At 40.0% G+C, this 288,358-nt stretch overlaps 3 protein-coding genes across 25 annotated transcripts; 2 read left to right on the top strand and 1 right to left on the bottom strand.

The window, feature by feature from the left end:
* Positions 1-52,161: 52,161 nt before the first annotated feature.
* On the top strand, positions 52,162-176,082 carry AFDN (afadin, adherens junction formation factor). 22 transcript variants are annotated; one of them, XR_003534772.1, is made up of 35 exons: positions 52,162-52,657; positions 88,051-88,246; positions 89,921-90,036; positions 91,541-91,704; positions 92,160-92,320; positions 93,324-93,481; positions 99,141-99,252; positions 99,630-99,797; positions 101,337-101,381; positions 106,647-106,741; positions 107,523-107,785; positions 109,410-109,479; positions 111,568-111,683; positions 116,545-116,606; positions 117,486-117,691; positions 121,326-121,346; positions 122,080-122,225; positions 124,525-124,619; positions 127,135-127,400; positions 127,913-128,056; positions 129,177-129,375; positions 131,049-131,152; positions 132,630-132,716; positions 153,033-153,098; positions 153,255-153,328; positions 153,808-153,926; positions 154,961-155,155; positions 155,414-155,505; positions 155,907-156,095; positions 158,768-159,790; positions 161,634-161,669; positions 166,245-166,379; positions 168,524-168,620; positions 168,731-168,815; positions 173,092-173,170. XR_003534772.1 is itself a non-coding variant. In XM_027686307.1 (35 exons), the coding sequence occupies exons 1-35, from the start codon at positions 52,544-52,546 to the stop codon at positions 174,049-174,051; spliced, it is 5,757 nt and encodes a 1,918-aa protein (XP_027542108.1). In that variant the 5' UTR covers positions 52,162-52,543; the 3' UTR covers positions 174,052-176,082. The 22 variants fall into 22 exon arrangements, 21 of the variants coding, with proteins under 21 accessions (XP_027542108.1, XP_027542092.1, XP_027542076.1 ...); XM_027686307.1 differs by adding an exon at positions 173,907-176,082 and having other exon boundaries at positions 154,982-155,155; positions 168,524-169,040; XM_027686291.1 differs by adding an exon at positions 173,907-176,082 and having other exon boundaries at positions 166,251-166,379; positions 168,524-169,040.
* A 4,512-nt stretch (positions 176,083-180,594) lies between these two features.
* On the top strand, positions 180,595-222,259 carry KIF25 (kinesin family member 25). The gene is made up of 15 exons (XM_027686466.1): positions 180,595-180,842; positions 181,564-181,629; positions 185,349-185,465; positions 187,346-187,484; positions 191,886-191,989; positions 193,202-193,290; positions 194,794-194,836; positions 200,451-200,518; positions 204,828-204,902; positions 209,190-209,339; positions 210,397-210,573; positions 215,639-215,790; positions 218,212-218,409; positions 220,705-220,860; positions 222,064-222,259. Exons 1-15 carry the CDS (start codon positions 180,768-180,770, stop codon positions 222,219-222,221), a joined length of 1,767 nt encoding a protein of 588 aa, XP_027542267.1. The 5' UTR covers positions 180,595-180,767; the 3' UTR covers positions 222,222-222,259.
* Positions 222,260-237,168: 14,909 nt separating this feature from the next.
* On the bottom strand, positions 237,169-277,521 carry FRMD1 (FERM domain containing 1). 2 transcript variants are annotated; one of them, XM_027686253.1, is made up of 14 exons: positions 277,475-277,521; positions 267,189-267,353; positions 261,767-261,857; positions 252,518-252,597; positions 250,373-250,449; positions 248,539-248,725; positions 246,154-246,309; positions 244,699-244,764; positions 244,424-244,492; positions 244,060-244,234; positions 241,987-242,322; positions 241,718-241,846; positions 240,922-241,001; positions 237,169-238,890 (listed from the first exon to the last, which is right to left on the bottom strand). In XM_027686253.1, the coding sequence occupies exons 2-14, from the start codon at positions 267,282-267,284 to the stop codon at positions 238,603-238,605; spliced, it is 1,830 nt and encodes a 609-aa protein (XP_027542054.1). In that variant the 5' UTR covers positions 267,285-267,353; positions 277,475-277,521; the 3' UTR covers positions 237,169-238,602. The 2 variants fall into 2 exon arrangements, with proteins under 2 accessions (XP_027542054.1, XP_027542065.1); XM_027686264.1 differs by having other exon boundaries at positions 267,189-267,443; positions 277,475-277,502.
* Positions 277,522-288,358: the final 10,837 nt, after the last annotated feature.

The raw sequence follows: 288,358 nt of genomic DNA, 5'->3' as shown, positions 1-288,358 counted from the left end.
AGTCTTCTTTAAGCTGACTTCCAGCCCAAAGAGCTCAGCGGCTTCTGCAAAGCAGGATGTTAGACACTGCAGGGCTGCTTCTGTATGTGCAACGAGGGCAGCGTCATCAGCATAGAGCAGCTCCCAGACAAGATGGTTTAAGGTCTTGGTGTGGGCCTTCAGTCGCCTTAGGTTGAATAGGCTTCCATCAGTACGATATCGTATGTAGATACCGTCCTGATCATCGAGGTCTGCCGTGGCCCTTTGGAGCATCATGCTGAAAAAGACTGTGAATAGGGTAGGAGCGAGAACGCAGCCTTGTTTCACACCATTCTTTATTAGAAAGGGTTCAGAAAGTGTGTTGCCATATCTGACTTGGCCGTGCTGATCCTTATGAAGTAAGATGATCATTTTAAGGAACTTGGGGGGACAACCTAAACGTTCCAAAATCTGCCAAAGACCTTTTCTGCTCACAGTATCAAAAGCCTTGGTGAGGTCAACAAAGGTTACATAGAGACCTTTGTTCTGTTCCCTACACTTCTCTTGCAGTTGTCTGAGAACAAATATCATGTCTGTGGTGCTCCTGTTGGCTCTGAAACCACACTGACTTTCAGGTAGAATTCCTTCTGCTATAGCGGGTATTAGTCTGTTCAAGAGTATTTTTGCCAGGATTTTGCCAGCAATGGAGAGCAGAGTAATACCACGGTAATTTGAGCAGTCTGATTTAGTACCTTTCTTCTTATATAAGGTGATGATGACTGCATCACGAAGGTCTGACGGTAGTTCGCCTAGTTCCCAACAGCGCACCACAAACTCATGGAATTTAGCATGGAGTGCAAGGCCCCCATGTTTCCAGACTTCGGGTGGAATTCCATCAACCCCGGCTGCCTTGCCGATTTTCACCTGCTGTATGGCCTTGAGGGTTTCTCCTAAAGTGGGGGCAGTATCCAATTCGTATTTCACCGGTTGTTGTGTGATGGACTGAATTGCTGAGTCTTGGACTACGTGGTTGGTACTGAAAAGAGTCTGAAAGTGTTCAGACCATCGATTCAGAATGGAGGTTTTATCTGTTAGAAGTGTTTGACCATCTGCACTGAGAAGTGGGCTTTGGACTTGGTATGTAGGCCTGTATGCTGTTTTCAGGGCCTCATAGAATACTTTGTGATCCCCTGTATCTGCACATAGTTGAGTTTCCATGGGGTAGGGATGGGCAAAAAGATTCGTTAGTTAGGTTTAATAATCATTAATGAAAACCTGGGCTTGTTAATGAGCTGAAAAGAGAGTTTTCTTACATTTTTAGCAAGAAATAAAAGTCAGCAAGACATTTCAATACACGTTGTAAAGAGATCAGGACAAGCCTGTTGTGGGTTTCTTGGTATCCAGCCTTTGTAAACACTACTGGCAGTGCATCATCTGATTTACGAAGAAAGCCAAGATCAGATGGTTTTTGGCATTCTGAATGCTATCTAGACTTTTCTGGCTTTCATGCGTGAGAAATTGAAGGTTTGGATTGCAACTTCAAGAGATTGGCAAAAAGCCATTAACCTACACACACCAGTAGATAGGAATGAAGTCATAACTTGTAATGATGCTGAGTACTGCAAGAGCCTTCAATCAACAGTCAAAAGAGCATGCTGGAAGAAAGAGATGGTACAGGAATGAATCCTGAGATGGTAACATAAAAAGAAAATCTGATTTCTAGGAGCATAAAAATGTTTGTCTGCTGAGGACTCAGTCCTGACTGACTTTTCTTGTTTGCTTTTTCATTACTTTATTGCTTTTATGGAGCAGATTTCAGCGAAGTCTGACACTGCTTCATTGGGAAAGCAGGAAGATTTATGCTGAGTTTATTGCAGGCAGCAGTTATGATTTCATTATAGAATACTAAGACTCTAATTTCATGTGCTTACACAGAATGTTTAATGCACACATTAAGCTAGATGCATTTTATTTCAGTTTGTATAGCAGCCTAAATGGCAAAACAGTATGATACGCTTGTTTATTTGGCATTAAAACTCGGATTCAGTGGTTAAGCATCTTGCCGAACTAGGGGACCAAGCTGTGATTTAATGGTTCAAATAAGAGTCTTGTTAGTGATCAAAACTCGGGGATCTGTAAACTCAGAAGATTTTCAGACTGGTGGGAAATAACACTGTACCAGCATGTTAACCTTGCTGACCATTCCAAACCAAAAGAAGATAATTTTAATGAGGCCTGTAGAAACTATCATAGTTTTCATGTGTTTTGTCAATGTACAGACTGATAATGTGAAGGTTATAGGGTGAATTTTACAATTTTTAGGATGCAATTTACTGCCACAAACATAAAATGCTTCAGAAAACTTAGATTTTTCCTACTTCATGAACAACTTTTATTTACCCTCATATTATTTAAAATTGATTCCTCCCCATTTAAAATTGACTTGCTGCAAAAAGTAGATATTGAAACTGGGTTATTTAGTTCCAAAGCTTACTAGGATATCTGAGCTGATGGGGGTTTGGAAATAGTAGGACTGTATTGCTCTAGTTACTAATAACACAGCCAATATTTGGGCTCAGGAAATAGAGTTGTTGAAAAACACAGAAAAATTCAGCTTTTGATAGCTTATATTTTCATAACTCAGTGTAAGATGAGAGGTGGTGTATTTCATAATGTTGAGTTTGAATCGAAACTAGATCCTTGTATTACAAAGAAAACAAATTAATTTAGTATTATGGGGAAAAGCATATAACAGGCAAAGGAGATTCTTGCTGTGTACTGGCTGTGTGTTCAAACACCAAGGTTACTGCAATCCCCCAGCTGAAGGCTCAGCTCTCTTCCCTTCCCCCTAGCTATGCAGTGGCAAAGGACAGTACTGACTGCAATAAATTAAAATTAAAAAGGCTGGACAAGGGATCCTCTACCCTTTCTCCTTCAGACTGGCTGCCCTACAAGATCAGTAGAAAATTCAGCATCTGAGGACTACATAAATTTAACTATTTAATGGAAAGAACTATTTCAATTTGATGACCCCAGCATGATCAGAATTATTTAGCAGGAAATAAAAATATTAATTTTAGCAATAGCCAAGGTTTCTTTTTCCCCTCTGTCAGTTCTATTACAAACAATTGTGGACAGCTGGTTCTCCCTGGACTGCTTTTGCTCAGGACTCAGTGGTGGTGCCTTTTTTGAGGCCCTCAGTTTAGCTAAGACTCAACTGTTCTTTCAGCGGCTTCAGAAAGGTGTGTTTCCTTATTTAAATAACAATGTTGCTGTTATTTAAATATCTTACCAGTGTATTTTTCCCTTCGTTAACTTTAGGCTGATTTCGCCATCGCAGAAAATCTTGCTGTGACTACTGCTCAAGGGCCACCTGCAAGATGCAGTTACCCACTTACCTGGGATTTTGCAGTTTGATTTAGAAGATAGGCAGGAGTTAGTTAGGCTGTGAGACACTTCCAGACGTCTAAAACTTTGCCCAGTAGCTCTCTGTAGACTACTCACTGTTCTTGTCCAGCCTATGCTCATCTCACAGGACATCTTTGTGTCTGCAAAGGGCTCTTGACAGCACAGTCACTCCCACCTTGGTGTGAGCTATGAGAGCCCCATCCACAACTATTTTTTCGGTGACCTGAAACTTGAAGGAACAATTGTGTATCACCCTCAACAGCAGCAAGGGTGCTGGGAAAATATTCAGGAACCCTAAAGCATTCTTCCCTACTGAACCCTGTAGTGCATGGGAAGGAAGGAGAGGTGCAACCCGTTCTGCAGGACGTTCCTACTCTGCTGTCAGGTGCTGCCTGCCAGCTTTTCCCCTCTGGACAAGATCAGGATAGAATGATTTGGATTACATTACTGATTTGATAATGAGTTTTCTTACTTCCCTGACACCCCCTTTTCCCTTTTGTGTGAAGACTTGTCTTCAGCCCCACAGATACTACCTAGCAGTCTATTTCCAGGGCAAATACTTTGCATGCGGGCTTGTCGCCTTAAAGTACAGGCTGGTTATAACACAAAGGACTTCCAGCCTACCTGTCACCACTGCTTCACCTGCCCCTGGCCCCTCAGTTGGGCAGCTCAGGAAATGCAGGCTGCGCATACAAAGATGGTAGACGGTACCTAAGGGCATGCATGTAATTCAATTTAAGGAGGATGTCAGGATGTCATCTGCACCCACAGCTCAGCTTCCCAGGCTGCTCCTGAGCCTGGACCATTGTGGCTATATGGGGTTTCTCCTGTGATTCCAGCTATGACTTACGGCCTCTCGTTGATTTCAGCTCCCTAAGCTCCTATTACATTATGCAGCATATACAGCTCTTAATGTAATGAAGTTACCGTGTAACTATTTATTTTTGTGATTAGCTTTTACACCTGCTCACAAGCTTTTAATTACTGAATTCCCCATATAGTTCTTTAATTCAATTTGTTTTGACCTTTCAGTTAGTGGAGCAATAAAAGAAAGGTGAAATCTATGTTATGCTACTGTATTCTGGCATTTAAAGGTGAGGAAGAGGCCTTGGCAGCAGCGAGCTAGGGCACACAGTCTGAGCTGGGAGAAGGTTGCAGGACAAGAGCATTGGTTTCCATAAAGAAGATGGAGTAAGACTAGAAGGTTTTGACACTCCTGCTGCCCAGCCAGTGGTATATAACTCTTAGCCCCAGATACCTTTTGTTTGTATTTTTCCCCCAGAAAGTAGAGGATTGACGCTGAAGTTTTTGCCATCCTTGCCACCACAGGCAGCTCTAGCTGTGCTCCAACTATGAACACATGAGCACAGCCCTGTGCAAACCTGCCATACCAGTCAGAGTAGTGGGGAAAGGGACCACAGAAAAAATAAGCCCCTGAGATTCGGAGAACAGGGAGAGGTTGCTGATGTTATACAATAACCATTCCCAGCTGTTTGGGGAGCTAATAGTTGGTTTCCTCTTGAGGACAGCAGATGTACTGGGTCCAGCGATGTCTGTGCCAGCAGATGTTTGGGATTCCATAAGGAATATTTGATCCAAGTCCAGCTATATGTCTGCTTGGAGTATTTGCACTGAAAGGTGCCAGATTAATGATTAGAGAGATTAACATCTACAGGTGCAACCTGCATTGAGCTAGTGAAATCCCCACCTGGCTCTGCCAGTGGACCTGAACATGAGCCTGAAGGGACATATCTACGGGTGAAGGAAATTCAGAGGGCCATGTTTAAGGGTCTAGCTGCTGGCTGCCATGTAGGTTGTTCAGCACTTGGTTTTTCTGCTGAGAATACCAACAAGATAACACTCAGTGTAGGCTGGGTGACTGACCTTGGGATCTGTCCTAAACCTGACTGGTTATGCCAATTTAGCTTTCATAGACTCTTGGTGCAGGGGACCAGAAGAGGTCATCTTCAGGGGAGGACATCTACAGCAACACAAGGAGAGTTTGGATTTTTGTGAAGGTTTTTCATGTGAAAACAAACCCATCCCAACAGCCTAATTTATCTTGATTTTTTTACATTAAAATTTTCTAAGCTGTAGCAAAGGAGAGAATTACCCCCTAAGGGTAAGCTGGAAGACTTGTCTTGACCATTGTCACAACCTTGGGTGACAATGGGGTGGGAAACTGGATATATACTCAGTCAGACTACTCAGAGAGGAGAGGATCCTTTGCTGGCTTGTTCTGCTGGGATCTTCTTTGCTTTGCACTGGTGATTCACCAGAAAGCAATTGCCATAAGTCTGATAATAAGGCCAACAGGGGCTGATAGAAGCAGGGGAGCTATTAACATGATTCCTAAGGAGATTTTCTGAAATCAGTCGTTTAAACAGGCATGGGCAGCATTCATGTGGGTATATTTCATATGACATCAATAGAGACTGAGACGAATTCCTTCTTTGTTATACAAGGACCCCCTATTATTAACAGGCTTTTGTATGTGATTTCTGTCCCAAGGAATTCAAACCCAGTAAGTTGCTTTAGATGGTTTTTGGTCTGGTTATGTCAGATCCATTTTAACTAAATAGATCTTTATGGTCTAGACCATAAAGTTCCAGTAAAAATCTGATTTTAAACCGGAATCTTGTTTTCCAGTTGTACTATCAAGGTCTAAACTCATTTCAGTTTTTTCTTAGTATGCTTATGAATTCTGAACATCTGAAATCGTTTCAATACATAAAATAACAATTCTTTTTTATACAGGCATGCGAAGTATGAATAATGAATTGAAAGAATTGGGAAAAAAGAGTCTTAAAATTACTAGTAACTCTGTTTTTTCAAATATTGTCCTAAGTCCTCCCCTAAGGAACAGAGAAAATATTCCAACTCCACATGATGGAAAAGCTTTAGTGCAGAGAACTCTCCACAGGATTGTTTTCATTTTGTAGTATATTTTAAACATATGGACAAGGCAGACTGTTAATTATTTCTTTTCCTTTTGGCTCAGTTCCATGTACAACTCAGCAAAAGCAGAGTTTACAGACTATTCAGTGGACAATCAATGGCTTTGCATTTGCTGAGTGCTGAACAGAATTGATGAAAGGGTGTTGTGATTAGCTCTTGAGGCACTTGTTGGCCCATAGAAAAAACCATCCTTGCCCTTTTTGTCCCCAGCTGCTGCATCCTGCTCCTTCCATGTTAGTTCAGATGGGAAACACTTTGAGAGGAGACAGTTTGGTAATCCTACACGATATCAGAAAAGCTTATTCAATGGGGTGAGGGGAAAGACTGCAACAAATGGGTTCCATGTCCTTAAATGTTGCTGAATACAACTTGAGTGCAACATGACATGACCAGAGGGCATTCACGACTTGTGAGTGACACACGTAGGAAGATCTAATTGCAGGAGCTTGAGACGCTGCAGCCCACAACTGTGTGCAGGGCTCTTTGCTGTTGATGCTCAAGCAGCGGCATCAGGAAAGGACCTGTGCCGCTGTCTCTTCTGCCTCTGGTTGCTCCTCTCAGTGGTGTGAACCCAGAGAGGGCAGAAGCAGCTCATATACCCATCTGCTGTCTCAGTTAGGCTACTCTGCAGCATGTCTGCAGTCATTGGGTGATAATACCAAAAACAATATCAACAATAATAATAGTACTACTACTATTGCTACTATTAATAATAATAATAGCATCATCTTAAGTAGAGAGAGTGGTAATATCAAGAAACACCAAAGGTGAACCCTGGCATAGTCCTGGGGATGCCTTTCTTCATGGGATCAGTTGCCTCCCACAAAGGGGCAGTCTGTGCTGGTCTTTCCCAGTTTGTCCTCCCTATGGCATCTCTCTGGCAATCACTTCAACACCCTCTGTGTCTTATCTCCCATCAGGGCATGGTGTGTGCTGCAGCAGACTGCTGCTTATCTTTGTGTCTGGGGACCAACTAATGCATCTACTCTTACCACTGGGACATAAAACTCAATGAATATGTAATTACTACAGTGTTTGTTCTGTTAGCAATACTTTTATTCTGTTGTAAACATTTTTCACATATAATGGGGTTAAGGTGTCTGCCTGATATGGTTTGTAGTCTGAACACGTAGGTCTAATTTGGAGAAAAAGAATGAGCAGAAACAAACTGTTAGGGTGGTTTTAAGATGACATAAAGGAATGCTCGAGGGTTCCTGTGCTTTGTGGCTAGGATGAGAACACATCAAGAAAGAAGGGAGAGCCACAGATTATGGAGCTATTACTGATTATTAATTATATATTTTGCACTGTTACAACTACCCTGAGATCTGAGTGTACCTTGCAATCAGTAACAAATTAAGCTGCACACTGACCCTTTGATAGTAACCATGGAAGACCGAGGATTATGTACCCCTGGCCAGGATAGACTTTGGTTTGCCTTCAAAGAACTGTGGGGAAGGTTAATACCAAGTTTAACTTAATTGTCCAAATTAGATACATTAGTGGGATGGTGATAAGCATGAGTCACAGTGCTTAGATCTGCCTTGCGGATACCACCCCTTCTCTCTCCTGCATTTCAAGACAGAAAAAAGTGGTAGCCATGTCAGATTCAAATCTTTCAGGGTAACAGGGGCTCTGAAAAATATTCTCTGTGGCTTTCTTTTCCAAGAAACTGAATGCAACTTTAAATAAAGCAGATGGAGGCCCTTTTCCCTGTCCTCCTTTCAGCTGCTCTAGTAATTTTTTTCTAGACTGAGCCCTTATTGGTGTGTCTGTACTCGTTGCTGCTGCCTGACAGGCACCCTGTAATGATAACAGTGGGTTTCCAAGGAACTCCTCATTCCCAGGGAAGCAGAACCACATTCAACAGCCATGGACACCCCAAGACCCTCCTACCACCTCCCTAGACGGCATTGGCCATGGCAAGCTGGCACCATGACCCACTGGGACTAAAGGGCCAAGCGCCAAGGTGAACCCAAACCTACAGAGAAGGACAAAGCAACTTCTCTGGAGCAGTGCCAGTCCCAGCCCTGTGGCCTTCTCTTGCTGAGACTTACTGGCTGATGACAAAATGGCATGAGAAAGACACTAAAAAATTATTTGAAGTGCAAAGGCCCCAGACCTGCAGCTGCACGAAGGAGTCCCCTGCACCCTGTCTCGGCAGCAGCCTGCTCACCTCAGTGGGACAATGGACACGTGTCATGCATACCTGAAAATGCCCAGTATTTCCATGCCTAACTAACTGGAAAGCTTCTACAAAGGAAGCTGTGAGAAAGGTTCACATGTTTATTTTGCTTGGCCTTTGAGTCAGATGCAACTCCTGAATGCACAAGAGGGTGAATCCTATTCAGGGATGTGCTCCAGCACCAATTAGAAAGAGCAGGCTAGCTTCAGCTGCACTGTATCACCTACTTTCCCCTTAGAAAAAAAGTGTCTCATTTTGTCCAGGGATCTTGGAGAGCACACAAGCTATTTCCCACTGGGACTGCAGAGATGCTAATGGCATTTACTGAACATGTTAATCTTGCCTCCCATTCCTTGTCCCGCAGGATTTCAGTGTGAAGCAGCAAATAAACAACGTTTAGGACTGGGTTCCCCTTCCCCTCCCTGGCAGGGCTGGCTACAAGGCAGGCTGTGGCTTCTTTGTGCTGGGTAGGTCGTGGCATGGCAGGGCACAGCACAGCTGGGGTGCCTGCCAGAGGGGGATGCAGATGGGGAAGCATTTCCAACATCATACCCTCACATCATTACAGCCAGACAGGCTGGTGATTTGCAGTCCTGTTCTTCACTGTGCTTTAGCATCTCACCCCTCAAGAGATTTCAAGAGAAAATAAAAATCCAAAGCCTGAGTGCTGGCAGGCGAAGCTAGCAGTGCTGAGCAGCTGCCCGGCAGTCTGCAGCGCCGTCCCTTCCCCCAGCCGCCACGAGCTGATGTGCCAGTCTCATTTTGATGCTGCCTGCATTCAGATTTCACCTTGTTTCCCCCCCAGTTTTTTACCCTGAGGCAAAATTTAGCTCTCGCATTTGCATGATGCCGTGCTCTCCCACTCCCAGCACCTGGAGCTCTCACTGACAGGGTACAGCCATCAGCCCCAGGACGACTGTCACCACCCCTGCCAAGGGACGATGAGCAAAGTAGCTTCCAAATATGCAGAGCAAGAGTTTTGGATCAGAAACAAAAATGTATAAATGCAAGATTGAATGCATATTAGTTTGGAACACTGATGAGATCCAGAAATAAAGGGATAGATTAGCCAAACGTTTTGGGGAGCCAGCATTTTGTTTCATTTATTATTCCTTAGCTAGCTTAAGTTGGAATAGGAACTGACCGAATACTTGAGTATCACATTGTTGCATACTGGTCTTGTTTGTGTTAGAGGTTTTGGCTTAGGATCTACAAACAATTTGTCAAGTAACCCAGCTAGCTAAATATGACATTTTTCTGAAGAAGGTGGCCCGGGAGTATCACTAAGGGGATCACAGCATGTGTGAGGAAAGCTGTTCCTGTTTCTCTACAATGCTTCAGCTGCATGGTCCTGACTGGCTGTTGGCCCCAGGCTGTGCAAAACCATCAGTAAAAAAGAAGGATTGAGAGATCTCTATGAGAGACTTCCATAAGTTTAAAATGGGAAGACTCAAACAGGAGATTCTAGTCCAGTGAAGGGAATAGCCAGGTAAAGGAGACCCCACAAACTCATGGGGAGGGAGGAGTCACTGAAGAGGTGTCATGCCTGATGCAGATGGGGAAGTAAGGGCTCCAGTGTAAGAGAGAGAGGTGTGAAATTCAGGGGAGCAGTAACAGCATATGCACAAAACTACCCAGAGCCAACTTCAAGGAAAGACCTGCCTCCCTGTAGAATTCTGAACTCAAAACACTCATCTGCCTACATAACATTGCGTTGGGAAAAGAAGTCTATGGAGAAGTTCTCTACAGAATGATTTCTCTGCTAGAGAAATGTAGATGTAAAGGCAATGCTCAAAAAGGTCTGGTCCTGATTAAAGATTGCTGCATGGCTGAGCTCTCCCCTGGCTTTGCCTGTCACCTCCCTCCTCACACAGCTCCCTGCACTCAATTACTTGCTGACTGAATCTTTCTGTGGATTATCTATTATCCGCCTCTCCACCAGCTCCTGCAGAGCCCAGCCAGAGCAAGGCTTCCACATCAGTTATTACTATCACCAACTGGAAACAAAGGGTGCAGGGGACTTTCCTATTTATATCCAGAGTCTCTCACTCTGAAAACATCTTTCTCACCTCTCCTAAAAGTGTCACTGGATAAACACCAGTACTGCTGTGACAATGGGCCATCTCAGCCTGCAAGTCCTAAACTATTAGGACAACCTGGAGACAAAAAAGGGTGAGTTTTGCCTAGTGTGTCGTCCTATGGTGTAAGTCACTGGAGGCAAAACTACTCTTGGTTTCATTTTTAATTTCTTTTTTCTAAAAAAGGAAAGGTGTTGTTGAAGAGCAAGAGCAAACTGTTCACAGACTTCCTCCATTGAAAAGGAAAACAAATGCTTCTTGTGGCATGCCTGATGAATACTGGGCTTAGCAGAAAAGGCAGAGTACCATGGAAAAGATTCTAGCATTGTTATCTACCTAAAGACTTTCAGCAGTACATGAAAGTTGTTCAACTAGTCTTAAAGTTATGCCAACGTAGTCCCAATATTTATCATCACAGTTGATTTATTCCATTCCGTGTAGAATATTTGCTTCTGAGAGTACACATTAGTTGAAAGGGTGTAAAATCAATCTTAAAAAAGAGATTTTTATCAGCCTATTCTTAAGGATCCAGAATACACTTAATAATAAACTTAAAGACTGGGTGTTTAAAGCATCATGTGCAGGCATCTTGCATTACAAAACTCTGGCAAAGAGATTGATATACCTTCTTTAGATCCTTTTGCCAGGCAGCTGGACTGGCCTAGAACAGGACTTTTAAACTCTGCAGTCATATCTATATCTATCTACATCTTTCACTCCTACAGAAGCCTGTCAGATTAAGGGATGTGATATAGACTCTTCTGTCATAATATAAAAGGGCTTATATGGGTTTTGCAATAAAGATATGATAAAGCTTTAAGAGGGTTGTACAATTGTATGCTAATCCTTGGCAAACAGATCAATATCAAGGCAAAAGGCATAATGTTTTTGCAAAAGGAGGGATCAGCATGGATGTACTCAGATGAGAGGCAAGGCTACAAACAAGTTGCCAAGTGATGCTTGGAGTACAAAATCAAATAAGGAATGATTTCTTTTTTCAGGCATGATAAGATTGTTTCTGTTCTTCAGGAACCATAAATGTCAAAGCTGGAACAGTCACATTTGATCATTTGACCTATCTGAACTGTTTAGCACATCAGGTTTCTGAATAGCTTATTGTTCAGTGTTGCTGCATGGAAATTCATATTCCCTGGAGAACGCTCATATACACTTATGGACATCATTAAAAAATTAAATAACATTTAATCATGTATGTCATGCAGAATTCATCAGTGATAGTGGATATTTCACTAAGTGGGTTTTCCTCTGCTGTAAATCACTACACAGCAGTAGAATAAGATATAATAAGATAAGAATGATTATCTAGTGTGGAAGGAGCATAGCAATCAAAAAATGATTGTTTCTTGACTAAAAACAATTGGATTTTGCAAACATGCCCTGAATCTGCTATATACTTTTGTCCTTGAAAAATATATTGATGAGATTAGTCACTAGTAGCAGCTCACAAATGAAGAATATTTCTGATCTGTTCCATGGGGAAAAGGAAGGAGCAGGAAGAGGGCCTACAGGAAGGACCCGGTATGGATGAAGCACTTCATGAGTTGTGTGATTGCGTAGTGTAGCTTGATGAACACAGTGATGAGAAGAGCAGGGGCATAGTTTAATACTGGCCTTGGCACAACAGAATAATTTTGTAGGCACACTGGATTATCTTTCTGTAGCCTTGGGCTACTCTCTCCCTTGCTCCAGGAAGCCCTGCCTGGGCTGCCTGCGGCCACCAACCTGCATGAGAGAAATTGCCAAGAGAAACATAGGTAGCAGAGGGCACTGAGGAGCCAGTCAGGCTGGGAGGAGGAGGAGAAGTAGTAGGAGGAGAGGGGTGAGCAGGTGGGCTGGGTGTGGGAAGGGAGCAGTAGGATTTGGGAGCTAGGCCTTTGGCAGGAGAGAAAGGCAGGTGTGGCCACCTCTGCCCCTGGGATACAGCAGGGCTGGTGCTCACCCTCTGCTCTGCATTCCCACATCAACCCTGCTCACTTGATAGGTCAAAAGTCACCTCTTAAAATTTCCCCAAAGTGTCACAGCCCTGCAAACCCTGCAAGGTTGCTGAATGTGAAGCAGGTAATGCAGCTATCTCCGTGGCTGTCAGGGCCTTCTCAAGTTCTCCCTGCAGAGCCATGTCAGCCAAGGGGGAGGGGTTGGGTGCTGCTCCTTTTGTTCTTGAGCAAACACTTCCAAGATCCTGTCAGACACACATCTGCAAACACAATTACACGTCCATCACCAGCAACTTAATTTGAACAGAGCAGTACAGGTGTGTGAGAGGCACCTGTAGCCTGCACAGTATTGTTTTACCAGCTTCAGCAAATACAATTCTTCTTTTTGCATGGGAGCAGCTGAGCCAAATACTAAAATGTCTTCCCACCCATACAAGCAGGAGAGTTAAATGCTTTGAATTTAGGGTCCAATAAGTCTGAGTTTATGTGAGCTTGCCCTCTTTTTCAGCATACAAGTTTTGTCCAAATGAGGAAACTAAAAAGGAATTTGGACTTTTTCCAGCTTCTGCAGATGTCAAATAAATTTTGTCTCATCAGACAACTTCACACTGACTCCAAAGTCATTGTATACACACACACACAAACACACACACACACACTCACACACGTACATACACACACACTCTTTCACCAACTGTGTACAAGGGAGACCATCTGTGTCCCTGTTGCCCAAGTCACATCCACTTCCTCAGCAAGTCCCAGCAAGTGGTAGACACCTCTGATTTATTGCGATTAGCTGTACAGCACACATGATGTAGGCTCAGTTTGTTCCAGACTCTTTAGATATATTATATATTTGTGTGGGATAAATGCTAGAAGTCTGAGATACCCAACAGGCTCCGTCTTTTGCGTACACATTTCCACATGATTCCCTGACTGGAGAAATAGGGGATATTGGTGAATAGATTGTCTAAATTACAAGCACAACTGACACACTACATATCCAGTTCACTACATACAGCCCACACCATGTGCAGGGCAGCACAGCGGATTCCGGGCAAAGACACGGCTTGTGTTGTCAGTTATCACTAAGCACCCTAATTTCCTGAGATCTGTGAGCTGGAAAAGGTGACTGCTAATGAGCAAAGTGCTCATTTAGTTTCCTCCACCCTTTTAGTTAAAAAGCAAGGGAAAAGCAGAACAAGCAGTGCTAGGTGTATGATGATGGGGTTAGCTAATTGAGCTCTTTGGCAATTTCAGAGGTACGCAACCGTGCAGCCTTGGTGGTGGCATGCAATCACATATTTGCACAATGGTGTGAGGCAGCAGAAAGCCGCCTAGATCAGAATTTAGTTACGGGTCTGTCAGTAAGAAACTCCTTTGGTAATTCCTCATAACCTCAGGATTTTAAATAATGTTTTCCAAACTCATTCTTCTTTCCAGGGTGGCCTTTCTGACACCACCTGTATGCTTTACAGGGAGGCTTTGTCCCCATAAGTCCTTGTATAGTTGTATTCACTAACAAAAAAAACTGGAATGCACTGTGCCTGCTACTCAGTAATGACTGGCCCTGAGTAAATTGGGCCCTGGGTTGGTAACTGCCCCAGTAGAGCTGGACCCCCAAGACTCTGTAAGAACCACACATTGCTTCTTTCCCCACAGAATCATTGTCATGAATGGGGCCTCCAAATCTCACAATTTACCAACTAACCTTACAAGAAAATCCAAATCCCCTGATAAAAGAAAAATATGGTCTACATGTTCTTTGTTCTAGCAACTCAGAAAGCAGCTGAATGAAGTTCTTGTAAAGTTATACCCCAGACCTGCCCTTCCAGCTGCAAATTTCAATGCTCAGCTTTTAGGTGGAGGACACATTTTACTCCAGAGAGTAATGGGTGAGCAAAACCAAGATGCTTATGAGGAAGTGCATGTTGCCATTCTAAATAAAAGCACCAATGTGGGGAAAACTGACAATTAGATTTACACTAGAAACAAAGTTTGTACATGTAGATGCCAAATTCCAGTACTTGACAACAGAAACTTCTTATTCCAGGGGAAAACAGCATACCCCCTGGTGAAGCTCTGTTCAAAATCTGAGCCATCCCTTGATCTCATCTTTGAAGGTAACCACTATTTGCATCATTGGCTGAAGAATTTGAATCTCAATGACATTGAACACTAGAAAGTCCAACATCAGAGTCAAGATCAAGATGCCTGCTAGTCTGAACTCTTTTCATGTGTTACTATTCTCAAGCTCCTTGAGCAGCCTGAGGACTGCCATGGCCTTGTTGATCTTTTGCTAGTGACTGTTTTGGGTAAACAACAGTAATTGGGTTTCAGAACCACTTTTCCCCTAAGCATTCAATCTGCCTTTGCCTTTCAAACAGGGTGGACGGGGCACATATTGTTTTATTATTGTTATTTCCAAACTAGCTCTTCTGGGTGTGTCTCCTGCCTTGTGTAAATGGGAGTGTTATGTCATAGAAATGAGCAGCTATCTAGACTTCAGAATTTTCTTCTAGTTGCTCATGCCTGTGGCACCTCAGCCTAAGCATGAGGCTCAGCCAGAGAGAATAAACTTATCTTTGTTCATTCTTCCCACAATACCTCCCATGGGTCTGAAGATAGTGAGAAAATTGTAAATACAGGTTGAATATGTGGGGAATGGATAAAACTGGAACTGAGAAGCAGAAGATAAAAGATAACACACTCAGAAAAGGTCATGCTCACTTCTGAGTCTGTGAGGGACTGGGTTTTTTAGTTTGTTTCCCAGCCTCTGAATTTAAACGGTTTCTCATCAGTGTAGGCAGGATCCCCCATGAGGAAAGCCCACCTTTGGCTGCCCTCTGGGGATGTTGCTGCTCTCCTGGCGGGGACAGGACAGACAACATCCCAGCACGGCTTGTAGCTCTCAGCCTGTTGCCACCCATATGGGTGCTGAGAGACTTGCTCAGCGAGTTTGGCAGCTCATACAGCTTCCCATAAGATACTAGATAATTGCTGCTGGATTGTTGTGTGATGAGTAGGTAAGATAACAGGACCATCAAGCACTATTTCATCACCACCCCCAAACTAGTATACCAGATACTTCCTCTAAAAATACTGTTTCATCCCAAATCTAATAAATGTATCTATCTAAACTCCATCTGCTGTTACAATGTTTAATTAATGGGGAAAATGGCCAGTGTTAGATTTGACAACTCAGGTGTTAATTATCATGTAGTAGGATCTGTTAATTACCTGGAAAAAAGAGGTAAACACTTAGTTTGTATTTCCTGTCTGGGCAGATACAGTAATGACTTTTTCAAGCCTTCAAGCCAATTTCCTTAAAGTTTTCCCCATAATGCATTAAGACTCCCATTCAGCAAGAACCATAAACACATGTATAATCCCAATGTTACAATGGGTAGCTGCTTATATTGACTGTAAGATTAAGACCTTCCTGAAAAAGGGCCTGAGAGACATAGGAGCATCAAAGCTCAGTACAGTCATCTTGGCAAGGGGAGGCAGTGGCTGGTCCCTCCTCACAATTGCTTCAGACTGCAGGTGAAATCCCACCTGCCAAGAGCTGTGGGCAGCTTTAGGGTATGTTGTGTGGTCTGGAGGGTCTGCTACTCCTCTGCACCTCCAGTTTGTCCCTGTCATCATCCCCATAGTGCTGAGGATAACAGAAGCTGGAAATCACCATTTCAAAGCTGGTTTTCAACTACAACCCCCAGCACCCTTCTGTGGCTGTTGGAAGGTCAAATCATATCCTGCTTCAGAGGAAACAAGAGGGATACGCAGTGAGGTCACGTCAGCAGCAGCTAAGGGATCAGCGCTGGCTTCTCCCAGCCGCTCACCCTGGCCCTGGGCCAGCTGCTCAGGGCCAGCAGCTCTACGGTTTCCCTTGCTCTGCCACTGTGCAGCACCCAGGGCAGAACTTAACAGAAGTGATCCTGAGGGTGCAGTCCTCCTTGTGCCACAAGTAGGTCTTGTACAACATGGTGGTTGTGCTAGGCAATGCCAAAAAGGCTGTGCTGCTGCCTGGTACCCACCTTGCCACAGTGATTGCACCTGTGTGCAATATCTGGGCACAAAGCATTTTGCAGGAGACTCTGTCACTATCTGTTGTCTCCTAAACTGCTGGGAAGGTAATAAAGGGATTATTATGGCTTTACATACAATACATTTGATTAGACCATACACCCTGCCAAAACTCAAAACCACGGAATATTCTGAGTTGGAAGAGATCCATAAGGATCGTTGAGTTCATCTCTTAAGTGAATAGCCCATACCAGGATTGAACCCACAACCGTGGCATTCTTAGCACCATGGTCTAACCTACTACCTACTGAGCTAAACTCATAGCACAACTACTAAAAGACTAGAAAGCCATAGTTTCACTTGTGGAAAACCTTCAGAAACTTATGGGACCTGGTCCATCTTTGAGTTTTACCAGTAGTGTGGAAAGTCTGTAGAGCAAACTGCTGCAGCTCTATTAGAGGATGCCCTGTGGCGCTTTGCTAGTGGGAAAGTGCTTTTGTTGTTACAGTTTGTTTCATTTTAGGACTTGCAAGAGAGCTTTTTACTGTGTGTCCCTAAGTTAGACTGTGCAAAAATGCCAGTATCTACCTTTCAAGGACAAAAACGATTCTGTGAGACATTTTAATGTCAGTGTAGGTCTGCTGGATTATTATCACTTATAATTAATTCTCTACATACTGTGACATTCCCTGCTGGCAGCCTCTTTTTCATTTGTAAAAATACTGAAGAGTTGTAGGAAGCAGGAGGGCTTGCCAAGACATCTATATCAAGGTTTTTAGTGTAGACAAGGAATATGTGTGCCACACGGGAGGTTTGCTGTGTTTAAAACAGACCCATTCTATCCACACTATAACCTCTCCAGCTATGGCAGTAGTATGATATTCTGTTTTCAACACAAGCTTTAACTCTTTATTTTTTGTATAATAATACATATTTTGAACCCTCATGCATTTTTCACTGTGAGTTAGTGAAAAAATCAACTACCAGAGAAAAAGTGCTGTGAATTTGATCCTTGCATTTTCAGTGGTTTGCCCTGCTTCTCTTTATACACATCTAAACACCCCCTAAGTCTGGATCAGCTTGTTGCTTCCCGTGTCCTAACACCAAGCACATCAGTTATACTGAGCATTTTGTACCAACTGAGCTTAACAGCAAGCAGCTGAATTCAAAAGTCATGATAAACAAGCTGCCACAGGAATGACACCGCTTGCCAAATACCCCACTAGACTGAGTGCTGGGTGCAGAATCTGAGAGCTGTTTAAATTCCTGCACCATTCTTCACTCCCACACTTAACTTACATCACACACTTGACCGATAGGACATCCTGAGAAGAACCACACTCTTTACTTTAGCAGTGGTCCTGGTGGTAGTAAGGCCAGTTGCTTCCCCAGAGGCACAGAAGCAGCCAGGCCCTTGTGCTAACTTGCTGATATGCACAAGCACGTAATGGCGTCACTGATATGGCTTTGCAAGAGAAAACAGATTTGCAGAATTTAGGGGTGAGCTCTGATTTTTATTATCTGGCAAAGAGGAGTGCACATTTTAAGAAATCTTGAAGGTGGAGGAGGACCTTGTCCTTCAGTATTTCTTCCCATCCTTTCACCAGTTTGAATGAGCCAAGTATGGCCTGTCTCACACTTAGTTGCCATGAACTATTTGTTCGGTTGTCTAAGACAGAAATTAAACTAAACTAACATTAGCTATCTTTTTCCGTTGATTTAAATAGCAGCTCATCTCCTTATAATGCAGTTCCTCTGTGCTGCTCCCCAAAGGCAGCGGTCACTGTCTACCTACACACTGGTTCCACTGCTACCAGGATCAGCCTGGACCTGCTGAGATATCCTCACACATTTCTAATAGCATTTGCATGAAACTTGCCCTCCTTTAATCAGACTTATGCAGAAAAACACACTTTACAATGGCAGAATGAATTCTCCAATGCATTTAATGTGAAGGCAGGTCAGTCAGACTAATATTAGCTCTAATTGCCACTCTCACTGTTCTTATATTCCTTACCTGCATCCCCTTTCTTGCCTGACACAGTATAAATAATAAAAATATTTTCTATCTCATCACATTGGTTCATTGACTAGCATAAGCAGCAGTAATTTGTGGGCTTGGAGTGGGCTTGACCCAGGTATCACTCACTGAGTCTGTGATTCAATATTCATTAATACCAGCTCTGTATCAACCAGATCATCTGGTAGTACAAGTCTAATCCAGATCAGAAACAAGCCCTCAGCTGCATTTCTACCAGGTTAGTAATTGTGTGCTTTAGGGAGTCTGTGCCAGCTTGCGCCACAGTCATGACCTGGAAGCCCTGGTGTTGTTTTCACCCTCTTTCTTCAGTTGCCTTTGCATGACTGAAGAGTGTTGTCCCAGTTGCATTGAGGGGACAACTTGGTGGTGCTTGCTTGGTTATGGTACCTCAAGGGACCAGCCTTCCAGCTTCAAGGACAGGTCACATGTATTTCCAATGTAGTCCTGCAAAAGATGTTCAGAGGAAGCTCAGGACTGTTGTCGGCAAAATATTCCCAAATCTCATTAAGTAGCTGGATTAATCCACACCTAATTGCATCCTTACACTTGGCAGAGCTGATTCACTTAGACCCTGTTGTTTAAGCTAAATTTCCTGATCCCTTGCCTGTTGGTGAATACAGCCTAAGTATCAAGGAAAGAGTTATCCACCACACATTGCCACACATTTCTGCTTTGGTGCAGAAATTGGACTACCAGTAAAATAACTTTGGAGCTGATAGATGCTGCCCAGAAGAGTCTCTGTTCACACTGTTTGCAGGGGATGAGTACAGATGGACAGTGTGCCTGGGCTTGCTTACATGGGTGTCTCCGGGTTTGGGACCCTTTGGAAGAGGCTGATGCCTACCCTGTGCCTCTCTCTGTCCTTCTCTGTTCTGTATCAGGACCTTGTGAATCGCCTTAGATGACAATTGCAGGTTTGGTCTGCTGGCCTGGCAAGCTGCACACCACCTTGGTTTCCATAACTCTTGCCTGGCTAAAGCATGCAAGACCAGCACGTGTGCTTCTGTTAAGGAGAGCAGTGAGGTAAATGGAGTCAGTGTACTGTTGGTTGTCTTTCATGCTCTTACCTCCCTTTCCTTTTCAAAAGAGATCAACTGCCTCTAAACAAACAGGGTAAGAGATGCTACCACAAAGCATCATTATCATATTCAAGCACTGTGTTTACGTCCCAGCTTGTAATGCAGTCCAACTCCTTTGCCCCAAGAGGAGCAAAATAGTACCACAAGCTGTTGGCTTTTCATAGTGCCGTGTGAATGAGTTAGTCCAAAAGGGCTTATACAAGGCGCTGAAACAATTTTGAGGGATGGTATGACGGACTGTGCTATTCCACAGGTTTCAAGAGACAGTCAATTGCATGGACTGGTGTCCTGATACGCCCATGCCAGTACCTGTGCTTGGGTCCAGCTAGGATCCAGTTTGGATGTGTAAAAGTTGAATTCTGCCTCTGCAGGTGTAGATGGAGCAATGGAGACACACTGAGTGAGTCCAGACACTAACGTGTCTGGGAACTAAGGCATGTTAGTAGCAGGCAAGGAGAAGTATGATCATGGTTCATGCCTGATGAGTGTGCAAATAGAAGAGAAAGTCTCTGTGTCCAAAGCTGCAGCGCAGCAATAGCTGGAGACCATGACCTTGGTGTGTAGATGGCAAGAAAAGACTATGAGCGGTCCAGTCAAAGACCTACAGACAAAAAGCCCTGCAGATCTGCTGAGAATAAGTTATCAAACATGAACATGAACACTTCTGAATCAGTACAGTCTCTTTAGGCTGATAAATGGATTAATGTCCTGTGACTGTTATGTTTTTGACACAGTGCCAGGCACCCAAAATTTCATTTCTGGACTCATGGAAGCATGACCCAAAGCAACTGATTTGGAGCAATCCAAACTAACTAATTTGGACCAAATTGTCATTGGACCGAAGTCAACTTCTGCTTTAGAAGAAGAGATCAGATGCTTCACACCTCCAAAAGTCCAAACCATAAGCAAAATGCAGTAATATAAATGTTAAATAAATTTATACATAAATTATGTATTAATACATCATTAATCTAAATGCTAAGAGTAGGGAATTTAGTATTAATGTAGAAACTTAGAAAAGGCTAGGAGTTAAAAAGTTGCTACAGCTGATTAGTAGGAAGAACCAAGTGTCTTCTCACCAGTCTTTTTATTTTTCAGCAATAACTCATCAGATCACATATTTAAATGTCAGAAGAAGGCTTCACATCACTCCTCCCACCTCTTAAAAGGAAGAAAATGGACAAGTAAGGGAGGTGCTGGTAGGATGTGCAAGTTCGTCCCTGAGCTGCCACAGTACAGTTTCACCATTGTGTTGCTACTGAAGGCTGAATCACTGGTAAGTGAATGGCCCTTGCCAAGAACTCCAGATGTTCCAGCCACTGTGTGAACAAAAGTATGCAACAAGCTCATGTACAACTCTTTAGATAAAGGCATACCTTGACTGAGGGAAAGGGGACTTAAGAGGTGGTTTTTCTTCCATGGACTTTCCACTGAGGACTCTTAAATACAAATGCACCTTCTCTTTCTTATGGAAGCCCAGACACAGAAATCACTGGAAATTGGAAAATTATTTTTAAAAAAATCACTATATGCAAGCCCCTAGACACCTGCCACTGACTCCTGTCCAAAGCAATGCAACAGGCTGTGGTGATCCCTGGTCTGATTCAGTGTTGCTGCTCTTCTCTTCCTGAAGCAAGGACATCTAATTAATTTCGAATCATTTTTCATTACCTTTATTCTATTAGGGAGTTTAGTCTCATTTGTTGTCTCTGAAACATTCTTCAGCCTTGCATGTAACCCAAAGCCTGGCAGAAATCAGGAACATTTGGGCTACCCAGGAAGATGTGGAGTTTTCCAACTTAGTCCAGAATAAATCAGTCTTTGCTGGATTTCACAATGACATTCACACATACATATCTGGGTATTCTTTGCTGGTTTGTTTATCCTGAGAAATTTAGGTTATTTTTACTTTGCTATGAACCTTCCATTGATCATAGCCCTTCCATTTGACTGCACTCATTGCATACTTACACAAAAGATGGAGTCAGGCTGCTGCTGTGAGGTTGGTTTCCCAGCTACAGAAAGGTTTAGAAGCAGAAAATCAACCAGCAGACCTGGCATGGATTTATCAGGAACTTCTGCTCATTAACTAATATGGATGGACTAGAAGCATGGCCTTAGAAGACTCCTAAAAAAACACCCCAACTAACTGCAAACCCCCAAACCACTAAGCAAACTCTGCAGTCTGGTATTGAATAACAAAACCAAGCCACCCTCCAGAAAACTAAGTGTTCAGAAATCCATGTGATTATTCCATTCAGGGAATGTGGACATTAAATTGACAAAACCAGAACAAAAGGAAGAATAGGGACAACTTGTCAGCACCCAGTTAGGCATGCCTGTCTAACCAGTTTTCTTAAAAAAAAAATCAGCAGAGATTTACATGTAAAAGTCTGGTATTTGCCATTTTGCGAGATGGGAGTTGGCAGCCTTAGTCTACATACCTCAAATGGGCTTTTGCTGGATATATATGTGCTTCTCCTCAGAGCTTTCTCCAAGGTAGCTCATCTCCAGCTACCTTGTACCTTCACTATCAAAGATCAGCCATTAGATAATCCTTATTCTGCCTACCTTAGTAAATTTAAGATACACAGATGTTAACACACCAGGTCTTAATAATCTCCGTTTTTTCTCTCAATTGTAAAACACATATCTCAGCTAAGTCAATGAAAAATGGCATTCCATAGAACAAACCACGCTCAAGAAATAACATGCCAAGAACCTTGGGGTTTAAAATCTCTAAAAGGGACATGTTAAATAAAATGCCATAGGTGGATTGTTGCCTGGTGTCTTTCAAGATCACTCCTTGGGATGGGGTGTGCCAAATGGGATTTTTACCGGGAAAAGTTTTTAGGTTTTTGAGAAGTTTTAGGTAGAAAATTGGCCTAAAACCTATTTTTAACTATAGAGTGGCTCCTGCTACTCAATAACGGTTAGGCTATTTATCTTGGAGCAAGCAATAAAGAGGTTGCTGGAAGCAAACAGCAGAGCAGATCAATAAAACAAGTTACTTTCTTTTGCAAATATTTCCTTCTCTTTTCTTTCATATCCTTCTGTCCAAGAATTAATTCTGAATTTCCTGGAATTTTTTTAGAAAAGATTCCCCACAACTACTTAAGAAATACTTATTTCAGAAGACTGTCTTAGTAGCCAGCTCAACTGCATTATGACATCCCCTAGAATATCTATCATGTTTCCATGCGAAGCTTGGTTTTGAAGTCACTTTTATTTGTGTAAATAAATAAATAAAATATTATTTACATATTATGTGTGTTCCTATATATAGGCATATATTCTTTAAAAGTTTGTATTTTACCATCCTTTTTTCTGCCTACAAAATGTCATGAATCACAAATTTTGCAGCATGGCTCTGCAAAACTTGTGTCTGTTCAGAGAGGAGAGGAGCTGAGAGAATTAAAAAATGCAGAATGTCCTCAGGGGCTCATTCCTGGTCATAATTCATGCAGTTTGCTGCAAGTAGAGATGTGAGTAACATCTCCCATCTTGGCTCCACCCCAAAGAGTAATGACTTTCAGTTTTCATTCTGTCCTGACCTAGGTTTCACACATTGGGAAAACTGAGAGGAAGGGTTAATTTAACTAGTTCCCGGTTCATGTAAGGATTTTGGAAAATAGTCTCATCACCAAAAACAAGTTTGGGGGATTTTTTCCCTACGCTGAGTAGCCCAAACTTCAGTACAACACTGAGTTACTTTGCATCCTTTCTTACAGCATGTATCTTTTGTCTTCATTTAACAACTTAAAAAGTTAATAAATATTCTGAGGTAGAGTAGATCACACTGACACTGTCCTGTGCCTTTAATCTTGCATATAAATACACATGCACATATCTGTACACTATGTATATATATACATGCACAAAAAATGATAAGTAGTAAGTATGGCAGTATACAAGAGAGTACCTAAAGCCTTAGCTATTACAGTAGAAATGCAAAATACAACAAAGCCAAGTTTGCATAGTAATATATCTCAAACAGTCTCATTAAAATTTGCATTTGCTTCCTATCTTTTAAAAGACTTTGTTAGTAAAGAGGATTAAAAATAGTATTTCACTCCCCACACATGAACTTTTCTGTATTTGTTAGCCATAAGGCAATATTGGCAAAACAAAACAAGAGGCATTTCTTCTGAAGAAGACTCAAAGGTGAACACAATTCTGCAGTCAAGCAAAATTGCCAGCACATGCTTTCTCTGTTGTTCCCAAAATAAGTGAGTTGTCAGTAAAATTCCAGTTCACACAAGGTCATAATGAATTCTCCCTCCACAAATTCCACCATGATTTTAAAAGAGGGAAAAGAATCCATGCCCTCTTCTTGACTGTGCCTGCAATACTAAGAGGGTCCACAGGTGATGTTCCCCCAGAACACAGACCATCACAGGCAGTTAGAGCAGGTTTTCCCTGATTCATTTGAACATCTGGAGTTTATACCACAGAAAGTCAAACTGAGGATTACGGGAAGACCTAAGGAAAATAACCAGCTAGCCTGTCTAAAATTGATCCTACAGCCTGGATAATTGTAGTCATATAATAAATAGGTTGCTTTGTTTTCTCATCCAGACTTTGTGTCCACTGAAAGCTTTGTTGAGCTTTCCATTATTACAAGCTCACAAGATTTTCTACCCCACTGGCCCCCATTTGCTTTCTTCCTTTATATGCAGAAAACTGCCAGTAAAGTATTAATATGCTATCTGTAAAATATGCACAAAATCCAAATAGGTGCAGGTGAGAGCACCTTGATAACCGCTTATTATAGCAAAGATCCAGTATAATTTCATTTAATGTGATAAGCACATAAGTCCCAATTTTCTTGACAATTGCTTATCTTATGTTTCAATTTTAATTTTCTTCTTTTAATATTCTTTTACGTTAAAAAGTTATTTTTGTCAGATCCACAATGGGTGGATAAGATCAATAAAATATACATAACATTCACAAAAGTGTCAGGCTTTAATTTTATTGAAAAACATAGTAGCGATGTGTAATGAAAAGCATTCTCCCTTTGTGGAGGTGGAGAACAGCTAGTAACATTCCATAAGGCCTCGTTTTTCTGAACTCCCCCTGCATTTTAAGAAGACATTGCATCCATTCTCACTTGCTTTTCAGTTTTGAATGAAGCCAAGAGACACAGGCAAGAAATTAAACCTCCATAAATCTGACTCTGCATTTCAAGATTTGTGTATGTCCCTGGTTTCTCACTAAGGTTTGGGAGCTGTCCCTGAATACTAAGTTGGTCTCTGTAGTAGTGACTGTCAATATAGCTGTTTTGCACATATTAATTATGTTTTATTTATTGGATCCTCTTTATTGTGACTGCTTGTGGGGTTATTTTAATGCTATAAAATATGTTAGGCATATAGTATTGTCACATCAACATTCCCAAAATTATCTTGCCTTCTGGAAGATTCCAGTTCTGCAGTCTTGGCTCCATTATGTCAGCACTTTTTCACCAACCTTTTCCATTTTAACTAAACCGTCAGTGGCAGGTCCTGAAACCAGCCTCTCTCCACACCAGGCAGCACAGAGAGGCACAGGTTTCCATACCAAATAACCTGAAGCTAAATATGAATCTCCTTCATGTGCTAGTGAGGACTTTTCCCTGTCAACCCCTGTGGCACAGGACTGTGTCAGGGTGATGCCATAGTGTTTGATTTCCAGTGCATCCCATACAGCTATATGCAGGTAGCACTGACGGACATCAGAGTCCCTCTTCCCGCACCCCAAGGGGATCTCTGCAACGATTCCTGACCAAATATCTCTTCCTTGGCAGACTTTTTACAGGCACATTCAGACGACATTAATTTTAAACCAAAAAACACTGATGAAACAAGGAAATTAGGGAGAGAAGGGCATAAAATCAACGGCCTGTACAACCACACTTGGCCCCTGCCCTTTTCCAACTCCAGTGCAGGCAAGCCTGCTCATTTTATTTGCATAGACAGTCAGGGGTCAGCACAAAGCCTATAGAACATTTAAGACCTTGGGCTGGCCTTCTGGGCAGGGCTAAATTTTACTCAGCCAATATCTTTATTATCTTGAAGGAATCTCCATTCTCTTGGGTTCTGTCACATGGAAAAATACCTCTACTGGGAGAAGAAACCCTCCCTGATTATTTGAAACATCTAGGCTTGGTGGAATTATCTCTTTCCCTAAAATTATCCACATGATATACGTTGCATTGTAATTTTGGTCTATATCTGTTAAAATTATACTTCTGCTCCCAACAGACTCTGTGGCTAACGCTTCCTTGATTGTAGGAAAAGCAAGCCCTCAGTCTGGAGTGATTTAGACCTCCCTGGAAAGAAAAGCAATTATAAGAAAATTCTAACTTATATCTATGGTATCTATGGTAATGAAAAGGAACAGGTCAGATAAAATGAATTAGAGGAATATGAAAGCCTCAGGTCTGTAGGCAGTTTACAGAGACTATTGTGTCTTTAATGCTCTCCCTCTTAAATGATAGACTAGGAAATAAAGTTTGATCCAAAAGTAAATCAGATGGTTAGCACAAAAATCTGATGCATGTAAAATCTGGCTTCATAAAAATATCATTCATTGGTGCAGTATAGAAAGACTATCTGGTCTGACAAACACCTTCAAGTAGGTCATCTTTTAGAGATTAGTCTAAGTTGCTATCTGTTGACATTTCACATGTGACATCATAAGCTTCTTAAAATGAATGAAATTCTGTTTCTTTTCCTTTTTTTTATTTCTTTTTAGGCAAATGATGGCTGAAATCTTACAAGGCAGAAAGATTTGCAAAACAGGTTAGTGGTTTTGGCTGCCTCACATTTGAAGTATCCACTTCAAGAGCATCTAAACAGTCTGCTTATCAGGAAGTGAGTTTATTTTTTTCTGAAAATTGGACCTTCTGTCTCAAACTGGAACTCAAACCGGAGCTCAAACCATGAAACAATATAGTAATGAAGAGTGTACTCTGAAAATCCCTAGCCATCATCTTCCAATTAATGATGTATTGCTCTATTGCCAGGAAAAGATAGTTAGGAAGATGGATGCTAGTTTGGTGCTCTAACTTTCAGTATCAGTTCTGCTACCAATTTCTTATTTGCCCTTGAGCAAGTCACCTGTGTTAGGCTCTTGAGAGGTGCTCACTGCTGGTCTTGTCCCTTGGGCAGTCCAGTCCACTTTGAAATGATCTGTGAATCTCCTGTGCCTCCAGGTTACTGCCTTTACAGCCGAGGTTTCTATTGCAGAGGACTTCTGTGAGTAAGGCACCATCCACATGTAAAATACGTCAGTGAAACCTACACAGGTCTACAGGGCATTATAACACACAGATTTTTTTTTTCCAGATTATATTCCAATAACCAGACAAAAAGACAGGAATGTCTCTGAGCTGGGCTTCCTAATGGAGTGGCTGAAAAGCACAGAAGGGCTGCCAGCTTCTTTGGATTGCTCCTTTCCCATTTGCCCTCACAGTAACTGTGGGCTCTGATGTTGAGGACAGTGAGAGAAGCTGAACTACATTGGGAACTGAGGTTGCTCCTTGCTACTAGTAAGAGGAAAACAAGACAAACTAATTTTTTATCATGAACAAGACTAATAACTTTTCTGAATGCATTAAATTAAAAAGAGAGACCTTATACAGGAATGTTTATTTTTACTGTAGGGAAGCAGCGTCTTTTCATTGTGTGTTCTAATGCACAATCGTGTTGGCCATCATGAATACAGTCAAGGAAAATATGTTTGCAGAACTATTTTCTTTTAAACAGTAACTAGAGAAAAAAGCTAGTATGAATAATAGTACACAAGTATACTATTAATAGATGCCATTTATTTATACATCCTTTGTATATTTGTGTATTCATTGAGACCTTAATTTCTCAACAAACTTATCTCTGTATCTTATTTACTCATTTGGAGTGGCTTCCCCTGTCATACCAGTCAACTAAACATATAATTGTTTAGAAACTCTACAGACTTGCCAAAATATGAACTCATGCACATGGAAAGGGGCAGAAGTTCAGATTTCAATCTGACCATATAGGGCGGCTCGTGCTGTCCTAAGCTACTCTAGTGAAGTTGTTCATCTTAGTTGCTCTCCAGAGACTCTTTTATTGGGAGAGAAAAAAGATCTGCCTGCCAAGAAGCAGGGTGATGCTGTCTGTGGAGATGTATCAAGGCTCTAATAGGGAAAACAGAATATTTCTTTTTCCTTCCTTCTCCCCCTCTCTGAGGGACTCTGAAAGAAAGTATAATCCAAGAAACGGTAACTCTTTGCATGGCCATATTTTCTACTCCAGGCCATGCTCTGGCCTTCCAACTCACTGTATTGACCACTGACTGCTGCTTTCTGTTTTATTTCTTTGCCACTGGAAAGGAGCCCCTAATTCCTGGATCATGGCCTTCTCCTTTTCTTCTGTGCTCCTGCAGTCTCTCATTCACCAAGCAGCTGTAACCAGGATGGAAGTCTGCTTTAGTGACACACAAATATTTTCTTGTGCCTTAGACATAAGTCATAAGCAATGTGCCATCACACAGCTCTACAGTGGGATAAGACACAAGGCATCACTTCTTTTTTTCCTTGGACACACATTCAAAGGGCTAGTCACCAAGAGAAAAAGCTGTGGATTCATGAAGAAATTGAGTTTTTCACCTTTCCCCAAAAGCAAAAAAAAGTGTTTTTTATCAGCTGCATGGAGCAGGATAAAGAAAGATCTGCTCTTTTTTATTTTAATTACACACAACTGCATGAAATACAATTTACTAAAGAGCACCCTATAGCTGTCCCATCCTTGGGGATTTAGTGCTTGGGAGGATCAGGTTTACAGCAGTCTCTGAGAACACAGAGGTGGAGACCACATTTTCTCCCTTGCTCTCAGCTTCCAAGATCATTCTTTTAGAATGCTGAACAGTACCTGTGCTGCAAGCTTGAAGGTCTGCCACAAAATGTGGGACCAACGTCCATCCAGGTGAACTTAACCCTGTGGAGTAGTGGCAAACAAAAAGGTGGCTGCATCTTTCCTGCCAGGTACACTTTGCCTCATTCCAGCTGGCACCTGTGGTGAGCAGCAGCCATACTGCCGACCTACACAGCACTGTTCCAGGCTTTCTGTTTCGATCAAGTTGCTCAGTGTAAAATGCCAAAGAATGCTGCTGACCCATAGTCAGCCAGAGCAGCTGGTGAGGCAGAAATGCTGTGACTCCTGTGAGCTGAGGTCTTGAGAAGCTGTTCAGCAGCATCTGTTTTGTGCAGCTTCAAGGGCATGTCATGATAAAGAGCATTAACGCATCTTAGAACCTCACTTTGCCACAGACAGCTCAGCATTCAGGCAGCATTTCTCAGCACTTTAGAAGTCAACAAACCAAAGACAAGCACTCCTGTGAGCATGCACAAGATGCAAAGGAGCCATGCAATGTGAATGGCACACAGGAAAACTCAAGTAGCCTTCACTCACCCTATCATTTGGATGAGCTGCAATAGGTCATTGCAAGGAAACCACACTGTGAGAAGATGACTGCTGTTCCCTTCTGCAGAGGTTTGCCATGTGTTATGGCTCATATGGCAAATTGTTCATTGGATTGAGTTTTCTTCTCCTCTTTGTATAATATATCCCATCCCGTCTTCATTCGTTATTGAGCATGGTACATATGGCAAGGCTTGGTGCTCAGAGGGGTGGGAGTAAGTGGGTGTGCTGTGCTCAGGTGCCTCCTCTGGGCCAGCATGCTTGTGAAGGCTGCAGGCAAACCCCACAGCATGAAAGTGCTGGCTGGGAGAAGGACAGAATGGCATAGGATGTAGGGTTGCTATTGGCATGTTCTATAAAATATGTGTCTTTTTGACACATTTTGGGATAGTGCAACAGACATGCATATGCCACCTTGCACACTTCTGGGAGCATGGCAGCAATCCAGTGGAGTTACAGATTAAAGCTAAAATGGGATAGGATGTTATTGCTCGTTACAAAGATATGTATCAAGCACTCAGGTCAGGCCCTCTGGGTAAAATTTATAACTAAAAAAAATTTCTGCAGACGATTTTGTAATTTTTCTTGTATTAACGATGACCTGTATTTTATCTTGATCAGCACATATTTCATCTCAGACTAATTATGTACTCCCTGAGTTCTACAAGGGACTCTTAGATCCAAACTCCTAGAGAATGCATGCCAGCACTTTTACAGAAGAGGTGGGGGAACAATGCAGTTACGGGGACATCTGGGCTGTGTTTTCTTGCCTGATGTCAGTTACATTGATTTTATGTGTAGTATCTGAACATTATTTTGTGGGTAAGATTAGTAAAAAAGGTAGTCGCAATTCTCTGCAGATATACTGGGGGGTGTATGGAGGTGTGTGTGTGGTATGGAGGAGAGCCTTGAAATCCCAGCCACAATCCAGTTATTTATCAGAGCTACCCTTTCTCCACTAGGTGCTCCAGTCTCTTACCTGCCAATATCTTCCAGAGTGAGAAAACTGTATGGATAGCTCTCCGGAGTCTTCCTCAAGGTATGGCATGAATTCAAAGCACACCTGAAATCTGATAGAGAACCTTTATGAGGATTCTGGTTTTACACCTCTTTGATGTGCAGAAGTATTCTGCCAACATGCTTCCTTTCCTCATGCATCTGTGACTTCCAGATATGCAGGTTTACGGTCCTTCTAGGAGCACCCCACCAAGAAGGCAATGTATGAGTTATCTGTCTGCTATTAGAATTATTTCCTATCCTTCAATTCTGCATTGCTATTGATTGATTGTGTGCTGACTGGTCGAATCTAACACACAGCTTGTTCACCACCTTTAATTGATTGCAAGTTCATCATGTTTTGCCCAGTACCCTGAGCAGATTACTATTGAAATTTACTTATTTCACAACACTATTTATTGCTATCTTCCTTCTCATCAGCTTTTCCTTTCCCTCTCTTGTCGTTTTTGCTCTCCCTTTATCCCTGTTCCCCTATCTCCCCATTTACCAGTGTCTCTCCTTTTCCTCCTATTACTTCCCTGCTCTCCTACATCACAAACCTGTTTGTTGCCATGAGTATTGGGTCTGGCTGAGATGGAGTTGCTTTCCCCATAGCAGCCCTCACAGTGCTGTACTTTGGTCTGGTAGCTAGAAAGATGTTGATAACTGTCCACTGTTTTGGCTATTGCTGAGCAGTGCTGGCATCAGCACTGTCTCTCAACATTTCTATCCCCCATACAGGGCAAGACCCTGGGAGGGGACAGAAGTAGGCCAGCTGACCCAAACTAACCAAAGGGATATTCTATACCCTATGATGTCAGCTCAGATATAAAAGATAATTTATTTACAATGTTTGCCTTTTGAGCAACCACTGTACATGCTGAAGCCCTGCTTCCCAGGAAGTGGTCAGACATGGCTTGCTAATGGGAAATAGAGAATAAACCTTGTTATTCTCTCTTCGCTTGTGCACATACAAACTTTCACTTTTGCTTTAGTAAACTGCCTTATCTCAACCTCTGAGCTGGTTTTATCTTATTCTCTCTCCCCTGTCTGGCTCAGAAGGGGAGCGATAGAGTGGCTTGGTGGGCACTTGGCCTCCAGTCAAGATTAACTCACCACACCATGGTCTTGGTGAAACTTGTGCTTGCCATGGTCTCCCTTCTCACTGCCACCTGTCTTTGCCCTCTCTGTCCTCTGTTCTTGGGATAGGGGGCGGGGGGGGGGGTTGGAAACGAGCTCTTCTCACCTCCTGCCACTTGTGCCTACAGTAGCTGCCAGGAGAAACAGATGGGCTGGCACTGAGCACAGCCCAGGGGACCGCAGGGACCTGAGCCCACACCTGAATGATGTGCAGTCCTCAGCCCTTCCTCAGGGGTTGCTCAGGAGATATGCAAGTCACAGAACACCAGATGAGAGTGAGAATAGGCAAGAGTTAAAAGCAGGCTTTCCTACAGTACAAGGAATAAGACAGCCAGTGTCCATGCTTTGGAGTGGTAGTGTTTTTGACAATTCCTTTGCTGACCTGCACTGTGGCTGCCAGTGTAGGGGCACAAGTCCCAGTGGGGAAAAAAACTACAAATGAGCAGACAGCTCATCTGTTGGGTAGTGACCCTCTGCTGGTGTATGTGAACAGTCTTCTGTGTGACAGTGGTGCATGTGTGTAACCTCAGTAGGTGACAGCCAGTGGGACTGTGGGCAGCAGCATGCTGGTGGACACCCACTGAGAGCCGTAAGCCTCTAGTATGTCCTGGTGCACTTGACAAGAGCCCAGCCAGAATGCAGCCTGGAAACAGGCACATCTGTCTTCAGCACTGCTCATCAGCATGCAGAAAAAGCTATGTCTGCACAGGAGGCTACAGCTACTGAAAGCTGTATGGATGAAAGAGATGGATGAGATGGATGCTGGCGACAGCATGTTCAAAACGTGACCCACAGCCTTATGCATTTCATGGATCAGCACCAGGGAGGTTTGTTCATCTCCTCACCTGCCTTCCCAGTCCCACATATGCTTAGTAGCCACTGTGTCCCCTTCCTAGGCAGAGGCTGTCATCGCAGCAATGTGATGTGTGGATGTTATTTCACAGTCAGGAAGAAAGAGCACAGGCAACTGGCCTTGAGTGCTCCCTTTTGACTCATGCCCAGTCTCAGTGATACTACAGACCTCAAAGGAAGACTACCAGGGACACTCAGAATCCTCAGGGAAAAAAAAACAACAAACAACAACAAAACCCAATATTAAAAAAAAAAGGCTCATTTTAATAACTCCAAGCTTTGCATTCCTGTATGCCTTAGAAGGAGATCTATTACTCTCCAACCTTTAAAAATAGCCTTGTGTTTGGAAATCCTCATAGTGCAGATCGTCCTTTACTGAAGGGCTGATAGCAAGGTGTGAAAAAAAAGAGCAGACAAGGATCTGGAATCAAAGGCAAGGAAGCACTTACAGACATGTCGACAAGAAGTGCTATATAGATGCCACATTGAAAGGACTGGCAGATTTCTATCTAAGCTGTTCCTCCTTCTGGTTGCATTCATGTCCCAGCACAGTGCTTCTTCATCCATACCATCTCTGTGACTGTGACGCCACTTTCAGAGAAGAGCGCATTTTGACCAGAAGTACACAGACCTAGCCACCTTCCATGTCCACAGGTCCTTATTCAAAGCAGCAAGGTCAAGTCTTTGATTCCTGACCTGTGTAGTGAGGCAAAGGTGCAGATTGCACGTGGGGTGCCTCCAGCTCAAGTTCATACATGTTTTGCTCGTCCTTTTGACCCATGATGAAAATAGACCAGGTCAAGATTCACTTCTCAGCAGAAACTGAAAGACATCAGTTCATAGACCTCAAGGAAATAAGGCCTCAAGCAAATACCTGGAGGGGACCAATGAGAGCTTTCCTCTGACGGTGGCACTGCACGTGCCAACACACTGCTGCAAGGCAGCACTTTGGCCATGTTCTTAGATGAAAAAATTGAACTTGTTTCTCCTGCCCAGCACATGCCAGAAAAAGCACAAATGAAAAGTCCTACTTTCAGTTCATTTGCTGGAAAAATTGCATCTAATGAAGAAATGGCACAGGTGGGGCTGTTGAAATGAAGGGTGGAAGGAAAAATGGTGAGAGATGCCCAGGCAGGTACCTCAGACCTGCAAGTGGCAGGGGTAGAACAAAGCCTCTCTGCACCAATCCCCACATCTTCCCAGTGTGTGGGGGCTCCCAGAAGAGGAGGGGGTGGCAGGATGCCCAGTGGGCTTCTCAGGCCAGGCAGGTCACCCTGGCTTCAGTGGAGGGGCTGGAGTGGGTAGCTGCTGGCTGTGGACCACTGAGACTTGCTGGCACAGCCGAGCAGATCCAGAGGGCACCAGCACATCGCTGATGAATTTGGCCATCATCCCTCTGCAAGCAGCAAGCAAAGGGTCATAAGAGAAATGAAAACTTATCTTTTAAACTGATCTCAGAAGAAATGGTGACACAAATTTTGGATTCAAAATCTCAGTTCTGACAAATTAAAATTGATGAAAATATCAGTTGCTGTTCTTAATTTTAATATTAGGGAGGAGAAGTAAAATTCTCCAGAGAGAAAAGACATATGGCTGAGTTTGGGTGTGATACAAAGGCACTTTAATTACCCTTCCTTTATCTTAATTTTTAACTTCTTTTAAATTAAAAAGATAATTTTTTTTTAATCAAATTGGTAGAATTTAAGCTTTGAACAGTACAGAAGACAGACACCTCCACCATAAACAAAAGATGGTTTGTGGAAGTTTGTATTTGACAGCTGTCTTCCAACAGGTAATCAGATTAAATAAATGTGCCTGCTACTCACTATAAGAGAGCTAACAATTACATACAGGAAGATGTGACACACTTGGCCTTGATGGTTTCCCCTGTGGTTTTTACTTCTCCTTTTGGTGAAAGTGAGGCAACTGTGATTTCTCTCATTTCCACTCTCTTCAGAAATTGTGAAAGTATCCTATCTCTTTTTCTTTTTATGTCAGCATCTTTGTTTAGCTGTCAATTCAGAAGCAAATCCAGTTGTACAAACAGATTAAGGCTGAAATGAGACATGGCTAGAAAACAGCATTTCCCTCAATCCGTGTTTTATGCATAAAATCACCAAGTTACAGAGTCACAGAACAGTGGAAGTTGGAACAAACCTCTGGGAACCCTCTAGTTCCCCCCCTGCTGCTCAAAGTAGCTGACATATGGGGACCAAAAAATAGGATTGTGCTCTGCCTGTCACTTCAGTGAAATGCATGTAACAATTTCTGTAAAACACTAGCACTTTCTTAGTATTAGTGCATCTAATGAACAGTCTTTGTTCAGATATTTTGGAATACAGATGGCATTCAGAATTCATAAAGCAGGCCAGAAGCACTAGTTTTCATCCCAGAAATTAGCAACACAAGTATAAAACCAAATGAATACTTGTATACTCATGGCCCAAATTATAAGTTTTTGACATAACATGCCAACGAAAAAGTACTGAGAAATTTTCCTTTAAGCAGAATGAAGTGCATCGCTTTTGTGCTTGCAAGCCCCTGGCTGTGTGAAGACTTCTGTCTTTTCATAGTTTCCTTAGACACCAATTTATGATATACATAGGAGATGCACTCTCTCCATCAACAGATACAAGGAGTAAGCACAGTGATGTTTTGGGAAGAATGTGCAAAGGCACAATTGCATCCAGTGTTTCTCTGTGGGGACACTTGGCAGCAGCACACCGACGTTGGCCACCAACTCATTCGGCGTGTGGTCTGTGTCCTGTTCTGAGTCACTGACCCCTCTCCCTGCTCCCCACAGGCAACCAAACCCCTAAACGTTGGTTTGTATGCAAGGTTTTATATGTCCTGGTTTTAGCCACCTGAACTCTCTTGGATCTAGCTCTCCATATCTAGTCCAGTACTACATGATACTGTGGGAGCTAAGGCCACCAAACATACCTGTGCTTGTGCTCACACATGGCTCTGCCTGAGTGAGCAAAGGGAAGCTGTCCAAGGTCATTCGCTTTTGGGGACAGGTGGTCTGCAGCAAGGTTCTCCCTCTGGACAGAGTATTTCTCATTTAATCCAGCAGCTCCAAACTTATCTGCAGACTCTTTCTTCAGGTTAAGATTCTTTGAGGTCTTTTGTTGATATTCACCTCACAACTCACTGGGAGATTTTCTTACCCACTGTTTCTTGCCACCTCTCTGCCAGCTGTCACCACCCCCATAGCAGAGTAAGGACAACAGGCCTCAGACTCTGTTTTAAGTGTGGACTGTCCTGGGGAATGATGCCCAAGAAAATAATGCTTAGATGTCTTCCCAATGCCCACTATACCTGGTCCTGTGCTGCTCATTAATCAGCTTTGAGCTTCTGTGATTTCCAGCTGAGCAGTGGAAAGCAAACCCTCATGGACTTTGATTTTCTCATGACTTCCCTTTGTGAATGGCAGCAGTGGAGGGACTATTTAATGAGCATCACAAACAGGAGAGCAGAGGCAGTGAAGAAGAAACTTTGTGAGTCACCACAAGGTAAATGGCTAAGCCAACCCCATACATCTGCACTGGTCCTGAGTGATTTCATTGCCGTGCCAATGGCCACATGGATGGGCAGCTGGACACTGCCTTCAAACACTGCATGGGTTTGGCATGTCTTCTCTGTTCACAGCTTAGGTGCAGTTCCAGTCTGCTCCTGAGAGGCTTGAGCAGCCTTCAGCTTAATGCAGAAGAACTTAAATTTAAATATTTTATGTCAGAACTTTTTGCTGTTCTTAATCAGCTTTAAAAACAACAGCTAAGTCCAACCAGCATAACTCAGTAGGTGGGAAAGTCCTAGGAAATTGGATGGAGATCAGGAAAGCTGGTCAGATGTTTAGGCTGACCGACTGACAGCCTTGTAAGTCCCAAGTGCCACAAGAAAGGAAACTCAATGTCTACTCTCTTCATTAATTCAAACACTTAAACAAATGATAAAATTAAATATTGTTATAATCTAGTATAATTGACTTAGAACTAATTACAACTGTTATACCAACATCAGATGAGCCTCAATATTATGTAGGAATTTAGTCAAATTACTTAAAAAATAATCAGATCTTGCCTTATGTATTTTTAAAAGAAGAGGGATGTCCACTGTTTAGAAAGTTGGATAATTTTGCCCAAGCCTGTACAGTTGTGATTGAAAAAGTTAACCTTCTGTGTGCTGAAATAAAACTACTATCCAACAATCTGATTGTCTCAGGGATGATGATTAAAGCTTTCTTCTTAGAATTATGCTGCTGAATGGTTGAGTACTTAAACAGATAGCTTTCTTTGTGCTTTTGAAAATCATATCGGCAACCTTGAAAACCTAGTTGCTGCCTTTCCCTGCCTCTCCCATCAGAGATGTTTATCAATTTGATATAAGTTTGAAAACTTTATTTACCAAGAATTGTAGATAATTGATTCTTTTCAGGTTTTTAAACATACAATACACTCTAAAAAACAACTTCATAAAATATTATTTGAACAGCAAAGCCTTCTCTAGATTGACTCAACATGCTCATATGCATGTATTCGATATGCCTGTTTTCACACATCAGATTAAGGAACATAAAAACACCATGGCATTTCACATCATGGAAAAATAGAGGGGGAAAAAAGGAACAATAAATTTCTGAAGACAGCTTAAGTCTGAGAACATATCAACTCTTTCAGGCTTCTGGATTTGTACAAAGTAAAACCTAGGAGTGCAGCCAATAAGGCAGATGGTGATCTGCTGGACATCACATCTCTTGAACACACTTTTGCTCCATTCAAGATGACTAGTCACAGGCTGGTAGGGGTCCTTTTTAGCGTTGTGACTTTTCTCTGCCCAAGGTAGATGGTCACAGAGATTTTAGAACATTCATTTCCTTATTCTTTTTTGGGCTGATTCTTTTTGCTTTCCAGAGAATCTGTCCAAAGTATTTTGACAAATCTGGTATGAGGCCTATCTTAAAGTCATGTCACTTACCAAAAAGTTTCAGGTTAACTCCCTAACTAACATCAACTTTTAAGAATTCTGCTTTAAAAAAGTAATTTAAATACAGTCAGTGTTCTGCTTCCCACAGTGCCTCCCTATGCAAATTATGTATGAAATTCATAGACAGATGACCATTTTTGAGGAAACTGGCATGGTCTTATCTGGCTGAAAGGTCTTGAGATAACATTGTGTCACCAACGTAGAGAAAGTTCAGCATAAAAATAGAAGTTGCTACTTAAAAAGAACTACGATAAACATTCATCACCAAGCATTTGCCTGTCAGAGATATTTGGCATGGTTATTCTAAAGGTAAGTTTCACTGTGGTGATTTTTTTCCCTGAAGCAGTTGATATGCAATGCTTTACTAGAACACAAATGGGCTCCAAGTCAAGCTCTTTGTCAACTGGAAATTTCATCTTGCAAGGGAAAAGCATTTTCAAACCATTCAGGAGTAAAATTCACGTAAACCAATAAACTGCATATAGCAGATTTGTATTTCTTAAGCTGATCTTCCTGTGCTGGAAATCTGGACTTCATAGCTCCCTGTTGTCAATAGCAGAAAATGGTTGAAATATATAGCAAATACTTTGAAAGTTTCTTCCATTGTGTTATTTCCACTGAGAGCTGCGTTCATGGGAATGTTACCATCTTGCAATACCACCAGCAGTAGAAAATATTATTTACACAAATCCACATAGCCATTGCATCCCATAGCAAGCCACCTTTTGTCCAAAGTCAGAGCAAAGAGAAGAAAATAAATGTTGTGCTGGTGAATGTGATTAACAAGGCATAAACAAGGCATTACAGCTGTGGCAACTCTTAGAAGGGAGTAGAAGCATAAATGCCTACTAATTCTTTGTCCTGAAAACTATAGCTAAATCTTGCTGTTGGCAGAACTACTAGTGCTATGAGTACTCTTGTATTGGCAATAGTATTACGACTCAAAAGACAGTTTCAAAGCTGTGGTACTTTGATTTGGGTGGAAACCCTCCCCTACAATTGCTTAGAAACTATTTTTATTTATTTGGTGTCTACCCTGACACAGGTTGTCATATCTGCCTCTGCCCATGCCTTTCTGATCTATATGCTTTACCTTGCATCTCTTGCCTGGACTAATTCTTGTCCTACTGTCTCTCACTTTTAAATCTTTACTCCTTATATTTATGTTTCCTCTGTGACTAGAGCTGTTACTATGGTCATAAAAGAGAGAAGTCAAGGCTGATGGACAACTGCTGAAGCTGATGGCTGTATCTATGTGAGTTTCTACATCTGGCTGAGCTACAATTCCTGTAACAATACAGAGGGAACATGAGCACTGTGTAAGGACCCATCATTGTCTACAGATGCAATGGCACCAGAAGCAGCACTCATAAGGACTGACTCACTTCGGGTCACTCAGCTGTACTCCCTTAAATTAAATCTGTGACAAACACTGGGGAGTAAAAGACATATTCATACATTTTTAGTTACATAGCCACATAGATATGTGTTACAGCCAAGTATTAAAATTCTTATGTATCCATGATTTCACACTGACTTTACACTGTATTTATATCACTACAAAAGAGGCTTAAAAAATTCACTAGATTTTCAGCAAGTGTAAATCAGTTTACCTTCACTGCAGTGCATTGCCTTGACTTTGGTGAATTTAATTCGGACCTCTATCACTGAAAGTGCACTGACTTGTACGAGCTAAAAGTGTGAATTAAAAAAACTCACAAAACTCTCTTTGAATCAAAAAAGCTTGGGTGAAAGCAAGCCAATGAGTCTGTCTGTATACATACTACTTTCCATGGGACTGCCAAAAACTTATGTTTAGGAAATGTGACTGACATGAAATTCTCCATGAGAATCAAACTCAAAATTGTTAAAATTGCCTCTCTGCTGCTAATTACTTCTTCCAATTCTCATCCATATGACTAAGGTTTTGCCTATCCAATGTCAGAGCACTATTGTGTACTGCTAAAGAAATTATTTATTTTGAACTTAGTAACAAAATAATTGGCTCACTTCTTCCTGTCTAAAGGACAGGTTAATTTGCATTGAGTTTGTGTTGTTTTTCTTTAAAGCTCTGTAAGAAAATATATTCATTTCTTAGGGAGCTACAAAGTGGATTTAAGCTGATACTCACTGCCACTGTGTAGAAGGCAAATTGCCAGCACTGTTGACATATATGAGCACACAATCTGAGTAACCCTTAACACTCTCTCTCTGCAACCTATTCTGGCTTCCATGATGGCATTGTGGACTGTGCTGCTAGCTTCTTTTCCAGACATTTTTCAGCAAGATCTCTTAGGCATAGTCTGAACTTTTAGGATCTCATCTCTTCTGGGTGCCTAAATCAGAGGTTTTTGCCTTTGATTATAACACAGCTTTTACTGAGTAAGTCACAACAGTGTGGTGGAGTCTTGCCTTCGAGTGGTTGTTCTGAGGAGAGTGCAAGTGGAGCTTTTGCTGCTGAGATTCAAACACACTTTTGTTGACCTCCCTCTAACAAAACTCTTCACCTGGGAGTAGTACACTGCAGGAACAGATTACGAGTGGGAAGGTCCTCATGCAGTCCTTTTTGGGAAAATCTGTTGACAAACAGGCAGGTGGCACACTGAGGCTGCTGCTGAGTATGGGAAAGACACTTGTACCTCCCCTCTACCCTCCCCACAGCCCCTAAGGCGTGGAAACTATTTGGACCAGCACTTGCCCAGGTCCCTGGACATATCTGGGGTACTTGACAGGTATTTAGCCCAGGGTGGCATCCATGGGCTCTGCCCAGGTACAGCTAAGAATAGCTGTGTTTACTAGCACCTCTCACAAATGACAGCCAAGAGCAGCATGACAGGTGCCTATGGGAGACATAGCAGGTGAGTGGATAGGGAGGAGGAGTCAGGGGCTTGCCTCCTCTTTCTGCTTCATTGATTCACTCGGCATCTGCTTCCTTCTCTGTACAATAGGAGTTTCTAAGTTCACTCTCAGTTTTGATAGCTGAATGAAAAGAGGTGAAGAACATTATGATTAATTTTCATACTCTAATTTTCATAAGCAGCTATTAGGTTTGCTCAGGGTTTTGAAGAGCTCTGTCAAAGAGAGAGTCAGACTGAGATCATGATCTGACTCCTTCCCCAGCTCTGGAAAGACTCAGCAGTCAGTGGACACCGAAGTTTCTCATGCAGCAGCTTTATACCCCACTCCGAGATATGGCAGTTTCAACAAAGTCGTCACTGGTTGGGCATGTCAGAGAAGAATAGTACTCCCACAAGGGAACTTGTTTGCCTGACTTCAATATTCAAATTTTATCAGACAGGATCTCCCTCTGCAGTAGGCAAATTCCTTTCTGTCCTGTCTATTGAGCAGCACAGGCATCTGTTCAGGAACATGCCATCATTAGGTACTTCAGTGCAGAAACAAGATGGACGCTAAAGGAGGGTGGATTGGGGCACAGCTGTGAAAGTGTCAAAAGATGGAGGATCCAGCACAGCATGACATGAGACTTTGGAACATGCAGCTGTGTCTTCTCCCCTTCCTCATTGTTCACGTATGTGTGTTCTGTGCTTATTCTATAAGAAAACACATGTGATGGATTTATCAACCTCAGTTTTTACCCAGCCCTCTCTCCTCAGGAAGGGCCACCAAAAGGATATTTGCTATGGCTGACATTATTCTGAGGGAACAGGCATCCCTCAGCTCCCAGGGATGAGGTAGTAGTGAGCTTGAGGCACATGGCCCCCCCCTGCCCTGCACCAGGCTCCTTTGGGAGCCAGAGAGAGAGACACCCCATGAACAGCAGAAACAGTGACTGAAACACCTTGCTCCAGGGCTGGTGTAGGGCTTTCCACACAATGGGGTGTGGGGTCTGGCATGTGATGAGAATTGAGGCAGGTTATATGGAAAGGATTTTCTATCGTTGCTCCAAAATTAAGGAAGAGAATAATTTCTGGGGGTTGATTCTGAACAGGAAAGAGAGGATCTTCCCCTGAAGTGCCCTCTGAGACCCTCTCTTTAACAGCAGAGAAGCTGTGGTGAGTATGGCTTTCCCATAGTAAAAGTAGCACCTTGTTATCAGCTGGAGAAGTCTTTAAAGATTCTAATTAAGAATTCACATGACTTTATCTAAATATCTGTAGTAGGAAAGATATGTAAGCATAGGCATAACTTGGCATGCATTGAGTTATATTCTACATAAAGAGGAACTCAGCAAGTATGTAACTGTCTTCTAGAAGGGGCAAGGCTAGGCAAAGAAAAGCAGGGAAAAGAAAGAAAGAAGGAAGGAAGGAAGGAAGGAGGAAAACAAAACTGAAAAAACGGAACAGGTAGAGCAGGAAGGGGACTTTCTTCTAAAGTGGACATTTTATTTTATTCTACCCTCATCCCTTCTCTATGTATCTATTACAGGTCCAATCCCTTTGCGAAAAGTCTTGAACAACAAATGAGCCTCAATTTTGGTTATGCTACAGTCAACAGTAAATATATTTATATCAGTGGCTAAGGATCACAGTGGCTTTGCTTGAAAAACATTCAATCACTAGTGAGAAGGTGATTTTAATGTGTTAGGCTGTGTTCTTAACTGCTTAATTCAGTTTGGGTCTGGTGTAATTTTATTTTTCCATCACTGGTGTGAAATCTGGAATAACCCTTTTAAATCTCCTGTACAGTTAATCCAACAGCCTGCTGAACAGATATCAGAGGAAGGCTGGACAGTTGCTTTAGGATGTTTAGTCACTTTAGGATATTCCTGAAGGAAAAGAATTATATTTAAAAGGAATAATACTTTCCGAAGACTTTTTTTTTCCTGTTCAGTTTGATGGAGCCCTTTGAGCTCCAGACATTATTTGTATATCACAGTATTAAATTGTTATTTTCTTTTAAATCTGTTTCAATTACTTATCCTTGCTGAAAGGCTGAAGGCTGTAACACTGGTATATCTGCTTCCTGGGAAAAAATGCAAGTAACTAGGACTTTGGAACATTTTGCAAATATTTCTGAAAGCACATTTCATGTCCCTGCATAATTTTTCTCCTTCTTGAAGTGTATGTGCTATAGCTTGTTCTGAGACAGAAACCCACAAACTGGCCACTGAGCAATGCTACAGATTGCAGAAATCTTTAACAATGACAGTCCTCTCTGACCTGCAGTGATGCTCCTATAATAGAACAACCTATAATCCTTAACAATAGAAGAGTTATCATATATACACACAGTCTTCAGAGTCCTTGCAAGCAATCTGTGATCCACTGCAAAGAACCACCACTGCTTTCCTTAAGGATGTCTTAGCATTTTCTCCATAAGCAACCCATCAGATCATTAGGACTAATTTTAGACCATCCCTGATGTAACTTAACACATCACTTCCTGGCCTAAAAGCTTGACATGGGGTGAAAAAAAAAGGATTGACTATATATATTTTTTTCATTTAGAGAGAGTTGTGAGTGTTTAGAAGCTTCTTTACACTTTCAGACATCAAAAGCCTGGTTTAAGGAATGAAACTAGTTGTATTACTGCAGATGGAATTAATTTCTCCTTAAAATATTTTAAGTTTGTTAAAAAGACACATGGTTAGAAAGAATGTGACTGTGCACATGAAGGAATGTTGTTTTAAGATGCACTTTTTAGTTTGGTAACGCTTTGTACTCTCAATTGAAACACTACAATAATGGAAGTTCAGGAAGAACTCAATACAAGAAGTATGGCCTGCTTTATGCAGAGCTAACCTTTGTGCTTGGAGGACTTGGTCTGTGCTCCAACTTCTACACCCAGAAATACAAATTGTTGTTTTGCTGGATGCTAGTATACCCTTTCTGAAACATTAAGATATGCTTGCAAGAGCAGTGAACAGCCTCAGTGCTTACTTCCAAGCAAGAAAAAGTGTGTTACAGTGAGAGAGAGGGTTGTCTATTTACATTAAATTATCTTTTTAAACCAGCAGGTAAGAGATGAGTGTCTTAAAAGGGAGAAAATATGATGTACCAGAGGGCTATTGAACAAAACAGAGAAGCGTGACAAGTGCTAGTGCCTGGAAGTTGAATTTGGACACATTGAATACGACACACCTCTCAGCAGCGAGGATGATTAACGGCTGGAACAAACCTCAGGAGGTTCTTTATCCTCTGACTATTGCCATCTTCAGTTCAAATCATTATGAAAGATGGTACTTCACCAAATGCAAGTCATTGAATTAATCTAAAGACTAGCTGAATTAAATTCCACAATTTGCGTTAAACAAGCCAGAACAAATCTACTGCTGATTCTGCCTCATATAGATGAGTTTTTCCCATTGCTCCCTCTGCATAGTGGCACTTGTGTCATAGCACATGCCTGCAGCAGGGCATTTTATATTATGTCTCCTTAGTAGATGATGTTTCCTTAGTCCATTGTAAATCAAAATTTATGGTGAGAAGGAGCTGTAATCTCACCACACTGCCTTCTCACGTGATGGCAATTCTGGTGTCAGATTAGGGTCAAGAACCGCATGGTAATCCAGCACAGGCTGGGAATTTCAAAACACCCTACTCATGCTGAACTGCCTGTGTTTTGGGATGACTACACTGCCCTGGCTGTAAAATGCTGCTAGCAGTACAACTCTGACAGCAAAGAGGCCTGCCACACTGACCCCTTGACTCACCATCATGCTCGGTGAGGTTTGCTGAGCTCCCTGCTGCCACAATATCCTTGCTAGTGACACACAAAGTGACCAGCCCCATGGAAATACATGGCAGCAAGTACTACGTAGATGGGCCCAGAGCAGCTGATCTCCACTGTGCTCTGGGACCAGGACTGAGCAGGCAGAACCCCCAGCAAGGAAAACTCACAGCCTGGCAGCAGCACACCTCAGCTTCAGAGCAGTGCCTCCAGACACTGGTGATTTGCCACACTAAGCAGTTTACATCCACCTGCCATAACCATGTCAGTTGAAGCAATTTTGCAGAGCCTTCTTGTTAAATTTCCATATTCGGATAGGTGTTATTGGGAGGCAAAGGACACATTTTTCAAGCCTTGCGATCTACATTCATAAATGAAGACTCAAAGGTGCCTTTGATAACTGGGAATTTATGGCATTTTGGAAAACAGGTCATTAATCTAGGTGCCTATTTCTGTGCACACGTTTCTAACTTTAGTCAGAAAGAGAAAAAGCGGTGATCTTCCCAGTTTGAAATGCAGTAGTAATGTGATACAGGAGATCCTTCACCCAGAGAGCTGTACTCCCCCATAGTCTTTGTCTACAATCATCTTTGAATTCTTGGTTTCTCATTTGACTGGCCTGCAGGGCTGGATCTGAATAAATTTCCTTGGTATATATGCCTTGGAAACCATACTTTGTTTATGTCGGATCTACTCCAAACTGTTCATGGTTTGATTTTCTTTTTTTGTCTGGTAACATCTAAATGCACTTTTATAACGTGAAAAAAATGCAAAGATACATTTTGCACTTTTAAAAACCGCATATGGGAAAGTGTGTCTGGGAGGTGTTGACACTGAAGGTGCTTAGAAGGTATACTGTCTTTAGCGAATAGATCCCACAGGGTCTTGCTGGATAACATTAAGTGAGGACAAACTTATACATTTCTTAAATGACCTATGAGGGTCCTTAACAGTAAGGTGTAGCTGCTATTGTGTCAGCCTGACTGTACTGCCAGGAGATAGTATGTTTTCTCCATTCCCGGTTGTTGTAAAAAATCACACTCATGGGAGAGAGAGCCAAGGATACAAAATGCTGGTGATTATTGTACCAGGGTCTGATAGTCACACTTGCTTTCCAGCAAGCTTTAATATTTATCACATGGTGATGCATCTTTCCCCTGCCATCTTGAGCTGCGATAACTGCTGCACACATGTACAAGAAAATTGTCCCTGTCACAAAGAAATATGCAAATCCCAGCACATACTGAAACACAGTGAGGAGTAAAGGAACATAATGCCCAGACAGAAAGGGGAAATATGTGGAAAACATGGTAAAAATGTGAGGTATGCGGTTAACATAGCAGAGGTCGCAGCACACGAAGTGCCTTATCCATAGGCTAGTATTTTACAAGCTTCACAATTGTAGTGAATTTAGAAAGGTCTTAAGGAAATACTGCGTCTTCCCACAATCAAGGAGTGGCATGGGATAAAGGTAAGGGTGTCTGACCAAAAAAAAAAAAAAAAAAGCTCAACCTGATATTAAAGGTTGGTCTCAAAGAGAAGAGTCAGGGCTCCGTTATTTCAAAGCGTAATTACTGAGTATTCCTGTGCTGGCAGATACAGTGCTGAGCACAGACATCACAGCTAGGTGTCTAGAAGGTGACAGAAAAGAATTCCACATAGACAGGTTTAGCCACCTGAAAAGGACACATTTAAAAATGTAACTCAAGTATCTCTATTTCTGCAATGTAAATATACTTCCTAATATGCCCCCTACAGCTATTCCCTTCTTTACCCAGTTGGGCAGGACTGAGCTGTGACATCCATAAGTTGAAAACCAGGTCCTTCACTGAGTTTGATACATTTGGTTTAACACAGCTGGAGCAACTCACCTTTGTGTAAATGAGATGACCAACACAGTTGTACCATGCCTGATACAAAAATCAGGCTAAATCATTGGCTAGAGCAACGGAAGGCTTGGAGTTGAAGCCTATGCTACAACCAAAAGATTGAAGCTTTGAAGAAGATGAGGGGTGGCAGCATTTCGCTCAAAGAGGGATTCATCTCACCTCTCTGTAGCCATCTAAAATTAGGGTTTAATCTGTCACAAGATAGGTGTCAATTGCTCTCTCCATTACCTATAGAAGGAAGTCTACACTTATTCTTTCGATCTAACTTTTATACAATTTATGTTAGCTAATATAACCCACTGCAAGTTTATACAGAGGAGTTCCCTGATGCTTTCTATTGCCTTTGATTTGTACATACAAACCTCACTTCTATTCCATACTTGTTCTGGACGAAGACTTCAAGAACACAGAAGCATTACTAAGGAAAACTTGCAGAGGAAATGACTGACCTTTTTTTACTGAGCAGGCACTTTAATTTCACAGGTTTACATCACTGTTTTCACTACAAGCTTCCTGAGGTATTTATTTTGGGGCTAAAGCTCTCCACATACAGAACTTATATGCATGTTATAAGAGTTAAAAGAACAGCAATTGCTGGACCAAATAATTGAATATCTATTACCTTCTTAGCTCACTGGATATTTTTAAGTGAAAATCCTTTTGATACTTTTGGATTGGTTCTAAAAACAAAAAAGCCAATAGCATGCTGACGCAGTTTGCTTCCCAATCAAACTTTTATTGAAAAAACTGCTCAGATGTGGTCAAATGATTCTTGCTAATACGTGAAATGTATGTTCAAGTTATAGTCATTGTGTGTGAAGACAGATTAAAATTAATGCTCTTTTAATTTTATATACAATGTATGCTTTGAGTGGCATTATTTTTCAGTCAAGTAATTACAGGGTGGAGAGAATGTGTGGCCAATGGCAGGAGGTTAATTACATGATCAAACACCCACTACATCTTGCTCAGAGCCCTGAAATGATTACACATGGTTGTAACTAATAGCCTAGTTTGGACTGCTGTGTGGAGAGCTACTTTCAACTTAAAAGAAATGCCTAACTTCTATCTAAGAATTTTTACCATTTTTATAAATAATGCTGTATACCACAGAGAGATTAGCTAAATTTCTGGAGACAGGATGTCAGTTTATTTACATGGTCCACTTGACAAATTCACATAGACTATGGTTCTTTCTTTCTCTTCTTAGGGTCATCCAATTTCTCATCATCTTTCACAACAGAGCAGTTTGGGACAAAATACTTTAAAGCAGAGATCTGTGGTTAAAAATAAAAACTATCAGAAAGCTTTTTTCATACCTGCAAGAGCTCTGAATTTTGCTTTAATTGATTGCATTTTAAATTATATGGGATAAGGCCAGGAGAGATCATCTGATAATCTAATGTGTATATTGGCCTTTAAACTTCTCCTCAATACCTCTACATTGAGAAGAGCACTCCATGGATAAAAAGGGTTTTAAAGAAAAGCATTCAGTATTCATCTGAGGATGAATCCAGCAGATACTCCATTATTAGGATGACGCTGACTGCTAACCTCTAACTGGGACCTGACGCTCTTCCCATGTGCTTATTTCCAGGAGCTGTTCACCTGAGGACGAACATATATCTTGTGAAGTCAACATGAATGTTCAAATGCTACAAGACAGTCAGACTCTCATCCACCTCGCTGAACATGGATCACAGCACACTTCAGCAAAAACAGTGCAAAGGCTGTCCATGCTCTGAACCTACAAACACAGGTATGCCTGAGCACCCATCTGGGCAGAGGACCCTGCCTTGAAGCCAGATGCACAAGGGCTTCCAGGCTCTTTCTCCATTGCTAAATGGTCCCCTGGACAATTTCAGCTTCCAGATCCACTCCTTCACGCCCAACTATCTGTAAGTTAAAAGGTTAGCAAGGTCTGGCTTTGAAACGGAGAGCTCAAGAACAACTCCTTGGCACGGATTAGGAGTCAGCATGTGCCAGCAATCACCCCAGGAGGCAATTTGCATGCATCCACTCTGTTTTATAGCTAAACCAATTTAGAACCATGGAGATGAGCAGGCTAAGTCAGTTGGCTGTAGGGCTACAGAAAGGTCCTTACACTGTTTATTTTATTAGTACAAATATAACTTGAGAGGTTTTGACCCAAGAAGCATTTACAAATACATTCCTTTGAAAGATCTTCTATACATAATAAAAATGAAGCATCTTCCTTAAGGGAAGTTTCTTGACAGGTTTTGTAATTCATCCCTCTATGAACCAAAAAGTAAGATACATTCATTAAGATAGCTGCCATTTTATACAGTTTTGTGCTTCCCTCTCCCTAAAAATAGAGCAAGGATAATTGAACTGAAAAACCTAAAGATTTTCAAAACCCAATTACATAACTTGCCACACTTGCTCTATTTTCCCCTCTTACTTATATTTTAAAGAGGTCAAGGTTATTAAATACAGGCTCCTATATTCATACAGTAAGAAAAGCAGGATCTAAACATACATTAAAGATTTTTCATACAGCATGAATTTGCCCATGTAGCCTATATGTACTATGTTTGTTCACCAATTAGGCTATGAAGTTGATATTTTGATGTACACGGTGTGCGCAATTCATGCAGGTGAGATAATGGTGCAATGAAAAACTTCATTTCCCTCCCTGACTCACGCGTGTTTATAGTGTCCAAAGCTGCAATCCTTATTCTGGCTAATTTATTTTCCTCAGTGGGTGTGTCGTCTCTGTAGGGACTGCAGTTTGATGATCCCAGTTTGCTCTGTTAATGTTGCTCTAACCTAAGCTTTTGCACCGCATTATGCAAAATTACAGCTCCAATACTTCTGCTTTAGAAACACATGCACACTTGGGAAGCCATAAGAAAGGTTACTTTAGTTATTTCAATCTTATCCATGAATTTGTAACTTTCAATAGAGTGCTGACTTACAACAGTGTGGCACTATACATCAGATGCATGCTGCCTCAGAAAATTAATGCTGCATTCTGGCAACCATATGGGCAGCTGGCGAGCGGCCAGGAGACCAGCAGAGCACGACACTACCTTCACACAAACCTTCCCTGTGCAAGGGAGTTGTTTGCATGAACTTCACCAGCCAAGGAGCAGAAATAAAGGGATCCTGTACATTGTTGTTGCTCATAACCATCAGATCCCCCAGGGACAGATGTATGCCACTGTGATTAATGACAGAAGCTGCACAGACAGCAGACAGACTCTTGCGGCAGGTAACCACATGGGCACCACACTTGACGTCTCAGGGAACGGGGAGGATTGTAAGGCCTCCCTGTATATCTATGTTTCTTCTTTATAGTTCTCTCACCTCTGACAAAATTTAGCTTGCAAGCCCTACAGGGAAAGGCGCTTATCTTATTTGTTCTGTAAAATGCATATTTTACATTGAATGCTGAACAAACAATCAGAATAACGGCTTATAGTAGCTTAGTTACCTTTAGCACCTCAAAAAAGAAAAGAACACTGTTCAGTAAGGAAAGAAATAAAAAAAATATTATCACTAGCAAGAAAAGCAGTTTTTGTTTCCTGTTCTTTTACTTTGCTTACCCTATTATTTTTTATCAAGTACGTGATCTTTTAAAGACTTAAATCTAACTCTTCAAGCAGCTTCAGTCGGAGTACCTACAGGAATGACGGCCTGAATTGGAAACTCCTCAATCACTATGTAAATGATAAAAATCTCAGAAAGAATATACAGGAAAATTTATTTTATTGGTTTCAAGTAACTTTATGCAATATCTTAAATGGAAGATGCCTTGATGACAGCTCAAACACACAATCCTGTTTATAATGTGTTTTATGCGTATAATGCTTTCCATTCATAAATATCTCTAAATTTTTTTTACAACTGTTCACAGGAATCATATCACTCTCCAGGCTTTACAGCAGCTGTTTTACTTCTCATTGCACTAGCCCTACGAAAAAAATAGGGATTGCAAGTGAAATAGCAGACATTTTCCACTGTAAACTAGCCGGTTCACTATAATTTCATGCTTTAATTGCCTGCACACTAGCTTTTCCAAGGAAATCAGAGCTCATGCTTTATCTCCCACAGTACAATTTCCATAAGCATACTGTCCTACTGGTTCATTCAGACAGCTAAATTCTTGTCTACATTATGATTTTTCTTAAATCCTGATTCTGTACTAAAGTTGCTGTCATTTGACTGTTGATGGCAACAACTTGTTCAGCAGGTACAAGAGGGCCTAATCAGCAGCGTAGTCGCTGCTGGTATCTGACCATCAATAGGATTTCCACTGGTCCTGCCACACAGAAATACATTATAGTCACTTGGGATTTCTGAGAAATGACATCTAAATATTATTAGCCTGCTTCAATTCTGCTCAGTTTGAGGGATTTGTTTGTATCCAGTCGGGAGTCTAGCTATGGTTTAAAAATTCTGACTAGATGCAGTTAAATCAGAAATAAATAAATTTACAGCTGATTATATACACCACATGGGTCCAGCACAGTGATAATTTTATTCCTAGTGTTCCTTGGCATTTGAAAACCCAGGCATGCCAGCAACGCCAAATGAACTACTTTCAGTAGCCAGTTTTCTCAGAGCAAGCACCTCTTTTCCCCAGGAAAACCAATTTTATCTATGGAGCTTGTAACAGCAAAATGGTGATCTATGCACACCCTGTACCTAAAAGTCTTCTTTCTAATCCTGAAGTAATCCATTCACTCTTTCTCACCCTGTGAATTGAAAACTCCCATTTCACCAGTATCCAGACACAGCCAAGCATCCAAATCAACACCACTCCACAAATGTCATCTGTGACAGGGCACGCAGCTATGTGCCTGGGTTGTGGACTATCACATCACAGATTTTACATGGTTTTGGCAGGCACTGCAGAACATCCAAAGCTATCTGGTAACACATTTTCTAAATACGGAAAAAAATCAGCATATTTCCCCCCACCTTTTAATGTAAAAGAGTTATGTTTGTTTCTTTCCTTTTATCTACACTTCTAAAAGGAATATAGTATAGGTTTAGTATGATAGTATTACAAGAACTTGAGGTTTTGTGTCTCCCACCTCCAAGTTCTTCAAAGCCTCTCAGAAGGGCTTTCAACACCTCCCAAAGTTTGGGATCCAAAAAATAGGATCCCCTCCATCCTTAGAACTGTAGAGCCTGAATATGGCACAGTTACATATGTAGGGCAAAAGTGTAACTGACCTTCACCTGTAAAACCAGAACTGCTGGTAGGTAGTTATACAGGAGCAACACTGCTGGATAAAAACAATAATTTAATTGCTTAATGTAGACAAGGCCTCTGAGGAATCTCCTTCTTCCCATAAGCCAGTCAAATCAAAACTTCATCAGAAAAACCCACTCCTGTGAACTCCCTCTGCAAAGAGGAACCTCAAATATTTTGCCAGGTACACTAAAAGGAAACAGTATTTCTCCTCTTTAACCACCTGAAGAAACCAAAAAAGATACGCACTTGGACAACCGAGTTCAGATAGTTTTGTCCAAGAACAAAGTTTCAGAGGATGCCCAATGCACAACAAATACGACCGCTGAAGTATTGGGATGCATTACTTACTTCAGCGGGTTGAAAAACAAAGCCAAACCCCCAGAGCTAGACTGGATTCCAGCGTCTACACAATGGGCAATACCTCTTACAGCCAACTGACACGTTTTGTAAGAAACCACAGACAAACTACGTATCCAAAATCCATTAAAACGTATCTGATGGTTTAACTTCAGGTTCATCTCGAACTGTGGACATTTCTGTCAATACAGCCTTTTCAGACAATTCATTGCACGCGGCGCTCCCAAAGCACTCCACAGACATGATCGAACGCGGCAGCGCCCGGGGCAGCAGCGGAGCGTCGCTCCTGTGGCAGTGCCGGGAGACACCGCGGCGACCTGGCGGGCTGGGGCCGCGGAGCGAGCGGCCGGCCTTGACCCGGAGCCCCCCCCGGGCGTGCACCCTGACCTCTGCCCGCCGGCAGGGAGGGCTGGGAAGCGGCGACATTGCCGCCCGCCCGCCCGCCTTAGCGCGGGGAGGCCACGGCGGGGCCGCGCCGGGATCCGCCCGCGGGGTCTTTGTTCCCGCGGCCGCAGCGGCCCTTTGTTGGTGCCAGCGCCCGGCCCCGGGCCCCGCGCGGCCGCAGCCGGGGCTCCCGCCGCCGCTCCCGAGGGGCCTCCTGCCGGCGTCCCGCATCCCGCTCCCCGCCGCGCTGCCCCCGCCACGCCAACACCGCCACGTGTCCCCGGCCGCCGTGCGGGGGCTACCGCCGCACCTGGCCGCGCCCTGCCCCGGCCACCCCCGGGCCCGGCCGCCTCCCCGCGCCGGCGGAAGGGGGGGAGCAGGACGGGAGGGCGGGACACCGGGGGCGCCCTCCGGAGGCGCGCGGCCGCCGCCGGCGGGAGGTGACGGCCATCGGGAGCGCGCGCAGGCGCGCACACGCCCCGGCTGGGGGAGGAGGAGGAGGGCAGGCGGCCGGGCGGGGGCGCGCACGGCCGGTGTGTGAGGGAGCGAGCGAGCGAAGGGAGGGCAATACCGGGGCGGAGAAAGGCGGCGGCAGCGGCGGCTTCGCTCGGCTCAGGGCAGGCGAGCGGCCACAGGCGCTGCCGAGCCGGGAGACACAGCGGCCGCTGCCGACTCGAGGCATCCTTCCTCCTCATCCCCGCCCCCTGCCCGCCCTTCCCCCTTCTCTTTCTCTCGTTCTTCGCTGTCCGCCGGGGCCGATCGCTGTCGGCGGTGTGATAGCGATACCGGGGCGTTTCCGCGGCGCCCGTGCCGGCAGCGGCCGCGAGGAGAGCCGGCCCCTCCCGTGCCCGGCCGGGACCGAGGGACCCCCGCTCCGTCCGGGGCCCGGCGGAGAGGGCCCGGCCCCGGCCCCGGCTCGGCTCCCCGGCGGCGGCGGGCTCAGCGAGGATGTCGGGCGGCGGCGGCGGCAGCCGGGAGGAGGAGCGGCGCAAACTCGCCGACATCATCAACCACTGGAACGCGAACCGGCTGGACCTGTTCGAGATCAGCGACCCCACAGAGGTAGGCGACCCCGCCGGGGCCCCCCCGCCCGGCCGGCCCGGTGAGACACCGCGTTCGGGCCAGGCCGCGCCCCGCGGGCAGCCGGGCCCCCCCGCCGCCCCTCGGGCACGGCCAGGGAAGGGGCTCCGCTCCTCGGCGGGGAGCGAGAGTTGGGCCCCTCGCCCTGCCCGGGTGAAGGCAGGTTGCAGAGGACGAGTAGAGGAAGGGAGCGCAGGGCCGGAGCCCTCCCCTCCTCCCGCAGGCACATGCCGGCCCGACCCTGCGGGACGGGCGGCTCCGGGGCAGGCGAGAAACCCGCCGGGAGCTGGAGGTGGCGAAAGGGGGCGGGCAAGGGCGAAAATATGGGAGTAGACCCCCTGACCAGCCCGAAACCAGGTACCTTCGTGGGCTTTTTTTTGTGTCTGTCTGTGACTTTAACAGAGCCTACAGGCGGCTGATGGAGGAGGAGGACTGAGAACCCCGGCGCTGGGCGCTTTTTTTGTTGGCTGGCTTGTTTGTTTCTTTAAATATTCGGCTCCGTGCAGAAGGCGCCTCTTACAAAGCAACCTGCCGTAGTCCGGCGGCTCTCCGGGCCGCTGGTGCAATCCCCGGGGTGGCTTTCCCAGGGCGTGACGGACGGAGCGCTTTGGCTCTCTGAGCCTGCAGGCTGCCAGCCCGCCGCCTAAAGTAAATACCAGGAGCAGGTTCGTAGTCCTGAGTTCACATGTTGTACTGGAAAAACACAGCGGGTAATTTCTTCCTAATGAAATGGGTGTTTCTGATGGCTGAGAGAGGCTGAGTTTTTTTCCTTCTGAAAAAAAAAAAAGTAATAGTCAAACCACACCCTCCCGCTGCCCCTTGTCATGTTCCCTTTGGCTGGTTCGTGCTGTGCGTCTGGTTTGAAAGCGGCGGGGGGGGAGGGCTGGGGAGGCAGGTTGCAGCCCTGTTTGTGTGTGACAGCGGGCTCCCTGCTCAGAGGGTGGAGGCTGATCATGTGAGTGTTCCTGGGGAAAAGGAGGAAATTCACACTTGCTCTTGGCCTGGCCCTGGTCCTGGTTGTTTATTAACAGAAGCCTTTGAGAAATCACGTTGGCTCGTTCTTGGAGCTTGCTCCTGTTTCTACACCCAGGTGCTGACTGTTAGCAGAGCCATGAAAAGGTCTTGAAAGCAGTTTTAAAAATATTAACTCCAGTAGCTTTAAAAGAATTGCTTTGTGTGTTTTCAGTTCTGCTCATTGCAGACTGTTTCTTGAACACCAAGATGAGGGTTTCCTGTGATTATTTCCTACGTCTTGCAATATTTATCATAATTAGAGTTCCTTGTGTGCAAGGTTTTATCAGCATCACTGTTGGCTGACAGTCGCTCATTCAAAAAAGTGGGCTGAAGCTGGTGTGAAGGAGCCTTCATGACTGTGTTTGAGAACATAGCACAACCTTTCTGTAACTGCAGGTTGACTGCTAACTGCCTGTGGCTGAGCTTTTTATCCTATTCATGGGTTGGTCCATTCCCAGTACATTCTAACTCCAGCCTGTTTTCTTTGTTTGTGGCAGACCGTGCTGCTGTAGTTTTGTTAGTAAGTAGTTTAACAAATCTTACAGTTTTTTAGGTCAGCTGTGCATGTTTGTCATAGTTAACTAGGCTTTGCACAAAAATTATGAGCTTCATTATAGTTATTCTGAAAAGAAAAAATAATTTTACTTGCATTTGCTCTACACTTCTGCAGTTAAGTCTCTGAACCTGTATAGGAGCCTACTTACCACTATCGGTGGTGACATTTCAGTTGAACTGTTGACAGTAAAAAATTAAGTGCATGCATATCTCCTTGAATGCATGAGCTTTTTAGCTTTCTAGTTTTGAAAGTGTTTGATAAGGCTGCAGGTGCATTTACATCAAACTGGCAGCGGTTAACAGTTTATAGGTAAAGTATATTTTCTTTCCAGATAATTACACTTACAAATGTTCACATTTATTTTCACTTTTTCCCTGAGCTGACCCAAATTTGGCCATATTTTCAACCCAGATGATGATGTGATTCACATGTGTACTATTTATCAGCTTAAATGAAAGCCCTTTTACTAGACTGCTTGAAAACTGACAATCCTCTGTTGTTTTCCCTGTTTTTCCAGGCTCAGCTTGGCCATAAGGCACATCTTGCTTATTGTAGGGACTGCAGCAAGCGTGGCATCTGTGCAGATGCAGTAACCTGGATAGGATTTTTGGTTGTATGTGCCTGAGCTGGGTCAAAGTGAATAATTTTAAACTGTCCAGACATGGTCGTTGGCCTGATGGGTTAACTTTGCAGCTGGCACGTGCCCATGCTGCAGACTGTCATCCAGGAGCTGCTGGCTGTGCTTATCAGTAGACTTGATGCCTTGTAGTGATTCTCCAGGAATTTCTTCAGTGAAAACAGTCTGATTTAAGTGACTTGTAACTTTCCTATATATAGAGAGTAGGGTTTTCCAGAGGTGGTAATCACTTCCTTAATAGCAGAGATTCAGGGAGATTTATATTTTTGGTAAAGAAAAGGAAAAGTGAAATCTAATGTAAATTGATAAGAGTTCTGACTGCTTAAGCAGTGACAGTTCGTGTGCACATGCAGTACTTGCGTGTGACCAACTGATGTACTTTGGTATTAGTTTGAAAGGTGAGACAGACCTTCTTCGGTGAGACACAGTTGCTCCAAATCCATTGTGTCCTCATCACTTCACTGCAGAGTGTAAAATGTGACTTTGTTTTGAAGGTACAGTAGTATTTTGGAAGTAGTTTCAATGTATGGGGTTTTTTTCAGGGAAGTGGTTCATGAAATGAATCCATTTGAATTCCTGTTAGTATTTTATTGGGTAGACTAGTCCTAAGGTATTAGAGATCTACTTGTTTACTTGAGTCTTTTGAGAGTTAGAAACAAATTATTTCCTAAGGTGTGTTGCCTATAAGACCTTGAAAAGCAAATGCCTTGGATAGGGCATAGTGAGTTCTGTTACTGTCTCTTAACTTGTTTTGTGACATTAGCAGTTAACTAAGTCATTCAGTGCTGCTCTTCCTCAGCAAAACAGGGATTAAAACTTTGTTGCATGCTCAGGGTTTAGTGTTCCTCTGTATCCCATGTGAGGAAGACTGAAGACTTCTTGGGAGTGAGGATTTCATATCTTCATTTATGCTTTCACTGAAGCCATTTGTGGACTCATAGTTACACACAAAGTGGTAATTTTAACTTTGTTAAGTGCTTACTTTCTCTAACAGTTGTTGCTGTTCTGAGAAATCTGTTAATTTGCATTATTTTGATTCCGAAAGGGTTTTTAAAATTATTTTTTATTCAGAAAGTAGCTGAGAGAAGCTCTGTGGCTTGAGAAGCTTATAAATGAACAAAACCAAAACTCTGTTTTTAAAGTTCTAGCAGCAGTTTAAACTCTAATGTTGTCAGGAGTGCTGCAAGGTACAGACCTTTGCTAAAGATGTCTGTAATACTGGTCATGATTTAAACTTGATTAAGCTTTACTGTGTCTATTTTAACTGGTGAGGCAGCTACTTAATTTGACAAGTCTGAAAAAAATACAAAAGTTTCTGGGTAAATGTGGGGTCAATCATGATTTTGTTTGTAGATAAATTAATAGTCATATTCAGAATGGAGCAGTATGTTAAGCCTTTTCTTTAATTGTTTCCCCTTGCCTTTGTTCCAAGTATTACCAATTTTTTGGATGCTTTTGATATTTGGCTTGTTTTTTCCTTTTTTTTTTTTTGTGTCAAGGATAGAAATACAGTAAAATGACTTAGACCTTTTCCAGTAGGAGATAAATTGACCTTTTTATCTTGATTTAAGTCTTGGGAGATTATAGCACCCAAAGTTTTCAAACAGGAGTAAGTTTGAATTCATGCTTTTGTAACAACTGCATAGAGTTGTTCAGAAACTTGTAGAAAAGAAATGATTTGCATTTATACAGTTTAACATTTTTTTATTTTCTCCTTTAACTGAAGTGATTGATTATATAAAATAACTGCATATGGATGTTTTGGGGGAGAGCAAGGAATGAAGAAGTTCTGTAACTAGTGCATTTATCACTGTTGGATAGAATACAATAGTAGTTCCCTGAAATTCCCCTGAAGGTATTTCAGACTTGTTGGCTTAACATGCCATACCTGAACTATTTATAATTATTGTTGGTCTTAATGGCAAAATAAGGTTTCATCTTTAACGTGTGTTATGATAACTGTATGTGAGAGGAAAAGGAGTGCTGTGTTTTTCCTAAACATGGTTTTTGGGTTAATAAATGTGAATTGCTCTTAATTTTTTTGAGACAAACACTTTTTAGAACAAGTGCGGTTTTTTTAGAACAATTGCCCAAGAACTGGGGGATTGTTGTCAGAAACATTGATCCATTGTAGTTTTGTTTCCTGATGGAGAATGCTGTTCTAAACTGATTTAATATACCTATGTATTAGCAAAAGTAGAAAGGTCTAGGTAAAAAGCTTAGAGAAATAACATGCCTTGCATTAAAAATAACTCCTGGTAGAGTTTAAATTTTAAATGGCCATTAAAAAAAAGAAGGAGTTTGAGAGGTCTTTATGGCTATTTGATTTTTTTTTTGTCTGAGAAAACTTGCGTAGGCTCAGCAACAGAGTGTTAGACATAACCCTTCAGAACAAGGGTGAAGTTTTTTTGTTTGGTGTGTTAGGTTTTTTGTTGTTGTTGGGGTTTTTTGTTATATTGACCTATGCATTCTGGTGTTACATATGTTTGGTCATCAGCATGTTTTAAATGTTTTTCTTTGGCTTTAAATACAAATAAGCAATCTATTCACAGAAAATGTTGTACAGTACACTGGATGGCAGGATATTTTCGGGTTGATGCAATTTTTGTCTTTTTGGGTTCAGATCTGATTCCGGTTCATTAAGTGTTACAAGGAAGACTGATATGACATAAGCTTATAGACTTTTCATGGTAGTTATGCAAGCTTGTTATTTAAATCTAGTTAAAGCAATAAGAAATGAGAATTTTTAGGTTTTAACCCCCTGCAGATTCTTATCTGCATGGTTGATAACCCATAAGTGTTTAAAAATCTGTCTCTGAGACTTTTGTAAGAAGACTTGTGTTTTAAGATTGGGAACCTATTGTGTTATGGGTGATACTAGTAGTGGAAGTGCAAGTCTGGAGGTAAGAAAATGTCATCTTAATGGTAGAAATGCTTGTGCCTTCTCCACACATTGCATTCTACAGCTTTCAGTAGTTTTAGCAAGTGCAACTCTTCATGTTTTATAGACCTCAAGAAGCCTGATAATATATCTGAAAATACTGTCCTTTTAAGTTTGCTAAACCTATGATATGGAAAATAAATTCTCTTTGCAACAAGTGTTTAATGTTCAATCAGTCTGGAAAGGTGGTTGGAATCCTGAGGACTGGTGCCTGTGCTTTTTAGTGAATAGAATATTTTTCAGTAATTGTTACCAATAAAAAGACGCAGTTTAAGCAGAGATAAAAGCACTGGAGCATTAGCTAGAGGTTTGGGCTTAAAAATTGCAGCTTACCAAGTATGTTGACCTCTAGTTCTGCATTGAAATGGTTGGAGAAAAGAAGTCAGGAAGGCAGGTCTTCTCATTTGCATCAAAAGGACTATTTGCAGACCACTTTTCCCTTAATTGAGTAAAAGTGAGTAGTTGGACTTCACAAATGAAATCTAACTGCTCTCTAGATAGTAATAATTATAAGTTTGAATTAAGATGTTGATCACAGTCTACGGACAACATAATGTCATGAAAATAATTCTAGGAAGAAGTTTTATGCCATGCTTTTAATATTCCTTATGTAAGTTATTTCTTAAGTTAGTGGCTAATTAGGTCCATACAATTCCGACATATTGGCTTTAAGAATTCCCTCTGGATGTGCGAGTCTGTTCCCTGACTAAAATTCCATTGGCAAGCATTACTTTTCAGTTGAAAAAAACCCCTCTAGTCCTCTGGACATGTTAGGGATTTGCTTTGTTTGTGTTTTTTTCTGCAAAACTATTTCTCTTTCAAAGAGGTTAAAACAATGTGAATGGAACACACTTTTATGATTTTTGAGGAAAACCTAGCTTTATAGTTCATGAAATTTTGTCCTTATCTCTAAATTTTTTTGTCATCTAAAGGGGGTAACAAAAACTAAAACTTAGCTAGAAGGTGTTAAAAGTTGAAATGAACTGGGTTTTGTGGTAAGGATGTAGATCATAAGAAACTGCTCTGAATTCATCTTTGTGTTAATATCTGTTTGAGCGGTTGCTTTGTTATAAATATAGCTATGCAAAATTCAGAGTGTGCATAAAGAAAAACTTCTTGTTTTGACCAGTGGTTCTGATGAAGGTGGAATTTAAAATCACGGTGCGAAGTAATAAACTAAATGTTATGATAAACTTAAGAGAAGTCTAATTTAGCAGATATTCCGTGTGATTGGTTGCCCTCAGTTATCAAATTGCAGTTCTGCCTTTCATTACTGTCTGGTTTGGTTCTCTAGTAGGACTAAAAAAATCTGCTTTGACGTGAAGTCCAATGTTTGTTGCTTGTATTTTTTAGCATTTGCTTATTTTGCTCATATGTTCTTATTCTAGGTGGCTTTTATGTTTCCTCGTGTTAGGTATGTGTAACTTGGTAAAACTGTTTTGTGTAATGCTTCAGGATTATGGTCATTGACTTCTGTTACAAGCATTAGCCTCAAGGTTATCAACTGATTGTTATTATATGTTATATTTAATTACATTTTCTAGAGCTGCTTTTTTCCCTTGTGTGCTCATCTGTTAGTTAGACCCTTTGCTCAGCTCCTCTTCAGATCGTCTTTTACCATAGATATTCTTACCAAGGAGCCATTCCTCTGATTCTGCCTTCATTCTTGTCTCCTGTGAAGATGCCCTCTGTCTAGATATTGCTTTCTTAATTTCTCTTCACACTGAGCAGAAGAGGGCTCTTTATTGCCCTGGTCTGTCTTGGACAATTTTTGTGTAGATTAAAGATATTTCCAAAAGTAATGAGTAGAGTCTGAATCCTGAAAGAATGGGAAAAAGTCATAGGGCTAGAGTTGTTGTCTAGAAGATCAGTGTTAGTTTTAAGTGCAAATGGAATACTAGGAAATGTAAATTAAACTCCAATACATATTTGTAATCTGTCTTTGAATTTTATCACGTACATAGAAGAGTTTGTTAATGGAGTTTATGATTGTACTGATGAAACTGCGTACACTTCGGTAAGTTTCTTCATGTCACCTCTTCCAGTGAAGAGCAGAAATCACACATTGTCAACCTTGGAAGTATTAAGCTTTTATTAAATGGTTCTTGGTGTATCTTAAAAATAATTATAAATGGGCTTCTAAATTTACTCATGTATTCCAAGAGTATAAAATACATTTGAATCGCTATAGTGATTCACTACATATATCTCTGTAGCGATTCATATGTAAGGACGTTAGAAAACCTGCTCATTTGTGGTGGAACTGGAAATTGAGTATCTGTTTGACTATGACTCCTAATGCCAGGTCAATTTTGGGTAAATATTTTGCAATAGGTTTGGTGCAATACAGTACTAGTTTTTATAGAATGATGGCAAACTGAAACAATGGCTTCAGCGTGGGGTTTTTCGTTTTATTTGTTCACTAGTTTTATTGCTACTTTGATAATTTGTACATTGTTGTAACTAGAACTCAGGAATGTGAAAGCTCTCACAACAACTCACTACTCAGTACTAGATTATAGGTCCTTGATGAACTGTTTTAAGACTTCCCCTTGGTGAACTGTGTTCCAGGGCATAGCCTAAATATCTGGTTCTACTGTGTAGTGAGAACACCTCTATAGTGTGAAAAAGTGAAAGAATGAGTTGTCTGGCAACAGTATTTACTTGGCCAACAAAGTATGTTGCTTACAGCAGTATCTATGAGCTAACGTTTCAGTACCTAGATTTTTCAAGCACCCCACGATGTGTTCAGTAGAGCTTTCTCTTTGTTGGTGGAGTTGTCTTGTCAGTCCGCACACCTGTATTTTCTTACAGGCAAGATACACAAGATACACAAAAGTGTTGCACTTTTACGTGTATATTGTATTGCTCACAAAACCCAATGGAAGATCAGAATTCTGCTTCTTAATGGAGATTAGTGGCTGTTGGATAACCTAGGGTTGGGCAAGAGTGCAAAGAACAAAGAAATCCTCCCCAGTGAGTAAAACAAGAAAAGTTCTCCTTCCTGCTGACCTCCCAGAAGGTGCTCTACTTTGAGCAATACATCAGCTTGAAATTGAAAAGGGCCCTTTAAACATTTTGTTGTTGTTTTCAATTTTAGTAAAAAACAGCTATGCCATGTTGTTAATTTAAAAAATATCAGGACAATGCTCTCTGTGATGTAGTGTCCTCCTGGACGGGAAAATGTCTGCCTGGAAACAAACCAAATTGTACCAGGTTGTGTTTTAGAAAGCTTTGCATTGTTTAAATGGTCTTTATAATATCACTTGTTTTATTTGAAATCTGGTTTGTATTCACCTTTCATGTATAGTTTGATAATATTTACTACATTCGGATCATATGCAAGCATTGCATATTTCTTGTAGGATGCTGGGTGCATTATTAGGAAACATGTGAGTTGTTTCCACTTAAAGTGATAGTCTTACTGAACATGATTATTACTTGTTTTCAGTGTAGGCAGAATGGAGGTTTTAAGAGTTCTTTAACACTCACATGTATGTATTCTGGCTATTGAAAGACTGAGCTAGTTTGTTTTCCTATCTGGAGAAGGAAAATACTCTCAGAATTGTGATGGAAAGACAGTGTTTACTAATGAAAACATTGCTCAATCCTGTTGATTGGTTTTGATGGATTTGCCTATTATGTCTATGCTGTATAGTGAAGAAACTCAAAAGTGAAATTACTTAAGATTACTGCCTTTTGCGATCTAATCCTTCAGCTTTGTTGAAGCCTTTTAAAAAAATAAAAGGCCAAACAACTGTTTCCTTCTTTGAAAATCAGTGAAATGCTCTAACAAGGCCCTTCTTTGTTTTGTGTAGGAGATGTATCGTAATACTTTCGATAAAGTCTCCAGCAATACTGAAACTGTGTCTAGTATTACATGAGTTTTAGTTGTTGCCATAGCACAACAAGGACTATTTCAATAAGTTATTATGCCTGTAGCAAACTGAACTGTTTTCAGATAGATTGATATATCTAAAAAAAAAGGAGAAAAATGAGGTAATTTTATGCACTGACTGCTGGTGTATCCACTGAAGCCATCTACCAGTGTCTGAAGACCCAACCGTCCCAAAGTGATTAAATTATTACAATTCTGGGAAGTTATCAATACTTGAGGTGCATTTGAAGTCTCTCTCAGGTGTTGAAAACATTTAATGGGAGACAAAAAGGTCAAAGAAGAGAGGAATTGTCTCTCTCCTAGAGCCTTTACAGTAAAAAAATCTAATTTTCTATTACCTTCTGATTTCTGCCTGTCTTTATGTAGCTTTTGACTAAAGTTGGCCTGTAAGGTAGGATCTGACATGACCTTACAGTATTTGAATTTTATAGTGGTCAAAACTCTAGCAGAGTTTTCTGAAGCAGTAATCACCAAAATATCTTAACATTCTGATACTTGCTCAGTATCTTGAGTATTAGTAGTTCTGAAGGAATTACTAATTCTTACTGTTGAAATTAAATTGTTTGTGGTTTACTACAGCTGCACAATACTTTTGTTTCATGCTTTGCTTTCTCACCTGCATTAAGATTAAGCTTGAAGTGAGAAAATCAGTGCATCAAATTTGTGAGAGATTAGCCAAATTTGAAGATTTCACCTTCTCAAAGTAGTCATTCATCTTGGGTGGTGTCAAGTGGCAGCACAGTAGTTGGTACCATTGTACCAATGTGAGACAGTCATGTGCTGAAGCAAAACTATTGTACAACATTCTGATACTGGTGGTTTGTAAAAACCTAGTGAAACTCAGCACTTACCTTAAGTGTCTGTCTTACCTTCAATGTTTCACATTTTTCTCCAGGTTTTTGAACATCCGTGTGTGTATGGATGCTCATAAATATCCGTGTATATAATTATAAGTGCACTGATCTAGCTCCCTCAGTAAACCTACCTGTGTTTAAACCTTTTCTCCTGCACTCCCTGCCCCACCCCCCAAAAAAAATCTCACATCCACAACCTTAAACCAACATTTCAGTCTTCTACTTTAGGGGGAAAATGCCAATTACAGAAGTCTTCAAATATGTTCATCCTGCTACATTTGCTTCAGAAAGACCCTGGGAGCAGCTTTATGATTATCTGGCTTTTTCAGAAGCTTCCTATGAGGTTATAAATCAGCCAGCCAGTCCTCTACACCTGCCATGTGGACTTTGGAGTTTGGAGTGGATACTCTTGCAGTTGGACCTGTTTATAACCACTTAGTCCCTGTGCTGACGATGGCTGTGGCCATGGGGTTTTCTTCTAAGGCAGTGCTTTCTTGCTTGCTATACTATTATAACCATAGATACTTTTTCCTTATTTTTGAGGAGATTTCTTCTTCTAATCAGCTTTCAGCTTGTATCATCTCTTCTGGGTACCTGCCAGGTAGAGACTGGGTTTTTTGGATTAACCTTGCACTGCATTCCTTAGCTGCTGAGAAGGAAATCTTGCATAAAGAGGAAAAATTCCTTCCTAACCACCTCAAAGGATGGTACTCAGCAGGTGGAGCTAAATTTATCCAAATCCTGAGGATGAACGGTGTTTCTTTATGGTGCAAAATGTCCAGGACAATCTGATCCTTGATACACATGCCTGTTTCCTGGTGTCAACTGTCTTCAATACCATGGGATTATCAGTAGTAGTAGAAGTCGACAAGCAGAATGAGATACCGTCATTTCTGATACCTTTATATTCTTAATTTATGAAGTGAAACGTTGAAGAGCACTGTTCTTTGGCGTGGCTGATAGATGCCTAAGTAGTCTAAAGCCTTTTCCATCTCAGCATCTGTGAGAGGATGAATACTTTCAAATGTACACAGGTACTCTTTTGACAGCCACTTCTTCACCCACCTCTCAGCACTTCCGAAAGAAAGCAAGTAGGTAGTGTTGACCCTCTTTCTTGCATTACTGCAGTCTGATTGCCATCGTGGGGTTCTGTCTTCTGCCACACAGAATTGCCGATCTTTGATTGTCTTCCAACTCTGTGGTATTGATGACAGTGACTTGTACAGCAACCACAAGTACTGAATGGTAGCAGTTAAATTTGTGTGTTGTTTTTTACTGTGGCTTTCAGAAACTTTGGTCAGCCCTTCCTCTACCTTATTCCCTTCTCTCAGTGTCCATCAGACTTAAATGACATTGAAGTTGACAACATTTTAATTGATGCTTAGTTTATTTCAGAAATTTCTTTCCGTATTTACATATGTGAAATCTAGGTCAGATGAAAAAAAGACAAGTTTAAGTTTTTCTAAAGCTTACTGCATGTGTTGGGAAAAGCTGCTTACTTGCTATATGCAAGTGGACGTTCTTCAGTAATTACTGAGCTTTTCTGTTTATATATGCCAGTACAAAATAATGTGGTAGTCTGAGTTTTTCCTTACATTGACTATCCTTCTAAACCAGTTTAGTAGGTAGAACATTTATGATAATTTTTTTTATGTAATGAGCAATTTTGCATCTCAATTCTTGAAAGTGGGCAATGGTCAATCAACTGTGTTTGGAACTGAGTTATAGTACTTGATTTTTGTTTGTTTATTTGTTTGTTTATAGTGCTTTTGCAGGTTATTAAACAAAATTAGGGGTTGGGACTAGATGATCTTTAAGGTCCCTTCCAGCACAAACCATTCTGTGATTCTTAAGATGACATTATTTAGATCGTACTTAACTTGCACTTGTGTGTAGTTGTATCCTCTTTTTAAACTGTCTTGTGTTTGTATAAAAGACATCTAGAATTCTCACTTGTTATAATGTCTCCAGGACAGTGGGATGGGAAAACAGTGATGTAGATACATGAAGTAATGCGTTTGAAAACTGCATTGTAAATTAAGTTACTACAGAGCCAGAAAGAGCTTTAAATACATGTATGCAGTTTACTCTTTGCTGGGTCATGCTAATTTGAGATTTCACCTTATAAAATATGGTGGGGAGGGACTTAATCACACTTTGGATGTCATATACCAGCACCCTCACACCACCCCCAGTTTAAATTTTAAGATGAATTGTATGGGATAGCAAAGAATGTAATTTTTCCATCTTTGGTAGCTGCGTATGATGGGAAGTAGCTTTCATATCTTCATAGAAAACTTGAATAATTTTTTCTTTGGTTTTATTTTTTGTTTCAGAAATACGTAATATCAAAGGTACATGAGACTGCCTCATTTCAGTAAATAGGTAACTTAAGTTCCAAATTTAGAATCACAGAATGTTAAGGGATTGGAAGGGACCTTTAAGATCACCTAGTTCCAACCCCCCTTCTCCATGGGAGGGACACCGCCTGCTAGACCACGTTGCTCAAGGCCTTATCCAACCTGGCCTTGAACACTGCCAGGGTTGGGGCATTCACAGCCTCCCTGCTCAACCTGTGCCAGTGTCTCAACACCGTCACAGTAAAAAGTTTCTTCCTAATATTTGACCTAAATTACCCCTCTTTCAATTTGTACCCATTACTTCTTGTCCTGTCACTACAGTTCCCAATGAAGAGTCCCTCTCTGGCTTCTCTGTAGGTCCTCTTCAGATACTGGAAGGTTGCTATGAGGTCTCCATGCAACCTTCTCTTCTCCCAGCTGAATAGCCTCAACTTTTTCCCCAGTGATTTCCTTTTATCACTTTCTGGTATTCAGACTGCTAGGAAGCTTGTAAGCTGTCAATTAAGACAAGTATATATGTTTTATTAACATTTTTGAAGTGAATACTGAATACAAAGAAATTCAAAATCCCCAAGTGCTTTGCAATAATAATTAAAAAAAATAATCTTCTTGAATGAGTTACTCGAAGTACCTAATCCTAAGGATTCTCATTGTGGACAGTAATGAAAAATACACAGCATACATAATATGGTGTTGACTATGAGTATATGAAATGTGCATGTGTTTTTGTTTGTTTGGGGTTTGTTCTTTGTTTCATTTCTTTCTATTTCTATACAAATAAAATATATTTGTAGGAATAAGCCTGGAAAAGTTTACTGTCCTCAGTAGTAGAGAAACAAAACATTAGTCAGCGTATATACTACACTGGGAGATACTGTTGGTTGTTAATTAAGAGGAAAAGAAGCTAGAGGCTCCTTAGATTTTCAAATTCCTTTCCACTTCTGCATACCACTGTCTTTGCTTCCTGACAGAATTTTTGTTTTGGGTCATCTTCTCATGTTCCTGTGACACACTCTCGCACTAATGATAGACCTGTCTTTGGTGTCACTTTTCAGCTACGCTAATCCTGATTTGCTGCAAAGATTCTTTGAGTAATATCAGCAGTTAAAGCCCGAATTGTTTCACCTTGAGTCAGAGTATACTTGAAATCTTGCATGGTAGTATCACTTATGCTTTCACTAGCTATGTTTTAATATCTGAGTAAGCCAAACCAAGTTACTAAATGCTTTTGTAATCTGAGCCTGTTTAAACTCGAAATAGTCCTGTTAATCATCTGCATTAATGTTTGTATTGTAACTTGTCCTTGGTCTGTGTGCCACTGAAATGACGGCCCCTTGATAAGGATAAAATTAAGGGTATTTGATAGAACTGTATTTCAGAGGAAGAAACTGCCTGAAAGTAAGCAACCAATTCATTTTTGTGGTAGTTTTTTGCAAAGTAGGGACGATAAATCTAAGGATGGAATTTTTTAAATGGAGTTAGCTAAACATACAAACCATGTCACTGGCTGCAAAAGTAACTACTGGGCAGAAATGCAGAACTTGTTGAAAATAAGAAATCCTGCACAGTACACTGGCAAACACATTCTTTTGGCAACTCCCGATTAACACAGCTGTAGAGACCAGTTTTGTTAACCAGTGCTACATAATAAAACCAGTCATTTGTTGTCTTCTAAAAGATATCCTTAAAATAGAGCTGGTAGCACTTTTAAAAGCATAGCTCTTTGGTAACCAAATGTTACCATTTGAAGGTAAAATGAGCGTGTTCATGAGTGGGTTCCTTAGAGCAAAGCTACTTTCCTGACAGGGGAAGTACTTGTCACTTTGTTATTCTACATGAAAAAAAAAGTATATATTGTCTGTATATCTGAGGCAAATTATAGAAAACTTCAATGCTGCAAGTTGCAGAATGAAATTTACTTTGATATATTGAAAGGCTTATATTGTATTTTCAGAATAAAAAGCATTTTGAGCATTCTTTTCATAAAGCTGAAATATATTCCATAGGGTTTGAATATTAAGTAGTGAACAAATTTTAGTTAACCAGAAAAAAAATTGCCTTGCTTTAATAAAAATACATCTGATCTAGGCTTGATTATTGTCAAAATCTGCTCCTGGAGATGACTTTTTTCTTGAAAAAAGCATGAAAATTTTCATTGCTTGGCTGTGTAAACCTGACTGATGATGAAGAGTGGGTAGCTTGTGGCACAGGGAGGAGTTGCATGTCTAAGGTCAGTAGTTCTTGATCACAGCTTAAAAATGAATGGATACTGCAATTACCATTTCTGACTCTGGTGTTGCAAATAAGTCCATCTTTCTTTATTAGTATGGGTGTGTTCAAACAGAACAGCATACAGAATGGGCACCTATATCCTTATAGAGAAAATTATACTTCTTTATTGTTCAGTAGAACCTCTGAAAAATTTGGCTTTGGGGAAAAAGATGTTCTGTTTCTGTTTGTTTGTTTGTTTACCTTTAGCAATTTGAGACATATAGCTTGAAGTTTTGGGCTGAGGACCTTGTGGAGGTGATATCATTAGTAATTAACTTCTTGGGAGGGAAGACTGTTAATGGTTGGTCAAGACGTGTAGTGGTGTCACATATGTCAGTTGCAAAGGCACAATTTTTTTTTTTTTAACTGTGTGGCAGTTTGATTTCAAGACAAATGACTAAAAATGTGATTCCTGTCTTCTACAGTAAGTCAGACTAATTGATCAATTTAATTATTCCTAATTTCTGTTGTATGTCATTTTAATTAAAGAAATTGTTCTGGACTGTAGCTTTTGGGGGCTGAAACGTGTGTCGTCTCTTGGATATGTGTTTGAAAGGTACAAATCAAAAGTCAAAACAACTGTTCTGCTCTGTGTGATGTAAAAAAACACAGGAGCTCATTCTCCTAGTTCTTCAGTGCCCTTAGTATTAAGGAAAAGATTATTCAATTATTGCATTAAGTAATCTGAAAAGAAACTGATACAAATGGCACATGGGCAACTATCAAAGCATTCTGTATTAAGAATTTCTAGACTTCTGATGACAAGGACCATGTTTTTACAGTTGTGAAATGGAGAGACTCATCTGTGTGGTTTTCTTGGACATACATGTCTTTCAGATAGTTAGCGATTACCTGACAGCTACTAAATATTAAGTTCCTCCTAAAAGGTGACAAAGGGATTCACATGTTAAAAAGTACTGTCCATTGACATGATTGACCCTGCTGCTTGTGGAGGACAAATCATCTTGACCGCTCTGGATATCCAGATTACAATTTGGAAGAAACTCATTACTGACAGACATAAGATCATGTAGGTTTTGCAATTAATTATTGTTAGTCAGGTATTCCCAGTGAGGGTGGATACTTACTTCAGAATTTTTAATCCATGACATTATTGACAATGATTAGAAAAAAAAAAAAATCTTCATTTTCAGTGTAGTTGTTTTCTAGAACCAGCGTTGTGACAAATTCACATGATGCAGATCCTAGACCTGTACCATATAAACAGTATCTCCATTGTCATACAGCTATAACTACACAGTGACATGTGCAAAATAAGTCTCTGACATTTTTCTGTTGTTACATACAACTTATTAGCTACATATTGATGTCCTAGCTAAATAAAGTTCGGAAGATAAGATCTTTTAACTGCAAATTGACATTTAGAAAAGATTTATGTTGAACTGGGTGCCTAGAATTTAGAAACTGATAAGGTGAGTCACAAGCTCATTTTTTTTCTTTAGAATAAGACTTAATTTATTTTCTATTTATTTATTTAAGTGCAGGAGGAAGGCTTATCCTCTGACTGTTTTAGCAGATGTGGGGCTTTTGATTTCCTCTTGTGGGGTTCTTTTGTTCATGAACAAACACTAAACAAAGAGACTTTTCTTAGTGTCTTAAGCTCAGATACTGTTGAGGTCTCTTTGCCCGCTCTTGCCCCCTATGTTTACTTGTATGACATGAACAACTGAGAAGCTTGAAACTTGGCTGTTAATGTAACTAGGCCAGTGTTTCTTCATTAATTGAGTTGAAGAATGGTTTGAATTGGAAGGGACCTTAAAGATCACCTAGTTCCAACCCCCCTGCCTTGGACAGGGACACCTCCCACTAGACCAGGTTGCTCAGAGCGCCATCCAACCTGGCCTTGGACTCCTTCGGGGATGGGGCATCCACAATGTCTCTGGGCAGTCTGTTGCAGTGCCTCACCACCCTCACAGTAAAGAATTTCTTCCTAATATCTCATCTAAACCTACTCTCAGTTTAAAACCATTCCCCCTTGTCCTGTCACTACATGCTCTTGTAAAAAGTCCCACTCCAGCTCTCTTTAGGTACTCTTTCTTTAGCCTCCTTCAGGTACTGGAAGACTGCTATCAGTTCTCCCCAAAGCCTTCACTTCTCCAGCTGAACAACCCCAACTCTCTCAGCCTGTCATAGGAGAGGTGCTCCAGCCCTCTGATAATTGCTCTCTTGATCTCTCTTTTGTCTTGGTCTACCCCACTTTCATTCCTGCTTTCTGAGTTTTTCTTCACATGTTCTGTTACTTTGTGGTGTTCTCAAAATCAAGTTATGTTGCTGTGGTTAGCATGTGATTATTATTATTAGTAATATTTCCACCCACTCCTGCCCTCCTGTGTCCCACATACCCTGTAGCAACTAGAGGATAGCAACAAATTGGTATTGATGGTAGTGAATCACTCCCCTTGTTCCACTTAGACGCTCGTTTGGAACTTTAGAACTGAACTGTGTTCAAAAGTAGCATATACAGCCTATGGAAATCTCACCAGTTAGAGGATATAGGGAGGGTGGGGAATATTGAATTTTTTTATTTTTTTTTTGGAAGCCACTTCTTCTGAGTATTTTCCTTAAATTTCTGTGTTTCTTTTGCATTTTCTGATCTTTCATTGCTTTTTCATTGTATAATCTTTCTTGAAGCATGAAATTCTATGTTAAAAGAATTATCCTGAAAATTCCTGATAACCTATTATAAAATAACTTATGTTATAAAATATCACTCTGTATTCTTAAAGGAAAAATGAGAGACTAGTCTTAGTATTTTGCTCTGGTATATAAAGTAAGCTTATTTTAGAGCCACTATACAATGATTTACCTGATAATATTTGAAAAAATGTTTTCAGGCTTACAGTTAACAGTATCTGTATTAAAAGTGAAGACATTATACTGTCACTAACTACAAATATGTTCTGCAAAATAAAGCTTTTCAGATGCCAGTGAATTGTCAAGTAGTGGAACAGGTTGCACAGGGAGGTTGTGCAGTTTCTGTCCATGGAGGTTTTTAAGATCAGGCTGGATAAAGCTGCAAAACAGCTTGGTCTGACCTCAGAGATGACCTTTCTTCACCAGGAGGTTGGATTGGAAACTCATGATGTTCTTTTCAACCTGATTTATCCTATGGGTGGATCCATGGTATGTGTACCCATTCCAGTTCATTTCCATCTGGGATGGATTGCATTGCATTTATTAATGTCTCTTATGTGTAGTAGAACCACTAATATAGGCTTTACTGTCTGTAATCTCTACCAGTTGGACTTGTACCTAAAGAGAAATGTTATGCTGCTACTTAAACTATTTTATTTAGTCTTTTTCATCCCTTCTTTTGTCATAGCCCTTCTCGAGACACATGTCAGGGCATCTCAGTATTGGAGCTCTTCTGTTGGTCTCAGTCTCTATTACATGTGCTTGGAGATTAACTGGTCTAAACTGAGAATATCTGCCTGCCTGGCTGGTGTAATAATTGGTGTTTTCTATAGGAGAGCACTCTTGGAAAATCAATTAGCCTGTCCTCCATAGATATTTAAATAAGATCATAGGATCCTTTGGTTTGGAAGAGACTTCAGGAGGTTTCTAGTCCAACCTTCTGTTCAAAGCAAGGTCAGTCCTGAGGCTTTATCTGTAAGGTCTTGAAAACCCCTAAGCACCAGTTACTACACAACCTCTTTGGACACCCTCCTTCACTGCTTGACTGTCCTAATGGTGAAAAAAGTTTTCTGTATATTCAGTTTAAAGGCTGCTTTTGTTTCAACTTATGTCCAATGTCTTTTGTCCTCCCACCGTACCCTGTCGTGAAGATCGCTGCAGCATCTTCTTGATGGTCTTTTGCAGATACTGTGAACTACTTTGTAGATCTCCTCAAAGCTGTCTCTTCTCCAGAGGGAACAAACCCAGTTCCTTCTCTCTCGCCTCCTAAGACAGTTCTCCAGCCTTCTGATCATCTTGTAGCCCTCTGCCAAGCTTCAACTTGTCTCTGTCCTTCCTGTATTGGCAACCCAAAACCAGACTGATGGGTAGAGCAGTGTAATTGTTTTACGTGATCTAAAGCCTATATTCCTCCTGTTAATGCAACCAAGGATGATGTTAATGTTCTTTGCTGCCAGGGCTTGCATCTGAATCATCGTTAGCTTGCTGTCCACCAAGATCCCCAGGTCCTCTTCAGCAGAACTTCTCCCCAGCCAGGAATTCTTGAGCTTGTTTTGTTGCAAGACATTTTTCCTTTCAGGGTCAGGACTTTGCATTTGCCCTTGTTGAATTCCATTGAATTAAAAAGCTGCTCAAAACCCCAAACAAAAACCAAAGCAAAAAAACCCCACCAAACCTCGCTTAGTAGAACTTCCTCTGGCAAAACATTTAGGCATGTACTTGAGTGCTTTCAATATTGAAATGCTTAGATTCTTCTTGAAGTTGAGCACAGCATTCTTCTACCTCTGTCTCTTACCCAACCTTTATGACTGAAAGTACCTTAATGTTTCAGGATTGCTTTGTGTCCTTTGATTTAGGCATATATGGACAGAACGTAGTTTGGTTACGTGATAGATTGCTCAGGGGAGAAAGGATGAGGTCCTAATGCTGCAGGACAAGAAGTGATTTTAAGTTGTGTAAATTGCACACAGTTTTGCTCCCATTTTGTGCTTCCTCCTTGTCCAGATCACGTGCCTGTATCAGTCACTTGCAGTGAATGAGTTGTGCTGGGTTGTTTTTGTTGATATGTGTTTATTGGGAAGAATATTTGCTTTTACTCCTGATTGTTGGTAGCTCTGTAATACTGCATTTGTGTTGACTAGTTAAATTATTCATACTGAGCCTCACATTCTTTGTGTTTTGAATTCTGCTATTGTGATATGGGTCTCTGTGGGATGCCTAAAAAAAAGGTCTTAAAAAACGCGCATTGCTTGGGGCAAGCGGAGGCTGCTAAACATATCTTGCATTTGTGATGTGTAGAAACAAAAAGGTTTATATATGAAGCGTTAATTTCAACCACAGAAAGGTCTATTTTTCCCATGGTATCAGAACTTCAAAACATCTGGTATAGTTGGTTAGCAATGGAGATCATATCAATAGCATGGAAATATGGCTGTGTTGATAGTGTGCCATTTTTGATGGAAGAAATGCTGAAATACTGGTTTGAAAGTAGACCTATAATCTCATCTGGCTAAGGATGTTTAATACAACTATTTGTTACTTCAGTGGGACATTTTTACAGTTAAAATTTAAATTACTACTTTGAAACTTGGGTAACATAATCTGTTAATTCCACAAATGTTCTTAGGCCAGTATTAACATAGCAGGACTTTTAAACTGAAATAAACCGAGTAAGAAAAATCTCAGAAACTCGACATTAATTTTTTTATGTTGATATTAAATTTAAAGACGCTTTAAATGGCCTTTCTTGCATGTTATGTTCGAGTCTGTTTTGATGCAAACCTGCTACTCATTCTTAAGTAGCTAAACTACCACTTTAGCTGATAATCCCCAGGTCCAGATGCTTGTTCTTGGATTTCCTTCGAAACACATGGTTAAAAATGTTTATTGTGCACTCTGGGAAGTCGTTATGTTGGGACTGGTTTGTCCCAGAAGTTCAGAGATCAGAATCTGGAGTTCCTCAAGAAAAACAACCTTCCAGAAGTCTCCTTTCATAAATGGAAGCTGCTCAGCTAAGACAGCCACAGCAGTGAATGGTGGGGAGAGACTGCCTATATTATGATAATATGAAGCCTTAATGTTGAGTGAAGGAACTCTTGAAAGAGCTGTTGAATTGTATTCTGTAAGATCTGTAACCATCTGCTCTCTCAGTTCTAGGAATGGAGTTGCTGCCTAGGCTAAGCAATGTGTAAATACAGAAATGCACTGTTTATTTTTACAAGCATTATTCCAGACCAGGGGTGGATAGGATGGGTGAGGAAGAAAGTAGTAATGTGAAGGATGCCTGTATGATGATTAAGCATTCAGCTTTTCAGTTGTCTTTATGTTGTTCCTGTCTCCTCCCAGCCCCTCACACCCAGTCTTGCAACTGGTGATCTGGCTGACCTGCCCTCTGAAACTTCCTCACTCTTCCTAAAGCAGCTGGTGGCAACCCTTTGTGAAACAAAGAGCAAGGCACTACAAAATGATGGGGAAGTATTAGTTTGGTTGCTGATCTGTTGGAGTAGGTTTGTTCTGATGCTTATATGAGAAGTGAGCAAGTGACTCTGGCTACTTGAAATTTTGAGCACTTAATTGACTGAATCAATCCCGTACTTGTCTTTTAACCCCTCATCATGTCTAAAACTGAAGCCAGATCCTTATATTACCTTGTACTGGGATCAAATGATAATTCAAAATGCCTTATATAATTTTAAAAAAGTAATGATATATCAGTGTTTACGAGTGGGAAAAGAACTGCCTTGCTGCTGTTTGGAAGTAATAATTTTTCATAAAACGTGAGTAGTCTTGCACAGAACACTTAATCTAATTAGAGGCTCAATCCCAAAATATTTGGGAGGTTATGATCAACAATTATAAAATAGTAACTCAGACTTTTTTTTTATCTGGGGTGTATATTTCTCTGCTCTATTGTTTGAAAAATTAATGGTGATTTCTGACTAGATTCCTTCTGACAAAAAGTTGCTGGAATTGGTCTTTATGCCTGTACGACATGATACCTTTTTCTAGATTATTTATACTATTATGAAGAGAACTGCAAAGGAAATGAGGAGCTTCCTATGTAATCAACTGGTCAACTGCTGTTTCCCCTATCGGGAATAGTGTTGGTGATTACTCACAGTTGCTGCATTTGCATTGTTGTCCTGAAAGTGGAATAAGGAGCTCTGAAGTAGTGCACAGAAAGGGAAAATACGCTGGCCATGACTGAAATACTGCAGTTACAGAGAGAGTGTGGCTTTTTACTCACGTAGTTAAGGTTTTGAGTGCTTCTTTGTTTTAATGACTCTTTGGTGGCACAATGAAATTGTTACCTTGTGCAGATATAATTGAGCTTTTTTAAACATGTGTAACCCACCCTTTCTCTGGACTGACTTTCTTAATTGTGACTGCTTCTTCAAATCTCGTTTTCTTTTAATAAGTTTGCTTACTTTCCTCCCCTGACTTGTTTTGTTGAAGTGGTGCTACTGTGGTCTCTGCAGGACTTCAGAGACTCGGGGCTGTAAAACTGTCAGTATTTGTATGTGGACAACATCTGAGAAAACATTTGATGTAGTGTTTTGCGGGTCTCTTGGCACCACTAAGTAATTCCTCCACCGTTTGTATCATTCCTGCTTTAGCTGAACCGTTGTCTTTTTATGCCCAGAACATCAAAAATATTCCGGAGGCTAGTATTAGCAGCTGGTGATTGTAGCTCTAATGTGCTCTGGCCTCAATGGCTCCTGACCTTTTGGGGAAAAACATATTTACAACAGAAAATAACATCACCTTGGTATTTGATAACTTTAGTTATTTATTTTGTTACTTTTAGTTGAAACAATAGAAAGCAGTGTTTATTTGTTTGGAGTGCTACTCATAGACATTGGTTGCTATGTCCTCCAGTACTAAAGCAAAAATATGACTTAAGTTCTCCTCAGTGAAATTATTTTAATAATTGAATTGCAGTCTGGTTTTATTTTAATAGCCTTTCTTAGGCCTTTTATACTTTCAAATACTGTATTACTTTCATAATGTTTTGTTTGCTCATCCCTAGGCAAATTAAATAGATGTTTAGACAGGGTGATGAAATTCCTGCATTCCCATAGATAACCAGCTTGTTCCTACTAGAAGCTATATAAGCCAGCCTCTAACATACCGTGGGTTAGTTTGGGTTCTGGATCTGTATAGGCGTTCCTTGCTTCTGTAAACTATTGTTATTGGTTTTATTTTGGGTGCCAATAACTACACAAGGAAAAAGCATGAGGGTGAGATTTCATAAATATAGCTTAGGCTGGTAAAATGGCTTTCCAGCAGCAAGAGAGTGCTCCCTTCATCCCTTCTTCAATTGACCAGGTTTGTTTTTTTTTTTTTTAATCCCTCCTTTATGCTGGCATTGGGTTTTATGTGACTCCATGGTGAAGTTCTTAGGAAAGCTGGGGGACTGGGATTAATTCTTCTTGGGCTTTTCTCTCTGAACTAGCTCATTAGAGTTTGCTTGCGTTGAAGCAATTGAAGTGACACACAGCTGGAGTGGGGGTAGACAGGGAAAAGGAAGGCCTTTTCAAATGTAGCTGTTAGTAGCCATTGGGTTAGCTTAATCTCATACTCTCCCGTGCTGCCACAAGAACATATGGAGTAACTTTTCTCCTGAGGTTATCTTCCAGTAATCAACAATTAGAGACTTTTTGGGGAATTTATTTCTAAGTCTGTGTGAACAGTACATTCTGTGTTCTATTCTAATAATAATTATTAACGTGGAGGATACAAAAAGAAGAAAGTAAGAGATTTTCTTGTTAGATGAACCTGTTTAGAGAGCAGGACCTTTTAGCCAACGAACTTGCTTCCAGTCTGGCAAAATAGGAACTATTGTAGGTGGGAGCAAGTGTGGAACCCCATCGGAGAAAAGGAAGCTGGTGGGTAATTGGAAGGTAAAATGCCTCTCCATGAGAAGGGTACCAGCTCAAGTTCGGAGCATTGAAGTGTATGGTTATGTTGATAGCTACGTGGTATCCTCTCTTTCAAATCTAAAAGTGAACAGAGTAGCAAGGTAGTAAAATCATCAGCAAAGCAATGTTTTGGTTGTGCAGGTAATTTAGGAAGAAATATGTTTATATGCTTACGACTGGTTTGAGCTTATGTGTTAGAATGGAGGAATTTGTGGTATGAGAATAGTCAAAAGAAAACGTCACAAAACGGGGAGTGCAAAACCACTATCAGAGTGAAGATACTGTATATGGTGTTACTGCAGAGAAAGACCCTTTTTAACTTGTCAGTAGTTGTTTTTAAATGCAACTAACTGAAGCTGAATGTCATTCACCAAGCACAGTGCTTGATGAAATTGCTGCCAAAGATTATACAACAGGATTAAGTAGGATTTGCAAAGAGAAAGCTATCAACAGATAAATTTTACCAAACTATTAGACCTAATATAAAGATTTTTCCCAGGCTACTCTGGCCGTGGTAGTCCTGTGAACCAACATTAACATAACTAATGGTATTAATAAGCTGCTTCATAGCTTTTAAGAAACAACCTGATTCCTTTAAATGTACAAATAAGCAGGTCATTCAAAATGAGAATTCCTGAAGGGGTATTTGAGTGACTTAAAAACAAATAAAGAACACAACTCTTTTTGAGATGCTCTCCTGTTTGGAAGTTGTAATGTGGACCCTATATTTCTTTTAAATGTTCAAAAAGGTTACAGTTAATGCTTCTAATGTCTAAAATGGTGTGGCAATTTCATGTGTAAATTTGGCTACCTGTTTGGTTATATCTGTAGTGAACAAATGTCCTGTTTTTCTGAATGTATGGTAGAAGTAACTAGATGGATGTCTTAGCTTGTGTGTGTGTTCACTCTTAATGAAGCCACATATAAGCACTGTGGTTGTGTGTCTTTGGCTATGACAGAGGTCTTCTCATTAAATTTCATTCCATAGTGCAGATTTTCAGTTTGGTTTTTGTTTCAGAACTATTATTGTAGATGTTGATTATTCCATAGCCTGAAGTGTGGTTGTTTTGTGCTTAAAAAGGAAAGGGGAAGGTATGTATTTCAGGTAGGGAGGAGAATAATAGTTCAAAAAGAAGTCCTTCGCCATACTTCCATAGAATTTGTTACAACAAAATTGCATTTAGGGAAACATTTTGAAATCATATTATTACTTCAAACCTGCGAGAGTAACCTAACTTACTTGGAAAAAAACTTTTTGAAATCCAGTGAAAAGTTGTATTTGGATCAGAATGTATGGATTTGATCAATAATGTATTAATTTAATAATAATAGACTGAATTCCAGGACAGTTCAACAATAATTGTGCAACTGAATGAATTTAAATGTTGCACATTAGTGTCTTTTGATGTAGTAAAATAGGTAAGGTTAATGAAACTGGCAACAGCCCAGTGCAATTCCTGTGTTATCACAGTGCTTTTTGGCAAGATCTTGACCTGCTGTAAAACCTTCAGCAGTGTCAATTTTGCAGTGGGTTCTTGCCAAGTGCTGTAAATAAGAGAACACAAATTGAGAGGGATTGTTGGTTTGGGGCCCCTTTCTTCCTGAATTTACATGCACAGTAATCCCTTGTCAGCCTACCTATTTCTGCCACAGCATCCTCTTACATTTTGTTTGGTTGTATAATTCTTCATATCCATAGCTACCCTAAGGTCTCCTAGAAAAGAGTAAATACTTTGCTCCTTTTAAAATGCTTTTAAAGTGGGTCCACCCTGCCTCAGAGGATAGAGCAGGCCATTTGGGAACTGGGTGTAGTCAAGATTAGGTTTTGTGTTAATTTGAGGTCTAAGTACATTTTGGTCTTGTGCTGGTTTTTTGATTTTTCTTTTTTTTCCCTCATTGTTGTTGTTTAGCTTTGAGGTATTTCTTTTTTGTAAAGTCTTCAGGTTTTTTTCATGCAGGTTCCGGGCTGCAGTTTGTCTACTCCAGGAGAATCAGGTGCTTGTTTCCTATTAGGCTTGTTAGCATTCCTACTGTAAACTCTTGACTAATTAGCCTGGTTGCCAAAGCTCCTGCGTGCAGAGTATCAGATAGCGTTCAGTCCGTGTAGCTGGGTGTCTTAACCCTGTATGGTGCAGAGTCCAGCTCATCCTACAGGAGTGAGAAATTAATGTAGCACAATCAAGTTTATAATTGCAGAGTAGAAGTTGGCTCAGTCTCTTCTGGCTGTGTCAGCATAAATATATGACATGACCCCTTGTTGCATTATGTAAAAATGACCCTGTTTTTTCTGGTTTCTTTTGACACCCTGTTGCATCCAGACTAAAGCCTGATACTGAAATAGCAAAATGCTGAAAGCAAATGAAGATTAATACTTTTTCAAGTGAATGTCAGGTGGTTGAAGTGGACTTGGTTTCTGAGCTGCTCTGTGTAGTCACTGGTGTCAGCCTATTACTGGGTACCAGCTTGTCACATTTGGGTTTTAACTGATCTCTTGATTCTTCGAGTGAACCTTCAGCCCATGTTGGGAATGTGAAGTTGTGGTCAGTAAGTGGTCAGAGATAAGGCATTGGATTTAGTTTGTACAATGTAGTGTATGTACTTCTGGACACTGGAGAATTCATGTGGGAGAGAAATGTTAGGAATAATTTTATTTGTGCCACCTATAATAAAACTGTGATGAGCTTTGGGAAGACAGCCACAAGAAAATAGGCTTCACGAGTTTGATTGCTGGTGAAAATGATTTTTTTGGTAACGCTGCTTTCTGCTGTAAGTAGATTAACTGTTGTTAGTTTTCACTCAAGAAGATAGCTCTTTCAACTTCTAGTAGTTTCACATATTAATTTGAAAACTACTTGTATCGTCATTTTTTATGGATTTAAGATTATTTCTAAGAAGTTCCTCTATCAGAGTTTTATTATAGGGTAAAAAATGCAATCTTTTAAGTTGTAGAGAAATTATGTAACTCCAGAATCCAACAACTCCTGCAGGATTTCTGTTATAGAAATGCCCTTAAGATTACAGTATTTTAAACTTTCATTTTGTGACTGTAAAAAAATTACTTTTTCTAAGTGTCATATATTTGGGAATAAGTCTTTAAAATATTTGAGAGATTTACCATTCCTGTAACAAGCTACAATTACCACTTAGCTCATCAGGACTGTCGGTCTCTGCTAGGCTGCTACATTTCTGGTGCTTTCTTTGGTCTGGCTCTTGTCTGACCTGTGCAAAGACTTCACATTATGCCAAGCCAGCGTAGCCTAAGACAAAAAAAAAAAAGGTGCCTGCTGGCTTATAGTGCTGGAGTCAGGTGTGTGCTGATGGTACTGCAGAAGTGGGAATAAAGGGTCTAGCTTGACAGAGGTTGTTGTTTCATGGTTCCTTCAGGTTAATACAAGGTGCTAGCAGAAGGACAGTTTCCTCCAACTGACAGTTTCCTCCACACTGAATGAAGAGAGGGGAAATATCTTTGAGTTAACCTGATTCATGTTGCTGTACAGCTGCAGGATGCTGGTGCCTGGCATAAGAGAGGAGATGGGAATGAGTATGTCAGTATGAGGAAGTGCTTTCTGCAGCACTAGTTTCTGTTGTTTTAAAGTGACTGTGTGTCTACACTTTTAATGTTAAAATGCGTAAGAGCAGTCTTTTTTGTGGCCTGATTGATGCCTGAAGATGCTTTAAATACAGGGATTGCAGCTCTGCAGGTTGGCAAGTAACAATGCCAAGAAAAATCAGACTTTCAGTCTCTGAACTTTCATTCTCCCCCTTCAATTTTCCTGTTGTATTTTGGTTTGAGGTGGATGTAGTAACATGTTTCTTTTCTTCCAAATGGGGACTGTTCAAAAGGAACAGTCTTTAACATAGTAAATAGTATGGAGAACTTTAATTTATTTCAGTGATTTTTTTATTACGTATTTGAAAATTGTTATAGGGGATCGTCTGTACTTCTAATTCTTCTCCTCTTGTGGAGTTGCTCAGAAGCATTTGGCTCTTAGTTCCACAACAGTGACAGGTTGTAGATTAATAGTAGAAAGGTAAGCAATACTTTGTTGAGGCCCATTACTATTTGTTGTTTTTCCTCTTGCTCTTAAATATGTTATGACTAATTCAAAGGAGGCTTTGTTTTGGTTTCAACTGGCTCCTTACCTGGTTTCAAATATGATTGAACTCTGCCTGTACCTCTGTTTTGTTGTTGGAGACTTTCAGAGTATTTTGATATACCAAATGTGTGTCAATTACTTTTCCCTTGTGTTTTTGTCATGTCACCTCCTTCAAACAATTTTCCTAATAATAACAACTTTGTTAACAAACTTTTTTGGAGTATATTTTCTTTCAGAGTATCTGTTGGCAGTATCTGCTGCCAGATCCTCAGTATTAGGTCACTAATGATACCAACATCGCTAGAGTTTATAAAGAGTGGTGTGCTTTAACCTTGGGGTATGATTTAACCTCCTGTAGCTTTATTTGTTGTATTTTGAATTTAATCAGTCTAGTGAATGATTACATAGTTACAGAAGTGTAGGTAGTGCTTGTTGTTTAAAACATTTTTGGTTTGATTTTTGTCAGTTAACTGCAGTAGGTTTCACTTTGCACAAAGAACAAATCTATGTGGTCTCTGGTTGTGTAAATGATGCTGTCCACCACAGCTTAACAAAGCACACCCTGCAGGTGGCAGGCAGCAGCTGTGTGTTGCAAGTGCTGTGCAGATTTTGCTGATCACTCACTGTAGGTTTGAAAATTTGAGTTAGAAATTAATGCCTGTAATGCTTTTGAGGAATGCCCTTGGTGGATATATATTTTTTTTTAATTTTTAATGGTAGCTGCTTCTGGAGTCATAAATCTTGTGTGAAGACACTTCATGTTGCTTGTATAACAATGTCTTTTGTAGAAGCTTATGAAAATTTCAGTGTTCAATGGCTGTACCATAAAGCCAGGTGGCTTTGGTAAATGACTATTCTGAAAACAACTTTTTTGTTTTATTTTAAAGTTGGAAGGAAATGCTTTGCTTCATCTACCTGATGTAGGTGGGTCTCTTGTGAAATTTCATTTTTTGATCTGTGAGGTATAAGTCAGCAGGAAATATTCAAGATTACAGATTCAAGATTACATATGTTTCATCCCAAGAATTATTATATTTATCAGTCTTGCTGTTGAGAGCAGATAGGTGATGGGCAGAAGGGACAATGCATATAAAGTATACAGTAAAATATTTATATCTGTGATAATTTGACATTCACGTGGGCATTCAAGCTGTATTTATGAAAGTTAATCCTTTTTTAGAGTATGTGTTAGTTACAGACTTGAATTTTGGCCTTAGGTTTAAGATTTTGTATAGTATTTGTCATATGCTGCAGTGGGTTTTGCATTGACTTTGCTTCATTACATTTATATTGTGAAAATGTTTGTACTACCTTTTGGTTTTTGATCTTGAGGTTTTGGTTTGTATTGCGGTGAGGCTGGTTCCTAAGATGTAGTTTTCCTTAGGAAAATAAAGAGGGAGTTTCACTCAGTTACAATCTTTGTGTTGTGGGTTATTGGTAATTTTCTCTGACAGAAAGCTCAGCTGTTGGTCCTGCTTCCGTGAAGATTAGTGTCTGTAAATTGTTGTGGCAGAATGAGTCATTCTGTAGTGGAAAGTCTTTGTTGATCCAGGTGTCAAAGGTTTGAAAGGGGAAATAAAGCTGATGAAAATTATTTTTTATAGGAGCTGTTTTTTCATCTGTATTGTTTTTCCTCTCTTGTTTTAGAACCATTTAAGGTAGTCTATCTTTAATCATGAAGCTGCACTTTTTGAAGGTATCTGAAGAACTGTAGCTTAGCAAGAATGCTGCTTTTCTTTGCTACACTGGAAAACAGGTTATAAAATATAAACAGTTACCAGGATTTTTTAAAAACTGTTTGGAATTCCTTTTTAATAGGATTGCCTATCCTTTAGTTTCAAGTTGAGGATTCTTTTCTGGAAATGAATGCTAGAAACCTGGCCATCATGTAATTTCAGTGTTTACTCCCTTGGTGATTTAAGTGGGTTTTAAAATCTTATAGGATTTTTTTTTTAATATCCTTGTATTCATTAGAATTCCACAGATTTGTTGCATACATGTGGCTTTTTGAGTGGCAAAGAAAGCAATTCCATTTTACTGTGTTGACTGACAACAGGTCAGATACAAAGGCATTATATGAATGTTTCAGAATATCCTGCAGTGATTATACTGTTGCTGTGCTGACCTGTTATATCAATTTTGTGACCTGAATTCATTTGAAAGCAACTGGTATGGGCTTTAATTCTAATTTTTGCACTGTGGATTGGTTTTATTGTTATTTATATTCTATTAACAAAACTCATGAGTAACAAGTACGTGTACCTGAATAGTAATTGCAGCTTAGTTAGGAGTTAGTTGTCTTTAGATTTTTGGCTGCAGAATTTGAATGTGGCAGGAAGAAAGATGTGACGTTCTTAATGCTGGGTTTTGGTATTTTCTAGATGCAGTCATGCGGAATGCGCTTGCAAAGCAACCAGTGTGTTATCAATGCAACTATGAGAGATCAGAGATAGCCTCTTGGAGTGGGTACACTTGAGGATTTCTGAAAGGAAACTTGTATATTCTCTACTGCTCCAGAGACTGAATAGTTTACAGAATGGATACTGTGTAATATGCTTAAGTATTGAAGTATATAGTGCTTTGTGATTGATACAGGTGGGATAGCAATTTAAAAGCCTATGAGTAGTCTTTTCTTGGCTTGTGGGAATAGTAATCTTCATCTCATTCGTTGCTGTGCCCTACATATTGTGGTAATACTGTCTCATTATCTCCTCTGACATTTTAAAGGAGGTGTTTCCTTTGTCATGTGTGAGCAGGGCTGTGGATTGTGGCTCCTGGATATTACTGCTTTGTTTGCAGAAGCTTCTCTGATTCTTCAGGAAGTCCAGGTTTCCCTGCTATATATCCCATTGTATTACGTTGCAGGCTTTTTCCAAACTTCCTTTTCAGCACAGTCTTTTTATCTCCTTCTACTTGTTTTTCATATTCCTTCTTGACTATGATATTCTTGTGTGTAAAGAGTGGGATGATTGGCAGAAAGAGAGGTTTGGAAAAGATTGTGTTTTGTTGGGATTTTTAAGTAACCCAAGTATTAAACACTTTTGTCTTCTGTAATTATTAACACTTTCTATATGTGTATGTAACCAGTCTTCATAATTGGAGAGGGGAGCTTGAGTCGCTTTTCTCTGCATCTCTTACTTATTTGCACTTCTCTATAACATAGCTTCACATGAACAACCTTGATTATTACTGATTACTGCTCTAAAGTACTTGAGAGTAACAGGAGCTGGATTTAAAGATCAAACAATTGGTTTGAACCAATTGGTTTTGAAGCAGTTACTGCCTGTCACTGACTTTATGCAAAAATTGGTAACTAGGTATTTGAACCTCTTTTGTAAACTCTTTTTCTTTGTGCCTAATGAAAAGGGAATGCAGCTTACTTTTGTTTGTAAACCCAGGAAACAATGCTTAACTGGCAATTATTATGTAAGTTGAAACCTTTTTGGTAGGATATACTTCTGGAAACTACTGTAAGTTCTTTTCTTTTGATAGTGATAAAAATGAAAAATTAGACTTTGTATTTAAGGAAAATGTCCTTTATTATTTTAAAGGCCTAAAAAGCTGACTTTTGCTAGATGCTCTTTAAAATATATTTTGCAGTCTAGGTGATCAGAATTAAAATTTTGTGAAAATTAACTGTACTTGTGTAGCTGAAGACTGATCTATATCCTCACATAAGAAGCTATGAACTTGCACACCTAAAATACCTAATGTGTGGTCAGATGAGAGAACTAAAATAGCTTCTGATGCATTTAAACTCCTGAGAGCAATTTGAGTGTTCATACACTTCAGTAATTAGTCACTCTTGAAATCCAGAAAATATTTTTATTTCTTTTTGATAATTTATAAATGGCAGTTCTTATCTTTAGAGAAAGATGGTTTTAAGAGATTTGTAAATGTTTTGAGGATATTTCTTTGCTTATAAGGATGTGTTAGGCAATAATAAATACTTCTGTATCTATTTGGTTTAGGATAAGTGATTTTTTTTTTTATTATTTTGCCTCTTCTCTTGACACAAGTTCATGTTATCAACTACAGTGAACCTACCTACCACTCTTGACAAAGAAATTCAGGAGTAAATGAGTTTGAGGATGAAATATACCTCTGAAAAATAAACACTTTATTCAGAATTAGAGTGGAGAGTGCTGTAGTGCCTACCTTGTTGTCTGGCTGTGAGTGGTGGCATTGGTTTCTGTGTGGTTGGTATTCATCTGCTAAGTACATGGTGAGAAAGTTAAATGTGGCTTGAACTGCAGCTATACAAATACACACACACACGAGATGTCTAATAATAATAATAATGAAGACTAGAAGGTGTGGGGTTTTTTTGTTTTTGTATTCTCTTACTTTTGAGAAAGCACGCAGGATCACCCTTGAGGAGAAAAGACAACGCAGAAAGAATCGTGCCTTGCAGAATATACCATCTAAGGAGTCTTTCTGCTGTGCCTTTTGCAATCGGTCATGCCTCTCTCGTATTGGCCTTTTTAGCCACCAACGCGCTTGCAAGAAACATGGGTAGAGCCCTTCCCAAATCTTCGTTCGCGAAGCCTAGCCATGAGTCTCCTACTTTCCTGATTTTTTTGAAATGTGAAACCAATTACTTCCTTGTCACCAAACACTTTTATTTAAATACTGTGATATTCTAGCAGTGCCCAAAGGTACAGTTTGGAACATAGTGGAAATGAAACATGAAACTAAAGAGAGTCCTATATGGGGAAGTGGTAGAACATTCTGATGCAGTTGTGCAGTTTTTTTTTTTTTTTTTTGGTAATAGGAAACTTTGGGAAAAGTGGGGGGTGGAAGAAAAGCAGGACATGGGTTGTGGGGAAACAGCTTGAGAAGCTGCCATAGAAGAGGGTATGGGGAAAGGGAGAGTGGTCAATGCATTCAGTTGTTTTCATACCTAGATTGTCAAAGCAATGGAACAAAACTCAAATGGTGATTCTTCAGAAGAATGCATTAGTTCTTTTAGAAAAGGAAAACAAAACTTCCTTTATACAAACATTATACCTTGAAAATTTAGAATGCAGTTTTGTCTCCTCTGCCTTGTTAGTGTCCAGAAGCAGAAATAAGTTGTAACAGTAAAACACTGAATAATGATAATAATTAAAACTCCCATGGTAGTTTAGAAAGCTTCTTGAATTGCTTTCTACGTCTTCTCTAAATGAATTTATGTTCCCTTGCTCTTCAATCTCTGCTATGTTGTTAAAAAAACTGTAGGATTAAAAGCATGGCTCATGGGCAGTGGAATGTGTTCTCAGCAAAATAATCTCCTTTCCTTAAAAAAAATAAATCGGAAAAATCAAATGGAATCTTTATCTCTTCAGCACTACCTTGAGGTGATGGTGGAGAAAACCTTGTGTAAAGGGAAATAAATGTTATAAAATGGGATATGATTGTGCTTCATGATACTTCTGTAAAAACCTAATATGGTGGTGTCTTTCACAGTAATCAAACATGTGGATCAAAACCTTAAGTTTGTTATAAAAATACCATGGCTGTTGTGTGAAGTGTCATGGTTAAGGAGCTTTAACAGAAGAGGCAACCCTCTTAACTCAGTCCGAAAAAGTGTGTGGGATGTGGCTCAGAACGTTCCCTGCGAGAATGCCCTGTGTACTAGAGATCATGATATGCTTAGATTAATTTTTCTTGCAGGAACTACACAATTTTCCAACCCAGTGGGAAATGCAGGATACTTGCCCTGGGAAAGCTTGTCAAAGCTAAAAGGGACAAGTAGTAGCGAAGTATTTACTGACAGCTGAGAATTAAAGATGCCATGCTGGAGGTACAGACCAAAAGCATGCCAGCTATCAAGGGAAGTGTGAAAGGAAGTTACTGTGGCTGAACATCAGGCAAAGATAGGTACTAGAACACTGAAGTAGTACCCATGTGAGGAAAATTGTCAGGATATGAAGTCTGACAGGTAAAATATAAAAGCATAAGATAGAACAAAAGAATTCAAGCAATGCTTTTGAATGCTTTCAGCATTTGTTAGAGAGTTTAGAGAACAAGTGGATAACATGAAAGCAAGTTACTAGAACCGGACGGTGTTCATCCAATAACTCTATAGGAAGTGAAGGATGAAGTAATTTTACTAAGTGTATGTAATGATTCCATTAGCTGGACACTTTCAGGTGGCTGGATGTAAGTGCAGTGTGAGACCAATATTAAAAAGAATGTTTACTTGGGATGTTGTCTGTGTGTATAGAAACTACATTAACTTGCAGAATTCACGAACACACGTGTAGAATTCATGGGCATGTGATAATTTTAATAGATTGTGGAAAGGTGACAGAACTTTGAAAAGAAGTTGTGCCTCTGACCTTTTGGAACTCACTGAAGGAGTTAGCAAGAATACATGTAAGGAAGCTCCAATTTGCTATGGTAGGTAGGATTTCCAGGTGTCATATAATAGCCTTCTGCTTGAGAGGGGTAATTCCCTGTATGGATGATTAGTTAATAATTAGATATAGGTAATTAAAGGCAAGAAATGAAGTGGATAGGATGCTTTTCAGAGATGAGTAGTAGCTGTTACAAAAATGTTTAGGGTTGAAGAACTGAGACCCACCTTTGTATAATTGCGGTTAAGTTCAGAGTGTATGCGGGGGTGGGAATTAGCTGAAGTGAGAAGTGTGGAAACTGTAACTCCTTGCAGGAAGGAACACTAGTTTAGGAGTACAATAGATAGTTCTGTGGGAACACACCAGTGCAGGCTCCAAAAGATTAGTTCTGTAAGTTGTGAGGATAACAGAATGAAACACAGCCATTGTCTAGATCTGTGGTGCATTTGCATTGGACTACTGTATTGGTGTAGACTTGGGAGTATCCTGGGAAGAACAGTGCTTACTTTGGCATGTATCTAGGAGAAACAGGTCTTTGTCTTAGTATAGGTTGTAACTCTTCGACTTTTTAATTTTTTTTAAATACTCTTTTTCTTTTCTTCTTGTGAAGGTTTTCTGAATGAGAGAGTAGCTCCAATAAATATTTTTGGGTTCTTTGCTGTTCAGAGAAATGTTATGATGTGTGTCGGGATCAAATGTAGTGCTGGAAAGGGCTGTGCTTAGCATGAAATCTGTCACTGTGCTGGACACCTGAGGATTTGTCCGTTTCAAAGCCTTTGAAAGGCTTTACAACCAACTACCTGAGGGTGTCCCGCTAACAGAGTCATTACATTTCAAAGCTTTTGAAATTTATCTATTTAAAGGGGAAGACAGAAGCAATTATTATTAAACTGTAGAGTAAGCTTGGCAAAGTCAACTATAGAGTTGAATATCCTTGATTCCCCTTAAGTGCAGGGCCCCATGAGTGCTGGGATTTAAGCAAGGGGCAAGAGTTGGCCAGGTGGAGTCCACTGGGGAACTGAAATTTGAATTTGGAGTTGGTGTTCGGATCAGTAATGGAGCAGACAGTATCCTCCTGCCATTTGGTAGGTTGCAGAGTGAAGCAGAGGGCTCCGATGGCTGAGGAAAATACTTGACAGATTGTCATTGCAGTGGTAATGTAGCCACCTGGTTAACAGTTGCAGCTCCTTTCTTTACCGTGTATCGGTACTGGAGCTTTTCTTCCCTCCCAGAGTGTTTAGGGAGCTGTACCAAAGACTAACCTTTCTGAAAATATAAATACAAACAAATCAAATTATTTAACTTCTTGAAGAGGTGATTTCTGGGGCAAACAGATGACAGCATGACAGAGGAATGCATGAAGGGATGGAAAGAGGAGAGAAAAGATGATTCTTTGACTCCTGTGACATTAAATTGTTCTCTTTGAGACAGACTGATGTTCCATGAGCATAATACTCTTATAGACTTGGGATACAGAGACCTGCCTGCTATCAGTAACAAAACAGTCTTCAAGATGTATTTCTAGGTTTAAGAAAAAAAGTTTTTATTGATTCTCCTGACAATAGCTGAAATTTGAATACCTAAAAATTCGAGCCCTCAGTATTTCCAATAATAAAGAGTACTTAATTTGTTTTCGCACGATATTCTTGTGTTTTTAAGTTTATAGTGTCCTAGTTGTTAATTTTACTGTCATGAAAATTTTGAAAACCAGTGTGATATTTGAATGTCTTATATTTTCATAATATTTTTGGAACTAGTAAATAATAAAAGAACTCTGAACCTTATAATTGCTAGCCAGCACTCAGATTTTGTATTTTTATTTCTTTACAGGATCTGGAGTTTCATGGAGTAATGAGATTCTACTTTCAGGACAAAGCAGCTGGAAATTTTGCAACAAAATGTATCCGTGTCTCTAGTACTGCCACAACTCAAGATGTGATAGAAACTCTCGCAGAGAAGTTTCGACCAGACATGCGAATGTTGTCATCTCCTAAATATTCGCTTTATGAAGTGCATGTCAGCGGCGGTTAGTATTTATTCGTGGAGTCCTTTCTGCATTCTCACCACTGTCCTGTCTACCCCTAGCCAAAATATCTTTAGGTTTGCCCCCAGCTTCTGAACCACTTAAGACTTGAGTATTTTGTCCTTAAGTACATTGCTACTAACTGTTTTTTGAAGGGGTGGTATTTAAAAACGTAATTACATGTATCAGGCCTGCAGTTTATGTAAATTTTGATTATGACCTATTAAATGCTGTGCATGACATCCTGTTTATTTATTGACATTTGTGAGAGAGTTGCTATTTTTAGACTAGTATGTAAAGACTAAATTTATATTAAGAGACTAGGAATGTTAAATTGGAGCAGTTAAGAGTATATCCTCTGTTCTTTGAAGATGTGGGCCTTTGATAGGTAGCCTTATAATGCATATTCTTTTACTACTACATTGGGGGAAGTTCAACTTAGTAGAAGTTAAAACTTAGTTTGAAGCTGCTGTGTTTCTTAAACGGATCCTTTAATGTTACCTGTGAAGAACTTGGATATCAAAATAGCTTTTGGTACTGCTACCATTTGTCTCCTTCCGGCTGATAGTGTGTGTGGTAGAGACAGAAATAGGAGAAAATAGCTTTTATTTGTGCTTTTTCCTTTTTGTACTTCAGAAGCTTACACAAATGATTGAATTACCTTAAATTCTCCATTTGAAAGACTGAAAATAATTTAAGATCCAGAATGGAAATTTATTGGGATACATTTAAGTTTTAAAGGTCTATGAATGATGACTTGGTGTGAATTATATGGGATTAGGGAAAAGTTCCTGTGTCATCACTGGTTTAAACAATGAATAGTATGTGGTTTTTTTCTGCTTTAGGTTTCTTTAAAAGTCTGTTAGCACTGTATCTGTAGTCAAAATGAAATGGTTTGCTTTGCAGAGCAAGTTCCTGATGTTTAAAACATGACTGAGGCATGAGAGGTGCCTCAATCAGTAGAAGTGTTTCTTACTAAATAAAAGTAACTGCAAAGACATCAGTGTTTTGCTATGCCTAAGTACTGTCTCCTACTTCTAAAAGGGAGATCAAATGGCAAAACTTGGTTAAGTTTTTAACCACTCTTACAGATTTTTTCCATATACTTAAAATAGATGTAATACACTAAGCAAAATTTTGTTTTGTATATGTACATAATGGTTTTTTTTTGGGGGGGTAGGGAGTTGGGGAGGTTTTTTTGTTTGTTTTTAATTTTCTAATCTCATTTATTTTTGTGCAGTCTTTTTAGAATATTATTTCTCAGGCCACAATCAGACTGTGGTCTAATCTAAGTAAATTTAAAATAAGGAAAATTAGTATTTGGAAGTCTCATGAAGTTCTAAAGTTTGAAACATTGTAACTCTAGATCTAACTTCTCTTCCTGAGTGATAATCCTGTTCTCAGACTTAGTTCTGACAAAGGAGTTATGCAAGACTACTTTATGGGGACTGTTAGTTTATGTAAATAGACAGAATACACTTAGGCTGGTTGCTAGAAAGGGGACATGTATTTCTACCTTCCCAGGCTTTCTTTCTGTCCCTATGCTTAACAAAATAACATCCACTGATGTGTACTGTTAAGTAAAGTTTTTGGGTTTTTAAGAGCCTAACTTATTTCTAAATATCTTTGCTCTTGAGATACCAAGTAACTGCTACTGCTTTTTGGTTTTTTTTGAAGAAGAAAGAAGATTAGATGTAGATGAGAAGCCTCTTGTTGTACAATTAAACTGGAACAAAGATGATCGAGAAGGAAGGTTTGTCCTCAAGAATGAAAATGATACACTTCCTCCAAAGGTGAGTCTGCATACTAGTGGTAACAGCAGTATTGAAATGTGTGGGACTTGCTTATATAGCAAAACATAGTTTCTACTTTTTAATTCCTAAAAACAACTGCTACTGACAACCTTTAGTATCAGGAGTAAGTATTTTTAAATACTTAAAATGCATTTTTGCTACACAGCATTTTTGTGATCTTTCGGATGGCTTCTGATGCTGTGATCCATGTAGCTGTCTAGTATTGGAGCATGTAATGCCCAGAGAACTTAGACACTTAAACTTTAAAATTTTCTCAAATAGGATATGATGCCTATCCTGCCTCTTGCAAAGCCTTTAAAAGGGGAGACCAGAGGGAGTTAAATAACTAAAAATTGTTACCTCCCTAGGTAACAATCTGTTTCTTGAAAAAACTGATGGGAGACTGTTTCCTTTTGTGGAGGATTTTTTTGTTGTTGTTTTTTTGTTTGTGGGGAGGTTTTTTGTTTGTTGGATTTTTTTTTCTCTTCCAAATGGAAAATGAGAGACCTACCAACATCAGCCATACAAAAGTTTCCTTTGATATTAGTAATTTAAACAGCAAATTAGATCAGACTTTGGCTCCTGAAGTCATGCAATTATATATATTTTAGGTAGCTTGAATGCTTGTAGCTATGGAAAACATGCTGTTCAGTGTGGGCTATCTTAAGGCAAATTTGTCATCTTGGGCTGAGCACTAAATCTTTTGCTCTTGGAATCAGAGCTTATTAATTTTAAAAGTGCTTTGGGTACATGAGCTTGTACTATGTTTTTGGCTACAGGACACGTTCGTGTTACAGGTGGGGAGTTAATGATGTCTTGCACGACACGTACCAATGTTGCTATTCCTAGTCATTGAATTAAATGATCTTCAGTCTTCCTTCTCTGTGTTCTTCACTTCCTGATAGAAGCAAGAAAATTTACGTCTTCTTCCTCTCGTGCTCTTTAATGTACTCTGTCTACAAAAGGCAGATGAGCCTAGGATTACAGGTATCTTGTGTATGCAAGGAGCAGGAATTAGAGAAGAGAACACTGGAAAGACTACTCAGAAAAACATACCATAGGGGAAAAGTCCTCTGTAATAATTTTCCTTCTGCAGTTTATTCTGATGTGGTGTTCCAACACAGGTGTCTTGAAAGCAGATTAAGCACAGTGTTGTTATGAAGTATTTTTACTGGGAGGCAGAAATATGTTTTACAGCCTTCAGTTAATCTTTTGAGGCCAAGTAGATAGCAGGCATTATTCAAGTAAAATTCTGCTACTCCTTTACTTTCTTGAGTAGAATCAGTTCATACCTGCTTTGGAACATGATGTTGTATTTGCCTTCTCTATGTTATTCTCAAGAATATTAGTCCCATCACTGTGTAATAGAGTACTGTTGCCTGGAGTATTGTTTCTGTGTTTGTGATAATATGTCTTAATCAGATTCTTCTGGGAAGTTAAAACCAATACTAACTTTTCATTGGACTAAAATTGATGAAAGTTGTCTTAAACTCATTTATTTCAGAAAGCTCAGAGTAATGGCCCTGAAAAGCAAGAAAAAGAGGGAGTAATTCAGAATTTCAAGCGAACTCTTTCAAAAAAGGAAAAAAAAGAGAAAAAGAGACGTGAAAAAGAGGCATTGCGACAAGCATCAGATAAAGATGATAGACTTCTTCATGGGGATGATATGTAAGTGGAGTAAACTTATATTTTTAAAATTAAATTGTAGTTGTATTTAAGTGCATTAGCAAAAGAAAAAGCACGAGTTGCAAGCACATGCTAACTCAGCTTCCACATGCTTTGCAGTATTGTAAATCATAGTAAGGTTAGGGGTATAATGTAAAGTTTCTTTGATGCCTTTCCCCCCGCCCCCATCTTTAAGAGGTAGAAGGCCTCTTCTTTCTTTGAAAACTAGCAACTATCAATATTTAAATTGGCTATTTATTTCAGGTGAACATGGGTACATGAACAGTGTTAACCCTAGCAAAAGTGAAATTCACATAGAAATCATCTTCCGATAACTTAACTGAGGCTCCTATGTGTATGGATCCCACTGGCCTTCTATTCTTTGTGAAGTAATGAGAATATATGTGTTTTAAGCTGTTAATGAAAATTTTTAATTTTTATCTAAACTAACTTGGCAGTGAGAATTTTCGCCTTGCAGCTGAGGTTTACAAAGATATGCCTGAAACCAGCTTCACTCGCACAATATCCAATCCTGAGGTGGTTATGAAACGGCGGCGACAGCAAAAACTAGAGAAGAGAATGCAGGAATTTCGCAGTTCTGATGGCAGACCAGACTCAGGTACTTGGTTTTCTTCTGGTTAAGTTATAAACAGTAAACTGTTTACTGAGAGAATATTCTGAAGGCCAGCAACCCCTGTAAATTTGACTTAACTTTTGCTTTCTCCAACATTTTTTGCACATGGCTAATTTATCAGTGGTGAAACTGAATGCAGGATTTGTAAAGGTAGGATTCCACAGAAGTGTATTTTGTGATGAATGCCAGTCAAAGCTTTCAGTCATGGGCAAATTGGTGGGAGAGAGTATACTCATTGATCTTGCTAGCAGTGCTTAACTGGGAAAGAAGGAAGGATGGACTTTGAGAAACAGAGGAGGCCTTCTGAAATAATTGTCATTTATTGTAGTAAGAACAAGTCGAATGACCTGAAAGTGAAAATGCAATCAGTAGCACAAATAAAGAGTGTAAAGGACTGATTGTTCGGGTCTGCACAAAGGATTCTGGTAGATCTTGTGAATAATAGTGATTAAGTATTTCACATTCAGGGGGTGGGGATACAACAGCAGTGGTTGTATAAACATCATTAGAAAGGAACAAATGAAGCAGTGTTAGTAGTGATAAAACCTCAAATGCTGTATTCTGACCATGGAAGGGTAGTGAAGAAAGAGAGAGTTAGGGGTGTAGAAAACATCGTCTGGGGGAAATCTTAAATGAGCTTTTTAAAGAGAGAGGAGATTCTTGAAGGTCACAACAAACTTCCTATCAAGCTGGGAAAGGTCTGTTCTTCAGCCATTGTCACTGTTTCGTTTTAACTTCAGGTAATACTAAGCATGGTGAAACACTGGGAAGAAGACTTGATTACATAGATTAGGGATCACTGGAGTTTTTTACCAGTGGCAGTGATAAATTTATTTTGAGGATGTTATGTAACTTTTCTTGTATTAGTGGATTGACAAAGTGATTTCTGAAGGGGTTCGTTCTTACATTCTGTTAGAAATATAATGAATGACTGCATGTCTGTCTTTTTATTCTCTGGTAACATTGTTAATTCTGTTTTGTTTCCAAGGTGGAACACTGAGAATTTATGCAGACAGTTTAAAACCAAATATACCATACAAGACAATTCTGCTGTCCACTACAGATACTGCAGACTTTGCAGTTATTGAAGCACTGGAAAAATATGGTCTGGAAAAAGAAAATCCCAAGGATTATTGTATTGCTCGCGTAAGTGAACATACTAAGACAAAGTCTTCTCATGTTTCATATCTGTTTGGGTTTTTTTTTTGCAGTAGCTTCCGAACGAAATGGAATTACTCTGTTAGTTTAGTGACTAACTTTTTTTTTTTTAAATCTAACAGTCTAACAGCCTCAGGAATTCTCAGGTGACCTTTCAGGTTTTTTTGGTTTTAAAACCTAAATCTTCCAATCTTACTAAATTATTCCTTGCTATACAGGTAAATGTTAATACTGAAAGTAACATGTTTCTTTACTTGGCACTGCGGTTTTATACCACTAGGTGTGCTTATGATTCACAGATGTATAAACTAATAGTTGGTCCTGTGGATACATAAAATTTGTGCATAAAACTATTTCCCTGAACTAAGAGCGAGCATCCATTCAGAAGCAGAAGTGCTGAGGCGAGCTCCATTGTAAAAGGTGTATATTGTATGCTGTTGCCTTATAGCTTTCAGCAGTAGCTTACCATCATTACAAATCAGAAAAGATTAAACATTTAAGTGAAACTTATGCTTGTTTTCAGGATTTAATTATTTTAGGAGTCCCAAATGTTATAGTTGTTGTTTCTTAGAGATACGGCTTTAATCAAAAAGTCCCATGGGCAGTACTGATTAAAGGTTACAAACTTCTGACCATGTCATCTTCTCAAGGAGAATAGTGAGATTTGAAAACATTTGATCCTTGTTTGAGTCCAATTTTGATTACATTTTTGGCTATGACTTGTCCAATAAATGTGTATTTATTGCTCTTTAAAATGATGAAAGAATGGGAAAAAAGTTTGTCTCTCATCATATTGTGCTCTCTTTCCCTGCCCCTCCTCCAGTGCTTAAAGTGCCGCTGGTAAGCAGTAAGAAAGCAGTAAGTGCTATTCTCTGCACTTTGTAGCTGCTCTAAAGGATGTGGATATATGTTTGATCTAAAAGTTCCTTTCTGATTTGCTTTTATAATATCTTTCAGTAACCTTAGTGTCTGCTGTGCTTCTAGTCTGTAGTGGTATAATTAACTGGGAATTGATGGTGATGGTAGTGATTTTATAGTTTTGTAACAGTGAACTAATGTTAGTTTTCATTTTTTCAACTGTTTTATCTTCATTCTAGGCATAGTTTTAATGAAGTTCTGGACATTTTATCCTTGTCTTCATTGTCTTGTAATGTGGGTTCCAACTGTGAAAGTTCATTTTACTTACAGTAAAAGTTTGCATAGGTTTTTATTTTAGAGGGAAATAATTTTGTAAGTAATACGTTCTTTTAATGACACAGTATATTAAAAATTGATTCTCAGTTTTGGCTGCAGACTATGTGTAGTTTTAATTATCACAGTTATCTTCATACTGTGGGATTCATAAATGCAATTCATGATTGTCAGTCATTGATCTTTTTAAACAGGTTGCTGAATTGACATTCCAGTTTTTCTGCTGGTTTGAGAGAATCACAGCAGAGACATTGTGACTGAATTTGGAAGATAGCTTTGCTTCAGTCTGTTTAGTTCAGAGTTAGAGGACATCATGATGTATTATAAAATATTTGTGTATGAGGGAATTTATTGAACTGATTGCACACTTACCCAGGAAACTATTGAAAGTTACTCTTGTTGTAGTGGTGGTGTTCCCTGTTACCTCCTCTTATTTTCTGATCTTTTGTGGGGATGTTTAATATAAAATAGTCTGGAGAATGTTGCTTTAATCTTGGGATAGGTTAACAAAGTCTTAGCTGTGAAACAAAGTGATTTTTTTGGAAAGCACTTCTGGAAAATATTTTGTCTTTTCTGAGCAACGCATCTTATTCATACAGTAAGTTTCAGTACTGACATAAGTTGTGTGCTTACATTTACATTTGGAATATGAGTGGTCTTCACTGAGTAATAGCAGATTTTTTTTATAACTCTAAGTGTAGGAAACCTTTGTTTTGCTCACCATAAGTCATTGGAGTTGGTAAAATCTGCTTGACCTTTCTCAGTGCTCTGCTGATAAAGTCTTGGGTTTTAATATGTTAATCCTTCCTTTATTAATAGAGTATTTTAAATCTAACTTTTAAAATCTGGTTTTTTTCCAAATATTTTATGAAATTACTTTCCTAGCTGAAATCTTTAAAATACCCTAGCATTAGTTTGACATATTTTTAATCACCGTTCTCTCTTTTTGGAAACTCACAAATACACTGCTAAATTGGTCCAATGGCCATTGGTACTCCTTTTATATGGAAGTCTCATAGCTGTTCTTTACCCTTGGTAGGGCTTTTCCCGTTGTTCTTCTGATGTTACAGTTTTCTGCAGAAGTCAGATCCTGTACATGTTCCTATTCTTTATATACGTTGAGTTTAACTGTGTATAGTGGAACATTCAATTTCTTACTGGTTGGAATTTTTAAATCTTTTGTTTGAGTGGAAGATAAAGTGTCTTCAAAGAAGACTTTAACTGTTGACATTTACTTAACTATTAAGATGGATTTCAAGTTATAGGACAAGACCATTATAAGGTTGCATAAGTACTTGTAACAAAGTTCACTCACTTGCTTTCATATGCTGGTTTGCAGTGTATCGGGCTGTACCTCTGTGCCTGCTTCTAAAGTGCTTTTCTATGTCAGCAAGTAAACACACATTTGTTCCAGTGTGTGTTTTACTTGTTTCAGTTTGCTTGGTTGGAGTTTCCCTGAGTAATACGGGGTTCACTGCACATCTCTGAAGATGTCAAATTAATTAGACAGTCTTCCAAGCTACCTGTGCATATTCACTTAGGGCATAAGACTTCAGGCGTGCAGCAAACTAGTTAACTTGTAAAAGTAGAGTCTGGATTAGACTTCTGGTTTAGCATGCACTTATTTTTTTACTTGAGGGTAAGACATAAATAACTTTTTGTAATGTCAAGCAAAAAGATGCAGTTCATGGTGAGTAGGTTGTTTTTTTTTCTTTTTTTTAAGAAATAGTCATTACAGACATAAGGCATTAAATATTTTTAGCAAGATTCATTGAGGGTTTTTTCCGGGTTGTTTTATTGGTTTTTTGTGTTTTGCTTTGGGTTTTGTTTTTTTTTGCTAGGGGCATGTGCAGAGCCTGTGTTCCCAGCTTGTAAGGAAAATTGAGGATTAATTATTTATAATAAGCAGATATATTCAAATATACTGTAGATATGAGGTTTTTACTTAAAAAAAATTAAAATTACAGAAGAGCTTATTAAAGACCTATTATAGCATGGGATTTTCTTGTGTGAGACACTTGCTAAGGACAGATCTGATAACTTGATCTGTATATATTGCTTAACCACAGTAAGTATTTGAGAATTATCTTCCCTTTTTTATTCCAGCAAATGCTTTGGAAATTAAGTCTGAAGTTACATTTCTTAGCTTGTATTTTCTGCATGTTTCACTGCATTTTAAATGAATAGATACAGAATTGAATGACTTTATGATAATTTATATATGCTCATGAATACACTTACGACAAAGCACAGTGTATTCTTCCTAATTCCCTGTTTCGCATTCGTTTCAGTTCGTAGGCTGTCAGTTGACAACCTGCTTCCAAGAGATATGATCTTAAGCTGGTTTTACCCATCTGTATTTCCTGTGCAGTTGCAGAAGTCAGGGAAGTGTCTGTGCCTCATCTCAGCAGTCTGTATGGATGCAAATTCATGAAAGGATATTTAAGTGCATCTTTTTTTAAAATTAAAGCAAATCTCTACCCATGAGCCAAAGCTCAATCATAATATAGACTTATTCCTTCGTTTTTCCATTATTCTAAAATGTATTTTAGGAATTTCAGCTTTGTGGGTGACAGGATTCACCTAAAACACAGATGTTTTCTAAAAAGGCATTGTAACAATGAGAAATGTCCTAGCCTTAATAAGCTCAGATGTGGTATTTTGTATCTTTCTTCTGGTTAGGTCACATGCTTTTTAAAGTGAGATATGTCTGTGTTTTCGGCTCTTCCTGAGAGAGGAGAGGAATGGTAACTGGCTGGGAGGATGAGGGGATCAGTGCTTTTGTGACCCCTCTTCTCTGGCTTGTCTAGTTTACCATTGCTGCCCTTAAGCCCAACACCAAGAACAGATGCTTATCCAAGTTCCATGGCAGAAGTAATAGCAGGTTAAATTAGTAGCACCTGTGCATTGATATCTTATCTATTCCTCTGATTCACTGCATTTGGGATTTCTTTGCTTTGCTCCTCAGTCCGGTATTGGTCAGCCCCTGGTACACATGCTGCAGCATGTATTTCTTGTTTTTTAACTAGTTACCCTCTGTCTCAAGGGCTTTGGAATTTAAAAATTGTGGCTTGTTGAATAAGGCTTTAAATACAGTGTTAGCTTAATTAGCTAATCAAAATTATCCCGTAGGTATAATTGATTTTAAAATATGAGATGTGAAATAGAGTGGTTTAACAAGATAAGATTTGAATGTAGATGTGTTTCTGTTTCCCTCTGGTTTATACATTTTAATGTTTTCCTCCCTTTATAATATCTTGTCTATTTGAAAATCTAATTAAAGATAATTTAATTAGTCCTGTGTTTAACCAGGTTTTGCATAGAAAATGTTTTAGGGATTACATACTTTTGGTCTTAAATGTACTTGTTTCCTGCTTGGAAGAAGATGAAAGGATGTTTGAGGTGGATCTGTGAGAACTTGGTTAACACAGAAGTGGGCGTGGAGAAGAGGCAACAAATGAGTGGAAAGCCTCTTGAGGGCTGCAGCGTAGTAGGGTGCTGTAGCCAATAGCTGCATCGCTTCCAAAGGTGTTACCTTGGTCATAGTTCAGAGAGGGGAATAATTTGAAGCAGTTTGTTTAAAATAGAATTGTCTATGAATTTAAATAACATTGGTAGGATTACAAATGAGGGAGTAAAATACATTTTATTTTTTTATTCAGCTTTGAAAGATCTGTCTAACTTAGAAGGTACTCATGCACTGTAATACTTCCTGTCATTGTTATTTGCTGTGGGGAGCAGTAATGCATGAAATCACAGGCAGTGCCTCCTTCAGAGTCAGACTTCATGAATCAAGGTTTCCCTCTTCCTCTGCATTGCAAGGGTATAGCTGTTAAAGGTCTGAATAGTCTGTAGTTCTGTTCCAAAAGTATACTTAGTTTTGTTTCTTCCTTAGAGCTAGACAGCATGAAGCACTCGTGTGAAATGCTCCAGTTGTACCCTTAGTCTCTGTGTAGACCAGGTAAATTTTGGGTAAGACAAGGAGTCAGGAGATATGACACTGTCTTTGCCAGGTTGTGGTGTCATTTCTGAAGATACTTGTGTTGCGTTAGCAGAATGGGATTAGCAAAATGTAAGGCTGATTCCAATGTGTGAAATAATAAAGGAAACTTCAGTTTTATAACTGTCATCTCCACAGTTTGTTTTTTTTTTTTTTTTTGCCTTGGCTGTTGAGTTATTGGAGTAATATTTTTTTACTAGAAGAAGATCTTATCTGCCTTAAGTGTAACTTGCTTTTCTTTGCTTTTTAAATATATCTGGTGTTCTGGGAAGTGTGATTTAACTGTAGCAGGAGGCCAGAAAGGAGAGTTAGAAAAAGTCTTGGAAAGGTTTCAAGGTACTGAATTCTTTGGCCTTATCTCTCACATGCGGAAAAAAAGTAATCAGAGGATATACCCCTGAATACTCTGTTCTAATTATCCACTAACAGCTCTGAAAACTGACAATTCTTTTCTAGGTCATGCTGCCTCCTGGTGCTCAGCACTCTGATGATAAAGGTGCTAAAGAAACTATTCTTGATGATGATGAGTGTCCACTGCAGATATTCAGGGAGTGGCCTAGTGATAAAGGTATGTCCAAAAAGCTTAAAGAGATTTTTATGCCTGGGATCCGTGCTGTGGACCCCCTGTAAAGTAAGAAATTCTAACATATATTTTAGTGTGTTTTGCTTTTGGGCACCTTTAATGTAAGGGAGCATTAGAGTTATTTACTATTTCATTATGCACTGTTTGTAGTATTACATCTTTAGGTAGCAGAAAGGTTTTACATTTTATCCTGAAGTTTCTACAAAGGTGTACTTATTTCTAAGTTAAAACTCTTTTGAAGAAGTGTCAGGAATTTAGAAAGCTAGAAGTAATCCTATGGAACACTTGCAAATTAATAAATGTTGGTTGTGTGTTTGTTCACTGATAGTGTGACTCAAAGGATATATAATACTGTGTTTTAGGAATACTAGTCTTTCAGTTGAAAAGGCGGCCTCCTGATTATGTCCCAAAGAAAACCAGGAAAATAACTGAAGGAAAGCCATTAAAGGGGAAGGAAAGAGTTGACGGGTCTGGCTATGGCTCTTGTCTTCCTCCTGAGAAACTACCATACCTGGTAGAATTAAGCCCAGGTAAGAATTCTGATTGTCTAACAATCTAAATTACATTATTACATAGTCATTTGGATTTTCCAAAAGTAAGACTTCCATTGTAAGCACAAGGAAGACTGTGGGCAGTGTAAGTGAATGCCACATGAGTTGTTCTTCTGATGCCAGACTCTGAATTGGAGCTGTCTAAAGGTAGAGCTGAATCTTTCTGTAATATCAAAATTTTAGCAACAAATGTTTGGAGTGCAAGAAGAGGAGAAATTATTTCATAAGACTTTGTCTCTATTAGCATGATTGCAAGTATGAAGCTTTCAGTGTTTTGAAAACAAAATAAAAAAATCATTCAATCTTCAGCATTCTTTGGATTTTGGGCTTTAAAACTTGGTAATAAGTAAAATAGTTTAACATGTCATATTGTGATTTGGGATGGGAAACCAGAAAAGCACTGCTCAAATCTGATTTGTTTTACACTGACAAGTACACTGTAGCATACCTGGAATTTGGCAGTATTCTGCATGGAAAATAACATTTTTTTAACAGGACAAGAACATGAATTTTTAAATCAAACTTTAAAGTTAAACATTTTTCAGTCTATATGGAACCTTCAAATCACTGGCAAGGCTGAGTTTTATTTTGGCATCATTACAACTCTCTAGGCTGCGTTGTAATTTACAGTTAATTTTATGATCTAGGAACAGCCAGGAGAGATACAACATACACAACATGTGCTCTTAATTGATATTGTCTTCATGTTTAAAGAGTTGGATATGGACTTTCATTTTTGATGATTTAGTTATATACAGCTCTTTTTCCTATTAAATGTCACTTGGGTACACTCAGATATTTGAGCAAATGTTACAATTTGAAGTGTGGTTGTTTACCTTTTGAGAAGCAAGTTTGGAAATTGGTGCTAAAACCTTTGATCAGAACTGCAAACAAAAGGTTAAATTCATAGTCAAATAGTGTGGGATTTTGTGGATTTTTTTGTTTGGTTGGGTTTTTTAATCCAGATGAAATTAGCAGTGCACAGAATATATTAAATTTATTATTCTCTTCTATATGGTGAGGTTTGGTTTGCATATTAATATTTTGGATTCTTTTAATAGTACTTTTGATTCCTTGTGCTCTGAACTCTTACTCTTCGTGGAACGTAGTATTAAAATGTCGTGCTTGGGCAGTGGAGCAAGACATCCATTAACTGAGGGAGGAAAAACAATCTGAAATGCCACAGGTGTCAGCGCTGTGTACTAAGCCTTCACACATTGCCTCTGGGACTGATCTATTGTTCATGGTTTTCTTCTAACAGCTTGTTGTCCCTTTTCTAAACAATAAGGATTGTTTCATTCGGTAGCTTTGTAGTACTGATGTCTTTATATTCTACACAGTTTCTGAATTGAAAGAGTTTAATGCACTTCATCCTTATAAAGTGAATAAGTGTTGTCTGGCTACGGTTTCACCCTTTCCTGTCTTTTCTTTTCTTGCCCTCCTCCGCATGTTCTGCATGGTATCTGTCCTGCTGGTGCTGCCTTCACCTGGGTCCTCTGCATGTGTTTCTAACCCCAGGGAGAAGGAATCACTTTGCCTACTACAACTATCACGCTTATGAAGGTAACGCTGTATTTAATACTGTTCTCTCATTAGTCACTAAAAACTTCGCTGGCTGTAAATCTTGTGTTTCTTTTTGACAAATGAAAGGCTATCTTGTTTATCTTTGGGGTTTTTTTTTCCAATGGACTGCTTTGGTGAAGTAGTTACCTGTCTTGTCAGCTACCATTTAATTATTTGATCTGTGAACAAGCATCAAATTTATCATGAATGTGCTATCATCCAAAGAGTTCAATGTTCCATCTACGATTAACAGCTAAGTTTCATAGGGTGGTTTAAAAGCAAACAATGTTATGGTAGAAATAAAAAGTTCTTTGATCCATCTGCCTGCAGAATTCATAGTTAAAAAGTGTATTGGGTAAATGGCATAGAACCTAACCATGCTTTCCACTGTTTGACTGCATTGATGCAGTGGATGAAATCTGTGATTTTTGTGTGAAATAGTTTGGACCACTGGTAAAGTGACCTTACTTTTTACTCTGTGGTGTTCCGTAGCATCCTTTGGTACTTCTGCTGCCTGTTTTGTGTTGTTGCCTAACGTAAGTGGTGTGTATCAAAGATTTAGCCATGTTAGACTGTAGAGTCTTGCTCAGTTTTATCTGTAGTATTTGAAATTGATAATCTGACCTACCAATCATTATGCATCCTTGATTCTCTGTAGAGTTTAGAGTAATGTGCTGATACATCCTGGTTTGACCAAACAGACAAGAATACGAAACAACTTTCTTCATTGTGAAATGTCTTACCAAAATACCTTTTCCTTTTCTTACTTTTTTTTATTCTCAGTCTCTGCATTTTGTTTTCTAGACTGCTGTAAAAGTACTACATGTAGTAGTCCGTGTTGCTCACCCTTTCTTTCATGGTTGTGGAATACAATACTGGGGTTTAAAGAACTCTATTCAAACCTATGCCTCCAGTGCTCAATTCTTTGAATTGAATCCAGACTTCCATTTCATTAACATCATTATTCCAGAGAGCAGAAGAGTTTTATAAAGTGTGCTGAACTAAAAAGCGTGGATGGGCTCTGCAGGAACACTTGAACATTAAGTAGAAAGCTTGAAATCTGATTGTGTCTCACTGGAAAAAAAAAAAGACAATCTCTTAAATCTTACAGTGTGAAAAAGACGTCTTCGTATTCTAGAGTCCAGTGTATCTCTTTGGAACAAAGCACTTCAGGATATTTGTATTTATTATAGAAATAACTCCTGTAGAAATGTCCTCCTGTCAAAACGTTGACTGTTTATATTCTTGCAGAAAAACCTAGCCAGACTCATGCTTTGTGCAATTGTACAAATTCAGTAAGTTTGCTACTGAAGTTTGTCCAGTTTTTCCACTTCTCCACAGCTGCTGATGTTTCTGGTTGTATGACTGTTTCATTGACTGAAGATTGGATTCTGGATGGTAGAAGATGCACTTCAGTAGCTCGTGGCTCTAAATGTGGCAGTGAGCAATTGTCTCTGTATCCAAGTCATGAAATGAACCAATAAATTGAGATGAATCTGATAGTAATAGAAATAGACTGGATAGACTGAAGTGAGATTCGGCAGCACTTTGAATAGCTGATACTGTCTATGTTATCTGTGAATATGGTTGCTGATGAGTTCAGGGATGTTATTCAATCCTAATATTTAAAGGCTGAGAAAAATGACAAAACCACATTTTTTCAGGATGGGAGTCCCTGAGATCTTACAAGCCTGAAATCAAAATTACAAAGCATTTAAAAAAAAAAAGGCAAAGCCATAAAGCTTTCTCCCTGCTTCATCATAAAAAGAGCAACCCTGAGCTGTAAAATACATAGCAATGGAAGATGTGGAGGACATGCAGGAATAACAACTCAGAAAGAAGAATTGGAGGAGGTTGGAAAAGTTTGAAAGCCTTGGCTTTCAGCTAACCTTCTTTCTGAGAACAGAACTGCAGCATATGTGTAACACTTTTACAATTAGTTTGAAAGAATTTTGTTCTCTATTAGAAGAACAGTTTATAAAAAGGTTTTCCATTGGCTTTTTCTACTGGAAGTGCGCATCTTGTTGGAAATTTAATAGCAGAATTATCTCCTGAATTTCACATGGCATTTCAAGTCTGCCCAACCATCTCCTGAACTTATTAGGGTTTAAACTCTTAATACTGAGGAACTTGTGCAGGAAATATGCTTTCCAAATGTAGGTTTAACTAATTTTAACTCAGTAGGTGAAGTCCATTGTGTGACCATTTTTGTTCAGCTTTGGGCTTACTTGTTTTCTATGATCTGGTCTTCATCATTTGGTTTGGTCTGGTTTTAAGTCTGCACTATTTCCTGGTGTTGTTTCCTGGTGTTGATTAGTGAAATCAATTGAAATTATAATTTCCAGAGTAATGTAGGGCTCACCTTTTAGTGGTGAAGTAACATGTTTAAAATATATATCCATGAAGGTCAGCCTTAATTTTTTTCTGTTGTTCAAAAAATATACATTTGTGTTATGAATCACTGAGTTGATGTGCTTGCAGTGACTATTCACTACACAGGTTTTTTTGTAACACTACTATTTGAAGTATGAATGTTGACTTGTAACTGCATAGACCAAGTCATGAAATCTATCATCCTTAGCTAAGAACTGCCTTCGTGGACTGTCATGTGTTGGGAGTAGGGTCTTTGCCATAGGTGTGGCAGAATCCTGCTGCAGTGAGTTATGAGGGATACATTCCAAACAACATTTAGGCGAACTTTCAGCTGTTGAAAAACAGGGAATAAAACACTTTACGCTGCAGTATAATGCAGCATCCCTCCTGCATCTCTCCCCTAGAACAAAAAAGCCTTTCATCCTTTTTTAGAATTTACAGTAATTATCTTCAAGATTAAGAGACCTTTTACTGTAGAAATTGGCTTTTACTGGGTGGAGTATTACATGTGTGTTCTAAATTACTTTTGAGTAACTCCTTAAATCTTTATCATTTTTGTGGGAATTAAAAATAACATTTGTATCTAGTGCTGTTCTAAAACAAGGTTTTTTCATGTTACAATGGATACTGCATAGAAACAAAACAGTCTTAATATGCCTCAGCAGAAACACTGTGATACTAAAATATATTTCATATGTGAAAGCACATTTTTTGTGATCTTCATCTATATTGAGGATATACAGTGGTGTGACGTAAATGTTAGTAGAAACTTGGTACTGATTGATTAGTCACAAGTGCTGAACTCAGGAATGAGATCAAGAAGTTCTCTTAAATAAACACTTGAAAACAATACTTTATAATGTATCTTGCAGAAATACATAGGAATATTTTAAAGGTGTTGTTTTTTTCTTTTTAAGGTGTCAAAAATGAAAAAGTAGGGGGCAGTGGGAAGTATGTTTAGTATAGGGGTGAAATCACTAGACTGTAAAGCCTGTTCTCTAATCTGTACATAAAGAGCTTAGGAGAAAGTGCCATAAGAAACTAAGTACAAAAGCCCTAGATAACTAGCCCTGACTTTTATGCCATTGACTTTTTTGAAATTTCAGTATTTTTGCTTGTTGAATAAAGGTCCCTGCCTCCAAACTGAATCTTGTATCTTTTGGGTGCCAGATTTACCAAAGTAGGAGGTGGGTAGGAGGAGGAAATGCTTGATTTTTGGATTCATAAATAAATGAAAGAAGCTACTTTAAGTTTTGGGGTGTAAGCTGTGAGGAGACATAATAAAAATTCATGGAATTTGGTGTAAGCAGCCAAATGTATTCAGTAACCTATTACATGTCTGCTTTTGGTGACACTGAAGATGCAACCATATAATTTATGATTTAACATTGTTAAGTATTAAAAACTGCACACAGTTCAAATTGCTGAAGATACTGCATTATCATTACCTTTTTTGGGGTACAGTGATATTAAATGTATGCCTCTCTAGACTCAAATACAAGGTTTTAATAAAAGGCTTATCCCTGTACCTGAAAAATGTTTAGAGGAGGGAGTGCTCTTATGATTAATGCTTCTTTTAGGATGGATGACATACTAATGTAACGGCAGTGATTCTGTGTTCAGTAACTGGATATTACTGTAGTATCAGCACTTCACTTTCGTATTTACAGTACCAGTCTATGGACTATCTGTGCCTGGTGTCTTTATGTCCTGATAGCATCCCAACAACCCCAGAAGAAGCTTACTACTACCATTTTATGGTTAAATGACTTGCATTCTGATTTTAATAAACAGATCCTGGTAGTAATGCTGGGATTCTGCTACTGGATTTATGGAGGTTTTGTTTATATTGACTTTCATTTAAAGACTTGAAGATGACTAGTATCCTACCACAGACAGTGTCACTGTATGTGCCATGGCTTTAATAGTGTTCTCTAATGCTTTTTGGGGGATGAGTTGAAGTCATTGTTCATATCCACAGATAAGACATTCTTTGTCTTGCAGCCTCCCTTTTTTACATCTTTGCTTTGGAGAAGAGATTGGAGAGAAGTCAGAAGTGACAGTATTACTTCAGTAGCTGATAGTATTTAAAGTTGTAGGATTTTCTGGGAAGCAGGGAGGATTTGTATGTACGCCAAAACCCATTTGTGTTAGCCTGTGAAGGCACCAGCTAAAATCATGTACACTTTATGTCCAGTGTATCTTGTGAAATTTTATTCTACTTGGACAGTGTGTACTTCTGGGGGGAGTAGGAAAATGAACTTTATTGTTTACCTCATTTTCTGTGAGATGAAAATATAGGTCAATGGGACTATAAAGATAAGGCCAGAAGTGCTAAAGTCCTATATATTAAGACTAAAGCTGTTGTAAGTAAACATTCTGTAAGATTCTCTTTTAATATTGGTCTAGTTCAGTATCTGATGAATTGGAAAGAGTTTGGTATGTGGACCTTTTGACAGTAGATATTGCTGATAATCTGTACTTCAGTAAGGTCAATAAATTCTATTATTATAGAGATCTGCAGGTAATTTATTTTCCTAATCTTTAAACCCATTCTGGTATACCCATATAAAACGTTAGAGTTTAACAAAAATTGTATTGTTCAAACTACTAGGAAATAGAGAAGGTTTTTCAAAGTATGTTCAGAATAGTAGTTCTTGATTACTTTATTCTTTGCATTTGTGGAAAACAGCTGCTCCAAGTAGGCTCTGTCTACTTTCAGTGTTCTTGGATTATGATGAAAAACTAAGTTCCCAACAAATCTTGAAAGGATGTCACTCAGGTTTTTTGTGAACATTGCTATTCTGAATTAAATTGCAAAAATGTAGAAATATTGTGTGAATATTTGAACTTTAATAACTTGCAAATTAATATTTATGACTTGCTGTACAGATGGTTCTGACTCCAGAGATAAGCCAAAGCTCTATCGTCTACAATTAAGTGTCACTGAAGTTGGAACTGAAAAGTTTGATGACAATTCTATTCAGGTATGGAAAAAAGCAGACTCACGTGACAGTACTGATCTGATCTGCGGTGTGTAATGTGTAATTGTGGGAACTAGTAAAATATGCTATAAATATACCCTTCAAAGCTAGAAGGGTAAAATATTGCTGCAGTTTCATATTAATTCATTATATTAGTCATATTAATGGTCATAACTATCTGAATTTATTTCCTTTCTTGTGTTAAGAGAAGGGTTTTATTATTTTAAGTAAGGTCTTTATAATTTAAGGATTTTATTATTCGAAATGGGTTTTTTTGTTTCATAACTGGGTCAAATGGTGCATATCAGTGTTATTGTAATTGCTTAATGGCTTTCAAGTCCTACTCTCAATCCCTTTGAGGTAGAATTTCTTAAGTGTATAAAATAAGCATATATATGTGAAGTTCATGACAAGGACTCTCTTATAGCACCCTGGGTCCATGTCAGTGCAGTTAATTGACTTGTAATTACTTGCATTGTGAGATTTCACATCAAAACAGCAAGTGGAAGAAAACAGTCTGAACAGTATATGACCAAAAAAGTGAAAAACTTTTTAAGGGATTTCTGCTGCGCATGTTAGTTAAATGTGTGTTTTATTTTCTTCTTGCAATGAAAAATGAAGTGAAACTCAATAATGATAGTACCACTCATGTATGTGAAATTCGTAAGCAAGCAAAGTTAAATTACTAGTCTGTAAATAGGGTAAGCTACAGCTCAGTCTCTTTATTTTAATTTCTGATGCAGTATAATTTAATTTATTCTATTTTAATTAATTCTATTCCCAGTTATTTGGTCCAGGAATTCAGCCTCATCATTGTGACCTCACTAATATGGATGGAGTTGTTACTGTAACCCCGAGAAGCATTGATGCTGAAACCTATGTGGAAGGTCAGCGTATTTCAGAAACCACCATGCTGCAAAGTGGAATGAAGGTTCAGTTTGGGTCATCTCATGTATTTAAGTTTGTGGATCCTACTCAGGACCATATTATTTCCAAAAGACCTACTGATGCAAGTCTTATGGTCAAAGGCCCAAGACACAAAACTGGGTGAGTAAAATTTATTTTCTTCCCACTGAGGTGAGGAGGTGAGCCTTGGAAAAAAATAGAGAATTAGTGCATTATAAATGGCCTGTGACTAGAGTATGACTTAAAAGCAACTACTCAGAACTCATTTAAAGTGTTAAATATATAATTTGAATACTTGAGCTCCACCTTGTGATTTTATTTAGGATTAGCAAGTGTCTTTTCATTATGGAGTATTCAAACAAGTTTTCCTCATGCTCACTCCTCTTCCTCATGTTAAATACTTTAATGTATTTCAAAATTCATCCAACCTTTGTGATAAGTAAAGAATTTGCTGAATGTTTTCAGAGAGCTTGGTTTTTGTTTTTTCTCAGATAACTTTTAAAATTCCACTAGAAGGACCTGGAAATGAAGTAATCATGAAATAAAACTATTAAGATAGGGAACTAAATGTCTCAATATAGCAACCTCTTTTTACAGTGCGATTACTTATGTTCTAGTTCCTGTGTCGCAAGGACTAACAGTCCAGAAGTCCACCCTGTTGTTTTTCTGTATATTCATATTTTTGATAGGTGCATAATAAAAATAGTGATTGTAGATTTAGTGACTTGTAGGGGTTCAGGTGTTTTCTTCAGTGGCTACAGAAATAATCAGAAGAAACAATCTTAAAATGATTTTGTATAGCAGGGGAAAAAAACAACATAGCTCTCATCTTCTCTGGGTCCAAATGAGGCTACTATTGCTGCTATACACATTATTGTATAATGTGGTTTTGAAAAGAAACAAATTGGCTTGGAGATAAGTGAGAGAAAGATATCTAGGAAAAGAAGCTTATCTGCTGAGTTAATATAGGTGTATGTTTTAACCATTATTATTTTTTCTCCACTTTATTTTCACGTGGAAGGATACTGTATGCTTGCTGTAGGACCTGTCTGCAGGAAGACCTCCAGCCATTTAGCTGTCCTGTAATATTCGTACTTAAATCCTGAGTTCATTCTGCATTTAGCCTGCAGATCAATAAATAAATGGTCTTGCGGGTTTACATAGTCAACTGCAAAGCACTGTGTTACTGCAGAGCTTTATCTGGACAGTAAAATCTATGGCAAAAGGCTATTGCAACTTGAACAACTAAATACTTTTTAAAATCTTTAGAATAAACATAATAACATGCACTACTATGATTTATGAATTATTTACGTTATCAAGAATGTTGTACGTTTAGTACTGAAGAACTGTTGCAAGTCTACTGTAGGGAATGCAAGGCCATGAACACATAAAATATGTATTTGTTTATGTGTATTTATATTTTCTCACTTGATACTTTCAAGACACATGGTGTGACTCTTGGGGATGGTCCTGTGCAGGGCCAGGGGTTGGAATCAATGGTCCTTGTGGGTCCCTTCCAACTCGGCATATTCTGTGATTCTGTGAAATTAGCTAAGAATCTGTTTTTCCAAATTAAATGATCTGTGTAAATATTTTTAGGTTCTATTAATATAAAGAATTGATACAGTATTAAAAAAAACTAATATTAACTGGACTGATGGTTGAATTTTAATTTACTAATTTTAGCTACTCTGTTCCTTGTTTGTTAAGTGTTTAACAGTATAATTTCTAAAATGTACATTAAATGTTATCTTACTTTTAGAGCTGTACAGGAAACCACATTTGATCTGGAGGGAGATGTTCACAGTGGAACAGCACTACCAGCAAGCAAGGTATTCCATGATGACTAAATAAGTAATAAATAATAATATATGTAGGTTAAATCAAAATTGCAACATCGGTAGTACTTGGGGAAGTGTGGCCAATTCATCAGTCTCCCCAGCCGTTTTCTGTTGTGGATGGGCTCAGGTATCATGTGCATTATTTTTTTTGGTTTGAGGCTTTTTTTCCCACAAAACTCTTTTGTTTAAATTTGTATTGGCATTTTGGCATGCATTCCCTGTCAAGAATAGTAACATTTTTTAGAAAGGGAAATTCCTCGAGCCTAAAGTGGTTTCTCCCCAAACTGACACATGCAAGTAGAGATTTGTATTAAAACTGATCATCGTTACCTTGTGTGTGTAGCATATGGCATTGTCATCTGTGATCGAGTAAATAAATGTTTTATATAAAATGTGAAAGGGTGTTACATTTTACTTTAACTAGGCTTTTTAAATTTAATGGATGTGACTTTAGGCTTCATTAGAGCTCCTGTACACACATTGCCTAAACAAACTGTCTCTGCAGTCATAATTATAAACATTTTATGAGGTGGTAATCTTTTCTGGCTTGCTTTCTGCACTGTCTGCTAATAAATTTTGTGTCAGAATTGCGTTTTACAAGAGCACAGTAAAATGACACAATGGTTAATGCCTTACTTGACTATGATCACATGCCTCAGATGAAATGAGAGAGTGAATTATTTCAGCAGTACGAAATGTAGTAATCCTCCCAGAAATGCATTTCCTTTTATGTTTTATTACTACTATCATAAAATTGAAATACTTGTAAATATTTAGTGATATTAATGTGTCAGTGTAGGTATTAAAAATACTCTGATAGCTTTCGAATATCTTTGTTAGTCTTTTTTTTTGCCTTGCCACAGTCTTGATTCAGTTTCTCTACTTTCTTTTTAGAGTTGTGATTGTGCTTTCTTTTATCTTGTGTGTGCTCTTTACCTACCTCTGTTAGGAGTTTATTTAGTGACATTTCAGAAGGAAGAACAGAAACTTTGTAAACTAATAAAATGTCTTAAAACTCAGAGTAAGAGTTTCTGATACGACTTCATATCCTTTTCACACTCATTAGAAAAATACTAGTGGACCTAGGGATTATTGGGAAAATTTATTTTCTTTTCTAGTTGTACTGTTTGAGAATGTATATGACATCTTGTTAACTCACTGATCAATCACTCATTTTCTAACAGTTGCTGTCTTCTAAGTTTGCTTTTCCGTTTGGAAAACGGGTAACAGTAACTTTAATGAAAGTTCTTTGAGATATGATGATGAAAAGTGGTTCTGTGATTGGCATGTCAGTACTGAAAAAAATATTTTGCTAAAACTTGTTTTGAGATGCACTTTTTGGTAGGTTTTCTTATGTCAAAGCAAATTATTTGGTCCTAGAAACTTCTTATGAAGTGTTGAAACACTTCATATATTACTAATGTCTCGTTTTCAACTCTATACTGAAAATAATTGCTATGTGTTTTGCTGCTAAAAGCAGCGTTTGTCCCTTTCCTGGTAGAGTTTGATGTAATTGGAAATTAAAAATTAAAAGCTTCCTATTCAGGAAAGAAAATAAATTAAATGGTACATAAAAAAATAACATAGTTTGAATTGCCACTTCTTGTCTTGGAAAACTGTGTACTGTTTAGCAGATCAGAGTTTCCTTAAGATCAGGATAAATTATGTTATGGGTCAGTAGTGTAAGCACTTTGAACTATTGCAGAATCAGGGTGGGGGAGCATGGACAGTTTTAAATCAGTAAATATGTTTAACTTTGTCTCTTACCTAAAGTTTTCATTACCAACTCGTTCGTAGTTTGTATTGATATCTATGCAACTTTTAAAGACATTTGAAAGTTTCATTATAAGTTCTTGCAGTGCATTAACAAAGAGCTGCTCTCTGGCCATTGTGGTCTGTTGAATTGCAAGCAGTGCTTCATTGTGGTGGAAACACCTGCTGAGCTGCTGGTCGCTGTGCCATACCCCTCTCTTCTGTTCTCCCATCTCTTTTCAAGCCTCAAATTGACACTTCATTTTAGTAATGTCAAGCTAATCCAGTGTTTGTATGCTAAGCACCTGTCCTGCTGTTTTGAATTAGAGCACCAGCAGGCTTGATGGTGACAGGACATCATCAGCATCCAGCACAGCTGAACGAGGAATGGTGAAGCCGATGATTAGAATAGAACAGCAAGATTACCGCAGACAGGAAAGCAGGTAGGAAACATGCAACCCATTACTTCTCATAATTGAAAAAACTGGATAAATTGTTCCAATAGATCAAACATCATAATAGTAGAGGTGTGTTAAAGTATTTTAAGCAGTCTGGTTTTCCCCATGGAGAATGAGGTTTTCTTTGAGATCTTGTTCCAGATAAACCTCAGGATTGACAAGCAAAGCAAAACACTTCAAAATACTTAACAGAATACTGAAGCAAAGGATTACTTTATTTTTTTTTTATTTGCAGTTCTCTTTGTGAAGTCAGGCTGACAGTTGTGTCACAGCATTGTTGATTTGTGGTTAGGCATGTCATGTGAAATGTCTTCAATAACAAAAGGACAATTATTTGAAATTTTCATTTGCCAGTGGCAAGACGTGATTTCCTCTGGAGAGTGAAATAACCAGGTCATTGCTATTTCTACTGTAGTGTTGTCAGCAGGTGTGGACTCTGTCCTTTAAGATACTTAAAACCTGAGGGGACAGGGTAGTGAGCACCTTGCTTTAGTTAACCCCATTTTGAGCAGGGAAATTGGACCAGACGATCTCTAGAGTTCCTATCACACCTCAGTGAATCAGTGATTATGTGAACAGAATTTTTTTCAAATCTTTAGAAAAATACAGGATTATATTGCTGTCTACCTGAATCAGCTTTTAAATTTAGATGAACAGCTATGATAAATGGATGAAGGGTAAGGCAAATGTGCTGCAGGGATAAAACGTGCAGTGATTCAAGTTGTAATGCTTGTAGTATGAAGCTTTTAGTACCCTTAGATGGATTTATTATTCACTAGACAGAGTTCAGAGATCTGAGTGGTAGAAAAAAATACAATCAAAAAAGAGCAGAAAATTGTACTTCTGCCTGTACTTGAATGATCAAGTGTTTTGTAGAAAGAAAATATTTTAAATACTTTCAGTGAAGTTGCAGTAGAATATAACTCTGCTCTACTCTGCAGTCTCTTGGTAGAGTATCTGGGCATTTTGAGATTCTTTTTCAGAACTGCTTTTATTAAGGTTACTGAAGATTTAACTCCTCCTTATTGAATTACTAGTATTTTTAACTGTAATTTTCCTCTTTCATAAAAGATGACCAAAACTTCTTTCAGAACTTTTTATAGCTTTTCAGAAGTTCTTGAGGCTGCTGCTGTTAGTATTTCTTGATCTGTGTATGTGTGTGAAGATTATTAAATTTCTATGAAGAGGATTATCTTGTGCTGTAGTTCTTTATTTCAAAAACACAGAGCCATCTGTGAGCTGCATTTTGGCTTTATTTTGTTGTATTTTTTAAAACTTTTAAAATTCTTTCTGAAGAGAGTACTCATTGCTAGTCTTTACAGTTTTTTTCACCTTGGTTCCTTTGTGCATGAAGTATTTTTACAGAGGCACACCTAAATTTGTGATAACTACAACCACAGAAATCTTTACCACCAGCGCTGGCATTGATACTTTATTTCCTGTATATATCTTACATGTCTATAGTATGTGTTGTGTAATCCCAGTGTTATTTATCCAAATACAGCATTTCTATCATGTGCTCTTTCTCTCAGATTCACCGTATTGAGATTGACAAATTAGCAAAGTCAGAGTGTCAAATTAGGACTTGGCAAATTAGGCAGTGTGTTGCTCAAGTACACTGAATTATTCCCTTTTGTGGATGTATTTTGTGGATCTTTAATTAGTTTTCCTCTAGGATACTCTGGTCTCATTTTGTGAACTGTAAGGATAGTAATCCTGAACTGCTATATTTGTTTGAAAAGCAAAAAAAATCTTCACTGAGCAGTTGCAGGTTCTTGTTGCTGTACAACTAATCCACCCCATATTGCCTCATGTGTCTACTTTTTGTGTGTTCATCACTACTGTTCAAAGGTGAATAATAAGACAAATAAGACTTTTTTTCCTACAACTCACTGAATGGGTTGAAGACCAAAGATTAGAACTTGGCTGCCATGTTTTTTCATTTCTAGAAAGAAAAATAATTGAGAACTGAGAGCATAACTCCAGTTTACTTATTGGGTATAGTTGTTCTGATTGAAATGTGATTCTTGGAAATAAAATATAATGACTATTTAGTTAAAGATTGCAGTCATACATGCTCATTAGATAACTGACTACAATTAGTATGGGCAAGCATATCATAAAAATCAGAAAAGATCATTTTTGCCTTGGATACCTTTCAAGAGTTCTTAAAGATATGATTGGTTGGAAATAAGAATAGTGATAGAAAAGTGGTGTTAACTAAATGCAGACACTCACCCGATTCCTAATTTTAACATGCTTTACAAAATTTATACATAGCTAGTAGGCTGGCTAAAACAATCACACAAGGATATTTTCATTTTTATGCAGTTTATCAGAGACAATCTAGGAAAATACAGAAATACCTAGAGAATGTACTTATGTTTTTAATGCAATTTTAAAGTGTAGTATTACCTGATACTATACTAAGAGAGAAGGCAACCCCTAATCAATATTTTACGGCCCTCCCAGACATAACCTAACTAGACTTTCAGACTGGTTTAGCTCAAAGAATTTCATCACCATAGAGAGGCTTTATCTATAAAAGAATAGCATGAAGATAATATATACTTAAAATGTATCCAGTAATAAAGCAGGTTGGGCAGCTGCTATCATATCAGAAGCACAGAGAATTATTTTAACTTAGATTTCTAATTTGCAAAGCTTAATTAACGTTCTTTTATGTATGCTTAGGTGAAGGCAGAAGATGGTACAGGGGGTTGGAACTAGATGATCTTCAAGGTCCCCTTCCAACCCAAACCATTTTATGATTCTGTGATTAGTTGAGGGGAACTCCTATTAAGGTAGTTAAATAATTGAGTTACTGCATCTGTTCCTAGACAAGTAATTTACAGGTAAAACTAAATTAACATTTTTTAAAGAGTACTTCATATTAACTTGTCTCTGAAAGCCGATTTCCAAATTTCTGTAAGCAATCCTTAACTAATCGTATCAGCTCTCATCACTCGTGACACGTCTCTCATTGGCTGTGAATTCTGTTCCTTCATTTGTGCTGAAAGACATCAATATCATTTTTTTCTAAATAAAATAAAATAAATCCTTCAGCTGCAATCTGTAACTGGTTTACTAGCCAGTTTGTTAAAATATTTCTATGCCTTATTATCGTTCCTTTAACGACAGATTAAAAATTTCTCTGGAGTTGTCACTATAGTTCTACTTTTTACTGCTGTGTATTAGTTATTATTCTATGGAACTAATTAAGTTTTCAGTGAAGATGATGCATTCTCGACAGTGTGAAGATAGTGAGAAATTAGTTCATTTTAGATTTATAGCAATAGAAAGAGGTGAAATACTACAATTTACACACCAGATGAGTGCTTTTCATAAAGAGAGCATGTTGCCATGTTTGAAATGTAACTGAACTGGCAGAAATTTGTGTACATATTGCCCTGCTGTGACTGCTGTTCCTTAACTTTCAGCTCCTCAGAACTTGGATTTGCTTAATATAGGTATTATCTAGATGGCATAACTGAGTTCTCTCTGCTGGTTTAAGGTTTTGCAAGTTTAAAAAAGAAAGGCAAGCAACCAAACAAACCCCCCACAAAACCCTAACTTTTTGATTCAATATGCTAAAATTTAATTTTAGATCTTTTAATATCAACCTTCAAAGTTTTTTTGTGTTTGTTTTTTGCTTGTTTTGGTTTGTTTGTTTTTTTTTTTTACTACAGAAGATAGCTGAATAAAGACTTTCAATGTCCTATGTCTGCTTTGTGGCATAAGTAATAATACTCAGGAGAATGAGGTTTATATAATTATATTACATTAGTTTCTTTATCACAGTTGCTGGGGAAAGTATTTGAAAGCTACCTGTGTTACATGTGCTTAAAAATGATTATTGCATGAAGGTAATGTTAAGCTGCTTTTACTTATTTGCAAAAAATTAGGTGCTCAACTGCAGAGAACAGCTCATTTAATGCTTTTACTTTAGGGAGGAATGATTGGTTAGATATCAGGCAAAGGTTCTTCACTCAGAGAGGGATTGGGCACTGGAACAGGCTCCCCAGGGAAGTGGTCACAGCACCAAGCCTGACAGATTTCAAGAAGCATTTAGATGATACTCTCAGGCACATGCTATGACTCTTGGGATTGTCCTGTGCAGGGCCAGGAGTTGGTCTTCAATGATCCTTGTGAGTTCCCTTCCAACTCAGGATATTCAATGATTCTGTGAAAAGTGCTTCACCTTTTGCAGACACCAGAAAAATCAAATTTTGTTCAGTTTTCTATTTTGTGATTTCTCTGATGGGTAGTGGTAAAAACTAGCCCTACAGTCAATTACAGCGAGGGTGTAATTCTGGGCCTCCTGCGATGACTGCTGTTTCTTAATGTAGTGTAGCAACAGCCAGGTGAGGCTAGGGGCTAGATTTGACCTTCTTTTCCTCCTTACCAGAAAAAAGTACAAATAGGTTCACTAAGTCCTCATCAGTTTTGAGGGCATTAAAGGCAGCAAAGTACATTTGTTGTAACCAAGCTGATGTTCCAGGCAAAGCTTCATTCACTTACTTTCATGTGTCCATGAATAATTTGTTATTTGAATCCTGTCAATAGCAGATGGTAAACTGATCCTGTAAGTCTGCTGTGCAGTGCAGAAGAGGGTGTTCATTAATATCACAGACTCGACAGTTAAAGTCTGTATTTTGATCTATTGTGTTGCTGTCAAACACAGCTTTGAATGATTCTGGAGGAAAGGTAAAAAAAAGGATCATTTTGTGGAAGGATGTTGTGTCAACATTTGGAACCAGTGTATTTGGAGAAATCTGTCATTTTACAGTGGAATTCATATCATCTATGTGGATTGTTTGTTTTGATTGTTCTCATCTTTCTTTAGATCTCAGGATACCCATGGACCAGAACTGATACTACCTGCCAGTATTGAATTCAGGGAAAGCTGTGAGTAAATTGTGAAGTTACAACACTACCATGTTGACACCTTTTTCTGTACTGTAATATTTCAGTGAGTTTGAAAACTTACAGATAATTTAAGTAAACATTGAAAAAAATAATAATGTCTGTACAGGTGACAGACAATCTAGATAGACAACTAGATCAAACAATCTAATTTGTTTTATTGGGAGGGTGAACAGATACTTCAGATATTGAGGCAGGTTCATGCGTATCTAATTCTAATTGCATTTCAACTCTTTATTTTCAGATACTGAAATAAAATGTGAAAAAAATTCTAATCCCATCTCCTCAACAGTATTCATTTTCTTCTATACAGTTCTCTATGCCTTGGATAATAGATTATGTCTTGGTCAAAATCCATTTTATATTAAATTTGATTAGGTTAACATTTTCATTTAGAATTTCATTTTTATTATCTTGCTCCCCAGGTTTTTAAGGCCTCAGATCTGGTAGAAAAAAATCATACCAGAGATTGTTCAGACTCCAAATATTTGAAACTAAATAGGTCTGTGAGCAAACAAATACTGATTTTTTTTTTTTAATTTTTTTTGTATGGAAGCTTTGTAGGAATAAAATGTACAAGAGAAATCTTGCATTTTCCCGTTCCCTTGAAGATGCAAATTCTCAGCAAAGAGATAGAAAATAGTACAGAAATGTTTCCCAATGATCAGATTTTCTATCTTTCTGTAGAAGTGTGTTGTTAATATGCCTGAGTAACTGTAGGACATAATAGACAATTAAGAGTTCAAATTCCTGTAAGTGTCTCCCCTCTCCCCCCAACCAAAGAAATCATCTATGCCTCAAGTTATGAAAATTTTCTTTCTGTCTTTGGCTTTATGTATTTTTTTTCCTCTTTGTCTACAGCTGAAGATGCCTTCTTATCTGCCATTATAAATTACACAAATAGCTCGACAGTTCATTTTAAGCTGTCACCTACATATGTGTTGTATATGACATGTCGGTATGTATTGTCCAACCAGTACAGACCTGACATCACTCCTGCTGAGCGTACTCACAAAGTCATTGCAATAGTCAACAAGATGGTGAACATGATGGAAGGAGTGATACAGGTGAGTTACTCTGCAAAAATACGTCAAGGGAATTACATACATATTGTTGGTAATCTAGCAAACTACTTAGTCTCTTGCTTAGTCTGACCCCTAACAACAGTGGGTTAAACTGTAATACCTACATTGATTGCCTGTATGGAGGTTTGCTTTTATGTCAGTGAGTAATGTCAGTGGTAAGAAACTCTCTTCTGAGCAATGTGGGAAGTTAGGGAGTGGCTGTTGCTCTGAAGATACGTTCCCTGACGAGGTCAATCTTCTCTAGAAGGTAAGATCTTTGCAAACATTTCTGGCTGTGAACACTTGCAGAACAAGTTGGATAGGCCTATTAAAGAATACTGTATAGGTAGCAGTTGTTTGCACTGACTGATGCTTGAAGTGAACATGTTAAAAAGATTCATGACTCTTTAGTTTTGATCTTGTTACTTTTGCAACTTTTGTAACCACAAAACTGGCAATAAAAACTTGGACTTTTTGAACCAAGCTGACACAATTGGTTTATAAATAGAAATACAAGTTCTCAAATGTTCCAACGTTTTATATGTAGTCTAACGCTATTGCTGCTTTATGTGCAAGATTTCTACAGAAGCACTGGGTGAGTTCTCTTTAGTGTAGGAATGCAGGATAAGATCCATAGGGTCTGTGAAGTTAGACAATACCTTGCACTGTGTAACTTGATAAAATGGTCATATCCTCAAAAAAGAGTTAGTTTGGGTATCTCTAATAATTAATTATTGCAACTTCTCTGTCTGCAGGTTTTTCTCAGAGGAGAAATCAAAATACGTTTCTGTATTTATTCAAGGAGGTGTATTGCAAATAGTGCTGCCAGAGTAGCTTATATAGAGCAAGGATGCTGCTACACTAAGCACTGTAAGAACATAACAAATGCGTCAGTCCTCCCTTAGAGAATTTACAATGCAAGTGTTACACAACAGGTTGATTAAGGAAGAATAGGAAAGTAAACAACAGGAGTGGCATGAAAGTCACAGCAAACCAAAACTGTTCAGCTTTTTTTCTCATTTTGTAAAGATTGAGTGGAGTTTTTAGCAGGGGGAATGTCATCATTAGACAGGTCTGTAAACTTATACAACAGGCTCCCAAGAAAGAATGGGAGAAAATGCCAGTGTTGGGGACATTTTGTAATAAGAAAATAAAGATTAGTCTTCTGCGTATGTTCCAAAGCTGATCTGAAGGTAAAGGGCAGTTGGAATCTGAAGTGAAGAACTAGTACGTTGCTTTGAATCTTGATGTCGCAGTGGATATTGGATAAAATTGAAATGGTATCAGAAATTAAATATTCAGGTTCTTTTATGAAAAAAAAAAAAGGAAAATCTGGTTGTGGAAGAGGGGAGACTGGCTGTAGTGGAGAAAATGAACTGGAAGCAGCCTGCACGTAAGCAATTCAGCTGGGAGAATGGAAACAGAGAAAGCGCAGGCTTCAAATATAAACTGGAAGTTACAGTTCTTATTCAAAAAAAGTCACTCAGTTTATACTACTATCAATGATCCAAACAAGACTTTGAATGACAGAGGTTGGTACAGTGGGAAAGCAGAGATAATGTTCTCCATTGTTGGTGTTGAACGACTAACCATGTAGCTGTCAAAAGATACTGGAGGGCTGGACTCAAATATCAGTTCGATTTGAGAACAAATCAAAGCTAGAAAGTACATTATCCTCTGAAAACGTTCATTTACAGCACTGAGAAGGGCTTCCCAAATCATGTGCAGCCTTGTGGTTGTTTTTCAAGCAACTGTATTTTCTATAATCCTGATAATACTATTACAAAACTGTTAAAACCAAGTGGTTGTCTGGACTGTCCTTTGTGAAAGGCCGTTTCTGCAGCTTTGTAACTCCACAGTTGCAATCTAATATCCAACCTAAATTTTAAGGAACACATCAACAAGGAAGTGTATTTGTGGTTTGTGAAAGATGTTACCTAGTTGCAAGAAATAAACCAAAAAGAGTCAGAGGTTGCATAAAAATTAAGAGGAGGTTCTTTCAAATGTTATGCTGAAGAAGCTGGAGGAAGGAGGGAAAATCACATGGGGGACAAAAAAGTAAAACTTCATTGAATTTCAGGGTTAATGGGCTGGAGGCAAAGAAACGCATTGCTTGTAATGAGCAGAAAAATGTCTTCAGCTTGGACCTGTCTTAATGGAGTATAAACAGTAGGAGCTAAGCTAGGTCAAATTGCTTCATCTTAGTTGTAAAATAAGTTATATTGATGGCCATCACAGTTAAATTACCATGTAATAAGTCATATCACAATAGCTTTTTTGTATGTCTGACTGTAAAGCATTCCTGCACTAAAAATGATATGAGGGTGTGAGAGAGAAAACAAATAGGAGGCAAGGGGAGAGAGACACCCTAAACAGAAGTAGTGAGAAAGTGTACAAATCCTGTGCTGTACTGCGGCAGTAAAATAAATGGTTTAGATCCTAATTTTGCCTGCCTAGATCAGAAAGTCTCTTTACAAAATTACTCAAGAAGTGCTTGCTAACAAATTAAATCTGTGACTTTCCGTAGTCTCTTCATTAGTGTATGCAAATATTATAGATGATTTAATATGAGATAGGAATAAAATTGGAGAGATCTATGAGAAGGCTCAGGGCTTTCAATAAAAAACTAGGAATAGAAACTATATATAAAAAAGCCATTTTTTGTATCCTGATTTTTTTTTTTCTCCCAATCATTCTGTGGCATTTTTCATCCTTTTTAAATTTTAACATTCATTTGTAGAAGGAGCATCTCCTTTTGTTCTGTGCCAACACATCTTCAATTGGTTCAGAGTGCTTTGGTTGGAAAGGGAAAAGAAACAAATTTGGGGGTTGGAGTTCTAAATTATAATAGTAACGGCAAATATTGTCTCAAATATTTGCATCTAAGCTCACTGTGTTGCAGGGGGAGAGTGATCTGAATAGAAAGCCAAAAATAATTAAGAGCTCAGTTTTAAATAATCAGACAAACATATCTGTTGGGATCTTTTTTTTTCCCCTCTTAAGTCAGTGTACCTTTATATGTACCAGCATTTAAGAAACTTAGTGTGATATTTCATTTGAATCTTTTGTTGTTTAAAATGGTCTTTTTGTTCTTTAATTGAAAAGCTATGTATTAAATCTGTCCTAGGTGTTTTATGTATTTTGTTTGCTTTTGAATGTTGTTAGTTGGGTTTTTTGTTTTTGTTTTTGTTTTTTTTTTAGTAGGGGTTTTCTGTCTCTCTTTGTATGTGTTTGTATATTGTCTCCATTGCAGCAGTGTGGGCAAATAGCTCCCTGGATCTGTTACTCAGATGGCTAGTTTCCCCATTGCCTGCAAAAAGTTCTAGGGGGTTTCTGTGGCACACTGAGCATGGAATAACCAACTAGTTTGGGATGTCAGCTGCTATAAAGCATTCCTTGGATGAATTGTGACATGTGGGCACTTCAGTTTGTAGCTGTTGTGCTAGCAGTCCTATTAAAATAATTAGGTTTTTAAAAGGAGCTCAGTTGCATCGCAGCTACTGATTAATGCATCTGTGTATAACTCTGAACATGTGTTGTACCTTCATATTTAGTGTTTGATTTCTAAAGCTTTCATGATTGTTCACAAGTTTCTTTCTTCTATTCTGTTTGATTTCCTTCGTCCGTTTTTCTCCAGGAGGTAGACCAGGTTGATCAGGTAGGATATATTGCTGGGAACTGATCCTAGCTATGTTGGCTTAGCTCAGTTTCTCATGCTGCTTTCATATCAAAATACAATACTCAAACAGCTGGACTTGAACAGTTCATAACACTCATTCAGCAACTGGAACATGCAGTACTAAAATCCTTTTTTGACTTTGCAACTTTTACGGCATTCCATAATTTCTGCTTAACGCACTTCAATGTGGATATGAAATGACCAAAGTTCTTTTTCTTCCCTTTATTTTCTTTTTTTGTTGTTTGTGGTTCCTATTCTTTGGATTTCATCTGAGATTGCCTGGCCTGGCATTTGTGGTCGGGAGATGGTGAGATAGATCAGTACTTGATACTGAATCACCTGGTATCACAGCCAGTGAGCGCAGTATCAGCGTGGCAGTGGGCAGTAGTGAATATGCGCTTAAAAGTGCACAGATTACCAGATACTGCGTTCTGATAAGCTCTTAGCACTAGATGCTTATGTTGTGGCTTTATTGATATGGCTATTGGCATTCTATCAGATGTTCGTGTGTTCAGTGAACATGTTAAAATTGAACTCACTAGTTACAGCACTTGCAATATTACATGCAAACATTTTGCAAATATCTGGTATCTGAGAGATGTGTGGTGAAATGGGAAGAGGTACTGGTCTATCTTTTGGAGCCTTTTTAAGCTGCCATGCTTTATTTGAAAACTCTTTCCCTGTATTATTTCTTGCTTCTTTACACTTACAGAAACAGAAGAATATTGCTGGGGCACTTGCCTTTTGGATGGCAAATGCATCTGAATTACTGAATTTCATAAAGCAGGACAGAGATCTTAGCCGAATTACTGTGGATGCACAAGATGTTTTGGCACACTTGGTTCAAATGGCATTCAAGTAAGGCTTTCAAACTTAATGTTTTACTTACCGTATTCTGTGTTTCTGTGGTTTTTAGAAAAACTTCACATTTTTGTCAAATTGTAGGTATAGCAATAATGTCTTTTGCCTATTGGTAAATATCTGAGAATTTATAAGAAAGGCTAGAGTTACTTCTTCAGACAGATGCCTTGTTTTGTGAATATGGATCACTGAGTTTCATCTGTTAGCTGTTCTAGTGAAAGTTGAGGCTGCCAATGAAAATGTTAGGGAAATGTTATTTAAATTTAGTTTTGTTGATTGTTCTCTCTTAATTTAATGTGAGAATGTGAGGAAAAGTTATTTTTGCTGTTAATATACAAATACATAGGATTAAATATTTATGGTCTCTAAAGTAATGAATCTTGTGCTCTTTAAGGGCTTCTAATTATAATCTACTTTCATAGCTCTCATGAATAGCGATTTGCTCAGTGGTTTTTTTGCACAGTTTTTTTTTTTCTTAAAAGTAGAAGGACATGTTTTGGCTTGGAGTAAAAATCAAATTATGGTTGTCAGCTCAGGCAATTACAATACTGATTAAAAGAAAATTTGAAAGAAGTACCCAAAGGGAAGGGAAACCCTCAGAGGAAAGGGTCCTTGAACAAAGACAACAACATTGACTGAGCACAGCACTAATCAACGAGAAAGGCTTAATTTTTGTTCATATTTAGATTTTTTTTCTCCTTGAGCCACTACTAAACAAGTATTCCTCAGCAAATTTGTGTATCTGAAGCTAATGTTTAGAGAAGCCCCAGTGTACCTCGGGTGACTTACACCCAGCCTTCCTTCACTAGTAGGTTGCCTATTTTAAGTATAATATTTCCATTTTTCTGTAATATGAAATATTATATTCTGTGCTCTTTTTATACTGTGACAGGATGGAAGACCTAACTATGGTTTAACCATTTAGCTTTAAGAGTGGCTGTGTTTTCTCTGAAGAGCAATATGTGTAGTACGTAAAACCTGATCATTGCTTTCTGAACTTGCAAAAGGTTTCAGAGGAGCACCAGACCCCTTTGTGTTGACTCTTACAATTTTTTTTTTTTTTCTCTTGGTAAATTATGGGCAAATAGGGTATAGCAAGTAGGTATTTTGACAAAATCTTTCAATTTTTATAGCATCTCTAAATTACCAACTGTTAATGAAGCTGTGCCTTTTTGCTACAGCTCAGTGTTTTGCATTGGTGTTTTGAAACAACTCATTGCTACTTCAATTTGCTAGGTAGTCATTGAAGACAGAATATTGTTGTGGCTAGCAAGGAATGGTGCTGTATTTTTCTTTGTGCATTATGAGCAGACTGGATGCAAAAGTATTTTTGAATTTTAGTTGTGTGAATTCTCACTACGTACACTGTAACTGGCAGATTCCAAATGTGTGTATTAAACATTTGGAGAACTGTGGAATATATACTTAAGAGGCAGATAAAAAAACACAACTGAAGCATGGAAAGCAAGAAATCTGCCTTGAAAATGTTATTTGATGGTAACAGACAGAAATCTGCTGTGAAAATGTTACTTGATGGTGACTGGCATACGGCAGGACTGGTTGAAATTGCGATGGCTTTTATTTTCCAGCAACTGGGGGTATTTCATTAGGAATGTTACCAGTGAAACAGAAGGGGGAGTTTTAGAAAACCATGACATATTTTCCTTTATACATGTGTTTACAATTTGATTCCCTTTTAGTTTCAGTTCTTAACAGAAAATGTATAAATGAATTTACAAAAACAATGTTAAAGAAAATGTTTAATTATAGCAGAGAAAGAATACTAAAACAGGCTTTTCATTTCAGTGTAAAGTTAAGAGAAATACAAGAATCAAAAAATTCCTCACACAAAACACTAGGGCCATTTCAGGATTTTTTTTATGCTGAGTCAGAATAGGAATTTTATTTTTTTTAACACTACTCTTGGTAGATTTTAAAACAGAGAAAAGTGTATTTCTGTTTGGAAAAAACAATTTTTGCAAACTTACAGAACCCAAGTTTGGCCTGACAGCATCTCTTTGTGTAGCATATGACCTTTGCTTACAAGTGTGGTAGTGATACTGCATTTAAATGACTGTGCTTGTTCCCAGACAACCGAATTCTTTTTGCAACATTTCTAGAAGTACGGGAGAGTTGATCTCTCTGGCTTTTTAAAAAGTATTATTTGGTTTCCTACAGTCACATTCATAACACTGCGATTTCAAGAGTCTTGTAATTTGATAGATCTCTTTTCTTTAAAACCATTTGTAATGAGCACATACAGGATTTAATTATTTTTTTCCCCATTCCCTTCCAGGTACCTGGTTCATTGTCTGCAGTCAGAGCTTAATAACTACATGCCAGCATTCCTTGATGATCCAGAGGAAAATAATCCTCAGAGGCCTAAAATAGGTTGGACTACTTAATCTTTTCTTTTGTCTTCCAAACATACCATTAATTGTTGACAGAAGTTCTGTTTATTACTAGTGATATGACATCCATGAGTTGCCCTAACCCTTGAAAATTGTTTGGATCAATTTTGTATGGATGATAAGAAAGGACATTCAGATGATCTATATCAGATGGGTTTAAAAATCATGCAATAATTTAATCTGGAGGGCAACCTCTGGGTTTCACCTAATTGAGTGTCTTGCTCAAGACGGGTGAAACTGGATCAGGTTTTCAGAGTATTGTCCAGCTGAGTTTTAAATGTCCACTGAGGGATGGGTATCCATAACACCTCTGAGTAAACTATTCCCATGTTTGACTGCCCTCATGGTGAAAATACTTTTCCTGTATCTTATTGGAATTTCCCGTATTGCAATTTTTGTGTTGGTTTGTCTGATGTTCTGTGCTATCACTGCACCTTTGTAGAGGGATCTTGTTCTGAACCGTCCCATTAGGTAGAGAAGGACATCAATAAGCTGTGCCCTTAGCCTTCTCATTCGCAAGGATGAATCAAATCCAATTCTCTTTCCCTCGTATGCGCTTTTCTCCAGACTGCCAATCATCTTGGTGTGTCTCTGCTGAATTTGGTCCCTTAAATCTGTATCCTTGTGCTGGGGAATCTAAAACTGGATGCAGTCTCACAAATGCTAAATTCATAGGAAGGATTTCTTCCCTCTCTCCCTTCTGCTAGCTGCACTGCTGCTAACTTAACAGCTTAGTATGCAACTAGCTACCTTTCAAGCAAAGACACACGAGGGTCTCTATGTAATTTTCACTAGGGCTGCTTTCTATGCAGATGGCATCTGTCCTGTGCTGTTGCATAGACTTACTCCTTCCCAGATGCAGGACTTGGCAGTTGCCTTTGAGCTTCTTGAAGTCTCTGTCAGCCCGTTTTCCACCCTACTGAGGACCTTCTGAAAAATACTGCTACCCTTCAGCATATCAGTATTTCCCCCATCTTGGCATCAGCTGTGAATTTGCTGAAAATGTATTCCATCCAATCTCTCAGGTCATTAATAGTCATTAAACAGGATCAGTCTCAGCCTCAATCCTTGAGGGAAGCCACTAATAGCTGATTGCCAAGTGGACTTTGTATCCACAAATCGACCAAGTCCAGTGGTCCAACCAATTCTCTCCATATGTTACCATCAGCTTATCCAGTCCTTGCCTCAGCAGTTTCACTGTAGAGATGTTATGGGTGGATCTGATCAAGTACCTCCCAGGTACTAAGGTTAAGCCGACTGGCCTTGTAGATTCCTACCAAGGTTCCCTGCCATGATACTTGACACATGATGCTTGCTTTGGAGCAACGAAACCTTCCTAGGCTGTTCAAGAGAGCCCCCTGCTCATGTGTGCTATCCCACTGTGTATGTAATCCTGCTCAGTGACTGTGCTCAGACTTCTAATGCCTCAATAATTGAAGTAAAGATGATCTGCAGTGTGATTAAGTACAGTCATTTTGAGGAACTACGAAGGGTATTTATGCAAAATTCATAGATACTTTCTGGTCCTTTGCGTATTAAGCTTTCTGTGTTTGCTTTTTTCCTGCATTGAACGTTGAAGGAAGACTACAAAGATGCAGTGTTGGGTTTTTAGTGCCCTGTACTATGAGAGAGAGTACTTTCAGGGACAAAACCCCTGAAAAAGTAGCAAACTAATACTGGAATAAAGGCAGATACTGTTATTGTGTGTTATTTTGAGCTGCTTTATAGATTTCTGTCTATTAAACTATAGATATTTTTTTCAGGCACAGTCCTGTGTCTCAATTCTAAAAACAATTAATGTGATGGTCTTTTCAATAGAGGTTTCAGATTAAAAGTGTTGCCATAAAAGAAGACTCGGAGATAGAAGTGCTACTTGCATAAATACATTCTACCAGGAAGGACGTTTGCTCTTGGTGATGCTAATGGGAAGTCTCTTTTGCTTGTTAGATAATATTGCAGTCCAGTAATTGGCAAAAGGAAATTTAAGCAATGCTTTAAAAAACCAATATATAAACAGAAGGTGCATTCTGCTGGTTTTTAAGTGCATCATACAGCGTAAATAGCTTCTGCTGAAATTTCTGAGTACAGTTTGATACTTAACTTCAAGAAGCTGTGGAATAATTGCAATATGCATTTGAAACAGTAGAATATGAAGTTTTTAACTTGTTATAAAAAATGGTAGAAAAATCAGTTTACGGAAGCGAGGATGTGATTTCAGTGTTAGGTATAGCCAATTATGTACTTGCATGCTAAATATTTTCTCTCAAGAGTTTATTTTCATTTCAGGAGTTAAACACATTCCAGGTATCAATGATGCTCCCTCTTGAAAACCATGGAGCAGTAAATTTTTTCCTGAAAGTCTGTGTAACTTAAATACATGTAGGTTCCAGCTAGCATTCACCAGACTGACTTAAGTGTCTCTGTATTATATTTTTATTGCCTAAACCAGGTGTACACTGAAGTATGTGAATGTGATTTACTTTTTATCTCTGTAGATGATGTGCTGCATACATTGACTGGAGCTATGTCCCTGTTGCGACGATGTAGAGTGAATGCTGCTCTGACTATACAGCTCTTCTCCCAGCTGTTTCACTTTATCAACATGTGGCTTTTTAACAGATTAGTTACAGCCCCAGATTCAGGGTTATGTTCACATTACTGGGGAGCTATTGTTCGTCAACAGTTGGGCCACATTGAAGCCTGGGCAGAAAAACAAGGTTTAGAATTGGCTGCTGATTGTCACCTGAGCAGAATAGTACAGGTGAGTGCTTGTATTTGTGATTAACACTTCTCACATGCTTGTATATTCAAAGAGAATATTCAAAGAGAATGCGTATTCTGTGTTCCTAGAGAATAGCATGTGAACAAGTGTAGTTTGTGTGAATCAATCCTGGAACACTGAGGTAGCAAGAATAGACACAAAATGTGTTTTCAACATTATTAATATTTAAGTTGCAAGTGAAATTAATAATTAGTGAACATGCTGTTCCATTTCTCTTTATAAAACTGAGCTATAACTGTGCTGAACAGAGACAAAACCAGCTGAAAAACTGATATGCCTCATCTATGATGGTTTTACCATACTATTAATTAATCTTATAGATACATTATGTATATTCAGTGGTTGTTTTGGGGTTATTTGTGTTGTTTCTTTTACAAATCTGCTTCTTGCTTTGTCTTTTCCTCTCTCTTGTCTAAAGAACATTCAGAAACAAGGCTTAAGGTTCATTATGGTTTGAATTTGTCATCTGTGACTTTTTCCCCCCTCTCCAGGCAACCACGTTGCTTACCATGGACAAATATTCACATGCAGATGTTCCACATATTAACAGTACTTGCTTTAAGCTGAATTCTCTGCAGCTACAAGCTTTGTTGCAGAATTATCACTGTGCTCCAGATGAACCGCTCATCCCAACAGTAAGTCTCTTCTATCCCTCACTGCGCAGTTTTAATGAGAAAAAAAAACAGTGACTGTAAATAGCTGCTTTATCTTTGGTGGGTGTACTTCACTGATTCGAGTAGGGTATTAAAAAGAATCTCTCTTACATGGAGTTAGAAAGTTAGGTACTGCTCCATGTTGCACATGCTCAGGGAGATGTCACTGCACCTTATACCGTTGGTGGATGAAATACAGAAAGGCGGTTGAAGAGAGAACAGAGCACCCCCAAAAACTGGTTGTGTGTAACCAGGAGGAACAAATGTTGGTAATTTGTAGAAATCAAAGAAAAGCAGCAGGAACACTAAGCTTTTTCATATGTAGGATGTAAAAATCCATGAATCCTGAATCCCTTCATACAGGTAATAGACAGATTGTCCTTTGGACAGATTGATACCTGGAAGTTATATGTAGATATATGTATGATGTTGATTTTGGAACTGGTTTATATCTTGGTATTTAACATAACTGGGAATTCTAAGTTTTATCCATGGCAAAAGTCAAAAGAGAATGTGTTCCTGGCAGAATTGTAAAAAAACACTCTTAAGGTAAAATCTGATAGCTCACTGATCTCAAAAAAAAAAAAAAAGGCAAAGACAGTCTAATATTTATATAGCTGAATGCACTGTCTACAAATTCCTTTCTTTAACTTTGGATACATGTTTACTAAATCAAAGGTACAAGTGTAACCATTGTAAAGGTGTTGGCGGGGACAGGACTTGGAGATATTTTTGTATATTGGCTACCAAACTAGAAAGTCTTGCTGAAGAACATAGCCTATATTTCCTGTTTACACATAGGTGGAATTCCATCAGTTTTGGTTTTATTATTATTATTGATCAACGCCCCACAAGTTTGGAAACAGTGAAGTAAAAATAAGTGCTTCTGTTACATTTGCTAACACAATTATCTATAGGATTTCATAAAATAAAACAATGCAGTGTACTGACTGTACGTAGTGGAGCCAATGAAGTTTTATATCTGATAATTTATTTTCCAAATTTCTTTTTACTGCAGTTTTAATATCTTCTTAGACTTAGGTTTTTTTCCTTAATGAAATTATTCCTTTTCAGTAACAATGTCTTTCTGCCTTCTGTCCAGGAATTGATAGAGAATGTAGTAACTGTTGCAGAGAATACGGCTGATGAACTTGCTCGCAGCGATGGCCGAGAAGTCCAGCTAGAAGAGGATCCTGACTTACAGCTACCTTTTCTTTTACCAGAAGATGGCTATTCCTGCGACGTTGTCAGAAATGTTCCGAGTGGTTTACAAGAATTTTTAGATCCGCTCTGTCAAAGAGGTTAGTGCTTCCGTTGTTTTACAATTATCCTTTTTGGTGTAAGGCACACAGAATGCAAAATACATTTTAGATAAATGTGAACCACTTTTTCCTTATGTATGTTTCAGTCTTCTTATACTATGTTCTTCAAGTGTTTACTTTCGCAACCCATTAAAACTGTTAAGGCTTTTTTAGTCTTTACCCTTTCTCCCTGCCCCTTTCATTCATTTTCAAGGTTCTAAGTAAGCAGTACTGAGTTACTAGTGCGTACTGAAACTTTGTTTTGCCTTTGCTCCAGAACTTTTTTTTTATTTTTAAAGCCAATCTGAATTAAATAGTTGTCACGGTTTTTTTGCTCATCAGCTCCTTTCTTATAACATTAAAAAAAAACACATGAGCTAAAAATAGTTCTATCAGTGTAAGAATGTATGATTTGGGTATCTGTAGTCAAACAAAATTTCAGATGACAAGTAGATTGCTCTTGTGATTGGATGAAAGTGACTTAAACTTGAGAAAGTAAAGCAAGGGGTCTGTCAGAGCATTTACATTAAATTAAGAAGTTATAATCTTTATCTAGTGCTACTCAATTTGATTAGAATTTCTTTTATTATAATTAGAATTTCTTAATTTTCTGTTTAAAAGCAATTGTTTAAAAAATTTGTACAGGAATGTCATGGTAAATAAGAGGCTGTAGCAAAGGAGACTACCGACAAAGCAGACTTGCCCTATACTACAGTAAAGTTTTGCAGTGGTTGGTTCCAACTTAATTTATAGAAAAGCTATATTCTTGCATTTAAAAAGAAAAGTAGGAAACTGACTGTTTTGAAAGTACAGTGCATTACAGAGGATGTAGTCTGGAGACTAAAGGAGACTGGTGGAATAAATTCTTTAATTAGTAAGTATAATTCAGTTGCCATAAAAATGGCCATATATTTATTGTAAGTAAGGCCTTTTTAATGCATACATTCAAAATTTTACATTTTAGGCCTCCCTTAAATTATACTGGGGGACTTTTTGCAGTAAATCAGTGTAAACTGAATTGCTGAAAAATGGTCTTTGTGAGGAGGAGCATATCATATATGTGGAAAATATCATATATTTGGATGGAGTGATTCATAATTTGCCTGTGATGTAGATTCTTGCTGTTCCTGATTTAGGAAACAATGTTGGATACCTCTGAGCTGCTGTTACTTCTTTTTCAGAATTCTAGGAATTACTCAAATAACAAAGTAAATCAAACTAAATGCCTCTTTTAATTGAAGAGTTACATTTAAAAAGGTAATGAGTCCAGGCAAAGCTTCACCTCTGCCAAATTTATGCTGAGATAGGTTAGTCCCTCTGCAAAGAAGAAGATTTCTGTGGCGCTGTCTCAATCAGAGTTCTGGTGGTTTGTATTTTAAAAGATGATTTGATGTTTCGTGTCTCTTTTGAAACTGATTGGTAAAAACAGTATTTTGCAGCCCCAGAGTTTTCTGTGAGCTTGTAGTGTTTTTAAATACATATGTTTCTCAGAAACAGCAGCTGTAGAACTATAGATTTTGTAGATAGCATGAAATTGCAGTGAAGCCCATAATGGCACCTGAGATGTAAGATTCAACACATTCATGAATATAAAAAGATAAATACTACTATTTTGTTTCTGTTAATCTGTTAAGAAAATACCCTGACTATATTGATGTTACTTTTTCTTTCAGGTTTTTGTAGACTAACACCTCATCCGCGGTCACCAGGCACATGGACAATATACTTTGAAGGTGCAGACTATGAAAGTCACCTGTCACATGAGAATGCTGAGCTTGTAAGTATTGATTCAGTGAATAATTGCCAAAACTGCTATCTTGGCAAGCCATTGAGTTTTATGTGATCAGTTTTAGTCCTTGTTAGGAAGAACAGGCTGCTTTGTTAAACATGTAGTTCATCAATGGTTTGGTGAATTTAAGGAACTATTTGCAGATTTTTTTAAGTCACTGTTTTTCTAGGCTGTAGCATGATATAATTTTCACATAAGCAAACTTTGTCTATCATGTTCCACTGCTCTGAGAGTAAACAGTGAAGAAATTTCTGTTAAACACTGGCAAAAATATATATATCTGTAAATAATTGTAAATACTGTAAATAAATTATAAAGTGAATGGAGCTGCAGGTTGCTTTTATTTATAAACTGTCAGCTACCAATTAAATATTTAGTATTAAGTTCTAATTTGATACTTTCTCCTGAAAACCTAATAGGAAAAAATACTTTAGTTTTCCCTTTTGTTATACTTATTAAAGAAGGGTTTCATTTCAGTGCAAGGTAGCTTTTTTTTCTTTTCTACTAAAGGTTTTTTTTGTTTGTTTGTTCTGTGAGGTTTTTCTATGTCTGTTTGAATATCAAAGTTACAGAACAACCTGGTTTTGGAAAGATGGTGGCTTTGTGTGAAATAATTTTTAGAGCAACTAAACAGAAAAGGCTTCATAGTTATAATTAGTATTCCCAGCTTAAAAACTACTTGCTTTTCTAGTACTTGAACTTAATAAAAAGTTTTAATATTTTTTAAAAGTAATTTCCTTGGCTTTTATTTTTACTTTGTCATGGGTTTTATGGAACTTGCAGAGTAGCTTGTATTCCTGTTAAAACCTAAGGTGCTCTAATTTATATACTTCAGCTATGAAGACTGTGATGACAACTTTAAGTTGAGGAACTAGCACTGTTAGAAGATACAACCCCCCCAAAAATTACTGAACTTGTTTATGTGCTCGAGCTGTATTTGAGAGTTTTCAGAAGTGAAAGTTTTTGTAACTTTATTTCAAGGCTTTAACTCTGCCTTTTAAATTAATTGGTCTCTTGATATGTTTGGAGGATTATCTTCCAGAAGCAGGACTAAAAACTGAGCTCCATGTAGATCACCCTCACCTTTGTATAGAGACCTTCAGAGCCTGAACTTCAGTTTTCTTTAAAAGTTACTACAATTCTATAGACCTGTTGCATTTCAAATTGTAACTCATTAATAATCTCTTTACTGAATTAGAGGAGGAGGAACAATGGGTAAACTTCAAAGTTTCAGCAGTGTTTACAACACAGGTGTAGTACTTAATAATATGAATCCATAGTAATGAAATGTTAGATATTCTACCTTTAAAATGGAGTACCAGATGTATTATTTAGGATGCAAGATCTGCTGCTCTAACGATTTAAGAGTTTTTTGTAATGAACTATTTTGCGCAGTAACTTTGCTAGCCTGGCAGTGAATATGAACTTCTGAATTTTTTCTTCTTTCCCCTTTCCTATTTGATAGGCTCAGCCTTTGAGGAAAGAACCTGAAATTATCACTGTAACACTAAAAAAACAGAACGGAATGGGACTGAGCATTGTTGCTGCCAAGGTATGGAAGTCAGTTTGTTTAAGTCTTATTGAAAAAAGCTTCTATTTTTACCAGCCTACTGTGGAAAATGTTAATGAAAAAATCTATTTCCCTTTAGTTTATTGTGCACATGGTGTTGACCATGTTTTTATTCTGACTGGGGAATGTTTCTGTAAAATACACAGATGTGGACAATATAAATGGAAACATAATATTGATTTAGTTATTATGACATTTAAATTCAAACCTCTACTACAGGTTTATTAATTTTTTCAGAGACAAAAATTGGCATTGTAATTAAATAAACAGGCTTATTTAGAACTTCTGCTGAAAGAAAAACAGTAAATACAAAGAATAGAATGTGTGGGGGTTTTTTTAATCGATGAATTAATAAAATAATTCAGTTGTATACCTTAAAGTTTATATACTTTCTGATATGAAGACACTTTTTCTTTTGCACAGTGTACAGGTGCAAGTATGGTTTCAGTTTTACTTCTTTATATTAGAGAGCTACAGCTGTAATAGCTGGGTGGAGGAGGGTGTACCTCTTGCCCTGACTTGCCAAAATTTGTGGGTGTGTGCTGTTATTAGTTGCACTAGATAGTGATGTATAGAATGCACATACAGCTCCAGCCACCAGATGGAAGACTTTGCTAGTTGGTTGGTTTTGCTTTATTAACTGGATCAAACAGCAGACACAAGCTTTTGAGTTTAAAACTTGTTATAAATTACACAACAGTGATACCCAAAAGTCTGTGTTGTAATTACGTGGTGTACAACAGATAGAACAAGTCTTTCCTAATGTCTGTTCACTGTGTAATACATGAAACTTCAGAATACTGTGGTCCTCCTTGACACTTTAGTGCATGAGCTGAAAACATAATTGTTTTACTGCTTTTAAGTTATCTCACTTAGCTAATTGCTTCTAAACAGCACTATTTTTTTCCCCTACAACTTCGCTCATTTCATAGTCTGTTCTTGAAATGGTAATCTTGCATGATATCAGCTTTAAAGAGTTATTTCTGACATCTGTAAGGAAATACCTGGTGTCAAGTGTATGGTGCTAACAATCAGCAGTTATTGAGTAAACAATTCAGGCTCTAAAAAAATTAACTCAATATTCTGCTCTTATTTTGGTGGAGTGGGTTAATAATTTGAGAAGCAAATACTAGATCTTGACACCAAATTAAATATGTATCAGACTTCTGACTGCCATCAGCATTTCTGTTGAATGTTTCAAAATGTGCAGTGGAAACTACTTTTTTTTCACATTAAACTTGAAATCTGATTTCTCATCTAGAGTGAAGCGGGATATTGCAGGGAGAAAAGTCCTTTTTCACTGAAGCTGGCTGGCCTCTAGATGTCGTTTTAGCAACTGACATTTAACTTCCATTAGCAGCATTAGCAGTTGCTACTGGTCAGAGTGTAAACTTGATTTGAAGGTTTTTTACAATTATTTAACAAATTTCATGATCTCTTTATCATGGTCAGTTGTGGAAGCAACAGTTTTTGTCTCTGCACAGTTGCAGCAACACTGGTTTAGGCAGTGGTTGCATTTCATCTTACTACTGTGCGCCTGTCATAATATTGGAATTACGATTTAAAAACAGCTATGTTTTAAATTTTGGTCTGAAATAAGCAAGAAGCAGATTGGTTTAGTTTCCGTGTATGTAGAATACAAACTTTTGCTTAATTTGAAGTCATCAGAATGTTCATTGGATAAAAATGATCGTATGCATTGTGCTGAAACAAGTTGCTGTAGTAGTTAAATAGGATTATTTTCAAGAGGTTCAAAGTTGCATATTGTAAGTAATTATTAGTATGCTTTTCCTGTAATAGGCTTCATAAAACAAAAAAAGAGTAAGGAAGAACACACAGGCATTCACTTTCTCAGTCTGGTCAGAGCAGAACAGCTTAGAGAACTGAGTGAGCATGACTGAGAAGCTAGCAATAATGGGTGGATTTTTTCTTTCTATTCCTATCTTGTTGACTTTGACTGGTATTTTTTTCTACATGTCTCAAGTCATGAATCTTTTACCTGCATAAAAATTAAAATTCTCATTTTTAACTTTGGCTTAGGAAAATGGATGAAGAAATCCAGTAGACTATTTGTTAAAATTTTCTAAACATTAACTAAATAGAATATCTGAAATGAGAGGGAGAGGCAAGTGTGAGGATATATTTAGATTTTTTTCTAACTTTTTAATAGTAAAGGTTGGCTATCAAGTGCTCATATAATTGATGAAATGAAAGCTCATACTTAGTTTCAGAAATACATAGTTGCTGCTGCCTTTCACAGGAACCCAGTTTGATTGCTGACCCAATTACGTTTATTGAACTATTGGTTTCTAGAGTGCTTCAAAAGTGCTGTAGTAATAGAAAATGAGGTGCCTGGTCAACAGGTGGTCCTGTACCAACCAGTGAAGGACAACCCTGAACCTGTTTAGCTGTTGTTAGGAAAACAGTTGTTTTTTTCCTGTGATATGAGAAAACAGTTGCTTTCAGTAACATGCTGCGAGAATACCTTTGCATGTCAGTGCTGACCGGCCTTTCTTGTTATGTCTTATGGGCTCCTCATACTTGTCACTGGCTGTGGATGAAGTTTATAGTTTGGTGATATTCTAGAGATGGACAAAATGGGCAGATTCTCGAGATCATAAAGAAAAATAATTTCAATGGACTTGTTTTCTTCCTTCTACCATTGCAGAAAAATGTACACTTTCCCAGTAACCTGTGCTCATCTCTGAGGAAACATCTAACAAATTTATCGTCTAATTATTTGAGTTTTTATTAGTTTGCAGGATTTTGTAGATGAAAGTTTCTAATGGGGAAATCAGATACAATACCTTATCTATGCCTTTACACCAAATGTTCTTAATTATCAAGTGATTGCCACACCTTCTCTGCTGCAGTTGAAAAAAGAAGATTGAAGTTGAAGCTAAGGTTATACAAGCAGAGAAGGGGTGCAACTTGCATTGAAGTGCTGTGCACCTGCTTGTTCTTATGATGGAAATATCACCGTGGGATACTAGGTGATTGCAAGCATGTGTATGTTAATGTAAAAACAAAAGATAAAGAGATGAGTCAAGGAGTAGATGACAGTATTAGGTCTCTGGGGAACCCTGTATTGGATCCTCTTCCCACCTAGTGATAGGTAAAATGTTGAAGTGCATTACTTCTATGTCCCAGCTACTCATATTTTATTTAATTAGAAGTTTTAAAGGCCTGCCAGGACTACCAGAGAGAGCAGAACTACAGTGCATCACCTAGTTCACCTCACTTTGCTGTAAGGGTGTTTTCTGAGGCAGGGCAGCCCCTTTGATCAAACATGTAGTAAGTGTGTACACTATATGCAAACATAGCAGAGAAAACAAGTTTAGTTGTGAAACAACTGTTAGCTGACAGAGCAGTGTAAACAGTGTTGTATTGGTTTGGGTTTTGTTTCAGTTTTTTATAAATTGGGAAAATACCGAACAACATTTCTTACACTGAATGCTTTAAACCAATTTTTATTTAAAATTAAACTGTGTAGCTTCATATGTGATCCAAAAAGGTAACTTGTTGTTCTACCCTTTTGTAGGTATTGCATGTTTTCTTACAGTAATACTCCTGTAGCTTTATTAGCAATAGCTTTTGTAATAGGTATATGGAAATGTAGTTGGTAGGAGTGGTCGGGCATCAGGAACAGGGAACAGTATTGCTTTTTGAGGTTGTGTGCAGACTTTGGTTGCTCTAACCCTGAAAGATGTTTTGATGTTAAAAGCTGCCAGACTCCCAACCACATTGTGGTTAAGTTTTTATGAAATCCAGATGATTTGGAAGCAGTGTGTGCATGGAGTTTACTTTAAAAATATATCACTTTTTTGGGGACTTTCACATGTGACTTAGCCATCTGTGGGCCAGCACACTACTTCCTGTTTAATTTGGAGGTTTTTTGTCTTTAGTACAAAAGGGCTCCCTTTTTGTTTTTTCTAGCAGTTTTCAGAGTTTAATAAAGCCTCTGAAGTAGATGGGAGTCAGAACAGCATAACTGATTACGTAAGAGTCTGAATATTGTATTGGTTATAGCTGGTGTTGATAAATGCTACACTGTGTCATAGCATCCAGCTCCGAGTTATCTTGATGAGTATCTTGGAAAATCCAGCAGACTAGAGCGGTGGTTGCTGTTGAGGGCTGGAAGAGAAGTGGAGAATTGTTTTTTTTCTTTCAAGGATCTGTAGTCCCGGAGATCAAAATGTGGTTTTCTGTTGTTGGAAGAACAGAATCCATGGTAAGTCTGTTCAGGTTTCTGTTGGGACTGTTTTTCTCTGAAGTTTTACTATCCCTGTACTTTTTCCTGCTCTCTTGCTTGTTTAAACCTGCCAGTAGCTATTTGTTCATGTAGCAACTATGTAATACAGCATGCAGTTAAATATAGTCAGATGTTAGTAGCTAACTTTCTAAAATCTAGAAAGAAAAAACTAATTTTTTAGCTTGTTCTTCATACGCACTTCTCAAATTTCTGGAAGTGACTATTAATATTTAAAGTTTCAGGTGGGGTAACTACTGTTTTACTGTGCCAGAGCATGAGTAGCATGACCTGTGATCTGTTTACTTGTAATATAGTTGGCTTTAATCCAGGTTCCTCTAAAAGTCTGTTTTCCCCTTAGAAAATCTTAGTAGAATAATTAAAATTGACATCCCAAACAGTATAACATTTTTTAATAATTTAGACCCTTCTGAACAGCAAATAGGTTGCAGCTAGGGTGTCTTCGACACATTCACAGAGATGAGGCATTTAAATTCTGTTTAGGTTATTACTGCACAAAAGAAAGGATTCCCATGTTCTACAAGAACGATAGAACAGGTTTTGTTGATTAATCTTTGCATGGTGGTTATATTCGTTAGTACGGTATGATTTAGTTCTTTGAAGTATGGCACTCTTCTACTTCTTGCTCAGTTGTCTTCTAGTAGTATGACAGAAAAAGTTAAAAATATATACAAACACCTTAAAATACACATGCATAAGCCCCTACTGGCACATAAATCAGAGTGCATTTTTAACAGGTGGTCAGATTATGTAATTTAGTAGTGCTTACTAAAATAGGATAAGATGTGATAAGGTGTTTCTTTTTTAATAGAAGCATTTCAAACACTGAGTGTGACAGTTCAGCAGTAAATATTCTGGGGAACGGACTTAATGTTCTAAAAGCAAGTGTGTGGCATCTTAATGATAAATAACTTGTATTATTTGGCAACCTTGTTTGTTCTTAAGGGTTAATTAAATCATTCTAAGTTGCGTTAATTTCTAAACCATTGCTTGTCATTTTATATTTAGCTGTCAATTCAAGGTGTTAAATTTAAGGAGGGTTTGAGAATACCAGGAATATAAATTTTGATGTAAAATTTTTCTGAAAGTTTTTTCCACAAATATTTTCTAGGTGATCCATGTAGAAGGAGTGGGTTTAAACATTCATTTAATTTTTTTTCCCAAAATTGAAAATTATGCTTATAGGTAATACTGGTAACAGCATACAAATTTGATTTTGTCTAATCTGTTTGCAAATATAGACAGTCAATAGGATTTTTTTTAACTGTTTGTTTGCTCTTTATGTGTTTTCTGAATTTAAAGATTTCATATACCTCAGTATCTGAAATCTTGTATCTGTGCTTTCTGAGTATTAAAGGAAATCTTTTGGCCTTTCCTCCCAGCTTGAATTAATTGAAATGTTTCAATGATAAGTTGTTTTGTGGGGGGGTTGGGTTTTTATTTGAATGTTCAATACTAATTCACCTCAGCAGTCTGAACTACTGATGTTGCTTTAACAGGCTTCTTAGGAGGACCTTAGTGAAAATACACTATATAATTATCATTTTGAGGACAGATTTTTCAGTCTCGCAGAAATAAAATAGTATCTAAATTACCAGTTTAGTCTTCATCATGAGCAAATAAGTAGCTCTGTGTTAGCAATTTGCTGTTTTTTGTTGTTTCATAAGCAAAAACCCTGCTGGAACTTAAATTTTGGTGCCCTGTAGACGTTGTATAAAATTTGTTAATGCTTTTACCTGATGCATAAAACCTGAAGCTTATACCATCACAGCATGATTTTTCTTCTTAGTAGCTGTGAGAACTCAGCTCTGCTTAAGTAGAGTGGTTTTTCTTATTTATTCGCTTGTGTTTATATTGATACTGCAAGAGGGTGATCCAGACATTTGTATTTAAGGCTTTCTGGAACAAAGTGAGTTTTAAAATTCATGTGGCATTTCCTCATGGCACTAATACTCTGTATGCAGGCCCTTGCTAGCAAGCCTGAAAAAGTTACACTGCACATATGCTTTAGCTAGAATTCCTCTACTAGACTTAATCAGTCCTGGCATTCTAATAACTTTCAAAATTCCCTTTATGTACATGTTAATGCAGCATTTAAATTTTAATTTTTTTACTTCTGTTAATGAAGAAGACTTTCAGAAGTTAACAAATTCTGTGTGGAGTTTTCCCTGTACGAGTAATACTTTCAGTTGGACTAGAAATTTAAGTGATTAATAGTATGTGATAGTGTACATACTGATCCTGGATTAAGCAGTATCCATCTGAAACTGCAGAGCAGCGTTATGTGGAAGTTTTTGCTATAGGGTTTTTTGGGTTATAATTTATCCTTAGCTATAGAGCCAAGTGCCATTTCTTCAAAAGTGTACAGAGATACAGAGTGGGTTTTTCCATAATAAATTGCTCAGTATGTCTTGCCTGTAAAGCCCAATGCACAGACATAATTAGGCTGAGATATTAAAACAGAGTTGCTTTACCAGGGAAGAGCATCACAGAACCTGCAGTACAACTTGTAGATTTGTACATAACTCTGAGTAGCCTTTAGCGTGTCACTGCTCATGGAGTATTTATAGCAAACATGCATTAAAAAGTTAACCCTTGTTTGGGGAAATAGAGCTCAAGCAGTGCATTTTCCTTGAACTCAATGAAAGATTTTTCCTTTGAGCCTTCAGGCCAATTGCTTTAGCTAGTTCATGTACTTGCTTTGGTTTTCATCAAAGATTTATCTTTTAAAAGTACTCAATTTCCAGAATGTGAGAGAAATCACACTGTTATAAATGCGTATGCTTCTGTTTAGTGCAGAAGACACTACAGCTCTTTGTGTCTGTGTACCTGCTTTCCGTACTGAGTACTGTTAAAATTCCCAAACAACTACATATGCACAAGAGCACAGTAGTGCATATTTTATTAATGCCATTTCAGAGGGTCCATTACAGAATATCCTGCCTTCTCCTGTGAGAAGCACACTTTGGGAAGATAGAGAGTATATTCACCTGCTTTGCTCTGTGTGCAGGTCAATCTTGATTGCAGACATTCCTTTATAAAAAAGTAATGTAATCTTTATTCCATTAAAGAGAACAACAAAACTCTTCAGTCCTTTTGCTTTACACTTTTTCAGGCTACTTGTAAATAGAGCTTCTGGATATACCAGACTGCTGCCAATCTAGCTTTTTTTAATCTGAGTAGTAAGACACTTATTTTTCATCTGTTTTCCCACCCCGTGCAACTTAAAGCTGCAGTGGAATTGGTCATAGCAGTCAAATGCTTGATGTTTCTTTACCTGTTGCATAATGATGATTGTCACCAAAGTTTGAATTTCCGCTGCTTGTTTTACTTAATTGTGAATGTTTTGCTCAGTTGTGACTGTACTTTGTCTAGTGCCAGAGATGGTTTTTTTTTGTCCCCAGTGTGGAGGAGTATTTGAGAGGGGAAAGCAGAAGTTTATGCATGTAGAGGATGGGTCAATTTTAAGTTCTTTTTAAGTCCAGGTACAGCGTGATGCAGAGCAGCTGTAGCCACAACTAACAGACCAGTTTTACATATAGTAGGTTGGTTCACCTCATTTATATTTGAAAAGTATTTTGTCTAACGATGACAGATTTCCAAAGTGTCTGCATTGGTCTTGAGGCAGCACAGGCCTTTGCTTTCTCTGACAAAGTGGGTTTTCTTCAGATCTTCAAGTCCAGAAAAGTTTGCCTTCAATGGAGGTGGGACTACAAAGTTGGCCTTTCTCCTGCATGTGGGCTGACACCAAGTAGTTCAAGGAGTCTTAGACTATGTTCGGTACCTTCATCTTTCATCTTTTCATGGCTAGGCTTCGCGAACGAAGATTTGGGAAGGGCTCTACCCATTTTTCATGCAAGCGCGTTGGTGGCTAAAAAGGCCAATACGAGAAAGGCAAGTCCGGTTGCAAAAGACACAGCAGAAAGACTCCTTAGATGGTATATTCTGCAAGGTTCGAATCTTTCTGCGTTGTCTTTTCTCCTCAAGAGTGATCCTGCGTGCCTTCTCAAAAGCATCAGCAGCGTTATAAATGGTCTGTCTCCAGGCCTCCCGATTAGAGGCCAGAGTGGACCAGTTATGGTGATCAATATGCCCGAGGCTGAGTTGTTGCTTCAGGGAGTCCTTGTATCTTTTCTTTGGAGCTCCTCTCTTGCGGCAGCCAGTGGCAAGTTCACCATAGAGCAGGATCTTAGGGAGGCGGTGGTCCTTCATCCTGGAGACGTGCCCTGCCCAACGCAGTTGCGTTCTCAGGAGCATGGCCTCAATACTCGTAATTGCTGCCTGTTCGAGAACAGATGTATTGGTCACATAGTCTGACCAATGGATGTTAAGGATTGTACGGAGGCAGCGTTGATGGAAGCGTTCTAGGAGACGCAGGTGGTGGCGGTAGATGACCCATGATTCGGAACCATATAAAAGAGTAGGCAGCAGTTCGGTACCTAAAGGAGAGAAATATGTACTCATCCAGATGCAATCTACAAAATGCTTGCAGCTTTATGCAATGTGAGTGTTTGGGTGGTCAGAAACCTTTGCTGTTGCCTCCTAGAGAGTAAATCTGTAAACTGGCTGCATAGTTTAGTAAACTGGTATTTTTTAAAAAAAAAAAAAAAATGCTTACAAGCTTGGGTTATTTAATTGCTTCTAGACTAATTACTTGCCTGGGCAGTCAGAATGAGACTTCATTCTATTCCATAAACTTGCCTTTAAGGATGTTTATTAAAACTTAGAGATCTATGTGAACTTAAAAGTCTGGTATCAGAGACTTAGCTGTGATAAAAATCAGTGAAATCTACTCTGGGCATAGGCAGATAAAAGATTTCAGGCTGATGGCTGGTATCAGGCTTGATAAGCTACGTTTCTGTCCTGTTTACTTTAAATACATTTTAGTTGCAGTTTATTCATCCTGCATTTCATAAAAACTGCATTTTATAAAATGCTACAGAAGCTTAACAAAAAAGACTGACTTGGGGAAACAGTGTCATCCGTAAAGCATTATGAAGCATACCACATCTTGATATTTCAGCAAAGTATATTTGTGTATGTACACACACATAAGTGATATCTATACTATTAAAATAAAATCTTATTTAATGTTTGCATAATTATGGAAAATCCAATAAAATCTTGACAATCGTTTATTTTTTAAAATCTTCTGTGATTTATGTGAACCTCTGGAGTGGTTTGACATGTAGGCTTTGTAGCTGAAGCCACTTGGAATATTACTTTGAAAAGGTTGGTGACTGTATGACACTTTTTTTGTGAATTCAGTCAAAGTGCAGTTGGACAGTAAAATACTGTCACTTTGGGACTATTTTTTCATATTAATATACATATGAAGCATGAAACCATTTACATATATATGTATTTAGGACAGAAATGTTCAAATCAGTGTTGAAAGATCATTAAGAAGACTTTCTGGCATTTTATGGAAATGAAAGTAGACTTTTAATACAATATTTTTAAGAAACTTGTGGAAGGGTATTTTTTTCTTTAACCAAACATGATTCTGCCAGTCTTTATTGGAAACTGTTCATCACTCTAGTTTTATTGGAGTGATAAACAAAGTAAATGAAGCTAAAAGGGTGTGAGCAAATGAGGGTTTAGAACAAGTAATGACAAGACCTTCCTGTTAATTGTTTGCAGCAGTACCAGTTTGGTTAGGTGCTGTAGCTGCAGATATGCTTTGCAGATTCATAGTTTTTCCTTAATTACTTAATATAATGTTACTGTCATTCCTAACAACTGGAAAAGTGTTCTTATAATAGTTTCTGTAGTTTTAATTTTCATTATAGGTATTGAAATAACTAGGTCATCCTACAGATCTACTAAAACTGCAAGAATCTTCCTAACCTCACAGAAAGTACAGCTAGTCTGAGATCCACCGAAGTTAAGTGGGGCATGATGTTTTTTGGGGATGGGAGTAGTTTATCTGTTAACCTGGTCAACAGTTGGACCTTCATTCCCACTCCTACTTTAGACTGGGATACTGGTGGGGCTGTGTGGCTCAGCACCTCCAACACATCATGCTGCTGGTGGCAGGTCGCTGTGTGGCACGTCCTGGCATGGGTGGCTCGCCCAGGAACAAAGCTGTGTGTTGACTCTCACTAGAAGGAGCTGCCTGTTGTTTTCACTGTGCCCTTACGGCTGCTTCTGCTGGTGAATACAAATGGGAAGGAGGACCTGGCAGGATTTCTTCTTCCATTGGGACTGACTCACCAGCTCGTGGATAGCTGTGATGCTGCCATTATGAACTCTGTATCTGATGTTCCTGTTACTCAAACTGCAACTTTGTACGCATTTGCACTAGTTCTGATTTTATGGCTGCTGTAATGTATGTGAGCCAAAGTTTCCTGTGTTGTTACTGATAAGGAAGTTTTATAAAACTCATCTTCTGACAACATAGCAACACTTGCAATAAAATCTGTTCTCCTTAAATACTTTCATTAAATCTGTCGTGTTTATTAATTCATTACTAGGTTAGTTTTGTACATCCTCAATTTTACATCCTTTTCTTTTAGGAGTAGTTGTTTCTTTTTTCAGATCACGGTAGTTTATCTCAGTCTTTTCCTTATCGGTCTGAATACTCTGTAGAAGTAGTTGCAATTTTTTTTTAAATGCTGCCTCTTCTATTTCTAGAGTTTTTGTAGTGATTTTTTTAAGCAAATGCAGTATTTTGGGCACAATCCTGTTAAAACAAGGAGGAACTTGCAAAATAATACGAATTGTGCAAACAAGTATGGACTACTGTATACTGGTGTGTTGCTTGATAGATGGTCCAGATTATAAGTGGATGTGATGGAAAAAAACTTGTTAAGTGTCTCAAAAACCAAGGTTAGATTACATTATCCAAATTTGGTCCTTTGGCTTAACATGACAGAATTTTTGTACTCAATCAGAAAATCGTACCAACCTTAAAAGGGGCAAATAGCCATTTGGACAACAGGTATGAAATCTTTGCATACCATTATCTCAGCTGAGCATATTTTTGCATTTTTTTTTCTTTTGATGCATTAAATGTGTGATTGACTTGGCTCTGTTGTATCAACTTTGTTTTCCTTCCATCCTTCTGCTCCCAGTGAATTTCTAGACATTTTTTTTTTGAGGTTTCAGTCTGTGACTTGAAGAATGAAAATCCTGTAAACAAACCTAATATTGTGGGGAGGTTATTTTCTTCGCCTTCCAGATTCTCTTTTAATTAGCCATTGTAGTGTTTGTTTCCTCCTCTGCCCTCTGTCAGTGCCAGAAGCCTTAAATATATTGTATCAGTGTTCTAGAGGCTGAGCAGAGGTGCCAAAATTTACTCTTTAACTTCTATGGATTGCCATTATTGCCTGAGTTTGCAGAGCTCTTCTGATCTTTCAGGTCCTACAGGAAAGTCATTGAGTCAATTAATTTGTTTATTCAGTAAATTCTTTACTACATTCCCTTATAAGAAGTGATATGTTGTGGTATACTTGCTCAGGTTTTCTAGTTGTCCTACTGCTTATTTAGAAGACATTTAAAATGAAAGTTTATAGAGTCTTTGTTACTTCTTAATTTTCCAAATGTGAATACTTAACAAACACTTTTTCTGAACTAGTAGAGAAGAATATGTATGTATCTGTATATCAAAGAATATTATGTCAGTATATACCAATGTTATATATGTTAAAAAAAAGGGTTATCTCTCAGGTGAGATTTTAATGTTGTCTTTAATTGTTGGATTTTAATGGGGTTTTTTGTTGGCTCCAGCCTGTCTGAATTCATTAATCTTCAAGATAAATAGTTGTGTTTTTTTGAAAGAACTAAAAGCTCTTGCTGAAGTTCCAGCTGGTTAACTGTTCTCTGCTCTTCAGTCTTTGGTTGTGTTTTCAGGTGAGGTTCTGTTTATGTTGTAAGTGTATTGGGGTTTTGCTTTTTAAGGCTGATTCCTCCCCCCCCCCCATTGAATAATAATAATGGCCAGTCTTCGCAAACGAAGATCTGGGGAAAGGTCTTTTACCTTTCCAGCCTGCGCAATGGATTTTTTAGGTGAGACACAGCCTGCGCTGAACTGAGCCCACCCTTTAATCCTAAGGTTCATCTGCCGGGGCCAAGCAAGCTTGGACAATGGCAGTGAGGTCCTCAGGACGTAGGTTTGTTTAGAGTGACCTTCTCATAGATGGATGGCCTCACAGGGCTAACGGGTTCCATCTACCCGGGAGACCGAGGAATTGAACCCGGGTCGCAGCAGTGAGAGTCCTGCATGCTAACCACTAGGCCACCAGGGGTCTCCCCCCCCATTGAACATGATAGAGGAATGGTAAAATAACCTGTTAAACCAATCAAATGATAGCTACTGGTAATTCTTCTCTCTTCCATGTGTAAGCTTCTTTCTTGTTCATGATATCCTATCACTCTATGGCTTGGGAATATAGTCTGCAATTTTAGTTTCTTCTTCTAACAGGCTAGGAATTTTTGCTTTGAAAAGAATTGATTCAGGAAGTTTTGTAGTATTTTGTAAAATACTCAATTTAGATACCAGAAGGGGCACGTCACCTTTTTTTTTCTGATCAGTTGATAGTGTTTTGGAGTTTAATTACAATACAATTTTACAGTATTTGGGAGTTGATGTTCAATATTTATTGCATGTGTAGACTTCAGATGCAGATGCTTCAGTGTCAGTTCATGTGTAGGGTCTACTCAGTTATTTCAGAAGGTCTCTTGTCAATTCAGCTACAAACCACCAGAAAAATAATGTTACAATTAAGTTCTCTTGATGTGCGTTAGACAGATTGGAATGTTAACTGGACATGGCTGAACAATGCTCACACTGAACTAGGGCCTAATTAATACCACTTCAATAATTTGAATCAGTTTTCATTTAATTTGAAATGAAGACTTAGATTTGCATGGACTCTGCAACCCATGACGAGTGAATAGTACTGATGTGAAATTCAACAGTTGTCATCATCCAAATGTCTAAACAACTCTCTCTGTGTTTTATTTCATTGCTTTTCTTTATAACCTTAGGTTGTAATTTTAGATTCCATCTTGTAAGATTTTTCTAAACATGTGTTTGTTCCGTGATAAGAACTGTTTCAAACTAGACTGTCTCGTGAAAAATAAAGCTAGTCCTCTTTTCTAAAAGCTTACCTATCTTCAATCGCACTTTAAATATTGTCAAACCATGTATGTGACCCACACAGGTACAATAAAGCCAGATCTACGGGAAGTAAAACTTAGGTGAGTTTTAATTGCTGGATTTATTGATAATTTCATTCCTCAGTTTTTCGCTTATCCTCTTGACTTGTAGCTCCTTTTATTCTAGCTTTCAGTGAGGGAGGACTCATTGTTTATTTACTTTTTACAAGGTAGTTTGGCCACTTAAACATTTTCCCATACATTCTTTTCTTCATTTAGATTTAGGATAAAGACCCGAGTTGCCATTCTAAGCAGACTTCTATAAGCAAAACTGTCCTGTGTTTGTCTTTCCCCCCAAATAGGATTAGAAGATGTATTAAAATTCCATCTAAATGTGAAAGTTGCTCATTGTCATAGAATTCCTTCAGCAACCTGCAAGTCACAGCAAATTTAGGATTACTTATTCTCACAGTCTGACTAAAATACATGACAAACTTGCAAGTGGAATATGTTAACATCTTTCCGCTTGTGCTGTTTCAAAGCATTTAATTACTTCTTAAGATAAGCGTGATAAAAAAAACTTTATACAGGTCATGCAGATGTGAGCCACTCTGGGTACTGGATCTAATAGTTTTCCTCAGTTTCCCTCATGCGTTGGCTATGTACATCTTAAAGATGAATAAGCCCGAGAATAGAGAAAATTATTTTCAAGAATCTTTCCGTGTTTTTACTCAGAGGCCTAATAAGGCTTTCTGGAAAAAAAGGGGGGACCTTTTTATCCCACTATGCAATTACATAAGTAAAAGTGCATTGTTTTTTTAGCAGGATGCACTTGCTTCAGTTCTACATGTCATTCATCTCCATCCCTTGCTAAATAAAGTTAGGATTTTTTTACATTTAGAAGGGGAATGGGTAGGACGTGACCAAGCTGGAAAGTGTTGTTTTGGCATGTTTGACACGCAGGCTGTCAAAAGCTTAAAATGAAGACATTTTTCCACTGTGTTGTTTGCTTCTCTGTGCGGGAATCTGCATGTATGTGGCTGGTTGGTTGGTTTGCAATTGTTCTGGGGCTTAGTTTCCACTAGAACACCGTTATTTCTCAGACACTACACAGAGCTGCTTGAAAAGTCAATGGGTGACCTATAGTAGGATTTAGGAATTTCAAATGGTTTAAATTGTTGGGTTAAAAAATCACATTATTCACCAAATAGTGGAGTCAAACCCTCTTAATGATCCTGGCCCCTCCATCAACCCATTTCCTGTAAGGTTATGAACAGTTGTGCTGTGCTGTAAACAAGTCAAGGAAGCTGATTTAGTTGAAAACAAAAGTTGTATGGGGAGGGGAACTGGAGCTGGGGATCAACTGGAGCTGAGGATCAACTTAGCCTCTAGCCAGGTCTGTCACGGGACCTGCCACAACACAGTAGTGCCTGCGCAGCTCCAAGTGTGAGACAGCACGTGAGCAGACAGGTGGGTTTCTTCCTGATGTTCTGTATGAGTGCACTGCTACGGTAATTGTAATTCATTTCACATAACATTATTTTAAAAATACTGAAATGTGTAAATAGTGATCCACTGCTAGCCTCCAAACTGGTTCTCTGAGCTTTATACAGTTTTATCTTATTCTTTAACTATATTGTAAAAGCACAGAATGGAGGTGTTTCTCATTTTGAAGCTTAGATCTGATGTGTATGAGATATCAGAATTTTTAAGTACCGTGTTCTCTTCCTCAGTTCACAACTCACTATTTGTCGAATTCTGTTCAGCCAATACCCTCCTTATAGAACTTTTTTTCGGTAAGGTTTGTTTTGGCTATGATACCATTTAGATATTATTTAGAGCTGAACCAAAGGAGGTCTTCAGAATAAAGTGTTATACTCAGGCAGTTCAGTTCAGGAATATTGTCACCCAGGTGAACTGAAGCAGCTATAGTAGGTTTGTGGTTTTTTTTCCAGTTACACATCTATAAAAATTTCCTTAAATTATTACTTAAGGGGAAGGATTTCCCAAATTTTTCCTCAAAAGGGTATATTGTTTCACTTTCTGCAAGGATTGTGGGAAAAAGTTGCATCAAATGTGAAAGAAAAGAGATAGATAGGTAAAAAAGTTTACTACTGTGGATGAATATGTTTATTAAACATTTGTTTATGTGTATTTGATAAAATATGCTGTAGATTTCACTATGTTAATCTTGGGGGGAGAGAATAAGCCATCTTTTTAAGCTTACTAGAGTCTTGCTTTTCACAGTCTAACTTCAGTTATGTTCTTCTGTTTGGACTAACAGCTTTATGGATGCATGTGCTTTTGGTATTCAGAATTGGAGAAAATACAGTGAAGTGCAAAGAATGTTTACCAGATTATTGTTACTGATATACACATGTCATTTCTCTGTTTTGTTTGTGGAAGAATAGTTTTAATTATGTTGACCTTCACATTCCTTTGATAGAAAAGCAGGTTAATAAGTAGTTTACAAAAAAAAGTATTTTAACATCAGTAAATGAGAACAGAAAAATTCATGTGGCATGTATGAGAATTTTATTTGCTTTGGATTTAGTATGTGTGACTAACTACATATCAACAACCTTTTTGTGTCCCTAATAATTATATATTTCCTTCTAATGCGGTCTCCTGGAAGGTGGAACCAAAGCAAAATTGGGTCTGTTTCAACAGAAATTAAGAATTTGGATTCAAATTACTATAAAGGTTGGGGTAAAAGTTGAAGAAAGATGATGAGTTAATTTTAAGGATACTCAGTGAGAAGTCTTTCCAAGCATGTGAAAGCACATGCATGTTGGTAGAAAGATATCAAATGACATGTGAATTAGAGAAAAAACTCATTGGTCCTAATAATATGTAAGTAGATGTGGTAGCTGATTAAGATTTTTTTTAATGTAATCTGAACCAAAAAATTTTTTTTAATAATTTTTATGCTTTCAAAATTCATTAGTTTTGTATTTGTGAGATGATTTGGAGCTAACACATCTGCTCATAACTTCCCTTAAAAGAACAGGAAAAGATTGACAAACTGTATAGTTTTCATGAAAACATGGAAAAAAAAGGAAGGAGAAGTAAAATGTCAATTCCAAATCATAATGAAGAATTACTGTCAGGCTGAGAGTATAGGAGCAGTTAGAGAAAAAGTCTGAGTGATATGGTATCTTCCAGCTGTGGGGTATTTAGACAAAGAACATAACAAAACAAGTGTAAGATATACTTCTATGAGGAAAGGCTGAGAGAATTGGGATTATTCACCCAGAAGAGAGAGTTCCGAGCTGACCTAATTGTGGCCCTCCAGTACCTAAAGGGGGCCTGCCAGAGGGCTGCCGAGGGACTCTGCAGAAGGACATGTAGTGATAGGACAACAGGGAGTGGGTTTAAACTGAAAGTAAATTTAGATTAGTTATTAGGAAGAAATTCTTTACTGTTAGAGTGATGAGGAACTGGAACTGGTTACTCAGATAAGTGGTAGATGCCCCATCCCTGGAAGTGTTCAAGGCCAGGTTGGATGGGGCTTTGAGCAACCTGGTCTAGTAGAAGGTGTCCCTGCCCATGGCAGGGGGATTGGAGCTAGATGATCTTTAAGGTCCCTTCCAACCCAAGCCATTCTATGATTCTGTGGTTCCTCCTGGTTTCTAGCTTTCTGTAATTTCAGAATTTCTTTGAGATTGCATTATAATCTGTTTTGGGGAGGTTATGTTGTTTGGATATTTTTCCAAAGGCCTCAGAGAGCCCTACCATGAATCTGTGATTCTGTTTACACCTTGACATCTACAGCAGTCTTGTTTCTGGATGTTTCCAATTTAATTATGAAATCCTATGGAAAATGTTTTGGGTGGAGTTTTTCTTGTTGTGTTTTGTTTGGTTTTGGGTTTGTGTTTTACTATTTAAAATATGCTAGACGTGATAACAGAAGTAAGAAAGCATTTTTTGTTGGCTGATTAGAGATGATAAATAATCCTGTCACTGCAACACATAATCCTCTTGGCCTTCACTTCCTTGATTTTTGCTGAGCTGAGGAGTCCATGTCTATTTAGTTGATTCTCCCAAGAAAGCTATCCCATGTTTCTGATCATCCTTTTTATCCTCTGAACCTCATGGTTCTGTTGGTATAGTTTTGTAAGGGAGTAACCAGAATTCCAAACAGTTTTGTAAATGTGACCCTTTTAGATTTTTACTGACCATGATGGTTTCTGATTTGTCTGTCCTGTTCTGTTAGTTCTCTTGGCTTCCAGATTTTTGAGCTGATGTAAGATGGCTCTGAAAATAGTGATTAGAAGGATCTTTCTCAAGGAGATAAATTCAGTTTAGAAACTACTATATGGATATTTGTGCAATTGAAAATGTTTATATCATCACTGCCTGCAAACCAATGCACATATCATGGGCTTATAGAGAAGTTTTCAACTTCATTTAATGTGCACTAACAGCCATAATCAGGCATGAGAAAGGTGATGTGTATGGATGGAAATAGCATGTAATGTAATACCCAAGTACCGGAGTCAGAACCCCAAAATTACTTGATTAATACGTGTGCTGTTGTAAGTGGCAATGCTCTTCCAAAGGCTTGCTTGTTTTTACCTAATCTTTGTATTAGGCAGATTTTTGTCTGAATTTCTGGACCCAAGGGGATAAGATTCTTGCTAGCTTCTTTTGAAGTTAGGAAGGAATAGAAGTGCTGTCAATCCCAGGTGTCTTCAGAGGCGTCTGGTTACTCTTGGTCAGTCTGGCCTCCAAGAAAAGCTGCCATTTGGTCTCTGCAATGACGGGAGGTTGTAACTACAAGGATGGGTGGGTGGGCAAGTTGCTATTGACTGTTTTGTCCTTTAAAAGTCAAGGAGCTTACCTTTAGATGTATTTAGTTGCAGAGGAAGGAGCATATAAACCCTATAATTTAATTTTCAGTTCCCAACAAGGGAAGTTGCTGGCTGATTCTGCCGACAGTGCCCTGATGGGGACCAGTACCTTAGAAGGTTGGAGCATTACTTCATATTTGGAGCAGTGAAATACATTTTCCCCCCGTTACGGCTTCGGTGTTCAGCATCATGTGATCCTTCTCCAACTCTTGGTTTTGCCTTACTTGATCAAACTTACATTTGATACATTTAGTTACATTATGGCTTGCCTCTTTTCTGGAACACTATAAGCATGGTGAACAGCAGTCATTTAGGGCTTCTCTGAAAACTTCCATTCCTTGTGAAAACTAACAACTTTCTATCTGTTATTAAACCAGTTACTGAAATACAAGGACAAGTTCCTTCTTGCATGTCACCTTAAAGTCTTGAAGAAATTCTGCTAAGACATATTGCAAATTTGATCTTGGAAGTCTAGTTGTTCTGTCAACCTGATTATCCTTCCCTATGTGTGTCTTGGTTGCTTGGGGGGGGGAGTATTTGTGAAGCATAATTTAATTTTTCATTACAGTTATCTAGCGGTCTTCTGACTTGTTTCTCATAACTTTAACCAATTTTTCTGGTATAAAGTTAAAAATATTCTGCAGTTACTGCAATATTTCTTCAGAGCTCTTTAGAAAAAAACAACCAAAAAGTAACTAAATTATTTTATTTGCCTTTATATTCTTTCTAGACAAAGGAAGTGCCCTTATTTCAGTTACTTTTTGCATTTTTTCCCTTTTTATCCATAAGTATGACTTAAGCAATTATTATGAAATATTTGGGCATGTAGAATGTTAATCTGGAATCATGAGACTTGAAGGAATTCCTTTTCTCTGGCTTTTGTGTAAACATTTGCGATTAACTCAGGATTTAAGGAATAAAAATAGGTCTTTCACTTGCTTAGAAAACTGTATGTATAACACTGACTTTTGAGTAATCTTCACCTTGATTCTTATTTTACTTCATTATAACAGTGGGAGTAATGAATGCTTTTGCTGCCAAAAGTAAAGAGTTGGAAAAGCAGGGGGGGAAGAAAAGAGGAAGCTGTATATTCGATATCAGAGCAACTTGAGGGATTATTCTAGAAAAATGTTACAATTAATACTGCTCTGTTGAAAATGTACTTAGCACTCTTCTAAGTGACTTGCAGAGTAAAATGGCATCATTTGCTATGGTAGATAATGAACACACAAATGATAGTCTTACAATGTAAGTGACAATTGAAAGGTTTGTGATACTAACTGTTAGACTGATTTGTGTGGTGTCTTGTACATTGGAGCATGTGGATGACGCAACAGCATGGCTTGAATAGATGCTTACGTTCTTGTGTCTTGAATCTGGTAGTTGTCTTGCAATAAGTTCACTGTTAACAGTCCTTTCAAAATTTAGCAGAATACTTATGAGGAAGGTGTTTTATGAGCAAAGTCGCATGGTTTTGCAGTAGACTTAAATATTGGCTCTGTGAATTCTAAAATACTTATTATGTCTGCTTTACTTGTTTATGTAAAGCTAGAGGCACTCTTTGTTCCTTTACACTAGCTCCTTTACAGTCCTACTGAACGTAAAAAACATTTCTATTCCTTTTTCTTGTAATCTGCAATTTACCTTGTTTCATTGGGTTATTAGCAAGAGAAACAGTGCACTCTTTTGAAACATAATACAAAGAGGTATAAATAATAACATGCATGTAAAAGTGCAAATAATATTTCTTATTAGAAGGGATTAGAACAAACTTTTTAAGTATAAGTTTTAGCTGAGGTATTTTTTTCTTATTTAAACTTGCATTAAGACCAAGTATTCTTTGTTTCTAACAAAGCTTACCATTTTAATAGGCCTAATATTAAATTTTTCTTATGACTTTAAATGAATGTAACTGTTCTCTGTATAGTTGAGATTTTTTTTCCAGTTTGGAAATACATCAAAGTAGTGAGAAGGTACAGGTTTACTTAGACATGTAAAATTTCTGAGTAACACTTGTGGAATGCTTAAGAGATCAAGTACAAATTAAATACATTAATGCTTCTTTCTCTGTAGGGTGCTGGTCAAGACAAACTTGGAATATATGTCAAGTCTGTTGTGAAAGGAGGCGCTGCAGATGTGGTTAGTAACACTCTTAAACATCAGATGTTCAGAGGTAGAAAGATCCTTTGGAAATGCTTTAAAATCCTTTGTTTACTAGTATGTGTGAATAATTGTTTTAATTTCAACCATGTTAGCATTGGTGTATGAATTTTCTTCTCTTGAATGTGTATTTAGGATGGTCGTCTGGCTGCAGGGGATCAGTTGCTTAGTGTGGATGGTCGAAGTTTGGTGGGCCTGTCCCAGGAAAGGTACAGAATGCTTTCCTGTATTGTCTTTACATGAAGAAAATGTTGGATTAATAACTTACTGAAATGGGCAGAAGCTCATTTTTTTACATTTTAGGCTTCATCTTGGCTTTTGATAACTACCTGTGAATAATCTTAGTAACAAGTTCAACTGTTGGTGTACTGTTTTCTGTATATGATACAGGTTATCTGTATAGATTGAACAATCGTATTTAGCTCTAATTTTAAATATTTTGGCTTCTGACCTTTAATGCAGAAACTGAATAAATAGTACTTGCCAGTAGGTGTGCATATCTTCTAGCATCATCTTTTAGTTTTTTTCAAAGTGATTTCAAGTATTAATCAGAAAAAGAGTGCTTTGTCAAATAAAAGATTACTAGAATAAAGGTGAGAAATGATGACATACAAACTGATAATAAGAAGAACTAAGTAATACAGTGCCTAATTTTATTTTGTTTTCTTTGCTTTGGCTTTTATTGCAGGGCAGCAGAACTTATGACAAGGACAGGTTCTGTAGTAACACTAGAAGTAGCAAAACAAGGAGCAATTTACCATGGTCTGGCAACCCTGCTTAATCAGCCATCCCCAATGATGCAAAGAGGTAAATATACTAATTTTATTTTTGTTAATAACAATTTTGTAAGTCTGCTTTCTGCATTTGTAAGAATGTAGTAAATATAATAATTTACAGTATCTTATCAAATATTACCATAATACTAAATCAGAAAAGAAACATAATTGCATAGAAAAAAACACATTTCCTCTCTTATCACAACTTCATCTGGTTTTAAATATTGTTTGAAATTATGCTAGCCTAATTGTTAATAAATGCTTTGCACATGTACCTTTTAAAACTTAATTATGCATTTAAACACGTTTCTGATTTGAATTAATTTTTACTTTAACAAATGGAATATAATGAATGCAAAGGACATTAAACTTGATGGCTTTTTTTGCCCGTTTCGTAAGAGCTTCTCTCCTCCTCTTAGAATATGACTTCCTCCTAACCACAGATTGCAGTGTAATTACTAAGAGAGAGACAGAAGCCCCTGGAACGTATTTCGCCATTTATTATTTATTTTTTAATTCTTTTTTAATCTAGAAAGGTTGAAACTTATCTCCTTAAGTTTCTGTGTCTGATCATAAGAAGTTCTTGGATGTTTCTCCCATGTTATCATCCTACTTCAGGGAACTAACAGAAGACATAAAATAATGTTCTGAAGGAAATAATTTTGTCAAGGAAGACCTTTTCTACATATAGGGTAGTACTACAGTGTAGAAAAGAATGGGTTAAAAGAACAAATCCTTATTATCACAGTTTACAGCACCATCCCAGATGCCATATGCCTCAGTCAGAAAAAGACCTTTCAGCGTAGCACATTTGGCTTTTACAAATATTGTGATACCTTTTCAAAAGTTCTTTGGAAGAATAAAAATAAAAGAAATCCTCTCTTGGTACTTGATACAAGACTGGGATTGCATATTTGAAGAAGTACAAATTTTAAAATCTAGCATTCACTTTACTGTGACCTAATTTTTAAAAATAAACACAAGGTAGCTCTGGTTTGAAAAAGAATGTGCTAGACAGCAGTTAATATAAGTGAAAGGGAGAAAATACATATCCAACTGTTACAGTTTCTGACCGCCGTGGCTCAGGTAAACCCCGACCAAAGAGTGAAGGATTTGAGCTGTATAACAACTCCACTCAAAATGGATCACCTGAGAGTCCTCAGCTGCCATGGACAGAGTACAGCGAACCAAAGAAGCTGCCAGGGGATGACAGATTGATGAAGAACAGAGCTGATCATCGATCCAGTCCCAATGTAGCAAGTAAGAAAGACTATCCTTCTTTTAGGGGTAGATGCCTCTACCAGTAATTTCAGAGGCTGTCATATTCAAAAGGGGGTTGATTGTTTTTAAAAGTGAATTAAGTTTAAAATACCAGTGTAGTAGTAACATTTGGAGCAAGCTTCTTGTTAGAACTATTTAAAGGAAAAATCATGGTTATTTTGTGAATACTGTTATTTTATTAAGTTCTGTAAATTATTATTAACAGTCACGTAAATGCTTCCTTTAACTTTCCAACAGATCAGCCTCCAAGCCCTGGGGGAAAGAATGCTTATGCATCTGGAACTACCACCAAAATAACCTCAGTCTCTACTGGAAATCTTTGTACAGAGGTCAGAAGTGGAAAGCAAAATGCTGGCTATTAAACTTTCTTTAGCTATCAATAGCATCAGTGTGCTTGAGTCAAACCAGTGTCTTAGCTATCTTGGTGCTAGTGACTGGGTGGGGGTTTTGCTTATTGCAGCTAATGAAAGGTTGGGACAGCTTTCAGTGATTTCATTAAATTTTGTTCATGAACTTGTCCTTGTGATTTCTTGGGTTTGTACAATATTGCATACTGGCTTTGAGACCATAAAAACATAAGTCATAACCATAGTTACATTTGATACTAGACAACCTCTTTATCTCCTGTCCCAGATGAGTAATGGTTTGGGAAATGCATGTTTGGAACAATCTTACATACGGATCTATGTGATAAGAAAATTCTGCCTTACATTCTTTCTCCCTTTTTCAGGAACAGACTCTGCCACCACGACCTGAAGCTTATCCCATCCCAACACAGACCTATACTAGAGAATATTTCACATTCCCAGCTTCCAAGTCCCAAGATCGAATGGGTCCAGCTCAGAGTCAGTGGCCAAATTATGAAGAAAAACCACAGATCCAGGCAGAGAGCAATCATTCTATCAATACTACCATGCAGGTGAGAAGTAATTTTTTTCAGTATAAAGAAACAAACCAGAAAAAAACTGATTGTTTTCCACTCCCAGACTACTAGAGACATTTTTTCAGAATAGACAGTTCTCTATGATTTCTGAGTTGCTGAGGAGAAACTATACTACAAGGGGGGAACAACTATACTTTTGCCAGGATGGGCTTGGGTTCAGGAAGCCTATGCTGCCTTTTTCTGTTGTGTATTTTTCCTTCTCGTTTTGCCTTCTTTTTTATTTTTCTTCCTTTCATAGAATTTATGTTAACACGTTCTGCAGACCTGTTATCTGGGATGTTTTAATCCCCCGTTAGAGGTAATGGGGTGCAAGTGGTAGTATGGTTTGTCTTGTAAAATGTTTCACAGTTTTCTGAAAAACAACCTGTATCTTCCATTCTTCCAAGAAGTTTTATGTGGAAAAATCTCTTCGCCTGAAGGGTGCATTGTTTAAGTGACAAAGGCAAGTATTACAATTGAAATAAAACAGTGCTTTGTGACAGTGAGACCTGTCCAAAGTCTTCACTGAAACACATTCCCTGCTCTCAGTTAAAAAAAAAGTATATCATTTTCAATTGTATCTATTATCAAAGTGCAGATTCATCTTGACGTGAAATTTATTTACCCCATTTGTACCTTTAAAAATTCAACAATAATGTTGTTCTGCTCTTTGTAAATGAGAACTTCACTCAAGTCATACAGGAAATTAAACCTAGATCTACTAAATCCCAGTTACTGGATGATCTTTTTCTCTAATCCGTGAGACTTAAAAATACAGAGAAAAAGCTTTTTTTTTTTCTTTTTTTTCCCGCTATTTCTTCATCTGTAATAAAAGCACAGCTTTACACCAGGCTCATTATGTTTTACTCTTGGAAAAGCAGTGTCATATAAATTACCTTGAGATTGCAAGTACGTAAGCAAAGTAGGGGTTGCTTATTGATTACTCATAGATGTATGGGCGAGTGAATTCAGTAAAAAGTCAATTGAATAAAAAGCTAGTGCTTTTTTTTGTTTGTTTAGTATTATAGATATCAAATCCTAATTATTTGGGCTGTTAAGAAAATAGATGTATAGATGTTACAGCCAAAGTAGGATGGTAATTTTGAAGGAGAATGCTGCATATTAAATGACTGTGGTGAATAGATTCTTAAATATTTTGATGAACTTCCACGCTTAACTCTTTCAGATTTCATCTCACCTAATCTTACCTGCACAGTTAATGTCCAGATGCTCTCTGTCAATGGTGTGAGAGGGGGAGGCTCCTGCCTCCAGAGAATGGTTCCTACCCATTTGTCTTAACCAGATTCTATGATAATTGCTGCCTGGACATGCATCTCTCCCCTGCTTAAGACAAGCTTAAGTGAATAGATGAGGTGGTTAAAACTGGTGAGATGAAGCCCATCTGTTAAAGTTGTTGACTCATACTGAATTGGAGCTATGGTCTTAAGGCTGAATGCAGTGCAGAAAAGCATTTTCATAAGGCAAATGGCTAGAAGCTTTATCTCCTTACAAGCATTGAAAGCGTTCACAGTTTTTACCTGCCGTACAATAGTTCTTTTAAGTTGAAAATTAGAGGAAAATAGACTTTTAAAAGAAGTTGTGCTTTAAATCTTTGCAGTGAGAACTGGGCTTGTAAAAAAAGCTGCTAAATGCCTGTTTTCTGTTCCGAAGGCATTAGCAAACTGTTTGGCTAGGTGCATCTTTACAGCAAATCTAACACAAATAGCTGTGTGTTCAGCTCTATTGGACTAATAGAGCATAAAAAATACACTTGTTCCTCTCAAAGAAGGCATTCTTTAGAGGTCATGGTTAAGGTCATTGATGGAGGAAAAAGAAAAGGAGTTTGCTTTGTTAGTCTTCTCTCAGTTGTTGATAGTTGGTGCATTATGTGTTCAGTGGTTAGTAGTTCCTAACATTCAAACTAAGAATATTTGCTGCAAGAAAATCATTAACAGATTTGATAAGTCTAATTTACGGTCCAGTGTTCCTTTTCAGGTGGTTGTAGAGTGCAGTGAGACTCCGAGTTTGTATAGGAAAAGGCTTGGTGTTTGACGCACTAAAAAAGCAACAAAATGTCAGACCAATACACCCATGCCTCAGGAGCAGGTAGAATCAGACCTGCCTGCCCGGATTCCGTACCCTGAATGACGCTGTAGTAATGAGAGCTTCCTGCGGGTCATCTCGCCCGTTAATGGAGGAGGGTGGGCAGAGGCTCCCTTTCTCTCTTTTAGCAGCCTCTCTGTTTGCCTTCCCAATAGGAAAGATGTTCAGTCAAGCCAGCTGAAGCCTGAATGGCAGAGCTAGTATGCCTGAGCTGCTGCTCAGAGCTGCCAGGACTCTTGTAGTCACATGTGGGGGAGGTGCTGTCAGGGATAGTCCTGAGAAATTGTGCGAGCTGGGGAGGTTTTCAGCTTAAACTCCATTTTGCATTCATCCTTCCTCCTAGTCCAATTCCCAGGCATTTTGGAGCTTGTTAAGTCTTCCATCACACAAATGAGTTAGGAAGACTGAGAAGAGTATTTTATTGTTGGTTTTGGGAAGCTTACTGGGCATGGAAATGCTGAAATGTAATTACCTCCAGTAATAAGAATGTGTTTTGTAAGCCATTTTCAAATACCTTTTAATATAGATGGACTATGATATACATGCCTTGTTTAAATTTTTTTCAGCGTGTAGCTCGTTCCCAAGAAGAGCTCAGAGATAAAGTTTTCCAGCCAGAGAGGAATCGTTTGGAAGTTGTTATACGGAAGGATGTGGAGTACATTGACCGAAAATCGGACAGCGATCAGTGGATGAATTCATCTGTGGATTCCAGCACATCTAGCCAGGAACATCTGAACCATTCCTCCAAACCAGTCTCGCCTGGTTCTTGTTTAGCTAAAAGTGGACCTGGCCGTTGGAAAACTCCAGCTACTAGCCAGCCGACTCCAGTGGCCATTTCCCAGCCCATCAGAACAGATCTTCCCCCTCCACCACCGCCTCCTCCAGTGCATTATGCAGCCGAATTTGATGAACTACAAATGGATTTGCCTCTGCCTCCCCCTCCTCCTCCAAACCAGATAGGAGCACAAGCATCCTCTCAGGTAGCTGCTGCTGAGCGTAAAAAAAGAGAAGAGCATCAGAGGTGGTATGAAAAGGAAAAGGCACGTTTGGAAGAAGAACGAGAAAGGAAACGTCGTGAGCAGGAGAGAAAACTGGGCCAAATGCGTTCTCAGCCACTAATTCCTGCTCAGCCTGTGGTTCCTCCTGTTCCCCTTCAGCAAGTGAAATCAGAAAAGCCTTCAACTTTGCAGAGGTCTCAAGAAACAGTTATTCGAGAGTTGCAGCCCCAGCAGCAGCCTCGGACTATTGAGCGGAGAGATCTGCAGTACATTACTATTAGCAAGGAAGAACTGTCCTCTAGTGACAGCCTCTCTCCAGATCCCTGGAAACGGGATGCTAAGGAGAAACTGGAGAAGCAGCAACAGATGCACATTGTGGACATGCTGAGTAAAGAGATTCAGGAACTTCAGAACAAGCCTGATCGTACAGCGGAAGAAAATGACCGCCTCCGTAAACTCATGCTTGAGTGGCAGTTCCAAAAGCGACTTCAAGAATCAAAGCAAAAGGATGAAGATGATGATGAAGAGGAGGATGATGATGTGGATACTATGCTCATCATGCAGCGACTGGAGGCAGAAAGAAGAGCAAGGGTAAAAGGGGATAATCCTTTCTAGACAAAAGTATTGTAAATATCTAGCTTGGTGGGTTTTCATGCTTTGGCTGAGTATTTTGATGTTCTTAAAGGGTAAAGGAGGATGAAGCTTTCTTAAATAGATAAAATATTAAAATTAATAACTTAGAGTGGCTTCACCAGTTAAATGATGTATTATAAAAGTATCAAAGCTACCTTTTATAGATTTAGCAATTGAATATTTAGCAATTGAATTTACTTTTCTGGTTTGGGGGAAAGAAATTCCCTTTGGATAAAGAGATTTTGCCATGTACCTGGAGTATGATTAAAAGGTAAAATATGGCAGAAATTTGCTTACAGAAAGATATGCAAAAACATTTGAAATTTTGAAAGTCTGTAGGAGAATGAGGAACAAAAATAGTGTGATTTCTCCCTCCCTCCCCCCACCCCCAGTATATTTATTCCCAAGAGTTTTTCTTTATAGTCTTGGACATTAGTACATGACATGAGTGCTTCCAGGGAATCGTGAACTGAATGGCGATTCCAAGTTGCTGGTCTGCTCCAAGTAAAGGAAGCTGTTACCTCTACCTTTACCACCACCTCAGTGCTGACCCCAGCAGTGGGAAGCTATTGGGTTGAAGCAGGTGGTTTTGAGTGTTGTAACAACTAATACACCCTGTCTAGGGCTCCAACTCATACATATCTGAATTTTGCATGGTGTCTTGTTTGATCAGCATCTGACAAGGTTTGCTTACTTTAGCTTCAGTTCTGTGAAAGCTCATACGTAAAAAGATAATACAACTGAATAGTACGATGAAGCTTTTAATCACTCTGCTGGTGGCTGTTGTCTCTCAGAATCTGCTAAATCTACTACTGTTAATGAGAAAAAGTTTCTGTAGGAAAACCTGTTCTTTTCTGAATAATAGCATGGATACCCAAGTTACATACCAATAGCTATGCTTTGCCAGGCTTAAAAACTAGCTCTGTAATATGTTGAGTGTCTTCTGTGTGTTTGTCTTGAAAAGTTGACTTAATTCTGTGATAAGCAATGTTTAATTCTTGAGAAATGTTTGGACATGCTTGTTTTGACATTCAGAAATAGCTAGCGGCTTGAGTAGTATTTGAGTTCAGGATTGTTTTGGCAGCTTGATTTCCTAAACTTACTCTTCTCATATTCGCTGCAGTCTGCATTGCTTTCCTTTTTTTCTTGTGGCTAACTTTATTATTGTGTAAAACAATAGATACCTCAAACTTGGAAACTGAAGAAAGGAAAAGTGAAATCTATATTTGGCAAACTGGTTGTGTTAAAGCCCAGCATCCCTAACATATAATTTGTAGCACACAAGCAGTTACCTATGCGCATAAAAAATTCAAGTAGAACTGCCATTTCAACAAACTGTCTTTAAAATTTTACTGTAGCAAGGCTAAGAAAGCCATGTGTCATTAAAAGAAAGCCAGTTGTACTGCATAACTTGCTATCAGTCCACTCTATAAGTGCTGGATTTAAAACACTGTTTTTGCATAAAGTTCTTCCAGCTTTTTGGGACATTTTGAAACTAAAAAATAACAGTTGTCTTGAACTGAATTAATGTTTGATTTTGGTTACATTTCACTACTAGAGATGCAATAAGTAGCATCTCTGGAGAACTACTGAGGTGTTGAATGAGTCAAAGCAATACTAATAAAAATTTGGGATTATTTGTTTTCATTTCTGTATTTCAGGATTATGTCAATTCAGTTCCATGTTCTAAAGCAGCTGACTAAAGAAATAAAAGAAAATGCTTTTGAAATAGTGCAAGTCTAACCTATCTTTATTTTCACTGTGCATCTTCCTTTTTTTTCCCCTTTCTTACTACCTGCAGCAGACTGCAGTGCCAGCAATCTCTGTTCTAGATTTGGTATGTTTGTTTCTTTCTCTTCAATATCTCTTTGCCATTTCAATTCCTTATATTATATGCTTTGGATGATGATTTGGCATCTTTGGGTGTTCAGAAATCATTGTGATACAGTAAGCAGTAAGTTAACTGCAAGCATGCATTTGAATGTTTTCAGATGTGGTGACTCCTTTCCCTGTGTTTCCTTCCTTTTAGATGTTGTGCTCTGCTTGCAAACTTGATTTGTTTGTTGTAGCAGTGGTCTAATATAAAACTATGTATCTGCTGTTTTGTGCAATCGTGTTTATAAAATCTTACTAATAACTTTGAATGAACAGGCTGTGAGGTAAGATTTCTTCCTTTCTCTTTACCACCCATGAAGGTTTCAGAGGAGCTCTAGGAACACCATTCCTTTCCAATTGGAAGTGAAATTGTCTTGAGAGCCTAAAAATACAGCATACTGTTTCAGCACATGCTGAAACGTGCTGAAATGCTTACAGGTGTTACAGTTTTGTCATTAACATAAAAATTATTTGTAAACTCAGAAATTACTTCTGAACTAATATTTCCAAGTAGGTTACATAAACATGCAGTTATTCAGTTATGATATAATTTCAATTTAAATTGGTTACTACTATTTTCTTGCATCTAAAACATAACTGGCTTTCAAACTGGAGCAGTAATTGCTATGACTCCAGCTAATTCTGTATTTTTTTGCTCTCATTGGACATGGGTACATGGAAAAGAAGTTCTGTAGTCTTCTAGAGAAGTACATGCCCTTTAAAGTGTATTTCTGTATAATTAGTGTACCAGTTTGAAAGAAAGGTGATGTGTGCAACTCTTGTTAGTATAATTACTTTATGCTGCTTGAAAAAATTGTAAATGTGTTGGTTCAAAACACAGATTTGCATATTCGGCACTGCTTTATGAAAAACAAAATCACCTTTTAAAATGCATATTTCAGGTAACTTACAAATCTACACACTTATAAATCTAAGGTGTTCAGTATCTGAGATTCGTAAGTGTTAAGCAGTTTACAGCAATGAAAAAGGTGAAATACGCCAGCTTTCTGAATTAATGGACAAACTAGGAGTCATGTTTTTTTCAGACTTAGTAGCTATCAGTATTTTTTCTTATTTCTACTCCTGTATTTTTTTGCTGAAACCTTGGTCCCTGGAGCTGCAACTGTATAGATAAAGCATTTTACCAAGCAGACTGTAAACTTCTGGATCTGTCTGTGAAAGATGGTTGTGAAGGCAGACAGTTATCATCAGCTTTAAAAATGGATTAGACAAATTCATAGACATCACACCTGTAAGCAGCTACTTCAAGGATTACACAAGGCTGTACCAGCTGACATCTCTGGTACTGTGCTGAATGCTGGGGAGATACTAAAAGAAGTGGACAGGCTCACGTGCAGCTCTTCTTGTCATGGTCAGAGACAGAATACTGTGTTAGATGGATCCATGGCCTGAATCAGTCAATAATTTACTATGTTCATTGGATTTAGCTTTAAAAATTTAGCTTTAAAAAAAGGCAGCAAGCTAATTCTGAAATAGATGATGTTAAACGCTACACCCAGCAAATACTGCTTTTTCCTATTTTCACCTTTTTCATACTATTCATATGACTTTCCAGACATAAATGCATCTCAACTATGCCACTTCATGTACCCAAGTAATTACTACTTTGTTTCTTAAAAAAAAAAAAAAGCTTTCCCATGCTTGATGCTTTTTATGTATGTCTAATGTGAGCATTGGTGTTAGCTGTTCTGCTAATTACAGGGCTGATGAAAGGTGATGAACAGTTAACGCATGAATTGATGAATTGTCAGCTTGGCCTAGTGTTGGTTTTTTAAATTCCCCAGGCCACTATCAGATCTGACCCAGCTTTAGTTGTCATAAATAAATAGGTATAAATTTAAAATTCTTCTGGAACATCTTTCAGAGTGTTCTAAGCAGTGCTTGGAGAAATGAACTTTATCTGAAATCTGAGACTTTCTGGATGCCAGCCAGTCCTGTGAATATCTTAACATTCCTGATAGGGATCAGCCCACTGGCCTTTTTACAAGGAGCAATAGCTCAGGGGAAAGGTGGTCGTCTTTGCCCTTCTAGGTAGGAAAAGTGCTTCGAGCATATGTTGGCAATAGGGGGACAGTTGCACAGCTGAGGGAACTGTTGGCACTTTGCAGTAGAGCTGGGACAAAGCAGGGGAAAAGAATTGGTGCTTTGTACTCAGCTGCTTTGCTCATTTACAGCTGGCAGAACACTCTTCTCCTTCACTCTGGCGCTACAGATCAGTTGTTACCTGTTAAAATATAAGCATGTGCAGCTTTGGAGAAAATCCAAAATCAGTAAATCACATGAAAACACGACTTTTAAACGAGAATAACTAATTGGGATAAAGAAGCATGAAATCAAAATACTCGACCTGGGAATCTAATAGTCCTCTTACTAGAAGCGGGACACAAAGCTTCATGTCTTGAAAATTTGGGATGAAGTTAGAATTGGGTACTGTGGTATGCACACAATGACAGACACGAATGCCTGCAAGTGCTCTGGCATGCCTTATCGTCCCACTGCTCCCTGCCTTGCTCTGAGAATGCCCCAAAGTAGAAACTAGTTACTGATCATAAAGAAATGAAATGTCATCTCTTGATAGTTGCTGTATTCTTGCTTGTTCCTTACATAGAGTTTTTAGTTATTTTACTAGGTATTATGTTTAGAATAGCCTCCAACCTGGATACAGTTGTCTTCGCAGTTATTATGACTCAGATGTTGACAACAGTTCCCAGGTGGGCAGCCTGCCCAAGCTGCCTTATTTCTTCAGTTAAGGTCACAAGACAATTAAACAAACCAGTCCTACTTTCCCTTTAATTTACTTGGAAATATTTTCTTGTACAAGAGCATATGAATAGGAATATTTGCTACTAAGCAAAAAGGCATGCATGCAATAACCAGGGAACAGTAACTGCCATGTTCATGGTATTTTCTAAATGCAGTTGGGATAGGGTCAAGGAATTTTCCTGTGTTTTCTCATCATGCAGTTTTTACTTGCCCTTTTTTTATTTTAAGAGGAAATTACTCATCTTGTATAAACTCTTGTGAATTATTAGCTGTCTTTCCTTTTGACAGCAATATTATCTCCTTTGCAAATCATGTCTTTTTAATAACCAAGACAAGGAGAAGTCTTAATCCAAGCAGGGAGTCAGTTAACTACTATGTTCCCCGCTCTGCAGTACAAATTGATCTCTATCTGTATATGTTTTTAATTAGGAATGACAGTTTTAGCCCTAAATAAGTGAAATTTACTTGGAGGTGGCATCCTCTAGTATACATTCACCAAATTACTGCCTAAATGAAATGAATTCATTTTGTTTGTTAGCTTTCATGCTCAAAAATGAGCAGTGGGGGGAAATAATTGCAAGAAAATTAGTAAAAAAAATTTAGACCTTTTCAGAATTGATTGGAAAATTGATTAAAAATCTATTCTGCTTTAAAGCACATTTCCCATTAATTAATTGGGGGGGATACTTACATGAAGGTTGTCCTCACAAAGTCTATTAAAACTAAATTAATTTTACTGTATCATTATTGCTTTGTATCTTAAGGGTCTTTCTCTGTAAGTGAAGCTGGACTGTAAAAACAAATCCAGGAGTAGAAAAGTACCCTTGTTATATGCAGGTTTTAGCAAGATCCAATGATTTACTGATTTATACCAATCAGTATAAAAAAATCTTATGTGGAAGAAAAAAAAAATCACTTTAAAACATAGCTCCAGTAAGAAATAACACAGCATTTTTTAGTTAACATCCAGTTAGTTTAACATCCAGTTAATTTCTACTTGTGAGTATTGTGCCAGTGAATATTCCTGTACATGAAGGGCTTAGATACTGTTAGCTTTAAAGAATCATGCACAGCGTGGGTTGTTGCTCAGTTTTCTTGTCAGTTCAGTATCATAAACATATATAAACTAGTATTGCCTGTTGGACATCAGTTGTCCATGTGAGCTGTTTAATCTCAGTAGTCAAAGTTTTCTTTCCCTTGTTCTCTGCTTTTTCCAAAACACATCTGCTGCAGATACAGTGGGAGATTTTATTTATCTCCTGAGACTATTTGCAGACTTGCTGAATGAGCCTGTTACTTTAAATGGATTGATCCTTTGACTAATGAGTCATGATTTTCCGGTGCTTAAATACTAATCCAGAATGAAAAAAAACAATCGACTGCTGGAGCTGTGGACTGTTGGTTCCAAGTATTTAATTTCACTTTACTGTACCTATGAGACTATGATTGCTGAAGCTGTCCAGAATGTGAGTCACCTCCGTCTTCTCCTAGGGGTCCATATATATAAATGTCTCCCTGTGTACTTCGTGCTTTTATGTATTTACCTCTGTGTGCCTCTGTCTTTTTTTTTTTTCCTTTTTCCTTAGGGATTTTAGGAAAGTGAGTGTAACAAAGCATACTCTTAACAGCTGGAAATCTGTATTATACCACTTTCTACTGAATGAGTTATTTTTAGATGCCAGTACTCTGTTACATTTTTTTGACTCATCTTGCCAACATGAGTGGCAAAAAATTAAAGATGTGTCTCTGTTAGTTACAGGATGAAGAACGCAGACGGCAGCAGCAATTGGAAGAAATGAGGAAACGAGAAGCAGAAGACAGGGCCAGGCAGGAAGAAGAACGACGACAGCAAGAGGAGGAGCGGACCAGGAGAGAGGCTGAAGAAAAGGTTGTGGTATTCCAAGTGCTGCAGGGATTCTTGCAGGCCTTTTCTCTGCCTAGCCAGGGACAGCTCAGTGTTGGGTCAGCAGAAGTTAAACACAGTAGCCCTTGTGATAAAGGCCACAGCCCAAGGCTTCCTTTTTTCCAGTATAAACCAAGAAGTAATTAAATTAATAGCCCGTTCCTGCTGGCTGGAGTTGACTGGTATTGTGGAAGTAGGCTTATCGTCCGAAGGTTTTTAGCAGTGGCAAGGACTTGCCTTCAGAGCCTTTCTGAAAGTTATGGAAGAAGTCAGTTCCCTCCTGTTTTCCTTCAGTCCCCCAGCATGACTTGTGTACCTTCTTTAATATAATGGATGAGTTAGTGGTATTGGGTTTTGCTATATCTCAGAGATGGCACTTAAATATTTTTTCAGTATTTTTAAAATACAAAGAGAAATATGAAATACAGTGGAGTGGTAACGAGTATTCCAAATTGTTTTTATGTTTGAACTATTGGACGAAAGAGAATTAATTTCTAGAAAGCAAATAAATAATTTCAGCAGATAAGTCACTGTGCAATCAAACAAATTGTAAAAGTTCAGGGTTGTCGGTTTCTTCAGAACATTACACATGAGAAGCTTTATTGATCAAAACTAGAAGACAAAGCAGTTCATTTGGCTTTTAGCGTGTTTAAGATCATCTTGTTCCTATAGAATGAGCAGTTACTTCTCTTCCGATTGCCTGTTAGTAACACTGACTTCAGAAAGAAGAAAGAAAGCTATCTTGTAGTGGTGGTGGTCATCTTGGAAGATTGAGCAAATATATTTTAAAAAAACCCCAGTGACCAACCTTAGATGTATTAACTTTATTAATTTTTTTTGTTACATTATTTTCATGCTTTGTTAAATTGCTTCTCATAAGCAGCATGAGTTGATGAGTAGAAGAGAGCTAAGCTTTGGTTGGAAATAGATGAGAAGTGAGGAAGGGTATCTGGACTGAGGAAAGTATTTAAAAGTATACTGTAGGAAGCTTAAAAAAAATAGGCAACCAAGAAAAAACAACCAAGGCTTTCTTAATTTCTGATGATAATGCACGCAAATGACATTTGGATCACACACTTGAAAGGGTTTTCACTGACAGATCTTGACTGAGATATTTGCACATCTACAAACTTGGAACTTGGTACCATCAGTACAATGGTTTTAGAGAATAGTACAAGGGGATGAGTTTCATTCTTTACTCTACACGAACAAGACTGGATTTCTGATCTTTTTCAGGATAACTGACTCAGTAGTGGACAGATAAGCAGATAAGGTGGATTTCTTTAAACATGTGGATTAAAAATAGGGTGGTTGTTCAAAATGTCATATATTCCCAGCAGAAGCTATATTATGCTTATACACAAGGGGTTTGGTAACATACAGTTCCCAAATACACATTTTCATTTGTTACCAAACTACTGAATAAACCCTAGTATTAATTTACAGTGTGTCTTAGACAAGAGCTGAATAAAGTTAAATGTTATTTAGTTAAAGAATAATCTTTTAAAGTCAAAAAATACATAAAATATATTTAATGGCCTTCTAAATGGTCAGTAGCCTCTTATAAATATCATTAGCATAGTTTCTGTTACAAATGTTTTTTTAAAATATTCATTTGATGTCTGTTTTGGAAAAGTTCTTTGTAATTTGATTTCTGCATGAAAGTAGTTTTCCTGGTATTTATACCAGAAGCGTTGTTAGGAGTCATCTATTCCAAGGCTCTGTTGATTAACTTATGTTGTATAAGCATGAAGCAAAATTACAAAGTTCCTTTTTTAAGATGGTAGTTAATTTTAGTTATTTTCCTCTCCCACAGATTCTTTACAGCTTTAGTAAATCTGCACCTTATTAACTGTAGTTACATTTTGAGTAATAAATGCTGTAATTGCCCTTAGTTCACACAGGCAGTTGCCTTAGTGACCACAGGCATGAGTGCCAGTTTTTTTCATAGTAGTAAATATTCTTTGTTTGAGTCCATATAGATGTCCTTCTTTGTTTACTGCCAGAAAAGAAGACCAAAAAAAATAAAATATTTACACGAGATGTTTGTAGCTCAGTGATGGAAAGCTTAAATCTCTCTTAGACTGAAATGTCTGACCAGTGTGTTTCTGTTTCCTCTGGGCTTACAGAGGCGACAGGAAGAGGAATATTACAGTCGCTTAGAGGCTGAAAGGCGCAGGCAGCATGATGAAGCTGAACGAAGATTGCTGGAACCTGATGAGCCTGGTCTGTACAGACCTCCACTTCCACGGGAATATGAACTCCCATCCCCAACCCCTTCATCTAACGCTCCTCCTCCCCCACCTCAGCGAAACACCTCTTACCTCAAAACACAGGTCCTCTCCCCTGACACGATATATACTGCCAAGTTTGTTGCATACAATGATGATGATGATGAGGAGGAGGATTCCAATCTAGCAGGTCAGGATAAGTACTCCAGCACAAGAAAATCTTATGGTGACTTTCCTCCTGCCACCCTTAAGCAACAGCAGCCCTCCCGCCAGCCTCGCCCAGTTTCAGATGGCATCTTTCTTTCCAACTCATTCCAGTCATCTCCAGTCAATGCCAACAGTACTACTGCCAAAAAAACCCAGCCCCCACCCCCATCAAACAAACCGAGTTTCATCCATTCCAGCAGCTCTAAAGGTAGACACAATGAAATCAGTCATCTCTACAGAACTATCCTTGTGTTTTCAACTCTGGTGCTCTAGATTGAATCGCTTACTTTGTGATTTCCCCTCCCCCCCACTTAATCACTGTTTTCACACTGGTGATCTAACTGAAATCCTGGTATTAATATGAATCCTCCAATTTTTAATTATTTTGATCTCTCAAATTTTCTTCCTCTTTACCCAAACTTTTCAAAAGCAAAAGTTCCATCTTTCATACAATGAATCAGAAATTATTTTAACTGCTACTCAGCCAATTCAAAGTACTGTTGGTCTTGGCTTTCACTCTGTATCTTTCAGTGATTTGTTTTGTATGAATGACCATTGTTTACTCAGGGCATCTGGAAGTGCACCTTTCTTGAACACAGAAAACCTCTCCTAATGGGTTCATGGACAGAGCTTATCCTCTGCTTCGTTGTTGGTACCAGGGTACTCTCTTTTAATCATGTGTGCAAATGGCTTTAAAAATTACCTTTGTAGAGGTAGTTCTGAAACACAAGCACCAAGAGACATAAAGGACATGCAGTTAGTTTCATGTATTAGGCACCATTCCTGTAGTTCTGTTTTTTTAAGTGCAGTTCCTTGCAGAGAGACAAAGATATAAGTTTCATCTTAGTACTTGTTGCTTTACTCCTTCCCATCCCTTCTTTGCCTCTGTGTTTCTCTCCTCATCTTGTTTCTTTTGTAACTCCAAGTGGCTAACCATAATGGAGTTTAATTTTAAGAAGAGTTAATTTCAAGAACTCTAGTTGCTAGTAACTCAGCACCATATTTTATCTGCAGAGTACTAGTTTAGCTCCACTGATGAAGTCGAAGCTAATCCAGTCCAAAGTTCCATGCTACATTTTTTTAAACTGCTGCTGTATAGGAGGAATCTTAATATACTTGACTCTTTGAGTACATCTCACTCTAATAAACTTGCAGTTTATTGATACAATACTTCGTCTTTAAACAGCAGCATCTGCTGGCAGCTTTTCCTACATTTATTTTCTTCTATTCCCCTAGTTCACTCTTTTTACTTATGCTGGAAGTAAACAAGTGCCTGACAACCAACTCCAGCTGAGCAAGTCATTTTTCTAAAATGCAATGAATACCAAGTCACATGAGATTGCAGGGAAAAATGTTTAGGCTGGCTTCTAGCAGAATGGCTAACTTTTTTGCTGGATTCAAGTCTCAGTTACACAGGTGGAAGCCTACAATATGGTTATATCCCTCATCACTTTTTTGACTACCTAATGAATTAGGAAAATCACTTACTTGCTTTATTCAGAGGTGTGCCCTGGTCACAGGGAGAATATAAGCCTCTGAATTGCTTCCATCTCTCAGAAGCACTTCTAATCCAGCTGCAGTAGTATATGAATCTGATTTAGGATATGTATGAAGCCACTGAGCTTCCTGTCTGCATCGTTTTCAGTTGGGGCTCAAGCCATCATTTTCCAGCAAGACATCCTTTCCTTTGCAGGGCAAATTGGCTTCGCTACATTTGGACTGCTTCCAAAGGGAAGTGTCGAAGAGAAGCTCTGAACAGTATTGTGTAGTTTTAGTATTGCTGAAGGGTCATTAATTTAGCTCACTTAAAAGTACTGTCCCACTGATGTACTTGATGCTTAGTAGTTTCACTATTTGGAGTCAGTACAGCACCCAAGTTGTGTAAAAAAAAGTATCCACACTAATTCTCATTTAAAGGTAGAAAAAAAAAAGCCTCATTATTTACCCTGGTGTTGCCTGTGAGATCTCAAGATGTAGTAGTGTCTATGGGTCCTGCAAGCCCATCTATCACTCCTGTCTGGCTCTGTCATAGGTTCCAAATCTTAAAGGAAGATGAGGGACGGTTTTAGCTTTTCAGTGTGTTTTTGTTAGACTGGAGTATAAGCAGACACACTGGACGCTACCTACTATGTGCTACCATTATAATGCAGGTAGTTCCATTATACCTACCCTGCACATGAAGCCACTGAAAAACCCACAGCCAGTTTTGTATCAGAAGGACTCTAGCTATGGAACACCAGATATCACAGAGAATTAGTGAGCTAAAATAAGATTAAAGACAGGGAATAGTGGAAAAAATTATCTTCAATCACTATAACTATCTATGTTGTCAACTTGCTCTTAGGAATATTCTAAAATGGTGGGCTTCTGACATGAAACTTTGGTCCTGTATATCTGTACTGAATTTTTGTTCTTTCAAAGGACTTTCTTTTTTTAGGAATTCTTACTTGAAAACAATTATAGTAGAGTAAAATGTGCCTTCCATCACAACACATAGGCTTCCACAGGGCCTTGCTTCCCTTCCTTATTTGGCACTTTAAAGACATGTAGTGAATTAAGCAACCCTAGAACCATCAGTCACTAGTTGTCACCACCACTCTCCTTGCCTCCCATAATCCACAACCCAGAGTACCATTTCATATATAATTGCATTTCCCAATGCTGCTCTCTGTTAATTTTAATTGAAAAATGAATCTCATGAAAGTGAAATGTTCAGCGGTATTGTGTGTGCACATTTGTTTTTCCTGGAAAACAATCAAAAGGACAATCCACAAAGATTTGGTTAGGGTTTTGGTAACAATAAGGGAATATTGTAATACGATGCTTCGCCTTTAATAGCCTAATTCATAAACCATACAACTAATTCTGAATACTCTTATTTCATAATTTTTAAAATAGCCATGAGAACAGGTTAACTTCACCTGATTGCTCAAGCTTCTATGAAGACTGCCTGCGTAACGTACAAAGCCGTTTGCACAAAATGCAGAATTCACTGTGCAGTTTACCATCTCCCATCTTGCTGACTCTGTTACATTCCTGTCTTTTACAGCTCTTTCCTGTTCTGAGTGTTAACTCTAGTAAACCACGCTTCTGCAAATTTTGCTCTCGTGCCTTCTTCCACTGGGTTTCTTAAGACCATTGGGTCCCTTAACTAATCAAGGAAAAAGCCAGCACTCAGATGAAAACTATTTTCCTAATGCAAATGAAACTCTGAACCACAGCATGTGGATCCAGACTTTCTAAAGCAGGGAAGGGTAGTACTTACATCAATGTAAGACTCGTGTCTGAGAGGAAAAAAAACAACTTCATATGCCTGACATACCTAGTGTGATTTGATCCACTACAAATTTTTGGTGGAAAAAATTTAGCCTAGAGAACACTAAATAAATTTGCCTGTGTTCCACTATCATATGTCTCTTAGTGAATATTTATGAGAAGTTGTATATACCAGTGGAAGAAGCAAACATTTCCTTTTGTACCAAAGAAGGTTCACAAGACATAACATGTACAATATTGAGACCAGAACTATCTAAAGACAAATCTGAGTAGTGTGCTGACAACTCATTTTTACTCTTTTCTTGACAGTTATTAAGAGAATATGATCTTAAATATAAATTATTGAAATTTTTGATTGGAAATAAAAGGTTTTGTCTTGTGGCCTTTAGAAAGAATTAATATAATGTGTAAAACCTGTTGTGTTATATAAACCTAAAGGTGCAGTGCTGCAAGATAGTTGCTTGAAATTGAAGTGCAGGGGACAGGGGGCATCTTCTGAGTAGTACAGTTCACTTAGACTAAAATGAAAATAAAATTCTGACTACTGAACTGCAAACATGATAGATACTAATCTTTCAGCTTTCGAAAGAGAGCAGCTGCAGCTAACTTATTTCCTGTGGAGCTTGTCATAGGATAACGAAGTGTGTTGCTCTTTCCATCGATCTCCTTGAACAACTTCTAATGTCTGTCTTACAGATAAGCCATAATAAGATAAAGACCATGATTTGGCGTGTGCTGGATAATCTAAACAAAATGGGTTCTGACTCAAAATTAGGAATAAAAAAATTAAGCAGTTTTGAGGGGGATGGAATTTGGTAGTACTGGTTTCAAATAGTCTGGAAGTCAGATGACCCTCTAAATTTATTTCTGATTCTAGTTTGAGATTATTTCTTGAAAGAAGCACTGCACCTTTTGAAGAAATGCAGTATAAAACTTTTGTGTTGTAACTGCAATCCTTCAACGTACTTTTTCTTTTGCATAAGGAATAAATTCATACACTGGATCTACAGGAGCAGCTGCTGGGGAAGGTTATCGGGATCCAAGAGACAAAAGATCTAAAAGGTGACATACAGGACTCCATGAACTTTTATACACCTGACTCGGCTAAATTCTGCAGTATTTTCTGTTGCTGTTGTTGTATCTCCATGGGCTAATCATTAGTTCTGCAGTTGGCTCTATCATGGGTTACTATAAACCACAGCTAAGTTTTCCACAAGTCCTGAGGTGATCTGAAGCACTGCTGAACAGCAGCAAATTTTGGCACTACAATTAAGTAAACCAAATGATCTGTGTAAACTAACAGCAGCAACTGTTTTATGTGTATTTATGACTCTGAACAGAACCTCTCAAGTGGGATTCTTACCAAACTTGTAATAAGTGTCAATAATGCAAGCTGTATATATCTCATACAAGCTTTACCATACAGCATACTGAAGATATGCTTTGTCTTCCAGTGCTTTTTCTTAGACCTGTGCCACCACAGAAAAGCTTGCTAATTTAGCCAGAGCAGCAATGCTGTGCTAATATAGACAGAGCCTTAGTTTATACCTGCCGTTCACTTTGAAAATTGGCAGGCATTTCCATTCATTTAAGATGCAAGAAAGGGTCACAAGCCATAAATTTGTCTTAAGTGGTAGCACAATTAAAGGTATGTGTGAGGAACAAAACCTTGCAGAACACAGAGTGGAGACTTGCTGTAGTCAAAGAAGCTATTAGTCAGTACATGTAATTAAGAATTATTATGTTTAAGGGTATTGGAGATCAGAATTTTAAAAAGTATTTTTTTTTTCCTTTCCAGTCAAGATGGAGATTTACCTGGAGCACCAGAAAACTTGACGTTCAGGGAACGCCAACGACTTTTTTCACAGGGTCAGGATGTATCTAATAAAGTAAAAGCTTCTAGGAAACTAATGGAACTGGAAAATGAGTTGAACACAAAATAAGATTAAAGCACCTTATCAAATGTAACGGAAGATCTCCAAATTGAGGGATTGAGATGGGGGGCACACTACTAATGAACAGAAAGTGAATGTTTTCTGAAAGGAGTGACTTTGATTCCTCTATATCTAAGACTGTTAATTAAGATTTAGAGATGTCGCAATAGCAAGAAAACTGATTACTTTGCCAGGAGCTTGTGGTTTATACAATGAAAGCACTGTAAAATTTTAAAGATATGAATCACGTGAAGGTAACTTTTTCTTTTCTGTTTTGGGGGTTAAGTTCTTGTGCACCAGACCAAGTAGCACTTGTCAAAGATAAGTTCTGTTTCCTGGTGTTTTACAGACACACTTTTGTTTTAGCTGCTGAGCAGAGAGAGTGAGAATAGCTTGAACTGCCTAAACTAAGCTGTGCACTAGAAAATTAGTATTTTAGGTTGTTTGATAAGAAGCCAATATTTGGGCCACCTTAAATTTGAGACTTCATATGCAAGTTTGACATACTGTATGGTGTTTATAGAATGATCATATCAATACAAATCTTACCATTACTTAGTACTGGAATAACACACATTCTGTAGGTAGAACCTTGGAATAAAAACATTTCTAGTCCTACATATTTGTTGGGTCTAAAATGGTTGCCTATGAGTTTATCTGTAGTTATGGAAAAGTCTGTATGTTGATGCATCCTCACTATATGTGCTTCAGACTTTCAAAAATGTGAAGATAAAAACCTTTGGTTAACTGTTTCATTAAAAATTACATAAGCAATAGATAGTAGCCTACACTAGTGGCCCTCCATCAGCTAGGACCAAAATGTTAGTAATGTGTTAGAGGTGAGGAGTAATGATTCCAGTTTCAAGGTGAGCTGAACGGATACCTATGTTTTCTGACAAAGGCAGATTAGAAGTTAATAGGTAATTAGGCATGGAACCGTATTGATGAGTCTGTTACCAGTTCAGCAATAGATTTTTTTGTTCTATGGAGATGTGAACTGGCATATTAGAGAAAAAGGCTGAAGTATGAAGCATCAAATAGAATACTGCAGTTTGGGAGTGGGAATGTTAGTAAGGTCATTAACAGAGCTGGTGTGGTGGCAAGGAACCATCACTGCTTATGCCGAGGAAGCAGTGCTAGTGAGCTCTTCTTCAGTCTAGCTGGCTTTACTGACATCCTGTTACTGAAAACATTTTTGGCAGTTCAAGCTATTTTTTCACACTGTAATAGCCTTATTTAATTTTAAATTGTTAATCTTTTTCCTCCCACTATTTCTTCAGCTATGCTTATGTGGCTGATGATGTTGGGAATAAGGACCTCATCGAAGTTTTTCTCATTGTGTGATGTTAAGACAATATATATTGTGATTCCAAATAAATTTTCTATTTGACAAAGCCCTTTACTGGCTTTAGATGATTTTTTTTTCCTGTATCATATTGTTCTCTTATAAATATATATTTAGGGAATTGTGCACACTTCCAGATACAAAGGGGTAGACTTTCACTGCCTTAGGAAAGAAATCACTTTTAATAAGAGTTGTATGATAAATAAATGCAAGTTAATGAAAATTGGAGTGTAAATATTTTTTACATATTTCAGGTTTCTTATTTGAAAGTGTGCTTTTACCGTTTCACCTGTTAAATATGAAGTAGAAGATTAAACTGGTTCAGAGTGTTAATGAAGGATCTGCATGCTTGCTGTGTCTGTTCATCAGGAAAAGCAAGCCTCTCCCAATTTATCTTGAGAACACTAGCAGCCTTACAGTGACAAGCTTTCCTTAAGGAAAAAACTTATGCTGTTGCTGAATTACTGTTGCTGCTGGATTCTGAAAAAGGCTTAGCAAAAAAATACCTATAACCTTCAGTTGAGTGGATTTGGCCGCTATTGGGCATTCGGGTCAAGTGTGAATATGTGTAAAAGTGCTTTTCATATTTGTCTGTGCATTATTATGAAAAACATCAAAACTGCTGTAGTTTCCCATTTCTACTGTATTTCACTTGCAACCTATTTTTAATAAAGTTTGTATTGTATTTAACTTTGCATTAAATGTTTTTTCTACTGTTTGTTATTTAGTGTTCCTAACAACATTATCATAAACCAAAGGGGCTCTTTGTATGTTATGCCTTACCTATCCTCTTAAAATAAATTTACAAGTAAAGTTGATGTGTCTCATAGTAAGTAGATGAAAACCCCAAATTAATTTTACATGGAGAATCAATGAAGGAGGCTGATCTTCTTGGATCAGAAAGGAGAATTTCTTGGCCTAGTGTTGTTTGATACTGTGGCACTGACTTGAAAGAAGTGATTTCTACAGCTTAACCAACAGTGTATGAAGTAGTAAATACCAGTGGGGGTCAATTTTGCAGGCTAGTTGTACTGTATTTGTATACTGAAGTGCAAAGTTGTTTTTCTAACAACAAAGAGGAACCTGGAACATGGCTTCTTTTGGAAAAGTAAATAGTATTACATGCAGTCTCCACTGTGATTGTTGTGGTTAATTGGGAGTGAGCAGTTTAAGTGCTGCCTGGGGAGGGAGTCAGGCTCCAGTGAAGTGCTGTACATGCCTTCTGCTGTAGATGTGTGTCCACTGGAGATGGGATTGAGAGCCACCTATGCCTCTTCCCAGGCGAGTACCTTAATCTCTTGAGTTGTGGGGTCTAACACTCTTGAATTTTCAAAATCACTATTGAGGACAATCTGGATTTTAGTTTGAGATATGCATATAAAGGCAGGGAAAGAGACAAAGGAACTTCACAAAGCTGGAAGTGTTGTTTAGTATGTTGCAAGTACGATTGCCAGGACCTCAAGTCATGGCTGAAGGAAATATTTATCCATGTTTTGAGTCTGTAGCTTTTGACTGTAAGAATAGCCTAAGGAAAAAGAACTTACTTGAATTTAGAATGTCTAGCCTAGAAGAAAAAGGAAACAATCCATTGCTCTTCTGTATGGGAGTCCCTCAGTCTAAGCAAGAACAAAGAACCTGGTACAAGCAAAAAGTGGTGTATTTGGTGAGACTATAGTTATTGCAGCTGTGAACTGTGTCATAGAAACTTTGATTTCCAGACCAAAGTAGTCCAGGGGTTGTGGGGGAAGAACTGTGTGTGATGTGCAGCAGGGGTAATGCATTATCAGTGGGGAAAAAGTTTTGGGCTGTGCCTTGCCCAGTTCAGGTCAGGTTTGCTCAGTGAGCACATTCGTGTGATGACATTGAACAGTGCTTTGCATTAGGAACATGAGTTGTCAACCTTGGCAGCATAGCTCTTGGTATTTTAATTGATGATGGCCCTTACAGTGATAACTGTGTAAGATCGTTCTTTACCTCCTAATTCAATTAGATAACAGAAGTAATCAAAAACTACAATGGTAAAAAATGAGCTTCATTAAGAATAGTCTTAAAACACGCATAGTAATTCATGTATGTGATGATAAGAATGGAAAAACATTGGCTCTTCCTCCTGTTTTTTCAACTGATGCTGCTGTCTCAGGTGGTCAGTTAGTGGCTGTGTGGCCCAGAAGGCAAAGCCTCACAGATTAAAAACTTGGAGTTGGGTGACTTATTTCCCAACTATAATGGCAGGTAAACTTTTTAGGGACACCACAGTGCAATACACCTGCTCAGAGAATCTCAGTTTATTCTTGGTAACAGATGCACAGGACTGACCTACAGTTGCCGAAGCAAACGTCTTGCTAAAAATGTGGAATGAAGTATTTACAGCTTCACTGAATAATGTTTTAGGAGGTTCATTTGAAAGGCTGTGTGCAATACAGCAATCTCAAGTTACCGCCTGCTGAGCGTGGCAAATGCTGCCTCATACAGGCAGTAGAAAACAGCAGCCTTCTCTCTTGGTACTTTTCCCAAGTGCTTTTCTACTAGTTTTGTTTCTTGTTACTGTATTTGGGAATGCTGCAATGGATGACTTGTTATCAGAATGCTGAAGCTGGGACCTCATAGGTCTTGTGGGTTCCACTACTGAGATTAAAGTGAAATGCATTGAAGTATTCAAGACAATGCTTAGTAGTACCTCAGATTTATAATCCACTGATTATAAATCCACTGTGGGCGGTATTTCACTGATACTAAAATTAGTAGTTAAATGTGGACTTAGACAATTTCATTACATTTCTGGCTCTCCAGATCCACAGAAGGTTCTGTAATAAGGCAGAGCTCTGCATTTGCAGGAGAAAGATGGGATCAAGTTGGTAAAAGTTTGGGGAAAAAACCAAGATTTCTTCAAAGCAGAGAATTGATGTGATGACATCAATTCTCACATCTGGAGAACAGCCTGGAGTACAGGCTGGAGTACAGCCTGGCAGCGTTTCCAGAAGATAGCTGGATTTCATGTTGGTTTTTTGCCTAGATCTCAGTGACAGACTTATGTTCCTTGCCCATCAAGCAACTTCTCCTAAAATCTGGAAATAGAAGGAAAATCCCTAAAAATAATTGCTGCTGTTATGATGAGTCACAGATCATACCGCGATTTTATTTTTATTTTTTTATACAGATGGGACAATTTTCAGTACCATCCAACCTTCCATAGATGCATAGAGAAATTACTAAATAAGAGTAGTTTATGGATGCTCAGTTTTAGGTTACTAGTTCAGAGTGATAATAAATTAAGTCTTGTCTGTTACAACCTACAGAAACAAGATCCTTAATCTCATTAATAGTGGGTGAAACCCGCAATAGGGAAGAGATTAACCATTACACTTCTGAGATGAAGCTGAGCTTTGCTGGAAAATAACATTGTTCTGACTTGATTGCTGCTGCAGGATAATAAGCATTACATATAAAAAAATCACAGCTCTCTGTCAAGAATTGTGAGTCACACCCCCCAAGCTACTAAATTATTCTCCCCAAAATAGCTGATGTTGATAAAATCCTGTCTGCCTTACTTTGTGCCAACATCTTGTAACATCCACAGCATCGCAGCACTTTTGAACTCTTTTTTAGCCTTTATCCACTTGTTAGTTCTCATTTTTCCACCAACGCAGAACTAGTTGCAAGGACAAACTACTGAGTTACACTTTCGCATCCCAAACCCAACTGCAACCAGCCAGCTGGGTCTTTTTTTAAACTGAGGCTACAGATCATAACAACTTGTTGAAGTTGCAGCATCACAGAAGACAGTGGATAGAGATGCACAGGGGTGTTTGGTTTGGTCTGTGATAGGTGGCTTGCATCTGGGTTCTGCTGTAAATGATTGCTATCCCTTTGTGCCAAACATGGAGAGATTCACTGCTGTGTCTTTGGATTTTCTGCTCCCTGTATAAGAGCACATTTGCCATGTTCAGTAGACAGTAACTTGAGACCTCTATTTTGCAGAACTGGATTCTTCTGTAATTACCATGTTGGTTTTGGTTTAAAACCCCCTAAGCAACTGTAGTGCAAAAATAGTGCTATTTCCCCCTTCCAAGAAGCTGACATGTTTGTCTCTGGCATACTCTCATATTTTATAGTCAAATGGTATTATGACTGCTTTCAAGATCATGTTAATCTTTCAGTGCAATACAGCAGAGCACTAAAGAATATTACTACTGTATGTCATGTATTCACCTCACCATGTGAGATTCTGTGCTGGGCAGCCTGTCAGGACTTCCACACCAGCTGAACCCACAGGCTTTGTCCTTGTCCTAAGTCCAGCCCTAACACTGGCTGTGTTCACAGTTAATAAACAGACCTCTGTGGTGCATCATCCCACCAAGTGTCAAAGCAAGGTCAGCTACAGCTGCTTGCCCAGAGCTGGTTCTAACTGGGGTTTGAGTAGCTCCAAGGGTGGAGACTCCATAACCTCTTTGGCCAGCCTGTGTCAGTGTTTGACCACCCTCACACTACCCTTACGTTCCTGTCCTGTGGTGCAGTGGTGTTCATGCTCTCCCATCAGGTTTCTATACTATTTGACTGGATCCCCCTCAGCTTTCCCATCCTCCAGGCTGCACAATTCCCAGCACACTCCATGTAACAGATGTTCATATCCCTTAATCTTCTTTGTGGCCTTTGCAGCCTTAGCCCATAGCACACAGCACCAACTGCTCACGGGGAGAAATCCTGTAGCCAATATCAGAGCTCTCAGCTCTGTCCTCGCCCTTTTTGGTGGTGTGAGTTTTGCGCCCCTGGGCCCAGGAACCGGGGAGCATCGCACCAGCCTTGGGAGCACCAGGCTTCCCTTCTGTTTCTGCGCTCCCTGCCCTAATTCTCTGCCTTGGCCTCAGAGGTCCCTTATCCCAAGAGCTGGTGCAGGTGGTGGGATCCCCCCAGCCTCTCTGGATGATGGATATGGATCTCTGAGTTCACTTATTCCAAGTGATGCAAGCAGGCGGGCAGAATTATCCCCCCCAGCCTCTGGGGATAATGGATATGGACCTCTGATGTCACTTATCCCATGGGACGCTGTAGGGGAGGGATCCCCCAGTGCCCAGGGACAGGAGTCCGCTCCCTGTTCAGCCAGGCCCGGTGCGAGGGTAGCACCACCCCCGCCCTGCTGGGCCGACGTTGCCCCGCCCCGTCCCCTTTCTGCTCGAGGATTGGTGGGCTTCCCTGCCACTCACGGACGGGGAAGGGCTGAGGGCTGTGCTGATGCTCGTCCAGCCAATAGTGGCGCGGGAAGGGGGCGGGCCCGTCACCATGGCAGCCGCCCGGCCGCCGCGGCCGCGTCCCAGGTTAAATCCCCTCTGGAGCCAGAGTGGGGAAGCTCCTGCTCCGCCTGGGCGCGGGAGCGGGGAGGACGATGCGGCCGCGGCGTGGGCTCGACCCGGGCTCCGTGTGGGCGCAGCGCCTGCGGCAGCTGGAGCAGCAGTTGCGCGTGAGGAGCGAGGGCGGGGCTGGGGCGTTGGGGGGCGGGGCCTGCAGTCCCGCACGTGCCGCGCGGTCCTGGTCGGCGCTCCCCAATGCTGCCCATTCCCGGTAAAAGTGGGCTCCGGGCGAGGAGCCTGAGTCCGGCAGCGTGGGGGGGCTTGTCGGGCCACCTAGTATAGGGGAGAGGCTGCTCCTGCTGGGGCTGGGATAGAAATGGGGTGCCAGACAAATACGCGGCTCTCCCGCCTTCCCTCAAGCCCAGCGCTTGTGGGAGATGGCACCTGTGCTCAGGAATAGTCCAGCCGCCACACCATGGAAAGCCTCTAACAGTGCTGCCTTGGAAATGGAAACTTACTTGGTTATGTGTAAATAAATAAAATTGCACTTCTCTGAGAACCGGTGGTTTCATAAAGCAAGGGGGTTTAAATTGTGTACCTGTTCATTCCCACACAAGCAGGCAAAATGACAGAAAGGATAGAAATAAAGGACTATTTACCCTGATTTTTACAAGCTTGTATACAAATATTATTGTGATTAGGAGATTGAGGGTGGGTAGTCCTTTGATCCCAGAAGTTTGAGAAGGACTGAAATGTAATAATGAAAGCTATCATAATGAAGTACTGTTAGTCAGAGTGAATGAGTCTGATTACCATTTAATTACCATCTCAATTAAATAAGTCTGATTAATTCTTACTATTGTGGGGTTTGGGGTGTGTTTTCTTCCTTAGGCCAAAGAAGAAAGAATAGTTGTCCTGGAAACTGAAAATGCTGCTCTTCATCTAAAACTTGCAGAGGTGACTATTGGTTATTTTTTTCAAAAAGAGTTCTTAGGAAATTAAAAAAAAAAAAGACCCTGAAATCTACCTTCCCATTTTTGCATTTTGCACTTTTTACCAGTTGGGGAAATCTATGAAGGGATTAAGGCTCAGCATTTCTTTTCCTTTCAAAATCGTAGTACTAGACGGTTTAAGTAACTAGAAGTTGTCTTAAAGTTAAATATTTGCTATTGTTTTGAATACATAAAACTGAACTGAAGGAATGACTCTGCAAGCGTTTAATATGGAATATTGCTTTCTTCTTGCAGGGAACATGTTTGTCTAAAACACAATAGTAGATTTTTCAGGAACACTTTTTAGATGCAATTAGGACGATGCTTTGAAGAGGACTGTTCATAGAGTGCAGGAAAGACATTTCATTATGAGTAGACTTACCAGAGATGCCAGGTTGCTTGTCTTCACAGCACTAGTGTTACACTTGTCTGGAAAAGATGAGGTAGTGTTGCTCATGTACCGAGTCACAGAGCAGACAGCAACAACTGGATGCCCTCATTTCCTTATATCCTTCTACAGAAGCTTAGGTTGTTTACCTAGACCATTATTGAAATAAGGAGCTGCCTGTGATGATGTTTGAGGCCTTCAAGGGTAAGATTTCAGAGATGTAAAGAATTTTGAATATAGGTCTATACTGCTAGAGCAGAGCCAGCTGCAAGTATTAGTGGTGATACAGACTGTTGGCCAAGAGTTTCTAATCTGGGCTGAAACATTAACTGGTTTTGTGACCTCAGGAAAGCCATTTACCCTCCCTGTGGGTTTGTTAACACCCATGGATAAAAGTGGGTTTAACATTTTTCAGAGTCTGACTGGAAGCAGATGGTACATCTGAAATGAGATTTGCTAGGTATACAGAAGAACACTGTAATTTATTCTGAGAAAATGTTTTTATTGTTTTTGTTCTGCCTTCTAATATTCACTGAAAGCCTTAAGTATTTTAGCTGATTGTTTTTTACCCTCACAAACACAAGAAATAAATTATTCTAGTCAGTAAGGTACTTCAGATGTAGGAAGAAGTTGCCTGCGCATTAGATAATGAAGCCTTCTTTTTCAAATAGAGCACTGCTTCATTTTATTGAAAAATGTGGTAAAGGTATGAACACCTACAGACACATGAGGACCAGTCAGAAACAGTATCAAATGATTTCTGGAAATACTTTGCAATTAACCTTGCACTGATGTTTCTATTCAGGCAGTTATTTAAAAATACTTAAGAGTCACTTCTTCCTGGTTAATTTGCCCCAGCAATCTGAAAACGTCAGCTAAACTGACATCTATGAAATAGTTTTACCCTAATTGAAGACTATGTAAAACAATAATAATTGAAATTAGTATTATTTAAGGTTGTGCAATGTTGCATGATATCTCCCAGTACTTCACCAGCTATGCTGGTGAGAAAAGTTTCTGCCCTTGGCTGTCAGTCCGTGACCCTTCAGATCTGCTGGTGGTAGAGCTGCCCAAGTGATTGAGCTGTAACAAGTTCAGTCACAGTGACCAGGGTTAACAGAGGTCTCGTTCTTAACTTGTAAAAGCTAATTGGATTCGTTTTGGCTGAAGTGAGTTAGGGATCTTTGGAGACAAACTTATGAGGATTGCCATAAATTAGGATTTGCAGTGTAGATGTTTGTCTGTAGGCTGCATCAGTTATCTCTTGCTATAGACCTTCCCTTATATCCTCGAGACAGTGATGAATTACAGCACTTCCACTTTGTTCTGCAGCCCAGTATATTTTTATCCTAGCAGCATATTGTAAGGATTGTTACTGAACATAGGGAATCAGATTCTTTCTTGGTAGGCTTCCTTTTGTCTATTTGGAGATGTGTTTATCTACCTGCATGCCCCTTGCTTTTGTTAGCTTTCCTTGAGGTCCTGATCCTACAGCCTTCCTTACATAAAGCCAAGTCTGCTAGAATGGATCCAGTTGCAAAACTGAGATTTCACTTTGGAGAACACTATTATGTAGTTCAGTTTCACTTCTGTTTATAATAAAGCTGACTATAAAAAGTTTTACAGTCAATTTTTTGCTTCTGTGCACGAGCACAGATTTGCAGGTTCTGGCCTGTGAACAGCTCTGATGAATGCTAAAACTATTTTAATGGATAAAACTTCTAAACCAAGGCAACATTTGCAATAAAGATAAACTTGATAGTGGAAGTAATGAGAGGGTGACTGCAATGACCAGCAGTTGACCATTCTGCTTTTATTGTTAGTGTTAGGAAATATGGAGGGTCAAGGGGAATCTGTGCAGATGGTGCAGATTAGATGTTAAAAGTAGGTTTTAACTAGCTTAAGCTTTATTAGTAATGATGCTTGAGTACTGCAATTGCTTATATATGTGCTTAACTTTTCACGTGTGATTAGAGATACTAATTCTGGTGTGCTACTTGGGTCCATTTTTGTCAAACTATTTGTAAATATTGCATCTGAATAACATGAGTCTTGAAAATCCTCAGAGTAAAAGAATGGATAAACACTGTATAGAATTAGTCTCAATTTCTGGGAGCTTAAAGCCTATAACAAAAAGAAAATTATAATTTTTTTTTAAATAATCTCTTCCTGCTATTTCTTTTCCATTTAAGAACTTCTTATATTAGTGCTAAGGTGCTGCATAGTTGTGCAGAGTCTCCACTTGCATTTGTAAATGGCAGATGCATGCTTTGTGAAGGTGAAAAAGCCACGTGGAAACATTAGTTTAGATAAGTGAAGTACTTTTTTTGAAAATATAATCTTTTTTCGTCCTTACAGCACCAAGACATTTTATTGTTGTTTTTTGCTGATGTCATCTGTAGTTAAACTGCCATTAAATGTTTATTTTTTACCTAATGTTATTGGATTATTGGAATTAAATCAAACCCATTGTATGAGTAGGTTTAGCTCTTTCATGTCTTCTGTTGTAGTCTTCTATGCTTTGCTAATTTGAATAATGGAAAACTGCTGTTGCAGAATGTATGGTGTGAATAAAGTAGGAAATAAGTCCATACAAGAGACAAGTGCATTTCAAAAATAAAGGAAGAGGCAATTAGTACTGGGGAAAGTGGGTGAAGAAGTTGCAGCTCATTTTAGGTACCAGCACTGTCAGTAAATGACAATTGCTTTGGTTGCTTTGATCTCTGAAGACCCAGCGTAGGGCTTTATTGGCACAGTTTTGCACCATTACAACCCTACAGAGTGTAATGGAGTCGGTATTGTCAGGAGGCTGGAGTAATGGACACTAAGTTGGGGGCTGTGTATTAACAACTCCTTCAGGACTTCAGCAGTTAACACACATCTTTGTTTTGTTTCATGTCCTTCCAGAGTGCTTTCTGCCTTAAATCTAGTTTCCAGGAGACACTTAATAATCCACCTATGTAACCAGCCCTTTTCCCTAAGTGAAGACACAATTTTAACCCTTTAGATCCACCTCAAGCGTAAGTAAGAGGGTCTAGGTACAGCAAAGGCATTTTAGAAGTCTGGTGTTCAGGTTTACCACACTAAGAAAGTAGAACTGTGTGATGTTATCCAGCTACCATGAGGTGATTCTTCACATGACTCAGAAAAAGGTAAAAGCAAAGAAATTATGTATTGGCAATATCCCATGTAATCAGATAGTTGAGTTACAAGTTTTTACAGAGACAAAGGGGACAGAATGCAACAGGAAACATGAGTGTTTTAAGGTGATTTTTTGGTGATTTTTTTTTTAATAGTATCAAGGGTTGGCCGGAAGAAGCACTAATGAAGTATTGCAGCTCTATGCTGCTCGTGGCGGGCAGCAGAAATTGCAGAGGAGTTCTCTTGTAACCCAGCTGCACAGAGCAATAAAGGTAAAGACATTTAGTAATAACATAGGCATAATCTATGCCCTAAACATTTACATGCTTATCAAATATAGTAAAACACAGAAAATGGTTAGATATGAACCTGATCTGTGGCTTTACTCTATTCACAGCAGAACTTGCAGTGAGGTGTAGCCATTGTTCAGTGGTTTTGCTGCAATAGGCTACAAAGTCACCTGAGAGGCTGCTGAAAGTGGCTGCTCCTGAGCTCCAGGATTTTACATAAAGGCTGCTGTCAATTCCCAGGCTAGATGTTTTTGTAATCAAAGCCTTTCAATTCCTAATTTGATTATCATGTAGACATCTCCTAAAAAACAATAATTGTAATATACTTTAACCAGATAGGCCGATCCTTTAAAAACACATTGGAGAGTTCCACTGATTACTAAGAGTTCTGATCTGGCAAACCTCACAAGAGGTCTCACAACAGACACTCTCCCACAAGAGTTTGCTGTATGCTCACTCAGGTTTTCTTAATTTTGCATCAAAGAGGCTGAAACTGTTCTCCCAATGCCAGTGCTGTAATATTTTCCTTTATTGAAGTACTTATTCATTAAGTTACTGCATAGGATAGTGAGTTCCTTTTAGGGACACAAACAAATGTCAGCTTTTCTCAGGGCAGCACTGCCTGGCTGCATGAAATGACTGAAAAGTATCTCAGGAAAAAATCTAATTCTTAACAGGCAGAAGGATGCATCTTAATTGTATCATAGTTGGGTTAGGTGATCATTGTAGGTCCCTTCCAACTGAACTGTTGTGTTCTGTTCTAAATACAGTGATTCTGCTCAGTAAATTTGGTGGTGGTGTTTTACATTTTAGGTTAGTTAGAACTGCTTGTGATGCAATACCAATGGATTGAGATGAGACATCAGTGAATGCTAGGAGAGAGCAAACCTCTCCAGATAAAAGTCTAGATGAATGTTAATCCCATACCTGTAATAACAAAAAAATACTTCTTCCCAGTTACATTCTGTGGCATTTGAGAGTAAGAAATACAGTGATTTTGTCCCTTAAGATTGCCTTTTTATCATTGAAATTAGTTGATTAATTCGAGGTCAGTACTATAGTTGGAAAAATAAAATGTCACAGAATATGTGATACTTTGTACCAGGCTGACTAATGAAAGATCACAGTGCTTCTGTTAGATAAGGTATTGTTAAGTTCATCTTACAAATGGTTTTACATGTTGGTTGCAAGACTTAGATGTCAAGAAGTCAACTAATCCTAAAATCAGGTCAATTTGTTTTTATTTATTTGGACTTGTAAGTGAATATAAGCCCATCTTATAAACATTTAAAAGTCTTATAATGTATCTTATGCTGAGTTATGTCCATAGGACAAATAATTTTCTGAACAGTAAAGGTTTCTGATCTTTTCAAAATACACCTATTCTCATAAGAAGGCAAAGAACTAGCTTCCTTAAGAAATGACTTAGATTGAATCTTAGCAAGTATGTCCTGATCAAAGTGTGGAAAATGAATGCAGGAAGGGATCTACAGATCACAACTTTTCATTGCTAATTCTGAATACGTCCTGTAAGTGAACAGAACACACACAAACTCACACACTTATTTTTGTCTGATGAAATAAGAAAGAGATTTGGTATACACCTGACACTGAGTAACAGTCAGAATATGTAAGATAAGATCCATATAGTCTCGCTGAAATTTTTTAGCAAATTACATTGCTAAGTGTCTTGCAGGATCCTTCTTTAAACATACTGAAAGACATACTCCTGAAGACTTCCTTTCATCAAGTAGAGAGTTCTTCCTGCCTGTGATATCTCACCCTAATTATTTGTGTTATATTGATTCTTCTTAACTGCTGTTTTTGTGTCTTTATAACATATTTTTCTTCTTGCTGAGAAGAGGCTTAAGCAAGACCTGAAGAGCCTCCATTCATTTGCTCTTGAGCTTTCAAAAGAGTTTCGGCGTCAAAGCAAGACTTGTCTTTACCAAGTTTTGGCAGCAGTCCAAGGGGTACAGCTGCAAAATGAAGCAATGCAAAGTAAGGCTCATTGCACTTACATTTTGAACATGTAACATCAACAATATAATTGCTAAATGTTACTAACATTAAAAGGTTGAGTTTGATCTTTTGAAATGTGTCACTGAAATTGTAGCACTTGTTTCTTGTTTGACATTAGATTGTCAAGGAGTTCTGACGAGTTAGGAGTGCAAATACTCTGCAGAGATTTAGCTTTTTTTAGGATTGCAGCTGCTATTAGACTATTGCTGAGTTGGCTCAGCTGTAACATTTTTAAACTGCAGTTCTCAAGGTGTGATATCTCGACTACTTTAGAATAGCCAAATAAAGAACGTGTTGCTTTATAAAGCTGAAATTTGTCTCATTTTGACTGTATCAGAAGAGGACTTGGGTGATTTCAGAGATTTCTGAAAACACTGCCTGAAATTAGGATGGACTGGATTTTTAATATTTCTGTGTATTTACAGAAAAAAAAATTACTTCCAAATCAAAACCCAGTTCCACTTGCTAGACTGTAGATAATAACACCACATGGACTACTGTTTCAGAATTCAGGTGCTTCTTTGTTCTTGGAGGAGACACAACATGCACTGGTGCTCTCTGCCCTCCTCACTGAGGGCTATATGCATTGGTCCGACACCTGGATCTCATGATATGAATCTCTGCACTTGCTTTCAGTATCCTTGATTCTGGTGGAACTCCTACCAGGGCTGAGAAGCACATGACACTTACAGAGCTTATATTGAAGCTTAGCAGCCTGATGAACTAAGAACAAATAAACAATATAATCAGACACCCTGTGTGATACTCTGATATCCATGTGTTGCCATTTAAAATATTTGGTTTTGTCTTGCTTTACTTTTTGGTTGAAACACTTCATTTTTGGACTGATTTGATTCTCATGGGACTCCTCGTGTCAATATCAGCAAACAGCATTCTTGGTGATAGATGCTTACAGAACTTGGCCCTGTAATGTACTACGTTATGATTAAAATTGATTTGTTTATTGTATTATCTGTGTACAGAAAATGCTCAATCAAGGCATCTTTAAAACAGAAAAAAAACAGAGGAAAATGAACTTTATCTAAAGGTGAATGTTTCCCTTATTGAAGCAGGAGGCTAAATGAACAGATAGCAGATTGGATTTGGCACTTGAGCTGTTGTGGTGTAAATAACTAGTAATTCCTGTTGACTGTTCTCAATTTGCACTTCATGATGCATTGTTCTATGAAATCATAAGCAGGAGAAGCTTCCCTGCCTGCTACAAAATATGTGTTGGTACTTCGGTGGATGACTTTTGTTTTGAATTTCAGTGGTTTTCAGTCTCTGTCAAATGTTTAAGACGGAGATTCTATTGTTAAGGTTAAATATGACAGTTGGAATTGCCATCCTTAAATTACATAGAATCTTTTGTAGACAGAAAACCGTAAGTATATATTCTGGAGATCATATATATTATTAGTTTAATCTTAAAATAGAGATTGAAAATGAGGGGGGAGAATTGTAGAAGAAGCATTTGAGTAGGTTAATTCCAAAGCTGTAGTTGACATGCAGCAAACTAGAAAACTTCCCTGTAATAACTGAGTAGTCCCTTACCTAGAAATATTTATTCACAGTCTGAAAACCAGGCTACTGCCACCTTTCCCACTGAAATTTAAATAGTAGCAATTCATAAGAGAGAGAAGTGCCTATTATTTTATTGTTATAGGCCTGTTTCCTTCATAAACAAGGCTGCTATCACTTTTACCAAAAATACTGGCCCTCCAACTCAAATGACACTACTGAGACAGATGCAGTAATTCAGCAGATTTTTGGAAGAGTAGGTATTTATAAAAATTTAAGATTACTTTTTAGATTGCTTCACCATGCAGATATTGTCAGAAAGAGGAAATAACAGTATCTGTGGTGCTGCAGCCCAGTGACTTAGATATACTTCGCAATTCCAGGACACTTTCTCTCTGGGCTAGAGAAGAGGGAAAATTGGGTAAGGAACTTATTTCCCACTTTACCCATATCCTAGCACCTATGTGCTTTGCTAGTGTTGGAGAAGGGTGAGCTCTGCACTGTGCAGATGTATTTGTGGAACGTGAACTAACAGTATCTTTTATTCTCAACTCTGCAGGCGAGTCTCAACAGCTCAACTGCCTGTTGAAAGCATTTTCCTCTTAGTGTGGAGTATCTGAGGAGGGGAGGGACCTTGGATCCAGTGACAGAAATATTGTAGAAGCCCAAAGAATAATCACAGAATCATAGAATGGTTTGGGTTGGAAGGGACCTTGAAAGGTCATCTAGTTCCAGCCCCCCTGCAGTGAGCAGAGACATCTTCAACTAGACCAAGTTCTCAGAGCCCCATCCAATCTGACCTTGAAAGTTTCTAGGGATGGGGTATGCACCACCTCTCTGGGCAGCCTGTTCCAGTGTTTGACCACCCTCGTTGTAAAAACCGCCTTTTTTATATCTAATCTAAATCAACCCTCTTTTAGTTATAAAACCATTACCCCTTGTTTTTGCAATAGGCCCTGATGAAAATAATGTTATAGCCCAGGATATAAAACAGCTGAATTCAAAAGAAGTTTTGTAATTAAGTCTATTACATCATAGCTGCTTGTCCTAGAAGACATGATCAGATTGGTCTCCTTTTTAAACTGGAATCTAGTATGGCAAGAAACATTAAAAACCTCAGGGAGCTATGGGGACAGCTACACATCCGTATGTCAGTTGTGGCTGTGCTAAGTTACTGTTACTGCAGTTTTTCATGTCCCTTTCATGGAACTTTCTGTTATGCTTGTGTAACTGTTTGTGTAACCACATGCAAAACAGATCAGGGAGCTGATCCAGGACAGAAACTGCTCAGAAAGATGGATTGCTTTTAGACCTCCATGAGACTGTGGAAACAGGTGTGCAAGCATGGCAAAAGATCTGGTGCTGCATTGAATGGGAGGGAATGAAAAACTTCCTAACCAGGACTGTCAGTTAAAGGAACATTACAATCCTGAATATGCTTGCAAGACATCACAACTGTTAGTCTGATTATTGATGAAGATCCTAACTATAATCAGTAACGTTTAAACAGAAAAATCAGCATTCCCAGCTCCCAGAGAATTTCCATATAGGTCAATGAGATGGGCAAAGCATGGGGGAAAGCACTGCAGGCATGTAGTAACTACTTGCATAATGAAGATTAAGTAAAATTAGTATTTTGAAACAGATGTACCCAATGGCTGCCCCTAGGTTAAGGATGAAAATGTAACTGCTAAATAGCTTGCAGCTAATGCTGAGCAGACAACTAGGAAAGTGTTAAATAAGTGTTGGTAACTATATGGCTCTACCTTCAGAAAAAAAAATAAAAGTTCAGAAATAAATTATGCATTAGGAAACTTGCTCTGTGAAGCTTCAAGAAGTTTTTCTGTGCTGCACATAAAGCTTTACAGAAGATGGACATTAAAACTGATGGATCAGTCTTACAAACATCAAAGTACCATCTGCTAAATGCAACAACTTGACTCATTTTCTAGAGACTGTTACTCAAAAGCCCTAGTGTCAAATTAGGAAACCCCAGGGTTGATTTCTGTTTTCAGTTATATTCACCATAGAAGGGGTGGTCAGAAAAGAAGAAAAAAAGGAGTAATTAGGGGTGTAAGTTAACTGAAACTGGATCTATAATGTCCAGTTGGCTTCTCAAAATCCTCAAGAAGAGACCACTTAAATATTGACAAAAATTAGTAATTTTTTTTTCCTTTCAAGACTGGAATAATGGAAGACTACCCTTAGCACCTATTGCTTTGCCTTACTGCTTAGTCAAGAGACTTGGGGAACTCAAAGTGTGTACAAAAATTTGTTAATAAAGATACTTATTATGGAGATTACTTAAATAATCAATGGATTCTAACCTTGTGTTTTGAAAAATACGGTATGATTAGGTGTCAGTGACTATAAGAGGCCCTTTTGGCAATTTATGGTAACATACTTGCATGGGATTCCCCAAACAAAAACATGCTAGTATTATCACTCCACATGCAGGACGCAAGAAAAGGATTTTTTTTATTGTGAAACTCTCATACTTTGTTTCCCCAGCTATTAACATCATGATTTCCCTGCATGCATGCACTTGTGGAAAAACATTATGAACTAGAGGTGAACAGAATGGGTATTAGAAAAAACTGACACATATGAATTGCCTTTAACTATTTTATGTTTTTAGTTGTTTCTCAAGTCTTCGTATGTATAGTTGTGGTAATTATCTGTAGCTTCACAAAGCAAGAGCTATGATGGGATTTTTCAGAGGTGTCTAGTAAATCAAGAACTAACCCTCCTAATTGAAATTTGGTTGAAAAAGTTTATGCTTGTATTTCATGAAGTGCTGCTAGAAAATTAATTTTGTAAAGTCACAGAGTTTATTTCTTTGAAACTGCTTTCTTCTAGTGTTTCAGATAAAAGCTTTTGATCTTGAGCAGTCTCTACAAGAAGTGACAGAGAGATATGAGAAAGAAAAGCAGAAGAGGAGGGCTCTACATAACAGCTTGGTTGTAAGTATATTTAATGACAGAACATTTTCTTATTTTGTTGAAATTATTCCCATAATTTCCTCTTTGCCTGGATGTATCACCCTCCCCAATTGTCAATATATGACACATCTATTTGCTGAGACACATTTGTCTTACAGTAAACCCCACCACCCCTTTCTTTCTACAGAAGGATCTTTCAAATGCACTCGTGCAACATAATGCTCTGAGTACCATCCATTTTGAATAGTGGACAAAACTTGAGTTTTTTCATCCTCTTCTCTAAATTTGAAGCTTCTGAAGTAGTTTTTAAAATTCTAAAAATATTAACTTGAAATTGCAAAATAGTTGTGTTTTATTTTTTCAAATATGTCTAGATGTATCCTGCTCAGCCATTAGTGATGGTTCATTTGGGATTAATTTTTTCCTTTATGAACTTTAACTTTACTCTTCCTCCCTACCCCCACAAATGACTAGTTTTGGGTTGCCTGATTCAGGACCTGATTTTTAGAAACACAAGCCACCTTCAAACAAAATTCTTTAAAGACTTTCTATCTGGGAAAATGAAGCTCTTTGTTAAAAAGTGCTTACCTTCCAAACTCTGCCTTATGGTGCAGTTTACTGAAAGGATATTCCTCAGGGCAGTGGGGCATTAATGACAGTGGTCACTAGTCATCACAAGGCTAGCTGTTTTCAGTCATACAAAACAAGAAGAAATGACCACTAGCAAAAAGGAACAGATAAACTGAAGTCTAAAACAACCTGCAGAGAAAAATCAGCTGCTGGCTTTTAAGTCATGTAGGAACACACAGTGGAGAGGAAAATGTACAACATGTTTTATATTCCACACCTTGCTCAGGACTGGAGGAAGAGAAATGGAGTGTGTAATCTTGTCTGTTGAGTTAACATAGGTATCTGAAGAAACTCAGGTAAGGAGGAAGGAGAAAAAGGAAGGGAAGGGAAGAATGTCTTAGAGTGAAAGCCTTTTTTTTTTCCATATAAGCTGAAGAGGGCTACACAATTCCAAATCTCTGAAGTGCCCATACTTCCTCAAGTACTTTTTCCTACCTTTCCACGACAAATTATATTGATTCTATTTCTCTTCCTACAACGTCTAGGGCTATGATGTTGTAAACACTTGCTTTCTTAAACATGTTCATGTCTGTTTGGCAAATTCCAGTGTATTTGTCCTCTATAGCAGCTTGTGTTAAATACAGCTCCATACTCTAACCCTAGGAATTGAGAGGAAATATCAGAGTCCACTGCAGGATTCGACCATTACTACCTTTTGATGATGCTGCTGGACATTTGATATCACAAGATAGGTAATTTATTTTGGTTGTTTTAGATCTTATGTGACTCATAATTAATATACAGTGAAAGCAATACTTATAATTATGTGAAAACAACTGCGTCCTTGATTTTTCTGGTTTTATGTGTGTGTGGAGACAATATACTATCATAAAAACTAATTGCTGTTTTCTTTCTCTTGCTAAATTGGCTTTAGTCAATCTCATCCCCCTGTCTAAAAGTATATCCACCTCAGTAGAAAGCCATAGCTGTTCTGCCAAGCCAGGATTATCCCTGTCTTGGCAGAAGAAACACAGCTGCAGTCAGTTTAGAGTGTATTCTCTATCCTATACAAATTCTGAGATGCAGTAATGTAATAGCTGCCAGAAACTGTGGATAGAGAAACACACTCAGCATTACAGTTGTTTTGTAATGCTGTAGAACACACTGGCTGTCAGCACACACACTGGTAATTCTATTTCAGTATAATTTGGCTCTGCATCCCTAATTTATAATATGTTTACTGTAACCAAAGTGTCAAAACATTCCAAGATCCAAAAGGCAAAGAGAGATTAGATGTGCTTAACAAGCCGAATTCTCCATAGATGACTAACATGAAAGAAAATAGGGATTGAAACATACACAAAGAAAGAAAGAAGAAGAAAACTTGGTGGGTGGCTAGAAACCAGTAACATTATAATTTGCTCTGTCAGTAAATAACTAATTCGGGACTTTATTTTACTATTACTGTGTGGTAATTCTAAAAAAAATACATTCAGTATTTTAAAGTTTATTAATTTTTGGCAAATCTTAAAAAAAAATAGAACTGTCTTAATTAAAATAATGTCAAAAATTACAGACAGAATATTTCAAGGAGCCTGAAGGAGAAACTTGCATTAACTTGTGCTTGATATAGCTGGGAAGGAACCCACACACTGTTTTCGTTGCAGTGTGGTATATTGCAATCAAGTGCTGACTTGCAGTGTAAAACAGGATGGACTGGGCCAAAAAAAAAATTGTTAAGAGTAACTTTTCTTAATGTATCAAAAGTAATTTAAATAAAACTTTTTAAAATAAAAGTGTAAAACTGGGAACTGAGTCTCCAAACACTTACACAAATGAATAAATTTATACACCTCAGCATTCCCAGTCAGTGTTTAGACTAGTAATGGATACAAGATTGGGGACAAATACCTAAAAAGAGGGTATTTTTCACTTTAATATTCTAAAGTGAAAGCCTCTTGTTACAAGCTCATGTTACAATCTAAAAATAATAGAATAGCTTGCATGTGAATTAGTGTTAATTTGATTTGTTCTAAATGTCTTTTCTAAAGCAGATTATTTTGCTTGATTGCACTTTAATTTCTTTTTTATTCATAATTAACTGTGGTGTTAGTAAGTACATGGGATACTTGGCATTTCTGAAAGGTACTCTTCAGGCACTTTGAACATGGGCTTTCCTCAGCTGAGTGGAACACTTATTGTTTGAATGGTACCTTTTTTTTTTTTCCCCATTGGCTTTTTTTTTCCCCTTACAGGCAAAGAAACTTTTCAGAAAAAGTGGCATATGCAGCTGATGATGTAAGTATTTGATGGTGAAATTCAAAAGTAGATTCATAGATACTAGAAGAAGAAACAAGAGGGCCATGTGAACCATGAGTTAAAAAAAATATATAGGTACTTTCTTGTCAGTTGGAGCCCAGCTTTGATCACCCATGGGTGCAATAGCAGGTGATTTGTGCTATTTTCATCCTGACTCTTTGTAGTGGTAATGGGTTGGAGCTTCTGCTGGTGCAACCATCCATTAAATGGAGATTGTATGTTTGCAGTAGTCCTGCAGTCAGTCCCTTTGCAGATTTCCTGCAGTCAGTCCCTTTGAGCCGCTTGTATTTGCTGTAACTATTTCTAAAATTATGTCAGGCTTTTTAAAATTTTATTATTGCAACACAGCTAATGCACTAGGAGAGAAATATGATCCCTCATGAAACACAGCAGCCTAGGTGGTACTGCAGTCAAGCATGTTATTGTCCTGGCTTAGATCATTGGAGGAAGGAGAATGAGTTGAGGCTGCAAATCTAAACGACATTCCAACATTAATGGAGGCCATTACCAAGATAAAAAAATTTTAAAAAGGCTCAGTAGTGTGAGCTAAGGTTAAAGTATTAACTTGGGGCTTAATTTGCTTAGCTGCCATGGTTCTTAGTGGGCTGCTCACTGTTACTTACATGGTGATTAGCCAAATTCTCTTTTACAGTGTAGTGCTTAAAATATCGCTGAAGTGACCTACAGTGTGTTATGCATTTAAGTCTCCCAAATTATAGCTTCATTGGGCAGATCTCACTTGCATAATGTGGATAATTATATATATATGTATATATGCAATTAAGTAACTAATGGAGCACATGAAGAGACTAAGAAAGAGTAAATATGTCAGGAGATAAAAAGCAGGGACCTGTAATGGTAGACATAGTGTTCTGGATGCCACAGCCCATTCACTGTACTATCAAATACCACAACCATCTCTGACCTGTTAAATTTTATTGCATTAAGATGAAATTAGACAATATTTAGATTTTGGATTATTTCATATATATACCTGATTTATCTATATGTTTACAGGCAAAGCAATATCTGCTTACTTATGTGAGCTTATGAATTTTAGTTTGTATGAGAATCACCCGGTAACCTTCAATATGCTAACCTTATTGAATATTTCAGGAATATATATATAAGCATGGACTTGATTGTCAAATGAAATTTGCAAGGTATTAACTTCCTGGTTTTGGAAAACACAACATAGACTTCAAATGTTTTATTGGTTTGCCTTGACATTTATTTGATTAAAGTACTTTCCAGTTTTGATCAAGCACCTTAAGTCTTTGTATTAGTTTCTTAACACAAATTTATCTTTTTTTTAAAAAAAGAATTCATTGTAAGAATCATTACAAAAATCAGTCAATTTAGACTAATTTAACAAAAGTAGAGGAAAATAATATTTATTTTCTGTTTATTTTGATTTCAACAACTGAAGGTGTTATGTTTGTGGCTAGGATAAATACGCAATTATCAGATTAAATTATGGGGCTTTATTTGTTATTGAGCTTTTAGTTGCAACACAGGCAAAGTTTGTATTTCTAGAAACAAGTTAACCGTTTTGCAGACAAATACTTATGATTTAAAGGAATTTTTAGATCAAGGTGAAGGAGGTTTCTCAGTGATAGGGGTGCTGAGTTTATTAGTCTTGCTTTTTAGATCATGCCTGTCTTTCCGTTTTTTTTCCTGAAAATACTTTATGTGTCTAACATAACCAGGCAGTTATCTGCCATGATCATTTTAGAGCTAGTGTGTGTTAGAAAACAGAGCCACATTTTAGAATCAGATCACAACACAGTCCAGCATACATATCGGAAACTACGCTTGGATCTTTTGGACAAGCTTCAACTTGGCATTGTTCCTGGATTGGACCACAGCTCTAGTAATATGCTAATCTGTCTCATCTATGCTACAACTTTGTCTTGTTGTAAGTAGAATAGGGAAGACCATGACAAAAGTTGCAGTATAACTTAACTTTGCTTCTCTTCTGCCAGGAGCTGTGGTAAGACTTCCTTCAAACTGTCTGTAGACAGGCAGAATTGACACTTGGACAGAATGGTTGTGTGTTTTTTTGTGAGACTGAGATTACATAAATTCCATTTAGTCTTTGAGTGTTTTGTCTTTTGTTTATTTAGATATTTGTATCATTCTTCAAAAGACGCATGCAGTCTTTTCTATAAATCTTGCTTGTCAATTCCCATTCTAAGCCTAAAAAAAAGCTTAGGATTTTACTGGATGTACAGAAGAATATTTCATTTCAGTTTTTGAGCTACTTGAAGATTTTTGAAGTGTTCTTTTTGCTTTCCTGTGTGTGCCCAGCTCCTCAACATAACCTCAACAACTGTCTGAAGCTTGTTGTGCAATAATGGTGGAGGGTGAGTACATGCCACGCATCAGGTTGAGCTCCTCCACACAGATGAGGACACTGAGCAGTGGTGATATTGTCACTACCTGAGAAAATGAGCAGATGAGGTACTGAATGCACAGGGTCTTCTTGGCGCTGATAGCACAAGGGGGAATGGGAGGAATCTGAAATATGGGAAATTCAGCTTAAACATGAGAAGCTGTGAGGGTAGTTGAACACTGGCACAGGTCTCCCAGAGGGTGTGTGGACTCTCCATCTTTAGATATGCTTAAAACCTGACTGGACACGGTCCTGGGCAGCCTCTGTAGGTCACTCTGGTCTGAGCAGGGGTTGGTCTCAATGATCTCTGTAAGTCCCTCCCCATCTCAAACATTTTGTAATTCTGATCCAGGATTCTGCCTTCTGTTTTTCTGTAGTTCTGTCAGTCTCTGCAGGTTGTGCTGTGTGCACTAGTGAACACAGGTGCCATGTTTGAATGAGTAGCTCTGAATTCGCCTGGATTCACAGCACTAAATGTAGACACTTAAATGAGATGCCTAATTGCTGAAGTGATGTTGGAATTCAACTTCCTTTGGCACAGAGAAAAGAAGGTGTCTGCCTCTACATTACAGAATCACAGAATCATCTAGGTTGGAAAAGACCTCTGAGATCAAATCCAACCTATGGCTGAACACCACCAGGTCAACTAGACCACGGCACTAAGTGCCACATCCAGTCTTTCCTTAAACACCTCCAGGGACAGTGACTCCACCACCTTCCTGGGCAGCCCATTCCAGTATCTAATCATCCTAATATCCTCCCCTGGCACAGCTTAAGACTGTCCTCTCATCCTGTTGCTTCTCACCTGGGAGAAAAGGCTGACCCTCACCTGACTACAACCTCCTTTCAGGTAGCTGTAGAGAGCAATAAGGTCACCCTGGAGCCTTCTCCAGGCTAAACATCCACAGTTCCCTCAGGTACTCCTCACAGGACTTTTGCTCTGGACTCTTCACCAGCTCCATTGCCGCCCTTCTCTGGACCCTTGATTAATTCCTTTCAAATGGATGGCTGAGAGGCTGCTCTGAATATCAAGGAAGGCACAAATTTCTGCTGTTTCTTAAAGATAGGACTGGGGAAACATGAATTAACACAGCCAAGATCCTCCTTTCCTTGGGAGATAATTTTGTAATAGATCAGATGGATGGAGCAGTTGAAGACATTACGATTCCCCAGTTGCTTATCACTATCCCCAGCTAGAATTTTCTTCCTGTGGTGCTTCCCTAGTATGGGGAATCCTTTAAGCTGTCCACGTCAGCCTTAGTTGCACTGAAGTTGACAGTGACACATGAGGAGCAGTCACAGGCTCCCTTGCATTGTCTGTGCTGTGGAACAGCAGTCATGGAAAAGGGGGTACAGATACATTCAGCAGATACATTCATCTGCATTCAGCAGATACAGAATAACAAGTGATGAGAAATTATAATTACCCCAGCTAGATTCTGTGATCATGTCTGTATCTGGTATTCCATATAACTCATTTGAAATTATTTCTCTGCCTTACTTAATTTCACTTACTGATCTGTTCACCAGGCTTGAGGAGTCAGGACAGATAGTGAATATTTATGATTGTGGATATTTCTGAAGTATCCTTTTGTCATTTTCATGATCCTTATGGCACCGAAAGAACTCAGACTGGGAGTATTCTTAACTCTGGGGGTGCAAAAAAGGTTCTTAGGTGTTCATGTGAGACAGCAGTATGGATTTCACAAACCCTATGACAGGGAAACTTGATGAGATTCTGTAGGCCTGCAGCTGTGGTGGATATGTTAGGCCATACTGAGCTCCTGAGAAAGGAAGGTCATTACAAATGCTCATATGAAACTTCTGCCTATTAACAGTTAATTCTTTTGTTTTTATGTTACTCAAAATAGAGGATTTTTCTGTCTCATTTTTCACCTTAAAGAAAGCTACTCTGCAAGTAAATTTGATATCTGAATCAGAAATGTCTTCCATAACTCTATATGCTTTTCAATTTTTTTTTTCCTTTTTCCCTTTCCCCATAGCCTATTGGTTGCTGATCCTATTAGAATTTCTGTGTCAGGCCATTTTGTAGCAAAGTGTTGTACTGAGATCTGTACTCTGCTAATTTTGGCACTACTGGGGTAGGTAACATACCGCATTATGTAGAGTTAGTGTTTCTGTCATCATTACTTTGATAATGATACATTTACTTTCTCCAAAGAGGAAGAAATACTTGTAAACTCAAAGCAAGAAATTTGATGTTTATTAGCCATTTGCCTACTGGACATACTGCTATGCAATCATTATTTGCTCAGCTCTTTATGACTTCAGTCTGTGGCAATACTCATTTGAAGGCCACTAGTTCAGCATTCCAAGCTGCTTGCCTGAAGCATATTATGAATTTCAGCACTCCCATCAAATGCAGTTCTGTAACCACAGGTTAGCAAGATAGGAAACCTCCTTGAATGGGATGAAGTATTTGTGTGCTAGCGAGCTTCCACCCAAATTGTTGTAAACCCCCACATCATTTTTCTTTGCTTTTTGCAGTTAGGAAACTTCAGCCACGAGGGGCAGGAGGGCACAGAATTTGATACATAAGGCATGTCAGACTGCTGTGATGGTACTCTGGTAATAGTTTAAAGAGCTGCCTACGTATTTGTTGGACTTACAAAGCTACTGTATAATTCATCTGGAAAGTGGATTCCACTAAAACCTCATGGAATTCTACCAATTGTGCTAGTGCAACTCTTTCTTACAGTTGTGAACTAGTTTGTTATTTAATGAAATGTGCATCTTGTGCTTAGTTCTAGACATAACTATATGTGAAATCAGTCTAAAAAGGCACTGTGAAAATTTCCCCAATAAGAAAAAAGAGCTCTTTTTGCCATTTTTTCTACCTGTGGTGGCAGTTAGGAAGGTTGGTTTTACTTGCCTATGACTTTCTAGGTACAAAATAAATTCATGTAAGGGTTTGTATCTTTCTGTCAAACTTAAGTGTATGTTTTGTGTTGGTTGTTATTTAATAACCTCAATGGGATTTGAAATCCTTTCTTATGGTCTTGCTAGTTCACTGCAGTGTACAGGCTCTAAAGCCTTGTGTGTTGGTGGCTGAAGGGCCTTGGACTTCCTGATCCTTAATCACTGCTGTCACCTGGAACATTAGAACTGATACATATTTCTTGTTGTGTGTGTGCCTGTCATACTAACTATAAATATTTTGTTTTTTTTTTCTCTTAGGAAACTGTCCATGTCAAGTGTAGCCGTCCTGGTCATGCATCAATAAACAAGACTTTTCAGTTTGAAAGGTGGGTAGTCCTGTGCAGCAATCTGGAAATCTGGATTGATGGAATATTTGTATAGTGAAGACTGATTTTTTTAGTAGGCATTGGCTAGAAGGTAATGTGTTTTTTTTTTTTTGGTTGGGATTTTGGGTGAGGTGGCTGGGGAGTGGGTAGGAGAGGGAGGTTGTTGGGGTTTTTTTAGTGTGATATATATGTTCTTCCCAGGGCAGAATAGTGCACTTTGGTGACCTTTAAAGGTTCCTTCAAACCAAAACCATTCAATGATTCTATGAATTGAGGTGGATTGCATGACTTCAGCATTAGACATACAGCATGGCTGAGCCAGAAACTAGACTGAGTTAATGTCTAAACAGCCTGAGCACAGACAGTAGGGTAGAGTAGTGGCATGTAAATCAGTGCTCCCCAAGGGAAAGGCTATAGTGTGACTACTTTCCATATTAGGTGCTCAAAAATCTGCATAGATGAGTGTGATTTTGAATGTACCAGTTATGATAAGGGTTTCGGTGGCACCAGAGAGTCAGTCTGAGACAGAAAAATGCAGGGAGTCAGGCTTGAAGGGTGCCTTCTGTTCTTTTAGAATGGTGCTGACCTGAATCTCTGAAAACAGGAATGAAGAGTTAAATTAATAAAAATGAGACTTCTGTAAATGAAAAAAAATACAAAATTTTACCCCAGTGCCTTTTTTTCTAATGCAAACTTTGTATCTATATATTGCAATGACTTGGTAGGCTCTCAACCTCCAACCATGTTTCAAAACCTTCTGGAAACAGAACATATGAGGACAGTTTCATGCTTCCTTGCTTGAAGGCAAAATCTGATTTAAAGTCAAATGTACACAACAGGAATTATCTGTCCTGGTTTAAACTTAAGATTTAGCCTGAATTGCCATAGGTTTGCTAAAGATTGCTAGTCATTCACCCTTTCCTCGAGGTTCCTTCTAAAATGCTGCCTTTTTCTATTCACAGAGACTGTCCTGTAGGCCACCAATCACCTGAAAATTCCTGAGATAATGCAAATCTTGGGGAAGCTTTACTGACCCCCTAGGTTATAGGACTCCTTTGATTCAAGGCATATGAGATCTCTTAGGGTACATGGCCCCCTCACATGTCTGCTAAGCTACTCAAAGCAAATCCTTTCACCTTTCAGCTGTACCTAACACAGCCATGCTAGTTGAAACAAATACAGAATAATGCTGGAATTCAACTCTGTAGAGCAATACAGTTAATGATATTGACACAGGACTCCAGAGTGCTGTGACTCTGGAAATGTGGTGTAGATCCTGATAATCAGGAAAAGGGTTAAAAAAATGTAAATCCCCCAAAGAATGCAGTTCTTGGGGAATGTTTTTTTAATGTCCCAGCACAACTCTTTTTTATAAACAGAGAAGCATATGGTTCTTATGAACTCAAAAATGTTTATTTTTTTAGCAACATTTTATGGAACTAATAAATGTCAAAATATTTGATTTCAGCTCAGGAAGAAAATTCCAGCTTTCAGCATGTTATGCTTTTACGATTTTATTGGCAAATCAGTTAGGAAAATAAAAAAGAAGCTCAGAATTTTCAAGGTGAAATTAGCATTAATCAGTATACAGGGACAAATCTGTCATCATTCTGGTAAAAATACATGGGGTTAAAGAAAGAGAGGCTTTAGATTTGCGGCATCTTCCATGGTTTCAGATAGCTAGTGAAGTGGGTGTCCATGCTTCAGCTGGTGCTGTGGTTATAGTGTAGCATAAACTAGTTCAAGATTACTTTAAACCATTTTATTTGGGTAGGGGTAGCATTTGAACCACAGCAGCTAAGTAGTGGCAGTAAAACTCCTTTAGGAAGTTGAGTAAATATTTGGAGCAGTTACTGTAACGGAGCCCTGTGCCTTTCCTCTGATCAGCTACCAGAGCCTGACCCTGACATAGCTGTCTGTGGCTGTACTACTTGGAGGTAATGACCTCAAGCTGCACTACACTCAATTTCTTCACAGAAAGGGTGGTTAAGCATTGGAATGGGCTGCCCAGGGAGGTAGTGGAGTCATCATCCCTGGAAGTGTTCAAGAAACAACTCGACGTGGCACTTAGTGCTACGGTTTAGTTGACAAGGTGGTGTTTGGTCAAAGGTTGGACTTGATGATCTTGGAGGTCTTTTCCAACCTTAATGATTCTGTGATTCTAATTTGCAGTGTAAATGAACTGCTAAGATTGGCTGACTCTAGCCTGGGTTGTGGCCGCTAGCAATCTGTTTGTTATCTTAGTCCACAAAAGTCATCAATGGCATCTGAAGACATGGTGAATGTTTTAGTCTTTAAAACACCTTTCTAAGTTTATTTTTTCTTTTTTCTTTTCCCTTTTTTAATTTATGTATTAGCTCTGAGATGTTTTGATACGTTAAGAAAAAATATTTCAACACATACTGAGTTAGAAGCCTAGTTGGTTAAGATGGAGGACTTGGTGCTAATGAATATTTCATCAAGTGCAGATAATAGATGAAGCAGAGAAAAGTGTTTGGAAGTGCTTTTGCACTCTTGTATTGGCCTTGCAGATTTCATGTGCAAAGTTAACTGAAGCATATGCTCATATGCATGCAAAGCAAGGATGGAGTATTGCTATTCAGTGTCTGTGTCTTCCTGGTACAAACTGTGCCACATCTCTGCATATTTGTTGGTTTCTCTGTGTACTATGAGGGCACATCAGAGAAATGGCAGTACAACCAGTATGTGTCCATCAAGCCAGACAAGTGCTCCTTTCCTGATTAAAGAGAGTACATTTTCATGGAACTTACAATTAGTCTGTGGAACACGTTGCCACAGGATGTTACTTCAAGCCAAGAATTCAGCAAGATGCAAAAAGAAACTGAATGCTAATTCTAATAATATTTTTTTTGAAACAGAGATTCAACTCATATTTCAATTTTGAGGCCAGTTTACAGCTTTCAAGGATTAGGATGAGGCACAGAGATGAATTATTGTGTCTCCAGCCACCATAGTGTTTCTTGCTCCTTCCTCTGTCTATTGTCAGGTAAAATGCAGAACTCAGTGTGTTTGCTCCAGTTCTGTATCTGTTTATCAGTGATCCCTCTGCACAGTCTTATTTATGGAGAACATGAATACAAAAACTATATTTGTGTAGTCTATAGACTGTAGGAGACAGATCACAGTCAGATATACAAAGAGGATTAAGTAAATGCTGAAGAGCACACTTTGTCTTCATTCCGTTAAACCTGTAGTATCATACATAAGCTGTAGGATACTGATAGGTGAAGTGTACTAGTATACACTAGTGCACTGTATACACAGTGAAGTGCCTATGTTTTGTAATGTTTGCTGCTACCAAAATTCCTGTTTCTAATTAGCCATTTTGCTGTGAGCTATAAGGAACACGTATCACTCATTGGAAAACAGAGCTAAACAAAAAAAAAAAAAAAAAAATCACCACAGAAAGATACCAGAAGGGGAGCTTTTGACAAAAATAGGCATTCATACCTCAAATATTTAAGTGTGGCTAATGACATTCATGTTTTAGATTCTTTTCATCTTGTATAAACAATGCGTGCTGCAGGCTGTAATCTTGGGGAGGATACATTTTTGGTGTGCTAGAGAAGAAATGAATGAGTTAGCATGTCCACGTTTTATGATCAGAATTTCTTCTCTCTGATGATTTCCTATTTTCAGGTCTGAGTTTATGTTGTTACAAACTTGAAAGGGTTGGAGGAAAGATTTCTTTGAATATCCTGTGTTTGGTTCTTTACTCCTTGCATTTGAAAAACTACTGGGATTGTTTCAGACATCTTAGTTTTGGCCTAAGGATTGAACTGTCATTGCTCTTTTCTAAGAGGCAGAATAACTAATTAAATTTAATTGTCTTTCATTCTCTTTGAAAATTAATCTGCAATCCATATTACAATGTAGTAGAAAGTCTTCCCTTGAGTGAGAAGTGTTGATTTCAGAGTAGATAGTTCATGGGGGTGAGGATGGAAATACCTTAGGCTGATACTGACCACAAAGACAGTGCATCTTTAAACATGACCCTCAGGAGCATTCTGATTTCTGCTCTGTCACTGAGTCTTCTGAGGCAAATCCCCAGGCAAGTTTGCAGCCTGTGTACCTCTTACAAGTGTACACCTCTGGCTCGTTCCCTCCAGCACACACAACAGCTGCTCCCAAAAAGTGAGTGAGAACCTTGGAGTACTAATTTTCAGTTCCCTGACATAAAAATGTCAGCAGGCTCCATGTTTTATGTCACTGGCCTAGATTTTCCATAGTTTGCATTCTTGTATTGTGACAACATATTTATATTTTTAATTTGCACTTTTTTCCTCAGAGTTTACAATGATTCAGAGTCTCAGGATGCAGTGTTTGCAGATGTGGCCCCTTTGCTAACATCTCTTCTGGATGGGTAAGTTAAAAGGTGGGAGTAAGAAAGCTAAAGCACAATAATCTACTGAAATCCATAAATTAAAAAAGAAAATTACTTAATAGTGGTGATCCAGTCAAGTTTTGTGGCTTTGCAGTTCCATTTTCCTGTTTTCTTTCTACTCATCACCAAGTGAATGTTGTTTCCCTGTTTAAAGAGTGAAAACGCTTTACAAAATTTAGCAGAGGAGATAAATTTGTAAAAATAAAAAAAGTTTTTTCCTCTGGTCTGCTTCTGGCAAACTGAAGCTTCTAATGGGGGATTTGTAGGTTATGTTTCATAACCATTTTCCAGTTGCAGAAATGGTGTGATACGTCTTGTCCAACAGTTCACATATGAAAGGCCTGCCGGGGCCACTCTTAGTTCTGGTTATGCACGCAGCACAGGCCATTGGACGTGGTGTGATCGATTCCTGGTTGAACCAGAATGGAGCATCCTCAGTCACAGTTCTACTGCTTCTTCAGGCACAGGGGTAAAACAGCATTCTGGTTTGAATACAAGACTGATCAGTAACAAGCACTAGCAAGTATATGAAATTACTTCTAGCCACTTAAGTTTATAAGGTGATTTCTCATTTATACTAGAGTCAACTTAAGCTATTCTTGCAAAGAAGCCTGTTATAAACCTTCAGGCTTGAACTGAGATTTGTACATAACTTCTTTTCTGCTCCTTTTTCATCCCTGCTCCAATATCACTTAATTATATGGTAAAGCTGTCATGTACCTTTCCCTCCCTGTAGAGGAAAAGACAGTTCCTTTCCCTCCACAGTGGCATAGTTGAACTGTGACAGTCCTTGTTCCTGGCAGTCTGTGCACTGAAGTTTTCAAGTCTCCGTTTCTTAAAAGCGGCCTAGAAGAGGTATATCAGGATGCTGTGGATATTGGGAAATCCCAGACATCCCTTTGCATATACCACAGAGGGGCCCCCAAGGGCTACTTGGGTTGAGGGAAGTCATATATCACATTATTCTTGTTTACCAATGATGAGTAACCACAGCTTCTGTAGCTAAGCAACCTAGGGACCACTAGGTTGGAGGAGTTTAAAGAAATCTTAAAACTACTGTGTTCTCCCCCTACTTTTTTTTTTTCAATAAACATAATTTTGCTTTGGCTCAGTATGTCGCTTAAGTGTCTTCAGATATACCCAATTTGTACCTTGATCTGCTGTACTTTCCACTTTCTAATTTTCACACTGGGAGAATCCTGTCCTAGAATCCAGCATTTTTGTTTTCAGTTAGGAAATGTTCTGTTATTAAAAACAAAAGACCTGTCTTGTTCTTCCAGAAGTGCTGTTTAAACAGGAGCAGATTTTCAGGGAAGGTAAGTCTGTGCATATGAGCACAGCAGCCTTTCTATTGTAAATGGGAAACAGACATACTTAGTCTGAACCTTGAACCTCTTTGCTGCTCCTGATTGTTTTAGTCTGGGTTCCAAAGTGGTCTGTAACAACTTTTAGCTTAAGTGGAAAGGAGTGTTCTGCTCCTTTTCCTTATTTTTTCTTTATTTTTCTTTCTTAATGAATTGTTTCATTTTTCAGTATAAATATACAGGAAGAAAAGATTTTTCCGTATGCAAAACAGACAAAGTACAGCAGGCTTCAAAGTTTACAGTGAGCCATACAGGACCAGCAAGGGAGTAAAATAACATTTCTTTACAGCATTGAAGAATCAAACTTTTTTGTTTATTTTAAAGAGGAAAATACATTTCTCCTCCTTTTGATTTTCTTTAACAGTGTTCTCTCCGAGTCATAACTTTGCTATAGTGAACACCCACACTCTTTTCAGGAGAGTGCTACAAAACTACTGGTATTCTAGCTTGACAGTAAGAATTTTCTAAACAGGAATATAACTGTTATATATAGTAAGAAGCAGAGGAGAAGGAAAAATATCTGGTGACTCATAGTAAAAAATTTTTAGACTTCTCTATTTGAAACCTCTGTGTTGGAACCAGAACACCAATGAAGTAAACTATTATATAGGTAAATATATAGTAATCTGGTGCTTGTTGAATCCCCCAACAATTCATTCTCTCCTGTGCCTACTTAGATATAATACTGCTTTGGCCAGTTTTAGCTCATTTGGGCTTACTGAAATACTGTTTTGGCTTTGGCAGAGAAGTTTCCACCGATTGATACCCAATTTGCATCTGTCTCTTCAATGTTCCAATCACCTGTCTACTTAGCTTCTAATCATATCATTTATATCCTGTCAGAAGTATTTTGTCCATGATGATTACTGTCTTCCAACAAGAAAATTTGATTAGCTGGACTATGGGAAAGTCTGACAGACTTCTAAGAAGACTTTAATTCTGTTTTTCCTGAGGAAAACTACAACCTGCAAATTTTTGGCTCCCGTTTTGGTTGCAAAGATTTCTTTGATTTTGAAGCAGAACTAGAAGTCTCAATAAGCTACAGGTGGCCAGGCAGTGTGCATGAGGGGTGGAATTGGCAAAATTGCTCATTATTAGTCTAGCTGAAAACTACTAAAGTTAGTGTGACCTTTTCTACTGACATAAATACAAGTAGAGTCATGTCAGCAGTGAATACTTCAAGAAGTCCTCGTTTCAGATTTACAGCCCTAATATCCATCACATTTAATTTTGCTGCAGTGCTATTTGTTTTCAGTTACAGTTATCTCATCTCCTTTACTTCATCAAATCTATGATTAGACTCCTATTTTATACTCTGCATCCTAAAATCTGGAGGGTCCTTACTATAGGTTTACTGACTGCAACTTTGATTTCACATCCCCAGAAAGGTCGCCCAGGTATTTGCTGTGTGGCTTATCAGCCCACATTTCTTTCTAACAAGAGAAAGTTTTCTAAATAATCCTCCCAAAATAATTGCTTCTAGGCATGTTTAATATGCAAAAAATTGCTGCAGTGGCCATGTAAATATTTCATGACTTGAAGCCATACATTTAAAACAATTAGATGAGGGGTGTTCATTGAAATATGGCATGTGCTTGAAACAACATTTTTGATATGAGGAAAAGCATTGCATAACCAGAAGCAGCTGTTTCAGGTCTGCCCACAGAGGAGGTAGCTTAGGCAGTGAAATTTTACTCCCTGGCAGAACAGGAGCAAGTCCATTCTTGTGACTCTCTAATAGAGCAGAAATTTCAGCAAATGGCAAAGTGCTTCTCGTGTATGGAGATTCTGCTAATGTTGTGTCTCTGAACAAACAAGATAGTCCAGGGAGGGAGTGGTCCTGTCAGCATAACTGCATGTCTTCCAAGGGTTTTGCTGGCACAGTTCTATGGTCAACACCAAGATGCTGGCAGGTGCTGCCGAGCAGATGCAGCCAAGGAGTACAATACAGTATCGGTCCTCCCTACAAAGCAGTACTGTGGCTGGATGCATCTGTGCCCTCCCACTTGTTTTGTTTAAGGTATTGACTTTGATCTGATTGTGTTAGAAACACACTTTCTAGATAGGAATCATACCTCTAAGTTCAGATCCCTGAACAGCACAGACATCCAAAACTGAGCTCACAACTGTGGGCTATTATTTTTATTATTTTCAGTGCAGTGAAAAAGGCAGTTTCAGAGCTCTGTCCATTAGATGTATTTACTTGTGTACTTCAGAAGATAGCGAATTGTTTCATAGATGCCTGTACCTCGGCACTAATGTTGTCCACTTTTCATCTTCAACTTGTCCATATCAGAGCAGTTCCTGCCACCTTTATTCCAGAGTAGTCATTGTGTGCATGCTCGTACTGAACTAATGCTTTTGGTTTAAAATTTGTGCCTCTTATTATTAGGGCTGTGTTCTCTGACTGAGGGCTATGACTGATGAGCCTGCTTGAAAAAGGCTGTGAGAGATGAAGAGTTCCCAGCTGTTAAGACACTAGTGCAGTGGTTTGCAGCATAGCACTGTAAGACAAATCAAACCCACTGATGGTTTACTTTAAAATGCTGTCCGGTAAACTGCAGTGGTTCACAAGCTGATTTACAAGCAGCTCAGTAGTGCATTTACTGGAAGTTAGGCAGACAGGACATCTAACCTCATCAGTCATTCCAAGCTAAGCATCCCTGAAACTTCTTCTTAAAAGCATCCCTTCAACTCTGCTTAAAAAATAAAATCTGTTTAGGTGATGTTATGGGCAATACATTAGTTACTTTCAGATTTTGAGATCTCCAGAAAGAAATCAGGGGCAGTGTATTTATTTTTTTGTTTCAGTTTGTGTTCCCAAATTGTTTGGGGTTTGACTTGCCACCTAACAAACACATTTGGTAACAGGAAAATAAATGAAAACCCTTTTAATTTTCAGGTACAATGTGTGTATCATGGCTTATGGGCAAACTGGAAGTGGGAAGACATACACAATGTTGGGACCACAGGTAGAGGGGAACTTTGCATTTGCTATAGAAGATGAATCAGAACTTGGAATTATTCCTCGAGCTACCAAAGAAGTGTTCAGGTAAAAACTAAGTAAAGACTTGTTGTCAGTGGTAGTCACCTTAAATTTTATAGAAAGAATGAAATAATGTTTGTAATGTATTTATCATTACAGATTTCAGCTTCAGAATGATTAATATTTATATCTTCTCTGACTGTTGTTTGAATTTTTAGTTTTTATATGGATTTCTAGTCTCTCTCCTGCTTAATCTGATTTTCTAAGACAATAAGATTATGCAGTCTTGCTGTGTGTTATCTGTCCATCTGTCTTTCAGACTCCTAATTAGCTTTTGAAAATATTTCAACCATAGTTGTGGAGTCCAAAAGATAATTAAGTTCTTACAAGTTTAGTGAAAATTGACAACTGAATAGATGAAGAGGATCCAGATTAGATCTAAGTCCCAAAGGATAGCAGAATTTTTAATCACAATCTGCTCCTGCTTTGAGAATTTTTTTACTTGAACCTAATACAAGATTGAACTGATGTGCTGCTATGTTATAATAGAAGAGCCATTAGAGGTTTTTCCAGCTAAGCCTGTTTCTTTTGGAGAAATGTATAAGCTAAATTAAAGATCTAGTTTTGTATGAGAATAACTGTCTAACTGTAAATACTCTCCTGAATAGACAAGCCCTTAATTTATTAATTTTCCAAGGCTGTGGACAGATAACTTCTTACAGATCTAGTTTGCCATCTCTGTCTGTTCATTGCTTGCACTCTGCCAGATTTTATACCCTGAGCTCTGAATGCAGAGAACCAGCAGAGAAATGGTATAAAAAAAATCTTGAGGCAGGAGGCTAGTGGAGAAAAACAATTTAAGTCAGTACAGCTGTTTGGAAGGTTAAATTTTATATACTGCTTCATGTATAATTTAACTGTATATTCTGATTCTTCAGCTTAACATTATCATATGGATGAGACAAAGCCACAGCTGCAGATACTTAATAAGCACTTTTATCAGATTGTAATTAGATTACAATTAAAGAGTAAATCTTTATTTACACGTTGCTTACTTGGGGTTTGACTTTAACATTTTTTGGCTATTTTAGTCTTTTTTTTTCCCCTTCTTTTTATTTTCCAGGCTTATTTCAGAAAAGCCACCAGGAAGTTACTGGGTTGAGGTTTCTGTTGTAGAAGTGTATAATAATGAAATTTTTGATCTTCTGGCCAAAGACAGTTATGGAAAAGTATTTAGCATCAAGCGTGATGTTGTCACAACCAGAGAAGGAAAGAGTGATGTTCCATTGCTTACGCATGAGTAAGTACATGACTTGATCCTTGCCATCCAAACGTGATCTGGTGTTAATGCAATGTATAGCTGTCACAAAATTGCATTATAGGCACGAGATTGCTTCTAAACAATGAGTCCTTATCATGTGCAAAAGAACAGTTCTGTTTCTGTTGGCTCAGTCTATTAGACTACAGTTCACTGCAAATGTCAAAATACTTCCAGAAATAACTGTACAATTAGTTTGAGTTATACTCCTGTGTTAAGTGCCTTCCACTCAGAACGCATGAAGATTGCTGTGTATTTTCTTGTCAGCTGTAGAATAAGAGTCACAAAGCACTTTCCATTTAGTCTTACTAAATGATAAAATTTACACATTGTAATAGAAATTTATGTACTATTTGTAAATTTTTAAGCAGCTGTAGAATGTTAGCCTTCCGTACATGCGTTGGAGTTAAAAAAAATTAAAAATAATTGGATTTTAAGTGATCTTTTAATACAAATATCCATTTTACTACTGCTTAGTGTTCTGTTTTCATAACTGGAGGGATTAAAGTTGGAATTGATACGTTCGTGTGTTAGCAAACCATTGATATGGTTTGAACCCATAGTTCTTGAAAACTGAGGTTCTTCAAACTAAAAGCTAAGAAGCAGCTAAGCTTCTAACCATTCACTTTTAAGATGTATACCTTCCCACCATCGGTGTAAGGTAAGTTTGATTCTTATTTACACAATTTGACACTGTAGGAAGAACTAGGGTATTTAAGGCTACAGCTGTACTTACTGTAATGCCTTCTTTTACTTACTAAGCATTACAAAGACTTGTTCTAGTACTCATGGGAATGATTCTTGGCATTATGTATGTGTGGTATACAAAGCAAATCTCTATGGTACTTTCTTGTTATATGTAAGACACCTTGGGTAATTAGACGTTCAAAATCATGTGTTCATAAAAATTCCTCTATTAACAAGAGGGAAGCTGTTTCAGATGCTTCATTTTACTAATGTTTATCGTAGAATGTCCTGAGTTGGAAGGGACCCACAAGATCATTGAGTCCAACCCCAGGCCCTGCACAGGACAGCCCCAAGAATCACTATTCCAGGGTCTGACCACCTCCTGGGTGAAGAACCTTTTCCCAATATCCAATGTAAACCTCCTCTGACACAGCTTTATGCTCTTCTCTTGTGTCCTTTCACTGGTCACCAGAGAGAAGAGATTGGTTCCTGCCCCTCTCCTTCCCCTCATGAGGAAGTTGTAAACTGCAATGAGGTCTCCCCTCAGTCTCCTCTTCTCCAGGCTGAACAGACGAAGTGACCTCAGCCACTCCTCATATGGCTTCCCCTCAAACCCCTTCACCACTTTTGTGGCCCTCCTTTGGGCCTTATGGTAGTAGTATCAACATCAGAAAGAAAAAAGTCAGGACAAACAGTACTAGTGGCACCAGAGAGGTGATGGTACCCAGCGGAATTAAACTACTGGACATCCCTCTGTGAGCACCCAACATGAGAACAGTTTCCAAAAGGAAACATTTCTGCTTGTGTGTTACAGAGATGTCTAGAAACATAAAAAAATGTCCTGCTTCTTGAGCAAATGATCTTTGTGAAAAGAAACATCTTGCTCTATTGAAATGTTTAGAGCAGCATTATAGTTTTCTAGGTTTCGAGGGGAAACATGATGTTTTTCTTCACTTCTCTGTAATAATTCTTTGTCATGGTCCAATCCCTACTTTTTCAAGGGAGGTTAGCAGTCATATTTGAAATGCATCTCTCCTCCATGCCAATTAAAATAAAATGCACCCTCAGTGGAAATAATTTTGTCTTGTGGGACTTAGTCACATAAGCAGACCAGTAGTTGTTTGTTTATGTGGGTTTATGCTATTGCCAGAAAGCCTTGATAAAAATACAAGAATGTACTGGAGGATTGAGCAAATATACTTTTATTCTACCTTGTGAGACACATTTATTGACTTATGTTTTCTACCCATTTAATTGCTCATGGAAAAGTGGGACCCCAGAGAAATTGTCAGGTGGCTTTCTTTACTATGGGAGCTATAGAACTCTTCTTTTTCTATGAAACAATAAGCACTGTAATATTCTAGGAAGGATTAACCTTTGTGTCCAAGGTATGCCTGCTCTTTGGTCTTGAGGTTAAATACAATTTCCAGAGTGCATGCTTCATTACACTCTGCAAGCTCCATAAGAGCATGGAATGAGTTAAAAGTGACCAGAGTTTGAAGTGATGAATCCTTTTGCCCCTTCTGTCTGTATTACACTGACTGGTGGATTTTTCTTTGTCCCTGTTCTTGGATTTCCCCAACTGTGACTCTACTCCAGCCTTTAGTATCTACTTAAGGCTATGCTGTTAAGGGAATGAAAAACTCCAGAAGAGGCTGGGAGCAGAGCCTAACTTGTGTGTGCTGAATCTTTCTTGGAGAAGCTAATCTTTTTCCTTTGACTAGAGAGGAAAGGAACCGTATGACATAAGAAATGAAGATGGGTGCATGTCATGTGGGCATGATGGGAGTTGAATTTTCCTGTTTCATCAGAACCTCTAAGTAATTTTTAATTATGGTACTTCAGTAACTAAGATGTTGGCCTGGCTTCAGTTCATTCCTGGAAAGTGCCTACTCCACTTCCCAAGGGAGCTTTGTATAGTTAGTGGGTGACCCATACCTTTTTGTAGGTTTTGGAGAGGGGAGAGGTGGGATGCAGTGGGACTTGTGCCATAGAGAAAAGAAGTAGAAGCTGCAATAAGGTTTCATTTGTCCTTCTAGTTAATAAAATGGCTGCTCTGTTTATTTCTGTAAATTTTAATTTATGTTAAAGGAACCTGGTGCCTTGAATTAAACCTCTTAAAACCCACTTATCTCAATCAGTTAATACTAAATTCTAATGCAAACATAAATAAAAATATGGACTTGTACTTCAATTACAATGCAAGCAGTGAAAAAGTTCCAATTCATAAGCAGGTTATATTAATAATTACAAAGAAAGGTTAATAAGAAAAAGCAAACCCAAACAAAGTAAGGGAACCATTGAATGAGGCCACCCAGCTGCCCAAAATCTAAAGTAAACAGCTGGTGCTTTGAATAAAAATACATCCTCATTTATGATAATATTTCATCTAGAATATATTGGCCTACTGGGTCTCACTGCCTTCTCCATATATCCATTAAAAGTACAGAAGTCTCTTTCCTGCTAACATGTTCATCTTAGTGAATCACAAAAACCTCAAGTCTCTTTCTTCTTTTATAGTTTGGTTGACTTTGGAGAACATTCAGCATCAAATTCATAACCTAACCACAACAGCGCTTCTCTTTGTAGAATCTAGTCCTGGAACGTGCAGCATATAGAGCATCATAAAGTCATAGAGATTATACTTAAATATTATTTCTGTCAGTCCTGCTGAGGAGCTACTGTGCCAAGCTCACCACACTAGGGATGCTGCTTCCCTCCAAAGCCAGCTGCAGCTGTCCAGGAGGTGACAAGCACTGACAGCACACCCTGAGGCCTGTCTTCTGCAAACGCTCATTGTAGGGTGGCAGCTCATGGCACTGACCCCTTTGATAGGGCACAGCAGCACCTTGCAGAACCCAACAGTCTGGTGCTGCATCCCAGCCAGGGCTGCTTCCCTTTCAGGGCGTCCAGTCCTGGCTGACCAGCCACTGGAGGATGCAGTTCAAGACTTGGAAAGGCAGGATGTGTGCCTCCTTTGACTGGAGGCAATACTCAGTATGAGGCTCTGACTGTAGGAACTAGAGCCACTGCTTCCCTGCTGTTGCCAGGTCAAACAACCAGGGAGACATCACCAGTGGCACCTCTACCAAGAGGTGTTATGAGGGAGGCCAACATGTGTGGCTCAGGATTGATAGGAGAAGTCCGTAGTGATTATTTACCTCATGCAGCCCTGGATACACAAAGAACTGCTTTTAGGTGGCTGCTTCTCCTAAGTGCTTATAAATATGGTGTGGCCAAGTGCTTTTCTGTTCTTCAGGTGCCCTTGCTTTATTTTCTGAGGAAATTGCTTTAGTTGGGCATAGTTTGTTTTCTTTTGCTCTCCTGTCTCTAAACTCTTTAAGTATGGCTCTTAACATAAAATAAGTTTGTGCCTGGGGGACCTTTAATGAAATCAGCCAAATCTAAGTAATGAAGACCTTGCCTTTTATCACATGCTTGCTTTTGCTGACTGCAGCATTGTGGAACCAAGCCTGTGGCCTGTCAGGAGTGTTATTTATGATTCTACTATTACAGGGCATTCAGTCACCAGGCAGTCCTAACTTGTACCCCCACCTAAAAACTATTGTTTAGGTGTTGTATCTTGAATGATTATTGAAGAAGGCAATGCAGTGAAAGGAAAGGGTAGGCAATCTTTCCTCATTTGTTTTAAACGTTGCAAACCTAGGTAAAATCATAGTGATTTTCTTCTTTAGCTAATCAGTTTATTTCACTTTCTGTATTAATTTCACTTTCTGTGTTAGGTCTTTGCCCTGTGACTGATAATATTTGCAGTGCTTCCTTTAACTGGAAAAGTAAACAGATAGTACAAGATAAAATGGTCTATAGGAACTTATGCCTATCTATTCAGACATTGAACAGTGGAATTGAACTTTTTTCCAGGGATTCTGGTTTTCATTCCAAATGTGAAATATGATTTCCACAGGCCCAGAGAAATTTTGGGGGGTTTTGCCTAATACTACCTAAGAAAAGGAGCTACCTCAACATAAACTGGACAAATCCACCTCTGTAAGACCAGAGATTCCAGCAATGTCTAAACCTATGTCTTCTCTTCCAAAGTGTGGAGATGTAGAAATTTCATTTGCTTCAAGAGCTGAGCTACAGTACCTATGGACCTGCAAGGCTAACAGGCCACTTCTGCAGCACTTTCAGGACTACATCACAGCTTTTGTCTTGAATTTTCATCTTGGACTATATCCCACCTGAAAAAATCTATATACAGTTGTTTGTGCAGCTCAAAACTGAGATCAGTATAGAGAGAAGAGCAGGGACGTGGAAATGCTGAGATTCTCATCTAAGTTGTCAGCTTTCTCATGTGATTTTTCCTGTGAGTCAGTTAAATATCCTTCTTGTTTCTTAGGACTGTTGAAAATGCATCCGAGTTTTTACATCTAGTCAAGAAAGGCCTACAGCTGAGAGTCAGGCATCCAACACTGGTGCATGCTCACTCCTCTCGTTCTCATCTGGTAGTGACATTGACCATAACCACAACTGTCTTTGGAGATAACTTTGGTAAGTAGGATGTTACTAAAATGCATCTAGAGCCAGTTGTTTTTAGAAAAACAGTGTGTGGACTGTGAGATTTTCATATTGCTTTTTCTTCCTATTTCCAATGTTTGATACATTCCCTCAGTTCTTTTCCATTTTTCTAACTTTTACATACCTTCTTAAATAACAGACCACTTGGATGTTTGAATGCTACTGAAACTTTGAGTTTCATAAAAACTTACCACTTTTCTTTACATGTCTTGACTTACAGAGTTCTTGGAGTTTTATAGCATGGAGCAACTAATGAATAAATGTTATCAGTAAGTCATAAGAGAGTTAAGATCTCAGTAAGATAGATAAATAAAGTAGTTAAATCACTTAGAATGAATAATTTCATGTCATACAAAGTTTGTGGTAAAGCTAACCATGCATTATAGGGATTGGATACGCTTTTGGGTGAGAAATAATCAAATTGATTTACCTGCTACCTTGCAAAAATGTCCATTAAATTCAGTCTCTTGAACTGTTAGTAATAGGTCACTGCATGAAAAGACAATATACTTGTCTTATATACTGTGGCAACATCTCTATTTCTACTTTTCATTACCACACCAAGACTTACCAGTTTATTGCTTTTGGGGTTTTTGGAGTTAACTTTATTTTCTTTTGCTTATGTTATAATTAGGCGCTCTGTTTCCAGTGCTATGGTCCATCTCCTTCATACTCTGCAACAACAGTATGATTTTAGAAAGTGGGAAATATTTAACATTTTTTCCCTTAGATTGCTATCAGAAATTAAACCACCAGTATCAGCAAAGCAGAACAAACAGTGTCCGTACTTACCTACAGGCCTTGCCAAAAGACACAGTTACTTCAGAAGTTGCAGCTCCAGTGTTTCAGATGTTAGCTTTAGGCAGCTCCAAATTCTTGTCAGTCAGACAGATGTTACAATTTTCAAAACTCAGTGTTGCACTGTTAGGTACCAGCCATCTTGTCTAGTCCAGAATTCCCTTTGCCACTTCTAATTGCAGTCACTCCACTGTGGCATGTTGTCTGGCAGCAAAGCTCTGTAGAAATGTGTAATTCCTGAATGCAGACTCAGGCTTTCAGCTCACAGCGCATGGATGAAGATGTGCCCTGTAGGGGGACAGAGCAACACTGCAAAGGGTACCTCACTGTGGCACTGTGACAGCACATTCTGTCTTGTTTAAAAGGAGAAGATCCTGATTTAAAAGCCAGGTGCAATTGTCAAATACCATAGTAAATGAAAGATTGTAAAATCTGTGGTAAGTTCAGCACCTAAAGCCAGAGTTGACAAACCAGTACTTTTTCAGGTTTGATTAAGGTGTTTTAGCATGTATTATCTGTCTTTTGAGGAGAGCTGTTTCTTAATTTTGTTGTCTAAAATTAAAGAAGAGACCACTTGTTGACACTGTATGGCCTGAAGCCATTTATTCTGTGTAAACCAACACAGCTGCTCTGTCTACACTGTGAACAGCCAGCTTGGGTTTTAGCAGCAGCCTACTTGGAGAAGTACAGAGCTCTGCAACACAACTCATCTACTCTTTACTCAAGTTTTGCAGCTGGAAACTTTGTACTATTCCAACTAGACTCTTTAAACACCCAAGAAGGTCTGTTGTCTCTATGACTTGTAGCAGAGTATGTGTCTTTTATTCTTTTATGTCTTTCAGAGAGAGAAAGAGAGAGATGGATGAAAACCAAAACAATAATTAAAAAGCAAAACTGCTTTGGGAAATCCCTTTTAAATATATTCCTGCTAAGCTAATGTGAAAGGAGATTTCCCAGAGAATCTGTCTTTGTCTTCCTTCTCAGCAGAGAGTGAAAGCCAGATGCTGCTGCTAAGGAAGAGGAAGGACAGTAGTAGGTAACCAACCTGGAGAAATGGGAGTTAATACTATTGAGGCTAATAGCTTAAAATGTGTAGATCCAGCAGTGGGATATGAGGGCTGAAGGAAGTCTAGGGGGAACAGCAGGAAAGGACAAAATAGAAAAGGCAGGATGAGGATTTTTTTTTTTTGCCAGAGCACCAAGTGATGTTTCAAATATATAGAATCGGACTTCAGAGCCTACTGCTCCCAAAGATCCAAAATCTCACTTTGGTTACAGTCAGTCTAAACCTTGAAAAAAATACCTCTTTAAAGGCCTTACTGAACTCCTGTTTCTTGCTTTCCACATTGTATACAACACAACCTACACCAAAACTTGTTACCAGCTAGTACAATCAGTTTGATAAGTAAAACCTTAAATAAGATAGAAAAAGTGATTCAGCCTGCCTTGCCATGGATTCTGACTTGTATATTGCTTCTGTTAGAATAGTCCTAAACAGCAGATACTGTACATCCCCTATTGATGTCCCATTTTTCCCCTATCTCAATTACCAGTGTCAGTGAGAAGCTCTCCTTGTTTGCTTTTTCCATTAAACAGGTACTTCATGGGAAGATGAACAAGCCAGTCAGAGACTAAATAAAGAGGTTTCCTGCACCTTTCCACAAAAAACGAGAGAGAGTAAATCTACCTCTTCCTCTGGAACCTCTTCACCAGTGCAAGTCGAAGCAACTGAGAAAATGAAGCAAGTCAAAACTAGACTGCAGCTGGTGGACCTCGCTGGTAGTGAGTGTGTCGGTAAGGGAATGTGCCTGCTTGTGGGCATGGATTGTCCCAGATCTAGGTTACAATAGTTGCCTTTAATTCTTTATGGAGCGGTACATGCTACCCTGCTCACATACCAGGCTCATTTAAACCCACAGATCCTGCCATAAAAAAAATTTTGAGGGCTGATTGTTCCAGTTTTACACTGGTACAGTATAACTGAAAATCTGACTGCATAAGCTTAAAATAAGCCCGGGGCGTTTACCCATATCATAAGTATATTATTTGTTCAAACTGGTTTTATTAGGCCTGTTTTTCTGCTCTGGAAAGTAGCATGTTTTTGTACAGAAATGTTTCAAGTGCATAAATTATTTAAATATTACAAATATCTGTAATAATTGATATCACCATGTGTAGGGTTTTCTGCCTTTTTGTGGAAATTAGTGTTGAAAAGATAATATTGTTTTTGTTGTTTCTTCAAAGCATTTTCCTCCTCCTGCCTCCTCTATGCACACAATTATTTCAAAAACTTGATTATTTCCTAAAGGACAAGCTTTCTTACCAAGAAAAACCATGCAGCCAAATGTACCATTCCAGAAATAATGTTTTGAAAACTGAACCAGTATTATGAAAGAGTCTTTTACTTTACTGCCAAGAATTCTTGCTGTTGCTCACTGTTAAACTTTTGTTCTACAGAGAAACCTAATATAATACATTATTTTTTTCATTTGCTCTAAATGCTGAAAACATGTAATTGAGCAACAGGCTGTGTGTTTGTTCTCTCAGTTAAACCAGGACAAACATTTCCTTGGGTTGGGGCTTGGCAGGCCAGATCCTTCAGTGAAGTCAGAAGAGCTGTGCTAACATCAGTGTTAGATGTGGCCCAGCACACACAGCAGACTGCCCTCTGCCATCAACTGTGCTGGTGAATTTACCCTGGTAGAAGCGAGGGCAGCTGTTAACTCATAATTGTTTTAAAATGTCGGCAAATCTAAGCGAGCAGCAGTACATCAGGCTTCTCACACACTTCAGCACCCTGCCTTGTTAGCTCTACAGTCATGCTGGGTCATTTACAAGCCAAGTGGTCCCTTTCTGGCAAACTAGGTTTCAGTTTGAAAACTCAGCTACATGCTTTTGTGGAAGTTCATCGAACCAAACGCAGATAATGAGCAGTTTAAAAAAGTACCCCCTCACCTATTTGCAGTTTTCTGCTTTAGGGTGATATCCGTTGTCTCAGGAGTCCACCTTTCCTTGAATAAAAGAAGCCTGGGGATGTCTGTATACACAGTGGCCCCGGTAAAGTTAGCCTGAGATTCATCCTATCACAGATTGTTGTCCACCCTTTGGCAAGTCTTCCAAACTGTTTTGCTCCGTGTCTCTCTGACAAGAGACTCTACCACTCTAACCTCATCCTCTCCCACAGTCGCATTTCTCCTCATTGTCCAGACTTCTGGGGTTTTTGCTATTACTGTGCCTTTCCACATTTGCCTCTTGAATTCCTCATTTGTCCTCCCACTTTGGAAAATGCTGCCCTATGGGAAAGACAGGATCTCTAGCAGCTCCCTGTACCTGTCTAGAGGTGGGAGAGTAGGCAGAAGAGGAAACTGTTAGCCCTATCTGATCAGCCCACTACTGTGAGCTCTGCCTAACATGGATCATGTGCTCTGGGTAAGGAGAAGTGATTGCAGATCACTTCTGTACCTCATCCACTGTCCTGAACAAAGCTCGAATTTGAATAATGTGATACTAAATGCTAATAGCAAATTTCTCTTCCCCAAATGGGCAGGAGGAATTAATTACTCTTAACTGCACACTCATCCAGACTGATCAAAGAGTTGAGCTTGCAGCACCTCTTTGAATTGGTGCAATGTGTTGCATAGACCAAACCTTTCCAGTGTTGCTCAGGGGCAGCATAGCTACATACCACCATGCTGGTTGGGTGGTAGAAGGACTGGTGTTTTGTCTTGTCTGATCTTAAGGTGTTCCTACATTCTTGGTTCCTTGTTCTTAACACATACGAAGCCAAAGTGCATTCTACAGATGAAGAGATCAACTTCAACATGAGATGCTTCAGACCATCTGTAGGCACTGAACCTTCTTTAAGAAGGTTCTTGAAAAGAGTAGAGTATTAAACAATTTATTGGCAGTCCAGACTGAAAAACCACTGTATCTTGCTTTTGGCATGGGTGGGCTGGAAGTCGTGGTTCAGAATTTGTGTTTAAAAATGTTGAGTCAAAAGTAGATGATACAGCAACAGAATTTTCCCCACATTACAGTTTGAAGCAGCTTTGCTTAGTGTTACCCTTGCCTTTTTCTACACTGTACCAGGTATGTCTGGAGTGACAGGGGCAGCACTGAGAGAGACATCGTTTATTAACCGCAGCTTGTCTGCCCTGGCCGACGTTCTCGGAGCAATAGCAGAGCAGCGGTCTCATGTCCCATATCGGAACAGCAAACTTACCCATCTGCTTCAGGACTCTGTAGGTGAGGGATTATTCTGACTTCTGTTTAACTATAGATTTCTCCTCCTAGTTTTCACCTTCCTTTGTTGCGTAAAACTAGAGGATGATCTTGTACTCCTTGTTTGTATGTGGCCTCTGTTCAAAGTCTCTGGCCGAGGAGCCACTGTGAGTGTGAGTACACAGTGAGGGTTCTGAACTCCTGAATTTGGCTAAACCTTGCTGTTTCCAAGGTTCATTTGAGGAACATCTCAATAGGATCATGTAAAGGTTAAAAATTGCATTTCACTGGTGTTTCATGTCAGGTACAGTTGACAAGTTAAACTTCAGTCTTTATCACTTCAGGGTATAATCAAGTACTTGCACATTCCTTAATATTGTGCCCTGTAGCAGTGAGACAAAGGAGAAAGATAGGACATGGTACTGTGCTACAACTTCTTTATGTGTTTGGGACACTTCCTCTTCTTTAGCTCCTCATCTATGCAGAAGCAATTTTACGGCAAGTGTTATTCCTGGAGTAATGCCAGATTTGTGTCCATTTTTATAGTATATTAGCCCATTTTTCTTCAGCCAGAAAATATTAGCCCTCATGCTTTTAATCTCCAAGGCATTGACAGTGAATGAGGTAATAGTTCTTCAGAGCTTCTGAAATACTATTAATTTTTGCTTAAACTTTGAATTTCACCTAGTGCTGGAGTCTCTACTGTGAAAAGGGAAAGCCAAAAAGAGAAGTCAGTTTAGGGGCTATGTTGTGTGGGTGCTGAGCTTGGTTTTAACCACGCCTGGTGTATGAGTTTGGTGACACTGTTTATGTCAAGTGTTGAAAATAGCAATTTCCTCCTTTGTTAGATCATTCTTGGAAAACTTCTGAGTCTGTTTTGTTTTATTGCCACACAAATAAGCCATTTTGCCATTGCCCCAAATTTACAAACATTTGGCAAAACTTAATGAAGTGCCCAGGCCCATAACGTACGTGCTGATTAACTGATGAAGTTATAAGGAGAAAAAAATCTAAGTTACAAACTGTGAAACACTTGGGGGTAAATATTATGTTGTTAGATATAGACTCCCCTTGAAGGGGCTGTCTGTTTTCAACAGCTCTCTTCACGAGCAGTCTTCTGCTTCATAAAAGCAATGGTAACCTATGCTTACTGTTGTGTAGATCAATATGTTACCAGTGTATAACTTACTGAAAATGAGGTAAATAAGTATGTTTCCCTGCTTTTAGGAGGCGATGCTAAACTCTTGGTTATGCTGTGCATCTCTCCTGGCCAGAAGTACTTAACAGAATCAATGCAGTCTCTGGGATTTGGGACTCGTGCTCGGCAAGTTCAGAGAGGACAAGCCAAGAAAAAAAATTTCTCAATGCCTAGTAAAGCAAAATAAAACTTAAGACTCCTGTGGATTAAAGTATTATTAATGAGTTCCTCAGAGTGAAATGTATATTGTTGTCCTAAAGCCATTCTTTTAGATATCATCTGCCAGATAAAATAAACAATCCTCAACATGGCATTAGTAAGCAATAAACCTGCTGATACTGTTCTTTCTCCTGAGATAATAGTAAGTATTGACAACAGCTGCCAACCATGGTGGAATGGCAGAGAAATAAACTGGGCTTTCAGACATGGCTTTGCTAGTGTGTTACCTTTGGGCGAGTAGAACTGAGGCAACAGAGCCCTGATTTAGGATGGTTCATTTCTGAAAGGCCACGGGTGCATTCTGTTTTCTCAGTAGATGACAAGAGTCTAAATATCACTCCAGTGCTTCAAAACAGCAAGTGAAATACTTCCCCCCAGCCTGGATTAAAATGAGACGTCATTTTGGATTGCTCTTCTATCTAGCACAGATGGGGTCATTCCTAATGCACTATCAACAGGTAGGAGTGTAAAGCAGTCTGTGAGCTGTATTGAATGGAGTTCTGTTCTCTGGTTTTAGGTGGGAAATAATGGCATTAGTGAGATGGAGAAAAATGAGTAAGGCTATATCTGTTATCCCTCTGGAATGTAGCTTAGGAAGCAAATGAGGGATTACACAACTTTCTGAAAACACACTTAGGTTAAATGGTTGGAACAAATCCCAGCTCTGCTGAGTTCACTAAAACCACAGTTTTGCCTAGTTTGGGGGTATTTTTGCTTCATGAGTGCTGAGAGGCCCTGAACTAAAGATCCTAATGGGACCCAACATGTAGAACTGTTTTAGTAGTACTCTGGCCTCTTGTTTCTCTTGCATTTCTGAAGCAAGTTAAACACATCACAACCTTGAAGCTGTGCCTGCAGATTAGAAGAGGATAACCATCCATCACACAAATAAAACACCAAGTAGCAGCTTGTCATATGCTATTTGTAATCCACAAGTGGCCTTTCACCCTCTTATACCAGTGCTGAGACAACATCATGCAGGGTTTATGAATGAAGTTACACGGGGAGAAGTTTCAAGGAAGTTTAAGCAGTGTTAGAGGTGAGAAGTGGTTCTGAGATGAGCAGTTGGGTTCAAATAATATCTAATGTGTTTTACCCACTACATTATTGCTCAGCAGAGGCCTTAAGATCCACTCCTAATTTTTTCCACCAGCAGTTACTCTGCCCCTAGGCTGGGAGAGAGGTCATTGTTAGGTCACTGCAAGAAGGCTTAAATTGCAGTGGCCTACCCAAAAGGCTGGAGTTTATAGTACTCCACGTCACTTAACCTTCACAAACATAAATATTTATCCAGAGATTATGTAGCATACTATTATTGGAATTTCATCCTTGAATATGTAGCAGCTGCTGTGTTGCATGCAGTGCTCTGGTGCTCAGAAATTACTATCCAACCAAGTAGTAACACTTGCTTTCCTAAATAATGTCATGAGGGTTAAAAATACTTTAACTTTACCTGATTCCAATGGTAACAGATGGTTACAAAAAGAATCTGGCCACTGGAACTCATGAAGCGGAGTGGTGGTAAAGCAATCTCAGGTGAGAAAGTGTCAGAGTGAGGAGTGTTAGCCTGGTAGGTGAAATGCAGGAGCAGTCAGCTTCAAGCTCATTGTAGTCTCTGGACAGCTAGGCTACTAAGGCAGCCTGGATTACAGCTCAAAGAGAGGTTAAGTGACAAGGGCTAGCTGATTCCACCAGCATCTGTAAATTCGTTCCTCAAGTACTTTAAGGATTTGACATTTCTAAGTGTTACACAGAAATGCAACTTGTCACGGGCTGAACTTTTCTCCAGAAAAACTGCTCTTCAAAACTTTGCATTTGTTTACAATCTTTATGGTAGGGGAAAAGCAGCAATACTTATTGTTAGAACAGAGAAGTAAACCCCTCAAATATGAGCAAGTACCAAAAGGATTAAGTTTGTACATTGACATTACCTCTGTGAAATTCTGAGTATGCAACATTCCCTATTCCTGTTTTCCTTGTCAGTGTAGCCTGTTGCTCAGTATATGACCTGCACAATGGAGCGTACAGGATATGCAGGGCAGCAAGGTTAACATTTTGTTCTAAGAACTTTCAGGTTTGGAATTTCCTGGGTTATAGAAATGTGATTGCTCAATCCCAGTGTCAGATACGATGCACTGAAGGGAAGAAGGATAAAGGTTGTAAGGGTACACAAGCAAGTAAGAGTGAAAGCTACCTAAGTCAGGAGAAGTTACTTTCAATGAAGTCCATGAGTGCATGGTGCAGCATTCAGCTGGTGTCTTGGTGTACTGAAGCAAGAGCACTCCCACCTACCTTCTGCCTGCTCAAGCTGGTCACTGGGTCACTGTTCTGGAGGCAGCACTGCTCCATATAAGGGGGTGCTCTCTCCTGTCCATGATCCTTGGTGCATGGACCTTGGTGACAGTCAACACATTAACCTTCCACTGCTGGGCTCTCATGCTCCTCCCCTAGACTCCAACTATCTCCTGTGGCCACTCAGTCAGTGCTCAGCCATATCACCTTCCTCTGCACCCTAGCTGGCTGTAGGAAGCTCCACAGAGTGATGCAAGGCATCACAAACCCCAGCTACCCATGGGACTGGCCTTCAGCACCCCTCTTGAGCTTATGCTGCTGCCTTCATTACTCCGCAGAGCAGCTGAGCAAACCATTTTACCAACAGTAGCCAGAAGCCTCCACCTCTTCCTCAAAAAGCCTACCCATTATAGAAACCAGCAAATACCAGAGAATTTGCTCTTGTGAATAGTTCAGTATTCAGCATCCTGGTTTTGTGTCCAGCTGGCCAAGGAGTCAATGGCACGAAGCTTGACCAGCACGGCAGCTGCCTGAGAGGCCTAGGGTCTCATACTCCTGCCAATGTATCCTGAACATGTTATGTAAAACTGGAGGCAGCTTTCAAACTCCACGCACCCCTTGCCCCTGCCACCCTACTCACACATCCTCTAACCTATAGGCCAAGCACCCTCTGAGAAAGCAGAAAATTTGGATCCAGTTCAATGACGAATGTTTGAGCTCCTGTCTCTCCCAGAACATGTGAATGCTCTGGCTTTTAAGGACATCCAGCAGATCTGGAGATAGGTCAGGTAAAATGGGACTCTGTCAGACCAATCCCCAAGTCCTAATAGCAGCAAGTGCTTATCTAAGGTAAAATACACACATACATGTACACACAGACTACGCAAAGGTAGCAGAGGCCTAGACTTCTCTAGAATCACAAAAACCTTCAAAGTACCAGTCCAAAATTTGGCCCAAAAGTACAGTTTGGTGCCCACACTTCACTGTCAGTTTATCATTACAGATGGAATTTATCAACTGTGGTTGGTGGTTCCCCTTGCAGCCAAAGGAAAGGGATTAACAGGATAGATCCACTTTCAGCAATGCCTCTGCCTCCCTAGTCTAGCAAGGGAGTCCAGGCAAAGGGTTTAGAGCCCCAACTCTCAGTTTGCCACAGCCAGGGAAACTGATTGCTCAAGGACCTGATTTTGAAGAACATACAACTGCTGTGGAGGTTCTTCACTCATTTTTTTCAACCTCAATCCCTACCATACCTGCCCAGCTGTAACCTTAAGCTCTGTGGTACTGGTCCAACCCGTGTCTTTCAGCATTTGCAAATCTGTCCCCAATTCACTTGCAGCATCCAGCTTTTTGAACAGGGGAAGGCAGCATGCAGTGAGGCAGAGCACACATATGGCGTAGGAGCAGCTCCCCATCAGTTCCCTGTGGAAAAAAGTCCTCACACTGCACCATTTGCAGTGAATGAATTCAAATGGGACAGACTTTTGTCTTGGCAGAACTCTCTTGTAACGTTATTACCCCATATCTATCTACACCAACTCGGGGTCCAAGCTCTCCAGCCAGCCAGATGTTTCTTATCCACCCACACACAATACACACCCACGTGACTGCTTCCAGAGAATAGGCATGCTTCAAGCAGCTTTCCAGCTTGACCTTGTGATTCTTTTCACACACACACTAATCTTAGCTCTGGCTAGCTCAGGACCACAACATCCTTTTCTTCTTCTTCTTCTTTTATCATCCAGGTGGCTGGTGTTGTCCGTCCAGCTGCTCCTACAGTTCCCTCTCAGAATGTTTTACTCAGTATCCATAGGGAACACCTCTGCTCTTGGTGGTAACACTGCAGGTTCACAGCACTCTGGACCCCCTCCAGACAAGCCTTTAATCTTCCTCATCACCCGGGAACACTCTTATCAGCTGAGCCCAAGGAAGCGATGTGATTCACAACTGCTTAGCAGTGCTGTATCTCATCATGGGGTTAAAAAAAGAAGTAATTAAACCACCCAGTGCCTTTTGCCCACTCTTAAACAAAGCCTTGACCTATGCTGACATTTGAAAATTATATATTTAATTTCTACGTGTGGCTTCATGTCTTGGCAGCAGCCATACCACAAAGAGAGGCTGCTCTTGGTTTTAGCCAGGCTAGAAAAACCATAATCAGCATTGGAAGGTTCACAAAAATGTTTAATTTGTTATTAAATTGCTGATTCCATTTTATGAAGCACTTTTCCAAACCTTTGCAAAATGCGAGGAACAGGCCGAATGAAGTGGTTACTGGAAAGGGCTTTTGGCTCCTGCTATGGAGAAGCAGTTGCAAGCTGATGGGCTTGCAAGACCCTTCCAACCAGACGAAGAAGCAGCAGCATCTGCTCATGGAGGAGCAAACATGCCCAGAGTGCAGAAATGCCAAAGGTTCTGCAGCCTTTCACAAAACCAACTTGTCATTTGAGCACTCCTCTCTGCCTGTGTTTTTACCCAAGATCTCAGATGGAAAAAAAAAAACAGTTGAGCTCTCTTCTCTATACCCAAGAGTTTCAGATTGATAAAACAAAGCATTTTGAAGGAGTCCAAAACTCAGTACTAGATTAAGTTGATGCAATGCTCAAAATTCACCTGGTTTCTTAAGTACATGACACATCTCTAATGATTTGGAGATCAGTCTTAGAAAACCTGCTGAAATGCTAGTCAAGTGACCAGACACATTCAGATGTCACAGTTCAAACACCAGGACCTAAATTCAGCAACAAAGAAGAGAATTGTGCTACTCCAGCTATCTGGGCCAAATATTTAGCATCAGCTTTGATGGAAACAACATGGGGGAAAAAATCCATAGTTGTCAAACTACAGGAGGATGAGATCGGCACATCTTATCCACAGACCTGCAGGCCTAAAGCTGTACCTCTGCTCATTTTCCTAGGGAACCACAGTTAAGTCAAATTATCATCCCTTTTTCTCCAGCTCCTCTGGCTTCATCCTTGCAAGTATCCCCTCTGACACATGTTCTCTCTTGCCCTTCTTCAGGTACATGAAATTACTATCCTGGCTGGGATGAGACAGTTCCCAGTAGTTTTAAAGGCAAGCACCAGAAGGAGTGTTTTTTTCTCTCATTTTCCTCTGAACTTTACTAATCAGTTCCTTCCCTCCTCTAAATTTAAAAAAAAAAGCCAAAAGACCAAAAAACCCCCACCAAACACATCAGACCAAACCAAATAAACCAAAAACACCACAACCCAAAAAGAAAAAAAAATCAAAAACCAAAAGCCACCAAAAAAATCCCCCACTCCATTACTGTAAGAAGTTTTGGAAGCCACACAAGAAGCTTTGAAGTTCCAAGACACAGAAGATGATAGCTCCTCCCTCACTTCAAATGTCTGGGTTTCTGCAGCATGAGCCTACTCCACCTCCTTCTGAGCACATACACACACACACACACGCACACAGACTCTGCCCACTACATGCTCTGGTCTGGCATTTTGAATTACACAAGCTCCAGGACAAACACACAACCCAATTCAGAAATGGGAGCATTTTGCAGGGCAGTTGACACACTAGGGAGCAGTCTTCCTGTATGCCTTACCTGTGGGCCTCCAATACTTCCAGCTCTATGTGCTTTGGCCAGGCAGCACCAATGTTCCCAGCATAATATGCATTACACATGCTCTGACAAGTGTTTGCATTTGAGGTCCAGGTGCCCAGGCTCCTTTTCTCCTGATCCATGTCCCAAGCCCTCCCGGAGGGGCATGGCTCAGCATGCGTGGATGCATGCACACATTCAGGGGCTACTTCAAAAGGAGCTGGGGGAGGAGCCCATGCTGCTTCGGCTGGGTTTGCTGCCAAGGCTGAATCCATAAAGAACGGCTAGCTGGTGTTTAACATGCCTCCTAACACAACCAAGCTTATGCAGTCAGACCTGACGAGTTATTTCATGGTGTCTGGTTTGCACAAAGCACTTCCCAAGAGACAAGACAAAGTTCACAACAGGCAATTCAATACTGCAGTGTCCAAACAGGGACACCTCATGGAGACGGCACAGGGCTCAACACAGACAGATGACAAACTGGGTTTTGGGAAGGTGTCAGGCAGCGCAACAGCCACTGCTGGGCTGCCTCCAGCGAGGGCATCCGTAAAGGGCATCGCACCTGTGGACAGCCCCTACTGATGCTGCCTTATGGAGAAACATGTGCCCAGTCCACTGCCCTCCCAGTTTCCATCCAGAAGACAGACTTTATGCCTCTTTGTGCAAAGCTGTTGTAGATTCACCATGGGCACGTGCCAGCTGGAAATTATAGCAGCGTCTTTTGCTGCTGCTGGCTCCCTGATTCCATGAGAACCAAGAAAGACCTTGTGGTAGCAAGCCCATTACATCAGCCAAAACACTACAGCGACAAACTTCTTGAACTCTTTAACTCCCCCCTTGGTTTGCGAAGACTCTGAAACTACCTGTACCAGATACCAGACCAGCAGCTGTGTTGTGAAGAATGGCCAATTCAAAGGGAAGTAAAGGGTGCCCATACTCAGATCTGAGCCTGAGTTTTGTTTCCTTGCCAGAATCTGGTTTATCTGCTAAATTCAGCATAACATTTGCAACAGCAATGGGCAGGATGTGACTGTGATGCCAGAACATGTACGTGCACATTCACCAGCATTAGCTCTTTTGTTTGCCCATGTGAGTCCCTCCATGACAGAGGACTTAGAATGGACACACTGATGTAGGCAGCACATGATTGAAACCAACCACTTTCAGGCTGCAAGAAACAGGCCAACAGTTTCACAGCACAGGTAGGTCTAAGTTAAACTGTTCTACCTTAGTCCTATCAAATCATCCTTTGCAATCCCAGCTGCAAGTCATTAGCTCAGCTCCTGTGGTATACTGACAAAAAGCAGAAGAAGTGGTGAATAACAAAAATGTAGAAATGTGCAGTTGCATGGGGACATGGAGCAGAGAAAGATAAGAAAACTATCTGCACAGTCACTGTGCAGGTCCTGGGAGGGGTCCTGAAATCCAGATAAAAACCTTCTCTGGTCAAGTTACATAGCAGGGAAATGCAATACCTGGAGAAGCTGGGAACACAGGTACTGCCTCCTGACTCTCATATCACCAGGACTGCACCCAGTCTGGCTGTGGAGCTTACATGAGCAGCACCAACTGCCTTCAGCCTGGTCACCTTTTTGGGGAGGCCAGCCAAGCAGTCAGGATACCAACACACCCAGTGCTCTGTGAGAGCCAGAGAAGGTTACACACTACCAGGCAGGCCCCACCAGGACCTGTGTACATGGCCAGGCATGGATGCCTGCAGCCAGCTGTGCTCTGGGCCACACACAACGTCACAGTCACAGGGCAGTGTGGTGATGGGAAGCCTGAAGGCAAGGAGACACCTCATCATGGGCACAAGAAAGCAAAAGAATCCAGCCTCCAAGAAGGCCAGTGACTTTTGGACACCATCTACCTCCCAGAAGGGGTGGAAAGAGAAAAAGAGAAAAGGGCACAGAGTCTTGAGGGAGCTCTGATAAAGGTCTGGCAGGCACAGAGATAGTGGAGATGCCCTGACACTGACTCATACAATGTTAACTCATTGAAGCCCTGGAAACAACCCTGGGAGTTCAGATTTCATTGGCACTTTGCACGAGGCAGCTCAAGTCACATTATTAGTGCTAGATTTTGTGAGACCATGGCAAGAGTTTCAGCTTAGGCATCTGTTTTTGACAGAGCAGGTCTGAGAGTCCCCTGGGGAAGTCCTGTGGTGTCTCCCACCCGCTCTCACCAAGTGGCACTGCCACCAGGTCAGTCCCCGCAGATGTCCCACTGCCACATCCCGAGCTGCCACCTTCACCCTGCTGCTCACACTGCCAGGCATCTGGGGCCCACAGCCAGACGTGACTGCTCCCAGGAGGAAAGACTAGCAATCACAGCACTTGTGCCCCTGGAGAGGATACTGTTGGACAACTGACACGTGAAGCCAAGATATTCTCCAGCCTGAGAGACCAGGAGTGCAGAGCTGTTCTCCCAGGAGAATACCAAGCTCCAGGTAAGATGAAAGACACAGATGAAATAAAATAAAGGCAGTCAGAGATAGAATAAGCCCTGTCCTAATGATGCAGTGAGAACAGAAGACTTAAAAAGGTCCTGCCGAGTTACTGCTGCCCTTACCCATGTCATTGCTGCCTGCAGTCCTTGCAAGTTATTCCTTACACCAGCACATTCCAGGGAAAAGACAGCAGCTTCACCATTAGGATGCACCAGACAGGAGGAAGGTAGAAGCAGTTTCCATCCCAGCAACTTGTAGGTTATGGCTCCTACAGTGAACATTTGGGAAAGACTGAAAGGCAAACAAGCCCTACCTCATTACCCCAGCAAAGCTTTCCTTACTTCTCTCCTGGGTAGCTCATGCACAGGATGATGACACCCAAGCCTTCTGGTAACTTCTTCCAGAGCATCTGTTGAGACTTTCTCTTCTCAGAAGAGAATTGATTTCCTATACTTTGATTGCCCTCCTCTGTAGCACTCTCCACATGGACCTGCTACCAGCTACAGCAAGGTAAACACCTGATCCACCCTTTGTGGGCCCTGCCCTCAGGCAGAGGAGAGCAGTTTAGGGACACCATAAACCACCTCATGCTCCTCCACACCTAAGATGTCACCACTGAAGCAGCTGTCCCTGCTGTCACTGTGACTTAGGGGGCTCTCCATTTTATCCATTCATCCTCAAATGGGAAGAAATTGTACTTGGAGCTTTGCAGGCACTTGCCTGGAGTTAGAGAGGCAACTCTGGGCCTCAGTACTGCCTTGATGAAGCAGATCAAGATTCAGGCAGTAGCAGTCTGGAGCAGCAGCTTTGAGGAGTCTTTAAAGGTTGTTAACCTTAAAGATTCTGAGTTGTCTGAAAGCTCAGCTAATGCTCTGGTGGTGTCCTTGAGAAAAGCAGCCTGCAAGAGCTCCTACCCGCCTGTGTTCATTCTGAAAACAGGATAAAAACAGCATTGTGGCTGTGGCAACATGCTTGCCCTATATTTTTCAGCAGCAATTCTGAAAATGTTTGATCTCAATTTGGTTTGTGTTGAAGCAGATTGGAAAGCAACGGTTTGTACCCTCTCTGTTATTTGCAGAGCACATGTTAAGCAAAACCATACCCAGCTGCTCCCACAGCAAACCCTGCCACTCATCCTCCTGCAAGACGTGGCCAGCTGAATGCCAGTGCTGGCAGCCAGGCTGGGCTGGGACTGGCTGGGGCACAGCTGCTCCAGAGGTGGTGTCCACACTCTCAGCCTCAAGGCATTGCATAAGCATGAGTTTGGATCTAGATGTTCAAAAACTCACCTGTACTTGGGGCTCTCTATTGCCCTTCTGGCCTGGGCCCTTTGAGCACTCCTACTGCCAAATTTTCCCTTCATCAGGTATGCTAGGAAGCTTTATCTATTTTTCTTATTACAAGGTGTGAGCCTTATGCAAAAGCATGACTCAGGAAGCTGGGCTTTACAAAGAAAACCTAGAACACTGCAACACCTGCAAGAAATGCAGTCAAAGTTGGCAATACTAACATTATCCCCCTGCCCCCAGGTGCTTCACCTGCCTTAATGCACCCACTCTGGTGACTGGCATGTCCTTCCTGACCATCCCAAGAACAGGAGCTCCCAAAAATGCATGGCATAATCCATTAGCACTTTAACATAGGAATTATGGGAGTCCTCTGTTCATGTTTGACTAAAAAGACAATAGGTAGAAAGTTTGCATTAGCCACAGAAAGACCATACGGGCTGAAAACCCTCCCTGATTGCAGCAGCAGTGAACTGTGTGTGCCAGAAGAGAGGAGCAGGACACTGCTGGTGTTGCTGGTCCTGCAAACACAGAAAGCTAAGGATCCACTTCAGGGGACAATACAGATAAAACTCAGGCTAGCTTCCCATGCTTCCTCCACACACAGTGAGTCATTTAACCCAAAATATAGGAGCACAGCTTACAAGCCAGGCAAGAAAGATTTCAATGCCACTGCCAGGAACAAAAATATACTGTAGCACAGACCTTATTTCCCATGGTGGGTACCCCAGAACAGGGCAAAAAACCTCCTCGCTCTCATCCCCTGAAGTTAAACAGGGAGCAGAGAGAAGTACCGGCTTTCTACAACACATGATTTTGCTCAGGAATCTCCATCCCAATAGCCAAAGCTCTTTTGAATGCACTTGTGTCTGAGAGGGTGCAGAGGGGAGGGTAACCCCAGAGCCTGCCTCCAGCAGAAGAGCAGGGAGGGGCTGCCTCAATGGAAGTCTTCCAGTCTGAAAGCCTTTGATTAGAGAGCGAGCCACAGTCAAGGCTTCATTTTCTATAAGGGAATGTGGATGTGGGAATCATTCTCTGTTGCCATGATTGTCAACCAGCTCAAGGTGTTTGTTAGCTGGTTGTAGAAAAGGGGTTGAGTACTTTCTGTGGCTAATGCAAACTAATTTTTCCTACACTGAATACTCTACTTTTGCTAAAGTGGTATTTTCCACATGGTGGCTTGAGATTGAAGGCTTCTAGCATATGCCATATTCAATTATCTCATTACATATTGAGAACATCAGTGATTGGAGAAAGAAAAATAAAGATTGGTATAGACATATTTATGAGATTTAAAATAAAAATGTGAGGTTTCTATTTCCAGGAATAAAAATAAAGCAGAATTTTAAAATACCACAGCTATGCTCTTCAATGGCCCATATTCAGCTGCTCCTGCAGTCTGCCAGAAAGGATAAATATGATTTTTGATTGTTACATGTCTGTGGTAGAACAACAGACTTTTCATGCAGGGTTGCTACCTGGATCTTACTCTAACAACTACAATCTCCTCCTTGTAGAGCCAAATTCAGGGTTCAGAAGGACAGATACAGCCAGTATCTGGCTGACCAGGAGCATGAAAATGCAGCATGGCTATGGGCTGGAGTGTGCCCCCAAAAAACGAGCTTGAGGAACATGGCAGCAAAGGAAGGATGGGAACTACTTTGAAGTGGATTTACTCTATAAAATGTTTGCATGAGAGAAGTGAAATCATCCATGGGGAAGGAAAATCCTTTACATACATTTCTCCATCATCCCATCACTTCCTCCAGCCCATTCCTGCTGACAAAAGGCAGCTTGCTGATACCAGATTCACCCTTTCCTCTGTTTCCCTCCTAGTGAAGCCCAGCACCAGCCACAGCTACCACAGAATGTGCCATGCCAGGAATGTGCTGTGCAAGAGGCACCCAGTACCTGTGCAGTGCCTCGCCAAGCTGTGGGCTCAGCCACTCTGGCAGCTGCCCCAGCTGCAAATGGGCTGAGGGCAAGGACAAAAGGGCCCAATCGTGACAAGACAGCAGCCCAAAACTAATATTCAGCTCCCCAGGGGGGTTGTGGAAGTGGAGCTGGGCAGTGGGCAAGTGATTGAAAAGGCCCTCAGATGTCATTAAAAATTCAGCACAGAATTAAAAATTCAGTACATCTAACTTCTTGGGTGCAGCTAGGGGAAATACCCAGAGATGCTGCTCTGAGACTGCAGAGGTTCTGCAGAAAAGATGCTCACCCTGAGCACAGGCAGCTCGATGAGGAATGAAAAACTGCCTCACTGAGTAGTACCCAAGGCTCGTCTGAGGAGTGTCCCCTGGCTCAAGGCAGGCGCACCCCGGCACCCCTCAGCCGCCCGGAGCCCCGGCGGGCAGCGCGGCCCCGGGCCCGTCGCGCTCCTCGGGCGCCGCCCCGCGGCCCGGCCCGGCCCGGCAGTGCCGCCACACGGCCGCGCCCGCCGCAGCCCGGGAGCAACGGCGCGGGCACCTTGTCGTGCCTCATTTCACCCCGCTGCCGCCAAGGGAAGCCTCGAGGGGGCTGTATCGGCCTTCAGTGTCTCAGCCCCACTGCCAAGAACTCCACTGAGGAACTGCTCTCACTTCACCCAAAATAGCCGTCAGCTTTCGCACCGTACCCCCATGCAGCTCCCACACCTGGCGTTCCTCACAGATCCACTGCCCCCCTCCCACGCCGTACGGCCTTACTGAACCCACGCAAGATTTGTCGGTACCATGAGAAGCCCCACCTTAGGAAACAGACTCATTCCATGAATTCTGGTCAGCAGCATTCCGCCTAGTGGGCAAGAAAGTGCCGTAACTTGCCAAGCAAAGAAACAAAGAGAAGTGACAAAGCCCTTCAAATTCAGGTGACTTAATATTTGCCTGTTATTTTTACCTCCACAGAAAGCTCCATGAGTTATCAAACCACCTCCTTCCAGCATCCCCAAACCAAAGATGGATGAGTCTCTAGTCCTTGGAAATCTATTTACTGGATTTTAGCAGGTACTGGACAGAAATATGAAGTACAAGAAGGGATGTCATAAAGATAAGGGCAATGCAATATCAAAGTCTATAAAAAGCAAATTTTTTTTTCAGAATGCTAGCTTTGATGGTCCATAACATATCCAGAGGAAAGTAAGAAAACAAACAACAAACAAGTGACCCCCGGTCATCAAGCTTCTTCAAGAAGAGATCCAAATAGTCATACTATGGCACCCGTTCATAGATTTACAACCCAAGAAAAGAAAACTTTCCTTTATCCATGCCAGACTCAGACCAGCAGGTTAGGTGACTCTGGCAGAGTGCTGCTTTTCAGCAGCACTTCGAATCATGTGGGCTAGTGTGCCTGTCCTTGGAGGCAGCCCACAGATGATGCTGACAGGATCTCTCTACACCCTTGAGAGTTCACACGCTTGGTTTTCTTGAATAACCACCGCGAGCAGCTTAACTTGTCTCTTCAGTTAGATTCAGCTCCCATTAGTGTCCCGCTGACTCCAACCTGCTCAACTGGGTTCTTAATACCTGACAGAGGCCCCTTTGGCATTGTACTACTGAGAATGGCAGGGAGGAACAGGAGTTGTTCCAGTGACTACAGTGCCTCTGGGTTTGTCATCACAAGCAGAGCTCATATGGATTACAGTCTGGCAGCAAATTAGTTTCTACAACCTATCTCAAATCGAAGACACCGTCCTCCTAGGACACACACACAAAAAAAAAGCTACACAACAACCTTTTTCTATCCATACTTTATTGCAGGTGTACATATAATTATTTTTATTTTAAACAAGAAATTCCTTTCATGGAAAGGAGAAACTTTTATCATTAAAATAGAGTGATTATACCACAAGTATTTTACAAATATGTACAAATATTGGCAGCTAGTTTCTAACTGATAAATGTTTACACACTAACATCTACCAAACGATCAAACCTAAAAATAAAAAGAGACCTTCTAAATCCAAAGACAAACAAACAAACAAACAAATCTACTACTAGCAGAAACAGGTGTGGGTTTTTTTTTGATATGAATACAAAAAGTTGCATAATAGATATTCACAGTGCTCGGAAGATGTTCATTCTCAGTCTATACGCAAAAGTGTCTGGTCTCCCCTTCATATGCATATATCACTTATAGTACTGGAGGAGTCTGCACACCACTGAGAGAAGATGGCCAGACCTGTAGAATTTGCCTTCCCCACCAGCCATGAATAAATACAGGTACATACAAGGCAGTGGATGCTCATGCAAGTCAATTACACTGTTTTCAGGCATTGGTGTATTTTGTAACCAGTGGCAGCAGCATTACAGCACTTCACCAAATCCTTTGGAAGCCTGGTAACTGCAAAATGAGAATACCAAGCTGCCTGGTGGCAATAAACACTTCAGTGATGTGGTTAGGCTGAAGGAGGTGTGAACGTGATTGTCTTTGAGACAAGTGTGCACACAGTGCACATGCATTTTATGACAGTTTTCCAAATAACTACACGCACTGATTTTTGACCTTTTTGTGAACGACCACTGCCAGAACCACAAGTAACCATAGGAGAGTTTAGCACGGCTGTTGCTCCAGACCCCACCCCCCCACTTTTTCCACAGACAGATGGGCATTGCTGCAGTAAGACCCACCGCTCCAGCTCTGCGGTGGCTGCAAAAGCAAGGCTCTTTCACTGCTGAAAGGCTGCTCCCTGCAGTGCAGCCACTGGCCTCCTGGACCCTGGCTGTGCCCATCCCCCATGGCTTACAGCCAAACAGGACCCAGGTAACAGGGAGCAACAGACAGCAGGAGGTTTGACTGGACTGTTCAAGAGCAGACAGCCAGATTTACTTTATCCATTTAGATCCATTTAGGAGAGTTTATTTTGGATGCAGTAAGCATACCTCAAGCACTTTGTAAAGGCATTTTGGCTTTGTTTGGAAGAAAGGAAAAGAGGCTACAGTGAACACACAGTTCCTAATTGTTCATTACAAAAAGAAAGAACAGCATGATCAAAGAGGGCACAGTCAATTAAGTCATGGCTGCAGTGAGTCTGTGCCCACCGTTCATTCCTCAAACACACAGCTAGGGTTTAGTGCTGGATTCATCTCAGAGGAAGTACAGCCCCTGATGCCACTTCAGCAAATGCAGAGGCACCTGCATGCTCTGTCTCTATACCACACTTGCATAGAAATAGTGAGATGATGACAGCTTATGGGAATGCAATTTACCATACAACTACTAAGTTTGCAAGCCCACCATCAAAGCAGCAGCTCAAACCTTCCTCATCGTGGTCTGGCTTTCCTACCCCTCCTGAATTTGTCTATCTTCAGCTTTTGAGTGATCAACACTGCACAACACACACTTCCTCAACCAGCAGAGTAGCATCCCTTGGCTTTTAGGATTTTCCAAAACACACCTGCAAGCTTGTCGAAAGCTGGGCACAGGTTACACCTACCTTCAAGTACAAGCTTCCCAAACGCTGTGAATTGATGAGGGGAGGAGGTACTGGGGAAAGATATGGGAGGAAATCAAACATCTGTTTATTTATATCTAACAAGGTAGCAGGATATTTTCCACACCAAATGCCTGAATCAAGCATCATTATTATTATTTTCCTAGTGAGAGCCAGCACAGCCAGCTCCACCACTCTCAAGATCACCAAACAAGTACCCTTAGTCTGGTACACAAACAGCCTACACTTCCACCATCATCAGCCCTGCAGCACCACACACACATTTTTGCATGACCTATCATGACTAAGTGGGACATAGTCACTCTGTCTGTCCTTACAAAGCAACTTTCTCCAGTCCATACTTGTCTTCTAAGCAGAGGAAAAAATTCTATGGAACAGATTTATTAAAAACAACAACAAAACAAGAATAACATAAAAGTATGAATCAAAGTAAGGGGTGATCATGTCTGGACAAATTCTCCAGTCACACTCCTGTCTTCAAAAGCCAGTCAATTAACACTCTTAACTTGTCTTCTGTACTCTCAGAAGCAGCCAAGTCATTTGTTTTATCCTCTCCCCATCTCCCCAAGGATATAAGCATTTATTTATCAATCTGCATCACAGCAATAGTAGACAGCTGAGAGACAGTTCCATTTGTTGCAGTAAATTAAAAAAAAAAAAGGCCACACATTGTATTTGGCTGGATGCTTACAACAAAACAAAACAACAACAAAGAAAAGAGGAATAAACTCCTGGCAGAGCAGGTCTTGCTCCCAGTGAAGCAAATAGGCAACTTGCGTTCATTATAACAGAAACAGGCCAGACACTTCCATACACACAGCCTTCCAAATGTGCTCAGAGTATATCCTGGCCTGACAGCTGTTGGCAGTGTTGCAGCACTGCAAACTCAAGACAGCCAAACTATCTGTACACTAGCATTAACAGACATGGACCACAAGAGAAAGGCAGGAAGATAAACTGACATAGACTTTAAATTTCTTTCTGATTAATCCATTTAGACAGAGTTTGCTTTACTAGCTCAGCATCAGTTTTGGTCCACTGTTTTTTGGTTTTTATGTTGGTTGTGTCACTGCTAATAGTGCAGGCCACTTCCATTTTCTGCTCAGATAGACACTTCCAATGTCAATGTTAAGTGCTACACTCGTTGATTTGCCCTGTAGTCAGGTCTGCAGAAGTGATGTCACTTACTGATACGGAGCTGAATAACAAAACCGTTCACAATCTCCTGCAAGAACCAGAGTGACATCACGTGTGTTAATGAGGTATATATTTCCATAATGAGCTGTTTCCTGGTATGGAAGAGCTCCAATCTCATTACACCACAAACTCCTCTGGGAGCTGGTCCTCTCCCAGAAGATCTAAGGAGAGGCAGTTCATGGACCGCTTCCCATAAAGGGCAGACTTGGTTTTGCAGTCCGCTGTGGAATAAACACAGCCATAGATAGACAGCTTATCCTCTAGGCTGCAGCCAAACGTGTAGCTGTGGGACGTGTCTGAAGACAGTGTGGCACTTAGTGGCGGGTGCTGGTGCTTGTAAAGGCGGATGTCATCCAAACTCTGGCTGTGCTGGTCCATGCAGCTCCTGCTTTTGGGCGATCTGACCTGCCAGTTCAGCAAGACATACGTGAATAAAAACAGTGAGCTCATATACAGACTAAGGATGCTGGCTATGCGTACTACAAATTTTCCAAAATTGTTCTTCCATTCTTTCAGAAGAGCCCCACCAGCCTTCTGAAGGATGTTGGCTTAATGAAGAAACTGTGAATCATTTAAAAATTACAAGTGCATTAAGCTGCCTTATCATGTTGAGCCAGATTCTGATCTGTTTGCACTGTGTCCAACACAATGGATGAAACATTTGACAGATATTGATACCTGAATGACCTGACACTTCTTGGTAGATCCACGCAGTCATCCTCGAATGGACAAACTGCACTTAAAACAAAACTACCCCATGCGCTTGAACACACTGAGTTAAGTCTGTTGAGCTGAAAGGAAGGTTCAAAAGGCAACCATGCAAACCAATGGGTTACCGTGTCCAATAATTGCAACACAGAGTTTCACTACATAACATCATTCTGCAAACAAGAGCAACAAATCAGCAGTAATTCCTAGAGGCAGCATCTTGCTATACAAGCTGTAGTGAGTCAGCCTCTGTGAAGGAATTATTGACCATTTGAGACATTTCCAACTTCACCACTTGTTTCTTGTCTTGCTCTGCCTCTTTAATAGTCACCTCTTAAATGCTGATAATAAGGCTGATTTTAGGAGTATCATTTTGAAACCAAGACACTACTTTTGCACCACAGAAAACTTCCTCCCAGTATCACTTCTCTCACTGCAATAGGAAGGGCAATAAAAAACCATCCCGAAGCAAACCCTGTGCTGGCTCAGCTGTACTCCCAGAAACAGGAATATGTTGCATGGTTCTGTTAATGCTAAGGAAACCCTGCAGCATTTAGTTACATGGCCTTGTAAGAAAGGTTTTCGTGGTTTTGTAAGGAGGCATCTAATATTTGATGCATAGAAGTGGCAGCCAGGTCTTTGCAATTGTATAAAAGTGTTGATCAGAAACATTTTTATAAAACAGGTGCCTCCCAGTCAAGTAACAGAGTAAGCATGTGTTGGTAACAGCAGTAACTTTAAAAATATTATTTTTAGCAAGATGCCTACTTCCAGCCTTGAGCTCTTAAGCTGTCAACTCAAATACAGGCATAAGTTCACTATGATTTGTACTGCATGGTCTTTACCTTTGGAAAAAATAACCAAGATTTTATTCAAATCTACTATAGCACTTTACAGACTATTTTGCTGATAAGTGAAAATTTCTTATTACTTTTGACTGGGTCCAGGAAGAAACATAAAATACTAAAAAAAAAGTCCTAAGAAGTGATTGAAATCCTTGTTCAGATTTTTACAATTCTTTCAGCAGATAAGGCCAATTTGGATTCAGAGAGAAAAGAAAATGTGGAGGCTTTTTTTTTGTTTGTTTTCCAAAACTCCACAACATTTCTACCCGAGTGGATGCAGCTATACTTTGAAAAGAGGCCTTCAAAAGACATTTTAATAAGACTTTTCCAAACAAAACTTATTAAACTATGTACTTTACTATATATAATTGCCCTTTCTCAAATGTTTGATGGAAAGAAAACTTCAACAACAAAGACTTCAGCACACACAGAGTATAATCACACAAATGATATAATAATTAGAGCTTGAACATCTGGTTTTGCCCCAATGTGATTTACTTCTGGCTTCAGGAGCAGGAAGATGATTAAGTTTGCAACCCACACCCAAACTGCATGGATCGTCTTTGCTCTGTAATCCACTGAAAATCTGGAAGTGGATTTTCCATTTCCCATCCAGAAACCTAAGGCAGACAATAACTGGCTTGCAAGATTTCCTCGCTGATTGTTCCAAACCTCTCTATAGTATTCTGAACCCAATGCTGCTCTCATTCTATTCCTGAGAGCAGTAGCAGGCCAACAGCTGGTTTTGATTACACCATTTAAAAATGAGTCAAATCCAGACCAATTCAGGTCACCTGATTTATAGCTGTCTCCATTACACTAGACCTTGGTTCAATGCCCACACACATGCCAGACCCTCCTGCTGAGCACCCCCCTCCCTTACCTGGTGAAGGGATTCCACGCTTTGGCCTCTCATTTTGATTAGCGTGACTTGCACCACAGACAGCGATCCATGATTTATAGCTGTAAAGCAGAAGGAGAAAGGGAAAAGCAATGCAGGTTTGAGGTTTTGTGGGCTGCAGAAAAGGGAAGTTGTTCTCACAGGCCACATTCAATCCCTGCTATCCTCTAAATATAAATATGCATCAGTAAGCACCCTCAGTGCTCCAGGAATTTTGCTCACAAGTGCTCCTTTTCACCTCTAAAGATCAATATTTAAAAACTTTTAAGAAAACAGTTTCTCACCAACATGTCCCATTTTCACCCATCTTGCTTTACTATAAAGGCTGTACGTCTTAAGGCCAGACAGCTCCTGTGTGATCCTATTGTCTAGCATTCCTGGTATCACAAGCCACAAAACTTTACCTATGAATTCCTGTGACTAGCCCATTTTTCTATGGTTGAACCCCTTGGCTGTTTTGTGGTAATCAAAATTTTAAAGCTAATTACTTCCCTAAAAAAGATTTACCTCAGTTATATTTTGGTCATTAACTGAATATAAACTTGGCACATTTGGAGAAGGGAGACTTTGAGGAACAGAAAGAAGAGCAGCACTGTACAACATGGAATGCTGCCCTTTAACCTCTAGATGAGCTGACTGCAAATCCTGTTGCAGAAAGGCAGTAAGTAGCACTGGCACTTGTTTGGAAGAAGGTAACAGTTTTCTTAGGTCCCTCGGATTATGCCTGTTGCTAGAGCCTTAAAGAACAGCACTGAGCAGTACCAGAATGCCATCTCACCTTGGCAGCTAGCAGCATCTAGAGGCAGAGATTCAACAGATTCTCCCACAGTGGCCTCCTCTAACTGGTCTCCCTCTAAAGGCTCATCTACAGGCATCTCCTCTGGCTCATCTACTGCCAGCTCAAGCTCTAGGAGAAAGAGAGCAGCAGGAGAGTGGTTAGCATTACACTTGTGCTCCAAGCTGCTGTACAGACTCTTACTCCCCATTCTCCTGCAGGAGAAGACAAAAGTGGGCTTAGAAGTCGCTCCATGTCTCCAAATTCTTTACCATCATCCCGAGTGTCATCATCAGCCCGCTGTTTGCTGCCAATGTCAATGCCAGAGCTACCGTAGCTGATGGTTGAGCTGCAAGATTTCTCTTTCCTATGCACCCGGTCAATGCTGAAGGGCTCATCCACCGACATTTCCACTGACACCCGGTGCCTAGAGTCAGCCTCGATGCCCGATGTGTGAGAGCTGCCATGGCTCCCTGTGGACTGGCGTGAGAGACGGTTATCCCTCTGGCTGCCCCCACTGCTCCCGCTGCCATGGGAGTTCTTGTCACATGGGTCCAGGTCCATGTCTAGTGTGTCACTGATGTAGGACTCTCGGTAGCGCTTCTTCTCTGGGGAAGAAAGAAGAGAGAAACCAGTGGGAACTTTATGCAAGACCAAAGGAAGGGCAGCAAAAATACTCAGTAAGTTTTGGGACTGGCACAACCTCACAACTAAGGAACAACTCCTGCAGCTACTGAACAAATAGAGGGACAGTTTTGTATTTTGTTTGCTCAGCAGATACTGGGATGCCCAGCTGGTTGTAAAAGAATTAGTCATATTCACAGTAAACCAGCATGTTCTGAATTAGAACAGGCACGTAGAGGCAGTTATGATACAGAAAACAGCAGGTTCCACAGTGAAGAAAAGGTCAACTAAAAATAAACAAACAAACAAACAAAAAAGAGAGCAGCTTACTTAGCTAATTTAAGTGCTCAATCTTTAAAACCAGATGCATTGGTTGATTCTTGAAATAGTCACCAACATGTGGAATCAGCGAAGAACAGAATCCCCATAGCTGGTGTTTATTAATGATTTATTATTTCTCCCATGGCTTATATGTGCCAAGGGTGGTCAAGAACTCCATGAGACCCTAAGAGACACAAAACCACCTAGGGCCTTTTACCCATAGGCACAATTGATCAATGAGCCTTTCTACAGGTGACTTGCACATGCCACTGTTTCCGCCTGCACAGCTCAAGGCCACTGTTGTTACCCCACTGAAGGGAAAAAGAAAGAACCAAGCTAGATGAGACCAAGGCCTTGCCCTGTAAACTGATTCCATACAACCAGCAATCACCACTTCAGAGATTGATGAAAGCTCCTTAGAATTAGTTGAGATGAGCAAGAACCAGAAAAGTTTCTTCCTGAGATCTACCTGGAAGGAGTCAGCCTATGTCCTTGGACAAGAGGACCAGCTACTCTTTGACTGCTACTGACTTTGAAAGTAACAATACAAGGCTTACAATTCAGAGAAGACAATGTATCAGTGGACAATACGAGGAACAGCAGTCAGGACAGAAATAAGAGAAAAAAGCATTCAGGTGAAGGGTAGAGGGAATTGTATGAAAGAAGGGCTATGTAATGCATTTAAAACGGTCACCAGGAAGAGAGAGGTAGGCTGAGAAGTTGTAGGAAACCCAGCTTGCAGAGCTGGAAAATGAAAGGGGGTGAGCTGAGAGGTGATGAGGTGAATGAAGTTTGCCTGCAAGGATACTAGGGAGTATTCTTTCGTGTTCAAATCACCGTTCCTACAGAGACCCTACAGGGACCCTATTAGAAAAGACAAATTCTGGGAACCCTGATCTGCTCTCAGGCTGTTTCTGGCACCTGCAACTCCTAGCTTTTAACTGTATGACACTACAGACTAAAGTGTGTGCAGTGTTTAGTAAAGGGCACTAAAAAAATTAAGACACAGGCTCACGATTTGTGCTTCTGCTTGAACACAAGATGATTTCATTCCAATGGAAAGCTTTTTATTTAAAATTATTTCCAGTCTGAAGCATGCATCATATGCACAAATTGGGAACACCGAGAGTAAGGATCTTCTCTTACTTAAAAGAAGATATTCCCCCTCTACTAGTCTCACACACTCATTCTTTCTGATCACAGTCTACAACGTGGGAGCCATAAACACTTCTCAGGAACAGACTTGAAACATACCTAACACCTCTGTTTCTCTCACTGGGTCCCTGATAAGTCAGAAACACCATTAATTAGATAGAGAGCAGCCACTGTGAAGCAACAGCAGAGCCTAATATGCTGTACTCTTCCCCTTACCAAAGTCATCTGGTTGTTCCTTAACATACCTTCAGCCTCCTCCAACTTTTGGATTTGCTTCAACACTGGCTGAATATTCAGAAAGAGCCGGTGACTGTTGCTGAGCAGCTGCAGCAAATGCCGTGACCTGAAGGGGCAGCCTGTGTAGTAAACCAGTTTTCTTGCAGAGGGCAAGCCATCTGGCTGGATCTCAAATTTTTTACCCTGCATATAGAGGAGAGATGCCAGAGAAATGAGCAAGAGCATGTCTCCAGCCACACAGCTACCAGAGATAGCTGTGGTTTTGTGCATGCAAGTGACAGGACTTGACATGGCAGTGCAGGCAGGCTGACAGCTTTGCCACATCCCAGGTTGACAGCCACTGCCAGATGGCCTCCATTCCGTCATACTCACCAGGAAGGCCAGCTTCCCAATGTGCGACCAGGGAAAGTCATAGAGGAGCTGGCGAATGTGATTCACCTCCTGCAACACATCAAACTCAGAGTGACACAGGGACTGGCAGGTACAGGGTGGAGTCAGCGATGTGCAAAGAATTTGCAAACAACCAAGAATTTGAGATATGTGGAGCCTGGTGTTCACAGGGGAGGCAGAGGAGCCAGTGAGGGGGGAGGACAGAGAGCTGGGCAGAGTTAATGCTACACCAGAAGGCTTTCACAGCAGTCTGTTACCTGATAGATGTGCATTCCTCTCAGGGTCAGGCCCAGGATAACTGTTGGTCGATCCTCCTTCTTATCCTAAAAGAATAGAAGAGCCTGGAGTCAAAGGTCAATCTACAAAGACCATGCCCTTGTTCTGGCACCTACTGCAGGAGAGGTAGCAGGACTCCTCATCAGGCAGATGCCATCAGCTCATTTGGTTTTTATTATGTTTGTAAAGAGCACCTTGCCTTGTTGACCCCTGAAATATCTACACCTAAAACCCCTTGTGCTGGGAGACTCAGGCATTTCACCAGCCCATGTCCTAGCTGCCCTGGACAGGGAATCCTGTAGCTTTAGTGATTTGAGGGCATGGACAATTACTGCTCTCAGAGGTACCTTGTAACCTCTCATACTGCCATGTGCTGTCTCTGCTATCCCCACAAACATGCACCATTCTCGCTCTCACCATTCTCCCCACAAACATGCACCATTCTCTCAGGTAACAGAGAGCCAAAAACAGAAGGGACGTCCATCCCCCTCTCCTTGCCATGGCACTGCTGTTCCCATCTAGGGATTTGGTAGATCTTAGGTGTCCCTTGGCTGGGGGTGGGGGGGCTAATCAATGCTCAAAGTTATGGGACTTTCCTTCTAACCTTTCAATCTGGGTTTTGAGAACAGGTGGTTTTACATGTTTGCATCTGGGTTGGAATTCTGCCCTGCTTGTAGCTCATGCTGTATCTTGCTATGACATACTTTGTCTCTGATAAGATTCTTCTGCTTGAAGACCAAAAAAAATATTATAAACTAATTCTTTCAGCCTCTCCTAGCACAGCAGAGTTAGGGAAAGGAAGACGTTTTTGTTAGGAGGAGAAGGAGGAAGAAAATTTTGGGGTAAAAATTTATGGGCTCACAGAGCTCAAACTTTGCATCACAACCACCTCTCCTTATCTGTCTTGCAAGAGGCAAGCCTTGTGCCATTATATTGCCTAATATTAGGCACAAGCAACAATCCAGGAATCCAAAACTGACATATAACTGAAAAAAACACCAACCAGTCTGACACGGTTGGAAAAGGAAGGGGATAAGAAAGTTGGAATGACTCAGTGTCACCTTCAGTTATTACATGACATTTGTATGAAAGCTGGCTGACCTCTTGTCATTATTTCAATGAACTTCAACAAGAAAAAAAAAGGCTTCTCTGATTTTCCTGGTGCAATTCTACCTACAGGCATGGACAAAAATTAAGTTTTGCCATTCCTGTGGCCAGTTTCTTGGCCAAGAAACAAAACTAAATTCCAGCTATATCTGTATATTGGCAACGGATTTGTTTGTGGGGACAGGCCTCATTGGCTGAGCATTTTAGATTTGTTTGGCCTCTCTGAATAAGAGGCAACCATCCCTCAAAAAAACAGAAAGAGAAAAATGCAATGGTGCACTCAATTAATGATGCGAGAGAAGTTCAAAATAAGAAGCTCTTTGTTTAACCTTCTGCAGCCTGTAGAAGTGGACTGGCACATCTTCCAGTAGGCAAGACTCCTTAATGAACTTCAGAACTGCTTCCTTAGTGCTGAGCCCTTGCTGTTCTCGGTGCATCTCTGGGGCATGTTTCAAGATGTAGTCGCTCCCCCTCTTCGCAATTATCTAAACCACAAAGAAAACAAACAGGTCAGCAACTCTTCAGCGATCCACATGGGAGGCAGTTGTGATCAACAGCAAAGCAGAGACTGGAGGTGGAGGAGGCTCATATATTCCCTCAAGATGCTAGTCCACATTCACTTCTACCTCCCTGGAGGATAAGCATTTAAACCAGCCCAGATGACACTGATGTCTCCAAACAGATCCTAGATGGCAAAATTGTAACAGACCAAGCCCACAGAGGTCAGGTCAGCTCTTCTTACTTTTAAGTATTGGAATTAGTTTTCCTAACTCTTGGCATCCATAAATGTTTATGGGCAGATAACAAATATTGCCAACACAATCAGCAGCAACATCTCCAAACAGGGCAGAAATACTAGGTTTTCCTTTTAAGACCTGAAACTACACATTAGGCTTACTTAGCATTTCCATTCTCAAAGGCACAGATAACACTATCTCAAGGCATTTTTTAATCTATTGGGAGTGGTTGGCAGGCACGTGGCTCTACTAAGCAGTAGAAAAATCTGCACTGGGCCTTTTGCTCTTGCCCTGTGGGTGCCCAGTTCCCCTGCTTGCCCACATGCTCTTTCCATATAAGCCTACAGGGTGGCCCTGACCCCTCCCATGCCTGACTGTCCCCTTTCAGGCTGTAAGCAGCAGTGACAGATAAGAGGTACATCAGCTGAATTCACAACATATCCCACCACTGGGGACATTTAAAACTAGATTGCACCAGGTACCTGAGAATATCCTGCCAGAAACAACCAGTCCTGGCTCAAAACAACCAGACTCCATCACCACCCAGTTCCCACTTCCATTTTATATTAAAACCCTTGTTTACTCTGTTTGGTAACACCTCTGCCCTCCTCTGCATGCCTTGACAGATTAGTTGCTCTCCCACGAGGAAGGCTGGCCTCGATGGAGGACAGCATCATTGCCATCAGCTGCAAAATGTCAGCAGAAGGAGACGTGCCAGCTCCACAGTTCAAAGCTGGGTGGGTCGGCCCAGGGCAGCACTGCCTCTCCTCACTTGCACAAGACTTGGGGCAGCCCTTGGCCAAATGATATGAAGCACGTGTTGGAGGAAGAGATTGCGTTGGAGGAGGAGGAGGAGATCTCTCACTATCTCCCCATGGGAACCCAAAGGCAGGGAGAGAAGCGTCCCCACGCCTGCCAGATTTCAGTGTTTATAATGATGTAATGAATCACCCACGTACTCGCTTGGGATTGTGGCTCAGCACAGGTGAGCCAGGCTTTGCCCTGGCCTTTGCAGTGTTTGCCAAATGAGCAATAATCTGTGATAACCCCTTTAACTGCCTCAGAAACAGCACACACGAGACCCACCTTTTCCAGCACTTCATTAGCTACCTCCTGACAGGCAACTCATAACAAAGAATGGCATGGGATGAGGGCCTGTTGTCTAGGACAAAGGGGCATTTCTGCACAGCAAGGCAGGCAAGCCAGGATTTGTGCATAATGGAGACTATCAGCCTTGCTTCCCCAAGACAATCCCTGTCACCTTCTTCCCAAAGCAGGTGACAGTGTCGTCTTTCAGGGGAGATGCAGCTTGCCTGGGACAGTGAACTAATAGAGCCTTAGCTAGTTTGCCTTCATTTGACAACTAAATCAGCTCTTGGCTTGAAGGGCACAAGTCATGTGCACATGCTTATAAACAAACATGCAAACTCATTTCCAGGCCTTTCCTTTTCCTCTTACTGCAGTTGAGCCAGAGATTAATGACAAAGCAAGCACAAGAGGCACTGCACAGCAGTACTACCCCTTAGGGTTTGGATTTATTCCTCCCTGAGGCAAGCATTACAGAGATGGGAACAAAGGACAATGGACTTGGCTTCCAGGCCCAGAGGTTTTCTGGAGAGCTTAGGTTGTGCAGATCTTGCTGATGTACCACTACAAACACACAACCCTTTAAGCCATAGAAGAGTTAAACAAAGACAGCTGCATTGTCAGAGTTATTCATGTAACACCAGCACATTCCCTCACCAAGGAAGGATGTAGCACCCACCTTACTGAAGAATGAGTCCAGGAAGAACAGGCACTTACCTCCAGTGGAAAGACAGGAGATATCTCCCGAGGGAAACTCAGGATGATACTCTACCCCTCTGCCTGATCATTGCAGTGGGAGTTGGGGAAGTTGCATGGCTGCATTAGGTACCACCCTGACACAGCTCCTCTGTGTGTACAATCTGTTGACAGCAATATTCCCCCCAAACTTACCCATTGTGGGAAATAAGCCTGAGGTTCAAAATATTTGCCAGCATGGACCTTCTCTCTGTAGTTGCCCAAGTCTGCCTGTAAGCTGTAGGCAGCCAGCAAGAAGTAGATTTCTTCTTTGTGATTGCAATGAGACATAAGTACTTGCTCTTTGAGATGGCAGTAGTAGAGCTGCCGAGCCACCTTATCGCTGCAAAACACAAAGGCAAATTTACCTGAAGAAGAAAGTTCAGATAAGGCCCCTCAAAAACATCATCCTGCTGAGAAGAGGGATTAAACTTTGACATGTCTGGTGTGTGCCAATGCCACCCTGATACCAGTTATGTGTGCGTAGGGAGCACCAAACCAAGATCAAGGTCTTCTCCCACTAAGTGTTGCACAAACATGGGAAATGGTAGCTTCTACCTTGAGGAGCATGAGATCTAAGAAGTTAGGGCAGAAGGTAGATGAAAGAAAAATCACGCCACACCTGTTTTGGAGACTGACTACAACCAAACACTTCTGTTTCTCTGAAAAGCCTGTAGGAGCCAGGAGAGTCAACTCCCTTGAATTCCCAGTCCTGTTGCTTGCACACCTGTCCTCCTTTCCCCTCTAAACTTGGCACTGCTTTATTATTTCACCTTGCCTTAGGCTTAAGATACTTTTCAGCAGCTAATTCCCTGCAAGGTAGATCAGAAGATATAGGAGCCTTGGGCTTATTTTTGTCTTCTTCCTCAAGCTGCTAAATTGGGATGGTCCGATAAGGCATAATAACTGTAGTGCAGCATTGATAACCCACACACCCCCTGCTCTTAGAGCTCATGGAAAGCAGGCTGCTGACATGTGCATATAGGTGAGGTGCTGGACACTACAGACTGCTTGTAAAAGTGTGTGTGCATAGTTTGAAGGGGCCAGGTAACTACCTCTGCACGGCTCCACACACACCTCTCCAATTAAACTACTAGTGCAAGAGAAAGTTGCTTGTTATGCTGAAGGACATATACATCAGGAGCGGCAGAATAATATGTAATCTCCCTTTGTACATAAGAGCAAAATGAAATAAGAAGCACTTATCAGCCAAACAGAGTCCAGAAGAAAGACTCCCCTGTATCCAAGAAAGAAAGACTATGGAGAGAGAAAACCGCAAGCTTTGTTCAAGATGAGAACAAATGCCAAAAATTTGGTAAAGATTTTAATCCACCTAAATGATCCCAGCTCTTAGCTTGCCCCAGGGTCAGAGCCACACCAGAAGTGCTGATGCAAATTAACTCTGTCAGTTGTTCATTTTTAACTACCTCATCCTTTGTTCTGTACCGTGGGTGAGGGTGGTGCTGTTTTGAGTGCAGCCCATATTCCATGTGAATGGACTCCAAATGCAAAACTCTAACTTATGAAGTAATTTCTTTTGTCCATTTACAAAGGTCCATTTCCAGGAGTAGACTGCACAGAGCACTGCTCAGATACAAAAAGCACATCCAAAATTGTTAGCAAGTGCTTTAGAGTATAAGTAACTATTTTTGGTATATCCATCTGATGCTTTTCATACAACCAAAAGACACAAGCAAAAGAGTGCTAATCGTGTTTTGATAATGTCGTCATTCAACCTGCTCTCTAAACACAGATGGAAATGCAGTCACCATTTTCCTATGGATATGGAGTATGCTTCAGGCAGAAAACATTCATAGCTGGATGAGGAAGTCTGTGAAGGTCTTAAAAAAAAATTCTTAAACAGATTTTTTAAGGTTATATCTGTGAGCTCACGGAGAGATGAGCTTAACAAAGAAACTTTATTTTTCTTGCCTTTTCAGAACACAATGAATAATTCAAAACACAGTAGCTACCGCAGAAGGGAACTTACCCTATTACTCTTCCATTTTCTACGTAGTATTGTACTCTAAAGAACGCAACAAAAGGAGGGCTGAATTTCTCTGTTCCCTGGAGCAAAGACAGAAGACAAATTATGAACAGCATCCAAAATTCCTGTTCCCTTGTCTGGTAATGTTCTCTTCTCCCAAGCTCACTACCCACACTGCTTTTAATTTTCTACTCTTCGCTCTTGGCAAGTTCTAGGGGGGAATCTGACTGTCTTGGAGGCTCACAACAATGAGGCATCACAAAACATTCAGACAGGCTGAATCACAAAATATCCTATGAAGAGAAGATGATTTTTGGATAAGAGGGATGAGTCCCAGTGTAGCCTGGGGACACCCAGCCTGGCCCAGAGTTACCTAGCTCAGCACCTGGCAGCACCAGATGCGTTAGTGCTGAACACAGCAAGTCTAAATCGGCCTCCCTCAAAGCACCAGGCAAGGCAGCAGGGCAGCATGCCATGCTGGCATGGCTGTGGCATTTACAGGGCACACCTAGGAGTAACCAGCCATCCCTGTGCTGCACCACACCACTTATCAAGGACACATGTGCTGCCGTGTTCAGCATTTACTGCCCGAGGCTGAGGCGCACCAGCCTGATATCAGCTCTGAGCCTTTTGTTTGGCAGGGCTTGTGTTTAGTTATTCACGTGTTCCTGCAGCCACAGAACAGAAGGCAATGTTGATGTCTGCTTCACACTGGGGATGTCTGTTAGAAGAAAGCCAGCAAGAGTTCTGATGTTTTAACTACAGCCTATCTTCCAGACTTACAGCCTTGTTTAAAAATGAGAAAAAAAAAAGAAGAAAAAGGGGAAAATAAAAAAGGAACATCTTACTACCTCATTCTTTCATCTTTCCTACTTTGCCACTTGACTGCTCACACAGGTAACTTTGCTCCTACAGCCAGTTCCAAGGTTTTGCTGGTCGGACCCATTTCACTGGGACAAGTTACGTGGCATGCTCGGCACATCTGATGCAGACAGCTTCTTGATCATCATGCAAATATTTCCATTTTATTTCTGGAACTTTTTTATTGTCACCCTATTTTATCAGCTGGACTGGGCTTTCCACCTGAAACCTCTTCATAGGAATTAATTCCTTGTCAACTAACCCAGTCTGATAGGCTAACTCCTCTCAGACTGCAGTACTGCCAACGGCAAGTCATTCAGTCTTTTATGATTCACACCACACCAGAGGTTCAACACTTATCCTGACTTGGAAAGTGCTGCAAGAATCCAACCAAAAAGCAATTGCAAAGCGTACCCCATCCCGAGGTGACCAAAAACACCTGCCTCTGCTGAAAGGATGGGCCTCTGCACGACTGCAGTTGTCTTTGAAGTAATTCTCACTCATTTGGGAAAAGCAGAGCACTTGTTTGGGGGTAAGAGAGATCCCCAACCTCACTAGTCATCTACAAATTTCTCTGAGCAACAAAAATGGCAAGCGTGCCTACTCTGCAAAACAAAACCCTTATGGAAGATGGAAAAAGTCATAATGAGCCAATTAAGATATCTGAATCCAATTGCATGCTCTACTTTGTTCTAGACTATGGCTCCTCTAATAATGACATACACAAACAGGCATTATGATGTCTTAATGACCAGCATTAAACAATTACATAGGCTTGTCTTTATTTCATGCAGCTTTTCCCTCCCTTGACAGGGCTGTCTAGTGTTAAAGAACTAGGACTCTTCTCAAACAAAATATCCTTCTTCTTCCTCCACTGTCCTTTTGCATGTACTCTGGAAGAGTCACAGCTCCAGTCATCTCCCTTTTATCAGGTTCAAGTCACAAAAGGTCATTTTAGGCTGTTTTGCTTAAGGATAACAATGAGGTCTCAAGACTAAGTTCTAGACTAAGTTCAAATGGAAAACTGACCCACTGACCTTCTCCACTTCTGCAGCAGCTAAGCAGCAACCATGTGGTTACTATTGCTCAGGTAAAGTTGTTTAAGGGGCTGTTTCAACTCTTTTAATTAATTTTACGGCTCTGCACAAGTCACTCCATATTGCTACTGAAAAGTATTCTGCAGACCATCTTCAAGAAATGCTTTATGGACCTTAGTTTAAGAGTTTTCATTTCACTGTTTAGTTCAATAAAAAAGCAGCAGCCTCCAAAATAAAACATCCTTCTTACTTTGGTGGTCTCTTTCTTCCACTCCTTTGAAAAGTATTTGCTAAGCTTCTGCTCCAGGTCTATAAAAACATACTCATTATCTGAAAGATAGGAGGAAAGGGATTTCATGTTAAATAATTAGAGATTTTTATTTATTAAATATTTAGATGACTCTACAAGTTATTTCCAAACAATACATTTTAAAACATAGCTGACCAGGGACTAGACAGGGCAGGAAAAAGAGAGTATTCTTAAGTACATGCACTACTCCAGACAGTATGGAAGGAAGGTCAGTCATGCCTTGATTCAAGAGATGCTGAGCTAAAGTTTCCCAAACACCTTGGCCAGAAATATAAAATTCTTACTTTATAATCCAGAAACCATTTACATCTTAGTAAGCTACTTGTGCTGTCAGTTTAGCAGATTCAGTTTTTTATTATTATTAAACAAGCAAATCTTACCCAAACTTCCTATTCTGCCATCATGTAGCACCATGCTCCAACACGGCATAAGTAATCGAACAGAGTAGGGTTTGACAGGTTTCATCATCTATGTGTGAATTGGATCCTCTGAGAAGGTGAAAAATAGGAGGACCAAAGGGAAATGCCCTCCTCAGAAGGTCTTGTTTCTCCTGCTCACACCCAACTTCTTTCATATGGAAAAAAGATGAAGAAAAGGAAGAGAAACCTGGCCTCTCTCAAAAGACCAAAGGACCAGGGCTTGCTCTCCACCATAGTGAGGGTGAACAAGACAGCCTGAACGGCACATCATCTTGAAAAAGCTTTGTGCTGCTTTCAAAGCTGATGTTTTGTAACACTGTTTCCCAATTATCAAATATAAACAACTCAGCCAGTGAACAACTTTTTCCTGGGTCTTCAAGTCTCTTAAAAAAAAAAAAAAAAAAAAGACCTGATGGGTGTTTTAAGCTTTAGCAGCAATGCCAGCTGAGCACATTCACCTGACAAGTCCCTCTACTCTTTGATCTTGCCCAGGACAGCATTTTTACAGGTAACATAAGTGCCAAGATGAAGAGCTTGCTCCTTAGACATGAAAGGTGCAGGGGAAAAAAAAAAGAAAAAAGAGCCCCTCACAAAACAATCTGTTTGGCTTTTGCTTTCTGATGTCAAACAAAAAAAGAAAAGAAAAAGAAAAAAGAAAAAAAAAAGATGAGAATAGAGGTTAAAATTTTGAAAATTTTCTAATGGAGATTTACAACTGAATGATAGCCTGCACTCTGTATGGCAGATGCAGGACTGGTAGCAGCAAGTGTCATAGCAGGTGTTGAAGGGGGCTCTGAGCTACCTTGCAGCCATCCTCCCAAAGCATTCCAGACTCTTACAGGAGCAGATATAGCAAATATGTTCTTTGCTAGCTTTCAAAAAACAAGCAAGCAAAACAACCCCCTATTGCCAACTCCTCCAGCTCCCACCTCAAGGGAAAGAAACCACACCTGGTGCTATCCCAAACTGGTTCACATTCCACCCTAATAGGACATGAAAAAGACAATCCCCAAAAAAGTTCTGTTTCCATTTTTATCCTCTTTCCTGCATTGTACTGATTGAAGCTGTAATTTTAATACAATTACACTTCTGTTACAGAAACAGCACAGTATTTAACAGCACTATTGAAACTGTATAGAAATTCTGAAAGTGTTGGTGGTGGGAATTTAAGTGCTGTAGCATACAAGATGATATAAAAGTTGTTTGGCTATTTGGACAAGGAGAGGAAGAAGTTTTATCATCACAGAGATTGCATCTTGTACCTGCCTCTTCACTTATGCCTGTAAGATAGGGCAGCAGGGGGGCTACGCTGGCCCCAGCCCTTACTTCCCTTAAGTCCATTAAGATCAGATAATGCTGCCTTGAAGAGGCTGGTAAAAGTCCTAGTCAGTGAAAGAGAAGGGTTTGTTCATCTGTTAGACTTGTCTCTGTCTCTTGTCAGCTGCCAAGCTGGTAAGCATCTCTCTGTAAAGCTTTTATTAAAAAGTAAGTAAAACTCGTTTAGGAAGCAATTGCACAGCAAGTGGCGGGAGTGGGATAACATAAGCACTGCATCCAGTCCTTCCCTGGGCTTTGGTAGTCCCAGGGCAGGGCACTTACTCCACTACAGTCTCCCACAACAGGCCCAGCACTGCTCCTGATGGCACAGCACTGCTAGGTAAAGCCTGTATTGGCTCTGCCAGCACCGTGGTGTTTAGCTGCCATTTGTAAAGAGGGTAGGGAACCGGCACAGCTGTAGCAAGTTGAGGGGTCAGTTTTCCTTTCTCACTCAGGAATGATCCCATGCACAGAGGTGTTTAGAGAAATAGGTGAATTACTCCTCAGCCCGAAGGGAAAGATAGCAATAGCAAGAGCAGTGGCATACCCTGAACCATCCCATCACAGCTGAATACTAGGTCAGAAAGGAAAAGTATGACAGAACAGTTACACTGCAATAAAGTAATTTGTTGTCAAAGTTACCCATACCCCACAGCCCCTATTTATCTGTCACATTACACAGGTTAGAGAAAACACTCTGTGAGGGCCCAGATGCCAAGCCTGAGGACTCCAGGTTATTATTAGGCTTACTGAGAGGTGTCCACAGACCCCAAGAATAAGCCAGGCTGCAGGAGGACACCCCAATATATCAGCTCTCCCTGGGGGTCCCACTCCTCCCCAGCTCAGTCCAGTGTCCTCCCTCCCATCCAAGAATGCAGCACTGCATTCCTGTCTTAATGAAGTTAATATTGCTGGAATGCCAACCTGCAGTGTAAGCCTCCATCTACAAAAACAAAGAGGTATTCCCCTCTGCAGCCCTACTGGTTTGTGATTGTTTTGGGTTTTTTTTTTCCTTAAACTGGATTAGTGATGAAACTTAAGAGATCTTTTGACACATGCCAAAACTGTGTCTGGTTTGAAAACAAGCATCTCTAACAGATATGAGGGCACCAAACTGCAGCACCTCTGAGCAGTGCTGTAAAGGACAGTATAGAAATGCACAGATGGCCACCTTTCCAGGGAAGAATACATTTGATCTGTGAATCCAAACAGGGCTGGATACTCAGCAGGTGCAAACTGCCATTGCTTCACTGGTCTCAGCTGAAGGACAACTGAAAGGTACTAAGAAGCATGCATACATAAAAGGTACTTAGAAGCATGCACACATGCGAATACACACGCATCCACCTGCAGACACCGAGTTTATGAATTTTATCTCAGCGCTGTCAGTGACCTTATGAAATACCTCAGTTTCTCTTAAAAGGTTCCCTCATGTATGTGTGTACAGATATCAGACGTGGCACAACACACCAGTGCACTGCACTGCAACCCCAAGAAATGCCTCTGGACAGCCAGCTAGTTAGCAGTAATGCAATTTACACATTTCTCCCAATTTCAGCTTTTAAGACCTCTCAAATGAAATTGAAAGTTTATGCTGTAAAAATCACATTTCAAATTAAGGAGTTACCAGAAATGCAAACGTTCACCGCTCCTGCTCTGCAAAATTAGCTTAACACATTTACATATTTGAGAAAATGTAGGACGCGCATTGTTGCAAAAAAATAATGGGTCAGGTCTCCAGTCAGAAAAAAAGTGACACAGTTCCAGTGAGTGATGTAGGTTTACAATAGGCATTATTTACACTGCAGGAAAAATGGGAATAGAAAATGATGGTTGTAATATAGGGTCAAATCAGTTCTGAGTCATTGTTACTCTAAAAGCCATTATTTTGCATTAACCAGTTCCTCCTCATCTCATTTTTTATGAAAGGTAAGTTCTCTGCATAAAAGCTAAGTAATGGTGAATAACAAAAAAACCTGTTCTCCTGTGCCCACTTTGGCTAGAAGCACTGAGAAATTCCAGAGGTGTTCTACCAAGAGAAAAGCTTAGGCCCCGTAGGCAGCCAGGAACATCTCATTAACTAATTTGGTTGCGTCAAGTATATTTTAGTAATAGAGCTAGACACTCCCAAAGAATAGGATTCAAATAAAATATAATTTAGTGCAAAGCCAAACTTCCACATAGCATGCATTTTCTGCCTTAAAGAGAAGGGAAAAATTATCCTTAAGTTCTCCCAGATGCTGCAAAAAGCTTCATAGTAACACCTTTATGTCCCTTGAGGCGCAACATGAAAGAGCAGAAGGAGGACAGAAGGATGCTGGGGTTAGGGGAGAGCTAAAGCTTAAACCCTCCCCCTCCACCTCAAAAAAACCCCTCACAACACATACTGTAGAGCTCACATAACCTGTTTAGCTTCCCTGAATACTAGCGTGGATATTTTTTTTGTAATTGAAGAGCTGGCTACACATTCCTTTTGCATGTGGAGCTCCCCAGGCTTCCAAGTGCTAGTGGTCTCGGAACATCACTATCCCCATGGCATCCGCTCCCACCACCTCTACACTCCTTCTCGATGCTCCTGGTGTTACCTTTCAAGCCAATAGAAAGAAACGTTGTCTACTCTTCAGTACCTGGTTGATTAGTTTACAAAGGGGTCTAAAAGAACTTGGCTCAGGATAACCTTGTGGTTTTAGCTTTAGTTGGAAATACATGTAAAACAAGTGAAGAAGGGAAGAATCTCAACAGAAGCTGGGAGTAAAGCAAGAGAGGTCCTGGTTGAGGTCTCTTTACCTGGGATGGACACAAGGCACATGGAGGTTATTATGAAAGGAGACAATATCAAGAAGCCTGAGGTCCTGCGGCTGCTAGGAACTGCTGAAGTCTGAACATAGACTGAGATAAAGGCTCAGTCATTCCTGGTAATGAAAAGGCACCGCAGGAATTTTATGTTGGCATCTTACAGTTAGTAACAAGGCAAGCCCAGGCACAGATCTTCAGACTTTGGCAGTATCATGCGTGATTCTTCTGCACAAGAAGAGCTGCCGAACCATTTCTAGCACTGCTCATCCAGGAGCAAACAAACTCCTTGCAATTCTCAGGCAGGAGAGCCCTTGGCTGGATGCTGTACTGATGCTGAAGGAGAAACAATTTACAGCAGGTACAGGCAAAAAAATGCCTTCATAGAAAGAGACCGCATAAGTACTTTAAAGAAGTACTATATACTCTCTGAACAGCTGAACCCCCGCAATTCCCTCTAGGTGGTACGTTTCTGTACATGTTTTTCTTATCTTGCATTTAACTCATTTGAGGTGTCAAAGTCACTGTAACAGAGTTGTATCTTAGGTTAGAATACAGAAGAAATTCATAAAGGAGATGCAACTATCCAAGCAGATTTAAGAGGACAGGCAGAAGCAGGAAGAGCGGGGAAGGACTGGGGTGTAGAAATCATCAAAATGTATTTTGGAGAATTTGTTTTGTCATCTGTCTCTTAAGAGACCCTTTGTTGTAAGAGACATCCACGTAATATAAAGATAATATGGTGGCATATTCTGTCCACGAACTTCAGTTCTGGAGGATATACAGATGCAGAAGAATTAACTGGAGACAGAGTGGTCTTGGCAGAGTTAATCACTGAGCTCCCTGCTAAGCGTGTGCTGGGAAGCATGGGCCTGGCAAGGTGAACAGCCATAGCTGTAATAACCAAAGGATGATCCTTGAGGCAGGGGAGCTGAAGCAAAGGGATTTGGTTTTGTTAGAAAGCCAGCATGACAAACTGATAAGAGGGCATGGAGAGACAGCAGCAGAGTATAGGAGCTGCAGTCTTGCTCCTTCCCAATTGAAGGTTTCCATCTGCTTGGGTCAAGCAAGGTTTGCTCCTAGAAAGGAAAAGCCCAAGACTCAGGATTGAGGGATCTGTGTTATAACTACAAAGGAGGCCTGGCTGTTCTCTGTCTGCTGACAATCAGTTTTATTTTGGAAGACTGAATGTGTCGCTGCACACACTTTCTGATAACAAGAGAGAAACCTCCTGCAGGGTACTAGATAAGGTTGACCCCTCAGGAGGATTTGCCACATAAGATCCAGTTAATGATGCCTATGGAGCCAGACTGAGCCTGGCAGGGTGGCAGGGTGTTTCACTGAGTAAACTACAAGGAAAAAATGCACTTTAGCAGCAGCAGCACACAAGGTATAGCCTGCCTGACAATCCGTGAAGAAACTAGAAGAGCAACATGTCCCAGGGTTTGTGCTGGTGTGGCCTCTTACTAATGTACACTCCTGAACTTTATATTCAAAGTGATCAACTTCTTATAGACAGAAGTTTTTTTCCCCCCAAATATATTTGGTTGAAGTGGTTTTTCTCTTGAGAATAAAAGTTTAAGAGCAGAAGAGGCTAAAAATTCTGTCCTGCCACCAATACTGCGTCCTTTAATCCTGAACCTGCCCTCAGCATCTGCAACAGTCAGAAGAGAAGGCAACAAATTTAGGCAATGAATGCTGGAAAAAATGACCTAGAACTCAGATCTTACAGCATTCATGGTTTGCAGTTTGCATGGTGCTTTGTGGTGCTGTTTTTATTTTTGCCACACTTAGGGGTTAAATTTCTGTTCATGATTAAGGACCCCAACCTCTCCCCCTCACACACATACTTACTATGAGACCAAGTGAGCATTAGTGTATCTGTACGTCTGCAGGTCAAATGGGCTCCTAATCCAGATAATCCATGCAGTGTGATTGGCTACAGTGCTGTAGAAATCCTTTAATTTTCATTCTCTTGCTACTGCTGACAGTCAGGGTTTTGTTGACAAATTAGCAGGAAAGTAATGGATGCAGGTGGATTAGAATACCTAGTTTTGCATGTGGCAGCATCAGACTCTCAAAAATAAATACACATTAAGAAAGCAGGAAATATATAATTATTAAAACAGGGCAGCTGTTTTTTAAAAAAATAGTGTCTTAGAGCTGCAGCATAGAGGCAAAAGCATGATACAGAAGAGGAATACTTTGTTCTCAAATGTGGATGATTCCTCTCCATTTTTTGGACATCTAACCCAGCCTTTCCTCACAGACCAGCCCCATGCCTCCCCTTCATAGCCTCCGTGGGATGTACACTGACTTGCTTCCCAGCCGAGGCAGTTGACTTAAGTAACCCCAAGACAACCCTGGGCAATGCAAAACTTATACAAGGCCTCCCCACAACCTGACCTGAGCACTTCCCTTTCTTGAGGTGATAGCTTGTTATGAAGCCAAAAATCCCTGAAAAGCAGGTAATGCCCTAAAGGCTACTTCCAAATGCCAGATTCAGAGTGCTACATTTGCTACAGAAACAAGACCTCAGCCACCACGGGCAGCAAGGGAGATAATTGCCAGTCTGTTGGACAAAACAAGATGGGGGGAGGAAATCAAGTTCTGGAACAGAAAAAGTATTTCCTCTGCTACAGCTCTACCGTAATAAACCTGGAGCTATTTTAAAAACAAAATAAAGGAAACCTTAAACTCCACCCCCCACCAGACTCCAGGCAATAGCTTATTGGACTTTGACAGACTAAAGTTGTGGACCAGAGAAAGCAATAAACTGAGCAGGTTTGCTCCCTCTCTCAAGAGCTTGCTGCGGCCTTCCTGATGGCTATGCCCATTCAGGCTGAGAAATTCACTGCTGACATTCGTCGGTCATCTGGCCCCAACAGTATCTTAAAGAGAGGCACAAATAAAAAAATCTTCTTATCCAAAATTCTGGCAACTGCTGGGTGGCAGAGGGAGATGGCTGTCAGGAGGATCCAGGGTGAGCATGAGAAGCCTTCAATTAAGCAGCTTTACAAACTGAGCTACAGCAAGCAGGAGTGAGGAACAGTGAGGAAAGCAAACCCCCCAAAAAAAGGTCAATTCACCCTTATGGACTCCTGCAACTCTTTTCCTTTACTTCTGTGTAGTGAGAAAATAGTTTCCATTTAAAGCCGTGGACAGTATACTTTAAGGTCTAGTCAACACAGCTTTATTATGCTCTTTGGGATAGGGTGGTTACAGCATTTCCAACAGACTGAAAGGGATCTGCCACAATAGGGTATTTTGGGGTCAGAGCCCCTGTGTTTCACAGGGTGAAGGAAACTGCACCACACGACCTTTGGGAAGGAAGGAAAAAGCAGAGTACAGAAAACAGGAAGCAAAAAACACGTGAAGGGAGGGAAAAAGTGAAAAAAACACAGGAAGAACCGGAGAAGAGCACCTAATTCAAAGAAAATAGGAATGAAATTGTCCTGCCTTACAGGGGAGGACAGGAGTTCTAATTTCAGATAAGATGTCCTCCAAGTGGACTAGGCAAAAACTGGTGTTAAAAAAATGAGGCAAAGGGGAGGACTCAGAAACACAGTTGTTTGTGAAAAAAGTTAAAAGCATTCAGGTGTTCCTCACATGAAAAAAAACTGAACTGGTTTAAAAACACAGGTATATTTGTTAGCTACTGGTTATTTTGACGGAATCTCTTGGAGACTCTACAAACCTTATGGAGACAAAAAGCTTATGTTGGTCTCAGTTTGACTGCTATATTCAAAAAAAGCAAAAATTCTTAAGAGAACAAGAGCAGAAAGGAAATGAGACAATTAAACTTAAAAAGCCCCTATTATATCACACATATTTGTAAGGGGGCAAAAGAAACCTTATTTAGAAGGACTCATAAAAGACTACTCTCATTTCAATGAAATATCTAGAATTACAGTAGTAAATAACATACTTGAGAAAATTTTTGGAGGAGAGAAAAGTCTTTCAGTGCTTTTGAAAATGTGGGGAGGCAGGCTAAGCAGGACAACAGATCCATTTCTAATTACTAAGAGTTGGAGGGGTGCCAATGCTCACAGCATCCTAGAAATGTAATCTCTCATATCAGTTTGCTTCTTTAAGGCATCATCTTAACACAATTTCCTGGGCAATACTACGCTGTAGGACCAAGCAGACTCGCCTTCAACCTACAGACTAAGAGGTTTTGTATTTCCCATGTGGTATTTTAAAACCCAAGGTGTCCCACATGTGCATTCAGTCCCCTAAAATCATTTGAGTTTCCTCCCCAGTGCTACATTCTTCGCGTGCGGCTTCATAAGATAAGTAACACTTTCAGTCTCAAAGTCCTTTTTAAAATTCACCTCTTGTCAATACTTACAGCATTATATATAGTGAAAAATATGTTGATTAGCAACTCCTGCTGCAGGAGAGAAAGCCCCTAAAGAGGGGGAAGCTAAGAACAAAGGTGGAGAACAAAACCCCCCCCTTCTCCCAATTTGTCTGCCCACATACCAAAGATCAAAAGAGCTCTGGGAAGCTTGTGCATAATCTACATACTTTGTGACCTTATTACAATCAAATTCCCCCTGCAGGCATGGCCACTGTGTATATATGCACACACTGTAAATACACAAGTGAGTCTGTGGATGTTTGCCAAGTCACTTGCTCGTGCACTGAGTTTGCTTACTTTTAACAATGCTGAGGCCAAAGAAGTGAGGCTCTTTAATCTTCACTAAATCACAAACTTGCTGAAAGAGCTCCTGTCCAGTGGCTTTGACCTGAAAGACACAACAAATCCAACATTACAGATGGCTCATGCACCTGGATAGAGCAACTCTTCTTTACGTTGGCCAATACATTTTTGGGTACCCTAGCAAAAAACCCAAATACAACCACCCCACAGAACATGCTTCATTTTCAGTATTATTACAGAATAATAATCAGTAATAACTACCGAAATGAAAATACTGCTGTCTTGTAGATTTTGTTTTGAAAGGTTAAGAGAAAAAAAAATCAAAAATTTTCATTCTGATCTAGAAACAAAAGTACACAAAGAAACACAAGACTGTGGTTTGAGATGAAATAGCTTGTAGGTTGGAGATGAGGTTGCTCTGTAACCCACACTGAAGAGCTTGTTCTGTCTGCTGCTGACTTCTGGTTACATAGTCATTAACATCTTCATCTGCTGCTGCTGTCACAAACAGCCTTTAAGCCCTTGCCCATTTCCATGCACATTGAGACTTTCTGAGACTTTCCAATACCCCTGCCTCCCATGATGCCGTGCATGCACTGAGGAAGTGCTGGGAAAACAGAGCTGCCAGCACACGCTCCTGCAGGGGACCAGAGTCTGGGCAGTACTTGTAACCATGGCACAGGCCATGGGAACACCATGGCACTGCAGCATGGCTCCTGAGTAACTCTGCTAGCTGGGCTGCTTGGGGCACAGGCTCCCCCAGAAAGAGTGAAATTCTGGTTAACTGCATGTGCAGACCTGGTATGTACTATGATTGGATGGTCCCCCCACTAAACATCCCCCCATCTATAGCCTCATTTCTCCCTGCCCCACTGCACCAACCCAGAAGCACTGACAAACCAGAGGCACAAACAGAAACCCCCCAAACCACAAAGGCCTAGGGGAAGGAGGTCTGAGCAAGAGCAGATGGGGAGAGCAGAACAAGACTGACAGACAACCTCAGCTAAGGCCAGGGTGCAGCCAGCTGCAGCTGCAAAATGGGCCGGGCCCTCAATTTCATTACCCACTGCTCAATGATGCTGATCAGCAGCAGCAGGAGCAACCATCCTAAGGGGTATAGTGCAGGGCTACCTTCAGAGAAACAAAGATGACAGGGCAGACGTTGATTGCTTAACTCTCCTACAAACCAAACACCATCCTAATTCTTCAAACTCCTTTAGGGTAGGTGTGCCACACTCCCCAGAAACTGGCTTGCGCTCCCCTCCCTGCCCCAGGATGTACCATGTCACTAGACAAGGACAATGGGAAACAGGAGGTCATTTAAGTACTCATTTTCTTCTACTTGACAAGGCATCACTGGCCAGACACTCACTACTGTTTCATCAGGAGCTTTGAAGCCTGCACTACACCAATGCAAACACGTGTGTGCTTTGTGAAGGGAGGAGGGAGGGCACAGTTCCAATAAGACCCAAACCCACATCTGGGTCTTATCGCAACTCTCCGCATGAGACTGCACCCTTACAGTCTCACTCCTAAATGCAGTATTTGCTCAGCTGCCAAGAACACACATTTGGAAGGGAAAGTTAGGCACAGATCAGTCTCCTTTCCCAAGAAAGCAAGCTCTGAGCATGTTGTTCTACCTGGGAAGGACTTGCTAAGAAAGACGTGACCTACCTCTAGCCAGAATGGTTAATGGGCATACAAGAGTCACTGGCAGCACAGGTCTGTCTCTCTAAATGCTATATGATGAGATGAATTTTCTAAGTGGCATGCTTTCACACCTAAGGAAAGAAAAACCTGCTTTATGATACTTAGTTCTAGGGAATGAGCACTTCGATGTTTTGTGACATTCAGCTCTAAACAGTGATTTAAGCAGATTTTTTGAACAGCAGGTATGTTACTACCACCTTGTCCGTCGTTCTCCTCTTGGCACTTTTTATGAAGTTTTGCTCCCAGCCTTCAAGGCTATGCAATACCAATTACATTTGAAATTGTTGTTCCCTCCTTCTGCTTTTCCCTCTGCTCAAAGCAACTAATATTTCCCTTTGCATTTTTCATCTGGACGCTTCTCTTTGGACTTCCCTCATTCGCATGGGATTCCTGTGCCAGCCTCCATCCCAGAAATGCCATGAATCATTCCTTCCACTAATACTCAGCTTTGCCCCATGTCACACTCAGGGCTTCTTCCCACATAAAATTTAGTCCAAAGTGAAGTCAAGTGCAAGTTTACAGAAGGCAACTGCTACTCCAAGGTCATTCTGTGTACATTTACATGCATTAATTATCTATCTCTATTTTTCTTGGTCCATATGCTTTGAAACATCAGCTCTTCTGCTCACAGAACCACTGAAAGACTTCAGAGCTATGCTTGCCATTTACCAACACATAGAACCTCACCAGGCTTCCTCCCCTCCAAAAATTTGTTCATGCTCCCACCCTTACTCTGTCAGCTAGGCAAGGTGCAGCATCTGCTGTGGCTGCTCCTGAACTACCCAAACACAAGTGGAGTGGTTGCCTGCCCTGCTCCCCTCACTGGCAGCTGAACCTTTGCTAGCATACATCTCTCCTTCCTTCAGCTGCTACCATCCCCAAAAATTTTAAGAAATCTACTCGATATTGATCATAAAAACTAGTTGATATTGACCAACAGGTTCAAAAGTGTTGATGAGATAAGCCACAATGCTGTCAGACAAACAAAACTGAACCAACTGGATACCAGTACAAGATCTTTGGTACAACCGATACAACTTTTGGTTGCACCATTCTCACTCACAGCCTGCTCAAGCTCCCTGGTGCTCACATGCCATCTCCCCACTGGGGCTGCCCGGAACAAGGCAGACTGCTTTGCTCTGTGCTCTGATGTCCATTCTCCTAAGTAGAAATCTCTCACTTTGCCTTGCCATCCTCAGGGCAGCTGGTCAGCTGCAGCACCCACTAGTGGGTGCCCACTAGAGGCACTGCTCTGCCTCTCCTCATGTTCACAGTTGGCTCCAGGAAGGCAGTTTTCCTCCTCACCATCCCCTCAAATTCATTGTGCTTTCAGAAAGGTGGATGCCAAAGTTAATTAAGAGATACTTGATTTAGAAGGAAGAGAATTTAAAATGGCTCTTGCTCTTCTCTCTTCAACAACACTATCTGTGAAGGGCGTAAGACAATTCATTTTAAAGAGCAGGCTTCAGTCTGTATGTGACCACATAAAACACATAGGTAAACTCTTATCTGGAAGGGTGGAATTTATATGGCAGAGGGGAGAGAGGAATTACCTGCATAAACACTGCGCTTATCAGGGGAAGGATCTATAATTTATTCTGCTGGAAGGATAACCATTCCTACCTACCTCACTGAGCTGCAAGCTTGTTTAGTATTTGCATTCCACTCTGAAGAGGTTAAAAGGCTTTGGAAATCTTTAGTAGTGGCATTATTATTCTAATAAATGCACAAAGTATCATCTGTGGTTGTGCTAATTAAATTTGGGTTCTACCAACATCACTAGAAAATTGCCTTGATGTTTCTTTAAAAAAGAAAGATCTGCCCAGCTGTGAAATCTTAATTTTTGTTGTTGTTTTGAAGGGGTGTTGTGGTAAAGTCAGAAGCCAAATGAAAAGCTGTTTTTGGTGACTTGCCCAGCTGTAACAGGTCATGTTTCACTCTCTATGCAATTAGGACACAACTGTGTGTTGAGGTCTCATGTTTTGGCCCAGGCAGCTATTCCCTCTCACATGCAGGCATCTCCAAGTACACACTTTCCCAACTTCCCAGCCACAAAAGAAAAGGGCAGCAGAAACGATGATGGTGCACGTCTTTAAAAAGGAATACAAAGGAGTGCTGCGGCAGGGACGCCTCTCTGGGACAAAATGGTGATGCTCAAGGCACTCCAGCTCTTTGGAGGGGCAAGCGCTCAATGCAAAAGACCATTTCCTATGCTTATTAAATAACATGAGTATTAAAAAGACATGTAGATGTAGCATTTAGGGACCTGGTTTAGTGGTGGACTTGGCAGTGCCATGTTTATGGTCAGTCTCGATCTTAAGGGCCTTTCTCACTCTAAATTGATTTGATGATAAACTGCAGGTATTTGGGATTTACCAGAGCACAAGCCAGTGGTGAAGGAACAGCTGCATGCTCAATTTGGGCACAGGCACAGAGAGAAGCAGTGACAATATCAGCCCTGCTGGCATACTGCCCTCCTGTATCCCAGTCTGCAGCTTCCCCACAGCAAGACAGCTCCACTATCTATCTTCAGCCTCCCTGATAAAAGCTGTAAGAAGGTGAGATTTAGGGTCAGCTGCAACAGACCATTACCCAGGCCTGTGCACCTGCCACCAGGAACTTAATTAAATCATCATTTTATGGCTTGCACAAAAGCCAGCAGATTGCAGAAAACTTCTGGGACAGTGGATGGGCTGGATTTGAACCAGTAACCTAGAAGCAGAGTGTCCCAGATTTTGCTGTTAAAGCTTTATTCCATCCAGCCCTTGAGGCTGTTTCAGTTAAGGACACTACACTTACACATGGCAGGTAGGAAAATTCCAACATGGATTTTGAAGATTGGCACGCATAATTTCAAAAGCTGCTGTTTCAATCAAGTGCTTAAAATAACAGTTCACCTCAACTGTCTTCTCCCCCTCCTCATCCCAGAGGGGGGAGAAAACCTACCCAAAACAAAGCAAAATCTCCCCAGCTCACACACGAGTGCAAGCACACGCTCACAAGAGAGCACTTATCTTTGAGGCTAGCTTGTCCTCTGAATGTGAAGTGCCTCTTGTCAGCTCAGTTTCTCACAAGTTCAAGGAGCAGCCGGCAGTGCACAAAGAGGCACCGTGCTGTGGCAGACACCGTGCCACCCTGGGCTGCCAGCTGATCCACCTCTGCTATCACTTGTGCACACTCTGAGACATTCGAAGTAGTGATCAAAGAAGTGAAGCAACTTACCTTTAGTTTTTTGTGTGCACAGCGCTCAAAGGAGGCAAAAAAAGCCCACCTTCAGTGGCTGTTTACTCTGCCTTGGAGGCTTTGAAGGGATCTGTGGGCTACCAAAACCAGTGATAGCTAAAATGCCAGAGTAAACAGTCATGTGTTGGGCACAGTTGCCAAGTCATCAAGGCATTTCAGGTTCAATTTCTCAAAAATTGCTGGATTATTATGAGTGGCAAAAACACTTAGAGATAATAAAAAGTAAATAACAGAAATAGAGCAGAGGGGACCCCCATCCTGTAACACAGTCGTGATTTTTAAGGAGTTCTACAAATAAGATGAAGCTGCCCAATTAGAAAATGGAGCACCAATTACCCTAAGCAGGCTAATAGCCTTTCGGTCAGCAGACCAGCACCAAGCTTTTGGGAGAACAATGGGAGCTAACAAAACTGAACTGTGGCCACAATGCAGTGACCTCCCAGTCTCCCTCCTGGCCACTCACCCCGACGGCTAGGCTGAGCTGCTCACGGGTGGGCAGGAAGACGCAGACACTCCGGATCTCTGGCTGCATCCTGCCTGTCAGCAGTGCCCTGCTCATGGTGGGCAACTCCACAGGGACCAGGGTCTCCTCTCCAGACGGGTCTCAGGCTCCCTTCATCCCATGCACCTGTTGAAAAGGCGAGAGCATCAGTGCCGTGCTTCTGTCGGCACTGGGAGCAGCTCACAGCATGCATGTGATGGGATGTTTTCCTTCTTGCTGTTTAAAAACAAACAAACAAAACAACAGTCATCCATTTTCCAGGGCCAGCCAACATTTCCACCAGCATCATAGCACAGACCAGGCAGCGTCAACCTTTAAATAGCTTGAAAGTCCCAGGAAAGTGCCATAAAGCAATGAGGTCTCTCTGGAATAACAACCCAGACTCAAGGTTTCCAGATGCACAAAAATGATAAGTCATTTCATGACTGCTTCCTGAAAACACCCATGACATGGGGGAGCATCCTGTTCTTCGACCAGGTACTTCACTCTCAGCCAAAGCAGAGATTTCAATGGGCTATCAGCAGGCATGCGTCACTGCAGAAGACTTTCATCTGATCTGTCTTCCCCATCACTCCATCCCTAGTCCCTGGGAAACCGCTGTCTCAAATCCTCTATACCTCAACTCAGAAGAGGAGGTGGAACACAAACTCCTAAGGCTGAGTCACTGTCAAACACTTTTTGTGACATAAGCACTACCAACCTCCTCTCGAGGGCTGAGCCCAGACTGCACGAGCATCTTAGAGCTGAAATGAAGATATTAACAGAAATATGAGATGGAAGTTCTGTTCGCAGCCCTAAGTACGTAGCCAACATCATCTTCTCATTACAGCTAGGTTAGACACAGTCTCCTCAGCAATTTGTGACCTTTTATGTACAGTCCTCTCCTCTCCAATGCTCTCCAGCATTCCACTCGAGGAAGTATCCAGTGGCACCCGACAAATTCATCGGGAAAGGGAGAGGCTCCTTGAGAGTGGGTTGGGTATGAATGGCAGCAGAGACCTGAACCAGCAAGACATCAACCATGGGGTCCACTCCATCGCTGTGCAAGATTTGATGCAAGTCAAACCCCAACCACCCTGAACAAAGCCACCTCAGCATGACTCCCTTTCAACACCTGGACACTCATCACCACCACAGCAGAGGTGCTGCTGGCTGACGTCTGCCCACAAACCCCCCCTGCATCCAGGGAAAGGCACAGACCCCAGAAAGGGCAGCCAAACGCACTGGCAGTGCTACCCTCTCCCATAATCCACAGCACAGCCCATCTTCAGGGGACAGGCTGTGAAGGGAGGCATGGGCTTTTCCTTCACTCTCCACAATGGATTCAAAGATGAGGGATCATAAGCAGCAAGGAAGCAGGTAATATTATGCTAACACACAACATACATACACATACATGTACGTGCACGTATGCATTACATATAAGTTTTAAAATAATTTTGTATTTAAAATCATGTTTTCCTCCTGGTTCAGGAGGAAAACATGGCAGAAACAAATTCTTGTGTGGGAGGTGGGAAAAGCAAACTGTCATGGGAAAACAAAGTACAGTACAGAAAACAGAACTTGGTTTTATCCCTCTCCCTTCAACTTCGTGCTCAAGCCTTCTTTTTTTTTTTAAATCAAATACAGAGAAGACCTACAAGTGTCCTTTCACAAATATAGAAGCTATTCCATGCACCTCCTTCCCTGACCCAGCATATATAATGCTTCTTAATACAGCAATTTTTGATTCAAGTTATGTAGAGCATTCCTTATGAGACAGAAGTACACAAAAAAAATTGCAGAAGAGGGGAATATTGAAGGCTATAATTATTACTTTTTTCAAAACTGGTATTTAGTTAAACAAGAACTAGGAGTTTTAAAAAGATTGCTCTAAATTATAAGCAAGTGACAAAAACACATTTGACTTTCTGGGACAGGTGAAAGCTGTTATTAAATGAAATATTAAGAGAAAAACTCTGATTTATCTTCTCTTATTGATATAATTATACTGGCATGCTCTCTTAGGCTCTGGACTATGCATTATTAATGGCTATATATAAATTACAGATGTCTACAAAATAACTTGAGGGCAACAAGTCACCATTATTATTGCCAACTGATGTCATACATGCCATAAACTTTATCAACAGCATAAAGACCTCAGAAAATGAACTCAAGCTTTTCAACATAAGGAGGTTTACCTTAATTGTCAAACTGCTGCACTGGCCGGTACACATTCCCACTTGCAAGTGGAAATCACGGCCAGACATGCATGGGGCTCATACCAGAACTGAAAACAGGACCAAAAAAGTGACCATGGAAAACATATGCACACAGTTTCCTGGGGACAACTGAAGAAACTGAATCCCACTTCCCCATAGCCTCTATAAAACAAAGCTTCTGGAAAACTTGTTCTCTGGTCTCATACCTGCTTTGTCCACTTCAATTTTTAAGAGGCCAGCTGTGGACCCTCAGAACAAGGAAGTGAGAAAAGCAGGAGAGAAGGTGTTTTTCTTCTTTTGTTTTAAAACCAATGAGCTTGTGGACCCTGCCACAACAGGTAAGAGGTTAAAAAAGAAATGTCCTTAATCTGAAGGGGGAGGTCAAACACAACCTCAGCTCAACCTTCTCTTCCTAGAGGTATGTTAGGGTGTGATAAAACATAATGAATCATTAACTTGCTATTATTGTGTGTTTACACCTTAAAAAAAAAAAAAGTTGTGAGTCAAGAGAAACTGCCCAATGAAAACAATTGGCCAGAAGGAATGCTCTTACTTAAACATACACAATTTCAGACTGCCCATATGCCATTCTTTTGTTTACCACTGATTCCAACCTCTTAACCTCAATTAAACCCTAAAAGCTCCAGCAAATGCACTGCAGATGAATTAATAAAAGCCGAAGTCAATCATCGGCTTCTGGGACACCCCACAGGTGGTTTGGGGTTTTTTTGTTGGGGGTTTTTTCCAAACTAGCATCACTTCATGTTTTAGCTCCTGCAGAAGTGCATTTCGAGATGTAATTGCTTGGTCAAAAACCCAGCAAGTCTATCAATTACAACAGTCAAAAGCAGTATTTATTTGTATTCTTCTGGTATCAGACAGGGGGCTTATTAATGCCCAAAGTGGTGGCACAGCTTATTTAGCAGTGTTTATTTTACCTAAATACACATGCAGCGGAGCTTTGGAAAACATGCCTGTCATGCTTAGCCTTCTCTCACTAAGCAGTTCAAACACGGCCATAAAAACTCAATTAAATCTTCCTCTCTTCTCCCCACAGACCCTCAAGTTGTCCCCCTGCACAGGGCCAGAACCTCAGCATTCACCGGGTCAAAGCAAGACTGGATGAGGTTTCCTCCAGCAAGACAGATAAGAGCAGCAAAGTCCTCCACGGGAGCAAGAAGAGGAGGAGAATGAAGAGAAAGGAACCTGTTTGCTTTGGGTATCAGCGTGATGGCTCACGAAACCACTTCATATCCCCTATATACGCAATGACACAAGGATAGCCTGCCATCACTGAATTTGAGGCCACACCACAGCCAACTTGTCTGGAAGGTCTCATCCAGACAGCATGTGGGTTCATGTAACCTTATGAACATCACTGTATTTTTCACACATTATTTCATGGGACCACAGCGAATTGGGTCCTAATTCTGATTTCAGCCTTTAGGTACTGCCACAGCCACATCTCAAGGGGATAAAGGGAATAGATAAACGAGTCATCACCTACCAGCTCAGAATAGCAAAACAGAACAAACTCTTCCTTTATCAAGAAAAACAATAGATAACTCCATGCTTCTCTCACAAACACCTCGAAACATGCTTTGTAAGGTTTATTACAGTAAAATACCTGCTTTTCCTGGAGCGAATAGAGAATGAGCACTGAGCATCTTCCTGATGAAACCTTACCACAGGGGCCCTACAGCACCCCATCAAAACCTGTCCAGAAACATTAAGATCCTTCTTAACATTTTCCAGCCATTATCCAGAGATGTCTTAGGCTTCTAAGACAACTAGACTCCCAGGCTGCAGTTTCACAATCAGTTTAGGCAGCTTTAATCAAGACAGTCCTGCAGCAAGACAGACAGACAACTGCGTGGAAACAAATCTGCCCTTGGCAGCAACCCACATGTGGGCTACCTTGTACTCATGATGAAACACAGACTTAATACCAAGAAGCCCCCTCACCTTCCAGGTATTTTGTCCCCTCAGACACACACTGCAGGGCACCAGTACTATCTGCAAAACAGAGTAAATAAAGAGCCTGAGTAAATAAAAGATGTCATGATGGCATATATTAGCCTTTCCCAGCAACTTTAAGACCCCACCCACCTCTTCTGACTATCCCGTGCAATGATGAAAGTTTCTCTGGGAAGATGCATCAGTCAGGAGGGAGGGGGGGAAAAAAGTTGCTTGTCAGGGCAGAAAACAAGACTGAAGCTAAATAGCTTTACGTCATGGCTGCAGATGATGTGACAAGTGACCAAGAGTCAGGACAACTAGGTCATGTCCTGCAGCATATTCCCAGAAACACACTGACTTTTCAAATGCGTCTGTCTCAGCATCGTTCCAGGACTAGCATGACACATGCAAGGGCAAAGATGCCACAAGGAGGTAAGGTACCAAATTTGGTATCCACAAACCACTTAGGACACACACTTGCCTTCAAACACTGAGAGCTACTTCACAGGAAGCCCCTATTCAAAGCCACTGAACAAGGCACCTCCCAGTCACTTGAGTGCTCTGAAGGACTGGATCCCAGAACTGATGCACTTGCCTATGGACAGATGCAACACTGGCAGCAGGGACAACTGGCTTCAGCCTCCTAATGTGGGAGATGCAATTGCAGCAAGGTTTCTGCATCTGCTAACCACAAGTAGGTTAGGTCTGAGCACGGTCCTCTTGCAGGGATGGGATATGGGCCTGGCTCCCACCTTTCCTTCAGGATTTTCAAGAGGTATAATGTGCGATGCCTTCAAAAACTCCAGGGCTGTGAACCCAAGCAGGTGGGACAGATGGGGAAATCGCTGAGCATTGGTCTTGGGTACCAACCAACCTATTTTTTTCTTTCTTCCTGTACAAGCAGCACTCCCTGGCGACATTGAGCTTTAACAATAGCAAGGCAAGTGCTTTCTCGTTAGTCTTCTTTGCAGGATTAGACACAGCTCTTAGTTAGGCATGACTGCTCACGCTCCCCACCTTTATGCTATGAAGTTTTCCAACCTCACATCAACCAGCGGATGTGAGTGCTAGAACATGAAACGTGCTCTTGAGCTTGTAACTCTTTGGCTCTGCATCCCCCACAATGTGGCCATTGGAAAGAAGGGATCTCCCAAAATCCCTGGACACCCATTCCTGGGATGATGCTGCTGTGCTACTCTGTAGGCTGCCCTAGTCCTTAAGCTCAAAGACAGGGACAACTCTCCTTACATAGGGATGGTAGCATTCTCTGGTAGCCAAGTAAAAGTGACTCACATTTTTGGGCATACTAACTAGTCCACAAGGAGAGGAAAAATGCTTACCAGAGGACAGAGCACCAAAGGAGGTGCTCCTGCAGAGCATGGAAGTGCAAGGGCAGGGCAGCACTGGCAGGATCATGGTGGGTGGCTGCCACACTTCCATCCAGCTCTCCCATGGGATGAAAAAAAGCTCCTCAGCAGTTTGCTCCCTTTGAGGACAGCCTAGCGCGACTCACCTGAACTTAATATTTTCCTGAAACCAAAACTGAATTCAGGAATCCTTTGAGAGAAATAGACAAATGAGTATTAAAGACTCTAGGCAAAAAAGGACAAATTAGGATCTCACAGGGATTATGTTTTCCCATCACTTCCAAGTGATGGAAAGTGGCTTTGAATTTTTGTACACAAAAACAGACAGCCTTTTAAAATATATTATTTTATCAGAAGCATATGCAAAACTTAGCAATGTACGTGTTTCAAAGAATGCCCAAACAGTAAAGTCTGCAGCTAGAGCACGCAATTCAGGTAAAAGTAGTATGTATCCTATTCCATCTGACTACTGACATGTAGTTTCTCATCATCATAAATCTCTTTACTTCTGCATAACTTCTGCATGGACTTGTCTATTGAATACCAATCACTTATAAGACTTTCTCATACTTCATAAATCAAGCACATTAATTGAAATTTAAGAGTAAGTAGCACTTTGAGGTATCGATTGGCCCAGTGAAATGCAGAAGCATAAGAAAAAACAGCAGAAATACAGGATAGGGTGTGAGCCAGCCTCAGTATCCATTACACCTCACATGGAGCAGCTGCAGAGGAAGCCTGCTCAAAAGTGCCAAGCTCCATTTTCTCAGCTGGATCACCAACACAGCATCACATGAGATCTTGCAAAGGTTAAGGGAAGTAAACTACTTGAATAGCCATTCCGGAACAGCAAGCTTGCCTCGTCTCAGACACACAGACATGTCTCTTTTGAGATGGAGCCTTGGGGAAAGCTCATTTAAGTGCACACATATGAAGAGCCAGGAGTGCTGTAAAGACAACGCCAGTCCGGTACAGTATGAAGAACATAAACAGAAGATACTTCAGTTTATCACTCCAGTGCTTGGCAATTCTGCCAAGCAATCTTTAGTACAGAACATTCATCTTTTCTGTCTATGGGAAACAGGAAGGCAAAAGTACAGACACAGTGCTGCTCCAAGTTCTTTAAAATAAGGGAAAGTGAGGTTTCCTTCACAGCCACCGCAACTGTTGGGAAGCTTAGGAAGAGCAGCGAGAGCAGCAGCAAGACCTGTCTCTCTACTGGCAACTCAGAAGAGAAGCACCTTTCTATATCATGCAAATTGCAAACGCACGAGGTCTCCTGACCCAAAAGCCTATCAGTTAATTCTCCGACTGGAAACATACTCCTTTTTTTTTTTAGTCTACCAAGGCTATAAACAGGGTATCTCCCAAGGGGACCTAATATACTCTTGCCCCAAGCACAACAGCTGAGAGATAATCTTCTAAAAGCCTGTCTTTGCACAAGTTATTTCACAGTGATAGTATTTTTTTTATACTTGACCTAGACTGGACTGATTTGGAATGGATCTCCAAGACTCCAGAAGTATTTTGCAGAGCCATCCAAAAAAGTATAAATAAAGTCTTCCTTCATTTTCTGTTCTCATCAAGATCTTGTAATAGTTCTACAAGTAAGCAGACTATGAAGCCTTTATTTAAAAAAAAAAAAAGGCCATCATTTAACTTCACAAGTAGTATCTTGAGTTACAGGACCAACCAATAAAGACAGACACGCTTTTTTTATCACAATACATAGCATAACAAACTCTTCTGAGCAGGAACAGCTTTACTACCAGTAATAACTAGTAAAAAAAAAAATTGGCCTACTTCCCCAGAGGAAGGAGAAAGTCCACTGGTGATTTCATGGCTTTTGAATCACCACCTAAATATTCAGACCAACTAGGCAGCTTCTGCATCAGTTTGCTTCTAACTTTTTCCCCCTGAAGTGCACAGCTAGTCTTGAACATATTCAGAGCAGAGAGGAATACTGATTTATGTAAAGTGGACAAAAAGAATAGATAAAACTCCACCTGGAACACAGCTTGCCTCTATTACAAGTGTGAAAATGCCAATCTGCCAATACCTTGATAAAATTAACAGCAGGGTCTTTATGATTAGATGCAGTTTCAGAGACTGCACACAGCACTGCCAGACATCAACTTCACCAAAGCAATGGGGAAATGGGAAAACACAGACCAAAAAGAAAAAGAACAACAAAAAAACCCCAAACCAGCTTTACAGAGAGTGCTGCATTTTTGAGGTGATACAGAATTGTGCAAAAAGAGGAAATACAGGGGAAAAAAAAGAAAAAGCAAGCATAAAAAATGGTTTAACAAGAAGCAAATTATCTCCTCCTGCGATTCTCCAGGGAGCAGGTCCTCCTTGTCATAGGATTTTGTTTGGGCCAAGCCTACCGTGTGTCCATGCTCAGGTACTAGCCACACACTAAGAATTAAGGTATCACTGCTAAACACCACCAAGATAATCAAGGAGCAGTGCAGTATTACAGGGCTTTCTGCAAGAAAAGAAGTGTAACCCTGAAGCACAGTAAGCATGCAAGTCATTTACATTGTCTTGTGTTGGAGGAATAGTAGGGCAACGACTTAACTACAAAAGCTATCTGATACAGAGCTAATCACTGGATTCATCTGCTTTTTACCTGCAGTACTGGGAACAGCAAAGAGTGCTGTAGCCTGAAGGCACTATCAACTTTGCTTTTTATAAAAAAAACCACCAAACCAAAAAACTAACAAAAAACTCCACAAAAAAATCACCCACAAAACCCCTAATGACATGGCCCTTACTTGATATCTAAAAACTTCTCCTATTAAAAAAAGACTTAGAATGGAAAAACACATGTAAATATAAATGCTGTTTTGTGTCACTGGTGTCTATCCCAGTTTATCAAGCTCATATAAACAATAATAATGAAAATTCTAAGGGAAAAAAACCTCTCCAAAGAGCACAGACAGTATTTTTTGGTAAATCACTGAAAAGAATCACTACAATTTATGTTCTTCAATAGCACTGTTTAGACTTATCTTTGCTTATACTTGTCTTATTCTTTTTTGTTTTCTTCCCTTTTTTTTCTTAAGGTGATCTCTGCAAGAAAACTTCCCCTGTTCCTCCCCCCCTCTTTAGATTCCAGTTTCTTCTGATGTGCCATTCCTCATCTGAAGCCAAATCACTGACTACTACAGACTGTCAACATTACCAGTGCTGAAAACAGAACACTTTGATAAAGAATGTACAACAATTAAATGGAAGGAACAAACAACAGTGAGGCCCAGACACTCTGTTGTCATTCCAAGTTTACCACGAACAAAATAAAAATTAAAGAAGTTAAATAAATGAATGGGACACCAATGTCCGAACAGTTGTGGTTTGCTGCTTTGGGGTTTTTTTAACATTTTTGAAGTATTTATTGTCAGGGCCTGGGCATCATGGCAGTACTCTGAAGAAGGGACAAGGTTCAGAAAACACGTTAGTTTCCTGGTGTGGTGGAAAACCACAGATGTGCATTTTAAATGCCACAGGGGAGTTAACCTGAAAGCCTGTCACTGCCGAACAGCAGGAGAAACATCTCTCGGTGCAGATCATGACGATTTCTCAGCACAGGAAACCCAGAGCCTTTCCCTGTAAATCGTTACCAAAAATTCCAAGAGGTGGAGAAACAAAAACGTATGGAGACTTTTTCACTTCTGACGCCCACTCGCTTCTCCTGCGTGCACACACCTGCTGGGACACTCATCTCCTCCCCTGTCCCGCCCAGAGCGGGCAGACCAAAGTCCCTGGCGGCTGTCAGACCACTCAGACCAGCCCCACGAGATGCCTCCAGCCCCTCGCCCCCGAGGAGGTGCCGGCCCAGTGCTGGACCCACGCGGCTCACCTGCCCCAGGTGCTGCAGCACGGGGGGACCCGCGGGGCCGTGGCCTTGTCACTCTCCCGCACCTGCGAGGCGGGTGGCAGCCATCCGAGCGCCAGCTGGGACGCGTCCCACACTCGTGCCATCGCGTGGCCCACGGGAGCTCCCTGGGTCCGCAACCGGCCCCGGGTGCCTCCCGTCGCGCAGCCGGTGTACTTCTGGTCCCGCCCAAGCATCACCCCACCACCTAGCACCGGCGAGACCCACCAGCGGCGCCCAGTCCACGACACAGAGGGACTGATGAGTTGTCACGACTCCAAACTCCTCCAGAACCCCGTCCCCTCCTGTCCTCAGTCTGTGCCTGCCCGCCCCCGCTGCCTCCGCCCGGGAGCCGCAGCCACCATCGCAAAGGGACACCCACAGCGGCGGCTCTGACGGGAAAACCCCCTGATAACGTGACACAACTGGAGACCACTCCGGCCGCAGCTCGCGCCGCCCTTCAGCCGCAAAGTTGTAAATACACTTTCGCAGCCGCTGCCGCGCGTTGGGACCGACTGCCGCCCGGCGGAGCACGGAGCCTCTCCCGGCTCGGCGGGCAGCGCACACCCGTCCGAGCGCCCTCGCCCGCACCATCCCCTCGCCTCGGGCGGCGGGCGCAGCCGGGCGCTCTGCGAGTCCCGCCGCCCGCAGCCGCACCGCGCCCACGGGCTCCACCGGGACCGCTCCCCGCACCCGGGACCCATCTCTGCCTCCTTTGTCCCCCGGCAGCTCACCGGGACCGCGGCCGCCTCTCTGCTGCCGCAGGGGCCTCGGAGGGACGCGGGGGGCCCGGGACCCCCTGCGCCGCTGTCCCGACGGCGGAGCCCGTGCACTTACCGTGGGGTGGCCCCGACCGCGGAGCTCCGCCGTCCCCTCCGATGCAGCATCTAGCGCACGCCGGAGCCCCGGAGGAGGACCGGCGGTGGGGCGGACCCAGGCGGGGCGGGACACGGGGAGGGGAAAAGAGAGGGCGGGACGGGCGGTGTGTTTGTGTGTAGGGGTAGCCGCGGGGTTAGCCCGCGTGTGGGCTGGTGACGGGGAGATGCTAGTGGGGCAGGCGCGGGGTTTGGAGGCGATGTTCTCGGCGGGTAATCAGTGCACCGCACTGACAGCGATGAAGTCTGCGTAGAGGAAATTGTAATTAAGAGTGATCACAGCAAGTCGCTGAAACTCGGTCCGGATGGCTCTGCCGCGGGCAGGTTGGCTGAGCGGTGCTGGCAGGGGGAGATGGCACAAAGCGTAAGAAGATACAATGGAAGATTTGGGATCAGATCTGGGAAAGCGAGTTGCCCTGAGGGCCATGGGAGTCACCGTGCTCGGGAAGGAGGTGCTTGTGCTGCACACATAGCATAAACCGTCTTGCTTCCCTTGCTTCCCTCCCTCTTCTGTGATATAATTTGTTTTTTTTAATGTAGTAATTTTCTGAAAGAGGGCTGACATCATCTCAAGTTCTGTAGTGTTGCTCCCTGTTCCTCACGAATAGGCCATAGATCAATTTCCCCACATATCCAGTTGCATGTCAGAGTGCAGCGGGCATGGGAACTGGGATGGCAGGGGTCTGTAAGGGGAGCAAGTGGGAAGGCTTTCACACAGTGTTGCACTACTCTGTAGAAAAAGAGTTGAGATTTGCCCATGAGGGACGACAAGAGCAAGCCTGACTTGCTGGAGTGATGTGGCCATCTGGCAGAGTGAGGGGAAGCAGGACACCAGATCACTTGTCCTTGCTCCCAGTTTTAATTTTGCATTTTAAGTTGGACACGAGACTGGCTAAAATCTCAGCCTTGCTGGTGTGGCTGACAGGGACAACTTACCTTTGCCTCTTCCCAGCTGGACTGTAGCAGTGAGGCTGCTCTGTGAGCACGGGTGGGTGGGGGGGGCATCTCATCGCCAAGCCTTCTCTTCTCCCGACAGTCTTCTGGGAGAAAATACCAGTGCCTTAGTCATTATCTGAGCGAATAGGTAGGCACCTCCTTTCAGGAATGGTTCCAGGGCTGTAGGTCCTAGATAAACAGAGTTGACTCCCAGTGGCCGAAGTTAAGTCTTTAATGGTTTGTCCTTTTGTTAAGCCCAGCCTGATTTACACAGTTACCCTCTCAGCATGCCAGCGGTTTCTAATGCTATTCTGAGCTGTCTAACACATGGTTTCATGGGCAGCTGCACTGTCGTGACAGCTTCCCTCTGTCCATAGAAAGATGTCTCACTGTCCTCTTGTTTTTATTCCTTGCTGTCTTTTGTCTCCTTCACTCCTTTTGCTCATGGCTGTAGTACCTTCTTTGAGCCAGTGCTGGAGCATTTCAGACTGCTAAACTGGTCAATCTCACTAAATGGACTGAAAATTCCAGGGTTTTTTTGCTGGAAGAGTGGTCCGTCTTATTGGTGAATTAGATTGTCTTATGGAGTGGTCCAGCCAGTGCTGGAGTTAGCATCTTGTAATATCACCTACATTTCCTCACTTACTTTCTGGCATGGATTGCAGGGTTAAATGCAAGGAAATAGAATGTAGTGCCCAAGTGTAGGCTCTGTTGTTGAACATGTTCTTATTTAACCTGCCCAGTACCATGCATAAAGCCTCCAGCAGAGCCAGTACAGTACTCTGGTCAAAGCAGGACTTTCCGTCATGCTCTAACAGCTAGTGGAGAACTTGAAATGTTAGCAAACAGCTCTGAACAGTTGCTGCGTGCTTCTGGGTTTTGATCATTTGAAAAAGAAAATGTTAGAGTAGCTTAAAAACTCATGGCTCGAGTTTCTGTAATAGGGTCCTTTTGCTATGACAGGAGGAAAGCACCACACCTAGGCTGCTGAGACAGGGGTGTGCTTCATGGCACGCCACATTTACCTTGTGTCCTCATCATTTGCACCAGAAACCTTAGGGCTGTTACCTTAGCGCTATTTCCTTCCCACGGAACTTGAGTTGGAGAGTAAGAAAAGTGTGGGTCATGTGCAGGTGATGCTCCCAGTGCAGACATGATCAGAAGGGAATATAGTACAGAATGTCAGGTCTGATTACCTTAACTGGAAGTATAGTAATTATCCTGCATAGCTGGTCTCGTAGGATTGGCAGACCTTGTGTGTCGCCCTGGAGAAAACAAACTGCATTTTGAGAAACATCAGAACTGCAGGAAAATGGAGATAATGTCAGCCTGTTTGTTTTGGAAGAAGACATCAAAGTGTTGGAGACCGAAGATATCTGTGTTCCAAGGAAATACCGCTGCAAGTTTTCAAAGGGTCAGCTTCATTTCTCCTTCTTGCAGTGCAGATAAGCAGTTTCATCCAGCTTGCTCTGTAAAGTAGAAGCTGGAGAGTAGGATTTGTGGAATGGTTCTTATAAACCAGGTGTCTTCAGAAAATAGAGCCCCTTTTGTAAACTCTCATGCAGAGTTATGCTGGAGTCAGAGGGACCTCATTCAAAAATAAAAGTTTGCATAAGCAGATGTCTTTACTCATGTCTGCATTGCACATAGACATAAAGATTTTCTAGTGCAAAAGGGAAAGCTGGGGTTTGCCTTCTCTGTCTTAGAAAAAGTATCCTTTTCCTTTTCTTACAATAATTATCGCAATGTGTATAGGGGATAATTTTGTTGCTAGTATTTGTTGTCTAGTTCACAGGCAGCACCTAAGCTTGGAGAGAAATGGGTTGTTTGTAGAGTTTGGAAACAAAAGGAGTTTTCACTAATGATGTCGGGGAGCTGAAGCTGGCTTCAAGCTGTTCAAGTCATGAGAGGATGACTCAGAAGTCAGAAATTTGAGGCATTCCTATGTCTAGCATTTAATCAACAGGCAAAGCGTTGGGAGGTAAGCAGAGGAAATCAATGGCAAATCAAAGAAGAATAGGTCAGCTATTCATTAGAGAAAGGATTGATCTCAGGGATATTAACAGAAAGAAGGGCATGAAATGAATCCTAAAGAAAGTTTGAACTAACTGTGGCTGCCATAAGCTGGCAGTCAGGGAGGACTATCTTGCATAAAAGGCTATTTGCAAAACTCTGCATTCTCAAAGTGAGATTTAACCAGCTGCACATGCTACAGAGACTTTCCAGCCATAATGCAGCTCTTGCAGGAGTAATAATTATTTGTGTATATTTGTCATTGTTTATACAGTCATCATAGGTATTACACATGAAATGATAATAATCTGCTTTCTGTTAGCATACATGCTGAAGCAAAATCTTATTTGGTGATGTTTTCAGTGCATGTTAGAGCTTGATTTTGCTGGCTCTTGCCTTGTTCCTAGAAAATCATTGATAGCCTCAGTGGGACTATTCATCATCCTAGGGCTTTCATGTTTAGCATGTTGCAAAAGCAGGTTTAATTTTGAGCTCTGGGGTAGTGATTTTTTTTTTTAAATCTGTAAAATATCAAACTTATCTAAAATAGCGTGCAAATAATAAAAAATACTTATGAAGTTGTAGGGTGGCTTACATGCTATTAACAGTATTGGTTTCATTATTGGTAATAATTAGCCATTATTATACCAAAAGCCATATACAAGGTATAGATATAATTGGTGAGGTTTAAGACACCACTTTACATTAAATAGAAATCAAGTGTTTGTTGTGCTGATTGTTGACCACCTTACACTGCAAGTGAGGCCAAGGTACATATCTGAAGCCATGGGCACTTGAGCGATGGCTCCTCTGCCAAGGATGTGCCATGTACTGCAAAGATGTGGGAGACTTGACTTTATACCCTATTTTCTCTGGTGCCATATATGGCACTGTGTATTATATCTTTCATTCCAGAGGATCCTGATGTGCTTCTTTGATAAGTTTTTTCATTTCACATTAAAACAGAGACACCTTCAGGTAGTAAGGGAACAGCTGCATAACGTTCCATCAGCAACCTTTGGAAACCAGGTGGGGAATCTGGGTAGGGAGAATGTGTTCATAAATCAAATTTGGCCCTAGAGCACAGAGGCTGTAATTCGTACCTTTGACAGAGTTTCTTTGGGACTGCATTTACTAAAATGGTCACAAGCTTCATTTTACTTTTAAAGAGAAACAGAAAAACTCTCAGTAACACTAAACCATTTAGCATCATTATAGGCTCATGATTTTATTCTAACTCTGACCAAATTCCTGGGGCCCTTGGTTTCAAAATTTCCTAGCCCAAGCTCTAGTCAAGCCCAAACCTGCATTCATTATAGAGCCTTCTGAGACCCCAGCTAGTGGTGGCACAGCGCTGGCTATGAGTTTAAGTCACGTTCTCTCTGACAGGACCCATTTGACATATGTTTGCCTATACAGGTGCTCTGGCAGCTTCGTATCTGTAGCTAAATACACAAAGTGCATAAGGTGCTGGTATGTCCCTTTCTAGGGACAGGAGTTGTGTGCTGATTTCACCATACACTGCAGTTCAAAGTGTGAAGGTTTTGGTTACTTTCAGACAACTTTGAAACCACGCCAGAGCTATTAAATCCCTGCCCAGGGTTTCTCAGTGCTTATCATGTCTGTGCTAGGCTTCGATCACAATACTAAAATAATGTAATGTCCTCTGCATGGCAAACATATTCATTCAAACATTGTCATTCACTGCTTAATAAAGAATTCTTTCCGGCTGTCTGTTCCCTGCAAGTTTTCCTCTCTCAGCCCCTAAGGACAACAATCCTGCCAAAGCTGTACCTTGCAAAGGAGTAAATGGCCTCTGCTGTCTCTGAAGATGGGTTTCACAAGGGCTTTTCACTTCATTTTACTTCCTTTCAGCTATGTGTTTATTTTTGCTCTGATTAGAATTACTGTCTGTAATATAATTTTCCTATTTTTAACTTTTTCTCTCTAGCTGACTTACATATTTTTAATCTAAAATGCAGAATAACAGCACTAGGTGATGGGGAAGGGTAGGTTTTGGTTACAAAAACTAATCAATTTTGGAAATATTTGGAACAATATTCCATGGTTAAGGGTTTTTTTTAAATATTGAATGCAGATTTTCTTTTTTTTTTTTAAATCAACATTTTTGTGTTCTTCCCTAGATCTAGTAACAGAAATGTCTGCAATTACAACATGTTAGAGTATTAGTAAAAAGGCAGTAGAGCCAGGAAAGATTCTTCTACAAAACCATAGATTTTTTTCGTGCCAAAAGCATTGCCCTTTCCTGTTTTTTGAAAATCCTGTGTTCCCTCTGATCCCCACCCCCCAGCAAACTGGGAGTGAAAGAAATGTAATCTTGGCTGCTGGGGTCCTGCCTGCAGCCTCCTGCCTGGGGAGCACCTTGCCCTGCCACACAAAGGAGAGCTGGTGTTTCTGGTGGGGGAATGAGGAGGGGGGCTGGAGTGCATGGGGAGGGAAACGTGCCTGGGAGCAGCTCCACCAGCTCCAAAACCCTATGTGCAGGAAACAATTGGCTGAACAGAGGCCGCTGCTTCCATATGCCCCAGCCCTTTCTCTATCTCCTGCTACCAGGCAGCATTGCAGATTTCCCCACCTTGGGAAGTCTTATGCCTAGATAAGAAAACACTGGAAAAAAATGGGGAAAAAGCCAAAAATGAGGATATAATACAAGTTTAAGGGAAGAGAATGGATACCCTTTTGGGATGTGTCATCCTGCTTATTAAATGAGAAATGGAGGATGAAAGGAGAAAAAAAGGTGTATTTAGGCTGAACATTTCCATGAAGTAATGGCACTAAGATGATTTGAATTACCCAGAGGATGAATTTATCCTGATGTGTAAAATCTATTTCTACCATTACCACCACTTACCTAAGCCTATTCACAGATAATTACAGTCAAGTGCTTACCCTGCTCTTACTCATCTGTTTTTCCCTCCTGCCCATTTAGTAAGTGCATCAGTTATGTATTAACACTGATATGCTGTGTCAAAGCAGCAAGAGCTTTGAAATTAGGCAACAGGAGCAGAATATAATATGACAAGAAAGAACCACTGAAATCTGTAAACAAAGGGTTGTAAAAATAGTAACTAAAAGTAGTTACGTTCTCGCAAATTAAGATCTTTGAGTGAAATAATTCGAAATTACAACAATGTGAATGCAAATGAAGGTCAAATGTGGTAACTTTCGCTACAGCATGTTTCTAATTTTTGCATTGCTTGGAGCAAAACTGATCTGAACATGAAGAAAAGGCATTGCCTGTACCTGACTTAAGATGCTATTGAAATTTACAAAAAGTCACCTTCTGCTGTACTGTGTGCACCTCCTGCACAGACACATTCCATAAATATTCTTCTCTCAAGCATGTTCTGGATAAAATTACTAATGTGTAGGTCCCATCTGCTTCCTTCCTCATCGCATTACCTGGACACTGAGCAAGGGGTTCAGATGAATTCTCAGCTTCTGTGCAAAGCCAAGAGAGATCACTGGGAAGAATGCTATGATATCTGTCCAAACAGATATCTCTCACCTCTGACAATGGGGTTCAGGTTTAAAAGTGCTCCACAAGTTCCACCACAGCCTCCCTCTTTCTAACAGGCAGTGCTCTGCCCCTACCCTTCATGAGTAGCACCACTCAGGTCAGAGGCTCCTTTGGCTGTCATAATAGCTCTTGCCTATTTGTGTTTTTGTCTTGTCTCTGAAGGCGGTGGTTATTCTTCCAGTACCTCAATGAAACAATGTATTCAGAATTGAGTGTTTCAATCTGTCATTCTTCAGGAAGAAAAAAATGTCTTGTTCCTGAAAATAAAGAGATAATTTGAAAGCTTATATCAAGAAATAATAATCACATTTCACCAAACTGCAATAGTTCTAGAGGCTACCTGGAGGTGTTAAAATGTCTGCTGTAACTCTCCTCGCTGAACTGTTTCTGAATTGAAAGCTTTTTCGTCACATTATAAACATTTCATCAAGTTATAAAAACAACTGAGGTATCTCATAAGTGTAAAAAGTCTTGAGTACTGAAACCCCCTTGTAAATAAAGAATGTGGCTGTGAAATATAATCCTTAGTGGGATTGGTTTCTCTCCTTTAGAAAGGACATTACTTCGAGACAGGCAAAAACAAAGTCAAACCTGGAGATGAAGGGTGGTAAGTGGAGAAAAGACGAAAGTAATAAAAAATGTATACACAGGGGTTACTAATCTGCAATGACTGCAAGCATGTCTCACTGACTTCAGTTCTGAATAAATCATGCTATCTATACCAAGGTTATCTCCTTTTGTCATCATACATCAAGTAAAGATGAGAAACACAAGTCAGCCTGGTTCACCTAAAGTTGCTTCCAAAATGTATTTAAAATCTTTAAAAGGTAGGAAGTGCTCTCTAATTCTTTGTATTTATCAGTTATGTCCCATAAAAAAATGTTACTCCTATTGATTTTTTAATCCTCTAATTCAAAGCTGAGGATTGAGTTTTGGGGTTTTGTATGTTTGTTTTTTCCATGGGGAAGATGTCCACAGCCTCTTGGAAATGATCCCATAAAGAACTGAGTGCTACTTTTTAAAAATAGCTGGTTCTATTCCTTCCATTAAAATGACAGAAGAAATACTCGTCTTGTAACAGTGAAAGCAATTTTTAGAGTTATCCTTTGCCATCTCCAGTGGTAAAGCTGAGCTCTAGCAGAGGGAAGTCCTGCTAGCACAGAAGAGAGTTCTTTGAGGGCGGGTCTCATACTCAGGGTGTGCGGTGGGCTCTGGACACTGCCCCAAACATAGCACTTGGTCATGTAGATACAAGCAAGTAAGCAAGCTGCTGAAAGAGGTTATTTCTGCAGCGGTCAAAGCACATTCAACAAGGCATCTTATGCTGCAGGCTCTTCCTTTTCAGGGCATGGAGCAATTTCATATTATGGTACATAACACATTATAATGCCCATCTCATTTTTCATTCAGTTGACTTGCTTTTAGATGACAAATACTTTTTTTAATCAGTTTTTGTGTTGAATTGCAAGAAAATTAGAAATAAGTAGTAGTTTCCAATCACCATACATATGCCAGTTGTGTGGCCATCTATGCTTATCAGGTATTTTATTTACTTTACTGCAACTCTGAAGGGTAAAAATAAGTAGGGTGCGTACTTTTAAGTAGATAGAGGTACCTTTGTCACGTTTGCAGTCATGTGTCAGGTGTAGAAAGCCAGTCCAGAGTCCCTGGACTAACAGATATAAAGTTGTTTCATATATCTACAGCATTTTTGTTATCTAGCTGTTTAACTCTCCCCCCTGCAAGCTCACCTCTCTGAAACAAAACATAGTATTTCCAATATGATTTGGACTTATCACTTCATTTTACTTCATCCATAAATATCCATGTGTGTGCATTCAGGCCTATCATTCATTTCAAGGGAGGGGAGCATCACTGGCACTGATATACTAGGGATGCCCATGGTGAAGATTGCTCTTCTGTGTGCCCACACAGAACCCGAGAGCAGGGATGTCATGACCTGCTGAGGAGGCAAACAGATAGCATGGCTCATGGCTGACTGTGTCACTGCCATGTGCTCCTGGCTGGCAAAGAGCAAATTCCTGCTATTTATGTTTAAGTAACCTAATTTATGGTATGATTTCAGGTTACAGCTAAAACTGGTCCAGCCAAAAGGAATGTTCTGCTCCTTTTCTTCTCTCTGCCTTCTGCTGCTGCTTCTTTGGGGTGCAGCCTAGTGATGGCACAGCTGCAGGGTGAATTGGTCTATTTGGCTCACCCCAGAAGACTAATCTTAGAGTGGAAAAATTGATCTAGGTTTATAACTCTGGGACAGCTGAATTGAACCACCTTGCTCCAGCAAGATACAGGGAGGGATGGCAGGGACACTGCACTTGGAGATGCTACAGTGGCAAACAACCTTTCCAGCAGAAACCTACTGTTTAATAGGGTTTACTAAAATGTCAAGTGGCACCTAACCCACAGAAAGAAAAGGCCTAAATCATAAAATTTCATGCTTGTTTGATCTGATGGAAATCAGGAGACTGGGAGTGGATACCCAGGGTAGTTGCAACTGGGAGATAGTCTGTCTGTGTTTCTAACAGAGATACTACTTAGCAGAGGGGATTCTCAAACTTCCCATACCATGCTTCTCTTCTAGAAGAGTTTTGAGGGTTCATATGTACCTGCCTTTTCCAGTGTACATTCTCTTCCCCTCTCCCCTGGACAGGGCACATCAGCCAGTTTAAGAAAGAAACAAAAAAAACCTACCTCTGACTGACCCTGGGAAGCCTCTCTCCCTTCTGTGACTGTACAGGTTGTCTCACCTAAAATTAGGCAGCATAAATAGCTCTAGATAGTCCAGATCTGCATTACTGTGTAGGCACCTGACTTCAATGATTTGAATTAATTTGGGCATATAAATAAGACCTCAGTGATCTAGGCCTTAAGTATGTGATTGCACTGCTAGGAAAGAAAATTTGGAGTTTCTTGGTTAATTGTAGGTGGAATGAGACAGAGGTTTGGACATGGAACACTGTCTGTGACACCTTGAATTTGAGGGACAAGAAGCTTGCCTGAGTCCAAGAAGCCATGTATACATTTGGGTAAGACTTGGGGCTGTAAGTAACACTTGTGGATATTTGCAAGGATCTGATCTACAGAATTTCCCCTGCCTGGGACACAAGTGTTCATGAGGACAGATATATTTCCTTACTGAAATTGTCAGTAACTGATTATTCATGCTAATTTACAAAAGGTTAAGTGTTGTACTGTCATTATAGGTGCTCAAGCAAAGTGCAACCTCTTCTTTGTTGGGACAAAAGCTAAATAGTGTTATCCATCCTGTATTAACCTACCCTTAGTCTTACATGGGATAAACTGATGAATGAAGCCAAATACAATGAGATAGCGAACAAAAAACAATGTCAAAATTTTTTTGCATTTAGTCAGTAGCCCAGGAATGAGAACTGTGGTGGTTGTGGTGATGAGCCAGAGGAATGCTGATGGTATTAAAAGCACTTTTCTGTGTCACACATTCCTGTATTTTGCAGGATCTGAAGGAATTAGCCTCAGGAAAGCTGAGAGTTTATTTCAGGTGGGTAAACTCTGTTTTCTGGTCTTTTGGTCTGTGGTGGGAAACACTCATAGCACTTGAAGGAAAGATCAATGAGCTAGATAAGAATTTGTTATCTTCCAGATGGCAGGTTATGGAAGCAGAGAAGAGGGCTGTGTCTGTCAGGTGTAGTCTAGGAATGACAAAGAAATTTAACTCCATTCCAAAAATGTTAACCATATTGTTCACGCTCAGCAGTAAGGGGGCCTGTGACTGCTGTGAGATTAACCTTGTGACCCTGACAAGAGTTTAGACCAGCCTGTCAAAAGCATTATGCTTGAAGACAGTAATCGTTCTTTATTAGAACAGTTACTTTGCCTGGTTTCTACTGCCCACGTATGAATTGCATTTTGGCTGCAGCACCACCTTTAGGAAATGATGTGTAGTTTAATTATTAACCACAGCAGATTCCTAAAGGCTGTGCACAGCCTCTTCGGTGTGGTTTAATTTGCCCTTAAGAAGTAGCTTGAGGTAAAAATGTCCTTATCTGGTAAAGCAGTGATTTTCCATAGGGCTGTTATGGGGTTGGTAGTAGACTGTAAATTATTTCAGAGCATGTAAATATTTTTATTAAAGGAAATTGGGAAAGTTTTACTTGTTATAGCTAAGTTTTTAGAATGGCTGTGCTTCTATTTATGGCCATCAATTTCAGATCAGGCTGTTGGTACATCCCATGAAAGACACTGGTTTGAAGAGCTGCAGCACTGAAACCATTGCTGCCTCGGTGGTCCGGAGAGGGGCTATTAGGTGGCAGTAAGAGCTCATACAGCTGTAAAAAGTGAGAGAGTTTTTGGGCCCACAGG

The sequence above is a fragment of the Neopelma chrysocephalum genome, unplaced genomic scaffold, assembly GCF_003984885.1.
Source record: "Neopelma chrysocephalum unplaced genomic scaffold, ASM398488v2 Primary Assembly neopelma1_23, whole genome shotgun sequence".
NCBI classification, from domain to species: Eukaryota; Metazoa; Chordata; class Aves; order Passeriformes; family Pipridae; genus Neopelma; species Neopelma chrysocephalum.
The sequence above is the reverse complement of the archived record's forward strand: the minus strand, read 5'-3'. Positions and strand labels throughout refer to the sequence as shown.

Bases quoted from the DNA above. Each gene is read 5' to 3' on its own strand.
- KIF25 (XM_027686466.1), top strand. From the start codon at position 180,768: ATGCGGCCGCGGCGTGGGCTCGACCCGGGCTCCGTGTGGGCGCAGCGC. The intron at 210,574-215,638 runs GTAAGTACATGA...CTTGTTTCTTAG, and splicing joins GTTCCATTGCTTACGCATGA to GACTGTTGAAAATGCATCCG. The intron at 218,410-220,704 runs GTAAGGGAATGT...ACACTGTACCAG, and splicing joins CGCTGGTAGTGAGTGTGTCG to GTATGTCTGGAGTGACAGGG.
- FRMD1 (XM_027686253.1), bottom strand. From the start codon at position 267,284: ATGAGCAGGGCACTGCTGACAGGCAGGATGCAGCCAGAGATCCGGAGT. The intron at 248,726-250,372 runs GTAAGTTCCCTT...TGTGTTTTGCAG, and splicing joins GAAAATGGAAGAGTAATAGG to CGATAAGGTGGCTCGGCAGC. The intron at 244,493-244,698 runs GTAACAGACTGC...GATGTGTTGCAG, and splicing joins GAGGAATGCACATCTATCAG to GAGGTGAATCACATTCGCCA.
- AFDN (XM_027686275.1), top strand. From the start codon at position 52,544: ATGTCGGGCGGCGGCGGCGGCAGCCGGGAGGAGGAGCGGCGCAAACTC. The intron at 52,658-88,050 runs GTAGGCGACCCC...ATTTCTTTACAG, and splicing joins AGATCAGCGACCCCACAGAG to GATCTGGAGTTTCATGGAGT. The intron at 169,041-173,091 runs GTAGACACAATG...CTTTTGCATAAG, and splicing joins CCATTCCAGCAGCTCTAAAG to GAATAAATTCATACACTGGA.